Source organism: Rattus norvegicus, chromosome 9, assembly GCF_036323735.1.
Source record: "Rattus norvegicus strain BN/NHsdMcwi chromosome 9, GRCr8, whole genome shotgun sequence".
Lineage (NCBI taxonomy): Eukaryota > Metazoa > Chordata > Mammalia > Rodentia > Muridae > Rattus > Rattus norvegicus.
Genome location: NC_086027.1, coordinates 112,687,120 through 112,975,477, shown reverse-complemented (window position 1 = coordinate 112,975,477; position 288,358 = coordinate 112,687,120). Strand labels below are relative to the sequence as shown.

The window sequence follows — 288,358 nt, the reverse complement described above, 5'->3', positions numbered from 1 at the left end:
GTGAATATGTAATACATATGTGTGAATATGTAATACATGTGTGTGAATATGTAATGCAGTGTGTGAATATGTAATGCATGTGTATGAATATGTGATGTGTGTATGAATATGTAATATATCTGTGCATATTGCCTGCATAAAAAGTTTTCTTTCTGCATGTGTGACTTTCTTTTCCTTTTTCTCTGGCTCTCATAGAATTAATGAAACCCTAAAAGAACAAAAAGACCCGAATAAATGACCTTCCTTACCTTACAACTCTCCACTCCTACCCCACCCTGGCTCCAGAATAGCAAAGAGTTAGGAAAGAAAAAATTTTACCAAGAGTGAACTACTTTTGCCCTAACAGTCCCTACTTTTGCCATACTTTTGTCCCCTATCTCTGCCTCCCCTGAGGTTTCGGTGGTGCTGGGAAGCCCCGCCCCTCACCCCACCCCCCACCCCGCAAACACCCTGTCTCATACACTTCTACTGTCTGTCCTGCTTCTGTTGCCGCCCAGGTTCTGCATAAGTCATTCCTTCTGCTGGCCCAGGTATTCATAGACTGGTTCCTTGGTCTGATCAGGTCTCAAATGCTACCTGCTCACTCAGGCCTTCTCTGCCCCTCTCCCGATGACTCATCATCCCGCTCTAATTCCTTCATACCAGAGATACTCCCTACAGGTAGCTTTGATGCCTGCTTATTATCTGTTCTCTGGGCGCAAGTGGCAGAACCTCTGTGGTTGGGTGTTGTAGAACTGTGTACTCCATGTTACTTTTGGGAGTTTGGTCCCCGGTATGGCAAGGTTGGGAGGTGGTGGGGCCTAGGAAGTGGGGGCTACAGGAAGTGATTAGGCACAGGTTTCCTTTTCTTGTCAGTGACAGAATCCCTAAGAGATGTGTTGGGGCTGAGGAGTTCCGTGCTATAGTTCTTTTTGCACACAACCACTGGCTCCCTTTCTGTTTTCCAGCCGGTTGAGATGAGGCTACGCAGCCCCTCCAGAATGCTATCACCACGCTACTTAAGCTGTAGCCACCAGTCTTATAAGAAATCCCCAGCCTTGGGAATGGAGCCACAGCCTTGGTTTTGAGCTATGATAATGTATTAGCCTTGCCCAATGCTAACTAAATCTTTCTTTAAGGGGTCTTTTTGTTGGTTTTGTTTGTTTGGTTTTTTTTTTTGTTCTTTTGTTTTGTTTTAATGCTCCTGTGGGAGTTTATGCTTATCATATGCATTCAGGAGCCTCTGGAAGTCAGAAAAGAGGGCTTTGGATCTCCCAGAACTGGAAAGCCAACACAGCGGGGTCCTCCCAAGAACAGCAAGTGCTGTTAACTGTTAACTGTTGAGCCATTTCTCCAGCCGAGACACACACACACACACACACACACACACACACACACACACACACACACACAATTTTTTTTAAAAGAATCTGTCAGAAGAATGGTTTCAGTTGTTGTTGCTTGTTTGTTTTTTGGTTTTTTGATTTTTTTTCTTTTCTCAAGAAAGGGTTTCTCTGTGTAATAGCCCTGGCAGTCTTGGACTCGCTTTATAGACCTGGCTGGCCTCACACTCAGAGATGGGCCTGGCTTTGCCTCCTCCCAGTGCGGGAATCAAACCACGTCTGGCCTCAGAAGAACTTTTTCATTTTTTAAAATTTATTTATTTACACCCTGACTGCAGCATCCCTTTTCTCACCTCCTTCCATATACTCCTTCTCCTCTCCCCCACCATGCCCCTCTCTTTCTTCTCAGAGAAGAGGAGGCCTCCCATAGGGGTCCAAAGGCAGGCAACAGAGTGAGAGACAGTCCCTGCTATGGTTGTTAGGGGTCCCGAGAGACCGAGATACACATCTGTTACCTAAGTGTAGGGGTATATGTCCGTCACAGGCATGTTCTTGGGTTGGTTATTCGGTCTCTGAATGGGTGAGCCCCTATGGGCTGGGGCTAGTCAGTTCTGAGGTCTTCTGGTGGTATCCCTTGATCCCTCTGGCTCTTCTAATCCTTTCCTCTCTCTCCTTCATAAGATTCCCTAGGCTCCGCCTGATGTTTGGCTGTGGGTCTCTGTATCTGTCTCCATCAGCTGCTGGGTGAAGCCTCTCAGAGGACAGTTATGTCAGGCTCCTGTCTGCAAGCACAGGACTTTACAGGACTTTAATCTCAGCACTTAGGAGGCAGAGGCAGGCGGATCTCTGTGAGCTTGAGGACAGCCTGGTCTACAGAGTAAGTTCCAGGACAGCCAGGGCTACATTGAAGAACCCTGTCTTGAAAAACCAGAGAGAGGGGGAGGGAGGAGAGGAGAGAGAGAGAATAGGGAGAGGGATAGGAATTTTTTTTTTTTCGGAGCTGAAGACCGAACCCAGGGCCTTGCGCTTGCTAGGCAAGCGCTCTACCACTGAGCTAAATCCCCAACCCCAGGAAGGTATTTTTAAAGACTGTTTTTAATCACATAAAACACTAGCCCAGGTTTGCATCTGTTAGTGATGCTTGTTATGTGGAAACTACTGTTTTCCTCAACCTCTCTAAGGCCCCATTCTCCTATCTTGATAACGGGGAGCCTCCATGCCTTAAGACTCAGAATGTCCTCGTCATCGTGGTCATACACAGAGTTTACTTCGTTGGTGGGGCCAGGGCTCGAAGCAGGGAAGGGAGCACTGAAGGGTTCTCGTGTTAAGGTCACTGACCATTTACTAGGGTGAACCTTCTCTGCAAGAGTTCGCAGCTCTCATTTGTGAGCTGCTTTATGTAGACTTTCCAGGTCCTTCTGGGGATCTTTTTGCACAAGAGTGTGATGCTCCTCCAGGCTGCAGCACACATCCTGGCTCCACTCCTGCAGCTATGGCAGGGGTGGGGTGGGGGTGGGGGTCGTGCTCATGCTCCGAGGCTCCAAAACAATGACAAAGACAACAACACAAAGCCGATGTGACTCCCCAAAGGACGTGGCCTCCAGCTGATGAGGAACAGTGACTGCAGTCCCGGAGCCATTCTGTTGACACTGGAACACCCTCCTGGGCTGTGCGGAGAAGGGCCTTCCCCAGCATGCTGGTCTCCAAGGTCTCCTCCTGCGGTCTTTGATTTCTGGATAAACAGCAGAACATCCACGAACATGTGAGAAGGAGAGGAAATTGGTTCTTATTCAGTGTTTGATTCCTCTGATGCTAATGAGTTATACAGACAGACTGGGAAAAACACTACCCATAATTTCAGTTGCTTTCAAATGCTGATCTTTCTACTGGAGCTATAAGCCAGGTCTGCAATGGGGACCCTTCTCCAGGGGAGCAGAGACAGCACCTCAGAGCACGCACACATTCCACAGGCCGGGAACTGAAGGAAGACACCTCTCCTGGCTCTCAGAGCTTATCCAACTGCATCCTGGGTAGGAGACCTCTCCCTTCATTCACAAGTCAGTGACGGTATGGCCTGTGTGCACTGATTCCATACCGGTGCCAGCTAGTTTTATGTCAACTTGACACAGCTAGCATCATCTGAGAAATGGGAACCTCAATTGAAAAAAAAAATGCTTTCCTAAGATTGGGATTTTGGGCAAGCCTGTGGGCATTTTCTTAATTAGTGATTGATGGGGAGGACCCACTCTCTTGTGGATGGTTCCATCCCTGGGCTGTGCAAGCCATGAGGAGCAAGCCAGTCAGCAGCATCCCTCCATGGCATCAGCTTCTGCCTCCAGGTTCCTGCCCTGCCTGAGTTCCTGTCCTGGCTTCCTTTGATGATGAACAGTGATGTGGAAGTGTAAGCCAGCCCTTTTCTCCCTAACTTGCTTTTGGCCGTAGTGTTGGTGATCATATCTACGTGCTTCTCTTCTTTCCTCTCCTTTGTATGTTTGTGTGCATACTGTGCATAGGTATGTGTGCTGTGTGTATAGGTATGCATATGTGTGTGCACGTGTGTATTTTGTACGTGTGTGCATATATGTTTGTGCTGTGTATACATGTACATATGTGCGTGTATGTGTGTGCACATGTGTGGTGGCCAAAAGACACCTACAGTGTCATTCTTCAAAAGCCATATAGGTTGTTTTTTGAGACAAAGTTTCTCACTGGCCTGGAGGCCAGGTGGCCAGCGAGCCTCAGAGGCCATCTCTGCCTCCTCAGTGCCGAGTTGACTGGGCCACCACACCCAGCTTTGTTTGCTTGGTTGGTTTGGGGTTTTGTTTTGCTTTCTGTGGGTCCTGGGATAGAACCCAACACTTCACTGCCCAGGCAGTCCCTGCCCCTCCATGAAGCAGGTCCACTGACTCCGGCATAGAGAAGCTAAGAAAGTAACAGGGCCAGGGAGGAGAGGTGCTGGGAGCAAGTGCCAGAGGCTGGGCTGACAAGGCTGGGCACAAACAAGGGAAGGTCAGGGAGGATATTCTCTCAGTAATCAGCCTGAGTGGGAACTTGGCTAAACCATTCTAATTACACAGGGCTGGGGGAGGGTGGGGCTGTTGTCTGTGCCTGTCACAGCTGTGACTGGAAGAAAAGCTACAGAGTGAGAGAAACGGAGGACACAGCCCAGTTGCATACAAGGTGGGGCTGCATCTCGGGCTCCTTCACTGAGGCACGCAGACCCACCTTGACTCCAGAATTCTCCTCAGCCTGCATGTCTGTGCCTGCATGGGACAGCCGGGACTTTCTTACCACGATCTGATTGATTTTTAAGAAATTTCAGTTGATACTGACTGTCCAAACCCTAGGAGATAAAATATTCTAGACGGGTTGTCTCTGCACAAATCTAACTTTAGCTCTAAGAAGGGAAGATTGCTTTAGTGTTGTAGGTCGGTGCAGGCCTGCACCCAAGCCTCTGTACAACTGCTACCTGCATGGTAAAGCCCAATCCAGTGCCACCCTTCACACTGGACGTATGTACCTGTCACCTGCAACAGACCACTGAGTTGGTGGCATTCTTTTTTTTTTTTTCCCCGGAGCTGGGGACCGAACCCAGGGCCTTTCGCATGCTAGGCAAGCGCTCTACCGCTGAGCTAAATCCCCAACCCCAGTTGGCGGCATTCTTCCAGGCCACGGTTCCTTCCAGGAGCCTGGACACCTCCGGCCCATCCGTCTTGGTTCCATTAGCAGGAAACATAGTGCTTACCACTTCTAGGAGTCTGTGGGTGACTTCTCCATAACAGAAGCATATTAATTTCCATTAAAGCTCAGTCAGCAAAATACATCACAGAAGCACGGAGACAGTTTGATCCCTAGCGCTCACATAAAAAAGTGTGCAAAGTAGGCCTCCTTTGTCATCCCAGAGATGGGGAGTGGAGGCAGACAAGTCCCCGAGGCTAACTGGACAGCCAGCCTCCCTTAATGAGGCCATGGAAAACCAGAGTGGAGCCAGCTGCTGACACAGCAGGTAGAGGTGTTTGCCACAGAGCCTGCAAACCTCAGCTCAATCCCCGGGTCCCACAGGGAAGCAGAGAACCAGCTCTTAAAAGTCATCCTCTGATTCTGGTACTAACACAAAATGAGTGAGGTGTAGTACCCTTGGATGTGTAATCAAAGCAACACATTGTAATGTTTGTAAAATTGTAAACAGACTTAATGAATTCTAAGTATATTGGTCCTGCAGAATGATGTTGATGGGATAAAATGCATGTATGTGATAGGTGAAGACGAAATGGAGTGAATTGAGGAGATGGGGAAAGGTAGAAGATGGCCAGATGTTTAAAGAACAGTCAGACTCTGATTTGTGTATGTTAGACTGAGAATTTAATTCTATTTATATTTAACAAGAATATCAATGAGAAATTTGCAAATTTGTTTTACAATTGTGGTCTGTGGGTGGTATGATGGGTGTTGTTTGTGGAAAGCAACAAGGTTTTATTACTTACTGATTGAAAACATTAAAGTTCCCTAGTGCCAAAAAAAAAAAAAAAAAAAAAAGTCATCCTTTGGGGGTTGGGGATTTAGCTCAGTGGTAGAGTGCTTGCCTAGCAAGCTCAAGGCCCTGGGTTCGGTCCCCAGCTCCCCCCCCCCCAAAAAAAGTCATCCTCCTACCAATCCACACCCACAATCCATCCACCCAGCAACAAGTGTAAAAACATTGAAAAAGCAAGGTGCTCCTGAAGAAAGACATCTGAGGTCGACCTCCAGCCTCCATACACATCCGGGCACATATGTCAACCAGCGTCCTACGTCAAGCAGGAAGCTCGACGTCTGATTCTGTTTGTTCTGAGGAATTTACGTGTGTGTGTGTGTGTGTGTGTGTGTGTGTGTGTGTGATGTTAGTGTGTGATATTTGTGTGTGTGATGTTAGTGTGTGATATTTGTGTGTGTGTGATGTTAGTGTGTGTGTGATGTTAGTGTGTATGTGTGTCTGATATTAGTGTATGTGTAATGTTAGTGTGTGTGTGATGTTAGTGTGTGTGTGATGTTAGTGTGTATGTGTGTGATATTAGTGTATGTGTGATGTTAGTGTGTGTGATGTTAGTGTGTGTGATGTTAGTGTGTATGTGTGTGTGATATTAGTGTATGTGTGATGTTAGTGTGTGTGATGTTAGTGTGTGTGTGATGTTAGTGTGTATGTGTGTGTGATATTAGTGTATGTGTGATGTTAGTGTGTGTGTGATGTTAGTGTGAGTTGACCCTTACATTCATGCACCTCATAAGTCGTCCTCTATTACTTTCCTACTTTATCTTCTGAGTCAGTCCTTCACTGATCGACGAGACTACACTAGCCAATGATTCCTGGGATCATCCTGTCTCCTCTCCAGACCTGGAATTACAGGTATGTGTGGCCTTGCCTGGCTTTTATGTGGGTACTAGGGATTGGAACTTAGGTTCCCATTTAAGCTCTTTACCTACTGAGTCATCTCCCAATTCCAGGAAGACTGAGCCCAGCAGTTTAGGGCCAGCCTGGGCATCAGGCCTATGTAGCATTAACTGTCAAGTTGACACAGTCTAGTTCATCTGAGAAGAAACCCTTCATTAAGGCATACCCTCCATCAGATTGGCCTGTGAGCATTGAGGCATAGCCTCCATCAGACTGGCCCGTAAGCACTCGGCGGGGGATTTTCTTGATTATTAGTTGATGCAGGAGAGTTCAGCCCACTGTGGACAGCCATGCCTAGACGGATGAGTCTGGGCTATACAATAAAGCTAGTTGAACCCAACAAGCCTGCAAGTGACCCAGGAAGCAGTGTTCCTTTGTGGTTCCTGCCTCTGAGTTTTTGCCTTGAGTTCCCTCAAAATGACCTTGATGTATAAGCTAAATAAAACCTTTCCTATCCAACTTATTGTTTATATTCTATCAATAGAAAAACTAGGAGTGCTACATAGATAGATAGATAGATAGATAGATAGATAGATAGATAGATAGATAGACAGACAGACAGACACACACATACACACACACAGCACTTCCCATTTTCTTCTTCTCAGAGGATCAAATGCAGAGCCCATAAAACCCTCTCTTCCATTCACCTCTATGGCTCCCTCTCCGGAGTCCTGCCCCATGCTCTGGAAATGCTTCTAGTCCCCTTACACACAGGGACTCCCTGTGCCTGAATTGCCCTCTAAATGACTACGTCAAAACTGGTACCAAGTTCAGCACAAACTGTGCTATGTAGCTGAGGTGTGGCTCCGAAGCACAGCGTTTGGAGTCCCACAGAAACACAAAGAGAAAAAGAACAAGAGGAAATGGCCATCATGTCAGTGCCACTCATTCAATAATGACCTCTCCCAGGGCTGCACCTGTCCAGGCCGGCCGTGAAGAGGCCTCTGGGTTCCTGATGAGGCCATTACTGAAGGTCCCAGTTTTGCTCTTTAATTGCTGCAGGGACTTGATGTTCACTCGGTGTCTGAGCCTTATGCAAATCAAAGGTTACGAATGTTTTCCTTGAACAGGACGGATGTGTGAGCTGGCTGGAAAGGAGCCGCGTGTTCCCCAAAGGCGGGCTGAGTACACGAGGGGCAGAATCCCCTGCTAGACCTTGGCAACGTCTTGCTGGACGGCTTCTATTTGAAAATATCTTAAATCTTGGGAAGAATTTTCTCTGGCCGGCTCTGGCGTGGAAACTGTACTATTGGCTGTCCCATCAAACGGCACAAGGATTCCTTCTCTAAGGGCAAATGGAAACACAAGCAACATGTGGCCTCAATTATGGTGATGACAATGTATCTGACGGGGCACACATGCTCCACTGTGGACACAGTGCTGGGGAGTGGGGTGGAGACAGTCAGGGGGCTGAGTGACAGTCGAGGAACACTCTGAGCTGATCTGGGCCCAGGCGGAAGGCTCTGAGCCAGTCTGGGCCGTTTTGGAAAGCCCTGAGCTGGTCTGGGCCGCACACAGCTTGCCTGTCCCTTGACTCACTCATTATGCTAAGGGATAAGGTCTTTACTCTTCGTACCATTCATGCATGTTCAAGATAGAGTGCTAAAAACTGGTCTGGAGTAACACCCACCTCTCGATTCTGGAACCAGTTCACCAACACCACCAACAGGCTTACCGGTGCTTGTGGGTCACCCAGGAGGATGGTTCCCACCACACCTGACGATTACCAAGTAGGTCTGTCTATCTAGTCAGATAAAGATTTCTTGGAAGAAATTTTTAATTTTTGTGACATTGTTGAAGGAGCTGGTCAGGAATACCTCTAAGAAGAGAGATGATTCTCCCCCTGCCTTTTAAATCTGTGCTTTCTGAATGTACTATTTAAAATATACTGCTTAAAACCACTTTATTCACTTAGTAAATGATCTGGTGTTGGGTCTTCGTTCTCGAAGGCTCCAGGAGCTTTTGGATCCTGTTCTGCCTACTTTTGAATATGTCTGGAATGTTCCCAAGTGAGAATTAAAAATAGTGAGCCTTTTAATTTGTTAAAAGCACACTTTAGCCTTTAATCCCCCACACTCGGGAGACAGAGGCAGGTGTTTCTGAGTTTGAGGCTAGCCTGGTCTATAGAGTGAGTTCCAGGACAGCCAGGACTACACAGAGAAACCTTGTCTTGAAAACCAAACTGGAGAGCAGCACCTTGGAGGTCCTGTGGGTCTGTGTCTTGTTTCAACAGTGTTTGGATGGAACAGACCCGGGGACTCCCACTTTATTAGCTTCCAGTCACCTTACGAGTCTCTCCAGTCACCACCTCTGGGACCATCTTCCTGCTGCCTTCGGCTCCTAGGACCAGCCAGTACCGTCCTCGAGGTTAGCCCCATACTCCGGATCAGCCATGACCTCTCAGATTCGTCAGGATTATTCCACCGAAGTGGAAGCCGCGGTGAACTGCCTGGTCAGCTTGCACCCGCGGGCCTCCTACACCTCCCTCTCCCTGGGCTTCTTTTCTGATGGGGATGATGTGGCTTTGGAGGGCATAGGCCACTTCTTCCCCAAATTGGCTGAGGAGAAGGCGAGGGCACCGAGGGTCTCCCCAAGTTGCAGAATAATTGTGGGGGCCGTGCTCTTCTAGGATGTGCAGAAGTCATCTCAAGATGGACGGGGTAAAACCCAGGAGGCTAGGGAGGCTGCCTTGGCCCTGGAGAAGAACCTGAACCAGGCCCTCTTGGATCTGCATGCCCTGGGTTCTGCCCCACCCTCACCTCTGTGACTTCCTGGAAAGCCACTTCCTGGATAAAGAGGCAAAGCTCATCACGAAGATGGGCAACTGCCTGGGCCAACCTCCGTAGGCTGGCAGGGCTACAATAGGTGTGCCCCAGCATCTCTGGGTGAGCATTTCTTTGAGCGCCTCACTCTCAAGCATGACTAGGAGGCCTCTGAGCCTTCCAAGGGCTTCCTCCTCTGCTCTGCACCAGCCGCCTCAGGACCTCTACCCGAATGAACCTCTAAAATCACTAGGCAGCTCTGTAACCGCCCTAGAGCCTCTCCCAAGCCTTGGACCAAGTAAAAATAAAGCTTTTTGAAACAGGAAAAACAAACAAACTGATGATATATTAAAAACTCCAGGGTTTGGGGATTTAGCTCAGTGGTAGAGCGCTTGCCTAGGAAGCAACCAGGAGAGAGAAACCAGAGACAAGAGTGGGACTGTTTGCCCTCTGCCCTTACACTACAAACACCACAAGGCTGCAAACCCCTGCTGCGTGGTAGTTTTCTACACATCCCTGCAAGAGAGCGATTGATTCTGCAGTGGGGACTCAGCTGGGTGTCTTCTGTTTCTGACAGAGTGGACCTAAGGGTGCTATCAGAACTCACAATCCCAGATCAGACGCCAGCCCCACCAGGTGGATTCCCTAAAGGACAGCTACAGGAAAGTCAGAGCTCTCCAATCCCCTCCCTTGACTCATTTAATCCGTTTCTTTGACCCAAGAACTTGGAGCACCATTTATATACGTTTGTTGCCTATTGCAAGAGATATCACAAAGCCTGTCTTGCCAGTACGGGTCTGTGATCTGCTTAGGAAGCTGAGGCAGGAAGATGACAGTTAATAAGCCCAAGGCGTGGGAGGAACAGTTATTTATTGGCTACTTTGTAACGTCAACTTGACATAAGCGGGAGTCATTTAGAAAGAGGTAACCTTAATTGAGAAAACACCTCCCCCAACTGGCCCATGGCAAGTCTGTGAAACATTTTCTTTTAAACTGATGATTATGTATCCAGCACACTGTGGGCAGCGCCACCCGCCCAGGGGGTGGTCCTGGTTACTATAAGAAGGCAGGCTGAGGGGTTGGGGATTTAGCTCAGCGGTAGAGCGCTTGCCTAGCAAGCACAAGGCCCTGGGTTCGATCCCCAGCTCCGAAAAAAAGAAAAGAAAAGAAAAGAAAAGAAAAAAAAAAAGAAGGCAGGCCGAGTGCTGGAGAGACGGCTCAGTGGTTAAGAGCACCGACTGCTCTTCCAGAGGCCCTGAGTTCAATTCCACATGGTGGCTCACAGTCATCTGTAATGAGACCCAATGCCCTCTTCTGGTGTGTCTGAAGACAAGCTACAGGGTACTCATATAAATAAAAATTCATTTAAAATAAATAAATAAATGAAAAGAAGGCAGACCGAGCTTGCTGGCCACGGGCAGTGAGGCAGTAAGCAGGGTTCCCCTGTAGCCTCTGTTTTATCTTCTGCATTCAGGTGGCTGCCCACCTCGAGTTTCTGTCTAGATTTTCCTCAGTGGCCAACTGTTACCTGACTGTTGTAAGCTGAGAATAAACCCTTTCCTCCCCAAGTTGCTTTGGTCGTGGTCCTTTATCAAAGAAGCAGCAACCCTAAAGAAACGTTGTCAGAAGGGTTGGTAGAAACATTCAGATGAAGCATCTCGGTGGCTGGGAGCAGTCTCTGTGGTGTGGTACTGGCCCTGTATCAATCACCTGAGTGTGGGAGCCAAGCACCACCCAACTGTCACCGGCTTTCTTCTCTCCCCGACTTTGCTGGTGGGGGTTGGTCGTTTTGCTTGTTTTGCTTTTTACATGAGCCTCTGTGTAGCCTCCACGAGCTTTGAACTCAGCGTGGCCAGACAGGGTTCACACTAGCAATCTTCCTGTTTAGCCTCCAAGTGCCTGTGTGTGCTGCTATGCCCCGGTCCAATCAGTGATCGGCTATAGCATAAGACCTCTTTTTTTTTTTTTTTTTATTCGCAAAGTTTGTTAAAGATAAACTGGGGTGAGTTAAATAGGTTTACCTTGCTGTCAGGCTTCATAAGAAAGAAAACTCACAAAACAGGTTCCGACGAAAGACAAACTCCTGTGCTGTTGTTATTGACTAAAACTTTACTTTTTACTATTCCTTATTTAAAAGAAAAAAAAAAAAAGTGTTAGGGGCTGAAGAGATGGCTCAGTGGCCAAGAGCAGGCACTGCTGTTCCGAAGGTCCTGAGTTCGATTCCCAGCACCCACATGGCAGCTTACAACTGTCTGTTGCTGTCTTTTGGAATGCACATGTATATGTAAAGTACCTATATACATAAAATACATAAATAAATCATTAAAATAAAAAACTGTTTTTCGGGTTGGGGATTTAGCTCAATGGTAGAGCACTTGCCTAGCAAGCGCAAGGCCCTGGGTTCGGTCCTCAGCTCCGAAACAAAACAAAACAAAACAAAACAAAACTAAAAAAAAAAACCTAAAATGTCCAGCAGCTAGAGCACCCCTTTCAGCTGTTTATGGACATTCTATATAAAAAAACTGTTTTTCAATGACTGCTCTCAGTAACCACTCATGTGTCTACTGGTAAACAATTAGATCTTTACAGATAAAAAGAGTTTAAAGTCTATATAAGTTATGAGGACCTGAAGAAGTGATTTAAGGTATGCAAAACAAGGTTTAAAGATGATACGTGGGCTGGAGAGATGGCTCAGTGGTTAAGGGCACTGACTGCTCTTCCAGAGGTCCTGAGTTCAATTCCCAGCAACCACATGGTGGCTCACAACCATCTGTAATGGGACCTGATGCCCTCTTCTGGTGTGTCTGAAGACAGCTACAGTGTACTCACATACATAAAATAAAATAAATAAATAAATAAATAAATAAATCTTTTTTAAATGAGATGATATGTACAATGTTAAGAGCTCAAAGTTCAAGGTTTATCAGTGTAGTTCTAATAAGTTATTAATCTAACCTTGGCAAAGCACTGATAAGATAATCACAGCTTCCAAATTTTACATTTTCTTTGGTTGCTTTCTAAATATTCAAGAGTGCTTCTCATTGTGCTAAAAACACCAGTGTCCAATCTGCACCCATCTAGACCGCTGGACAGAGGAAAGGCTTTTACCCCAGAACTGTCTTTGGGTTCTCAAGCTCTTCTTCCCTTGTTCTCAGTTTCCTACTAGGAAACCCCTGTCTTATCACCGATGACGATGATGAGTGTTCGTGCTTCGTTCACGCTGATAACTTTGTCTTTGTTCTGCTTTGACCCAAAGGTGCTGTCTGCAGACATGCTCACTGCCTTTTCTACATGAGGATTTCAGATTGTGGACAGTGATCATACAAACACCTTCTGTCCCAGTCTGTCTGCCTGCTGATCCCTGCTCAGCCAACAGACACCATCCAGGAATCACCTGGGGCACTTTGGGGCAAACTGCTCCAAAATGGCCTGTACCTTGCTAGCTCTTGTGATCCTACAAGAATAGTGAGTCTTGGATTTACTGAAAGCTGATCCTAAGCAATCCAGCCGCTGTGATTGTTTCCTGTCTGGTAAGCTTTGGTCGGTGAACTAGGTGTTTCTGACAGAATTTCTCAGATCGCCGACATTCCCCTCCTGGCCTTTCACTGACATTCTAGCCTTGAGGACCACGATGGCCCAGCTTTGATGAAGTGACAGCAGTGTACCTTGTAGTCCACAAAAGGCTGGAATCTGTGCTCTCGGGCAGTCCAGATATCTAGAAATGAGCTCGAGCTGAACTATAGAAGGATTTCTGGAAGCTAGATAAAATCCAGCATCCCTCAGGACCTTGAACAATAAACTCCCTTCCCTCAAAAGGAGTCATTTCCCTTCTGGCAGAAGGGACATGACTGCAAATCAAAGACCATGCTGGCCTTCAGGCCCCCTCAGTTACTACATCCCAAAGCATCTGCATTAGTATTCTGGTCCTTCTTACTCCCCACCCCCACCCCCAGCTTCCCTCCTTCCTATATAATATCCTCTCTGTATAATTCAAAGTCTCCCCTCCCCCGTCCCTGCTATCTCTTGCTATTCTTACTATTTATTCTCTCTCTTGCTGCCCGTGTGTTCCCTATTTCCTCTCTCTCTCTCTCTCTCTCTCTCTCTCTCTCTCTCTCTCTCTCTCTCTCCTTCTTCCTTTCTCTCTCTCCCACTCTCTCTCCTGCTATCTCTTCCTGTCTCCACTGTTCTCTCCCACATTTTGCTTCTCTTACAGGTAGGCCTAGCCACATCCAGCCTGTTTTACCTTGTCTCTTCTCTGAACTCTTCCAAATGCCTCTGGATGCTCTCTGTCTCACCCACAATACCAACTTTCCTCCCTCGCAGAGTGGTAATCAGGGCAGTTTCTTTGCTGCATGTCCCTAACATACAGTTGAGTAAATCAAGGGGAGAAGGCCTGCCCGTTGTGGGTGGAGCCATTCCCTGGGCCGGAATCCTAGATTGAATACACGGGAGAAATCAAGCTGGAGACCATTCCTTTTACTGACTGTGAACACAGTGTGATAAGCTGCTCCAAGATTCTGAAGCCTTGACTTCACCCACCAGATAAACTGCTGCTCCTTTTAGAGTATTTTATCACAGCGACAGTAAAGTAACCAAGATAGCGGTACAAGTAGCTGTTTGAAACAATTTAGCTTTTTAAAGCTGTGACTCAGTGAATCTTTACTGGAAAGTCTCTAGGTAGAGGTTAATTAGTGGTTAATTAATTAGGTTAATTACGAGGTTAAGCATAAGTCTTCAGCTAGGCGTTAGTTAAGGGTTATGCAGTAGCCTAAAATACCACCATTGACATTGAGCTGGGTTTTGGCTTACATAGGAATACAGAACTCTCTAGCCTAATGCCTCCCAAAGTAATTATTATTACAATCTTTACATATAAAAAACTAATTGTCATTTAGTACTCTGGTCTCATTGTTGGAGGTGCTTTGTTACTTAGGATTGTCTCTGTTCTGAGTTAGAGGGCAGCCTTGGTTGGACTCAGAGATCACTATGTTTTGCCTCCTGAGTGCTGGGACTAAAGGTTCACACATCGTGCCGGCTGACTGCTACTTTTAATTAATTAATTAATTTATTTATTTCAGTGACAGTACACTGTCACTGTCTTCAGACAGACCTTCTTGTGGTTACACTCTAGATATTTCCAGATACACCAGAAGAGGGCATCAGACCAACCCTACTTTTAATTTTTAAAAATTATTTTATATGCGTGAGTGTTTTGATTACATGTTTATATGGATACCACGTGTATGCCTGGTACCCAAGGAGACCAGAAAAGGGCACAGGATCCCTTAGAACTTCAATTACAAAGGGCTGTGAGCCTCCATGTAGGCCCTGGGTCCTCCGGAAGAGTAGCCAGTGCCCTTAACTACTGAGTTATCTGTCTAGCCCTCATAAGTTTTTTGTTTTTAATCCAAATATAATTCCACTTTATAGAAAGTGGACTTGGGTTGTGGAGGGTCTTCCTGTGCGATCCACCCTCTCTCAGGCCGGCTGACTCGGGTTTTCACCCGGCCTTGTTTGTGCTCACACAAGCTCTAGCTGCTGAGTTTCGCACATCTTCATAGCCAGCAAAGTGAAGTTGCTTTGGGCACTCCTCTGCCTGCACCGTGAAGTGGTTAGAAGCCGATGTAGCTCTAAGCCGGGCAGGAACCGCTTAAGTTTGAAGCATTCCTGGTTCCCGGCCGCTCACATGTCTCAAGGCTTCAGAGTCTATTCCTGTTCCCAGAAAGGGGGAAAAAAGTACACAAAAACTTCACGTATATGTCTATGGTTCATTTTAGCCGACTGAGAGTCTGTGTCAGTGAGCTTTCCTGTCACAAAAGACCCCAGCTAATCAGCTTTCGAGAAGACGGTTATTGGGGCAGTTTGAGAGGCCCCATCCGGGCTGCTCAGCCCCATCACACCGAGCTGTCAGGAGTATATCAGGGTGGAAGTTCGTGGCTAGGGGACCTGTCACTCAGTGTCCAGGAAATAAGTGAGGATGGAACCAGAATCCCAGTGTTGCAAGGGCACAGCCCACGATCTAACTTCCCCTAGCCAAGCCCCTCTTCGAAATTGTTCTATGCCTTCCCTGCAAAGCCACAGACCCGAGACTAAGTCTTCAACATCCCTGCCTTTTCGGAACATTCCGGAACTAACTTTAGAAGCCTCTATTTTATGTTGTGCAAAGAGGGGGAATGAACACTTGTACTAAAGCAAGAAACTGTGAAAGCCCAGCTCTGGTCTCTTCCCACTTCTCCCGCCGAGCTTCTCCGTCCCACCCCCCGCCCCCCATGCCCTGCCAGGGTTCCTAAAGGCTGTGCTGTGCTGTGTTCTGCTCAGTCCCGAGACTGCTTCCTTTCCTTCCTGAGTCCTCAAGACCACAGATTTTAATGCTTTTCCCAGAATGGAAAGCAGTTGCAACTTCACAGAGCTGTGGGGTCCTGTGAGCCCTCCAGGGAGGGAGGGCTCTGTGCAAAGCAAGCTCTGCTCTATGAGATGGCAGGAAGTGCTAGGGAAGACAGGCAAAGGGGTACCCACTGAGAGGCTCACTTTACAGAGGGAACCTTACAGAGGGCTAGCCTAGCCATGTGGACATAAGGCGCAAGCACCCACTGAGGGCTCTCTCCCAGGAAACAGTCTCTGTCTTTAGGATCCATCTTTTGAAGTTTAGTCAATCTGAGCTTTTAGTTTACTTGAGCCTCCTTCCATAATGTATTCTCTTGCCTTCGCCTAACTCGGGTTACCTTGGGAGGCCTGGGAATCCAAGGGATGACATGGGAAGGAAGGAAGGAGGGTTCTACCGCCTTGGTCCTCCTCGGTCTACAAGGGGAAGTCCAGGAAAGGGCACAAAGGGAGATGAGCCCTAACTCTACCCAGCCTCACTCAGGCAGAGGGGAGGTGAGTGCCCTTTGAAGACTCACACTCATGGGCATCAGAACATGCCCCTGAAGTCCCAGAAAGATTTTTTTTTTAAATTAAAAAAGGAAGGCTGAGGGTTGGGGATTTAGCTCAGCGGTAGAGCGCTTGCCTAGGAAGCCAAGGCCCTGGGTTCGGTCCCCAGCTCCGAAAAAAGAAGAACCAAAAAAAAAAAAAAAAAAAGGAAGGCTGGGTAGATGGTTACCAAACAGACATGAGTGAGTCCTTAGGTTTGCCCCCCAGTCAAAGCCACACGTGCACAATGTATAGGTGGAGGGCTCATTTCATGTATTCCAAAGATGAGATTCTAATTATTCATTTTTTTTTTGGTTCTTTTTTTCGGAGTTGGGGACCGAACCCAGGGCCTTGTGCTTCCTAGGTAAGCGCTCTACCACTGAGCTAAATCCCCAGCCCCTAATTATTCATTTTTTAAAGGATATACACACAGATACAATCTTACAACACACAAACGTGTCTGGTGGTGGTGCACACCTATACTGCCTGAACTTCAACGGCTGGGAGAGAGAGACTGTTTATTGGAGGCCAGAAAAGGCATATGGAGCAAGATCCCGTCTCATCCCTCCCTCAAAACGGAAAGTGCATTGAATCTATTTTACTGTGACTTACAGTTTTTTCTTAGTACGCTACAGTTTCCCATACATGTACCTGAGGATCTGCCTTGATCTTCCAGACCACGATGTATCTTCACAATTAGAAGGCTGCGTAACTGGTTGGTTAGGTCCAGGGACCAAGCAGACAGCTGGAGGAAGCTAGAAGGTAGCGGTGATTTGTGAGTATCTGCCCTCTGAAAGTCTTTCCTGCTAACCGCCCTGCCCTGGAGAGTGAACTCTAATCTCCGTGAAAGGAGAATGTGAGATGTTCCAGGAAAGCCCCAGATTCCATCACTTTGAAAAGGCTTGCACACCAGTTTGAGCTCACATGGCATATGCCAGTCAAACCTTCAAAGGCGTTTGAAATCATTCATGTTAAGTCCCATTCCTCTGCTGGGCATGGTGGCACATGCCTGCAATCCCAGTGCACTTGGGGGTTTCCAGTCATGGGCGTATTGCCAGGAACTCTGGGCAGATCTGAGCTACGGAGGCCAGCAGAGGCTATAGTGTAAGGCCCTGTGCCCCGCATCCCAATAAGTGAACCCCCAGTTCTTTTCCTCTGCCTTTTATTTCTTTTAGTTATATGGACTCAAAGATAGAGTTAAAATGTGTAGAATGTCTACTTCATCCAGTTCAATTCTTTTCTATGTGGTGCCAAGAAGAACTTTCCAGGACCAGATCCGTGGAGATGATCTAGGTGGAAGAGGCAGGAAGTATCATTTCACGTGCTGCTGCTCATCAATACTTCAGTTTGTGTCTGATACAGAGTCTCATCAGTTAGCTCTGGCTGTCCTGTAACTCATTATGTAGACCAGGCTAGCCTCAAACTCACAAGGATCTGCCTGTCTCTCTCCTGAGTGCTGGTTAAAGTCATGCACCACCGTGCCCAACCAGTATTCGTTTTTGAATTACTGTATATTGGTTTCACAAAATAATGAGTTTTATTTATGACTTTTCCACACATGTATATAATATACTTTGATAACATACACCCACAATTACTTTCTTAATTTATGTCTTCCTTCCTTCCTTTTTTCCTTCCTTTCTTTTTTCCTTTCTTTCTTTCTTTCTTTCTTTCTTTCTTTCTTTCTTCTTTCTTCCTTTCTTTCTTGTTGTTTGTTTGTTTGAAACAGCATTTCTCCGTGTAACCTTGGCTGTCCCAGAACTCCATCTGTAGAGGAGGCTGTCCTCAAACTCAGAGATCCACCTGCCTCTGCCTCCTGAGAGCTGGTATTAAAGGTGAGCATCACCAGCTCCAATAACTCAATTTAACAGTGAATCAGTAAAGGCCTTGGAGATAGTTCTTAAAAGAGAACAGAAAGAGGCCAGGAGCCAATAAGCATATGCAGATATATTAAACCTCACTAATTGTTCTGGAAATGCAAGTCAAAACCACAGGGAGATACACTTTTCACCAATCAGGACGTGGATATAAAGGCAAAGATAATCACGGGTGAGTGTGTGCATCACTGTGGACTTTAGGCAGTACACCCATCACTGTAGACTGTATGCAGTATACCCATCATCACTGTGGACTTTAGGCAGTACACCCATCACTGTGGACTGTAGGCAGTACACCCATCATCACTGTGGACTGTAGGCAGTACACCCATCACTGAGGACTGTAGGCAATACACCCATCACTGAGGACTGTAGGCAATACACCCATCACTGAGGACTGTAGGCAGTACACCCATCATCACTGTGGACTGTAGGCAGTACACCCATCATCACTGTGGACTGTAGGCAGTACACCCATCACTGTGGACTGTAGGCAGTACACCCATCACTGTGGACTGTAGGCAGTACACCCATCATCACTGTGGACTGTAGGCAGTACACCCATCACTGAGGACTGTAGGCAATACACCCATCACTGAGGACTGTAGGCAGTACACCCATCATCACTGTGGACTTTAGGCAGTACACCCATCACTGTGGACTGTAGGCAGTACACCCATCACTGTGGACTGTAGGCAGTACACCCATCATCACTGTGGACTGTAGGCAGTACACCCATCACTGTGGACTGTAGGCAGTACACCCATCACTGAGGACTGTAGGCAGTACACCCATCATCACTGTGGACTTTAGGCAGTACACCCATCACTGTGGACTGTAGGCAGTACACCCATCACTGAGGACTGTAGGCAGTACACCCATCATCACTGTGGACTTTAGGCAGTACACCCATCACTGTGGACTGTAGGCAGTACACCCATCACTGTGGACTGTAGGCAGTACACCCATCATCACTGTGGACTGTAGGCAGTACACCCATCACTGTGGACTGTAGGCAGTACACCCATCACTGTGGACTGTAGGCAGTACACCCATCATCACTGTGGACTGTAGGCAGTACACCCATCACTGAGGACTGTAGGCAATACACCCATCACTGAGGACTGTAGGCAATACACCCATCACTGAGGACTGTAGGCAGTACACTCTGTAGGCAGTACACACATCACTGAGGACTGTAGGCAGTACACCCATCATCACTGTGGACTGTAGGCAGTACACCCATCATCACTGTGGACTGTAGGCAGTATACCCATCACTGAGGACTGTAGGCAGTACACCCATCACTGTGGACTGTAGGCAGTACACCCATCACTGTGGACTGTAGGCAGTACACCCATCACTGAGGACTGTAGGCAGTACACCCTGTAGGCAGTACACCCATCACTGTGGACTGTAGGCAGTACACCCATCACTGAGGACTGTAGGCAGTACACCCATCACTGAGGACTGTAGGCAGTACACCCTGTAGGCAGTACACCCATCACGGATGTAGGAGGGTTTCATTATAAAAAGATCTAACACAGAGTATCATGTCACCTAGAGATTGCACTTCTGGGATCTAATAAATTGAAATCAAGGACTCAAACAAATCTTTGGTTTGCTTTCTCGTGCTCTTGAGACAGGGTCTCATTTGAGGCAGGGTCTCATGTGTTGAAGGCTGTCCTCGCACGTGCCACGTGGTCAAGCATGATCTTGAAGCACAGGAGTTGTAGTCTGTGCCGCCATGCCTGCCTCTGATCAGGTATTTGCATCCCAAGCTGGTAGCGGTGAGAGGTATGATTGAGGAAAGGTGGTTGACAGGTGGATTAGTAAAACATGGCGGGCACCTGCAGCAGAACGGACTTCAGTCTTCACAAAGCCTGGTCTGGGTGTGGTGGCTCTGCCTCGCACTTGGGAGGCTGAGGCAGAAATGTCATACTGTGAGGCCATCCTGAACAATGCAGCAAGAATTCGTTTCAACACTGACATTTTAAAAAGCAGGCTAGGACTCTCTTGATAGTCACCCACTTGCTTACCATCTGTGAGGCTGTGGGTCAGTACCTTCTGCAGAAGGAGGGGAATTCTGCCAGGTTGTGTTACGTGGGCGAATCTTGAAGGCATCGTGCTCGACTCTCGAATCTAGCATCTTCATGGGAGAAAGCAGACACCCAAAGTATGCATTGTGCCTCCTGCATAAGGTATGCAGACAGTGAAATCAGCAGTGTAGCTGAGATCGTCCATCTGCTGCACCTGCCCATAGGGAGTCACTGTCTGAGCAGACATGACGCTTCAGTTTCTGGTGAGCTGGCTTTGGAGCAGGGCTGGTGGTGCCTGATATAACATGTGTATGATTAGCTGCCTTGAACGTCACCACTAAAACTGGTTAAAATACTAAGTTTTGTGTTATTGTAGGGTTTTTGTTTTTTGTTTTTTGTTTTTTGTTTTTTTGTTTTTTTTTGATGGAGGGTGTGTGTTTGTTTGCTTTTGAGTTTTTCCAGACAGGGTTTCTCTGTGTAGTCCAGGCTGGCCTGAAACTTACTATGTAGCCCAGGCTGACTTCAAACTCATAGAGATTTGCATGCCTCTGCCTCCTTAGGGCTGGTATTAGAAGTGTGCACCACCATGCCTGGCCCATGTTATTGTAGAGTTTAATGCTTTAAGAAGGCAGGGAAGTAACAGGAGCACTCACTAAATTATAAACAAGTTAACAAGGAGCATAGAAATTGTACTTTTCCCATTTTTCACTATGATATTCTCCACTAGACTTATACCCTGCATTTGTATGATCATGATTTTTATTAGTACCTCAAACTATCAATTTCTTCAAAAGTCAGTGCTAATAGGGGCTGGAGAGAGAACTAAGCAGTTAAAAATAAGAACACTGGGGGTTGGGGATTTGGCTCAGTGGTAGAGCGCTTACCTAGGAAGCGAAAGGCCCTGAGTTCGGTCCCCAGCTCCGAAAAAAAGAAAAGGAGAAAAAAAAAAAAAGAGCACTAGATGCTCTTCCAGAGGCCTAGGGTCTGATTCCCAGCACCCACCTGGAGGCTTGCAACTACGTGTAACTCCAGTTCCAGAGGATCTGCTGCCCTCTTCTGGCCTCCTCAGGTACTGCATGAATATGTTACCCATACGTTCCTGTAGACAAACACCCATTCACATAAAAATAAGTAAAAAAAACAAAGAACCAAACAAACAAAAGACAAAAACTCACAATGCCAGTAGAGAAAATCAGTGAAAGAGAGTTTGGTTTCTCACATATGGAGAAAACAAGGGCTACAGCCACAATGTATAATCTCTGAACAACAAAATAACAATTTGAAGATTCCTCTTGACCTACCTCTGATGCCACAATGTAAATACATTTCAACCCAACCTTTTCTCATTTAAGTAAATTTTTAGCAATATTATACATGTACATTTTTTAGATAATTTTTAAAATTTTTTGAGATTATAATGCAATTGCATCATTTCCCTTTACCTTTCCTCCCTCAGAGAACCCTAAGACACCATGTAACCCCTGTAAATTATGTTTAAAATTGAAATATAGCTGAATTTTTTATTTAAAAAATCCTACTCCTGAATCCTTTTTATCCTAAACCTCTCCTGAAAGATCAAAGCTTCTGTTTCGACTCCCCTGGCAGTTAACTCATGAATCAAATATCACATCATCATTTTTAGATTAGGCAGACATTACGGTTTTTTTTTTTTTTTTGCTCTAAAATATGGTTTAGCTCACACAATTGCCTTTTTCTTCTTTTTAGAAGTTATTTTTAGCTCTTTTTTTTTTTTTGGTGGTTTGGAATTACACTTCTATTTCCGACTTTCATCTTATGATGCACTGATTTTAATTCTATTTCCTGACTGTAGGATGTAAATGCTTCCTCAGCGTTCAGCTCTAGATGCCCTGTATATAGAACCATTCTGTATTTTGTTTTATTTTATTTTGTTTTATTTTATTTTATTTTATTTTTTAAGACAGGGTCTCACTATTTAGCTCTGACTGGCTCAACTCGATAAGTAGACCAGACTGACCTTAAACTCTCAGAAATCTCCCTCCTCTGCCTCTGCCTCTGCCTCTCAAGTGCTGGGATTAAAGGCATGCACCACCATTTCTGGCCCCATAGGATAGGTTTTAAACTTGAAAACTCTTCAATGTTGTACACGTTATTATAATTTATACTACAGAAACATCTTAAACTATGCTTAGATTCTGGGGTTTTCTTTTTTTACATTTTGTCATGTGTGTGTTTTGTGTGTGTTTTGTGTGTATATGTATGTGTATGCATGTGTGTGCGTGTGTGCATGTGTACATGTATGTGTGCATATGTGTGTGTATCTGTGTGTGTGTATGTGTGGTGTGTGTGTGTGTGTGTGTGTAAATGTGTTCAAGAGCATGCTTTTGAAGGTCAGAGGACAAGTTTTAGACTTGATTCTCTCCTATCATGTGGGTTCTGGGGGTCATCAGGCTTGGTGGCAAGCACCGGAACCTGTTGGTCTGTTGATCTGTTGGTCTGTTGGTCTTCTACCTTACTTTTTGGAGATAGGGTCTTTCACTGAGTCTGCAGCTCACCAATTTAGCTACACTGGCCAAGTTAGCCTGGCCAGTAAGCTCAGAGACCCTCCTGTCTGCCTATCCAACACTGGGGTCAGAGATGCATACCACTGCACCATCTGAATCTTAATGTTTTCAGGACGCTTTATTGACTGAGCCATCTCCCAGCTCCTGGCTCCTCTTACTTCTTACAGGTGTGCAAATATCTTTATTTTACTTCCTCGTTCCAGCAACAACCTGGCTGCAATGGGCACTTTAAGTTGAAAGCATTTTGACCGTGTAAGCCAGCACCCTCGTTTAACCCCATTTTGCTCCCAGATCAGTTTGTGACCCTAGTGTTTACCCTCTTCCTGATAATTTTCTTGCGTCCCTGGGGAACCTCGCTCGTTCATATTTACACTCTGAGTAACTGGGAGTCTATCCTTCATTCAGAAAGGACATGGGGTACAGATGGTACCAGAGGCACCTGAGTAGTTGAATTTTCTAGTAAGAAGGTTCTCTGAGGCAATAGAAAGTCCCAAGCCTAGGGGCAGAAGCCTTGGAGTCTGGGGGTCATGGCTTACCTCTGGATGCCACTGGGTTCTAGAGACTGGGCTCAGTAGTGCATGCAGTGCAGTCCCCAGAGTCTGCCAGGGACCAGGAACAGGACTGTGGTTGGATATGGTAGACATATTGGTGCCACACACACGTCTAGGAAGCACAGATCCAAGGTTTGCTACCCAGCATGACAAAATAATGTCTAGGTGTGTTTCATATTTCATGAGGAGGAAAATTTTATCTGCTAGCAGAATAAGTGGAACAGAGCTGGGCATGGTGGGGTACACCTTTAATCCCAGAACCTGGGAGGCAGAGGCAGGAGGATCTCTGTGAGTTTGAGGCCAGGCTGGTCTACAAGGAGTTGTAGAGTTCCAGAAATGGCCAGGACAACACAGAGAAACCCTGTCCTAAAAAAAAAAAAAAAAAAAAAAAAGGTAATAAAGTATAAAAGGAAAATTATTATGCTGGCTTCACTATGTATCCCTGGCTGTCCTGGAACTTGCTCTATAGACCAGGCTGGGCTGGGCTTGAACTCACAGAGATCTACCTGCTTCTGCCCCTCCCCCTCCCCATCTCCAGTGCTGGGATTAACGATCTCTCTCTCTCTCTCTCTCTCTCTCTCTCTCTCTCACACACACACACACACACACACATTTTATTTCTGAGATGGTCTATCTATATATGTAGCTCAGCTTGGCCTCGAACTCATAGCAATCCTCCTGCTTGTGCCTTCTGCAAGCTGATATTACAAGTATGCATCACTCTGCCTGGTTCTTAGATCAGTTTTCTTTTTTTTCTTTCCTTAATGTTACTCTTTAAAATTCTTTGCCGGTTTCATACAAAATCCACACTACGTTAGTCATCGTCACACGCCCCCACCCCCCACCCCCACCCCCGCAGTCCCCGTTCTCACCTCCTCCTACACCCACTCCCTTCTTCCTAATGTTCCGGGGTTTCATTTGTTTTGGGGAGCCACTGAATTTAGTAAGTTACTTTCATGAGCTTTGGGGAGTTTACTCGCTGGCACACAGGTAACTCACCAGTAGTTACATCGCTGATGAAAATAACTTCCCTTCCCTCAACTGTCAACCCAGAGCCCTCTTCATGAACCTCCCTGTCATGATGGAAGGTTGGTGGTCCACTCATAAGCAGATGCCATAGCTGCTTTGAAGTCATGTGTGCAAGGGCCGTGTCATGTCCAGAAGGCAGCATTTCACAGCACTGTGTCCCACCGCCCAGTCCTTACTCTCTCTATCCACTCTCCCATGACTCCCCTGCAAGAGGAGGTGAGGCAAACACCTCGTTGAAAGGGGCAGGCACATAACGGTCTGTCCTGCACTGTGGCCAGAGTTGAGTCTGCAATTACCATTACAGACAGAAGCTTCTTGGACAAGGCTGAGAGCAGCATTAGTCTGTGGGAGTAGCACCAGTCTGTAGGAGTAGCATTAGTCTGTGGGAGTAGCACCAGTCTGTAGGAGTAGCAGTAGTCTGTGGGAGTAGCACCAGTCTGTAGGAGTAGCAGTAGTCTGTGAGAGTAGCACCAGTCTGTAGGAGTAGCAGTAGTCTGTGGGAGTAGCACCAGTCTGTAGGAGTAGCAGTAGTCTGTGGGAGTAGCACCAGTCTGTAGGAGTAGCAGTAGTCTGTGGGAGTAGCACCAGTCTGTAGGAGTAGCAGTAGTCTGTGGGAGTAGCACCAGTCTGTAGGAGTAGCAGTAGTCTGTGGGAGCAGCACCAGTCTGTAGGAGTAGCAGTAGTCTGTGGGAGCAGCACTAGTCTATTGGAGTAGCACTAATCTATGGGAGTAACAGTAGTCTATTGGAGTAGCACTAGTCTGTGGGAGCAGCACTAGTCTATAGCCATATGCGCAGATATTTAGAAGGCCACGTGACAGCACACCCTGTGGAGAGCAGAGGAAGCTCTGAGCATCTAAAGTCCTGAGTGAATGTGGCTGTTGTCATGAGCACAGCCATGTCAAAGATACAGGGCCATAGGAAAATGGTTGTCTGTCCCCGCCCCCTAGATGAGGCTCAGAGGTCTGCTCCCCAACAGAGGCTGCTCCTTCCAAGATTAGCCAAGCCTGCTTCCCTGAGCCAGCTGTATACCATAAACCCTAATTCCCTGTTTGGTTGTAATAATCCCTCCTCCTGGTCAGCTGGATGCTCCTCTCTGTTCAATTGCGTGTGATAAATATGCTAAGCTTCTGGGGCACAGTGGCTCTCCATCAGAGAGCCTGGTCCACCTGATCTTAACTCTGTGTGTGTGTGTGTGTGTGTGTGTGTGTGTGTGTGTGTGTCTGTCTGTCTGTCTGTCTGTCTGTCTGTCTGTCTGTCTTTTCTTCCCTCACTTATTGTCCCAGTCAGGCCTAAGTCCCGGACACAATAAAGTTGGATAAACCAAACTACAGTAGTTAGGTTGTCTCCTGGAGCCTATGACCTTCCCGGCTTTTCAAATAATTATGTATATGGGTGTTTAGCCTGCATATGCTTGCCTGGTATCTTCTGAGATCAGAAGAGAGTCAGATTCCCTGGAACTGAATTTCAGATGGCTGTGAGTCACTATGTGGGTTCTGGAAATCAAACCTGAGTCATCTGATTTCTGCCTGGTTCAACTCAACTGTTATGGCTCAAACTCTTCTCCAAGCTGACTGACTCAATCGGGCTTCTCTCAGATTCTCACTGAATTGCTCTGCTTGGCCTCAAACTAACTCTGTTCAACTCTACTGGCTCCTTCCTCTTCTCTGGCTTCAAGCCCCCGCTGCCCTGCACTGAACTGCATGAACTCATGAACAAACTCAACTGCACTGCTCTGTACTCACTGCCCTGACTCCCAACTGACTCCACAACTCCACGGAGCTGACTGACTCTCCCCACACTGCCCTTAAGTAGACTCTTTCCCTTCCTCACAAGAGTTGGGCGTATCCTATCTCTGACTCATTCTGTCAAACCTTTCTCTGATTTATCACTTTATCTACCCCTCGATTAGATGTCACTTTCGACCATGTCTGTCTCCTTCTACAAACTAGATTTATCTATATTGTTTGGGATTAAAGATGTGTACTAAAGGCATGTCCGTATTCCAGCTACAGCAGTCATGCTGCTGGATTAAATTTCCTCTACATCCCATAATAGTTATAGCACTATTGTGTCAGTGAGCATAATTTGCCTTCCTGGTTGCATAGAATGCAGGGTACACTGCTATGCAAGCGTTTGCTTCCCCAGTGACCTGCAGAATTCCTTCTGGTTCCATGAAAGCTAGCCATAAGAAACAAAGTTCCCAGGTCAGTTCTAGCTTTATTTCTGTCATGAAACCAAAGTGTGTGGTGTCCTTAGTAAGAGGGTCTCACTCTCTAGTTATTGTCACAACCGAGAACAATGGCAATACCTTGTGTTTTTTGGAGGGCAACTGGAACCTCACTGACCAACGGCTTATAGGGAGGTACCTGGCACTCAATAACCCATGTCTTCTGGGGAAAGCACTGCTTCACTTATGTAGGGTCTCTCTGTTCAAAATGCCTTCCATATATATATATACATATACATATATATGAAAATTATGTATATATATGAAAATTATATATATATATATATAAATTTTTTTTTGGTTTTTTTGTTTTGTTTTTCTGGAGCTGAGGACCAAACCCAGGGCCTTGTGCTTGCTAGGCAAGTACTCTACCACTGAGCTAAATCCCCAACCCCTATATATATATATATAAAGTACTTGCTTTCATAAGGTGTTTCAATATGTCCTTTCTCTTTCTCATCAATTATAAATACTCTTTCTTTTTAAAAAGCAGTTTCTAACTGGAAGAGCTTGAAGGGGCTCGAGACCCCAAAAGTACAACAATGCCAAGCAACCAGAGCTTCCAGGGACTAAGCCACTACCTAAAGACTATACATGGACTGACCCTGGACTCTGACCCCATAGGTAGCAATGAATATCCTAGTAAGAGCACCAGTGGAAGGGGAAGCCCTGGGTCCTGCTAAGACTGAACCCCCAGTGAACTAGTCTATGGGGGGAGGGCGGCAATGGGGGGAGGGTTGGGAGGGGAACACCCATAAGGAAGGGGAGGGGGAGGGGGATGTTTGCCCGGAAACCGGGAAAGGGAATAACACTCGAAATGTATATAAGAAATACTCAAGTTAATAAAAAAAAAAAAAACCAAAAAAAAAAAAAAAATAAAAAGCAGTTTCTAGGATTGGAGAGATGGCTCAGTGGTTAAGAGCACTGACTGCTCTTCCCGAGGTCCTGAGTTCAGTTCCCAGCAACCACATGGTGGCTCACAACCCTCTGTAATGGGATCTGATGCCCTCTTCTGGTGTGTCTGAAGACAGCTATAGTATACTCATATATGTTAAATAAATAATTTTTTTAAGCAGTTTCTAGGCTGGAGAGATGGCTCAATGGTTAAGAGAACTTATGGTTCTTCCAAAGGACCCATGTGCTGTCCAACACTTACACAGTGACTCACAACCATCCATAATTCTAGTTTTAGGGGATTTGATACCCTCTTGAGATCCTCACAGGCACCTGGCATGGTGCACAGGCATACATGTGTGCAAAACACTCATACACATAAAATACATAAATCTAAACAGTTCTTTAAAATAGTTTCCTTCCACCACTACACTCTGCTTATTTGTGTGAGTTTGGGCATATGAGTGTGCCACTGAGTGTGTGGAGATCAGAACGCAACTTTCATGAAAATCATAGTGATTCTTTTAAATTGATGGTTGAATTTAGAATTTTATAGTGACAGTTTTGGGATATAGGATTTTGCTTTTGTTTTAATCCCAGCTGTAGGGATATGGGGCTGCTTCGGATGGTCCGCAGCGGCTGGCTGTGATTTGCCTTGTGTGCTACCCGAGGCATAGTTTTGCCAGCTGCAGATAGTTTCTGTGACTGCGTGATGGTTGGAATTCTGGGAACTTCTCAGAGGTTATGTAAATGCTAGAGGCTGGAGAAGACGAGGCTGTGGGTTGTTCAGGGAGGATGGTTGTAGTTTGTTAGTAGTCGTGATCCAAAAGGAAAGAAATTAGATTCAGGAAACTCTCTCTCCTCTATCCTTTCTCCTATCTAGTGGTAAGGGGTGAAAAAGTGGGAAAAGAAGAACCCACAAAGTAGCAAAAACAAGCTACAAATGGCAGCCCAACACTGGGCTTAGAAAGTTAAGGATAGGGGTTGGGGATTTAGCTCAGTGGTAGAGCGCTTGCCTAGGAAGCACAAGGCCCTGGGTTCGGTTCCCGGAAAAAAAAAAAGTTAAGGATAAAAGTGGAAATTTGATTTTAAATGCCGTACAGGAAACAGCAGAGGATGAAGGAATGGACATTTCAAGAGGCCAGAAAAAGGGGCTGGGGATTTAGCTCAGTGGTAGAGCGCTTACCTAGGAAGCGCAAAGCCCTGGGTTCGGTCCCCAGCTCCGAAAAAAAGAACCAAAAAAAAAAAAAAAAAAAAAAAAAAAAAAGAGGCCAGAAAAAAATTATTGTGGCTGCTATTTCTGGGTTATCCCATGCTTTGCTCTCAGAGGAGAGTTTCTATTTCTTCTTCTTCTGTTTCTTCTTCTGTCTCTTCTGTTTCTTCTGTCTTCTCCTCCTCCTCCTCTTCTGTTTCTCCTTCTTCCTCCTTCCTTTCTTCTCTTTCTTCTTCTGTTTCTTCCTCCTCCTCTCCTTATATTCTGTTTTTTAAAAATTTAAGACTGGCTGAGCAGTTCAAAAATTGGGGGTGAAAACGAACGGACCAAAGAAATGAAAAATGGCTGAAATGGAAAACAAAACAAATCACTCTGCTTTTTTTTCTGAAAGGGGCACAGAGTTGGTGGCAGAACAGGAGAGGATGCAGTCGGAGGGGTGGGAGCACTTGGGAAGCTAGGAACACCAGTGAGCGAGATCAGGAGTTTTCCATAGGAGGGAAGAGGGAAAGAAACTTTGCCAGACAGCAGTAAGGTCCGAGAAAAGCTGAAAAACCAGGAGGACACTCTGATAAGACTGACCATTTCAAGAGAAAGGGTTAATCTCAAACCAACCATGAATCTATAGTGGGAGGATGGGGTTATGGGATCACCATTAGCTTTTCTAGTCGTTGTACAGCATACACCTGCTAATGGAGTAGAATAAGCTTGTGACAAAATAGAATGGTGTCCTATAGAAATGATAGATCTAAGGCACTTTAAAGAGGCCATGATTTTATATGGGATGCAGTCGCTTTATGTGAAACAAATTCTAAATAACTGGGCTACTCAAAATAGAATTACTCCTCAAGACTGGAAGGGATTGTTAGCAGCTGCACTAGAGTCTGGTCCTCAGTTGCAATGTTAACATGGCGGAGTGAAGAAGCTGCAAATATTGAACAGTGAAATAGAGCAAGGGGAAGAGCAGCATTCTGATGTAAGGACAGATTCACTTTAATGACTCTGCTATAGACAATGTTGCTCAGTGGCTTTAAGAGGTTGGGACAGAGTTGAGGAGCCTGGGAAAGAGTCCATCTTACAAAGATGATACAAGTCTCTGCAGAAACCTCTGATTTTTTTTTTTTTACAGATATTAGTCTCAGCTGTGAACAAAGCCATATCAGACCCTCATGTAAGGCAGGTGTTGATATAGCCCTTGGTGTTTGAAAGTGTAAATGGTGAATGTAAAAATACTATTAGAACATTAAGGGTACAGGGTACATATGGATGAGTGGAGAAGGGATATGACCAATATTGGTTATAATGTGTGCTATGCTAATATAATAGGTCAAACTACAGCTAGAGGTCTCTAATATCAAAACGCCTGGTGCTTAAATTTTGGGAAATATGGTCATTTGCAAAGAGACCAGGACCAAACCAAAAGCCTCAGATCTCAAAATACCTGGTATGTTAACTGAGAGAACTACAGTACTTTGCACCAGAAAGGAGCCCTTCGTAGGGGCAATGGTTTTCCTAAATCTCAAGTAGAAACAATGCTTAGGCTTCCCAGGGTGTGTATATGATGTGGCAGAGGACACCATTGGGTTCAGAAGTATAGGTCCAAGAGAAATAGCCAAGGCAATTTCTTGCCATCCAGAAACAAAATGGGGGATCTAGCTCAAGGCCCCTGTACTGCTCAGTGAGTGGGTAGAAGTCTGTAAGGTCTATAACACAACGCACCAGGGATGGTAATATACTTTGATTAGTCCTAATCGCTAGGCTACGGTGATGCGGGATATGGTGACAATACAGAGAAGCTATGAACTTAAATATCATGTGGTATAAATTAATAATAGTAATTGACTGATGTGGAGGAATATGGTAGGTAACGTACAAAAGAAAAGGGAAAGGCAAACTGCAGAGCGGAGCAGGGAACACGTTATAAAGGACAGGAAAGAGCATGAGGCAGAAAACATGAGGTTTCACAATAAAGAAAAAAAGAAGGAAAACAAAATCAGGCAAATGTAAGTGAGTAGAAAACAAAAAGAAATTTTATAAAAATCAATGTCAAAATATTACTGAAATATAGTAAAGGGGGGAAATGGGAAAAGACAAAGGGCAGAACTAACAAATAAACACAAATTATCAGAAGAAATAGCGTTTCCCAGCAGTGTTTTCCTGGACCCTTTAATAGTAGAGTCTGGTAGATGGGCAGGGTGGTCTGTAGGCACACATTTTTTTGCAACCTACTTTTAATAAGTTAGGATGTGGGGGAAGTGGACCTGTTCACAATAGTTTTTTGGGGGCGAGCTCGATCTTCTTTGGCAGCAGCTCAGTCCCGTAGCAAACAACAAATAGGACTCAGTGGCTTTAGTCCAGTCCTGTGGGCAGTCAGATACCAGGCATGAACCAGCAGCTGTAGTTCAATCCTGAGGAAACCACCAGACTCACCAACCAGCCTGAGGAGAGGCTGAAGCAGCAAGCTGCTGCAGGTGTTAGACCTCCAAAGTCTTTGCCTAGGTGCACAACCCCACAGAACACACAGCTCGATGACAGATCAATGCAATGGCAAGAGGTTTATTGATCTGATGCACCTGGGGGTGCTCAGCCTCACAGGGAGAGTCAACCCCGAACTCAAAAAGCACCCACCTTTTATACCCTCCTTGTAAGGGGGTGAACTACTGTATTATGATTAGTCAGCCAAGCAGTAGTATATATTTTTTAACTCTTTTGGTCAAAGGAGTTGGGGGGTGGATTTTGGCAGTAAGATTGTTGACAGTTCGTGGTTTTCCTCAGAATTCAGTACAGGAAGGGGTAGGGGAGTTATTCTGAGAACAGTTATTTTTGTCTTAACTTAGCTTGGTCTTGGTCAGAGTGGCCCGGTCATTCTGACAACTAAAACTTTGTTTTTACATTTTCAGAACCTTGTTTCTATATTCTTTTTTTTTCTTTTCTTTTTTTTGGAGCTGGGGACTGAACCCAGGGCCTTGCGCTTGCTAGGCAAGCGCTCTGCCACTGCGCTAAATCCCCAACCCCTTGTTTCTATATTCTTAAAAATTTGTTTCCACACAGGAACCTCGAGAGCAATTCCTTGGTGAATTTTTCTCAATGGCAGTGTTTAACGCAAGTTGAGCTCAACAACACTATGTATGGCAAACCAATACATGCGTGTAGTTAGAGAATACTGTCAAAGGAGAACAAACCAAACCAATGTCCAGTGCTTGTCTCCCACTGTCTGAGGGCGTCATATTTATACCCCTCATCATGGGTCCTTTCATGAGTTTGCTACATCAAAACATCCTTTCACCTGTGCCTGCTTCAGGAAAACCTTCTTTCACGTGTTTGCTTTAGCAAGACATCCTTTGTGCCCTAGCAAACTACTTGAGATAGCTTTCCAAAGAAACTAGAAGTTTCCACTTCATATCCCCCTTCCTATTTAAGAACTGTCCTTTTATTATCATTAGCAATCTACGCTCAATAGAAATAATTGCAAGAACCATCACATTTTCCAATAAAGGGCATGTGTACAATATGGTCAAGTGATCGAATAAAACAACCTCAAATTTCTATCAATATACAATACTTCAAAGAAAACAGTTTTAATTTTCTATCAATCCCTGATCATAACTAATCACAGCCTTCCATCTAGAGGATAACAACTATAACACATTAAATGACCAAACCTACCACCCCAACAAGGGACTAGGGCGATGATGTTTGTAAAATTACTCTGCTGAATTGGGTTGAAGGATTCCTATAGGGGCCCCAAGGAAGAAAATGGTTACTTTGAAAGAAGGTAGCTGTAGCATTTGATGCCCAGTCTCTGTGTTTTTAGTCTCTGTATTGTCTGTGCTCTGTGAGATCGGTCATTAGGGCTAGCCCTTTTGAAGTTGATCTGCATGTATTTTGGGGGAGAAACAACCGAGCCAGTCTGTGAATCACCTGGGCTATTTGCTTTGTGAAGACATGCATGTCTCAGCTGACAAGAGTTTCTCCCTCATCTGATCTAATCTTTAAAAGTTTTGTTGGTCACCATATCTTTTATTCCCTGTAGGTACAAAGGCATAACCATTTCCCCATCTTAAAACTATTGCAGGTTTCCATTCTAACGTCCATGAACCCTTATAGTATGTTGGTTGGCCTAGCTCCTCGGTTGTTGTGATAACCCAGTGTCTCTCAGCTGCTGCAGTTCCTCTTTCACCAACATTAAGAAAACTGAGAGTCAACAACGCATTACTTAGTTTGTCCCTGGGGGGTTTTACTCTCCTTTTTTGTTTAATAAGCATCTCTTTTAAGGTATGGTTGGCACTTTCTGCTTGTCCTGTGGGATTATGTGGTATACCAGTAACATGTTTTATACTGTAATATGCAAAGAATATAATACACACACACACACACACACACACACACATATGAGCATTATCAGTTTTAATTTGTGCAGGTAACCCCATAGTGCTTTGGAGTGCCTTTTCTTTCTTAAATAACACACACACAACACACACACACACACACACACACACACATACACACACAACTTGTAAATAGCATTCTTAGCCTTATTACTGTAAATACTAAATAGTGTTGTGATCCAAATTACTAAAATAGGTGTACTGGGGGAGATGAAAGGTTCGCTTGCATGTACATGACACATGTGAGTTGGGGTGGAAGGGTTGGCATAGGGAAAGGAAGCTTCCTAGGTACTTCACGTGGCTAAATCAATTATTAGATTAAAAAGTATCAATAACTGTGAAGGAGCTAAACCTTGACCATACTTAAAGTGATCATACATTAGCCTGCCACAGATCCTGGATGCTAACGGAGGTTATGAGACTTCTGGGACAGGACTAGGCACCTGCTCCCTTGCAGAGCAGTGTGGTTCTCAACCTGTGGGACGCCACCCCCTGAGGCCAAACGACCTTTCCACAGGGGTCACCTATCACCACAGGAAAGCACAGATGTTTACACCACGATTCACAACAGTAGCAAAATTACAGTTGTGAAGTAGCAATGGAAATAATGTTATGGTTGGGGTCACCACAGCGTGAGAGACTGAATTAAATAAAGGGTCTCAGCATCAGGAAGGTTGAGAGCCACAGTCGTGGAGCAACAAGTTTTATGTTCACATCAGCTCTCCTATCCTCAGTCCCGTGGGGGTGATGCAAGTCAGCTTGGATGGATGTTGCACAGGCAGAAAGTTTGCATCATAGCTGAAGAATGTTTGGATTAGAGAGCCCTGGACTCTTGCTAGAGCTGGAGCCTGGTGTTTGCCTCGTGTTCCTAAGGCCCTATGTTCAGTCTGTAGAGCTGCAAAAGACGAACAAGACCCATCTTTTTAATAATGGGCAGCAAATGAACCTGCCTACCTTTTGTCCCAAAACATGCTGTATTTGTTTGATATTTTTAACTTCATCCTCTCCCTGAATTCTGTTTAGCTTTGCCCCGGCAGGAGACAAATGGTTCCTAGATTTGCAGACCTCAAATACTTCACTGTACCAGAAAAGAAAGGAAGCTGCGGTTTAGTGGAAGCCTCCATCTGTCTCTGTGGGTTCGTGGGTTCTGCTTGGACATGATGCTTATTTCTAAAACAGTTACCAGAGTAAATGGTTCTGTGGTGCTCCTTAAGTGGGAGGGGAAAATGCTGAGAAACAGCCCTGTAAATACCTCCATTAGCACAATTGAATAATAAAAAGTGTGTAAAGATTATTCCTGGATTGGCTCGCCCGCTGAGGCTCACATAAACACAGCACTTAAGGATCTCAGAAGGGAGTCAGTCTTCACTCTAACTGACCGCTCTTGCTTTTCCCTCTACCTTGCTGTGTCCCCTAACTCTCTTTCAGCTTCATTCACTTCCAGTGGACAGGCCACGTGATGTTGCAGTAAATATGACCACCGGTGAATTACTCAGTAAAGAACGCCTCTTTCCCCACCTCATTATTTTATATGTCAATGTCAGGAGAGGGTTCATAAAGCCCTGCTCAGACCAGTGCCTATCCCTTGGCCATATCAGAACTGCCAGTGGGAAGGAGCATTTTAACTGGCATACTCACAGGCCAGCTTCTCCTGGAGGCTGTTTTATTGCTACAGGGGTTCTGGAAAGATCCCTCTAGGACCTCAGTGTTCCACTGAGGGTGACTCTTGCGCAAGGAACGGACTTGTCATATTTGAGGAAAGATGGCTGGGGGGCATAGTACAGGACGGATCATCGAAATCCATATGGCTCTCGGAAAGAAGCATACACTAGAAATCTCATCTCTCTTCTGACTGCCAATGCTATAAACCCAGAATACTTCAAAGGACTGCTGTTTATCACGGTATACACCGGAGAACACTCCTTCAGTCCTTCATGGAGGACTTCGGGAGGATATTCAGCTGTTTCTGTTTGCGAGCTGAACATGATGCTGTGCAGCTTTAACTCGGGGGTTGATTGCTAACTGCTGAGCTAAGTGGGTGGGAGTCAGCAGTTCCCCGCAAGCCAACACACTAAAGGGATCCTGCGGACTTCCCCGCATAGGCCCCAAAAGCTTCCTTTCTCCAAACCCCAAGGCAAGAATTCTCCAACTGAAGATCTCCGCCCAAAGAAGGCCAGCAAGGTGCTCCGCCCAGAGGCGGGGTGGGTCGGCAGCCCAGGCTGGTTTAACTGGTCGGAACCACTAAAGTACGCAGACGCTTGGGGGAAAGTGTCATTTTCGATAGCTGCGGACACCCGGCCAGAGCTTGGGGAGGATTGCGCTTTCTTTCCTGCAGAGCTCCGCAGGGATCCCACACTGTTTTCACTGGGATTCGCTCCGGTAGGTGTGTGTTCCACTCGGTCCCCAGGACACTGCGCAGGCGCCTGCAGAGCCTTAGCGCTTGGCGCATCCTCTCGCGGGTTCCCTGTTTCCCCAACGAGTTCCATCTCGTGAGGCGCGATGCTTTCTGGGTGTTGTGGTTTGTGTCCGAGACACGGGCCTGCAGTGGCGGGGGTGGCGGGTTTACAAGAACTACAACTCCCGGCGTGCCCCGTGCGAGGACAAGGGGCGTTTGCCCTAGACGCCCCTAGCCGTCACGGCCAAGGATCGGAGGACCCGGGAAGCCGGCTGCGGCGGGAGGAGGGCGTGCGCGTGCGCGCTGGGCGGCTCGTCCTGTTCTGTCCCAATCATTGTAAACAGGCGGAGGCTGGGCGGGGTGGGAATGGGGCTCCCGCGGCCGGCCAGGGGGGCAGCGCAGGAGGCGGCGGTTGTAGCGGCAGCGTGAGTGCGAGGAGGCGGCGGCTGCAGCGGAGCGGACGGTCGCTCGGCGGCAGGCACTGGTCAGTGGCGGGGAGCGTTGGCTCGCGGGGGTCGCAGCGCTGCAGTGGTGTCTGTGGGAGCCGTCCGGCGCCCGGCCTTGCGCCCGCGCCTGTCATGCAGCGTGCTGGGCTTGGGATCCGGGGCTCGGAATTGGAGTTGGGGGTGGGGGGCGTGGCTGCCCCGCCTTACGTTGTCCGCGAAGGCTTCACTCCCCGAGCTTGCTCCTTTGGGGTGGGTCACCCCGCCTGCCGGACAGGCCTCCCTGGGACCTCCCGGTGTGTCCTGTGCTGCTGTGGGAGCCAGGGGCTAGCTGGGAGCCCAGCTGCTTCCTTGGATCTTCCAGGCCGCGGGGCATCCCTGCGGGCCACACCTGGCCGGAGCTGCGGCGGGGGACTGGCCTGACGCAGTCTTCCGGTTTATGGGTCTCACCTGGCTCGCCCACCTGTCTCCGCAAGCGGGGTGGAGTCGGGGAACAGCTCCTGCTGTGGCTCGTAGCCTGCGTTGGGCAGGGGGGCGACCCTGATTGTAGCGGTCCTTGTTTCAGGGTTCAGTGGAAGTGTTCGGCCAGATCTGGAGTTGAGAGCTTCGTTCTCAACGCGTTTTCATGCCGGAGTGTTCTTAGTCCAGGCCAGCTTTCTTTTTCCCGTCTTTTAAATATGTCGCAGTGAAACAGAGTTTGACAAAATATTCCACTTCCCAGTCTTCTGAAGTAGTGCTGGTTCAAGTTTGGGGATCATTACAAGGATTCTTCCAGAGAGAACAGCGCAGTTACCCTAATGTTATTGGAGATCACAGCCGTTTTCGTTTGGAGGTCTATGCCTGTGACAGAAGTGTGCTATACACTGTGTACATCGAGCTGTTCCACTGCCCAGCCTCAGTGGTGTTGATGGAATGAATGCCAGTGGGCTACCACTGAGTAGCTTGGGAAGCATTACTCATACCTGGCAGTTATTGACCAAGACCTTAGTGATAAGTTAATAGGCCTACTTTGGATTTAGTGTTCAGGTGCTAGCACTTGGAAAGGAAAGATCCCATCACTTTCTGTACTAGGAATTATATCGATGATTTCAAGGTCCTGGGTATCTTCCTCGAAATGAATAACTTCCTTTTAGTGGTGTTGGCATTTACAGGGGTTTGGAGCTTCTACTTTTTCAGTGTGTCCCATAGATTGGAGAGAGATAGGTTAGTTTAATAGCAGCTGCTGTTAAATAATTTTTAAAACAAAGTATCTAGAAGCCGGCTGGTGGTGGCACATACCTTTATTCCCAGCACTCTGGAGGCAGAGGCAGGAAAATGTCTGTGAGTTCCAGGTCTGCCTTGTCTACAGAGAGGGTTCCTGGACAGCCAGGGCTAAACAGAGAAATCCTGTCTCAAAAAACAAATCACAGAGTATCTAGAAACAAGGTAAGATGACTGAATTTGCTGTCTTTTTAAACGGTGGTTTCTCATAAGTTTACAGGGACCGTTTTCCTCATAATTTAGAGAGACAGAAGTGGTATTTTAAAAATTGAGTACTGGGGCTGGAGACAGGGCACACTGGTTAAGACGTTCGCAGTATGACTCTTGGAGAGTTACAGGGTTTGCTCCCCAGAAACTGTTCCCAACTGTCTGTAAGTCCAGCTCCCAGGAAACCCAACACCTGGTCTTCACAGGCAGTGGCTCACCTCCCCCTGTAATTAAAGATAATACAAATCTAAAAAAATGAATATTAACTTTATTTTGTACAGTTAATTTGCATAGTCATAGCTTGGCAAAGAGAAGATTAGGTCCACAACACTACAGAACACTATCCCAAAGTATGTTCTGTTATTTTCTTTTTGTGTGTTGGGGTTGGGGGTAGATGGGGGTGGCAGGGTCTCACTGTGAAGTCCTGGCTAGCCTGGAACCTCCCTATGTGGACCAGGCTGCTTCAACACAGAGATCTTCCTGCTTTTGGCTCCTAAGTGCTGGGATTAGATATGTGTCCAGCTATTATTTTCTTTGAAAAAGAAAGTCTCTGATAGACTTTATGCTAATATATGTGAGACAGAGCATGGGGGAAATGCAGATTATTTAGAATACAGGAGTAGAGAGAACTTGGAGGAGGATAAGAGCCACATTCAGATGGTCAGAGTTCTCTCTTCTTTTTTTTTTTTTTTTTGGTTCTTTTTTTTCGGAGCTGGGAACCGAACCCAGGGCCTTGCGCTTCCTAGGCAAGCGCTCTACCACTGAGCTAAATCCCCAACCCAAGTTCTCTCTTCTTAACAAACAATACAGAGGTGTATAAAATCTATTGTCCTATACACACACATGTATGACTATGTCCCGGGGATTGAGCCCAGGGTCTTGGGCATGTTAGGAGAGCATGCAGCCTGCTCTGCAACACTCATCTTGCAACTACAATATGATCCTTGGATTCTGTAGAAAATATGGGGGTTCTGTGGACTCTACATGACATAATCCTCAGAGAAGCTGTAGGAGAGGGCAGTAGGTAGAAAAGGGCATAATGTGAGTGGTGATGAAAATACAGGTCGGGAATGCTCAGTTGAGGACATCCAACATTGTATAAGCAACCAGGCGGCCGTAGAAGCAGTGGGCAGTCCCGGAGGGACTAGTGTAAGCAGAAGTGTGTAAAGTCAGCTACACAGACGACACAGTCGGATCTGCGAGGCTAGCTGCCTTAAGGGTAGCTGCATGTGGTGGTAGAGAGAGTGGAGCTGGGGAGATAGTCTGTATACCATCAAAACAATTTCAGCTCTGCCCGGCCTGCAAACAGGAGTCACTGAGACAGAACGGGGAGTGGTGGGGGTGGGAGAAACAGACTGGCTAACCTATGCAGTCTAACCAGGGTCTATCCCCCGGCTGTGCCAGGAGGATGAAGATGAGGCTACGCCGTGAGTCTTTGGAAACTGTACCACGCTGAGGATTGTAGCCAGGTCATAAGACTGTTCATGGGATTTAATCATGTTTTCACTTTAGAAAGACCAGCGTAGAATTGTGGAGTATAGACTGCAGAGTACAGAGAGGGGTAGATGAGGTTGACTATGGTAGGACAGCCTGAGACAGAGACTTGAGGAAGTGGACTACATTTGAGGAGAAATCACGTGCTAACTTCTGGCATGTCGAGTGGATGTTTTTGTGAGCAGGTAGAGTCAGAGAGCTCTGTCGTCAATTGTGAGTTTTAGCCTTTAGCAGCTGAGCTGTCTCTCCAGTCCTGTCATGTTATACGTAAGTGGTGCCGAAGCCTCTGGGTTAGGGACTACCACACAGGAAGAGTTTGCCATCAGCAACCAGCTCTGGAATAGGCCACAGAGATCAGCACAGGAGGGTATGTTGGAAGGCGACCTTCAAAAACATTTGGTAATGCCAAGGCATCCATCCATGAGGGAATCCTGTTGCAGAAGACAAAATAGGGTCTTTGTTTGTTTGTTTTTTGAGAGGGTTTCATTCTGTAGATCATGCTAGCCTTGAACTCAGAAGGAATGCCCCTTTCTCCCTCAACCTTCAAATGCTGGACTTAAAGGTATGACTCATCGTGTCCAGCTGATAGGGTCATTTTTAAAAAAGGCTACCATTCTTCCCAACTAACTCCAGGAAAAATTTGTGAGAGGAAAGCATCACCAGGTGTGGTGTCAAATGGCTGTAATCCCGGCACTTGGTAGACTTCTACAGAAAGTTCGAGACCAGAGAGCTTTCCAGAGACCTAAGACCAAATCCCAGTACCATGCTGGGTGCTTTGTAACTGCCTGTGACTGTGGCTTCTGAGGGATCAAGCACTCTTGGCCTCCAGGAGCACCCACAGTAACCTGAACTTTCTTTTTTTCTGGGAGGCAGGGTCTCTGTGTAGTCTTGACTGCTTTGGAACTCACTGAGTAGAGCAGGCTGGCTCCTAAGTGCTGGGATTAAAGATGTCATTGTACCCAGATGTATTAATAAAAAGTAAAAATAAATATTTAAATGCTCTAAGTAGTTGGTCAGAATAAGAATTATGAGTCTTTTGAATTTGATAAAGATGCTTAGCAGTGTATTAGGCTAAATTTATGGCAGCTTGGTAGGGGAAGAAACTTCATGTCCATAGAGTTAGGAGGTCAGAGGGTGGAGGCAGCACTTGCTTTTCCGGCTTTAGTTCTGTGAAAGGGTCTTACTCTGGCTTATGCTTGCCAGAACTCACAGTGCCTCTGCCTTGGCCTCCTGATTGCTGGAATAACAGGCATATATACGTTAGCTGAGAAGAAAAGAAAGAGTAGAAGGTCATAAAGGTCGAGGGAGGGATTTTTATCATGCCCAAAACTTGAACCTGCTATAAAAAGAACACTTTCTGAAATGCATCCCTGAACCCATTTTGTTTATTTGTGAACACAGGTGCACATGGAGGCCAGAGGTTGGGTTTGGGTGCCTCCCTCCATAGCTCTCCACCTTAGTTTTTGAGGTAGAGACTCTTCGGTGAACCTGGAGTTCACTGGTAGAGCTGGATGGCTAACAATTGAAGATACTTTCCTGCCTCTGCCTCTGCCTCCCAGCACTGGGATCATAGGTGTTGAGAGCTTGTGCCCTGCCCAGCCTACCTGAAGTGGTTCTGGGGGATTGGACTCCTCATGTCTGCATGACAAGGAACCTGGGAACGAGCTAGCTTTTCAACTCAAATTTAGCCTTTTAAAAAGTTACAGATCAGTGTGGTTTAGTGCTGGAAGTTGTGTGAACATGATAACATGATTCAGTTCCAGTACTCTGTCAATCCTATCCACCCTCCCCCATGCCACTCCCCCAGCCCTCCAACCTCTGCAGTCACTCATCGGTCTACTTGCCCATTAGTGGACTTTCTGTGCCTGCTCATTGCCTGTTTTGGAAACTTAATGTGAATGTATTCATGGTCATCTGTTACTGACTTCACCTGTACAAGGATTGTCTGTGTGGAAGCCAATATCAACACTGTGGGATTTTCTAAACAATACTCCACTGTCCAGATTCACAGGTTGAGCACCACCAATCCCAGAACCCAAAGGTTTAGGTCTGGATTTCCGATTTTCACCCTAGAGTTGCCTAGGATGCTCTCTCCCTGGCCAGGTGCCAGCAGAGCACACCCCCTGCCTGTACTCGTTTAGAGCTATGCTGGTTTCTCTTCCTTGCCAGGTGAGCACCATGACTAAAAGCGGTGTATGAGGAAAGAGTATACTGTGCGGGAGGGATCGGAGGCCATCGTGGAAGGGAGGCATGGCAGCCAGAGCAGGAGTGGAGGTTGGAGAAGGGAGCTGGGAGGCCACATCTCCATCCATACACAGGTAGCAAAGAACAAACAGAACGCTATCTTTGTTCACTTCTTGTCTAATTGAAAGTTAATTTTAAGGGTTTTTAAGGGTCGGGGAGATAGCTCAGTCAGGAAGGTATTTGCTGGGTGTCTTACTTAGGATTTCCGTGGTGTGAAGACACCATGACCAAGGCAACTCTTAAAAAGGACAACATTTAATTGGGGCTGGCTTATAGGTTCAGAGGTTCAGTCCAGTATCATCATGGTGGGAGCATGGCAGCATCCAGGCAGGCATGGTGCAGGAAGAGCTGAGAGTTCTACATCTTGACCTGAAGGCAAGAAGAAGACCAAGAGGAGACTTTCTTCCACGGGGGCAGAGTTTGAGCATTAGAAACCCTCAAAGCCTGCCCCGACCGTGATGCACTTCCTCCAAGGCCATGTCTATTGCTACAAGGCCACACTTCTTGACAGTAGCACTTCCATGGGCCAAGCATATTCATACCGCCACACTGGGTAACCATGAGGACCTGAGCTCAGTCTCCAGAACCCATAAAACAGTTGGATGTGGTGGTGTCTGTGTAATCCCACTGCTGGGGGTCAGAGACAGCAGATCCCTGGGTAGCCAGCCTAGCCTTAATACTGAGCTCCAGGCCCAGGTGAGAGACCTCACCTAAAAAAAATAAAGGGCGGGGGCGGGGGGCAAACACTGGTGAAGATGAAGTTGGCCTGTAGCCTCTATGTGCACATACACTTAGGTACGTGAACACACATATACAGTTAATTTCAGCTGGCTCGTGATGGTAATCCCAGCCCTCAGGAGCCCGAGGCAAAGGGCTGAGGTTAGTGTTGTTATGTAGTGAGATCCATCTACATTACATACTCACTGCAGAGGTCGTGGCACTATGCACTTGTATGCACTCCTGTGTTTGGAGTCTGAACACCCAGTCCAGGAGTTCAAAACTTCTCAGTTCAACACCAACCTGGGCTACATGAGACCTTGCCTTTAAAAAACAACTCAAGAGAAAAATCGAGAAATGAAAGAACAATAAAATTCTTTCCAGTAGCCTGTAGTGGTGCTGCCCTCCTTTAATCCTAGCACTCAGGAGGCAAAGGCAGATGGATCTCTGTGAGTTTGAGTCTAGCCTGCTCTACAAAGGGAATTCCAGGATAGCCAGAGCTGTTTCACATAGAAACCCTGTCTTGGGAAAACAAAACAAATACCCCAACCAACTAAGCAACCAAACAAAGAAAAAACTCCTTTTCAAAGTTTTAGGTGTAGGATCTCTAGATCCAGGTATCAGTATACTTGCTTTCTATACAGATAAAAGTACTCCGTGCTCGCTCTGCACTCCAGAGAGCTGAGATGCACATCTCCCGCATGGACTGGCAAGATGACCTAATGGATGGATAATCGCTGCCAAACCTTACAACCAACCATACAACATGTCATGCACATACATGCACATACATAGTAACGCTTACACACACACACACACACACACACACACACACGCACGCGCGCAATGAACCTAGATCATCTGCCAGACTCTAAAGCCCACTTTGTTTATCTGGCTGGCTCTTGGTCTGGGTGAAGTGGAAATGATGTATTTGTAATGTTCTGTTAGCACTCATATGCATAATGGGTCTCCTCGTGGAATTTGCATACAGTATATAATGTATTTCAACCCCACTCACGTCCTGCCATTCTCTTGTCTCCGTCCCTCCCACTGCTCTCCCTTCAACCACTCATCCCTTTTGTGACCCACGGGTTTTCATTAGGACTACTTATGGGAATGGACATGGAGGTTATTTAGAGGGGTGTGGACAGCAGAGTACAGCTACATCACAGAAGAAAATGTCTCTTTCTTTCCTAGCCACATTAACTGCCAATAAATCTGAAGGGAGGGTGGGGCCTCGTGAACCCCTACCCTAGCGTGTGTGTGTGTGTATGTGTGTGTGTGTGTGTGTGTGTGTGTGTGTATGTATGTATGTGTGTTGGCGGGGGCAGGGTCTTAACTATGTATGTAGCCCTGGCTGGACTTGTAGATCAGGCTGGCCTTGAACTCAGAGAGCTGCCTCTCTTCTCAAGTTCTGGGATTACAGATGTGTGCACCACACTGCATCTGGCTGGTTTTTTGGTAAAGGATAATGTTCAGGGTGCATAAGGGTGAAAAGTCTGCTCTGCTTGTCACGTAGGCTGCTTGGCAGTCCCCTCCGGCTGCTGAGACCTTGCCTGAAGGATAACAGCTTGATCTCCCAGAGGTACTTTAAAATATTAATCACTACCTTTTGTTTTTAAGGATTTATTTGTATTTTATGTGTATGTATTTTGCCACACGTGCATTGCGCACTGTGTATGTGGTATCTACAGAGGCCAGAATGGTATTGAATCTTACGGAACTAGAGTTGCAGATGGCGGTGAGCCACCATGTGGGTGCTGGGGACTGAGCGCAGGTCGTCTTGCAGGAGCAGCCAGCACCCTCAACTGCTGAGTGAACCCTGTAGGTATTGTATGCCCACAGAAGCAGAAGCGTGCACATGAATGTATATATTTGTAGTCTCAGACAGTTCCAGTATAATATGTCCAGTACTAGGATTAGGGTTTGCCGAGCACTTACCATGGGGCAGTGCTGGGACTGTGGCTTGATGTCTGAGTGAACGTCTTTAAACTGAGTGTCTTGAAATCCAGCAGGCATTTAAACATACGCTTTTGCATAAAGGCTGTTGAAACAGAAGTGGTGGTAGCCCTCGGAGTGGTTATCAGAGCTAGGACATGATGCCAACAAGTGTGGCACTTCATTAATCAAGGGTAAGGTAATCAGGAGCAGTCAGATTTGAGAGGCAGCTCTCTTCTCAGGAACACAGTGTGGCACCTGCATGGTGCATGCAGTCACACTGTGCGCAGTGTTTTTACTATTTGTGCCCAGGGTCTGCTCTTACGGAAACATAATAGCGTCAGTACTGAGAATGAGACTTCGTGTTTTCCTGCCATCACTTCTCAGCGTGTAAGAATCGACAGCACATCTTTGGAGTGCATCATTTTAGAATGTTTGATTTCAAAAACTGCGACTGTCCAGACAGGTAAAAGTGACTACCACAGGAGCCTTGACAGTCCGAGTTCTATTCCTGGAACCTTCTGTGGAAGGGGAGAACCAGTTCCCAAAAATTGTCCTCTGACTTCCATGCATGTGCATGGAAGTATGTATGCCTGCTGCTCACCCCCTCAACACACGCATCACACATAACACACACAAACACACACATCACACACACACATCACATACACACATACACAATGATAATTTTTTTTTAGAAAACAGCAGTGCTCGAGTCTTGGGAGCTGGCTCAGATGGCAAAGTGCTTGCTGAGTAAACGTGAAGACCTTCATTCAGTCCTTGGCTTCCACATAAAAGCCAGTCATGATGGCACATGCCTGCAGTCCCTATGCCAGCACAGTGGACTGCTCAAGTCTACTGACTAGCCAGGCTCAGTGAATTGAAGAGCTCCAGGTTCAGTGAAAGAGTCTCAAAAAACCAGGTGGACAGTGACAAAGGACAACGACTGTGGTAACAACTTGTACATAGATGTGCACAGATGCACATGTGTCTACCCTCCACACACACACACACACACACACACACACACACACACACACACACACACGCACACACGCACACACAGACAGACATGTACCCTACAGACATGTACCCTCCATACATACACATACACATGTACTCTCCACACACATATATACATACATGTACCCTCCACACACACACATTTGCTTGAGTTTCATTAATATTTATTCAAGATTTGATTATGGAAAAACAAAAGGCACATCCATCTTGTTAGTATGTAGAATTGCTTTCATATGTGGTGGAATTACATATACACACCAAAAAGCTTTAAAATTATTTGTGTGTAAGAAGGTAGGGGTGTGTGCAAATACCACAGTGCTCTTAGGTCATAGGACAGCCACTCTAAGGTCAAGCTATCATGTTTGTTGACAAGCCTCTACTAGGCTCTGGACCATTTCTCAGCTCCCCCACATTGTTTTTAAAATAAATTTCTTTATGACTGTCAGTACTTACATACTTAGAATTATATAAAAACAGAAGTCGTGAGTGGAGAAAGTTGTGAGTGGATCTCTGATTTGCACTGCATGGGAAGATGTCGTCTATCACATGCAAACAAGGTGTCACCGTATAGAAGGCACTTGCCTAGCCCTAGACGTTAATGTCTACAAGATGATTAGAATCAGATCTGCGACTGTAACAGCACCAAGCACCCCGATAGCCACTTGAAAAAACAGTGCACTTAAGTTGAAGGAGAAAATAACATTTCATTCACTCTGAGGTAGCTGAAGTTTTTGGTGGCTTGTGTTGGCCTTGGGACTACAATTTTAAATTTTTGATGTCAGACAGAGTCACTCTGTCATTTCCTAGTCTGTGGGAATTTTTGCACAGAACTTTTTTTTTGTTTGTTTCTTTTTTTTTTTTTTTTGTTTTGTTTCTTTTTTTCGGAGCTGGGGACTGAACCCAGGGCCTTGCGCTTCCTAGGCAAGTGCTCTACCACTGAGCTAAATCCCCAAAACCATGCACAGAACTTTTTTTTTGCACCCTACCCCAGAAAACAGAGCTTCACAAAGTCCTTTAGAGGCTCGCTAGCAACCTGCTGCTGAAGCAAAGCTACTCTTACCTAGAGGTTGTGCAGCTCCCAGCAGACACTGTGAACCACTGTTTCCCTCAGACATGAGGTGCGTCGAGGTGCCACAGGTTTTGCTTGGTATCGCTGGGTGCCATAGATAATTTTTATCTGTTCTATTCTAATCAGCAGCGTGAATTTTATTTTTATTAAATAAAGTGTTAGTCCTCTCCCCCTTGTGAAATTCTAAATTTCAGGTTTTCTTGAGAGCAGATAATGGATCATGTTAAGATAGTTAGGTAGGCGGGTTGGGGATTTAGCTCAGCGGTAAAGCGCTTGCCTAGCAAACACAAGGCCTTGGGTTTGGTCCCCAGCTCCGGAAAAAAAAGAAAGAAAGATAGGTAGGAGGTTTCCCTGTAGAAGGATATGATATTTCTTCAAAAATGCCTCACTGTTTAGTTCTTGGTGATAATATTACATTTGTTTTTATTTTTAATTATACGTAGGCATATCAAATGTTTGTGCATTTGAGTGCAGGTGCCGGAGCAGGCCAGGGCTTTCTGATTCCCTTCAGCTGGAGTGACAGGTGTTGGTGCGCCTGCCTGGTGTGGGCACTAGGAGCCCCCCTCGGGTCTCTCTGGAAGAGCACTAAGTACTTATTACTGCTGAACCCCCCTCCCTCTCTCCCTCCCTATCTCCCTCTCTCCTTTTTAGCCAATGATGGTCCCTTTCTTTTTTGTCCCTAGCTAGTGATGGCACTCAGGCTTTGTTTAAGGTGGAGCCTAGTGTGGGTTTTGAAGCACATGCACACAGCTTGCAATGCTGCCTTTGCTCCCTTCCCGCCATTCACCTTGTAGGCAGTGGCTGCCGCTGTCAGGGTGTTATTGGTTCCTGTAGCTGAGTTTTCAATGTCTACTGTGCCAACCATCAGAGGTTAAAGCTTTCATGTAGACCACTGGACATGTGTTTCTCTAGATTTAGCTTCTTGAAGTTAGTTCTACACTGCCATTTTCTAAGGTGATTTGTTAAACTTTCTATCTTCTGCTCATTAGTCCTTTAACAGTTGCAAGTATAAGGGGGGCAAGTATACACTAGAACCTGTTACAATGTAATTATAGAATGCCACATTTTTAAAGTTGAGTCTGCCTGTGGGACTTGTTTTAGGCATGTTATTTTACTTTGCCACATACTAGGAAGCTTCGAGGGAAACAAATTATGTAGCTCAGTGAGGAGTGCCAATGACAAGTTTGTTTGTTAGGATAAGCACCTGGAGGTAGGAAAAAGCTGAGTAAAAGATTCAGGCTGATTTATAAGGAAAGGGCAGATGAGTAAAGTCTCTGTAAGTGCACCTTAATGATGTTAGTAGATTTGAGAAGGATTAATTATATAGCAGCTCAATTAGGTAATAATTGGTCTGTGGGGATGTTCATAAGGAATCACTTCCCTTGTAAACCTGCTGTCATATGCCTTAAACATGTTATCACGGGAGGATCTCGCTGCTCTTGGCATGAAACCTGAGCCTCATCTGCCCCCGCTGAAGGATTATTTCTGATCCACTTTAAAGGTTAAAATAGTAGTGTTTATAGTTCCAGAGTGCCTTTTAGCTATTTTAAAAGATGTATGACTCTTTCTGTGAAACCTGGATTTGTTTGTTTTGTTTTAGAGTTGACTTGTGCACAGCCCCTCGGTCCTTGAGTGATTGAGGTCATTCCTAATGGCCGGGGTGTTGCAGGTTTGATTGGAGGACATTGGCTTTCCTGCAGCAGTGGGAGATGGGAGGCCGAGGGGCCTATGCTGTTGTCATCCTTCAGAGGATCTGGGCTCTGACTATGAACCCCCCTTGGAGGAGGAACAGAATCTGGCCAGTGTGTACGCTGAGCCTCCTGGGACCTTGAGCCTAAGGTCTTCAGGCCTTCATCTCACTCTCCTTTGCTTTGCTGTTTTTGTTTGTATCCACTTAGCAAAGTACCTCTTAGCCTGGAGGACAACTTGGCTGTCAGTTAAGAGCTACAGGTCAGTTGCACAGCCTGGGGCATCTTGGGGACCCTCACATAGAGTCAGTGCTCTTCTGTCTCAGTTGTGAACCCTCCCAGGTATAGTTTTCTTAGACTTACTTCTTTTTTTTTTTTTCTCAATTTCTCAATAATACACTTAAGTTGATCTTTTTTTTCTTTCTTTTCTATTTTTTTTGCTATGCACATATGCACACAGCCAAAGCCGGCTTGACCCCACCCCCTTCACCCCTGCCCCTCCCAGTGCTGGGAATTATAGGTATGTGCTACTGTGGTCATCTCTAAAGCTGCTGTTTCTTGAGACAGCAGTTGTGAAAGTGCCTGGTAACTTGCATTGGATGAAGATCCGTGTCTCTCGGCCTGTGCTCCTGTTCTGTGCTTCAGCCCTGAACCGTGACAGTCCTGTGTTTTGTTAGGTCAGCTGCTCTGTAACACGGAAAGCAGGAGCTGCAGTTTGGTTCCTTTGCCTTCTCTTTCTCTTGAGGTGATGGTTGTATCTTCCTCTACTGCTTCATTTGCTGTGACCCACAGTTACCCCACAGCCCAGTGGCTCTTTCACTTGTCACACACATGTGCCAAGTCCCTGTTCTCATGTGTCTGCGGACTAGGTGGTCTCAGGCTCACTTTTCCCGATGCCTCTCCTAGGAACTCTCTGGGGATCACTGTCTTCCTCCTCAGTCTGCTGCCTGGGTTTTGTGGGCTTTTTGAGAAGCTGTGTGGGAAGCAGAGTTCTTGATGTCCTGAAAACAGCATCATTTTACCCATATTCTTGAATGGCTTTGGTATTGCCAGAGTTTTTAAGATGCTACTTTAATGTCCTTAAGTTTCAGCGTCCTCTTGGAAAGTTGGACCTGGTTTTTGTGTTTTAGCTGCTTCTGCAGCCCCCCTGCCTACAGGACCCCCCCCCCCATTCTCTGTGCTCTGAAATTTCATGTGTGTGTGCTGTTAGAGACACTTGGTGTCCTTACTATCTAGACCCTTTTGTTCTGAGATGGTCTCCTTTCTTTATTTGAAGAGCAAGAATGAATTATTCATACAAACTGTTTATGAAACAGACATTCCCGAGGTGGGCAAGATGAGACTTACGCAGGTTGGTTGGCATGAATTGAGCACAGCCTTGTGCTCCAGGCTAGTGTGGGCCACAGAACAGGATGCTGTTTTAGAAAACCAACAACTGAAACTGCAAAGTGCCCAGTAATAACTCTGAAACAGTAGGCTCAGATTCATCAATGTTCAGATACAAGCCCTTGGTGAAACAATATTTTGGACCCTAGTAGATTAGGTTAAAAAATTGTAATTTATAGATTGTTTTGTATAATTTATTTTTATTTTATGTGCATTGGTGTCTTGCCTACATGTATGTCTGGGTGAGGGTGTCAGGTCCTCTGGAACTGGAGTTACAGACGGTTGTGAGCTGCCATGTGGACGCTGGGATTAGTCTTTTTTTTTTTTTTTTTTTTTTTTTTGGTTCTTTTATTTTTCGGAGCTGGGGACCGAACCCAGGGCCTTGCGCTTCCTAGGTAAGCGCTCTACCACTGAGCTAAATCCCCAGCCCCGTCATTATTTTTAAGAACCATGAAAATGAAAACAAAAAAGTGAGCAGGAGGGATGGCTCAGTGGTTAAGGGTGAGCAGGAGGGATGGCTCAGTGGTTAAGGGTGAGCAGGAGGGATGGCTCAGTGGTTAAGGGTGAGCAGGAGAGATGGCTCAGTAGTTAAGAGACTTATTGCTCTTCAGAGGACCTGACACTGGCCTTAGGAGCCTCATGGTTGCTTAGAATTCTAGTTCTAGGGTATCTGATGTCTCTGGCCTGCTTGAGAGCGCGCTCTCTCTCTCTCTCTCTCTCTCTCTCTCTCTCTCTCTCCACACACACACACACACACACACACACACACACACACACACACACACACAAATACAGAGGAATGTTTAAAGAGCTAAAGCTGCTTCTAGTGTATTTGTATAATGGACATTTATAAAACACTGAATCAGTTGACTTTGTAATTGACTGAGCAGCCCTGGCTGTCCTGGAACTTTCTCTATAGACCTGGGTGGCCTCGAACTCAGAGATCCTCCTGTTTCTACCACCAAAGTGCTGGGACCAAAGGCGGTGCTATCGGGCCTAATTGTTGATTTTCTAGAATAAGATTTTTGATATTTGACTAATGTTTAGTGAACCAGTATGTTTGCTTTTGAAAGCTAATTACAGGAGATTTAAAGTTAGTAATCTGTTCTGTGTCTTTTTGTATGGGTGGGCAGTTCTTGACTAACTGTACATGAGCAGAGACACTACTTGAAAGGTTTTTGTTCTTAAACATTTGTCTGACGATTGTGAGTTCAGTTCTCTCTGGAGAGAACTCATTCTGTCACGTATGAGCCGCCATGCCATTTCATGTCAGAGTTACTGGGAAATTTATTTTGTCAGTTCAGCATGGAAACTTAAAAATAAGATAAGCAGGATCATATGTCAATGTAGGAGTAACTTTACCATGCAGGAGCATGGAGTTTTGAATGTCCAGATCTGGCAAGGCACTGGAGATGGCTCAGGGCTTGAGAGCTCTTGCTGCTCTTGCAGACAACCCAGGTTTGGTTTCTAGCAACCACACTGGGTAAGTCATAGTTGCGGGAACTCCACTTCCAAGGGATCTGATGCCCTCTTCTGGCCTCCATGGGGAATGCATGCACTTCATGCACATGCATGTACTCTGTACATCAAACAAACAAACAAACAAACAAATCAAACAACAACTAGAATCAAATTGTCCTTATCTCCAGGCTTTCCTGTCCTTAGGCTGCACATTTGTGCCTCTAAGCTCTTGCTTTAATCAGTTGACGTGGAGTTCCTCTATCCTGCCATACCCTGCCCACCTTGTGCTTTACCTGCCAGCTGCTGTGTTTGGAGCAGTGTCCTTGCCTGCTCCCAAGCTGGTGGTGCTCCCTTTAGTGTCTTTGTCTCTCACAGTTACTTTTGTTTCGTATCCCTGAGGGCATGCTGTGGACAGAATGTCTGTCATCTAGCTGGGTGATTTAGGGAAGTCACCTAAGCTCTCTGATCCTTGGGTGTTTGGTTTGTAAGTAGAACACCACTTATTTTCCCACTGGGCATGCTGTTTGTTAGTTATTCCCAAAGCCTGGGGGACCACCCCCCCACCCTCTTTTCTGAGTTGGAATTAAAAGCTAAGCATGGTTTGTGGCTTCCTCATTTTGCCAGCAGTACTCTTGAGAACAGATAATAGTTTATTACGTAGACATTCAAAGAGTCCTGGAGGAAGGGTTGCTCATGATTGACTTTTTTTTTTTTCCTTTGATAAGCTTTATTAAGATCTAATTTCTGTACCATAAAATATCTCTGGATATGGTGGCACAGGGCTATAATCCTAGCACTAGGGAGGTACAGGCAGGAGGATTAGAAGTTTAGGGTTATCTTTGGCCACATAAAGAGTTTGAGGCCAGCCTGGGCTACATGAAACTTGGTCTTTAAAAACAAAATGAAAGAAAGCACTAGGCACGGTGATAACTTTAATTCCAGCACTCAGCAGGTAGAGGCAGGAAGACCTCTGTGATTGCAGGGCCAGCCTGATCTACATAACAAATTCCAGGCCAGCTGAAGCTACAAAGAATTTATTTTATGTTTGTGTTTAAGGACAGTGTGTCCCTGTGCAGCCTGGACTGAAACCTTGATGCTGGTCTGTTGAGGTGAGACCACTTCCTGTTTAGGGTTGGTTGGATGAGGCTCCTTTGTTTCAGTGTAACTGCTGTACAGATCAGATTCATGATTCCCGCCATGGGAACTGTCTGATTACACAAGACATAAAATTGCAGTCTGTGAGCTGCTATTATGTGAGCCATTAAACATCATCTTAGCCATTGTAAATATAAAGTTGTGACATATATAAATTGTTGTTGTATACTTAACAACCTTTGTAATTTGTTATTAATGGCTGCTTTGATGGAGCACAGTTTACAGATACTAAGATTTATATCTTTTTTTTTTTTAAAGATTTTATTTTATTGTATATGAGTATATTGTAGCTGCCTTCAGACACACCAGAAGAGGGCATCAGATCTCATTACAGATGGTTGTGAGCCACCATGTGGTTGCTGGGATTTGAACTCAGGACCTCTGGAAGAGCAGTCAGTGCTCTTAACCACTGAGCCATCTCTCCAGCCCCAGATTTATATCTTTATATCTCACTTTAACTTAGAGTGAGGCCTTTATATTGATGAGTTTTTTAATTTATTTATTTTATCTATATTTTTAAAGACAAGGGTCTCTCTACGTAACCCTGGATGTCCTAGAAAAAAATATATATCATACATACAAACCTATCTATCATTATCTATTTCTGTATCTATTATATATATAATCTGTTATCTATTATCTATTATCAGTCTATCTGATCTATTGTCTGTCTGTCAATCTGTCTATCTTAGACCATGCTGGCCTCAAACTCACACAGACCTAACTCCTCATCCTCCTGAGTGCTGGGATTGAAGGCACCACCACCACACGCAGTGATTGAGTTCTTTTTAAAAGGGACTCATTATCATTTTGTTTGGGACCGGATCTCATCCTGTAGCCCAGGATAGCCTGAAGCGTGTTATGTTGCTCAGGTTGGCCTCAGACTTGCAGTCAGTCTGATGCTGGGATTACAGGTGCTTGTATCTCCCTTGAGACTCCTGATTTTCTTCTGGTGTGCCCGCCCAGTGCGTGAGGCCCAGTGCTTGCTTCAGGCTCCTGAGGACTGAAGTATGTATTCCTGGAGTGTAACTTGCGTTAGTAAGGTCACGTGGGGTGGGTGGATTGTCTGTGAATGAATGCAGGGTTCGTTGCTGAGCGTTGATGATGGTTTTGCCTCTGATCGTGTGTGCTGACTGCAGGTGTTCTCTTCCCTGCAGGTGTAATGGATAGGTAACAGAAGACCACTTCCCTTCCTCCTCAGGGCTTCAGCATGACTGAGTGCTTCCTGCCCCCCACCAGCAGCCCTAGTGAACACCGCAGGGCCGAGCACGGCAGCGGGCTGACCCGGACCCCCAGCTCCGAGGAGATCAGCCCTACAAAATTTCCTGGATTGTACCGGACGGGTGAGCCTTCACCTCCCCATGACATCCTCCACGAGCCTCCTGATATCGTGTCAGATGATGAGAAAGACCATGGAAAGAAAAAAGGAAAATTTAAGAAAAAGGAGAAAAGGAGTAAGTGCCAATTTCTCTGCGCTTTCGATACAATCCTCTCCTGCCTTGGTCTCTTGAGGGGTCTCGGTGTGGGCCAGCACACAGCTCGATGCGTCTTAGACGATGACTTCCACTCTAACTGCAGGCTCCCGCTGTCTTCTGGACGTATCTAGGCACTTGCCATTTTCTGTTCTTCATGTCTTGGTTTCTTAATTTGTCTGCGTCACAAAGATCCCAAATTTCCAGGAGGGTAAGCTTCCCAGGCTGTATTTTAAAAGTTCTGAATGGGGCTGGGGATTTAGCTCAGTGGTAGAGCGCTTACCTAGGAAGCGCAAGGCCCTGGGTTCGGTCCCCAGCTCCGAAAAAAAGAACCAAAAAAAAAAAAAAAAAAAAAAAAGGTTCTGAATGATGCATCCACAGGAGAAATTGGAAATTTCTCAGCTACTTACCCTTTAAAGGTGTGCCGTCCTTTGGGAGTTCTGTTGGAACTGAGAAAGAAGTTCTCTGTCTTAGCGTTTCCTTCCAGGGGTCCCTGCCCAGGGAAGGCGGCTTGCCCAATTATAGCTGTTTACTATGTTGAAAACAGACAGGATGATTCAAGTATTGCTTTTAAGAATGTCATAGTACGTTAGACTTAATTGCCTGGGAAGTCACAGATCTCACAAACACTTGGTGTAGCTTGGGCTGTGGCCACCGCAGGGCCTGGACTCTCCATTTTTTTTTTTTTTTTTTTTCCTTTTCTTTTTTTCAGAGCCGGGGACCGAACCCAGGGCCTTGTGCTTGCTAGGCAAACACTCTACCACTGAGCTAAATCCCCAACCCCTGGACTCTCCATTCTTGTCCTCAGAGTTCACCGCTTTCATCACAGACACTACCTGTGGGAGCGTAAGAAAATGAAAGTGGTTGGTTGGTTTGGTTTTCAAGACAGGGTTTTTCTGTGTAGTCTTGGCTGTCCTGTAGAAGACCAGGCCAGCCTCAACTCAGAGAGAGGTTGGCCTGCCTCTGCCTCTGCGGTGCTGGAACTAAGGCATGTGCCACCGCCACCCAGCTTGCCCTAAAGGTTTATGGTGTTTTAAGTTAAAAAATAATTTGAGGGGTTGGGGATTTAGCTCAGTGGTAGAGCGCTTGCCTAGGAAGCACAAGGCCCTGGGTTCGGTCCCCAGCTCCGAAAAAAAGAACCAAAAAAAAAAAATAATAATTTGAGAACTATTTGATAAAGTAACTTGTATGACAGCCTACTGAGAACAGTAGGTGGGTTGGAGTATTAAAAACAGCAAAGTGGGGCTAGAGGGAGAGCTCAGTGCTTCAGAGTGCTTGCTGTCCTCCAGAGGATCCATAACCTCGTAACCACCTGACCCTGGCTCCAGGGGGACCTGAAGCCTCTTGTGTAGTGAACACTGAGGACACACACACACACACACACACACACACACACACACACACACACACACACACAAATCATAGTAAGGAGTAGCCCACACATCTAATTACTTGGAAGGCAGAGAGGCAGGAAGAGCTCTTTGAGTTCAAGGTCAGTTTGAGTTCCAGGACAGTCAGAGCAATAGAAAGAGACCTTGTCTAAAATAGGTAGGCAGGTAGGTAGGTAGAAAGAAAGAAAGTAGCCAGACAAAAGGGAGGGAGGAAGGGAAGGAAGGAGAGAGAGACAGACGCCAACTGCATCGGTGCATGCATGCTTATAGTTGAACTACTGTGGAGGCCGATAAAGAAGCATGGCCTGTGGCCAGTTTAAGCCAGCCTGGGTACCATAGTGAGACTCATTCCTAAAAGCAAACCAAATGTGGTGTCAGTGCAGTTTAAAGTGATAATTTTTATTCTTTACATTACATATGTAAATTATCTTTACATGAAGAATAGTTACAGTCTATCCTGACTAGCTCCCAAATAAATGAGACAGACTATACGATTTATTTAATCACGATTTACAGCAGACCGACTGAGCAGTTATTAATCCTCTAAGCTAATCTGGCTGCCTCCCAGCCAATACCCCTGGGACACTGCATGTTAGTATTGGTCTGGCGTTCCCCTCCCTTTCCCCTGTCCTCCTCCTTCCCCTCTTCCTCCTTCTCCCCTTCCCCTCCTTCTTCCTCTCCCCTTCCCCTCCTCCTTCCTCCCCCCCCACATCGGAAGTCCTGCCCTATTCTCTCCTCTGTGCAGCCATTGGCTGATCAGCTTCTATTGACAAATGAGGAGCACTGTTGACATAACATGAAGACTGGAGATTCTTAGAGTAAGCATTACAGTGCCATGTCTGGATTGCAACCAGATATGGGGACAGAGAAGTCAGCGTTTGAGTAATGCATGGGTCCTCTACACAGGGAGGGCATAGTGACGTTGTGCTACAGACTGGCAGCTCTGAGTTGATGTTAGGGCAATTAATGTCTTTGTCAGAATACAAAAGTGGCTTCTAATATGTCAGCCAAATGAGGTAACGATTACGTTCAGCCTTCAGTCTAAAGGAGGCTGTGGCCCATGCTTCAGAAAGGCAAGTGATGGTGGGCGAGCAGGGGTCCTAAAGAAGTAGTGGGAGCACAGAAACAGTTGTGCAGTTTGTGATGTGCTTCGTGATAGGCCATGGGCACTGGCCCCATGTCTGTTTCCTAGGGTTCATCTCATTAGTCCTCTGCATTTAGTGTTTCATGTGTGTTCATCCTTAGTTTCTCAGAACTCAGCCTGCATTCATGTACTGTGTAATATGCATTATGGATGTAATATAATAAACTTCTTTCCTCTTTAACATTGATATTGCAACCAGAGCTGCTGTCTGTTGCCCTCTTGTGCTCATTAAGTGTTACTACACCGTTGTGTTTTTTGTTTTTTGTTTTTTGTTTTTTTTGGTTCTTTTTTTTTGGAGCTGGGGACTGAACCCAGGGCCTTGCGCTTCCTAGGCAAGCGCTCTACCACTGAGCTAAATCCCCAGCCCCTTTTTTGTTTTTGTTTTTTTTTTTTTTTGATGTTTTTTCTGGAGGCCCAAGAGGCTGGATAGCTAGGTACTGCCCGGTAGCAGCTTTTTGTTTCCCTTGTAGGAAGCGTGTGACACTGACACTAACCACAATTTAAACTGCATTTCCTTGGCAGCTGAAGGCTACGCTGCCTTCCAGGAAGACAGCTCTGGAGATGAGGCTGAAAGTCCTTCCAAGATGAAGAGGTCCAAGGGCATCCATGTGTTCAAAAAGCCCAGCTTCTCTAAAAAGAAGGAAAAGGATTTTAAAATCAAAGAAAAGCCCAAAGAAGAAAAGCACAAAGAAGAAAAGCATAAAGAGGAAAAGCATAAAGAAAAGAAATGTAAAGACTTGACGGCCGCCGATGTTGTTAAACAGTGGAAGGAAAAGAAGAAAAAGAAGAAGCCAACTCAGGAGCCAGAGGTGCCTCAGACGGACGCCCCGAGTCTCAGACCCATTTTCGGCGCTCCCTTGGCTGACGCAGTAGAGAGGACCATGATGTACGACGGCATCCGGCTGCCAGCTGTCTTCCGGGAGTGCGTGGACTACATGGAGAAGCACGGCATGAAATGTGAAGGCATCTACCGAGTGTCAGGTATGCTACGTGCGTTTTGCTCGGCAGTTTTAAAAAATTAACTTCACTTTACTTCCTAAAGAATGCTAACTTGTGAGGACATTCTGGCGTGGATCCTAAAGCGTAATCACTTGCGTGGTCCCTGTATAACCTCCATCGTGGTTGGTCTTCCTGTAGTTGCTGGACATAAGGATTTACTCCCAAGTCGTCCACAGCTGGCAGCAGCAGGGCAGAGGGAAGCATGTGGGTTGTAAGCAGGCTGCTGTACCGAGTCTGGTCTCAGCATCTTTCTAAGCCTAGGTGTCGGGGAGGCTGAGAGCTCTGCGAAGGAAGCTTCTCGCCAAGAGATAGCTAGTGACAGCCTTGTGATGTGCTTCCTTAGCGTGACTAAAGACACAGAGTGTTGAGTTCTGGAGGGCTGGGCCGGACGTGAATGAATGTTCCTGTCAGCCACATACAGCTGTTGCAGATGTCAGTGAAACTGACGGTCAGTTCATCCTTACACAGTTTATACGGGGAATTGTAGTTCATGCTTGGCCAGCCTGTGTTTCATCCTGGGAATCTAAAACTAAGCAATGTCTAAGTTATTTAGAAGTACAAAGACTTCTTCAAAAGCAGCATGAGTCATGTGATAACTTGGGATTCAGGTTCCAAGCTGGGTGGCATCTACGTTCTCAGAGTTATTTCTCATGAAGTGCTCCAATCACATTTCTCTCATGGTAACAGGTATGTCATACACGTTAGAACACGAGAAAGATTCAGCAAGTTCTCTATTTAATTGGTTTATATCCTTTCTGGCAAATAGATTTGATAGTTGGGGTAATATTTATATGGCCCAGTAGATAAAATGCTTCATGGTTTCTACTTTATAATATTAAACTCAAACCTACAAGTTTGGGTTTTAAGAATTTTTATGTATTGAATTTTGAAGATTTATACAGTGATAGAAGCTGTTTTCCCCACTTGATCTTGATAAGTATGAAGACTTTAGGAAGGAATGAAAGTTTCTTTGAAAATTTTCTGTAGGTTTGTTCAAAGAATTCTTTCATTTCTGATCTATTTTGATATTTGTGTGTTGTGCAGAACCTCATCATTCCTAGTAGAATGTCTCTTTTTTGTGAGAGCGAGCGCTCAGTAGTTGTTTCCACACTGACTGACAGCCAGCATGGCACACTGCCTGTGTAGCTGTGTCTCCCCTCTGCCCTCCTTGTCTGTATGGGATCTGACCCAGGCCCATGTTCATGCGAGGCGAGGGCTCCGTCACTCAGACAGCCCAGCCCCCGACCCTGGCCTTGCTACTTGGTGCCAATTGGATGGCACCTTTTTTTCTGGAGATGTTTGGTTCTCATTTATATCCGTTCCAATTTAAAAACAAATATGAAAGGGGCCAGAGAGATGTCTTGGCAGTTAAGAGCAGGGGTTGCTTTTCCAGAGGACCCGGCTTCAATTCCCAGCACCCTCATAGCAGCTCACAACTATCTGTAATCTAGTTCCAGGGGCTCTGACACCCTCTGTGGTCTCTGGGCACTAGGCCTGCACTCGTGCACAGACATACGAGGCAGAACACCTATATATGCCTATAGATACCTATATATACCTATAGATACCTGTATACACCTATAGATAAGTGAAAAGGCAAACAAATGCTAGTATGAAGGACAATCTAAATATCATCTGTATTTGCTTCATAATATTTTCTACATTAAATTACTTTTATACTACTCTATTTCTCACTGGAATTCCTTGTGAAGATTCCAGTTTTTAAAAGACAACATTTTTTTTTTCTTCTTTTTTTTTTTTTCGGAGCTGGGGACCGAACCCAGTGCCTTGCGCTTGCTAGGCAAGCACTCTACCACTGAGCTAAATCCCCAACCCCAAAGACAAACATTTTAATAATACTGACAACCTGTTTTGGTTGTCTGTGGTGGAGTAGTAAATGTTTTATAAGTCACACAAATGGAAGGTGGATGGTGGAGCACACTCATACCTCTAGCACTCAGGAGGCAGGAGGATTGTGAGTTTGAGGCTAGCCTGGGCTCCATGGTGAGTTTAAGGCCAGCTTGGGCCACATAGTGAGGTGTTATCTGCAGAAGCCATGATCAACAACATAGCAAGAGAGTGAGGGGACAAGAGCTGGTGGGACAAGGAGGGCAAGAGAATGACTGAAGTCTCAGCGATAGTTGTTGTTAATCTTGTTTTATTCAGATTGTCATAAAAAAAGAAATGGAAATTTTTCTATCTTAAAATAAAGATCACCAAAATAAGATTTGTTAATCTGGATAAGGTACAGATTTTTAATAATGCCATTCATCGAAGGTTTGTACATAAGATGGGAGTATCATTTCAAATATTAGCATTATATTAAGATGTTCAGATGAGATGACAGTTTACAGTAGACTTAATTTGTAGTTGTATGTAGTTGGTCTGTAGTTTTAAGTTTAAAAGAAGCAGCTGTTTTGATTACTGTCACTGGATTATGTCACTTAAACAGATGGGACTGAAGACAGAAGTCTGATAAGATGTTTGAAAAGCGTGCACTTGGTGTGTTGGATTCATGTGTTTTCCACTCAAATATGAAAACCAAATGGTTGTATTTTAGAAGCTTGACTTTATTTTCTTGCTCTAGCTTGGTTTGGTTCAGATTAAGAAAGCACTTAAAGAATTCAGACTTTAGGCCAGGCAGTGGTGGCCCATGCCTTTAATGCCAGCACTGCGGAGGCAGAGGCCAGCCAGTCTCTCTGAGTTCAAGGCCAGCCTCGTGTAGAGGGAGTTCCAGGACAACAAGGGCTACACAGAGAAACCTGGTCTCTAAAACCAAAACCAAAACCAAAAAAGAATTCAAACTTGAAAGTAGAAATTAGGTGGGTGTTATATAATAGAGAAGAGTTTTCCACAAGCTTGTTATGCTAGGAAACTTGGTTCTGCATTTGGAATAACTTATTTACAGAGAAACAGCTGGTAACGGCTGCATGTGACAGTTGCATTTTTGGGTGTCCGTCTTGAGGTCTCAGGAACTTGGCTCTCTGTGCATAGTGTATGTGCTCAGATTATAGCTTCATTTCCCCCTGAATTTTCATCTAACTTACATTATATTTAAATTTTTTCCTGGATTAAACATTTTCTTAATATTCCATGGTTTCTGGGAATGTTAAGTTTCCAGCTGTGGTTTTATGTGCCGTGTTCATAGAGAGTTCTGTGACTCATCTGCAGACACGGATTCTACCAGGAGGATTTGAGCTTAGTTCTGAGAAGGGCCTCACTGTAGCCCAGGCTGGCCGACTTGAACTGGCAGCAGTCCTCCTGCCTCAGCCTCTAGTGCTGCTGAGGTCACAGGCACATGCCCTAGCCTGGCTCCTGTGTCTGCGGCAGGTGTGTATGGTGGGGGGGGGAGTGTGTCTGATTCTGATATTCTCTCTCTCCTAAATTTAATATTTTAAGGAATCAAATCAAAGGTAGATGAGCTGAAAGCAGCCTATGACCGAGAGGAGTCTCCAAACTTGGAAGAATATGAACCTAACACTGTAGCCAGCTTGCTGAAGCAGTATCTGCGAGACCTTCCCGAGAATTTGCTTACCAAAGAGCTTATGCCCCGATTTGAAGAGGCTTGTGGGAGGACCACAGAGGTGGAGAAAGTGCAGGAGTTCCAGCGCTTGCTCAGGGAACTGCCGGAGTACAACCATCTTCTGCTCTCCTGGCTCATTGTGCACATGGACCACGTCATCGCGAAGGAGCTGGAAACCAAGATGAACATCCAGAACATCTCCATAGTGCTGAGCCCAACCGTCCAGGTACGGTGCTGCCACACGCACTCGGTGTAACTGTCCGGGTTCGGGTGTAACCGTCCTGGTACGGGTGTAACCGTCCGGGTACGGGTCCTGTCCACACACACTCTTTTGGTGCTGTTACTGGGAAATTAGAGAACATGTCTGTGGCTGACTCGCAGATAAAACAGTGACTCCAAGGAGGATATTGCGTCAGCCTGACCACAGATCTTCTCTGGCCATGTGTGGGCAGTGCCACCATGGAGAGATAGGAGCATAGTTTGTGGAGTGTGAATGTGCTACCTGCTTGGATCAAGCACAAAGGGCTGTGGTGTTTGCTTGGCAGGTCTGACTGAGGACTTCACCTGTACGATGGATCCCGAGAGAGGTGCTGTGTTGCCTCTCAGTCTGAGAAGTCAGTTAGGGAGTTAAGTGGAACATTGCTTGTGTTTTCGTTTTACTCACATGCATATCTGGCATCCTGTTGTATATGTGTGTTCATGTTTGTATGTGGGAATTGCGTGTGTGTAGCCATACATGTAGATGTATGCATGTTTATGTGGCGGTCATAGGACAACATTGTTCCTGTTCCTTAGGCACCAACCGTCCACCTTTCTTCTTATATAGGGTCCCTCGCTGGCCGGCAAGCTTCAGGGACCCTGCATAGGTGTGCACAACCATGCCCAACATTTTTTTAAGGTGAATTAGGGATATTGAACTCAGGTCTCTATGTTTGCATGACGAACGCTATCTTCCTGGCCTACGGTGCCTGTGTCACACTCTACTCAGTTGATTCCTCAAAGAAAGTCTTTAGAAGAGCTGATATTCTATGTGTCAGAGAGAGGGGGGGACGGATGAAAAAAGGAGACAGTGACTCTGTTTTGTTGTTCTTTGTTTTTTGTTTGTTTGTTTGTTTTCCGAGGCAGGGTTTCTCTATGTAACCCTGGCTGTCCTAGAACTCACTCTGCAGACCAGGCTAGTCTTGAACCCACTCAGATATCCTCCTGCCTCTTCCTCCCAAGGTGTGCACCACTCTAATATTTAATTAAAGTCCTCTTTTTGGTTGGTATGTGGGGTCCTGACCATATGTCATTATGCTCTATTATAAGAGGATACTTTGTTTTGCTAAAGATATTTTCATTAGTTATTAGTTAATATTTTAAAAACTTTCTCATATTTCCCAAATATTATGATCATTTTTGTTAGCCTGGATTTGGAATTTGGTCAGTGCTGCATTGTTACTCAGTGTTGCCATAACCTGAGCGCTTGTTCAACAGAAGCTCCAAGAACAAGGGAGTCTGAGCCAGGAAAAAATGTCCTCTCTTGGTTGTTCAGCCATCCTGCAGCTCTGGCTTCCCAGTACGGGGACATCCTGGAGCCTGTTGCTGCGTGTGTGCCGGAGAGGTGCCAACCTCTTCAGAAGGTCACTGTGTGTACAGAAGCTCTCAGAGTACATAGGAAGTGACCAGTAGGTATTTAAGTCCAGTTAGTGGGTGACGACGGGAGAGTGCACATCAGTGGCACTGCATTTCGTGTCCTTTACTGCTCTTCCCTTCTGGTACTAGAGAACCTGACTTAAGCAGGGCTTTCATGTGCTCTTAAATTGATAATTAGTGAAGCATCTTTGGTCCCTCCTATAGAGATGTCATGGCATCCAGAATTAATGCACAGTGTGATTGATAAAGGTAGGTAAGAGATCACTTCCATGGTCTTAGGCAACACTAAATCTGTTTTCTGCAGATCAGCAACCGGGTCCTGTATGTGCTTTTCACACACGTGCAAGAGCTCTTTGGCACCGTGGTCCTGAAGCAAGTAACGAGACCTCTGCGTTGGTCCAACATGGCCACAATGCCTACACTGCCAGAGACCCAAGCAGGCATCAAGGAAGAAATCAGGAGACAGGTGTGTGCTGCCCTGCCTGCCCCTTCCCTGCCCCTCCCTGCCTGGTTCTGTGCTGCCCACAAAGGGCTATGGAATGGGTTGGTGAACCCTAGCTTGGGGAGTAGGGAGCTGTTCCTGTGTGTAGTCCATGACTCTTGTGTGTTGAGGTTGTGGGACCACACCCAGTTTTGTGCAGTGCTGGGGCTGGAACCCAGGGCCTTATGCAAGTACCTGTCCATTGAGCTCTGCTCCTGTCATGGGCATGAAGAACATGCTCTTCTTGTTCCACTTCTACCTGGTCCTAGTTCATATGGTGTAAGTGAGCAGCCATGGTAGGAATAGCATAAGGCTTTAAATTCCCACTCTGCTCATTCTTTTCTTTTCTTTTTTCTTTTTTTTTTTTAATTTATATATGAGTGCACACCAGGTCTCATTACAGATGATTGTGAGCCACCATGTGGTTGCTGAGAATTGAACTCAGGACCTCTGGAAGAGCAGTCAGTGCTTTTAACCACTGAGCCCTCTCTCCAGCCCTGCTCATTCTTGACATGCTAATTTTAGACAAATTGTTCAACATCCTTAAACCTTGGTGTTCTCATTTTAGAGTGGATCAGCTCAGGGGATGAGTGTGGGAGATGACACATGGGAAGGACTCAGCCACAGCTGATCTCAGACATGTTTGCTTTTCTATGCCCTCACCCCTCATGCTTCACAGCTCAGATACTGGAAATTAGGGATATTTAATCATTTACCCTGTGTGTGTGTGTGTGTGTGTGTGTGTGTGTGTGTGTGTGTGTGTGTGTGTCTGTGTGTGTGTGTCTGTGTGTCTGTGTGTTGGGGATGGAGAGACAGACTGACTGGTAAGAAATTCAAGACTTGAGTAAAACCTTGAGGCGGTTGATGGCCTTGTGTGACTATTACCACAAGCCTGTTTTTCTTGTTGGCTGAGCTCTACTTATCAGTTACTGTGAGGAGGAACAAAAATGTGGGTGAATAATGGAATGAGGGTCTAATCCCCCGTATCACCAATGGGAGAGCGTACGAGGTCGGCAGGGGCGGGGAGTTGCTGCTGTTGCTATGCAGAATGAAAACTGAGCTGCTGTCGGATAGTGAGATGGCAGCTTCTGTGTCTTTTTCTTATCTAGGAGTTCCTTTTGAACTGTTTACATCGAGATCTGCAGGGCGGGATAAAGGACTTGTCTAAAGAAGAAAGATTATGGGAAGTACAGAGGATTCTGACTGCCCTCAAGAGAAAGCTGAGGGAAGCTAAAAGACAAGTGAGTCATTCTCTTATATCCTGTGTAGTAAATCTGCAGGGAGTGTGGCCGAGCCCTCTATACACTGCTGTAAGTTATTTCTTCTAAAAGGAGCATACCTGTCTGTTGGCGTTAAATTCTCTGGTGGGAAATTTATTCACACAAATGTTTTTTGTTCTATGTCATTCATACTTTAGCATGGTATAAATCAAATTAAGTTTAGAAAGAATTTTCTTTTTTTAATTACAAGTTGATCGCTTTTATTATTTCTGCCTGGTTTGTGTCTGAACAGAGCTTTGTAAGGGTGAGAGACCTCTGGAGAGAGACTGCTCAGAAATTTGAGTTTTGAATGGAAATTCAGGGCTTGATGCCCAGGAGGGCTCCTGCTGTAGAGACTTCACCTTGTGGCTGCTGTGCTGGGAGGGCACAAGGCCCACTTCTGGTTTTATGCTAGTTTGCTGTGTAAAGCTTGCGTTTGGACTCAGTTTTTCAGCCATCAAAGCTAAACTCCACACCCTGAAAGATCTTACAAGCCACATGCAGATCCAGCAGCAGATTTGAGTAGCACAGCCTACAGACAGACACTAGTTAGCACCTCTCAGACCTGGAGAGTGGAGTAGTGGGTTATTGAGGCGACAGGCACCTAAGGCCTTTTGCTTTGAGGTTAGAGTGCTTGTTGAGGGGACAAGTCTAAGATTGGCATAACCGCACCCAGTTTTCAGGATGTGTAGCCTGGGAAGGAAGCCTTTCATATTATTGTTCTCTCTAGCTCACTTAATGGTCTGCCCTTTGTTTCCTGTCTTATGACCTCTTGTTTGTTTGTTTGTTTGTTTGTTTGTTTGTTTGTATGTTTGTTTTAATAAGCTCTCTTGTGGCCCAGTAGTCTCAAATTGGTTCTATAGTCAGGGTGACCTTGAACTCTTGATCCTGCTGCCTCTGCCTGGCATGTGCTGGATGGTAGGCTCGGGACATCATGCTTGGCTTTGGACGTGTGCCTGAGTTTCACAGGGCAGATTGCACTGTCCAGCAGCCCTACGTGAAGGGTCCCTGCCATAGGACAGAGGTAGATGTTTGCCTTTTGTGTCTCTTAGTTGTGTGTCTGTTATCAAAGGCCCACGGCTGTGGAGATAGATGGCTTAGTTGGTGAAGTGCCTGCTTTGGCAAAAGTAAGGAACAGAATTCAGTCCACAGCACTCACACCTAGGAGTTATGTGCTTGTGTCATGGCTTATGCCTATGATCAGCACTGGAACAGCAGGAGGGCCCTGGGCTTGAAGGCCAGCCAGTGCAGAGGACTCCATGAGAGACCATGACTCAAAATTAAGTCGGAGAACTGACTGAGGAATGACATCTGACAAATGACTTCTAGCCTCTACCCATGTGTGCACAAGTACATGACTATACAGGTTTGTGTACACACACACACACACACACACAGAACTTTGGTATTGAGCTCAGAAGCAGTGTGGGGGTATGACAAGAGATGGCTGTCTTGTCTTCTTCCCTTTACCAGTTGTAGTCTCTCCCCGACCATTCCCTCCCCTTGCTGCCTTATTTTTTAGCTATACACCCAGGTTCCTTCATGCTGGCTTTACTTTTGAGGGAGAACTTACTTAAAGACATATCATTCAGTGGATTAATGACTGAAAATATGAACAAAGTCTAGCACCAGTTTAAACCTTGCTATCCTCTTGTCACTTTCCCAGAAATTAACTGTACGATTGTTTATCATACACCCCAGAAATCCACTCACAGCATTTATCCTCTAGGGGAAGCAGCAGCAACCTTTAAGCCTTCACTAAACACGGGCAACTTCGTAACAGCTGGAAGCAGCAGCCGGAGCCCTGCAGCTGCTGGGGGACATAAGCTGAGGGGTCCGCGTGCTGCTTCTCACTCGGCCACTGTTCATGCAGCACAGTAGACAGGCACATCTTAAAGCCAAGTGTGAGGCTACAGACGAGTGACTTGTTGGTCAGCTCCCCTGAGACATGACAGAGGCTGTGGGGATAGAGAGGGTCCGGCACCACAAGCGGTGTAGCAACGGGATGTTTCCTAACAGGGTGGTGGGGGTGGCTACTTGACTGTGTGTATTTGGTAAAATTAGTTAAATTAGGCTTACAATTGACACCCCAGTAGCTCCCTTCAAGATGTCTCATGTAGTCTAGACTAAGGGAGCGTATTCATCAGAACTATGCATTTTTCATAGTGCAGCCATAGACCAAGGTGACCATGTTGTATTCTTTCCTTACTTTAAAACGTTTATTTGTGTGTGAGTGTGCGCGTGGGTGTGGACGTGCCATGGCATACCTGTGGAAGTCAGAAGGACTTGCCGGAATCAGTTCTCTCCATCATGTGAGTCCTGGGGAGGGGAGGGGACCCAGGTTGTCTGGCTTTCTGATAGCAAGTAAGTGTCCACCACAGAGCCGCCTAGCGGTCTCTACCCACATTACAGTCTTTGATGGCTTGGTTTGGGTTTTGCCTTTTGAGGTGGGGTCTTTCTGTGTTGTCTTGACTGTCCTGGAACTTACTGTGTAAACCAGGGTGGCCTTGAACTTACATAGGTCCTCCTACCTCTGCCTCCTGAGTGCTGGGATTAAAGGCCTGTTCTTGTTCCACTATGCCTGGTCCTACCTACAGTACCTTCTAAGCCTGGTTAGCAGATGTCCAGCCATCATTACAGACAGTCCCCTGCTGCTGCTGCTGCTGCTGCCACCGCTGCCGAGGTTTCCTATCTTGTTAATTTGAGAGGGCCACTTGTTGACTATGTGGTACATGTGGGCTGAACAATAAATCGTGTGTTGTCTTTGACAGGAGTGTGAGACCAAGATTGCACAGGAGATAGCCAGCCTTTCGAAGGAGGATGTTTCCAAAGAAGAAACGAACGAAAACGAGGAGGTCATAAATATCCTCCTTGCCCAGGTACCTTTCCCTTCCCAAAGGGATTCACTTTCCAGATAGAAGCTCAACTACAGACTTTTTAAACCAAAGTTGTAATGGACTGGCTCAAAAGAACTTGTTCCTATTCTGTACTGTGTGTGCTGAGATGTTAAGTGTAGAGAAGAAGCTGCCTTCTGTCTGGCTTCCTGGTCTCTGTGAGTCTACACAGAAGTTTGTGTTGTTGGCATGTCCCTGATTTAAAAAACAGAAACAAAAACTCTGAGGAGAGAGAAGTTGCAGATTATTTTCTTGAGAGTTCCCACCTGAGGTTTCTTGGCATACAGCTCCATCCACATGTAGGGCAGACAAAGAATGTCAGTGTGTTTGCACGTGGAGAACCGGCCTCTTTCAGGGGCTTTTCAGTGCTTCCTGGGCTGTGCCCATGGCGCTCCTTGTCTGCAGGGAGTTGCTGATGCTTGTGCTTCCGAGTCCTCCTCTGCTCTACTGTTCTCTAGGCCTGAGGACCCGAGATGGAGTGCAGACAGGCTCTCTCCCTGGGGCTCTTCTCGAGCAGTTTAGGAAGGAATGGTTGACCTGTCCAAAAGGCATGGCTGGGGATGGTGAGGAAGGAAGGGAAACCCTGTAACCTTTCCTCCTCTCTGCTCTGCCTTGCACCTGACATTGCTGCCAGCCACACATGCTTCTCTTGGGCCTTTTCCTAGTGACACTGTGAGAAGCCGCTGTGTCCCTGAATCCTGAGAGCCAGGAAGCAGAGCAGATGGTGTTTAGGTTATGTTTGCTTATGCACGCGTGTTGCACACACAAATGCTCAGATGCCCACGGGGCCAGAAGAAGGTATTGGATCCTCCTCTAGCAGGTGGTTGTGAGCCCCTGAGGCGGGTGCTGGGAGCTGGACTTGGGTCCTCTGAGGAAGAGTAAGTGCTCTTAACCGCCGAGCAGCCTCCCCAGCCCTGAGCAAGCCAAAGCAGATGCTGACATTTGGTCCTTTGCCTTGGGTGGCCAGCTCACAGGAGCCTGTGAGAGCAGCAGCAGGTTCTTGTGTGCGTTTCGTTGGCGTTGTGTGCGTTTGTCTAGACATTCTCTCAACATGGCTAGGCAGCTTTTCCTGATTCCGAGACAATAGCACGGTGGAGGTGGTAACCTTGTCCACCCCGAGCCGCTATCACTGTTTCAGGAGAATGAGATCCTGACTGAGCAGGAGGAGCTCCTGGCCATGGAGCAGTTTCTGCGTCGTCAGATCGCCTCGGAGAAAGAAGAGATTGACCGCCTCCGAGCTGAGATTGCGGAGATCCAGAGGTACAGGGCACACGGGGCTGGAAGGTTCAGCCATGTTGTGGTTTACATGAGCAGAGCTGTTTTAGTCAGTAGTTCTCAACTTCCTAATGCGCCAAGCCTTCAACAGTTCCTCACGTTGTGGTGACCCCAGCCATAGCATTATTTGCTTTGCTATTTCATAATTGTAATTTTGCTACTGTTATGAATCATAATGTAAATACTGATATGCAGCTGGATGGTCTTAGGCGACCGCTGGGAAAGGGTTGTTTGAGACCCACAGGTCGAGAACCAGTGTTTTAGCCATTCCTATAAAAGAACTGGGCTTCTGAATGTCAGTCCCTGTGGGCTCCTTAGAAGGTCTTACACAGCCTTGGGTCAGGTAGCTTCTCTAGCTGGCCTCTGAGTACTCCATAACGCTCCCTTGTCTCCACACAGTCGCCAGCATGGCCGCAGCGAGACAGAGGAGTACTCCTCTGACAGCGAGAGCGAGAGCGAGGATGAGGAGGAGCTGCAGATCATTCTGGAAGACTTACAGAGGCAGAATGAAGAGTTAGAAGTAAGTCTGGGGGACAGTACCCAGGAATCAGCAACTTCAAGTGTTCTTGACCACAAACCACCTATTTTCCTGCTGGAGACTTGTGGAGGAGAATTCAAGGACCTTGTTTTTTGTTTTTTTTTTTTTTAAAGATTTTATGTATATGAGAACACTATCACTGTCTTCAGACACACCAGAAGAGGGCGTCAGATCCCATTACAGATGGTTGTGAGCCACCATGTAGTTGCTGGGAGCTGAACTCAGGACCTCTGGCAGTCAGTGCTCTCAACCACTGAGCTGTCTCTCCAGCCCCCTGAGAGAGAGCATTCTTACCAGGATGGGGCGTGTGCTCTAGGCCGTCTAGCCTTGGTGTATAAGTGAGCCTATAAAAGCTGAATGGTGCCTGGCCACAGACCTCCGTGGCCTTGCAGTGGAGAAAGTGAGTCCCTTGAATCGGCCCATTGTAAACTGAGGGACAGTTGTCTTGTAGTCCTTGCCCCACAGAGCAGCAGATGTGACCAAATGCCAGGGAAGCTCCACTGAGAAGGAAACACTGTCCAAGTAATTTCCTTTCTCATCCCAAATAAAACATTGTCACACTGTCTCCTGTGAGGACGACTGGGTGAACAGGACGCCTTTGCTTCATCCATGTTCACTCAACTGCCAGGCAAGTGCACAGGGGAGTCTAGAGTTGCACAGTGGCTGGGCATGGCGGCTCAGGAAGCAAAGGTAGGCGTTTCTGAGTTGTTGGCCAGCTTGGTCTACAGAGTGAGTTCTAGGACAGTCAGGGCTTGAAAAATCACAGCAAAAAGATAGGAAAACTATTGTTGCCGGAGCGATGGCTCAGCAGTTAAAGCACTGGCTGCTCTTCCAGAGGACCAGGTTCAGTTCCCAGCACCCACATGGCTGCTCACAACCGTCTGTAACTTCAGTTCCAGGGGATCCAACACCCTCACACAGACACGCATGAAGGTAAAACACCAATGCACATTAAATAAAAATAGTATTTTAAGAATTGCCCACCGCTGCTGTCCACTGTTGGGAGGGTGGGCCGAGTGAGGGGCAGTGATGCTCTTAACACTTGTAGCAGATGGCTCTCCTGGGGAAGAAGCAGGTAGGGATCCAGTGACATGGCCCAGCAGGTGGAGGCAGTACGGCCTGAGGACCTGGATTGACGCCAGCTCCCTTCACATGCACCCAGCCGTGTATCCGCACCCATTGAGTGATCCCAGCACTCGGGAAGCAAGAGGCAGGTGTGGAGCTCTGAGTTTGAGGCTAGCCTGGTCGATAGAGTTGAGACCTTGTCTTGAAAAACCAAATCAGAAAAGGAAGCTCGTGTGAGTAAGACAGGGATCCTGGGAGTTCTGCCCTGGAGAAGACACATGGGTGCCTTATGGGAATTCTGCCCTGGAGAAGACACATGGGTGCCTTAGTTTGCTCTTGCTTTCCTGAACAGAAAGTCAGACAGCAGAATTGTGTAGTGTTTTGTTGTGCATAATGTGTAGGCCCATTAACACAGCTTTTTCTGCTTGGGCCAAAGCGGCTGCCCTGAATCTTGCCACGTTCTCAGTAGGGGAGAAAAGGGTCAAGGCACACCCAGTGTCACACTGAGTAGGCAGTGGGGCTGGTGCCTGTGCTCACTTCATTGGAGCAAAGGTGTCTGTTAGAGGGCACACCCAGCTGCTGAGGATGCTGGGAAATACTGACGAAGAAGAGGGCATTCTGATGGCTGGGGTGGTCGCTGTACAAATTACTGCTGAACGAGCACAGCACACAAGGACAGATTTTACAGAGAAAATGGTCTCAGCTTTTATCCCCGCTCTCATTCCCTCTCCTCAGTGCTGTTAAAATTACCTGTGTTACTCCCTGGTGGGCTTCTCAGAAACCAGGGTGAGGAAAGAAGCCATTGAAGCACTGTACTTAGTCAGCAATGGTTCTGTCGGTGCCTTGTTTTCTAAGTGTGTTTACTGCTTTGTCACTAGGCCTCCAGTGGTATTTATTTGTCTTCCTGTCTTGTGCTGACCAGTCAGGTCGTCTGAAGTAGAACTGGACCCTTGCTTAGGACAGCTTGCTTGCAGCCTGTCCTGTGTTCTTCTGCCCTGATTCCTTGTCCATCTGACCTTGCTTAAGTGGTACCTGCCCTCCCTCTCATTCTTTCAGATAAAGAACAATCACTTGAACCAGGCAGTCCATGAAGAGCGGGAGGCCATCGTTGAGCTCCGAGTGCAGCTCCGGCTGCTCCAGATGCTGCGAGCCAAGTCTGAGCAGCAGCTCCAGGAGGAGGAGGAGCCCGAGAGGCGAGGGGGCACAGGCCCACTACCCTGTGAAGGTGTCCTCGAGGTGAGAGCAGCCAAGGAGCAGGCGAAGCCCTCGCCCAGCAAAGACCGGAAGGAGACGCCCATCTGAACTGCCCCGGCCCTGTGCATCGTACTGTAAGCGAGAGTCCGCTGCCTGTCCTGCCGGGCAGCGTTCTGTGAAGGCTCTCAGAGACGCTCGCTCTTGCACACGTCTGACTCCGTGTCAGGCTCAGGTCCTGGGAGAGTGAAGGGGTGGACACTCGGGGGTGGGGGGCTTGCAGGGAACACAGGTATTTCCAGATAGTGTCAGCTTATTTGAAAATTAATTTTCTTTGTTAAAAATAACTATTTTAACCCTTGAGTGGCTTCTTTTTAAACCAAAAAACTTTTTGCTTTTTTTTGTTGTTGTTTAAATCACAGCAGAATCAGGATCTCTTTCTTATCAAAGGGTGGGAACCAAACCAGGTCACTTCTGCGCCTGCCTTGTGGACGCTCGTGGTCTCACCAGCCCTGCAGGGTCCCTGGCCACTCTTGCTTGTGCCTTCCACACCTTTTGGTGCAGATTGTTCAGTGGGGAGCTGCCTCATATTCTCTGACTGGCCAAAAAGGCTCTCGCTGGGGTTCCCTGTACCTGCCCTGTGTGTACCACTTTGCTTTTCCAGCTCCGGGTCTGTCAGTGTGAGTCAGGACGGCCCAGTTTGGTTGCAGACGGAGGTTACCATGCAGCCTGCCACCAGCCTGGGCAGGGCAGGCCACCCACTCACTGCCAGGGAGCAGCAAGGGCCTCTTCTCAGAGGTGGTCAGAGATGACCACCTTGACCCTGAGGTTGCACAGGACACTTCTCACACCAGGGTCCTTTTCCACACTGACCTTCCAGGAAAGTCACCTTCCACAGTGACTTCAGTTGCTAGCTTGGGCTGGGATACCCACACCTCTGCCAGGATAAGCCATGTAGATGCTGTCATGCACAACTTTCACCTGTCCATGTCATCTCAAGGGGCTGCTTAAGGACTCTGACAGAACTGAGCGGAAGGAAGGAAAGCGTAACTGTAATTGACCCCCCCTGGTGTTTGCCTCTAACCTGGACGACTGCTCCCAGCGGTCTGGGAGGCCGGACTCTTAGGCAACCGGATTTCACTGTCAGATGAGTGGCCCCCAGGGAGGTCCCCTGTGGCTCTGAAGACAAATCCCACACTCTAAAGTGAGCGACAAACCCACAGGAGGGCTCCGGTCTACTCCTAGTTAGTATTTATTTCAGCACCTGTTGGTGCGATTTTTCGTTAGCCTCTACCTATTGCACTGTTGTGACTTGTTGGCCATTATTTGATTTTTGTACGGAAAAAAAAGCTTTGTTATAGAAATCAGCATACTATTTTTTTAAATCTGGAGAGAAGATATTATGGAAACTGGAAACGTGGTCAGGTGTCAAATGTAAATGTATAAATGCCTTGCTGCACCCGTCAGATGTGCAACACTCATTCTATATTTGCTGGCAATATTGAGGAATTCTTTTTGTTTGTGTAAACTCTAATTTCTATCAAGGTATCATGGGTTTTTAAAATTTCATTACAAATGTCTCAATGTTGGTTAACTAATTTTTGCCAGGACCATTATTGATTAAGGAAATAAACTCAGCAGCCATTTGAGAAAAAAAAAAAGCCTTTATTGTACACTCTTTTCTTTGAAATACTTGCATACCCAGCATCCGACAGAGTCAGTGGAAGGTAGAGAGCGAGTGGGAGGTTGTATTCCACCTCATTCCTCACCCATGCCAGGCACATGCTGTGTCCCTGCTGCGGCCTCTCAGCCCGAATCTCACTGTGCTTGCTGACTCAGTGTGCCATCCCTGAACCCTGACAGTTTCCTGATGCTGTTGGGAAAGCAAGCTTTGCCTTCTAGGTCAAGCCTAGACCCATCTTTGCCCAGCTGTTAGAGTTTACCGAGGTTTGCATTTTAAATGTGAAGTGAGGATATGGGGCAGCCAGCGCTCTGGCGATGTGTGACACACATCTGAGTTGTCTGGCTTGTACAGTCTAACTCAGCCTCAGAGTTCATGTTGGTTTACAGAAGCTTCCAGACACCCTGCCGTGACCTCTAACTTCAGGGATCTGGAGATGGAGTGACGGTGAGGACCGGCTGTCCTCTGCAGGTGACTCTGCACTGAGCACTGGGCCTGACTGAAGTCCTGAGTATAGAGGTCCAGTGGCTACACAGGAAGCCGGGAGTGCTGGGAGCGCCTGCAGTTCTCCCTCCGCAGAAATGAGGGTCCCGCAAGTCTGATAGCTGGCCGCCCAGCAGGCTGACATCGGGTGTCTTCTCTCAATGGTTTGTCATTTTTATTAGTATTAAATTATCTTTTTACATAGCAAGTAGAATATATATCTTATGGTATTCCATATGTAACACACTCGGATCACATCACCTCTTCCCTGTGTCTGTCCTTCGTGTGTTTAAGAGACTGTCTCCCAGCACACGTCCTGGTCCTCCGGCTTAGGCTCTGCACTTGCCCATCGTGCTCCCCAGCATTAAGTGTACAAGACGATTTGTGGCTGTATTGATTGGGATGAACACCCCAGTCGGTCTCTGCGTTTTGACCGGCTATGGTTCCTGTAATCTCTGCCTGCCGCCAGCAGCAGCTTTTGGTGGTCGTGAGGATCTGTCTTTAGAATGACCCTGGTGAGGAGAATGACTGCGGCCCTCTGGGTTCCACATCCTCATCAGGCTTAGGCACTTGGCTGAGTTTATAGAGCTAGGCGTGGCCTCTCTGCCAACAGGGCCGTAGTCTGACGGGATTGACTGTGGTATTCCGCCATGTTGATTACCATTGCTTTACAGGGAGGTGGTTTGATCCCTCTACTGTGGTCCCCAGTGAGGAGCCTTCCAGGTGAAATCCAGATGGTTCTGGCACATCCTGTGGTGGAAGTGTGTGCGCCTTCAGCAGTGAGGTCTTTACTTTTTTTCTGGATGGCGCAAAGGCCTGTACGGTTTGGGGAGCTCTTGGACTCGCCTGGCCAACAGCTCTAAAGGAGGCTCCCTGGGCCAGCACTGGGGTTTTGTTAGATGTTCTGTGTAATTTGGGGGGAAGTATCACTCTGGTCACATATACATGCACGTAAGGTTTTCTGACACAGTCTGTAGCTTGGCTGTCCTAAACCTCAGTATGTAGATTAGATTATTAGGTTAGGCTGTGGCCTCTGCCTCCGGAGTGCTGGCGTGCAGAGGTGCACACCACGCCTGGCTCTGGAGTTCAGAGTGGTCGTAACCTAATGTCCTGTGGCTTTTCTGGTAGCCTTAGTGGTCTCTATCCCTCCTCCCTCTCCTGCAGGTAGGTCTCCATCCATTCTCTTCGTAGCAACTGTTTATTCCCCTCCAGTGTTTCCCACGACACAGCCCCATTCTCCTGGTATCTGGTTACGCCAGGTATATCTGCATCTGAAGATTATACCTGTGTCACCTCAGTAGTCTATTTTCTAGTTCTCTCTACTTGCCTGCAAATGTAATGCTTCCCTTATTTACAGCGGAACAGGATCCCATCGAGTATACGCTCCTTGTTATTTGAGATGTTTTTCACTGATTTCATCCACACTGGCTGTGAGCTTCTGGAATCCTGTTTCCTTGTCTCCAGCCCCCCTGCCCCTGGCTCTGCCCCTGGCTCCCCCATACCCGCCCTGGGGTTATAGGCACACATGGGTGCAGAGGGTTTGGAATGTGGCCCAGGGACAAGTGACAAAATGGCAGCGTTTATGCTCACTAAGCTTGAGGTGAGAAACTAATGTCTTCCCAGTTACCCTGGGCCTGGAGGTCACAGCAGAGTTGGACAGGCGGATATGGAGCACAGTGCTCCTCCCCGGGCTGCATGCTCACCCTCCTGGCCACCGTCTGCAGACCCTGGTAAGGTAGTGCTCAAAATTCCAACTCTGTAGAGAACGCTTTAACCAGAGCTGGGGCCATGCTGCCCGCTGCCCACTGCCTCGTACCAAGCAGCCAGAAGAGCCAACACACACGTGTCCTTTAACAAAGCTGCCAATTTTACAACTGTTGTTCCTTCCATTGGGACAGCTGCTCTATCCCAGTGCTATTTGAAGTTCTAGGGGTTAAGAAAAACTGAAGTGTAGGTGTCACAGTTAACTCCCCAGACTTCAGGAAAACGTTCATGTGCCAATGAAGAGGCCATTCCCTGGGCTACCGTGCAAGCAAGCAGGGACTCTAGTTCCAGGTGGGAGGAGGGAGGAGGGGGCAGTCAGCAGGAGGACATAGGAAAGTCTGTGCTGCTTAAGTCAGAAACTGCAAATACTTCTAAACGAAGGAGGGAGGGACCTGCTAGGGGAGAGGTGACCAAGCTGGCTCTGAAAAACATGGCTTCTCTACAATGAACAGAAGTGGGGAGGGGCTACAGTACTAAAGATCCTGCAAGACCAAATGGTGATGAGGGAGTTAAGATGTTGCAGACCGAAACCACATTCTCTTGTACTTGCTTGCCTTAGTTTCTTTGAAAACCATTCTCTGCCCACCCTTGTGTCTGACCTAAGGTCCCTGTCACTAGCAAAAATCCTCACAATGAATTCTCAGCAAACCATTAGTTTCTACCAGTCCAAAAAACTAAGCTTGTCACTAGGGAGCCTGAGTCCTGCAGCAGAGCTCAGGTGTGCTCTAACACCCACCCACTGTTTCCACCAGTGTATCCAAAAAGTATCGATTTACAACTTTGTCTCATTACTAGAAAGACCTCACCGTACTTGTGTTTTGTATATGGTGTTTGTGGCGAGCTAAGTCTGTTCTATCTGGCTCCAAAATAACCTCTTTTACTCCTTTTTGGGGTGAGAGGCTTAAAGCATTTTACAGGCGTTTGCCCACTCAGCAGCCTATAGGCTTCCAAGGTTGGCTACACAGAATTGCGTAGCAACGAGGTATTTATGACTATTTGGTACCGTTCACAAACCATTCTGTATTTGTTTTACATCATGGAGATTACTCCAAGTGCCAAGTGGTCTGCTGTTGCTTTCACCCGAGTCCGAGCTCATAGGTCTTATGGTCGACTCTGCAGCTCTTTTGTCTCCCTGCATTCTGGAAGCTCGGGTTTGTTTCTGAACATTCTCGCCATGTCACTGACATTAAAAGGTGACAGTGACGTGCTGGTTACTTTTGGTCAGCTTGGCACAAATGAGTTGCTAGGAGAAAAGTAGCCTACATTGAGGAATTGCCTCCATCAGAGTTGCTTCTGGGACATTTTCTTGATCCGTGATTGGTGTCGAGGGTGTCACCCCTAGGCAGATGGTCCTGAACTGTACAAGGAAGTAGGCTGAATAAGCCATGGGGAACGGTCTAGTAAGGCGTGTCCCTGCACAGTTCCTGTACGTTCCTGCCCTGACCTCCCTCAGTGATGGACTGGGATGATGACACGGAATCCCTGTCAGCCATCTCTTTGCTGTGCTCGGTTTTGACAAGTGGACAAAATACTAACTTTGTCTAGGAAGGGGGATGTCAGTTAAGGGCCAGTCTCCATCAGAGTGGATTTCCTTCTGGATGCCCAGTGTGGGCTTTAGTGTAAAGAATAAACAAGCAGAGCCAATAAGCGTGTTCCTCCCTGCGAGGCTTGGCCCTGGCTTCCCTCCAGAAGGAACTGTAAGCTGTCAGCAGGAACAAACCCTTTCCTTTCCGGGTGGCCTTTGATCATGGTGTTTATCACAGCAGTGGGAAGCAAACTAGGATGGAGGCTTCTACAGTGGAGCCCTGCGGGACAGACAGACATGCCTGTGTTGTTTTGGGGAGTTACAGATGCATTAGGAAGTCTGGTCTGGAAAAGCTGTTGCGGCTCAGAGCTCAGTGAGCTATTCTGTGGGAACATGGAAGGGGCCTGACTTGTGAAGTTGGAGAGCCCTTGAGGATTACGGTTGTTTGTGGGACATTTTGATAAGGAATCTTGTTCAGCTAGGGCTGAAAAATGAGCTGTGATTAACAAGAGTGCGTGAAACCTTTGGCTTTACTGGGGACAACTGACTGAAAGCCAGCTGTAACTAGTGAGACCAGCATCACTGAGTCATCCCTGGGAAGCTATTTGCTCAGGGTCAGCACACACAAGGTGTTTCCCAGGGCAGAAGAACTAGATCTCAAGTTTGGTAGCTCTTCATGTGGTCCTGCCTTTGAAAGGTGTGAGAGGGTAAGTCACAGGGGCTGCAGAAGCCTGGAACCACCGACCTGGATTGAGCTCCTGCAGGGGTCAGGGGGCCACTTGTGAAGGTGCAGGGTATCCCATTGTTGTGGAAGTCCCAGGATTTGAAGGGGTTGTGGGGAGAAGCTTAGCAAAGGTCAGAGTCCCTGGCTGACTTCCTTTGATGGTGGACTGTTGATTAGGAAGTAGAAGCCAAAAGTTTCCTTCCCAAGTTGTTTTTGGTCAAGGTGTCTGTCACAGCAATGAGGATGTTTTTTCTTGTTTTGAATCCACTAGTAATTAGTAAGACCAGGAAGGCTTTTGCGTGCACTATGTTAAAAGTTGCGGAACAATGCAGGTGCCTGCCGGTCTTCACGGACTCTGCTGAGATCTAAACAGTGGGGCCCAGAGGGATGCCCACTAGGATATCAACCAGGAAGCTGCACATTTACAAGTCGAGGTGTTCTAACACTGTAGAATAAAGTCCTGTACCTAAAAGACAGTTTCATTCCTGTCTTAACAGCTGCAGCTCTTAACATCGTGTATAGAACTCAAGTTCTGAGGGCAAAAATGGAATACTTTGGTAGAGTGTGACCTTCTGGAGTTAGAGTAAAGGAAGTCGAGGCTACCCTCTTCCCCTAAATGCAGCTCTGCTGTTCCCTTCCCGAGTCTTTGTGAGGCTCAGCCCTAGGCCCTGATTATAACTGCCCTGGCCCACCCACTCCCCATACAGTGTGTTATGGGATTTTATCCATTTCAACTCCTCTGACAGTGGAATTCCCCACACTGACATTTTTATTGCACAAGCTTATCTGTGGAATTTTACATGGGAAGCAACCTGCGTCTTCCAATGGCCACACCAAGTTATTTTAACACTTTAATTCTGAACTCTTGAGTTCCCAGTAGAGTGAGCCAGCCGGTACTCACAGAGTACCCGAGGGGCTTCTGGGACACAGAGTCAAGTGGGATCTGCATGGGCAGCATGTGGAGCTTCCCTAGAGGCCCTCGCAGCCGCACCCCAACCCTGCAGGAGACAGGGAGGGGCTTTTTCCTAGCTCCTGACTTACAGATGTGGAAACCAAGGCTCGAAAGTGCTTGTCTGTCCTTCCGGAGCTTCAGGACAAGGATGCTGGTGTCCTGATCTTCAGCCTGCTGCTGTCTGCCAAGAGTCGGGCTGACAGGTGAACACTGAGCTGGTTAAAGACAAGACTTTAACTTTCCCCACCTTATGCTAAGTCATACAGGTCACACATTGAATTTATTTGTAGACATTTAGAAAACAAAGTGGGTGGTGTCTCTCTGTGTAAATCCTATTAATAAATTTTATTTGGAATTTGTACCACAACAGTTCTAACAGCATGATTAAGGCTGCATGCCCCAGCGTGGCCACAGGGGTGTGCAGCATGGGAAGGAAAGTCGCACCTCAGAGCTGACCATGATCAAGTTAAGAACACCTGACACAATATCTGCTGAGAAGTCCCCTTCACGTCATGACCAGCATGAAAAGAGTCGGGAGAGAGTCTGCAAACATTCTGTAAATGTGTACAGCAATGTGCTGCATTAGGAGTCAAAATCAGATTCTACTTAGTGTTAACATCAAGCCCTTAGGAGAGGAAAAACTCCTGTCATTTATACACGCCAAGAACTATTCACACTTAGGGCTGGGCAGGGCAGCCCAGGAGCCGAGCAGACTCGCACCTGGGACAAGTGCTTGGGCTAATACCCAGGCCTCCCTGTCCGGTGCGTGTCCACCTTCCGGCGGTAAGAATGCCATTTACCAGCGTTAAATAAAACCAGGAGAAAGCAGCGCAGGTCTCTGGGAACCTCCTCCTTCCCGAAGGGAAAATGCTCTGCCAATTCAAGTCATTCAGTCAGGAAGAGGAAGTAATGAGTTAAGGCTTTGGTGACAATTATAATCCTCTGAGAGTTTACTTTCCCTAAGTCAAGATAAGATAATAGTGTTTACTGTACTTTCTCTTGACTCTTAAAACCACTGGTATGGGAGTAGGCAACTTGCACCTGCGAATGAGCTGGCAGGAGGGAGGCCCCACCACCACAGCTGTCCCGAGTGGCGCAGGCGGCTGAGGCCAGGCTCTCGCGGATGCAGGAAGGACACCGTGGGTCAGGGGTCAGTAGGTGGAGGAAGCTGTACTCATTGCATCTTCAGAGAGTTTGGTACTGGACGGGTGGATGCTTGCAAAGTACTTGACGTCACTGTCTCGATCCATCTGAAGGGCCATGATTGTCTGCTCCACGGCCTCCTGATGACAGCTGGCAGAGGCTAAGAAGTATTCTGGAAAGGAGTGCAGTGCAAGCATTAGTATTGCGCTTTGGAGTTTAGTCAAGTACAGTGGTATAGAGAGCTGACTGCCTACCAAATACACTTCTCTGAGAGAGTGAGGCTAGCATGTACCTCAGCAGGCGGTAAGCTCTCACTGAAGGACGTATTGTTCTGGTGATAGACAAACCTTTCAGTGGTGAATAAACTAGTGAGAACTGCAGTTAAACAACACAGACCCTTTGGGGGGGGGCATTTTGCTGTTCTTTTGAAAATGTGTATGGGGTCAGGGAAGAGCTGGGCAGTGGGGGTGGGCACCTTTAACCCCAGCACTCAGCAGGCAGAGGCTGGTGGCTCTCAGGGTTCTGGGTTAGAGGCTAGCCTGCTCTACAGAGCTAAGGCTACACAGAGAAACCCTGTCTCAAAAAACAAGACAAAAAAGTAAAAATATTCAAATAGCAAGGGAAAAAGCAGTGTTGGGTTATCCCTGTCCTATGGTTCACTCTAGGTTTCTTCCACACCTCGCTCGTGAATTCACACTCAACCCTACGTGGCATTTGGAGAAGGCAGTCACAGTACCAAAAACAACAAAACACTACTGGGTGCCTGGCTTCTGCTTAATGAATGAAGGGAAAAGATGAGCCTCCTCGACCTCAGCCTCAATGCCCGAGTCAGGTGCAGGCTGCAGGGAGCATCTTTACGATGGGCGTGCAAGCCTTGGTAAAGTGTGGAGGTCAGAGGATGGATACCTTTTGGCACTTGGAACTCTCCTTTCATCCTGAGGGTAATGGGACTGAACTCCAGTCTTCAGGCTTAGTCTCTCAACCTGCTGAGTAGCTTGGCTGCCTCCCATTATTTAAATTTATGAAAATGTTGTATTTGTATGGATGTATTATGTGTGCATGGAGGCCAGAATCAGCACTCAAATGTTTTCCCTTGACTGCATTCCACACTGTACTGGCTGGCTCTGGGTGTCAACCTGACACAAGTTAGAGCCAGAGAGGAAGGAAGGAAGGAACCTCCCTTGAGGAAATGCCTCCAGCTATAAGGCATTTTCTCAATTAGTGATCAAGGGGGAGAGAGCCCAGCCCCTTGTGGATGGTGCCATCCCTGGGCTGGTGGGCCTGGGTTCTGTAAGAGAGCAAGCTGAGCAAGCCAGGGGAAGCAAGCCAGTGAGTAACATCCCTCCATGGCCTCTGCAGGTTCCTGCTCTGTGTGAGTTCCTGTCCTGACTTCCTTTGGTGATGAACAGCAATGTGGAAGTGTAAGCTCAATAAACCCTTTCCTCCCCAACTTGCTTCTTGGTCATGGTGTCATTGGTCAAACAACAGAAACCTTAAGACTGTCAAGACACCCCTTACTTTTTGAGATGGCTTTCGAACTGAACTTTAAGCTCGTCAGTTTGGCTAACCTGAATGGCCGCTCAGTTCCAGAGATCTGCCCAACTCTGCCTTCCAACACAGGCAGATGCGCACTACCACATCCCACATGTTTACATAGGTTCTGGGGATCAAATACAAATCCTCATGCCTGCAGAGCAAACACTTTACAGCCTGAACTATCTCCTCCAAACACCACATCACCAAAATTATAAGAAAAATACCATGTCTAGGATAGAAGATTTCCAGCCAAACACCAGTTTCTTCATTAAAATACCCTTTCCACCACAACCCCCACCTCTGTTTTTCAAGACAGGGTCTCTCTGTACTAGAGACTCACTCTGTAGACCAGGCTAGCCTCCAACTCACAAAGACCCACCTGCTCTGCCTTCCGAGTGCTGGGACTGAAGGCTGTGCCAGGCTGGCCTGGCCACTGTGGCCTCCTTCCTGTTTACACATCCTGTCAGCCACCACCCACCTTTCTCTAGTAGAGTCTGTCGAAGGGTTTTTGCAAGCAGCACTCTAACGTTGGGAACCCTGTCATTTGCCAAGGTCAGCAAATGTGGCATCAGGTGCACAGCAAACTGGTCCATGGGGAGGCAGTCGTCCTCAATGACAGTCTGGTGGGAAACAAGTGCGTCAGCTGTCAGGCCAGAGCCTAACCACCACACAGAAGCTGGGACCCTGAGGAATCACCTAAGTGACATGGAATTTGGTGTTCACACGGGACCTCCAGGTGCATGGGAACTCAAACAATACATTTTATGATGTTCCATCAGTAAATTGGTTTTGTTTCTACTAGAAATGGTGGCTGCCCTTGGTGGTGTTTTGTAAAAGCAGTTGGAAGCTTTTCTTTTATCTTGGAGCCTTAGAGTTACCACCAGGTAAATTTCAACTGCTTTTCCCACTCCATTTAGGTCATTTAGGCCAGCTGGGGCTGGCTTTGAACTCAGGATCCTCTGTCCACTTCTCAAGTGCTGAGATTACAGGGCCTCTACCCTGAGTGGCTTCAGTTAGGTCTCAAGTCCCCGCAGAGATCCAGGCAGCCAGTGCACAGCTTTATTTCAGACCTGTGTTCTGGTGGGCACTGTGATGTGAGTGGGGTGTTGTGGCTCATGTGGCTGTGTGCAGTGGCACTGGGAGTGCCGGCCTGAGGACGTGTGACTGGAGAAGCGGGCAGCCTCATGAAAGACAGCAGAGTAAGTTCAGTTCCTGGGGTCACAGGAAAGGCTCGCTGCAGAGGCAGCGCTGGAGAAGCGTCCTACCTGGCACACGAAGACGAAGGCCTGCCGGCCCGACCACTTTGGACACCTGCCGAAGTTCTCCACCAGCTCATTGATGAGCTCGACTCCGAACGTTGGCGGCGTCGCCATGTGTAGCTTCTTCACCATCTCACTGACCTAGAAGGAAGCATAGGGAGGCTGCTGTCGTCTGTCCTGAGTGCACACACACAGACGGGAAGGCTAACAACAAGCACGAACATACCAACTTGTAGGAAATCCAACGGACTGAAGAAACTTTGTCTGCACACAGATTCAGAGCAATGGGACGTAAGTAATCATAAACATCTCTGGGACTATATAATTCTAGAAGTAAAATCAGCTGTCTACAAAGATACAAACAACAAAAATAGCATTCAACCAAGGTTTTAAAAATGAGACATCAGGTTAATCATGTAGATACTTTGTAACAAGTCACCAAGTTCTTTTAACCAAGCAGACTTTGGTGCTGGGCGGCAACCTCTAGGCTGGAACAGGCAGGAGACCTCCATACCTGTGAGGTCAAGGCTACTTCCCCAAGGAACACTGTGTTGGGAGGGCTCGGGGTGTGGACTTGGTTTGTCCCCAGAGGTCCATGTGATAGAAACTTGTGTCCAGCAGCCGTACTGAGAAGTGGGGCCCCACAATCCTCAGCGGCATGGTGTGGTGCATGTGCATGTGTGCACTGAAATGTCGTGAGCACAGCCGCTCTGACCTGTTTCCTTCTCTTCGGTGTCGGGACAGTAGCAGTACCAGAGTATTTCCTCTCCAGCCACCAGCATCAGGGGCTAAGTAAGCTATTGCCGTTTCTCACATTACCCAGAGCCAGCAAAAGAAACTGAGAGCATTCGGGAATGCAAACAGCTCAGTGCTTCCTGGTCTGCCCACTGAAGTCGTGCACGAGCCCCTCCACTGGCTCAGCAGGCCAGGGTGAGACGCCAGTGAGAGGCACAGTGGCAGCTGCAACAGCAGCCGGACCTGCCAGGCCCTCAGTGCTCAAGACTCTGCAGGGAGTTTGCTATGGCTACAGGACTAGCTGCTTCCTCCTGACATTGAATCCCAGAGAGGCATGCCCCTGGGGACACACTTTGTCACCTTCAGGATAGTGTGTGCAAGAAGTACTTTTTGAAATGCGATTAAAACCCGGCTGAAGCTGCAGTCAGCAACCAGACAGCTCCAGTCCCGAGGTGACACCCCTTTTCCTGTAGCTCCAGTCCCAAGGGTGACACCCCTTTTCCTGTAGCTCCAGTCCCGTGGGTGACACCCCTTCTCACATGCCTACAGGCACCAGTGGTACACAGATAACACCCACAAAGGTTAAAAGTAGAGATTGAGGCAAGTCAACACCCCCTACTGCTAGGGAGAGGAGGCAGGCCTGAATATGCAAAAGGCACCATAGCAGGATGTCAGTGGGAGGGACAACCTCAGAGAAAGCCTGGGAGCCAAAGACCTGCGAAGGACTAAGGCAGAGCCGGAGGGGAGACTCCACAGTCCAGATGCACACGCCACTCCTGGGCACAGGGACAGCTGGGAGCTGAGGATGGCACAGAACACGAGAAAAAGGCCAACCTACAGCCCAGCCTACCCTCAGCAAAGGCACCCTGTCAATGGGTGCAAGTAGACGGACGCATCACTACCCAACTCCGCAGAAGCCAGGGCAGCAAAGCGGGTATGACGAGAGAGGATGAAGCCACAGAATGTGAGGGACATGAAGCCAGGAGGAAACATAAAAAGGTAGAGATGAGACAGTGCCAATACGCTGTCGGGACTTACTCTGCCAGTTCAGCTCGAAACCGCCAATTTCTACTGTTGTCTGTCACCAAAAACTCCTGGAGTTGATAAAGGTACTCTCTTCTTTTATCAATATGAAGAAGCTGAAGTAACAAAACAAAAATGCTTTTATTAGACTGGAAAATGTAATTATCCTGAAGATATGTGGCAGCTATAGTTTGAGTATCTGTGTGCACACACACACACACACACACACACGTAGAGGCCAGGAGAACATGGTGAGTTTGCAGTGGTTTGTCCCTGAGACACGGTCTTTCACTGACCCCGCCTTTTAGGCTAGCTGGCCAGTTAATTACCTCTGCCATCCACCCATCTTTAGTGCCCGCACTGGGGTTAAAGGCACACACAGGTTCTTGGAACGTGAGCTCAGTCGTTGCTCCTTGTTTGGAATGAGAGCGTGGGCTGAGTGAGAGCCTGCTGAGCTTGGGTGCTAAGGAGCGAGCACGGTGGCTCTTGCTGAGGGCGATTACTGCAGGAGTCCACCCTGCCTCTTCTGACCCCCATCCGTGCTGCACAGACACCCACTCAGGACACACGCACACGCGCACGCACAGCCTATGTGGTGACAGAGTAAGCACAGGAAACCCACAGAACTCAAAGCTCTGCCTTCCCAGTCTCTCACTAAGGACCCTGTGGAATGGCTGAACTCAGGAACTCAGGATTGAGACGTTACCTTCAGAAAGTCATGCAAGTGTTTGAGAACACCTATCCTGACTTCGTCAAGATCTTTTAAAAACCCATTAAAAATCGGAACCAGGTCTGCTGCTGTCAGCTGGTCCCCGAGAATCACCGCGAGCTCATGGATGGAGAAGGCCAGAGTTCTTCGAACTTTCCACTGTGGAAATAAAAACCGTGAGAAATCTACACACAAAGTACTCTGTACTTTGAACATTACTAATCTCAGAAAGCTCAACCAGGACGTAAGATGGCTCAGCAGGAGGACGCACTTGTGCACAGGCAGGGTAAGCTGTGCAGGAAGGACCTGACTGAATCCAGGGAATGTTCTCGTACCTGCATCCCCCACAGCCCCCTCATTTGCTAGCATCCGCATGCACAGATACACTTAAAAAATTACATCACGCCATTAATCCTTTGGGAGGCAGAGGCAGCTGGACTTTTGTGAGTTTGAGACCAGCGTGGTCTCACAATATACACAATCCCAGGTTAGCCAGGGCTACAGAGTGGAGACCTCCAAACAAAACATCAGATTTGGGGCTGGGGATTTAGCTCAGTGGTAGAGCGCTTACCTAGGAAGCGCAAGGCCCTGGGTTCGGTCCCCAGCTCCGAAAAAAAGAACAAAAAAAAAAAAAAAAAACAAAAAAAAACCAAAAAACAAAAAACATCAGATTTATGGGCTGGAGAGATGGCTCAGTGGTTAAGAGCACTGACTGCTCTTCCAAAGGTCCTGAGTTCAATTCCCAGCAACCACATGGTGGCTCATAGCCATCTGTAATGGGATCTGATGCCCTCTTCTGGTGTGTCTGAAGACAGCTACAGTGTGTGTGTGTGTGTATGTGTGTGTGTGTGTGTGTGTATATAAATTTAAAAAAAAAAACAACAAAAATCAGATTAGAATGAACAGATAGTAAGTTTAGAATTCTACCATGTGCCGGAAGTTGTGATAAAATTTCAAATCCCCTATGGGGCTACGGTTCCCCTTTCCCTTATGAAGGAAACCATGTTTGGGAATCACTATTAACTTGTGTAGTTCTCTGAACACAACGACTCCTGAACTGCTGCCGTGCCACCCCCCACAGCACTTCCCTTCAGAGTCTTGTACTGTGCTCTCTTGGAGAAAACCCAAAACTTAATTGTGTGGAAGTAATAATTTAAGAAACACAAAAAATAGAGAGACCCCTGTGTGTGTGGCGCACAGGCAACGGCAAACCTGACCATGTAACCCATCTGAGAGAGACAAAGGCAGACGTGGCCTGGAGGAGGGAGCACAAGACAAGGCAGGTAAGGCCCTGGAGTACCTTTGAGAGCCTGAGAACTGCTGACCGGAGATTGAACCCTCGAGATGGAACTGGGCCCTGGGCTTCCTTCCCTGCCCATAGCCACAGTTAGCAGTTAGGAAGCTGGAAGGGCCTTTTCCATAGGAGGCTAACTCAACAGCCCTTGTGTCCTGAACAGTAGTGAGTACCTCGTTTAACCGTCCCAACAACTGCTCTCTCCTTTTTTTTTTTTTTTTTTTTTTTTGGTTCTTTTTTTCGGAGCTGGGGACCGAACCCAGGGCCTTGCGCTTCCTAGGTAAGCGCTCTACCACGGAGCTAAATCCCCAACCCCAACTGCTCTCTTAATAACAAGTTAATAACTAAAGAACACAGCTTTTATTATTGGCTTTTTGTTTGGGTTTATTTCTTGGGATGGGTAGTGGGAAGAGGGTCAAACTTTGGCAACAAAAATCAGAGTGAACAGGGGTGATGAAGTCAAAGCCTAGACATGGACAGAGAAGCCGGGTGTCCACACAGCCCTCCAATGCTTTACTCTGCACTTTGAGGGGTGTGTGCGTTTCTAAGCTCTGGGCACCCAGGCGCCTACAGTTCTGTTAAGGTGTGAGTTACAGCAGAACTCTTAGGGAGGGGCCATCTTTCAGTCTCCAGCATCACCTATGAGAAACCTGGACAACACGTGTCTACCACAAGAAGTGCTTTCTGGTACTAAGTCGTCAGAGCTCTCTGTAAGGCCAAGCACTTGCTGGGACACAGAAGTCTTCAGACTGAAAACCATAGCACTGTGCCACCTTCCGGACTCCTCACGGCTCACTCACCTGCATGTCTGACGCTAGGGTCTCGTAAGTCTCTCTCAAGCAGTGCCAGTTCTGTCTGCCAAGGGTCAGAGCCACACCCGGCAGACTGTATGCACAGTGCTTAGCGATCTCGGTGTCGACTGTCTGTGCTCGAGAAGGGTCGGTCATTGACAGGTACTGGTCTAGTAACGCTTGTGGTACGACATCCTAACCAGGAAAGAAAGAATGTAGCACATTTGAACATTTAAACAAGTTCTCAGCAGTTTAGACATAAATGTGACTGATTAATTTTAAAATATATCAATACTAATTCCAAAAATTAAAATATCTAGTGACTGAGAAGGGCTTGCTGGCCAACTCGTTTAGCCAGATTGGTGTACTCCAGGGTCAGCAAAAGACCTTGTCTCAGTAAGTAGGGGGTGGTTGAGAAAGTCATCCAAAACCAACCTTTGGCCTCCACACACTCATGCACACATACATGAATGCACACATGTTAAAAACATACTCTAGGGGTTGGGGATTTAGCTCAGTGGTAGAGCGCTTGCCTAGAAAGCGCAAGGCCCTGGGTTCGGTCCTCAGCGCCGAAAAAAAGAAAAGAGAAAAAAAAATACTCTAAAAAACAATAGATTAAGCAAATGTATATATTTGTGCATACATACACATATATAAATAAAAAGCCTCTTAAAACAGGTCAGAGTTGTTGTTATTAAAAATATATTATGAAGGAGGCTGCGGCAGGTCCCCTTTAGTTTCTGCCCTGACCATCATTACCAACATGCTTTCCAGCAAGGGCATGTCGTATGTGTCCACACCTCCAGCACTCGGGAGGCTGAGGCAGGAGGATCAGTTCTGAAGCCAGCTTGGACTCTATGTTGTACTGGAAGTAACCAAATAAAGAAAACTCAAAGCCACACTCCTTCCTCCGCAAAGTTAAAGCCTACGTCGGAGCCGGGCACGGCCACACTCGGGAGGGGGGGGGGAGGGGGGCGAGCCAGAACTCCATGGGGAGACGCCCTCTCTGAAGACGTAGACCATCAAGTGTACACAGTGTTGGGGTGCACGAGGGAACAAGGGAAGAGGTGCAGCCTTGCTGATGCATCACCGTGTACTTTTGGGAGGGGAGTTTTAGAAGACTGGAGGCTTCTGAGACTGTAAGCTGGGTAAGTGGAGCAGAGTTCACTGCCTTTTCCTTTTGACTATGTTTCAAACCAGTATGCACAATGATTCTACTTTACATAGGAAACACAACACGACATGGCATATCTAACTTCTAATAATGTCCCCAGAGGCAAACAAGACGTGGTGCCAAACTGCTGGGCGGCGGCTGTAGCGGTCAGACTAAGAGGCCCCTGCTTGTTTATTATAGGAAAGCTCACCAAGGTACATTTCCACAGAGGAAATGAACGACAAGGATGAGCCCGAATTCAAACATCTGTGACCAGGTGTAGAGGACTGCTGTGACCCATGAGCAGCCTAGCTCCACAGTGAGTCTGAGGGAAGCCTGGGCTATAAAGTGAGACTGACTAAAGGAGGAAATCAAAACAGTAAGGCCAATAAAATCTCTACAACACTGGGATGCAAACTGAGTATCAACAGATAGAGGGAACTTCAGCAGCACCAGACCATCCATCTCCAAAGGTGAAAAGGGCGCCATCTTCGTGCACAAGCCATAGACACCAGGACATAACAGAATGTGGGGGACGTGTTGGGTTTCTCACACACGTGATGAACTATCTTAATTGTCAAACCAGCGGTTACAAAGGAAGATGACTGAGGTCACAGGCAGGCTTTGGAGGAGGGATCAAGAACTCAGACACCACATCCGCATGTCTGGTCACTTACCTGGACTTTGGGTCTCCTCTCTTCATCCGAGCTGAAGCCACCACCGCCACCGGGGCCTACATCCGCACCTCCATGGATATAGTCAGGAGTGGCCTCCATATTCTGTCAGGAGAAAAACAGACTTTAGGAACTGCCAGCCGGGAGGCCGTCTCCCTTAAGCTCTCGGACTGGTTACTTACCATTCACCACTACCAAGAGACACAGACAGAGAAACTTGTAGGATTATAAGTGTTTATAAACATGCTTAGGCTTCCTAAGAATGTTCCCCTGCTTTCAATCACGCTTGGAGAATAGCTGTTAAATGTGTTAAAACGAGTCTTAGAAAAATTAGTTTATGGGGCTGGCTGGCTGGCCCAATGGTTAAGAGCACTTGCTCTTGCAGAGGGTCTGGGATCAATCAAGAAGCACCCATGTGGGGACTCACAACCCTCCAGACTCTAGTTCTAGGAGATCTGATGCCCTCTTCTGACCTCTGTGGGCACTGCGTGTACATGGTCCACAGACAAACAAGCAGGCAAAACACATTAACTAAATCTAAACAACAAATTTTAAAAAAAGAAAAAAGCCTTAGCTAATTTATAAAGTACCGGGAGGAATCTTCCAGTCAACTGTCTTAGAAGCTAATGGGTGTCATGTAGTTTTTGTATTCCTACTCATGGTCTTTAATATGTGATTTTATAAGAAGCTGCTTTTAACAGCCACACTTCCAGAACACAAACTCACATGAAATCCGCTCTGCAATGTATGTGTATCACAGCACTCAAGTCTCCATACACGGTCAGTACTACACGTTCCCACGGCATCAGACAGCATCCGCAGGAGCAGAACTGCACCGAAGCACTAAGGACGATACCCTTGCCATCCCCACTGCCTGGCCCTCCCCTGAGCTGTCTATCACTACACACTGCATTCTAGTGACGAGTGCCATTCCTTCTCTGTCTGAAAGCAAGAGAGAAGAAATAGGTGCTACATGACTGGCTGGAGGGAAGCGCAGTGGGAAACCAGGGTAGGATCATGTCACAGCTACGTGGATGCAGCAAAGACAATGCTAGGAGCAGTACCCACCCTCACACTTGTCCAGACAATGCCACAGCCCTCCGCAGCATGGCCTCAAGTCCCGGTCTTCTGCTCAGAGTACTGTGTTGCTTGCTGCAGTGAAATGGTCCGTCAGAAACAAAGCACCTCTCCAAAAAGAAAAGGGAAGAGTTAATTATTCTTGATAAAGGGCTTTGTTTCCAGTAAGACTATTTCACTGCAGTGAGCTACATCAACATCCACCCATCTAAACAGTCATATAGACAGGATTGACTTTTTCGAGCATTTAATAAGACACTAAAGTCACAAGGATGGATGAGGTGAGAATCATTATTTTTACTTTATGGAAAATGACTAACAACCGGAACGAGCTGACTGGAGTGCTGGCCACCGCTGTCCCCGTGGAGACGCTGGCACAGCTCTCTTGGTAAACACCACCAGTTTATTACCTCCTCAGCAGCGATGACCAGAGGCTCAGAAGTGTCTTCGCTGATGCTACAGTTTGGAAGCTCGCCGCCGGCACCCACTGCGTCGTCCTGCAGCTCACTCCGCTGCTCTGCACCGCCAGCCTCGTCGTGAGCATCCAGGGTAGAAGCGCGCAGGGCGGCCGACAGCACTTCCACCTGGGCTGTGGGCAAAGGAGACAGTGAACGGAGCACCGCACACCCGCCAAGCCCTTCTCTGCCCACCTCGGTGTCAGAACAAAGTGTGTCTCTGACACTGCCACGAGAAAGCCGGAGACAATTCTACTGTGGCAAATCGTCGGTCCTTCAGGAGACCAACGGAAAACAAATGTGCACGGAGCTGCCTTCGTTGCCCTGTCCAGTTGCCGGAGGCCCCTCAGGTCATACAGGCATCTACAGGAAGTGGCGCTAAGCTATCCTAGCAGAAAGGCACTTCTGCACACCTGCCAACACGAAGCAATGGCGGCTGTTGGCAGAGTCTTCTTGGTGTAACATTTAAACATCTCTATTCCACCCCAGTTCACCATCCCTTTTTCATACTGAAATTATTACAGTTTGTTCCAGACAATTGGGATCCCAAGAATACTTTCTTGTTTGCCCAAACCCAAAACAACTTACCAGGCAGTAGTTACTAACACTGCCTTCCTTATACAGAAAATTAAAACTAAGAGGAATTCTCTACCCCACCCAATAAATGATAAATTTAGAAAAATATATATTTGGGGGAAGGGGTCAAAGCTAACATTCTCCTTGAAGTAACATTCCCCTTGCACATATAAAATTTGACATTTAAAATTTAGATCTAGCCAACATCAAACTAAGTGGAGAGAAACTTGAAGTAATCCCACTAAAATCAGGGACTAGACAAGACTGCCTACTCTCTCCCTACCTATTCAATACAGAGCTCGAAGTCCTAGCCAGAGCAATCAGACAACAAAAGCTCAAAGGGATACAAATTGAAAAGGAAGAAGTCAAAATATCACTATTTGCAGGTGATATGATAATATACTCATTTAAATGACCCCAAAAATTCCACCCGAGAACTCCTAAACCTGATAAACAACTTCAGCAAAGTGATTGGGTACAAAATTAACTCAAACAAATCAGTAGCCTTCCTCTACCAAAGGACAAACAGGCTGAGAAAGAAATTAGGGAAATGACACCCTTCACAACAGTCACAAATAACATAAAATACCTTGGTGTGACTCTAACCAAGCAAGTGAAAGATCTGTATGACAAGAACTTCAAGTCTCTGAGGAAAGAAACTGAAGATCTCAGAAGATGGAAAGATCTCCCATGCTCACGGATTGGCAGGATTAATATAGTAAAACTGGCCATTTTGCCAAAAGCAATCTACAGATTCAATGCAATCCCCATCAAAATTCTTCATAGACTTAGAAAGAGCAATTTGCAAATTCATTTGGAATAACAAAAAACCCAGGATAGCGAAAACTATCCTCAACAATACAAGAACTTCTGGGGAAATCACCATCCCTGACCTCAAGCAGTGTTACAGAGCAATAGTGATAAAAACTGTATGGTATTGGTACAGAGACAGGCAGATACACCAGTGGAACAGAACTGAAGACCCAGAAATGAACCCACATACCTATGGTCACTTGATTTTTGACAAAGGAGCCAAAACCATCCAATGGAAAAAAGACAGCATTTTCAATAAATGGTGCTGGTTCAGCTGGAGGTCAGCATGTAGAAGAATGCAGATCGATCCAGGCTTATCACCCTGTACAAAGCTTAAGTCCAAGTGGATCAAGGACCTCCACATCAAACCAGATACACTCAAACTAATAGAAAAAGTGGGGAAGAGCCTCGAACACATGGTCATAGGGGAAATTTTCCTGAACAGAACACCCATGGCTTATGCTCTAAGATCAAGAATTGACAAATGGGATCTCATAAAACTGCAAAGCTTCTGTAAGGCAAAGGACAGTGTTGTTAGGACAAAACAGCAACCAACAGATGGGGAAAAGATCTTTATACCAACCTTCTATGATAGAGGGCTAATATCCAATATATACAAAGAACTTAATAAGTTAGATTCCAGAGAATCAAATAACTCTATTAAAAAATGGGATACTTAGCTAAACAAAGAATTATCAATGGAGGAATACTGAATGGCTGAGAAGCACCTAAAGAAATGTTCAACATCTTTAGTCATAAGGGAAATGCAAATCAAAAAAGCATGAAATTCCACCTCACGCCTTCAGTATGGCTAAGATCAAAAACTCCTGCGACAGTAGATGCTGGAAAGGATGTGGAGAAAGAGGAACATTCCTCCATTGTTGGCAGGATTACAAGCTGGTAATCAGTCTACAGGTTCCTCAGAAAATTGGACATTGAACTGCCTAAGGACCCAGCTATACCACTCCTGGGTATACTCCAACATACAACAAAGACACATGTTCCACTGAGTTCAGAGCAGCCTTATTTATAATAGCCAGAAGCTGGAAAGAACCCAGATGCCCTTCAACAGAGGAATGGATACAGAAAAGTTGGTACATCTACACAATGGAATATTACTCAGCTATCAAAAACAATGACCTCATGAAATTCATAGGCAAGTGGATGGAACTAGGAAATATCATCCTGAGCGAGGTAACCCAGTCACAAAAGAACACACATGGTATGCACTCACTGATAAGTGGATATTAGCCCAAAAGCTTGGAATACCTAAGAAAAATTCACAGATCATATGATTAAGACCAAAGAGTGGATGCTTCAGTCCTTCTTAGAAGGGCGAACAAAAGTATTCACAGGAGGAAATATGGAGACAAATTATGGAGTAGAGACTGAAGGAAAGGCCATCCAGAGACTGCCCCACTTGAGGATCCATCATACATACAGTCACCAAACCCAGACACTATTGCAGATGCCAAGAAGTGCATGCTGACAGGAGCCTGATAAAGCTGTCTCCTGAGAGGCTCTGCCAGAGCCTGACAAATACAGAGGTGGATGCTCACAGCCAACCACTGGATTGAGAATGGGGTCCCCAAGGGAAGAGTTAGAGAAAGGACTGAAGTAGCTGAAGGGGTTTATAACCCCATAAGAACAACAATATCAACCAACCAAACCCTCCAGAGCTCCCAGGGATTAAACCACTACCCACTGACTATACTTGGAATGACGCATGGCTCCAGCTGCATATGTAGCAGAGGATGGCCTTGTTGGGCACCAAAGGGAGGAGAGAGAGGCCCTTGGTCCTGTGAAGGCTCCATACCCCAGTGTAGAGGAATGTCAGGGTGGGGAGGTGGGAGGGAGTGGGTAGGTGCAGGGGGAACACCCTCATAGAAGCTGGGGGAGGAGGGATGGGATGGGGGTTTCTGGAGGGGAACCGGGAAAGGGGATAAACTGAAATGTAAATCAGACAACTCCTGCGTTTCTCAAGACAATTAATGCACATGTGACAGCATCGGCATCTATAGAATGTCCCGCCTTGGACAGAGAGGCTTCTTTTTGCAGAGGTCAATGCAGACTCTTAACCTTACACTGAATCTATGCTTCCCTCCCCGCACCAAGGCAGGGTTGTTAGAGCAGAGGCTAGAGAAGGGTCTGTGAGATGCTGCATTGAGATGACAGGGATACTTACTATTGACTGCAAACACACAGTAGGGACCCTGCGACCTCCCATCATGGACAGAGGGCACTCATGAGGCCAACCTCTCCTGAGCAGCTCTTAATGGCTGCTGGAGGAGATGGGCGTCATCTTTATGGTATGGCCACTGGGAGGGCTAAGCGGGAAGACAGTGGGAAATTAAAGTAGTAGTAGATAGTAATGAGCGTGCGTGAGAGACAGACAGACAGACAGAGAGACAGAGCGCTAGGGAGGGTGATGAGGCTAAGACAGAGGAGTGCTCCTGGCCCACTCTCAGTCTTGGGACTGTCTTTCTTTCAGGCAGCGGCTGGGGGAGGGGTGGGGGGAAGGGGAGATGGGGCTTCTCTAAATGCATTTAAGCATCTGACCATGGAAATACAAGATTTGTGCACAAGGAACTTCTAGTTCAGTGGGTCATCATTACTAAATACAGCAAATGCTTACTCATGGGACAGTCCAGTGATTTTCATTGTTCTCAGAATTTCAGCTATAAGCTGTAATTATCATGACAATCATTTTAGCTCTCTCTTGGGTCTTTCAAGTTTCTAAAGCAAAAGCAGAAGTCAGCCCAGAGCTGGCTTTACAAAATACAACTTCACAGAACTCCACGTGTGTAAGTGCTGCTTGAGAACAAAGTGAGAGTGTATCTGACAGGCAGGCCCTGCTTCCCGTCCACGCACGTCCAGGCTAGGAGCTGCTGGGCGTGTGCCATGCGTGCGGCTCAGCACGCCATCTCTCACACGGGATCTCTGCCGTCTCTGTGATCTGTTCTGTTGTTCACAGCTGACAGATTTCCCCTTCCTTCCCTACTGTGATCCAATGAAAACAGTTTAATCCATTATTAAAAATCACAGGAAGAAAAAGAACTTCCGTGATCGCAGGAGGGCTGAGACTGAAGTCAGACAGCCAGAACTCCATGTGCGGAGAGGCTGATAGGTTTCCTCTCCCCCAGGGCTTGCTGTAAGACACCATTTACAGCATAGCACAGCACTGGCCTCCAGAGGTCAGACCTCTGCTTCTCAGTCTTGGATCAAGAGTCTGCCTTTTAAGAACAGTTCACTTGCTTTCTGGAGAAGTCAGGGGAGGGACTGCTTCACAATGCACCAGCAGAAAAGAAAGAGCCCCAAGGTACTGAGCACCCTTCCAAAAATGCCAATCATTTTATAACAGTGGAACTCAGCTACTTAACAGAGATTAAACAAAAGTGCCCTTTAATAAAATCTGAAAGTACTGCATGACAAATTTAAATTGTTCTAGGTGTCACGATTATAAACAATTAAATTACAATATTAATAGTGAAATTTCTTAGCTAAATTTTAAGTCAAATAGTATATTAGCCATCTTCAAAAACACATATTATGAAACTTAAAAAGCTTTCATCATTTTATTTATTGAAAAAAGCAGTACATTCAATATTTCTTTTAAAAAAAAGATTTATTTATTTTGTGTATGTAAGTACACTGTAGCTGTCTTCATGCACACCAGAAGAGGGCGCCAGATCCCATTACAGATGGTTGTGAGCCACCATGTGGTTGCTGGGAATTGAACTCAGGATCTCTGCAAGAGCAGTCAGTGCTCTCAACCTCTGAGCCATGTCTCCAACCCCAGTATTTCTATTGTATTCATTGAGTGTCTACTATGCGTTAGAGAACTAGCAGGTACTGTAATGTAATGAGAGTCCCGGAATAGATCCAAAGACTGGCTGGCAAACCTTTTGCATAAAAATTAAGTTTAAGAAAAATAAAATGAGACACTGAAGCTACATGAACTTAATAAAACTTAATGAGATTTAAACAAGAAGCTAAGAAGCTAAGGAAATAAACACATTAAACACTTGACTGTCAGTGCCTCGTTTCTTCTCATCTGGGGCTGAGGCTCCTAACGGGGAGGAGAAGCCAGCGCCCGCTCTGCACAGGAAGCAGAGACAACTGGGAGACAATATAGCACCTTCTCTGTCACCTGTGGAACCTAGACGCGACATTCTGTCTGTCTGTCCAGAGAGAGGTTTTAAATCAAATTGTTAAATTAAAATAATATTAGTGATCAGGGGTGTAATAAAATGTAATGTTTTTCAGGCATAAAATCACAACAGGAAATCTCTAAAAATCCTAGGAGATGACAACAAAGATGGCGTACGGCAGCTAACTTACCACACACATGAGCTTTCGGAGTCAGGTTTGTGCTAAGACTCCTAGCTCTCAGGAGAATGTGGCAGGCAGACTCAGGGCCAGCCTGGGGTACGATCTTATCTTCCCCACAAACATGCCAAAAGGAAGGTTTCTGGTTTAAAAGGATTAGTTAAGATTTTACTTTATTTGCTTAAAAATGAGTATTTCTCAAAATTGAGCAAACTGAAGTTTAGAAATTTTAGTTTTGGGAACAAAAAGGGTTAAAAACAATCCAGAATGTATTATTAGATCTGAAGATTTGTAAAAATTTGCAGATATAAGATTTAAAAGTTTTTTGTTTTGTAGACCTGGCTGGCCTGGAACTTTCTACATAGGTTAGACGTGCTTAGAACTCACTGCGAGGGGTTGGGGATTTAGCTCAGTGGTAGAGCGCTTGCCTAGGAAGCGCAAGGCCCTGGGTTCGGTCCCCAGCTCCGAAAAAAAAGAACCACGAAAAAAAAAAAAAAAAAAAAAGAACTCACTGCGACCTGTCTGTCCTTGCCTCCTAAGCACTGAGGTTCCAGATGAGCACCACTGTGCCTGGTCGTAAAGACATCTGAGCTGGGCCCAGGCTCGGCTCTACCCCATCCCTCAGCTCCAGTGGGCACAAGGAGAGAGCCTGTGACACCTCACTTCCCAGTCTTAAGGAGTTCACACATCTATCTGATGAGGGGCAATGTTTTCATTAGGACGGAACAACCCGTTCAGTTAGTTCAGTTGTTCACAGTGGAGGACATGGGCCATGCATGTGTAATATCCCTTGGCCCCAAAATAAAAATTTGAGAAAGAAATTCTTGTAAAACTACAGCTGTTAAAACATCATACATGTGAAAAACCAGAAATCTATGTCCACCATCACCATAAAGACTACAGTACTTCTTTAAAAATGAGATCCAGAGCACAATGAATAGAGCAGACCTCAGACTTAAAAAGTATAAATGCTAAACACTGAATAACTGCAAAAGTGATTTTTGAGTGAGCACATCTATTTAACCATAAACAGCAGAGAGGACAGACCAGCAATGTTGTAGTAAAGGGCACCTTTAAATCACCTCTAAATGACGCGGTCTTCCATACCTTTAACATCCGGGTCATCCATGTGCGGCTCTAGGTTTTCTATCATTTCTTCTAGTTCCTTCCGGGTAGCCATGGTGATACTGGGAGAACCTGGTACAGGGGCTGCAGGTGCATCTCCTGTTCTCTCTGGGCTGGGCCTCTCCCCAGGGTCCTGTTGGAGCTCTTTATCAAGATCTATCTGGGGTAGAGGAGTCCTCCAGAAATGGAAGGAGTTGAACATTTCCTGATCTAAGGGAGTGGGCTCTGGGGAGCTGGTGCCAACGTCTGGCCGGGACGCAGACTTGCTGTTGTTATCGTGCTTTTTACCACTCTCAGCGTCACTAGCTGCTTCCTGAGGAGACTCTGAGGACAAAGTACAGAGTAAGGAGCTGTCCGCTGGAACACGCATGTCACCTGCAGAGTCCCCAGGCGTCTCGGCAGCACAGCCTTCAAGTGTGCCGTCCAGCCTGGCACTGGAGTGAGGGGCACTGAGGTCTGAAGGTGCGTCCTCTGGCCTGCTCTGCTCTTCTTGTACAACACCATCGTCTCTGATCCTTTCAGGTTTCATTTAGGGGAGAAAAAAAGAAACATGGAAGTATAGACATAGTTACTGGGGAAAGAAGTCAGTGACAAGTGTGACATAGCATTCAGACTAGCTAGGCACTCAGAGTGCAGGTCACTATAGCACCCCACAGGCTAGCACCATACACACGATGCTTTTCCAGCAGGTTTGCAGAGAGGTGAGGCACTCCTGTCAGACTGGTCTAACAGTCAAGCAGTGTTAACAGCTGGGGAGGGTGACACTTAAGAATCCTGGGATGCTGGGACAGAAGACATGGCTCAGCCATTAAGGGCACTGGCTGCTCTTCCCCAAAGACCAGGTTCAAATCCCAGTACCCACATGGCAGCTCACAACTGTCTGTAACTCCAAGATCTGACACTCTCACAGATATATACATAAAGGCAAAACACCAACGCACCTGAGATTAAGATAAATAAATTTAAAAATACCCTGGAATACTGCAATACTACTAACACTAGTAACAGCGGGAAGAAGTCAATTATAATGGATTAGAAGATACATTCAAATTTTAAATTATTTATTCAGGGATTATCTGTATTCTACTCAGCTCCAGTGACACAGTAAAAGCTGAAGAGTCAGAACATTTTGCTTATAAAAGAGTAATAAATCAAAAAAAAAAAAAACCCCAACTCTAGAGGATATTAGAGAAGGTATTAATTCTCTCAGATAATGTATTAAAAGCTACTTAAGTGTAAATATAGGACTATTTTTATCTCTTCCTCAATCTCCAATGCTACTTCAAGAACAGGTTTTTCTAAAAGGACATCATGGCGTAGCTGACAAAGACGGGCTGGGGGAGCATGTACGAGCGCTAACCACTGTCCTCTCAACGCAGCCTTCAATGCTGCTGTTTCTCTCCTGTCTTACACCAGTGGTTACCGGGCACCTACCAGGTGGGACCAGGAATAAAGCAGGTTCAGGATTCGGTGTGTAGGTCTAGGTAAGCTGGCAAACCTAAGGACCGCAATCGATCCCCAGCACCAGTGTAAACCAACCAAGAGGAGCCTACACCTACAGTCCCAGCGCTGGGACACGGAGTAAGAGGACCTCTGGGGCGGGCCGCTCTGCTAGTCTGGGTGAACTGACACGCTCCAGGTTCAGGAGACCCTGTCTCAACAACTAGGGTGGAGGCAACTGAGAAAGAGGACTGAATTGGCCTTCGGCTTTTCTGCACAAACCTCTGACTCGCACACGCATGCGTGCACAGGCATCTGCATGCACACTCCAGCACAGACAAATCGAAATGAGCCCAGGAAACCAAGCTGGGTGGGGGCTGGAGGATCAGTAATGTAAGGGCCTGGTCCTGTGTGGCTACCGTGAGGTTCCAACTGCAGCAGAAAGGCATTCAACTACAGAGCAAACTCAGCAGAGCAGTTAAACAGTCAGGCGCTGGGGCACAGCCTTCAGCCCTGTGCCGACGCCAGAGGCAGGTGACCTCTGAGTTCCAGGTCAGCCTGCCCTACAGAGACTTCAAGGATATAGTGCCAGAGTGACTCAAACACAACTTCACTCCACCCCCAAATGAGGGTGAGTCCAAAATGAGACGTACAGGTGGGACCACAGGCCTTGGAGGAAATGATGTGACTTTCTAGGAAAACCAGGACATGCTTATGAGGCAAACAAAAGAAAAACATCCCAAGAGGCGGCAGGCACACAGGCCAATGCTGAGAAGACAGCAGCAGTCAGAACACAGGCCACCCTCCTGCGGGACAGTGCAAAGTCAGGACACACTTCTGAGTTTATCCTGCCACTATCACATATAATGAAGCAACTCTAAAACCTATCAGACATCTTTCCCAAGACCCTGGTACAAGCAATGCAGAAAACAGGCTGGAGAGAAGCCAGGCTGCGGGAATGGCAAGGTTACCACCAGAGCACAAGACAACTGTCAGCACAAGGGATGCCTCCGTCAGAGACGAAGGTGGTGACACTGTGTGTGTCCATGCACTTCATGCAGAGCCTGGTGCACACCCAGAGTCTGGCTAGGGGGACTGAATAGATGCCCACAGCACTAACTAGCGGCTAACAACACAAGAGCCATCTCCACAAGTTAACAAGTTCAGGTCTGGCCACATGGATTAGCATCTGTTGAATTCCAGGCAGTGCTGTCTCTGAGCTACCGACAGACTCACAAGTACACAGCAATGGCTGAGCAGGGTAGGAGGCAAGAAAAACTAGTGCTGAAGGCAGGTTAGACAGAAGCAGCCAGATGGACTGACAAACAGAAAGAATGACAAGGTCAAAGAATCGAGCCCCTGTGGACAATCCTGCAACTTGAGTTAAACAGAACATAAAAGGACAAATGTATGGAAATGTATAACTAGAATATGGTAAACAACAAAACAAAACAAAAAAACCAAGCTCTCTCACACAAAGCAGTGAGTGCCTTTAAGTACACAGTTTACTTGAAAAGAAATACAAAGTATCTGAGAGATTTTTAAAAAGTGTCTAAAACCTCTCAGCTTCAGAATAAAATATCAAGCTGGAAGTTTAAGAGAAGTGTCAAAAATAAGGGCTGCAGCATTCCTGTATGGCATCGGCCTGCTATGTTGTGTGTTTTCGGGGGAGGGGAGGTGCCTGTCACCTGGGGACGGAGCCAGGTCCCCAGGATCTGAAATCACAGTCGTGAGCCACCATATGGGTGCTGGCAATTGACCCCAGGTCCTCCGGAGCAGCAGCCAGTGCACCGACTGACTCTCGATCCTGCACAGGTTTTCACGAAAGCACTGAGCACCATTAGGTAATACTGTTTTCAGAAGCATTTCTAAAAACATGTGCTTTTTAAAATTTAGACTGGGGGTTGGGGATTTAGCTCAGTGGTAGAGCGCTTACCTAGGAAGCGCAAGGCCCTGGGTTCGGTCCCCAGCTCCGAAAAAAAGAACCAAAAAAAAAAAAAAAATTTAGACTGCAAACTGAAATTTTACATGCACATGTCATCTGAAAACATGGCATATGGCAAAAGCATTCGATACCTGGTGCTTCCCTTCCACAACTATAGACACATCAGATGCACACATGGCATCAGTGTGCCGGGTGTGAGGGACTGAGCAGCACAAGGAGCCACCTTAGGGGAAGCTCCTGCCTTGCTCCTGCCTCACTGAACCGAGGCACTCACTCTTCCAACAGCTCGGGGCCAGTGCTCCAGTAGGAAGTGTTCCTCCCCAGTGTGTATGGTGCAGACATTTCTGAGCACAGAATAACTGCCTGGTGTCAGTAACTGGGTGACAGCTGGGCACCGATTTTACATTTGAAAAATACAAAGTTAATATCTGAGAAAAAATGTCTGAAACTTCTCAAAAGGTCAGGGGAAAATCCACATAAGGAAGCAAACAAGGCACAGCAGTCCTAGAAGGTGTGGGTGAGGGGGACGTGGGATTCTTTATCTTCCAGCATCGCTCTACATAAAAATTTAAAATTACAGTAACAGTATTCTAGAGGGGCAAGGTGAAACCTTAGGCTTTCTTTATCATCAGACAAATTTAAGGTGCCTACACTTATGGCACACACAAAAGTCTAAGTAGCAGTCAGGTCAAAAATACTCCAAGGCCTGGGTGGGTCATCGGCTCACCTGCCTGCTAATTTTAGCATTGGCCCCAGGCCGTCCAACAGAGCAAAAGTAAATCAATTAGTCTGCTGAAAGTTACAGCACGTAAGTTTCTTTTTTAATGATTTATTTCATGTACATTGGTGCTTTGGCTATATGTGTATGACAACTATGACTACGCAAAGTATAAGTCCCCTAAATTCCATGTTGTCCTGGAGCTGCTTGAGTCACGAGAAGCCCATGTAGCCTGCTGCACAGGGCATCTCAATGAAAGTACAGGACAAACTGTGGTTTAGAACACAGGGAGTCTAGGAGTCTGCTGCTGGATGGAAGAATTCTAGTCACATCTAAAACATGTGCATATAAGACCCAAAGAGGTAGCTTACACATAATCCCCATACAGGCAGGCAGGAGCAAGGAGATCAGGAGTTCTAGACCAGCCTTTGCTTCATGGGATCCGGTCTCAGCCTCTGATTCCCATAGAAATTAATCTATGGGAGATTAATTAATTGGAGAATGCCCTCAAGATTCCCATAACAGACACCACGGGGCCGGGCAAACCTGGTATAATTACTTCAAGGACAAAATGACTCACAAAACATCTGGTTAAAGGTAATGAAGCCAAAACAAAACACACACCAGGACACAACTTCTAAGCTAAATTCATAATTATACTTTGAAGTAATTAAATGAGGCTTTAACATTAGTGAAATATTTCCAAATTGTTGATGCAATAACAATTATTTTATTGTTCAGATATTTAGGGTTTTTAAAGATCAAACCTATAAATTCTTAGAATAATTCAGTCAAGATTTTTATTTATGGGGGTTATTAATTAAGGGGAAAACATTCAGTGCCGCAGCACTTGGGAGCCAGACAAAGTCAGATCTTTGTACGTCCAGGACAGCCAGCGCTACTAGAGTCCCTGCCTCAAATATTCAGAGGAAGGAAAAACAACGCAAGTTGTGAGGAAGGCAGGGGAAGGCCACTAGAAAGAAAGGGTGTGTGTGTGTGTGTGTGTGTGTGTGTGTGTGTGTGTGTGTGTGTGTGAGGAAAAACAACGCAAGTTGTGAGGAAGGCAGGGGAAGGCCACTAGAAAGAAAGGGTGTGTGTGTGTGTGTGTGTGTGTGTGTGTGTGTGTGTGTGTGTGTGTGTGTGTCCCCTACTGCATAAAGGTATGACATTTCCAAAGAATACTAACCTAAAACACATGCCCGCTGGGCCAGGCCCTGAGCATAAATATGGCACAAAGATAAAGGGCAGACGGTTGAACTGAAGGCTTGCACTCTAAGCAAAGCTATCATTGCAAAAGACATGGTTTGAAACAAGTGCTGGACAGATCCAAAGCTACTCTGTTAGGCTCTGACCCTGGGAGGGTGGGTATGGAGACAGTGGACACCCACAGGCATTTTGTTAGCAGACAATACACAGGACCCGAACCTTCCCAACAGAGGGCTAAAGAGGCAGGCTGAGCCCAAGGACAAAGCACATGCAGAACAGCAGCAGCCAGGGAGCAGTGTCCGCTCTCAGCAAACACAGGAGCATCCACTCTGCATTACTGCTTTTGCTGTGGTGGGAAATCAAATGCAGGGCGAGTGTCTACCGAGCTAGAGTCCCGAGCTCCCTGTTCTATACATGACTTATGAAGCAAATCCCAATGCTTTACACTGACTGTAAATAACTTCTGTCAGCATCTCCACACTAGCACTCATAGCCTGATAGATCTGATAAAACCAGATGTCTGTAATCAATAAATCCTTCTAGGACTATTTAGTAACAGCAAACGTTTCAGAACAGATGAAACTCTACACAGGAAATCAGCAGCAGTGGAAACCTAGCAGCAGAACCTTCCTCAAGGGGCCGAGTTCAATGCTCACGCTGAGGACATGAGCTTGGTCCTTGGGAAGCCACACTGGGTGCCTTGCATCAGCCTGTGACCTCACTGCAGCAGACCTTGTCTCTTTTAGCTTCTGTGGGCACTAGCAGATATCACATGTGATGCACTCACATGCACATACAAAAAATGCATGCATACCCACACTTACATGTCTCACACCCACACAACATACCATTACAATACAAAACAAAAACATGCCTAAGTGTCTGACATCAACAAGTATGAAGTCTAGGGAACGGAGAAAGCCCTGACAACAGACACCAAATTGTAGGTTCATGCTGGGTTCTACACTAGCTGGAAAGGCCAGAGCTGTTTAAGGCAAGGTGGTCGGTCACTCACTTTCTAAGGCAGCAACAGAGTCGGCTGTGTAAGTATGGCCAAGCTTTTATAGCATTTAAAACAAGTCTCCCCTCGCAGGAATTCTCTTCCCCCTACTAAATCATTAACACAATCCATTGGCAACTATAGATAGCCCAGTGCTATGGACAATGCAGGTCACTACCGAGGCAATCTCTATGATATGTAGTGCAAGTCCATCAGAAGCCAAACTGCTGTTGGTGCTCCACAAGCCCCATCCCTGCAGTGGTCAAGCCCAGCGCAACAGCCCACGAGTGCTCCTCGTACACTCACTGCACAGCACAGCACAGCAGGCTGCTCGCACTGCCTGACTGCCTGACTGCCTGACTGACTGACTGCCTGACTGACTGCCTGACTGACTGCCTGCCTGACTGACTGACTGCCTGACTGACTGCCTGACTGACTGACTGCCTGACTGACTGACTGACTGCCTGACTGACTGACTGCCTGACTGCCTGACTGACTGACTGCCTGACTGACTGCCTGCCTGACTGACTGCCTGACTGACTGCCTGCCTGACTGACTGCCTGCCTGACTGACTGACTGCCTGACTGACTGACTGCCTGACTGACTGACTGACTGCCTGACTGACTGACTGACTGACTGACTGACAGTGCTTTTATACTTCAGGATCGGAGTCTGCATTCGTGGCAGAAATGCAATGTTTACCATCTGCTTCTACTGAAAATGCTGTCTTACACTCTTCTATGCATTTACACATCCACAGATTAGATTCTTCCCAGATTTAAGAACAACTTCTGTGCCGACTTCATTACTTAAAACTGATCATTAACAAAATGAAAGTGGGTGGGGGGCTGGAGGGATGGCTCAGCGATTAAGGGCACCGGCTGCTCTTCCAGGTCCCGAGTTCAAATCCCAGCACCCACACGGTGGCTCATGACCTCTATAATGTGTTCTGATGCCCTCTTCTGGCATGCAGGTGTACATACAACTAGGGCACTCAGATACATAAAATAAATAAGTAAATCTTTTTTAAAACGTAAGTAGGCTTCACAAACGCAAAGTAGGCAACATCCCCACCCCACCACTCTTATCAAATTCCTTCCAGCACTGTTTTCAAAGAACTCAGACTGTGCTTACTAGGAAGACCGAATTAAGAGAGATTCTCTTCCTTTAAAAACAAACAGTACCTCAGATGTGTTTGGCAGGACAGTAGGAGAACAGGCAAAAAGGTAAAACAAGGCAGCAGAGAAGAAAGGAAGAACTGTCAAATCAAAACACCAAGAAAGCAAATAGCACAGTACCCAGACCTATAGAAGAGAACGGTCATCATTAGCATCATGGCAAGGGGCTGTGTCAACAACATGTATGAACTGCAGAGGCTTCCGCACCCTTCCCATGCACTGTCTGACCCACGGAGTTCTCTAAGTAACTATATTAAATCCTAAGAACAGATCCTAAAAACTAAAAGTGTCGATGGAAATTCTTTAAATCTAGAAATCTGAAAATCAGAGTTTCAACCTCTATTAAACTTTGGTTATCTTAAAGTCGTACTTCTATTTAATAAGCATATCAATTTAGGCCTAATCATTAAAATGCTTCCCTCAGGGATGGATGGCTCAGGGGTTAAGAGCACTGACTGCTCTTCCAGAGGTCCTGAGTTCAATTCCCAGCAACCACGTGGTGGCTCACAACCATCTGTAATGAGATCCGATGCCCTCTTCTGGTGTGTCTGAAGACAGCTACAGTGTACTCATAAAAATAATATAATCATTCTTTTAAAAAAAAGCTCCCCTCGTTTGAGTAATTATAATGATCTCTGTACAGAGAATCCAAGACCCATGCTAAACTGAATGTTTGGAAAAATAGAGTCAGAGTGGACTGTGTACAGAAGCAAACCTCTAAGTAGCTTTTTAAGGCAAAAGTTTTCCATATATTTTATAAGCACCAACAGTTTCCTAGGCAAAGAGTTCACTAGCTTTTCGGAACTAATGTCAGATTTGTCATTCTCTGTGTGAGGGACATCAAGCTTCTGGTCACATACATTTTCTTAGTCACTGCATAACTGCCTGAAGAGAGAGGAGACATCCACTAATTATGCAATACGCTGATAAGAAAGTGGATGCTGTTTACAGACGCACAGAGTTTATCCTCACACCTGTCTTTGTCTTCTGAGCTTTTGCTCTCATCTTTGAAGCACTGGCCCGAGCTTGATGGATTAGCAAATGTGGATATGAAAGGCCCCAGGGACTGAAAGGCTGCTTGGCGAACCTACAGAGAACAAAAGGACAGCACCAGACATAAGCATAAAGAGGCACATTTTTTTTTTTTTTGGTTCTTTTTTTCGGAGCTGGGGACCGAACCCAGGGCCTTGCGCTTCCTAGGTAAGCGCTCTACCACTGAGCTAAATCCCCAGCCCCAAGAGGCACATATTTTAATGCACACATATTTACTCTGCATTTACAAAAGCCAAAGTATGTTTGGGAAAACAGGAAAACCTTGTAAAAGAAACCTGACTCCTTTACTTGCCTCAGCTGTTCTGACATAAGAGCGGCGTGGCATGTACCAGCCAACACAAAGACGGAGACTGCAACAACGAGAACTGACTATGCAGACCAGGCTGGCCCCCAACTATCCCCTCTACACACCCTCAATACTTGGTAAAGTACATATTAAAAAACAAAAACGAAAAACAAAAGAAAGGGTCAATAAGTCATCGACCACGAAACGGCAAGCCAAGGTAAAACATGACTTATAAACATATTACTTTCTAGGTAACACAAAGACCACCTTCATAACCATCTACTGGCTAGTCTTATATGAGTTAACAAAACTCATATAAATTCTTTCTTTGGGGGCAGGGTGTTCAAGACAGGGCTTCCCTCGGTAGCTCTATCTTGGAACTCAGTCTGTAGACCAGGCTGGCCTCACACTTGGATCCAGCTGCCTCTGCTTCCCAGGGCTAGAATTAAAGACATGCACCACTTCACTTGGAGTAAATTATTTTTTAAATTTGAAATCATGGTGCTAGAGAGATGGCTCAGCAGTTAAGAACACTGCTCTTCCGAAAACCCTGGGTTCAGTTCCCAGCACCCACATGGTAACTTCCAACTTCCCACAACTCCTGACTCAGGGACTAATACCCTCTTCTGGTTTCAATGGACCCCAGATATGCCTGTAGTATACATACATGCATACACACACACACACACACAGGCAACACACGCATAGACATAAAACAAATAAGATATTAAAACAAAATTTTTTCTTAAAAAAAAAATCACATTTACTTTAGACTCTAAAATGTTTTAAAAACAGTGTTACCCAACGTGAAGGATCACTGATCAAGTTAATAAACAGTGCTGACAACTTTGTCCGTCGGATTTCTTGGCATGTCGCGCAGGAGACGGCCATGAAGCACTCAGCACAGGCCTTCCGGACGCCCCACACATTGTCAGAACACAGCTGGAAGAACCTGGGCAGCTGTGAGGACACACAAGGAGGCCGGTCACTTCCCTGCCATTTTCTGTTTTAAGTGGTGAATATTCTTAAAACATACAAATGTATTTAATACTGAACTCAAATATATCTAATGAAGCACATCCAAGTTTTAATTCATTCTAGAAAGGCAAAGCACCAACACAGCTGGATGTCATCTCGTCTTACTCACACCTGGGCTCGTTTTGCCGATGGACGGACAGACATTCCAAGCGTCTTAACCTGGACATGGGGCACGTGCATGCCACCACGTACCTCCTCTGCTACAAGACTGAAGCCACCAAAGCTATTCAAAGTGAGTGCTCTGTGAAGACTAAGGAGCCAGTTGGGTGGATCAGAACTGAGTTACTCTGTAGAAGTGACAAGCTAACAGTGGGTCACTGTTTTCCACACAGTGTTCTTGGGCGTACACTAGAAATCCTTATCAAAACACATTTCACATGCTGGGGCAGCTTTAAACTTACAAGCATCCTCTGGTCGGCAGCCATGGGCCACATTAATAAACTCTCTGCTATTTGTACTGCTCATTCCTTAAGACCTTAGACTCTTACCAGCATTTCTTCTGTAGCTTGCTGGCCAACTACGCTGCAAATGTCTCCAAAATTGGCAGCACAGACCTACGACAGAACAGGAACATTTCTGAGTTCCTTCAAGCAATCATTACACTCCACATATCAGAGACCATGCATCATTAAACACAGGGACCAAAAATGGATGCAGACCTACCTTTCGGACGTGAAACATTCTACAGTCACAGCACATCTCACAAAACCTAGGGAGGATGAGACGCTCTGTAATATCTTTCCCAACCATGGGGGCCATCTTGCACATTATCTGAAATAAGTGAGAAAAAAATTCATATTGAAAACATCTAAGGCCTTTTAAATGTAATAACTTGAAGAAACACACATTAGCCAATGTACAGCAAACATACTAAATCCAGGGGAAAATGAGTTTTCCATCATTAGTTAGGACTTAATTCTTATGCCAGTAACTTTGAGAGAAAAAAATATTAAAAAAGAGAAAAAAGAAAACTCCACCTGTAATTTTAACTTAGCACTTGAGAAGTAGAAGCACGTGGACTAAGAGTTCAAGGCCAGCCTGGTCTACAATTGAGTTCCAGAACAGCCAGGACCATGTCCCAAAACACCCAGCAGCAGCAGCAGCAACAAACAAAAGGAATGCCTGTTCAAAGGCAAGCCTGTGTCTGAAGAGACTACAGCAGTGCCTGAGGAAAAGCCAGCTGCCCCAAGCCACATCAGCGTTTGAAAGGGAGCCAGCCTGCCTTTACCTAGACACAGTCACAACACATTTGTCCCAGCTAACAAAGAACAAAGTAGGAATTTCCTTCCCTAAAAACTAGCTCAAGACAGTTCCCCAAACTTCATACAGAAGGAAATCTGATGCCAGCCTGTCAGCATTTCCCAAACACATCTATTCCCAGGCTCTGCAGAAATGACATGTAAAAGACGTACAGATCAGAAAGAAACTTAGTCATGTATGCCGTGACTGCCTACATAGAAAACGCAAATGGATCTAAGAAAGAAGGTACCAAAATAAATAGATTTGAGTAAGTTGCAGGATATCTACATCAGAATAAAAAAGGCTTCTATTTCTACAAATTAACAATGAACTGGAAAGCCTTAAAAATAAATCATTTATCATGTGAAATGCAACAAAAGTAGGACCTTTCTGTTCAAAGCTACAAAACATAGCGTCAGATCAAATACGTAAGGAAATCCCTTCAGGGTGCATCACACTCGTGGGCTGTCAGGCTGGCCCAACGCTTCCTACCTACAATCCCTACAGGGCACACAGGCTAGCTAGCGCCTGCCGCTCCCACCCATGACCGCCCTGTGTTTCACAGAAGCAAAGCTGCAATCTGAAGGCCTGCCTAAGCTAGGGCACACAGGAGGATTAACCTTTCCTTAGAACAAAGGTCTCCTAAGCTTCGTCCCAATCCTGAACATTATAATTATATTTTTAGGCTAGGCTCCCCTTAATATACCCAACAGTTAGAGCAAAACTGATTCTTCATTGGGGAATTTCTGAAATTACAACGTGACTGTTTGGAGCTAGGCAGGGTGATGACTACACTCTGACTGTATTAGACGCCACTGCACACTGTACTTTAAACGGTTGACTCCATGTGAGTCTCACAGCAATGAAAACTGCGGAGTAAAAGGCATCTAAATCTGTTAATTGACATCGTGTACTTAAGAAACAATGAAAGCGGATTCCAAGGGACGGGAACTGGAGAACCATCTCTGTCCTCACCGGTGACCCGGAATCACTACAGTTCTGGTCACTATGTTTTACATCAACAGAAGATCAATGGCGGAGGTATGAAGAGCAAGTGCTGTGTATCCAACCAGGCTTATTTAGTACTTTTCTGTCCTCCTGTCTCAGCTCTGGAGCCATGGATGGATGGGAGTGTCAGCACATGTCCTCACACCCTCAAAGCTCGCAAAGTTGACCGCCGGATTGGAGGGTAACAGACTTACAGCCACGGCCTCTGTCTTCACATCGTCATTGCTGTCTGGGGCAGTCAAGTCTATGAGGACGGGGCACACCTTGGTCTCCACATCGAGTCGCTCAATCAGCTCCTGCTCCAGCAGAGCCAGCAAAGCTGCCTGGCTGGTTTTCCTCACCTGAAAGCATCACAGAGTAACAGGTACAGATGTGTGAGACTGCAGTAACCACAGAGTAACAGGTACAGATGTGTGAGACTGCAGTAACCACAGAGTAACAGGTAAGATGTGTAGACTGCAGTAACCACAGAGTAACAGGTACAGATGTGTGAGACTGCAGTAACCACAGAGTAACAGGTAAGATGTGTGAGACTGCGGTAACCACAGAGTAACAGGTACAGATGTGTAAGACTGCAGTAACCACAGAGTAACAGGTACAGATGTGTGAGACTGCAGTAACCACAGAGTAACAGGTACAGATGTGTAGACTTCGGTAACCACAGAGTAACAGGTACAGATGTGTGAGACTGTGGTAACCACAGAGTAACAGGTACAGATGTGTGAGACTGCGGTAACCACAGAGTAACAGGTACAGATGTGTAAGACTGCAGTAACCACAGAGTAACAGGTACAGATGTGTGAGACTGCAGTAACCACAGAGTAACAGGTACAGATGTGTGAGACTGCAGTAACCACAGAGTAACAGGTAAGATGTGTGAGACTGCGGTAACCACAGAGTAACAGGTACAGATGTGTAAGACTGCAGTAACCACAGAGTAACAGGTACAGATGTGTGAGACTGCAGTAACCACAGAGTAACAGGTACAGATGTGTGAGACTGCGGTAACCACAGAGTAACAGGTACAGATGTGTGAGACTGCAGTAACCACAGAGTAACAGGTAAGATGTGTAAGACTGCGGTAATACAGAGTAACAGGTACAGATGTGTGAGACTGCAGTAACCACAGAGTAACAGGTACAGATGTGTGAGACTGCAGTAACCACAGAGTAACAGGTACAGATGTGTAAGACTGCAGTAACCACAGAGTAACAGGTACAGATGTGTGAGACTGCAGTAACCACAGAGTAACAGGTACAGATGTGTAGACTTCGGTAACCACAGAGTAACAGGTACAGATGTGTGAGACTGCAGTAACCACAGAGTAACAGGTACAGATGTGTGAGACTGCAGTAACCACAGAGTAACAGGTACAGATGTGTAAGACTGCAGTAACCACAGAGTAACAGGTACAGATGTGTGAGACTGCGGTAACCACAGAGTAACAGGTAAGATGTGTAAGACTGCGGTAACCACAGAGTAAAAGGTACAGATGTGTGAGACTGCAGTAACCACAGAGTAACAGGTACAGATGTGTGAGACTGCAGTAACCACAGAGTAACAGGTACAGATGTGTGAGACTGCGGTAACCACAGAGTAACAGGTACAGATGTGTGAGACTGCAGTAACCACAGAGTAACAGGTACAGATGTGTGAGACTGCAGTAACCACAGAGTAACAGGTACAGATGTGTGAGACTGCGGTAACCACAGAGTAACAGGTACAGATGTGTGAGACTGCAGTAACCACAGAGTAACAGGTACAGATGTGTAAGACTGCAGTAACCACAGAGTAACAGGTACAGATGTGTGAGACTGCAGTAACCACAGAGTAACAGGTACAGATGTGTGAGACTGCAGTAACCACAGAGTAACAGGTACAGATGTGTAGACTTCGGTAACCACAGAGTAACAGGTACAGATATATAAGACTGCAGAAACCACAGAGTAACAGGTAAGATGTGTAAGACTGCAGTAACCACAGAATAACAGGTACAGATGTGTGAGACTGTGGTAACCACAGAGTAACAGGTACAGATGTGCGAGACTGCGGTAACCACAGAGTAACAGGTACAGATGTGTAGACTGCAGTAACCACAGAGTAACAGGTACAGATGTGTGTAGACTGCAGTAACCAGGCGTGGCAGCACCTTCCGTCCTAACCCTTGGGAGGCAGAGGAGGTGCAGTTCTGACTCCAAGGCCTGCGCAGTCTAGTGAGGTCCAGGACAGCCAGGGCTGCACAGAGAAAGCTTTGTTTCGAAAAACCAAAACCAAACAAATTCTCTATAACATCATCTGGGCAGAGGGAAACACTTCTACTAAAGTAGAACCTGTAACTTGCAAAACCTAAGAGGTATTTGTTCAGTTCTTAGAGAGTGTCACTGAGGGTACCAGGAAGAATGGAGAGCGGGCGCCCTTCATAACAGGACCGAGGTTTCTAATTTTAAATTTGTTACACCCTCAACACACCTTAATCTAAGATAAGAACTCACTGCTGGAAAATACAATAATGAAGTTAGACCTGAAAAACATTCAAATTATATCACTTGGGTTGGGCCATTCCACATGTCCTATGCTATGTCAAAGTCCTTTAAGAAAGAACAAGGAAATGCAACTCTTACCTGGTTATTCTGGTCTGCAAGGTATCTAACCACGATTGGCAGTAAGTACTTGGAAAAGGCATATGGTATGGAAGGTCGGTTCTCTTGACAAAACAGTGCGATGTGCGGCACCTGTTCCATCAGCTCGGCTCTCACGGTTGGTTCTAGTGAAACGAGAGCAACGTGAGCAAGCACATCCGCTCTCGAGGCAGGGCCTCCCTGTTCTGGGCACTTAGGAACCAGCATGGTAAGCGCTCACAATGCCCTCTAACCAACACTTCTTTCCTTAAGTGAGAGGAGAAGTCACTCCCAAGTGATGTGTATCCTGGCTCAGTATGCACTGTGGGTCCAATACTCGCATCTGGCACTCCTACCGAGCCATGGCAGGACAGCACTGTAAACAAAGCCAACACTGCAACAGGCATCTGCAGACTCCATGAGGCAAGAACCACTAGGGAAAGCTAAGGCCATGGCTCTTCTCAATATCATCTCTGGAAGATTGTAACTAGACTTAAACAACTGATTCCCCTTTATAAAACATTAAAGACAACAGGTACCACATTAGTTAAAAGGTAAAAAAAAGCGTGGGCAAGAGTATTAACAGTTAAATATATTCATGCCACTGCTAAAGGGAAAGAAGAAAAAATACAAACCAGCACATTGAAAACAAGCGAGTGGCTGAAAGACACTAGCACACCAGTAACCAGGCATCACATCAGTGTAAGCATTACCAATAACCAGGCATCACATCAGTGTGAGCATTTCCAGTAACCAGACATCACATCAGTGTGAGCATTACTAGTTAACAGTCATCAACCAACCACTCGGGTGTCTATGAATGACTGTGTTTCTAGTCACCTTAGCAAAAATATACAGGAATGTATCCAGTGGAATTCCAAATCTCAAAAAAAGAAAAAATTAATCTGGCCTTCAGCAGAAAATGCACTGGCATTTAACAGAGCTAAGAGTCCTAGCAACAAACACATTTGGAATTTTTTTATATTGTTGTGCAATGTGAGATGACTTCTCCTGAATCCAGTTTTAAACACAAGCATCTGTGCTCATACTTTTCTTCATAAGCTCCAGTTATAGAGTTAACAATGATTTGTCTCCAGGTGTTTATAAAGCACAAAGGGTCACAGGCGCTGTCCAAATCCATACATCCAGCACAGGCAACGGCCTCTCCTCACACTCACGATCAACATACACGTACGCTCAACATACCATGACACTGACATGACACCACTGCTACCTGCTGACAACTCTAAGTCACTGCAGAACCCATGATCAAGAAGCAAATACAAACTCAGTCCCTAGGGGACGTGAAAGTGAGCCCTTAGCAGAGACAGATTAAGACACAGGGAAGGATTGTCATACCAAGTCTTCAACAACCAAGAGGTCTCAATCTCCTCCAACAGTCTACTCTCAAGAGGCAATGTCAGAAGACACAGTACAGGAGAGATCACACAGGACATGAAAAGCAAGACACCATGAGGAGAATCTGACGTTCTGGAAAAGGTATCATTGCCAGTCCGGTGCCCAGGAGGCAGGCTGGGCTTTCCCAGATGAGAGGAACCACCAAAATGAAACCCACGTCAAAGTCAAAGACCGAAAGATAAAGTCAGGGTAAATCCATGGGGGCTTTATTATTTTTAATGTATTATTACTATTAATATTATTATACACTTGTTTAACAACTCCACAATCTCAACCACGTTTAAAACATCTACTTAGCCAGGGATGACTAGAATGCCTGCCCAGCACCACGCCCTGGGTTCCACTCAGCGCTGCAGAATATGCCTGTGATCCCATCACCTGGGATTATGAGGGTACAAGGGTCTCGAGAAACAAGCTCAAAATAACCATTTTTTAAAAGCTGTATGGTTATTTTTTCAAGATCATGATTATTCTCAGTTACAGAGCAAGTTCAAGGCCAACTGGACCACATGAGTCCTATATCATACACACACACACACACACACACACACACACACACACACACACACACACACATCTGGACCACATGAGTCCTATCTTACACACACACACACACAACCAAAACTAAACTTCAAAAAAGATGTGCTTTATATGGGCTGGTGAGATGGCTCAGTGGTCAAGAGCACTGACTGCTCTTTCAGAGGCCCTGGGTTCAAATCCCAGCAACCACATAGTGGCTCACAACCATCTGTAATGGAATCTGATGCCCTCTTCTGGTGCATCTGAAGACAGCTAAGGTGCACTTACATATAATAAATAAATAAATCTTAAAAAAAAAAAATGTGAAGACAGGGGTAAAACAATATTCCAAAGTCAATGGCTGAATTCTTCTGCTAGAATGAACCTCGAATGTTGTGGGCCTTGGGTCACACTGTGTCTCAGCCTCAGCACAGCCTTTAATCCCTCTGGCTGGAATACAGACACACCTTTAATCCTAAACAATGAGCTAAAGTTAGTCTTGAGAAGGAAGCACCCATGTTTGAAACTGATGTCTAATTGGGCAGCAAAGCAACAAGTCAGAAAGATTTGACAGAATACCATATGCCTAAGTCTCCAGAGAAGAAGGGAGAGACGGGGAGAGAGGAGAGGGAAGGAGAGGAGGAAAGGGCAGAGGAGTAGAGAGAGATAGAGTATGAATAACAGTCAGTTTGGAGAGGCGTTTGAGCCAGAAGAGCTGAGCTGAAGCAGCCAGCAAGGTTCAGAAAGAACTAGAAAGGGTGAGCATATTCAGCAGTAAGGCTCAAAGGCCGAAACATTCTCAGCCTAGGTTGTACAGAGCCTAGGAGCTTCTGAGACCAAGCCTGGGTGAGCGGACTAAGACAGTAAAGCCTCGGAGAGGACAATTACTTCAGGCAAATAAAAGATAGTTTGACACTGAAATTCCAGAAAACCAACAAATGTGAGTAGAGTCACTTTGCACCTAATCACAGCACAGTAAAACCAGCTCCCTTGGAAAGGGCTTCTGAAGCAAAGAAACAAGAAAGAAACAAAGACAAAATTAGACTCACTGACTTCTCCACAGTAAAACTCCTGAACGTCTACTCTAGCCTCCTCCTCGGGGCCCTGCAGTCAGACAGCAACAGGAAAACTCAGGGACACCCTGACCCTTGCCACTCTCCCTGCTCCACTCTTTAGAAGGCTCCCAGGTCTCCCAGGCCTCTAAATCAGTCTTCCTGTCACGCCTTTCTCTGCAAGCCAACAGATGCTGCTGACCTGTTAACTCTAATAGCAGGTCACCACCTCCTTTTTCTAACTAGATGACACCACACCCACACACCTGTGACCACAGCTCTCCTCTGCAGCTCTCTGGGTTCTAACCTGTCATGTTCCTCACAAGTGTGCCCTTCCCTCTGCACACTGTTAACCTAACAGATCCAAAACAACCTCTTGTATGACTAACACAAACAAAACTACAACATTACAGTGTACTAGACCTCCTAGCACTGTGGAGTAACAAAAACGATTATGTGACAAAGATAAATTAATACTTATAAATGTTCTTTTCACTCTTAAAAAAACCTTTAAATTTGAACCTTAACTTTTAAGGCTTAGAGCATCAACTGCAATTAAAAGACTAGTTCACCTCATGTTTAAATGTGCCTGTTGAGAAGCCAAGGAGCTTGTGAGAAATTAAAAACAACTTTAATAAATACATTTAAGGAAAAAGATTTCAACCTTCATTTTTGGATGGTTTGTAAATTCAAGTATATACATGTGCTTAAAACCTGCTTTGGGGGGCTGGAGAGTTGGCTCTGTAGTTAAGAGCACTGACTGCTCTTCCAGAGGTCCTGAGTTCAATTCCCAGCCACCACATGGTGGCTCACAACCATCGTTAATGGGGTCTGGCACCCTCTTCTGGTGTGTCTGCACACAGCGACAGTGTGTTCACATACTGTAAATGACTGGGGAGCAGGCTCAAAGGGTTAAGTGCCTGCTGTGTAAGCAGGAACCCAGCTCTGACCCTCAACACTCAAGGGGAAGGATGGGGAGTGTCCCTGTGGTCCAGCACTGAGAGGCAGAGGTGACAGGCAGATCCTGGGGACTGGTTGGAGGTCCAGTAGGAAGTCATGTCCCAAGGGAACAAGGCAGTCACACAGGGGGACCCATACCCTCCTCTGATCTCAGCATGCATGCACATACGTACCACATATACACAGGGGGACCCATACCCTCCTCTGGTCTCAGCATGCATGCACATACACACCACATACACACACAGGGGGACCCCTACCCTCCTCTGATCTCAGCATGCATGCACATACACACCACATACACACCTTGCCATAATGTCATCTTCTATACCATGTTTATTCTATCCACAATAAAAAACACATCTTTAAAAAATTATCACATTGATATAAGATTACCAACAGGAACCACCACACCAGGCTTAAATTTACCTCTTTCTTAAGAAAACTCACCTGTCTGTTTTAACACTAAGCTAATTTTCATTTTACAGGCATGCCATTTTAATCCCACCACTCAGGAGGTAGAGGCAGGAGGATCTGAGTTCAAGGCCAGCTTCATCTATACAGAGAGAACCAGAACAGCGAGGGCTACACAGAGACCTCGTCTCAAGAGCAAAAACACACACAGCACTCATGCTGTTCACGTCAGACTGAAGGCTTTATTTTCCCACAAACATTTAAAGCCCTTTCCACCTCTTCCAACTGATTCTAAGTAACTTAAAAATGTTAACATAAATCACAGAAATAACCTCATTTCTTCGGTTTATATTCATGAGAAATTTCCAAAATTAAGTAAATGGACATATGTAAACTGGGGTTTCTTCCACTTATGACTTGTAGGTTAATAATTTCCATTAAAAAATATTTGGGGGGGTCTCTGCGTAACACAGAATAGCTTTGAACATAAGCTCTTCCGAGTGCTGGGATTAGAGGTGGGGTCATTTGCCAAGCTTGTGAGAAATCTTAAATCCCATCTCTACTGAAGGTTAATAAATACAGATCTAGTGAAGAAGCCTTTCTAGAAACAAGGTACTTATTTCTCTGTAAACATACCTGAGTCATCAGCCAATCGGCTGATCCTTTCCAAGACAGCAATGCAGTCTCTCTCCTCACCACAGACTTCCCTCAGAGTATCCAGCAAACTCCGGGCCACCATTTGTCTACAGGAGAAAGCCAGAGACGGTGCTCAGTCCGCCAGTGCTTGTTATTTACGACTTCAAAATACAGACTCCTGATGCTTCAACAGGACGATTTTCCTTATCGTGAGTCACATACTAAACTTGTAATTTCTAAGAAGCAAAAGTTGGTAATGATTTTACTGATAAGATTATTACCAATTTTATTATCTTTATCCAAACAATTAGGGAAATTTCTAGTCAGTCAATTTTCACTTCAATTATCCTCAATCACAATAATGGTAAAATAGATTCCCTCTTCCTTACGTTATATGTCACAACTGCTAACATGAGCTTTATCATCTACAGGCAAACAATTCAATAAAGACTTGAGATTGCAGAAGGAATGGCGGGAAGCAGAATAATACACTCCCCAATAAGTGATTAAATGATCAACAATTACCCCAACTAGGATCACGGAGGACCAGCACAGCACAGACCAGCTTATCAGCCCGGGACCTGACTGCACCCGATACCTCCTCTTGGGGGGAACCATTCTGTGTCCCTGCTGAGATTCCTGTCGAGGCAATGAGGACAGCACATACCTGTTAAAGACGTTCTCACTTGCAGCATACTTGTCCAGCCTCCCCAAGGGTGTCAACATTTCATCTTGTGAGACGAAGTCCAGGGCTGAAGGTATAATAATCACATCAGACTCTGAGCTGTAGTCATCCACACCAACTAGCAGAGACATCAGAAATACTCCTTAGAACTCTCAGACTCCAGGTGCCCCTCGCCTGCTGACGCAGTGCATGCCTCTGGAGCAGGACAAAGAAATACCTTAAAACCACCCAGGGCTACCCCAAGGAGAGGCCTCCTTTCTCCACCCACAGGCTTACTGGTGTCTAGCAGCACAGTCGGTGCTACAGACTCAGTGAGCACATGGGCAGGCGGACGGGCGGGCAGGCGAACGCACAGTGCCTAGTCTTCAGCAGGGCAGCGGTAGCATAGAGCTCAAAGCCCAGCACTAGGATATCAGACAGGCAGATCTTGGATCTATGAATGTGAAGCCAGCCTGGTCTACAGAGTAAGTATGGGACAGCCAGGGCTACATGGAAAAAACCCTGCTATCCCAAAAACAAACGAAAACAGAACAAAAACAATATTTTTTTTTTACATCTTTAGCTCATTAATGGCTCCCAGCACTGGGGAGGCAGAGGCAGAGCTCTGAGCTTGAGGCTAGCCTGATCTGCATAACGACTTCTAGATCAGACAGGTCTTACACCGCGAGACCCTGTCTCAAAAAAACAAAACAAAACAAAACAAAACAAAACCCCTAAAATTTCATGCTCACGGAGAACGCTGTGTGTGAAAAAATACACAGAAAGGCAAACGCTGACTTAGTCAATCCTATAATAAAGACACTAAAAACTGAAGTGTTTGGCTTTATTTACTAGAAAAGAACTAAAAACTATAATTAGTATTTATATTCATTAAACAAATATTAAATGCTCCTGTGTCAACTACTAGGCTTATGTTAGGAAAACAAATCATGAAAATACTTATGTTAAGCGTTAATATTCTGCTGAGAAAAGTCTGTTAAAACAATCACTACAGCTGCGTGTCTGTCCACACTGGCAGCAGATCTGCGGCAGCTGTGGGAGGGGCGACTAAACGGTGCTGGAGCTGAGGGGTGGAGGCGGGGCTAAACTGTGCGATCAAGAGAGGAAGAGAAGGAATCGAGGACTCCCACTATGTTCACTAAGTCTCCATCCCACTGGGTACTACTTAGGCCACCTAACAAGACAATTCTCCAGGGCGTCACAGGCAAGCACACAAGGATCAGACCACGCAGGTAACTAACTTAGGCTCTAAAGCAAGATTCCCAGAGCACTAAGTGATTGCAGACGTCTGACACGCAGCAGTCGTCAAATCACCAGTGTCTACAACAAAACAACAACGACACATGGAAAAGCCAGCTTAAAAAACAAACAAAAAAGCAAACGGCAAATGGAAACACTCAACAGCAGCAACAGACTCGCAACAAAGAATCGGTAGCCTTGGACACAAAAAACATCCAACTGCACCCCATGTGTGAAGAGCAGCATGGGCTGGACATGCAGTGCACACCTAAGCGCACTAAAACACACCTAAGCTAAACACACCTACAAGCACACCTTAACATATATGAACACACCTCCAAGCACAACACTTGGGAAGGGCACAGGGAGGAAAGGAATACAAATATTCAAAAAGTCCCTGACTTTCTAGTGAAGAGAAGAAATAATAAGAAAACCACATTAGGTCAGATCAACAGGTAAGACAAAAGAAATGAATGGCTTCAAAAAAAATAGTATTAAAAAAAGGGACAGAAAATAAACATAGCCAACTAGAGTACCATTCCACCACAGGAAACGCCAGGCACATGTGTGCACATACATGTGAGATGTCTCCAAAGCAAAGGGGAATATAAGAATATTTGAAGAAATAATAAACCCTAGAAAAACCCAAATTTAATGAAAACTATTAATCCATAGGCTCAATGAATCCCAGTAGTAAAAACCGTAGAGAGAAATACACTTATCTACCATATAACAAAACTGCTTAACACTGGTCAAAAAGTCTTTAAACTAGAGACGACTCACTTTACACAAGACAGAGGAGGACAATAGTCTAGAAGACAGTAAAGCAGCAACCTTAAAGTCCTGACTAAGATAGGGCTGGAAGGCTGAGAGAAAGGACTCCATGTTTATTTCAGAACGCCTGCGGCTCTCACAGGGCACTCAGCTCTACCTGCAGTTACAGAGAATCTGACGCCCTCCTCTGGACTCTGCCAACACTGCACGCACGTGGTGCACACACACACGCATGCAGAATAACTCATACATAACTATTTTTTAAAAGGAAACAAGATCGGCCTTCCGCTCTATACTCAACAGCCAGAAACCTTTTAACTACGGCTTTTTCAAACATGCAAATGCTGACCTGGCCATGCATTCAGAAGTAGAAACACTATAAAAGGATGAGATCTACAGCTACACGGAGGAACAAAGACTATCAGAAACAGTGAACAACGGTACTAGGTCTGGAATGTAAAGTAAAACTATGTGAGGTAAAACAAGTAGTGTGTAGTGTACACACGCACGCACGCCTGACACTCAAGACATCACGGCATCAAGTACACGGCTGCCTGATGACATACTAAGTGAGGTCAAAGCCACAGCTGGAATTAAACACCAAATTATAAACTGAAAACAACCATTGTTTTTTAAAGTCCAAGATGAATAAATACTAAAGGCCGTAAATAACCCAAATGAAAGTAACAGTAAAAGGAGCAAACAGAGAGAGACAGAGCCCACGGCAGGGGAGCCAGAGGAATGAAACCCAACTATACTCTAACCAGGCACTAACTGTGACTGGCCTAAATGTGTCTATTAAAAGCCAGACTTCAAGCTGAGTTTAAAAGCCAACACTAAACCATATAGAAATAATTACTTAGTGCAGAAAGTGTCCACATGACTTCTCCTCTAACTCCTAAGATACCTTTCTCATTGTGAACTAGAGAACTGTGAGAGCCACTGGACACTCATTTGCCCTCAGTTCTCCCCTTCATGATGTCAGGCTGCAGCTGAGCTTGTCAGGCACCTTTATGCAGGCTCTAGAATTCTATGACTATGACCAAACTGTTTCATCAGAGTCTCACATGGCTTCACAGATAAACATGATTCTGGTTCACAAAAGGTGGGCAGAGCAGGGAAGCGCCTGGTAGTGGCTACTGTTAAGTATCACTGTGCTCAAGACCAGCATGGAGGTCATCTGAAAGGCACACTCCTGGACCACATACTCAGATATTGACTATGCAAGTCTAGAACGAGGCCTATGGCATCTGTTTTGATAAATATCCTCATTAATTTAAATGCAGACATACATTAAACAACCATATCTGTTCCTATCTCCTGTCATCTCTCTCAGTCACGGACGACAGCACTAGTACATAAGAAGGATGCTCCCCTTTGGCAGACTCTGACGCAGGCTCACTACTTCTGGTACTGTGGCCAGCCCGGGAAGTCACTCTGGCTCGAGTTATCTGCCCTAGTCTATTTAAAGATGCCGACCCCACCGCCACACTCCACTTCTCAAAAAGGATCTTCCTGTGTGCCCCAGCTGGCCTAAACCCAGTCCTCCTGCCTCAGCACCATAAGCACTGGAATTCTAAGCATGTTACCACAGCGGCTTTGTCATCCCTTGACTATGGGTCTCATCCTAACAGAAGCCATCTAAAGATGGCTACATCTACAGATGACTAAATCAGCTCAAATCTTACTCAGCCCAAACTGCAAATGCCTGCCACAGCTTCTAATGAGAAACTTAGTCCAGGCTAGCCTAAGTTACCACACAGCAGAGCTATACAGAGAAACCTTGTCTCAAAATAAAAAACAAATTCAAAAAACAAGCAGAGAACAATGATATGTGTGTGTGATACATTGATATATATATATATACATGTATATATAATACACATATATCATATGTAATACATACATGAAAACGTCACTAAAATTGTTTAAAACCTCTCACTGCTGCTGGAAAAAAATCCCTGTATATATGTGTACACACACCATATATACACAGCTGGTGGTTTCTTTAAATAAAACAGCATCAAGGTGTTACATAAATGCAAAGGTTACATTTGCTACAAGGTTTCTACAGCTCATTGAAGCAGCACACTAAGTGTCAAGGTTTATTTACTATTATGTGAGGAGGGCGTGGGATTGTGGTAGATCTGCAGGGCCTGTGGGTAGATCTGCTGTGTCCGTGGGTAGATCTGCAGGTGCTATGGCATGTGTGATACAGGCAGGCAGTTCTCTCCTTCCACAACACCCGTTATGGGCATGAGGGTCAGGAAGCACCATTACAAAGAAGCTCTCTCTGACGTTTTCTTTGCAGTGCTGGACGGAGGTCCAAGTCTCCATCACAGGAAGCAAGCACTAAGTTATACCCAGCCTAGTACCTCACCTCTCAATTGATGGTAATACAAATTAAAGATGAAAATTACAATTCTGAAAATAATCTTTGAAACATGCAAAAAGGTATAACCAGACAAAAACATAGGAATAAAAATGGGATTATAAGAAAATACTTAATTGGACTGGAAAGATGACCCAGTGGTTAAGAGCACTGACTGCGGGGCTGGGGATTTAGCTCAGTGGTAGAGCGCTTACCTAGGAAGCGCAAGGCCCTGGGTTCGGTCCCCAGCTCTGAAAAAAAAGAACAAAAAAAAAAAAAAAAGAGCACTGACTGCTCTTCCAGAGGTCCTGAGTTTATATCCCAGCACCCACACATGGTGGCTCACAACCATCTGTAATGAGATCTGTCACCATCTTCTGGTGTCTGAAGACAGCTACAGTGTATTTATATTTTTTTAAATAAATCTTAAAAAAAAAAAGTGTGGGCTATCATGCCCAGCCCATTATCTGATTATAGTATACAAAAAAAAATACTTAATCTGAAAGGAACCTATGAAAGGAATAAGCAAAAAGTAATGAAACTAACAGAAAAATACCAGCCCTAAGTACACCAAACAGTTATCCCACCTAGAAATGGACTATTTCAGTTAAAAGAAAAGATTACGAGGCAAGGACAGCACTGAGTACTGTCTGTTAACCAGAGCCTCTTTCTTTCCTTTTGCTTGAGAGCATCTCACTGTGTAAGCTAGGCTGGCCTCAAACTTACTATGCATAGCCCTGGTGATCCCAGCACTTGGGAGGCTAAGGCAGAAGAGTTACGAGTTTGAGGCCAATCTGGGCTACAAGTGTTCTAATCATATAGAAGGAATCCTTATAGGAACCTAGGCATTCCTATCTCAAAGCCTGAGATAGGAAAACTGCTGCTCACTGTAAATTAAACTAAGCACATGCATCTTTCTAATTCTGGATCACAAAAGACATTGTTTTATTCTTAAACCTCATGAAAGATGGCAAAGCAATAACAGTAAGAATATTTCTGTTAACAATGGAGCACGGGGCTGGGGATTTAGCTCAGTGGTAGAGCGCTTACCTAGGAAGCGCAAGGCCCTGGGTTTGGTCCCCAGCTCCGGAAAAAAAAAAGAACCAAAAAAAAAAAAAAAAAAAAAAAAACAATGGAGCACTTCTCTGTATAAAAACACAAAGTTACAAAAACCACCCCAGGAGACAGTACAAACAGCACCATCTGCTAAATCCCACCCCTCTGCACACAAAGAAAATACAAAGTAGTTGAAATCATCTTAATCTTCAGCTTTCTAAGAGATAGTATTATCTAAAATATAAAAGTGTAAAAACTAGGGCTGGAGAGATGGCTCAGCGGGTAAGAGCACTGACTGCTCTTCCAGAGGTCCTGAGTTCAATTCCCAGCAACCACATGGTGGCTCACAACCATCTGTAATGGGATCTGATGCCCTCTTCTAGTGTGTCTGAAGACAGCTACAGTGTACTTATATATAATAAATGAATAAATCTTAAAAAAAAAAAAGTGTAGGGGTTGGGGATTTAGCTCAGTGGTAGAGCGCTTGCCTAGGAAGCGCAAGGCCCTGGGTTCGGTCCCCAGCTCCGAAAAAAAGAACCAAAAAAAAAAAAAAAAAAAAAAGTGTAAAAACTAGGAAGGCATGGAATCTACTCCAGGTCTGGGTCCAGCTCTCAGGCTCGGCTGCTTATAAGCTATCCTGCCCAACGAGAGCGATGGTTTAATTAGAGCAGACTTTACCATTGACAAAGTGGCCCAACTTACAATGACCCCCTGCTTCTGCCCCCCTGATGCTAGCAATACAGGTGTGCACCACCACACTGAGCTGCCATCGAGACTTTCAGACACCAACCACGATGTTGTCTACAGAGGACCTGACAGAGCCCATAAACAGACCTTCCCACTCCACAACTCTGCATCTGGAACTGTCTCCAGAGATTTAAATTTCAATGTTCCTTCTGTGTTTTAAGTTTTCATTGATCCTATGAAACTAGCAAATAGAGCAGCACCTACACTATATAGTGGCATGTAGGGACCAAATGATTTTAAAACCCAGGCAAAAAGGTATTCCTAGGAGGTACACACTAAGAATGAATGTGTGCACATGGGTACTCACACATTCTTTTAGATGGCCTGGTAAGGAAGTGAAGCCCTTTCTTGGAGCCTGAGTAACAGGAGAATCCCTTCTAAGTAAAAAGTCCAAAAGCTGGTGCTCACTCTTAAACCCAGACCTTGTGGAGCAGAAGCAGGTGGATCTCTGAGTCGGGAGGCCAGCCTGGTCTAGTGAGTTCCAGCATGCTATGTAGAGACCCAGACCATCAACACCAAGCGAGTCCAAAACTCTATTTCAGTACAAAGCCTGAGCTGTCAGACCTGCAGGCACTGTTGGTACAGAAGTGAGAGTTGCATAAAGAAACTACCTCAGAAATCCACTCATGGCAATTTTACAGAGTTTCTTTTTACTTCCTAATCACTTTCCATTGGGACAGAATTTTGTCCCAATATGCTTTTATGCTTGAGATTTTGTTTCTTGGTGACAAAGAGAAGCCTTTATGTGACGTTCCAGGCGAGGGAGAAGACTCAGAGTGGATCTCAAGCTGAGATCCCCTAGCATGCACATGAAAGCCAGGGCAGGCACTGTCACTTGTCACCAGGGTGCTGCGGGAGGCAGCTGCTAGGGAGGCTCAGCCAGTCAGTCAACAGTGAGATCCAGGTTCAGCAGGAAATCTCACCTCAGAAGATCGCCACACACAGGCAACCATGCATAAACATGCATAAAATACCAACACACACAAGACACACACAATTTGTATTTTCTTTAATCATACAACTTAAAATGTTTTAGTTTTCAATGTTGCTCTTAATAATGTTAACCATTACAAACAGTAAATATTTTATTGAGAAGGCAACAGAAATCTTTTTTTAAAGTTTATTTATTATATATAGCTACACTGTAGCTGTCTTCAGACACACCAAAAGAGGGCATCAGATCTCAGGTCCCATTACAGATGGTTGTGAGCCACCATGTGGTTGCTGGGAACTCAGGAACTGTGGAAGAACAGTCAGTGCTCTTAACTACTGAGTCATCTCTCCAGCCCAATGGAAAGCTAAAAACAAAAAAACAAAAAACAAAAACAAAAAAAATCCCAAGGGGCTGGAGAGATGGTTAGAGAGAGCACTGACTGCTCTTCCAGAGGTCCTGAGTTCAATTCCCAGTAACCACATCGTGGCTCACAACCATCTGTAATGGGATCTGATGCCCTCTTCTGGTGTGTCTGAAGACAGCTACAGTGTACTCAGATACATGAAATAAATAAATCTTTAAAAAACGAACAACATTAAAGGCAACGGTTTTTGTCAACACAATCTAGAGTGACTGAGAAGAGGGAACGCTAAGCGAAAAGGCAGTTTCCCTGACAGGGCTGAGGTTGATTCGGTGTGGAACACTTTATGAGTCGTTGTTTACGATTAAAGACCAAAACAGCAGTATTAAGAATATAGAACCTGAGCTGGAGAAACGGGTAAGCAGTGAGGAACACGCTTTCTCTTCTAGAGACCCAAACTCAGTTCCCAGCACCAGCATCAAGTGAGGGACAGACATCTTTAACTACAGTCAGGAGATGTAGTGTTACTCAGGGGTCTGTAGACACAGAACTTACAACAGAACTTATAGGATGTCTCTACATAGCAAGGGAAATTATTAGAATGACTTACAGTCTGCAGTGGTCAGCTGAGAATGGGAAGCAAAAATCTAGCAGTTGCTCAGTCCCGAGAGGCTGGGTGTTTCAGTGGTCTTCTGGAGAAGTCGGTTCCAACAGACGTGCCGGCGAGGAAGAGCAAGCAGGGGAAGAACAAACTCTTCCCTTTCCCATGGTCCTCAGTGGGCCTCCAGCAGAAGGTGTGGCCCACCACGCCTCCACCTGACCTTTGCTTATCTTTACTTGGAATTTGCTCTGTCTCAGGCTGGCCTTGAACTCAGAGATCTGCTGGCCTGTCTCCAGGGATTTAAGGCGTGTACTACCTTGCCTGGAACTAAGCTTTTCATGGCCACTAACGCCTCAAGATCAAGTGCCCTCCATTTCTGGAGTGTAGCTCATTCTGTAGTCACGCTGACAACCAGGAATAGCCGTCACAGGCCACGATGCCTTCTCTGGTCTAGATGAAGGAGGGTTGTGGAATGTTGTCCTCCAGACATGGCACAGCCATTTCACCGAAACTCAGAGCCGTTACTATATCAAGACAGTGGGCCCGTCGGCATTCTGTTATGGAGGGAAGGAGCTTACAAGGCCATGCCCTTCCATAAGGATTTTAGAGGTAGTTAACAGCTGCTAGTGGGTGAAAGTCTATCTCAAGAGAGCCTCAGCCCACCTGAGAAACTACTGGCAGTAATGGTCACTGGGGATGGGATGCATGGGGGAGGAGCAGGCTTCTTTGATAGAACTGTAAGAGCTCCAGAGTCCTGTAAATAACCCCTTACCCTTGCTCACATAAGCGACTCTACAGTCAATGTGTTATTGCCCCCAAAAGGCACACAAAAGTAGGAGAGGACTGGTTACAAAGAGAAAGGTGATTGGGAGAGGGAGGACAGGGAGCTAACATCATCAAAATACATCATCCACGTGCATGCTGGCTTGGCTTGGTAGTCAACTTGACTGCATCTGGAACTAACTAAACTCCACCCAGCTGGGCGTGCACATGTGAAGGACTTTTCTTAATTAAATCATTGTGAGTGGGAAGACCCACTTTTATTCCAGATCTTCTGAGGTGGAACAATCCACCTGTAATCTGGGCCGCATCCTCTACTGGCAGCCTAGATAAAAAGTGAGGAAGAAGGAAGCTTGCTCTCACTCTGGCTGGCAAGTCTGATCCTTTATTGGCATTGGAACCTATTTTTTGGAATTTCCGTGGATATACTGAAGACCAGCTGAGGCATCCAGTCTCATGGAACAACTTTTAAATTGGTAGACAGCCATTGTTGGACCAGCTAGATCACATCCTGTAAAAGTCACTCCAATAAATCTCTCTCTCTCTCTCTCTCTCTCTCTCTCTCTCTCTCTCTCTCTCTGTGTGTGTGTGTGTGTGTGTGTGTGTGTGTGTGTGTTCTATTCTTCTAGAGAACTCTAAGACGTATGAAATTATAAAAATAAATGGGGCTTTAATACATTTTAACACACCATAAGTGGAACAGGGGCCAAGCTCGTGCCAGACAGTTACTATGACTAAGATACCTGAGTGGACTCAGGACAGTCTACTCTATACTGCCAAGGTAAAGTCAGCCCTGGGACAGGAGAGTGACACAGCAGTCATCACCCCTACTCTCATTACAAGAGCAAATCTGCATCTTTACAGTGTAAATTCTGGCAGGCATTACGTTACCACCAGAAGAAACAGAGAAGCTGCCTTTAGGGTCACAGAGCCGAGAAACAAGATTACCACATCACTGATTTGCCAAAAAGCAAAAAGTAAACAACCAGCGTTCCCTTTCACAGGCCGGTGTCTCTGGGCACAGCGACTGCATGCCTGTACTTGGGTTCTCTAGAGCCAGAGGCTGGAAGACTGCAAGCTGGGGGTCGACCTGGGCTACTGAGGTTCTGGCCAGCCTACACTATCTAGGAATCTCTGTCTAAAGTAAGCCCGCCAACTACACTGAGGAGTAAGCATATGTAGCACTACAGGAGGTCAATCCCGAGAGAACAGAGACAGGGCAAGTGCAATGTGGAATTCCAATCAGCAAGGGCAGTCCCACGAAGACGGCTAGTCCTGGACACCTGAAGCCATTTCAATACGCACTATACATGTACAACAAAACTCCCCTGATGCTAAATTTTTCAGAGTGAAGTGACTATGTCTAGTAAAGAATGCCTTTGCTCTTAGGACACAAGGGCTAACAATTTATCCTCAAAAGGCTCACTGTAGATATTAAGATTAAAATGTACACTGTATTTTGTCTATATCTGCATAATTATGTAGATGGCAGAGCCAACTAGAAGATGTTAACAATGGAGTTTCAGTTCAGAGCGTCACTACATTTCTGCTACTTTTGTGTGAGAGTGAAGACTTAGTAAGTTTAACTTTAAACTACCTGATTTAGCTGCTCAGAAGAGTAAAGGTCCATCTGGGTAGATTTACCAAAGGAGTCAAAGGCCTACTATGTGCCGGGAACTCATACATTAAAAATATTTTATTTTATTAAAAATAAAAATGTGGGGGTTGGGGATTTAGCTCAGTGGTAGAGCGCTTGGCTACCAAGCGCAAGGCCCTGGGTTCGGTCCCCAGCTCTGAAAAAAATAAAAAATAAAAAATAAATAAAAATAAAAATGTGGCAGACCTTGGATTTTTAAGCCAGCAAGCCAAAACAGTTCTACCTTCAACTTTTACGAACAAAATGTTATTGGAAAACATATGTTAATACATATTTACTATTTCATGGCCGATCTGGGTAAGAACAAAAGCAGCCACAGGCTAATGAACTTATGCTTCTAGCATCTGATCCACTATGGAGACTTCCAATGACCAGTGATGTAGCAAATCATTATTAAGTCACTTCTCGGGGGGAGAACACGAATTTTATCTATATTTATCTGTATTTATCTGTATTTGATATACTCTGGCTGTTGACGAACTCACCATGTAGACCAGGCTGGCCTCAAACTCAGGAGAGATCCAGTGGCCTGTGTATGCACCATCATGCCTGCAGTACATTCATGTGTGTGTGCATGTATGTGTGTGTGTGGGTGCATGTGTGTACATACATACATGTGTGCGTGCGTGCGTTGGGGATGGGACCAGAACACTTGGAAATGCTAGTAGGCACTGCCCAGCCCCGTACTGCAGAAGGCAGATCTGAGAAGCACAGGCTGGACCCTGACACACCCTCAGCAACCAACACAGTCAACTTGGATGTGTGCTCTGAAACAGCGTGCAAGGCGCTACTAGAACACACGAGTCACTGAAGCGCCAGTCACTGAGTGCTTGAGTAACTCACACTGCCCTAGAGAATGACTTTGTAACTGACACGCTGTCCTGCAGAATGGCGTTATAATTGATGCAATGTCCTGTAGCACAGCTCACAGGTGAGCTGAGGCAAGACTTCTGTAAGTCTGGGTTTTTTAAAGCTTTTTCTAATTTATTCATTCATTTTGTATGTTTATGCACACGGGAGTCTGGTGGTCGGGGTAACTTGCTTGACTCTCCAGTTCCCAAGTGGGTCCTGGAGGCAAACTCCGGTCGTCCGCAGGCTTAGTGGCCTTCACCACTGATGCTCTCCTCAGACAAAGCCTGTGTCTAGCGTGTGCTGCTGTGTACCCTGGAGTGGCCTCAGACTCACTGTCCTCTAGCCCTAGTCTAAGGCACAGTAGACCGTCCGTGTCCACAGACCTGGCATCTTGACTATGACTCAATGTGGAGAGGAGCTTGCTTCTCTAGACACACACAAACACGCTTTGGTAATTATTCCCTAACTAACATAACGACTGTCTGTATATTAATGTAAGAAACAGAGATCATTCAGTAAGTTATAAGCAAAGGTGCCATCTGGTAAAGGGACTCCCTCACATGCCAAGCAAGCAGTATTTGGAATCAATTCCCTAGGGACACTGGTGCTGTAACTGAACAGTGAGTCACCAAGAACACACTTTCTAACTGCAGCCTGACAGAGATGCAGCGCTACCAAATGGGCCTCACAGGGAATGGGGACCACCGCTTTCTCCCACTGAGAAGACACCCTCCCCCACAGTCTCAGTAACCTAATTACTTTGGTTACTAATCACTTTTCCATGGGTAGTTTAAATAAAAAATGTGAACAAACCCAGGTCCAAATTACCATCAATTCCCAGAAAGTCATGTGTTAAATGAGTTATTTCTACCATACGAACTTGACCTATTTGAATGTAAAAATGATCTACACTGAAGTCTGGCTATGGTTATGAAGGAAGAACCCAGCATTAACATTGGTAATGACTAACACAGGTACTGCCTGCCTCCTCTCCCCTCCCTCAGAAGAGCACACAGTAGAGGGTGAGTGAGATTTACAGCTGGGCAAAAAGATTAAGAGTTCATCTGCTTTTGTGTAAGTTTACATTTTTACCCTAAAATGGTGGGTTTAAAAAAAAAATCAACAAATAGTGAAAATCTTATGTGACAAAAAAACTAACAGTTATCTCTAGATTTCAAAAAGTCTAACACACTTCAGAAACTTTCATCTAATATAGGGCATCGGGGAGAGAGAATGATAAACACAAAAATTCAAAATGATTCCTCTTCAATATGCTGTGAGGACAATGACAAGACATCAGACCAGATGCTGGGACACAGCTGCAACCCATGGCTAAAAAAACCTATCTCCTCACTATACATCCACCTACTCCACACTATACATCCACCTATCTCCTCACTATACATCCACCTATCTCCTCACTATACATCCACCTATCTCCTCACTATACATCCACCTATCTCCTCACTATACATCCACCTATCTCCTCACTATACATCCACCTATCTCCTCACTATACATCCACCTATCTCCTCACTATACATCCACCTATCTCCTCACTATACATCCACCTATCTCCTCGCTATACATCCACCTATCTCCTCACTATACATCCACCTATCTCCTCACTATACATCCACCTATCTCCTCACTATACATCCACCTATCTCCTCACTATACATCCACCTATCTCCTCACTATACATCCACCTACTCCACACTATACATCCACCTATCTCCTCACTATACATCCACCTATCTCCTCACTATACATCCACCTATCTCCTCACTATACATCCACCTATCTCCTCACTATACATCCACCTATCTCCTCACTATACATCCACCTATCTCCTCACTATACATCCACCTATCTCCTCACTATACATCCACCTATCTCCTCACTATACATCCACCTATCTCCTCGATATACATCCACCTATCTCCTCACTATACATCCACCTATCTCCTCACTATACATCCACCTATCTCCTCACTATACATCCACCTATCTCCTCACTATACATCCACCTATCTCCTCACTATACATCCACCTATCTCCTCGATATACATCCACCTATCTCCTCACTATACATCCACCTATCTCCTCACTATACATCCACCTACTCCACACTATACATCCACCTATCTCCACACGCTATACATCCACCTATCTCCTCGCTATACATCCACCTATCTCCTCACTATACATCCACCTATCTCCTCACTATACATCCACCTATCTCCTCGCTATACATCCACCTACTCCACACTATACATCCACCTATCTCCTCGCTATACATCCACCTATCTCCTCACTATACATCCACCTATCTCCTCGCTATACATCCACCTATCTCCTCGCTATACATCCACCTATCTCCTCGCTATACATCCACCTATCTCCTCGCTATACATCCACCTACTCCACACTATACATCCACCTATCTCCTCACTATACATCCACCTATCTCCTCACTATACATCCACCTATCTCCACACGCTATACATCCACCTATTTCTATACATTACACATCTACAACATATAATGAAGGAGTCCTCAGAGCTCAACAAGAAAACGCAGCAAAAAGGTGGGCCAAGTCAGCTTACAAACTGTTAAGAACCAGCCGGAGACCGTCAAGAGTGAGAGGTGGAGCCTAACAGCTTAAGAAGCCCTCCTTCCGGGGTTGGGGATTTAGCTCAGTGGTAGAGCGCTTGCCTAAGAAGCGCAAGGCCCTGGGTTCGGTCCCCAGCTCCGGAAAAAAAAGAACCAAAAAAAAAAAAAAAAAAAGAAGCCCTCCTTCCTCTTCCTACCCAAGGACACTTAAAGAGCCTGTATGGTAAAAGCTAAGTGCCCAGAGGCTCCAGATGGACTAGATGCGTTTGGAGGACCCACTCACAGCCCGTCCACCCTTAGTCTCAAACTCCTCCAATCTTTACATCCCCAAGGCCAAACTCCCAAAGGAGGATCACCTACTCTTGTACCTTAGATGTTAAAATAGATTTATTCTCAGACACAAGGTAAAAGCAAAACAAACCCTAACTCAATTTTAGGGACTTCTAACTCTATTAGGTAGCTTTTGGCAAAAAAAAAAAAAAAAAAAAAAAAAAGGCTTCCTAAGGAGAAAAATAATTTTACTTCAAAATGTGAGAGAGAATATTAAGACACAACAGCTCAATAAACAAATATAAATTCTTTGTTTTGAAAAGACAAAGTGAGCCTGTGTGGATTTATGTGCACCACAGGTGTAGTACAGAGCTCTTGGAGTCCTGATGCTGGATTCCCTGGAACTGGAATTGCCTACAAGTGGCTGGGAGACACAACGTAGGTGCTAAAAACAGAACCCAGGCCTCTGCAATAGCAGTAAGCACTCCTGACTCTCGACCACCACTCCAGCTCCTACTAAAATGAGCCAAAGCGTTTTCAAGTCCAGCTCATACAAGTACACCTTTCGAGGTCTTCTCGAACTCCCTGAAAGCTTCTACATGGAGCCCACGTCTTAACTATTTGCCACACCTCCCCTTTGGCAAACCTTGTGAAGGTTGGTTTTAAAAAGCAAACAGAGGTGCTCCAGGGAGATAAGGCCTCTGGCCTCTGTGGGCACTTGCACTCATAGGCATAGGCACACGCGCGCGTGCGCGCGCACACACACACACACACACACACACACACACACAGAACTTAACAATAACAATAAAAAGAAATATATATTTAAAAAAAAAACACCAGCCAGAGGAAATGGAGTCTGAAAGGAAGCTGTCCCACTCAGCTCCTTCTAGACTAGCGTTCCTATCTGTCCTCTGCTTTCACAGTCCCCCAAGCCCCGCAAAAGTCACCCAGCTTTAGAGCTCAGCATCACACTTTGTCACTGTCAGAGCAAGAGTGAGCAAACACTGAGCCAGACCCCCAGCTCAGCAGCAGCCCATGCAAACTAACCCCAGGCATCACCTAGATTAACTTTCCAAAGCGTTCAGGCGTGATGGCCAGCAAACTGTCTACACAGCCATGCTGTAAACTGGGCGATTCAAAAGACAAAAACTAAACCACAGTGTTCATTTGTGTCTAGGTGTTTTGCTGGATGTATGTTTTTGCACATCGTGCCAGGTGGCCATGAAGGTCTGAAGGTGGCTTTAGATTCCCTGGAACTGGACTTACAGCCAATCGAGAGTTACCAAGTGGGTGCTGAGAATTGAACCTGGGTTCTCTGGAAGAACAGGATGCCCTTAACTTCTGAGCCACCTCTCCAGCCTGAAAAACTATATTTCAAAAAGAGAGGCCTGGGGCTGGGGATTTAGCTCAGTGGTAGAGCGCTTACCTAGGAAGCGCAAGGCCCTGGGTTCGGTCCCCAGCTCCGAAAAAAAGAACCAAAAAAAAAAAAAAAAAAAAAAAGAGAGGCCTACTTCAGGGTCCATCTCACTTAGGGAGTTCTGTGGCTAGACTGGGTCATCAGAACGTGTCTCTGAAAACCACTGAGTGGAACCAGGTCTGCAGCGTGTTACTTTATTGAGTTTTACTTAAGCTCCCACAGAGAAGTTCTACGCAATTAACGGTTTTTACTCTATCTGTATGTCCCAGCCCGTCCATTCCAGAAACTTAGCAACAGTCAATTGTAGCTTTGCGAAACTGACAATAAAATGCCAAAGCATTTCTCTAAAAATTTGTATTAACTCAAGATAATCAAAATTAAAAAGGTTTTTACTCTGAAATCTGCTGAGACATCTATTCAAATGGAGTCAATCGTTTGCCTTCACTTTGAAATTTAAAATGTTTTACATATACTGTACTGAAAATTTTCAAATATAAAATATTTTATTCCTTTCCTAAAGTTAATTTTAATACTTTTTAATAATAACTATATTTACCTTAGTGGCCTTCTCATAAATGACACAATATATCTTTCAGTTATTAAGAATGAAGGAAGGGGTTGGGGATTTAGCTCAGTGGTAGAGCGCTTGCCTAGGAAGCGCAAGGCCCTGGGTTCGGTCCCCAGCTCCGAAAAAAAAGAACAAAAAAAAAAAAAAAAGAATGAAGGAGTTTTTTTCTCCAATGGCATCAGCCAAATCCATCTTTGGTCAGCTCTTTCTCCCATTCTATAAATTCTGAACAGACACTGGGACTTGAAACCAATTCTAAGACCGTGTAATTCTTGACCCTTGGTCAAGATCTGGTTCTCACTGTGTCCTCTCTGTCTCCCTGGGCGCAGAGGGATTACCCAACCTTCCATCACAGCCTAGGCCATTTATCTAGAAAAGACAACCGAGATCCTAGGGCCTGACCACAAAATCATTGTCTCACTATCAGGAGGGCACCCAGTGGGTGCAGGGAGGGCTCTTGGTAAACTCTGGCTGCCCTCCATAAAAGAGAGTCACCCTCACAAGTGGTAAGTTCACTTGTCAGGCAGCCAGACGGAATTCTGTGCTCCACAGTCCCCAGACCCTCTACTACCCCTTATCTCTAGGATGTTTCTTAAGCTGCGGGTCACAATCCCTTTGGGACTGAACGATCCTTCCTAGGGGTCACCTAAGACCACCAGGAAACAAAGACAAACATATTGTAACTCATAACAGTGGCAAAGTTGCAGCTCTGAGGTAGTGACAGAAATTATGCTGTGGCTGGGGACTATATTAAGGGTGGGGACATTAGGGAGGTTGTGACAGTCAAGCTCCGCAGATGTGGACAGCCTCTGCACCTCCTTACCAACCCTCGTGCCCTCCACATGTGCACTAGCTACAGTCTCTCCTTGGTCTTTTTCCTTTCACGAGAGATCAAAGTAGTCAACAAGACGCTGTATTTTGAACAGGTAAAGGTATTAACCTGTTAAACGTTAGCAACTGAGAAAAACCAGCAATTATTCTAAGAATCTCTTCAACCAAATTATAAATAGCTAATAAATTATTTGTGCCTTCAAATATGTTTTAAGCTATGAACGGAGAATTAAATCTTAATGGTAATTTGCAAGCATTCAGCAACCTTTCTAAGTACAGACTCCATAATGTTAACGCTCCTACATCCACCTCTGCTTCTTGAAGCCACCTTTTTGCTCACAGTAATAGTATTGCTCCAAGCGTCACACATTCCGATTCATGTTAAGGTATAAAGTAGTGTTTTTTTAAACCTGCCTCAGTGACAAGACAGAGGCATGACAGACTAAGTGAGCTAACCTAGTCCATCCAAAGTGCCTGCCTGTTACCAAGACTGCAACAAGAAAGGCCCAGACACCTTCCTGCCAGCACTGAAGAGCTGCTGATTAACCACTAGAGGGCGCAAGCTGTGGCAGTTCCTACATCAGCCTTTCAGAGCCAGCCTACCCCAGCTTACACTCCTTCCAGACTGCTCCACAAAAGCCAAGAGAGACGGCACCGCACCTTCTTCCGGGATGCACAGCCCCTGCCTGACTCAAAGGGACAAATACTCAGATGTGTCCACCTCAGCCAGCCACAAAGATTGACACTTTATAAGAACAGGAGGCTCCATCCTCAAAATCACAATCAGGGTACCGTCTCCAATCCTAACCTTGGGGAGAGATCTAAAATCAATGGGTGCTTTGATTACACACTATGAAGCTAGTTAAGTGGCCTAAAGGGAGAAGAAATGCAGAAGCTGCCTTTTACTGTGTGCAATGCTCCCTTAAGACAACTATTTAAGAGCACCCGTGCCCCCCAACAATTCAGCAACAGGTAGGTCCGATATGACTACCTCCTTTAAAAATACTTTAAAGACGCCTTCTGTGCTGGTTAACTGTCATATCCAGTCACCTGAGCATGGAAACCTCTTTACCTACCATTAAGCAAGCCTGGACGGCATTTTCTTAGGAACCCAAGTGGGAGGGCCCAGGCTCTTGTTGGTAGTGCCCCATCTCTGGATCCTGGGTGCTTTAAGAAAGCTGGCTGAACCGGCTAGGAGGAACAGACCAGGAAGCAGCATCCTCCATGGCCTCTGCATCAGCTCCTGCTTCCAGGTTCTTGCCCTGTAGGAGCCCAGACTACCTTGATGATGATGGTGGTGGTGATGAACTGTATGTAGTAAAGAAGACTAGGGGAGACCAACCTCTCCTCCTCCAGTTGCCCTTGGCCATGTTGTTTCATCATACCAACAGAAGCGCTGACTAAGATACTTTCTCAAGGCAACACCTCCCTCTGCTCGGAACAGGACTTTAAATAGAGTAAAGAAAACTTATGTCAGATCATGCTACAGACTATCCGGACAGTATTTGGAAGAGCAATTTCAAGGATGGCATCTCTGGATTACCTGGACAGGTATTAAGACACACTCCCCAGTCTGGGCGGGCTCTCCTCTAACCAGACAGCTCTGGTATTACGGTAACCAGCTCAACTCTACGTATTTCCTGGTCTCCTTAAGTCTCCCATGATCTACACTTAATACTTTCTGTGCACACTTTATTCCTAAAATGAATTTCAGAATCTACTGTATCTGGAAACATTAACACGAATAGAAATCATTTCTACTTAAGTGTAATTTACTTCTTCCCATATAAACTTAGCTAACTCATCATAGACTTTTCTGTCTCGAACCCGTATTTTCTGAAGCTTAGAAAGACACAAAACGCGCTCAAAATGAAAGATATCTAAATAATTCATTTCCTTCACCACATGGAAACGACGCCCACAAGTTGAGTAGGGTTTTTTTTTATGTACAAAAAGAATCAACTCTTTAAAAACTTCACTATTATCAACGGAAACCTGCAATTTTAGCATTCAAGTACGCGAATGAGCATTGAACACTCTCAATTTTAAAAAGCTGCTCTCAACCTAGTCACTGCATCCTGCCAAGGCCACACCTTCTAACCTCCCCGAAAATCGGAAATCAAACGTGTGAGTGGTGGTGGTGGGGACCCACAACGGCTCAGAGCTCAAGTAAAACACGGGTCTGTAATCCGCACACACTCCGGCGAGGGAACCCCAGAGGGCGGGCTGAGCACCGCACCGCCGCCGCGCAGCCCCCAAAGCGTTGCGGAAACACCTCCCGGCACCCGCCGCCTCCTTCCTCCGGGCGAGGGTGCGGAAGACACTCAGGAAAAACACACCCATGTCCCCTCTCCGGCCTCCGCCCCACGGGCTTCTGCTTCCCCAACAGCCGCCCCGCGGCCCGAGCCTGCGGGCGGCGGCCGAGGTCGGGCCACGCGGGCGCCCCCTGCGCGGCGGGGTCCGGAGTCCGCCCGCTCGCCCGCCGCCCTCCGGGGCTGCCGGGCCGCCCGCCACTCACGTCCGTCCGCGTCCTCCGGCAGGTCCTCCTGGAGCAGCGAGAGGTCTGCGCCGGGGGAGAGAAGAAAGGCCGGGTCAGCGTCCCGGGCCGGCGCCGTGCCCCAGCCGCCCGCCGCCCGCCCGGCGGCGCCTCCCCGCGCCGGCCTCTCCCGGGCGCTGCCGAGCGCGGGGAGCCGCCGCCGCCGCCGCCGCCGCCGCCCGGGGAACTGGGGCCACGTACCCGCCATCTTGTGCTCGCCCCCGCCTCCTCGTCTCCCGGGATCCCGCTCCGCGAGCCGCGCGAGCCGGGAGCCGGTGGGCGCGCGCGGGCCGGCGGGGGCGCGCGCGGGGCGGGCCGAGGCCCGGGCCTGCGGCGGCGGCTCCCGTACGCCCGCCCCGCGCGCCGCCCGCCGCCCGCCGCCCGCCTCCCGCCTCCCGCGCCCGGCCGGCCCGGCCCCGAGGCGCGCTCCCACCCGCGGCTAGAGGCGCCCTGGCTCAGAGCGTGCGGAGCGCGGCGCGAGCTGCCCGGCCGGGACCTGCGGCGTGTGCCCGAGCCCGGCGGGCGGGGTCCCCGCGGCCCGCAGCTCTGTTGGGTCACCGGCCTCGCCCACCGCCGGCCGCCGCCCGCTCCGCCGCGCGCCGCTCGTCGCCCGCGCCCCTCCCAGACCTGCTCGTGCGTCGCCGGCTGTCCGCGGCCGAGCCTCCCGCCTCCGTGCGGAGGAAGCGCCGCCTCCGCCCGCGCGCCCAGGCCTCGCGAGTGACTGAACAAAGCCCAGGCCCCGGCCGGACGACAGTTGAGTGACAAAAGTTCCGCCGGCCCGATCGGCCGGCCTTCCCGTGCGGCACGTTAAAGCCGCGGCACGGGCTTTGGAGCCCGCGCGCCCCCCGGCGCCCGCCCAAGCTGACCCTGAGCGGCCCCGGGTGCGCGGGCCGGGCCGAGTCCAGTCACTCGGCGGTTCTTAGCCTTGTGACCGCAGGGAGGATCGCCGAGGATACCTGCCCCCTCCGCCTCTCGGGGGAATGGCAGACTGTCAGGAATCCAGCACCGTGCTTGCTACCTCGGGGTCCGGTTGCGGGGCGCCTGGAATCGGCTGCGCTTTTCTCAAGTGAACTATGCCACACATCTTACTGTTCCCTTTGTTTGAAGAGAGCTAAGTAGTTCTCGTGGGTTCCCAAGTCAAAGTAGGGCAGAAGTCCAGATTTTCTGACTCCAGGTCATTGTCCCATTTCTACGAGCCTCAAGTCTATATCCTACACCAGCTAGGTCTCCAGAATGGCTGGCTGTCCCCTAAAGCGAGTCTCGTACATGATGCCAGTTTTCGAATTTGATACGAAAAAAGGAGAATTACAAAGGTTCAGCTTGTTCCTTTCTGCACTATAGTCCCAACTCAGGACAGGATTTTGGCATTTTAAAACATGGGGGGATCAGACCAAGTTGTAGGTGGTCTTTGGCTACTTTGTGTGTTCTTTCTTCCACCCTCTCCACCTCTCTTCTTTCACCCTGTCACCTCCCTAATACTAAATAGAGAAAAAGGCAGGCATAGGGGTGGAAGGGGCCATTGATATGTTGGACTACTTCCTGCTGATTAGGGGCGTCAAGCTTCTTGGAGCAAGTTCTGTCGTCAGGTATATCTCATTTCTTCCTGTTTCTTTGCTCACAACTAACCAACAACCCTGCCTCTCCGTCCCTAGTATTTATATACCCTCTGAAAAGTCTCCAGCATTCCAAATGGCAGAAACTATCTGCAGCTGGCAAAAATCACGCCCTTGCTAGAGCACAAGGCAAACCACAGTCAGCTTCCACGATCAATCTGAAGCAGCCCCATATCCTACACCTGAGATTAAAACAAAAACATTCCCATTTAAAAAAAAATCCAAAGAAACCAAATTCTCACCACACTAAGTAAGCAGATCCTGCGGAATGCATATGTATGTTTAGGGAAATGAGTTATGCACAGTTACAACATCTCTCCCTGACGGATATCACTTAACAGATAAAACACAGATTGTATAATATGAACTGAAATTCTAAGAGATTAAAAAAATCAAATATATCCTGTAGCTCCAAAACCTAATTTCTCAAATACAGAATAATTTAAAACAAAGGGGTTGGGGATTTAGCTCAGCGGTAAAGTGCTTGCCTAGCAAGCACAAGGCCCTGGGTTTGGTCCCCAGCTCCTAAAAAAAAGAAAAAAGAAAACAAAAGCAAAACTTCCACATGCATTTCTTTACTCAAAAAAAAATTTTTTTTAAGGCAGGGCCTCTTGCTGGTCTGAAAGACACTACATCCAGCTTGCTAGAAAGCCCCAGAAGCCACGTGGTGGTTGTGCACATCTTTAATCCCAGTGCTCAATGCAGAGACAGGCAGGTGGATCTCCCTGAGTTCGAGGCCAGCGTGGTCTGCAGAGCGAATTCTAGGACAGCCAAGACTACACCAAGAAAATCTGTCTTGAAAAACAAAAACAAACAAACAAACAATCAAAAACAACCAAAAAGAAAGCCCCAGGGATTTGCTTCTCTAGCACTGGGATTGCAAACTAGTTTGGGGGATTAAATTTATGATCTCATGGGGATGGAGAAATGGCTCAGTGGTTCAAAGCATTGACTGCTCTTCCAGAGGTCTTGAATTCAAATCCCAGCAACCACATGGTGGCTCACAACCATCTGTAATGGAATCTGGCGCCCTCTTCTGGTGTGTCTGAAGACAGCAACAGTGTGTTCATAAAAGAATAAATAAATTTTTTAAAAAATGGTTTAAAATTTATGACCTCATAAGGCAAGGCAAACATCACCAATGGGCTGTCTCCTCAGACCCTGATTTTTTTCCCTGGGGTCTTTTGAGACAGGGGCTCAATACATTGCTCTGGCTGGCCTAGAACACAGAGTTGGCCTTCATCTGTCTCAAAGTACTTGGGATTAAAGAAGTACACCACCATGCCCCACCCTAGTTATACTATCGAATATTCATTGAACAAATGGTACGATGTTTTCAAAAATGTGTATTATACACTTCGCTCATGTCTACTTGTTAACATTTTTTAAATCAGAAAGTGAGAAGGACATGATTAAAATGGTTTTTAAAACAATCTCTTAGAATTTCTTTCTGTTCACTTCTGTGTTTGGAACCAGGCTGCCAGACTGTCTACTGTCAAAGTCACTCCCAAGTAATGAGTTGCCATTCCTTACTCACGGCATCCTCTACGTGTTTTTAAGTGTGGAAGGCAAATGCATGAAGCTATTCTCATCTCCCAGTCAGTGGGGCATTCCCCAACTGGAAATCTTAGCCCTTTCTTGGGTTTTCATAGCTTAGTTTTGTTTTCCAAAGAAACACGATCTCTTTTTTTTTAACATTAATTTATTTTATGTATGAGTACACTGTCGCTGTCTTCAGACACCAGAAGAGGGCATCGGATCCCATTACAGATGGTTGTGAGCCACCATGTGGTTGCTGTGAATTGAACTCAGGACCTCTGGAAGAGCAGTCAGTGCTCTTAAGCACTGAGCCATCCCTCCAGCCTCACGGTCTCTATTTACCTCAACTGAAGGTATGTTTTCTCACACCAAGAAGATGGGGAATATTGCTAAAAGTCCTTTCCAGGGAGAGGCTTAAGCAATGTCTGCCCTCTCTCTCCAGGTCAAAGGTCAAATGGAGGCAGCCAAAGGTCACAGTGAGGAATCAATGAGTTTACCTGGCTCCCTTATAGAGCAGAAGTGAGGGGTTACTTAGTAGGTGCTCCTCCCTGAAAGCCTTTACCTACAGGGATGAGAGCTTCCCCAATGGTGCATAGATGGTCCCTCCTGCCCGTAGGCTTCCCTAGTCTGAAGCTTCTAGTTCCTTCCTCAGACCTGTACACTTAAGGCCAGTTGAGTACACCCTCCGTAATGAGAGAGGGCAAACAGCAAGCCCAGCTCGGAGGATGTTTGGCAAGGGGCACAGGCGAACGCTACATGACAGCAGTGCTCTCTGGTGGATTTAAATGTTCACAACAGACGTGTGAGACACCACAGCACAATGGGAGTAACCGCAGGATTCTTCACTGGAACCTCTTTGCCCACGCTCACTTGTGGAAAACGTAAAAATAGCTCACAAGAGAGAAAGCTCTAGAGTGTTCCCAAATGGATAAGAGAGAAGACAAAAGCCGGAGAACCAAGTTCTGCCCAGGATTGGCCCTGCTAACTTTCAGGATATTCTTTCTATTACAGGAGCAGGATGCCCTAAATGTGGGCAGCGCCATTTCTCCGTCCAGAGCTAAGCACTGGCAGTTCCCTCTTTTCTCCGCTTCCTGGCATGCCTACATGTGAGCCAGAGCCACTGCCACAGCGTCACCACGTATTTTATTTTTATGTGCATGTATTTGTGCACAAACGGATGAGCTATATATACTATTTTTACATTTAGTGTGTGTGTGTGTGTGCATGCCTCTGTGTGTGTGTGTGTGTGTGTGTGTGCCTGTGTGGTGTGTAGGTGTATGTGTGCATGCCAGTGTGTGTGCGTGCCTGTGTGTGTGTGTGTCCGTGTGTGTGTGTGTGTGTGTGTGCGTGCGATCGTGCACAGGCACACACACACACACACACACACACACACACACACATATAGAAGTCAGAGGACAACTTGCAGGAATCATTTCTTTCCTTCCACCATGTGAGTTCCAGGAATTGAATTCAGGTTATCCACCTGGCAGCAAGTGCCATCACCTGCTTTGCCACCTCGACAGTCCCAGTGAACAGGCTTTACTTGCTCACTCCTGTCTGTTACGGTCTGAACGGGAATTTCTTGATTTAAAAAAAAAAAAGGGGGGGTTGGGGATTTAGCTCAGTGGTAGAGCACTTGCCTAGGAAGCGCAAGGCCCTGGGTTCGGTCCCCAGCTCCGAAAAAAAAAGAACCAAAAAAAAAAAAAAAAAAAAAAAAAGGATCAGCATTATGAGTGTTGCTGCCTCTCAGTGACTTTGAAAGAATGAAAAGAAACTTCTCCCTTCAGCAGTAAAGACCTGTTCAGTTACTCTTTCCCGTTGAAGCACATTCCCATACAGAATCTTCTCAGACGAAATCTCTTCCATGGCTTAGAAGACTCAACAGCCCTATCATACAACCAGCTTGAGATTCTGAGACCATACGATATGATGCCTAAACCATCCAGAGCTCTGGGCCCCCAGTGCTGTTTGAACATCATAATAAAGTGGACGAAGGTCCTGAGTGAAAAGCAGCCCCTGGGGCTAGAGAGATGGCTCAATGGTTAAGAGCACTGACTGCTCTTCCAGAGGTCCTGAGTTCAATTCCCAGCAACCACACAGTGGCTCACAACCATCTGTAATGAGATCTGTCACCATCTTCTGGTGTGTGTCTGAGTGTACTCAGTGTACTCATATATAAAATAAATCTTAAAAGGAAGGAAGGAAGGAAAGAAGGAAGGAAGGAAGGAAGGAAGGAAGGAAGGCAGGCAGGCAGGCAAGCAATCCCGGGCAAGCTATAGGCAGGAGTCACTTCAAAACAGGCCAGATCATTTTAAAGCCTCTGAAACAGAGCTCCCTCAAGTCAGTCACATGCATGTCTGTTCAGACGTAGGTTCACTGAAAACAGACTTAGTACTTCTTCATCCTGAGTTATGAGCTGAGGCTTTGTGGTGGAGATGATATCTGAGTAGCTCTGGGCTCTACCGGCTGGACTGAGACTTCTATTGTGAGGAGGGCATTGCTGGGTCTGTCCCGGAGTTGAAATTTCCCCCCACATACACGGTAATGTTTTCAGTCAGCCCAATGTGAACTAGAAGTCATCAAGAGGCAAGCAGTGCCAACCAAGCCAAGGGTTCCCAGAACCCATGCTATCATAGCATGTTCACAGTTGGCTTGGTGTTCCCACACTGCTGTAATGTGGCTGTTGTATACAGTACCGGATTTTTATCCCCCACAGCTTGCCTTGCCTCAACACTGAGGTCTGTGCTTGGTGAGATCTGCCCATGTACCCTTAGACTCATCTGTGCTTGGTGTACCAAAAGATGACAGGTAGCACACGGCTCACGGTTGTTGCACACACACCCCCGGGGGGGGGGTGTCATAGAGTGTCCATCCAGCGCGCTGCTCACGTGGAGATTGAGGAAGATGCTGCAATCTTGAAGCCACTAAAACCTGGGCCTGGTTAACTGTGACCAAGTCCTATGAAAACGGTTACTATAGGAAGAACCCTTGCCAGGGAAGGTCCTGAGACCTTGAAACAGCACAAAAGTGGAATCCATTTTTAGCACACTGATTTTTCATTTTACAAAGTACTGATGAGAAAAGCTTGTATGCTGTGCTCCACTGTTGGGCGCATGGTCAGTTATACATCTGTGGTTGGTTAAATAGGCTTGGCCTCCATTTGAATGCTTGGCCCACCAAGCAGCATTATTAGGAGGTGTGGCCTTGCTGAGTAGGTGTGGCCTTGTTGGAGTAGGCGTGGCCTCGTTGGCGTTGGTGTGGGCCTTGTGTGAGTGGCCTTGGAGCAGGTGTGGTCTTGCTAGAGTGGGTGTGGCCTTGTTGGAGGAATTGTGTCAGTGTGGGGATGACTAAGACTTTTTTTTTTTTTTTTTTTTGGTTCTTTTTTTCGGAGCTGGGGACCAAACCCAGGGCCTTGTGCTTCCTAGGCAAGCGCTCTACCACTGAGCTAAATCCCCAACCCAGACTAAGACTTTTGAAGTCTCCTGTGTTTAAACTACACCTGCTGTGGAACACAGTCTCTCCTTGCTACCTGCTGATCAATTCATAGAACTTTCAGAAGCTCAAGCACCACGTTTGCCTGCAGGCTGCCATTCTCCCCACCATGATGATTAAGGAGTAAGCAGCTGAAATTGTAAGCCAGCCCCAATTCAGTGTTGTCCTGTATGAGAGAGTTGGTGCGGTCTTGGTATCTCCTCATAGCAATGAAGCCCCGTGGCAGGAGTTTTAGATACTCCCCTTTATGTGTGGCGGGTCGCGCGCTTCAAGTACAGGAACTTCTCGGATTCTCGAGTGGAAGACGCCCGCCCGCGCGCGCGCGCGCGCGCGCGCACACACACACACACACACACACCAGTTAATTTACAATACCTTGGCTGCCTCAAAGGCTGGGTACTCCTAACCCTTTCCTACTACTCCAGGCCCAATCAGGGAAGTGACCAGTTGCCACTTAACCTGAATTCTTACATGGCTCCTTGGCTCTAAATCTCCTCATCTTTATTGATCAATCAAAAACCAGTTGGGGACAAGGACCTTTAGCGTTTGAACACGCAGATTCCCAATTGAATCAAAGCATCAGAACCAATCTCCAACAAAACCCTAACTAAAATACCACTGCTTTTTTTTAAATCTCTGCTTAAATTATATTTGAACTTTTTCAGGTTTGTAAGCCTCAGATTGAGTACACGATCTGTATATGATTTGACTGTGCCTCCCAAAGCTGTGTTAGGAGCTTTTGTGTTTAGTGTGGTAACATTTGAAGATGGTGGAACTTTTTTTTTTTTTTTTTGGTTCTTTTTTTTTCGGAGCTGGGGACCGAACCCCGGGCCTTGCGCTTCCTAGGTAAGGGCTCTACCACTGAGCTAAATCCCCAGCCCCGAAGATGGTGGGACTTTAAGGGGTAGGCGGAGTGGGAAGTTTTTAGATCACTGGAAGACCTCCTTACAAAGGGGGTGAAGGCATCTCGCCTGGGACCTCTGAGAGCAGTCCCTGCGTCGTCAATCTTGCTTCAGTGAGCTATTACATGGATGAGACTGGCCACGGAGTGCCTCTTGGCTTTTGAGCTGAGTGATGTTCTTCCCACAAGCACTCTTGCCCTAGCCGTCCAGCTGGCAGAGACAGTCAGTCAGGTCGGAGCCTAAACCGTCCACTTTGAGCTTTCAGTTTTGTTTTCCAAGACAGGTTTTCTCTGTGTAGCCCTGGCTGTCCTGGAACTCACTCTACAGACCAGGCTGGCCTCAAACTCAGAGAGAGATCCATCTGCCCCTGCCTCCCGAGAGCTGGGATTTTAAGGATTAAAGACACGGTACCACCACTGCCCGGTTCGATTTTAAAGCTTTTCAAACTGCAAGCTAAAGTTTTTCTTTTTATAAGGTCTGAGTACCTCAGTGACAAAACATGGACTGGTCATAAAGTAAACAGAGCACAACAGAGAACATTTAAAAACCTGGAAGCCACTTAGCATCTGCCATTCCCAAAATGTCCTAAAATTATTTCCCTCAGTCATCTGTTCTCTTCCGGCTACAGCTTTATGCATGTCCTTGGCTCCATCTCAGGGCTCTGGTTTTTATGAGGTCAAGTGTCCAGGGGGAGATCCTGGTGAGGAAGAGAATAAACCCATGAACATGTCTGGCTGACAGACCAGCGTTGCCACATAAGGCAGAAAGCAAGACTTTATCACAAGGAAGCCAGGTGTGGTGGCACATGAGGTCATTCCAGTACCTAAGAAGCTGAGGCAAGACTATCGAGAGCTCAAGACCTGCCTCAGTTACACAGTTAGATTGAGGCCACCCTGGGCTACTCAAGATTCTGTCTCCAAAACAAACAGCTGCAGCAGCAGCAGCAGCAGCAGCAACAACAAAATTCCAAACAATACTCCCCACACCCAAGAAGCTTGACTACAGTGAGTTAGGAACACGGTAGTTTTCAGTGGATCCAGGAGTTGAGAAGACAAACAGGTTGGAGTAACCCACGATGCGGCCCCCAGCTTGGGCAGGGGACCTTTTAGGGAAGTCTAAAAAAACCACACACGCATCTCAGACTCCGACTAGTGGAGAAGAGACCAGACGAGAGGAGTGCTGGAAAGATGAGAACAGGAGACCATTTTGTCTGTGAGTGTCCTTCTGGGCATAGTCCACACTCTTCAGCACGCACTGCAGTTCTATGAGTTACCCTCAGTCCACAGGAAGTAATAAACGGAAAACACACGTCGGCGTTACAAGGGGCACACTTCAATACTTGTTACCGAACTCGTAGGCACCAGTGAAGGCAGAAAGAAGCCTTGGCCAAGGTGTCAGCTAAGCAAACCCCGAGCATAGAGGATGTACTGTGCTGGGACTGGACAGCATAGGGTAGCCTGTCTTTCTTCAATCTGCCCACACAGAACTGTGTGTCCTTGGATGCTGAATCAAGGAGAGATACTGACACAAAAGAGATCTTGAATAAGACCTGTGTTCACATGGCTACTTTTTGATCAATTCAGCCTGGACACGTAGGCGTCTACAAACCTGTACCTTGATACAAAGTCCCTGCTCCTCTAGGTTATTTAATTGATTGCAAGTCTGTCCTGGGCCTGTTTTGACTCCAGGGTTGTAGAGTTCTTTTTGTGGACCTTGCTTTGGAATATCCACGCGAGAGGCTACTTCAGGTCCCAGTAGCTTCTATCTGGCTTGCCAGATAACCTCGGTCTGCTGAGAAAATGACAAGAGTCAGACAAGTTATGAGAGAGGCCAGAGACGCAGAATGCCTTGTTAAAATTCACTTTGGGGGCCTGGAGACATGGCTCTTCAGTTAAGAGCCCTGGCTGATTTTCCAGAGATGCTGAGTTTAGATCGAGGGTCCCATATCTCCCCCCACACAACCCCCCCCACGTGGCAGCTCACAACTGTAGCTCATCAATGCCCTCTTCTGGTGTGCAGATACCCATGCAGACAAAACATCCATACATTTCAAACCCATAGACAAATACATCTTAAAACTGGCATTCATTTTGTTCATTTGAGACAAGGTATCAGGCAAATCCATACTGGCCTGGAACTTCCTAGGTAACTCAGGGTAATCTTGAATTTCTGGTGGTCCTCCTGCTTAGAATTACTGGCATATGCCTCTCAAGGGTTACTGACCTAAAACAGGGAACTTCAAAGACAAGGAGGAACTCCAGACCCAGGGTACTGATAAGAACACCTGTCCAACATGAAAGTCAGGTAATGAGAACTTCTGCTGACACTGGGCCTTGAAACTACAAAGTCCACATCAACAGCTAAAACTTCCCTTTCACAAATCCCTCTTCAGCCCTATAAAGCCCGAAGCACACACTGGCGGCCTCCACTGCATGAGAGACAACTGTTCTTCATTGTTCTCATTAAAGGATGGTTCTGCTTCTGTACTGGTCAGTCTGTTTCCAGGTTGCCTGGTCAATCAGTTTCTAACAGCCACCACTCCTGCGGGCAGGGGAGCCACATCCAGTGTTGTTGAAAACACATGCTTACAATTAGAAGTGCCAGTAGATTTAGATTACTCCTCAAGAGCCGTCATTTGTATACAGCAACAAATGAAGTCATCCCAGAGGCTGGAAGGACACTGGGCCATACAAAGACCAGAGGGCATGGCCCCTCAGTGTGAAGCCATGCTGCACATAGCCTCAGTTTCCTAGTAGAGGAGTCTGCAGAAGGGTTGTCAGCCCCCCACTCGTGGCTGTTCTTGTAGCTGGGCTCCTGCCCACACAGCTGTAGTATTTTCTACATGGAGAAAGGGGGGCTTCCTCTCCAGAGTGCACCTTTCCTTTCCCAGGCCTCAGTGCTCCAGTTTTGGAAACAGAAACAGTTGTTCGCTTCTTGGCTGCTTCTCGAATCATCCCTGAATCATCGTCCTTTGCCGCCGTACAGAAAAAAATGCGCACAGGGTAAAGTGAAGTGTTGGGAGGAAGCCTGGACGCTAGGAGAGACAAGTTAACCCTTTCCTCTCCTCACCCCAGTCCCTGGCCGCCGCTGTTTCTTACATCTAAGAGGTCAGAGTTACTTTATGGTGGGACTACCCAGGGACTTGGAAGTTCTTCCTTGGGACCAAAGCCAACAGCATGAACTGGACGAATGGCTCTTTATGATGCGACGGGTTGTGTCCAGGTCTCCCAAGGCAAGTGATGCTCGACCAGACTCCGAGCTGATCGCGGGAGGGGACGGTCTGCCCGCAAGTCCGTTGTTGGGTGGTCACCGGAGGCCGAAGCGGGACCGGGGCCGGGCGGAGCCGAAGCCCCGCGGCTAGGCTAGACTAGACGCGTCGGGAGGAGCCGGCCGGCGGCACGTGACCGACAGCGGAGGCCGCGGCCCAGAAATAGCCGCCTCGGCGGTTCCGCCCCGCGGCCGGCGAGAGCCCTGGGAGACGGCTGGACGCAGGCTGGGCGCGGTGCGGCCCGGACGATGCTGCTGAGCCCCGGCCCGGCCCGACCCAGAGCACATGATGGCGATACGGGAGCTCAAAGTGTGTCTTCTCGGGGTGAGTCTTGGCCCCAGCCTACGGGGATCCCGGCTTCTACGCGCCTTTGTCCCCGCGCTGCCCGCCTCCCGCGCGCTCCCCTGGGTCCCGCGCGCTCCATCCCGCGCCCCACACCGGCCGCCGGGTCCCAGATGCTCCGGAGCGCCTCCGGTCTGCGGCCGCGCGTCTGGCAACCTTGGGGCTCGCCAAGCTGCAGGTCCGGCAGGGCGGGGTGGAGGAGTGGGAGGTTGGGGGTTGTTGAGAACAGGACGACTGCGGGTCCTGCAGCCCCTGAGCCCCTACGGCTTTTGCCTCTGCCACTGGTGGTTACTTCCCTGAGGAATATTTAAGTCACTCCGCGGAGGCTCTGGTTTTCCTCTGCCTCCTGCAGGGGTGGGTAGAAAGCGGTGGTGGCAATTGCTTTATCCTCTCAGAAAACAAACCAACAAACCAATCCTTCCAAGTAAGAGTGGGAGGACCGGGGTTTTGGCCCCACTGCGAAGCCTTAAGAGCAAACTATGTATGAACTGTACGTCCAGCACACTTTCCGTGCAGTGGGTGAAAATGAAGCAGGATGAGAAACACCCGCCCCCATCACCCTTCCTCTTCCAAAATGAGTGTCAGTCCCAAGAAATATAAAAGCAGTCAGAAACAAAGAAAGAAAAGGCATCCAAACCCTGAGACCGGCAGACCAGACTGACATACTCTGCCACTGTGCGCTGTCCCCTTGAAACGCCCAGGGGATTCGGCGTAAGGGGTCATTTCTTTGGGGCTACCCACACCAAATTCCGGAAGTCTTCCCAAGTAAGAGTTGATGTTAAGCCTTGTTTTCTGTAGTCTTCTGCAGTCTTCTGTAGTCTTTGGCATTAGCACCGGGCATACTGCCCTTGAAGTTGGCAAATCTGGCCCTGTAAGGAAAAGTATTTCCTAAATAAAAGAGTAGGGCCACATCCATTCTTCTCAAAGAAATGCTAATGGGTCTGTCAGGGTGGATGTGGAGGTGAATACAGGCAATGACTGTGGATTAGGGTCGAATGCACCAGGAGCTTGTGGTTTCATCTGGGCCCCCTCGATGGAAGGAAGTGTTGGGGACCGAACCCCACACTGCCCTCAGCCCTCCACACTTCCCACTAGTTGCAGTGGTTTGTAGAGAATCCCAAGGGTCTGACAAAGACCTTTTCTTCCTCTTCAGAGTCAAGCAGAGTCTAGGGCTCCTCACCCAGGAGGCTGGGCAGGATGCTGCTCTTGGAGTTCTCCTTTGAACTTTTGGTGTCATAGGAGCAAGCTTCACGTCTGCGGGGGAATAGTCTAGAACTAGGAGTCCCACAGGAGAAAGGCCTTTGAAGATTTCAAAGGAACATCAGGCCCCACGAAAAGGAAGCTTTGGTGCTAGGGCCATGTAACAGTTAGCCATGGGGAACGATGAAACAGGAAACACGTTTGGCTGTTGGAGGTGAGTTACACCTCTCCCTTTGCAATCTACCTACCGAGGTGCTCAGGCTCAGTCCCATTGACATTTTCTTTAATTTGTAGTTTCAGTGTCCTATTAGGACAGTGATGAATGTGGCAAGGGCTCAGAACCAGGAATCAAGAGGCCTGGCCTGTCTTCTGCCCCAGGGCCTGGAAGGGCTGAGTAGGTAGTTAAGTGGTTTAATTGTAGACTGGACATATCATCCTTTCTCTTTGAAGGCAGAGATCTCTATACTCGATGGTCTCTTACCGGGTGTGTGTGTGTGTGTGTGTGTGTGTGTGTGTGTGTGTGATGTGTGTGTGTGATGTGTGTGTGTAGTGTGTGTGGTATTGTGGTGTGTGTATGTGTGGTGTGAGTGTGGGGTGTGTGGTATGTGTTTGTATGTGTGGTGTATGTGGTATGTGTATGTATGTGTGTGTGTGGTGTATGTGGTATTGTGTGTGTGTGTGTGTGTGTGTGTGTGCGTGTGTGTGCGTTTATGTGTGAGTGACCATTTCCTGCTGGTCTGCGATGGTGAGAAGCCTGGGTGAGATGACGTAACTGGAGAAACTCTTCTTTTTCTCTCCATCTCCACAAACAAAGCAATCTCCACAGGCTTCCTAGAGGCAGTGATGGTGCCTTATTTTGATTTTGGTCTCTTTGTGATGGCCCTACAGATAGGAATTTAAACGGGGGGTGGAGGACGCTATAACGGAGAAAGAAGAAAATTCTGGAAGTTTTGAAACCCCATTCATCTCATGCCACATCAGCGGCTCCCTGTTTTGAAGGGAGCTTCACATTTTAGTGTTGCCAAGGTCAGAAGATACTTTATTTCAAAGAGCAAGCGAACTGGCCCATACTGAGTACCAGTCCTTAGGCTTCCAGGCTTCTCTTGGCTGGTCTTTTTCTGGGCCAGATGTGACAGTGTGACTGACAGGGTGCATCTGTAGCTACCTACCTAAATACCCTGGCTGTATGTTTGAGGTGGTCTTAAGATGCTCTTTAAGGGAGGTCCACAGCCTTGGTATACTGCCTGCTCAAATTTGAGAGATCCCCTGTGCTTGATGATGGAGTCCTCAGTGAGTCAGTCCTACAGTCCTTTTAGGATTTCAGCAGGAACCCTAGACCTTGTTGTCATGGTCAGGCACACCTGCTCTGGGTGACTCTCAGCTTCCTGTTTTGTTTTAAAGCTATGTCACAGATCCCTTGAAGCCTTATATACCCTGCCAGCTTTACCCTCAGTTGCCTAGAAGGTGGCATAGTGTATTTACTGCATACCAAAGTCTGACTCCTGCTGGAAAGGCCTGGTGGCTAGTCTTTGTGCTTGGTGGATTATTGGAAGACACGCTTCCTGCTCAAGGTACAGGTTGTTGCTGGTGACTCTTTGCTATGGCCTTGGGCTCCTGCCTTTAGCTTGGGGGCTTTATCTTCTGACATGAGGGTCACTGAGACAGATGAAGTGAGAGTGGGCCAGATGGCATGGTCTCTTTACCCCTCCCTATGAACCTTGGTGCTCCTACTGTGTACTCGGTGTGTCTGACTCTGTTTCTTTTTATGAGTTATCCATGATAGGATTAGCATTGGCCTGTGGGACACTCCCTGATAGCTTAGTGATCTTGCAAAGTCAAAGGCTCAAGAACATCAAGGTGCTTGCTTGTTTGCTTTGCTTTGTTAACCTGTTACACATGTGTGGGTTTTCTCCTTTTTACGGCACGTGGGGACAGTGTAGCCAGCCTTGTGAATGCTCCCACCCCCACCGGGGTCAGTGGGCACACTGTGGAAGCTAGCCATGGAAAGCCAGCATGCTGGATGGACCACACCAGACAGAGGTCAGTGGATACCCAGCAAGGCTCGGTTTTGCCAGTAATGTGCCAGCTCATCACATTATGGAATCTGAACTGTTATTATGAAACAGGACGCTTAAAAACACCACCACCCAATGTACATTTTCAAACACGAACAAAAACAATGTTGCAGCAGCTGTCTTAACCTCAAAGGTGGAAAGCTTCCCAGAAGGCATTTTTAGCACACACCGCCATGTGGCAAGAGCAGGAGATGGAGACAGAGAAGAGGAGGGGGAGGAGAAGCCTATTTATTTTGGGCATGTATGCTAAAAAGAAAAAAAAAACCTGTTTCCTGTGTGGGATCCCAAAGAGATTTGTGTTTGTGCTTTGGTTGTCTTGACAACAATTTAGAGACTCCCTTACTTCCTTAGCAGCCAAGCGAGTAAGCAGTGAGAGTACAGCTGAGGGCTTCCCTGCTTCTGCTGAGGAATGGTCGAAACCTTTCTCCACCGCCTTTGTTAGTGTCTGTGTGGCATCTCACCAAAGCGCATGCACACACCCAGGATTTTGTGAGACATCCAGGCAGTGGGAGTGCAGATTTGTGCAGGGTTCCGTGATTGCAAGAACATCAGGACCCAGAGTGTACAGGCCTCTACCTCCAAATACAGCAAATGCAGCAAATAGAGCCGTGTGATGTCAAGTGGACTGACCTGAGTCACATAGAGCTCACTGATATCGAAAGCATCAGATAAGGTCCCCTGATTTGTTGGGAGTTACTGGGAATTAATGTATATGACTGTAGGTTAGAATAAGCAACTTTCTATCTATATATCTCATTTAACCCCCATTATCTCTCAGTGCATCATGTGACAATTGCAACATCCCACCACAAATAACTATCTATTAGTCTGTTTGCTGTTTCAATATAACAAAATACTCATGGCTGGATATTTTTGGAAACAAAGAACATCTGGTTTGTTGTTCTAGTGTCTGTGAGTTCCCCAAAAGTGTGACCCTGGCCCTCTGCCTGCATCAGATGTTGGTGGGAAGAATGTAGGGATGAGAAATTACAAGAGGCAGACAGTGGCATGGTCGTGGGAGAGAGGTTGTATTGGGGTGGGGTGACCATTCTTCTCTCCTATCAAAGCCTTACAGTAAGGGATTGCCCAGATCCTTTCTGACCAGAGAGAGTGTCTACATTCCTTCCCCCCCCTCCCCAGCCTCTGTTGTATCTCACTTAACCCCCAGTATCTCTCAGTACACTGGGTGACAATTCCAACACCACACCATCAATATGGGTTATGGCACCACTTTGTGTGCACACAGCTATCCTTGCTGCCTAGAGAGTGACCTCTCTATCATTGATGGGGCCATAATTTATATCACCCACTCCGTCAAGCAGAGCTGGTGCAGCACTTTGCCTCAACAGGTACTCAGAACAAGTATTCGGAACAGGTACTTAGAACAGGTACTCAGAACAGGTACTCAGAACAGGTTATCAGAACAGGCTATCAGAACAGGTACTCAGAACAGGTATTCAGGACAGACATCAGCAAACAGTTTGTCGTGTGGCCTCCTGTTTAGGGGGACAGTCACACACTAGAGTCATGCTGCTGTCCTCTCTCCTTATCTCCCTGTGCTAGTTCCATTGTGTTGCTGTGATAAAAATACTCTGACCAAAAGCAACTTGGGGTAGAAAAGGGATGGGGACAAGCCAATCCATTATTGTCTCTCTCTTTTTTAAAAGATTTATTTATTTATTTTATGTATATGAGGACACTGTAGCTGTCTTCAGACACATCAGAAGAGGGCATCAGACCCCATTACAGATGGTTATGAGCCACCATGTGGTTGCTAGGGTTTGAACTCAGGACCTCTGGAAGAACAGTCAGGAGTCTTAACTGCTGAGCCATCCCTCCAGCCCCATTATTGTCTCTTTAAAAAATCCAAAATCTCTACTCTGTGAGCTCCTGTAAGATGAAGAGAGAGAGAGAGAGAGAGAGAGAGAGAGAGAGAGAGAGAGAGAGAGAGAAGAAACATAAATTCAAATAAATTCAAGAAGTAAATACTTCTTATCCATCTTCTTCCCCAGGGCATAAGAAGAATGACATTAAGACTAGAGCATGGTATGACGGCACATTCCCTCAATCCCCATTCTCAGAAGGCAGAGGCAGGTGGATCTCTGTGAATTTGAGGCCAGCCTGGCCTATATAGTGAATTCCAGGACAGCCAAGGCTATATAGAGATACATTGTCTCAAAAAACCAACCAACCAACCAAACAAACAAAACAAAATCCATGTTTTATAGTTCATGATCTGGAACTCACTCATTATCTCCTCCTGGGCTCCAAAAGGGTTGGGCAATTCTGCTTCTCCAGCTCTGCCATCTATGTAATAAACTGCTTGTTTCATAAGCTCAGGTTAGCTGTACATATAACCCTTTGCTGTCCTAGGTCATCTTTCCCTGGCCCTGGCAGCTCCAACATCCTGGGGTCTCCATTGCAACTGAGGCTGTTGCCTATGTGATGGCTTGTATATGCTTGGCCCAGGGAGTGGCACTATTAGGAGGTGTGGCCTTGTTGAAATAGGTGTGTCACTGTGGGCATGGGCTTAAGACCCTCATCTTAGCTGTTTCGAAGTCAGTATTTCACTATCAGCCTTCAGATGAAGATGTAGAACTCTCAGCTCCTCCTGCACCATGCCTGCCAGGATGCTGCCATGTTCCTGCCTTGATAATAATGGACTGAATCTCTGAACCTGTAAGCCAGCCCCAGTTAAATGTTGTCCTTTATAAGACTTGCCTTGGGGGGCTGGGGATTTAGCTCAGCGGTAGAGCGCTTGCCTAGCAAGCACAAGGCCCTGGGTTCGGTCCCCAGCTCCGAAAAAAAGAAAAGGAAAAAAAAAAAAAAGACTTGCTTTGGTCATGGTGTCTGTTCACAGCAGTAAAACCCTAACTAAGACACTTTACTTAGGGTTTCTACTGCTATAATAAAACACCATGGCTAAAAGGGGCTTGGGGAAGAAAGGGTTAACTTCATCTTATAACTCCGCATCATACTGCATCACTGAGGGAAGCCAAGGCAAGAACTAAAGTAGAGGCCATGGAGGAATGCTGCTTACTGGTTTTCCCTTTAAGCCTTTCTCAGCCTGCTTTCTTATATCCCCCAGAACCATCTCCCCAGGTTCAATTACTAATCAAGGTGAAACCCCCAAAGTTGCCCATAGGCCAATCTTATGGAGACATTTTCTCAACTGAGAGTTCCTCTTCCCAAAGGGCTCTAGCTTGTATCAAGTTGACAGAAAACTAGCCAGCACGACCGACCCTTTGTCAACTTGGCACACAGGCATAGCACCATTCAACTAGAACCGTTTCTCTCTTGTTTGTCTCCAAGATGGCATGTTAATATTAATATCACAGCACTAAACACTGAAACCTTTACAGTCACAGCAGCCTTTAAAAAGCTAACGACTTTAAAAGTTCAGTCTCTCCAAAGCATCCAAAGCCTCAAGTCTTTCTAAAAGATTCAGGCTCTTTGAAAAGGGTTCTCAACTGTAGGGTCCTAGAAAATAAGAAATAAGTTACAAACTTTCCTATAAGCTCCAAGAGGGATGAGTCATGGCACAGTTATAAGCAAGACAAAATAAAACCAAAGTCCAACAGTACAAAAAGCTCAGCTCGGAAGGGCTCTGTTTCTCCAGCTCTGTCATGGTAGCCCATGCATAGCCCATCTCACGGGCTCAGGTTGGTGCTACTCCAGAGTTACTGCTTGGCAGTCATCCCAGGATGCTGGGGTCTGTGCTGCAGCTCCAGTGTGCATCATTGTTACCACCACCACCACCGCCACCACCACCACCACCATCATTAATTTATTTTTGACTTTTTAAAAATTAAATTTATTTATTACTTTACATCCCATTATCAGCCCTTCCTTCCTCTCCTCCCAGTACCCACTCATGTAAGTCCTTCCCCCATTCCCCTTAAAAGGGGAAGCCCCTGGGCTGGAGCTATGGCTCAGTGGCTAAGACTGCTCTTCCTGAGGTCCTGAGTTCAATTCCCAGCAACCACATGGTGGCTCACAACCACCTGTGATGGGATCCGATGCCCTCTTCTGGTGTGCTTGACTGAAGAAAGCAACAGTGTACTCACATAAAATAAATAAACTTAAAAAAGGGGGGGGGGACCCACCCTCCAAACTCCCCACCCCCCGCACATCAAGTTGCTTCTGGACTAGGTACATCCTCTTCCACTGAGACCAGACAAGGCTGTCTATTTAGGGGTGTGGCGACCACAGGCAGGCAGATAGGCAACAGATTCAGGGACAGCCCCTCTTCAGTTGTTGGGGGGAACCTGTGTGCAGACCAAGCTGCACGTCTGCTACACATGTGCAGGGGGCCTAGGTCCAGCCTGTGCTCGCTCTTTGGTTGGTGATTCAGTCTATGGGAGCCCCTAAGGGTCCAGGTTAGTTGACTCTGTTGATCTTCCCGTGGTGTCTCTCTCCTCTTCCGGTCCCTCAATCTTTCTCCTAATTCTTCCATAAGACTCCCTGAGCTCCACCTACTGTTTGCTGTGAGTCTCTGCATCTCTTCCTATTGGCTGCTGGATGGCGCCTCTCATTGGACAGTTATGCTTCCGGTCTGCAGGCATAACAGAGTATCATTGGTGATTGGCGCTTGCCCATGGGATGGCTCACTATTTGGGGCAGTCATTGCTTGGTCATTCCCCCCTTCTCTGTTCTATCTTTGTCCCTGCACATTTCTGTAGGCAGGACACTTTGGATCAAGGCTTTGTGGGTGGGTTGATTTCCTTTTCCCTCCACTGGGAGTCTTCCTTGGCTACAGGAAGTGGTCACTTCAGGATCCATACCCCCACTGCCTGGATCTCAGCTAGAGCCACCCCAAAGCAAGTAATTGTTTAAGGCAAGGGATATTCATGTGCTAAGCCACTGTCTGACCCCCATGTAGTTACAACGATAGCATCAAATGCTTAGGTATTGCCACAGCTGTTTTAAAGCATCCAGGATCAAGCCACAGTGACTTAACTGTGGTGGCTCATCAGTCAGTTTTCCTGTAAAACTGCTCCTCCCCTTTTGTCCCTATGACACCAGCAAGTTGTTTTATTTATGTATTTATGTATTTATTTATTTAGAGCCATTGTCTGGAACTAACTATGTACACCAAGCTGGCTTTGAACTCACAGAGATCTGTCTGCCTCTGCCTCCCCAGTGCTGGAATTAAGGGTGTGTGCCACCATGTCCGGTGACCTCAGCACTTTTGCAGAATCCAGGCCATGGGTACAAAGTCCCAACATCTGGATCTGCCTGATCGCTTCCTCATTGCTCTCTGTTTGGGTGAAATCCAACACAAATGATTCTGCCTGGTCTTAGTATTCTGTGACCGTGTGTGATACGATATCAAAACACTTTCCTAGTTACTTCTATGGCATTCATTAAAAAAAAAATTTTTTTTCTTAGCTTCATGTGCTAGGCAGTATGGCATGTCTGAAGAAAACAGACACAAGAATTTGGTCACGTGGAGCTGTATTAGCCAGGCCTCTCTAGAGCAGTGTTTCTCAACCTTCCTAGTGCTGTGACCCTTTGATACCGTTCCTCATGGTGTGGTGACTCCCAATCTTAAAACTACTTTTGTTGCTATTTCATAGCTGTAATTTTGCTACTGTCATGAATTGTCAGTACCCCAGTTTTCCGACGGTCTTAGGTGACCCCGTGAAAGGGTCATTTGACCCTCAAAGGTGTCGTGACCCACACGCTGGGAACCACTGCTCTAGGGGTTCAGACCCAACAGAATGAATGTACGTCAGAAGACGATGTGTTAGCTTGGTTTAGGTGACATGGTCTGAATAGTCCAACAATGACTGTCTCATGCTGGGGAGAGTGAGAACTTGGTAGTTGTCTCAGTCCATAGGACAGTGCCCCGACAGTCCCAATCTGTGTCAGAGGCCCGGAGGGTTCCGGGAGAGATGCTTCTCTTCAGTCCATGCTGGGAACAACTGAGAAGCTGAGCTCTCCAGTGAAGGTGGAAGGGCAAAGACGGAAAAGCCTTCATTGGGCTGCTACCAAGTCGGAGGCATCCTACGTCAGTTAAGGCAATGAAGGATTTCCCCACAGACACGCCTCATTAAGGTTTTCCTCAGAGGTGGTTCTAGCTTGTGTTGGGTTGATCATGCTAGCCCTCCTAGAGCATACACTTCACTGGGAAAGGGGGAAGACAAATTACAGGCACAGTATCATTTGCCTAAAAAGCTTGGGGACAAAGTAGTCCCTACTCTGGTGTTTTCCAGATTTCGGATTATTTACGAACAGTCCCGACCCGTTGTCCTCATCTTCTTGTGAGTGTGTTGTGTGTGTCCAAGTATGGGAGTGCCTGTGTCACCGAGGGAGCGTGGAGGCCAGAAGACAACTTTCAGTAGTCTGTTCTTTGATTCCCCCATGAGTTCCAGGGATTGAGTTTAGATTGGCAGGCTTGAACAGCAAGCACCCCAGTGCTTGTGGTGGTTTGAGTGAAAACTCCGCCCTCCCCTCTTTTGGCCCATAGGGCGTGGCACTGTTAGGAGACACAGCCTTGTTGGAGTGGGTGTGGCTTTGTTGGTGGAAGTTTGTCACTGTGGTCAGGCTCTGAGGTTTCAGATGCTCAAGCCAGGACAGCATCTCACTCTCTTCTTGCTGCCTGTGGATCCAGATGTCTTGGCTTGGCTTGGTCTTGGCTCCTCCTCCAGCATCACGTCTGAATGGAAGAATTGTATTCTGTGATTTTTACCTGACATATTTCTGTGCCCGTGGGTGTGGAGAGCCTGCTGGTCCTCTCCAGTGACTTTGATGTGGCTTTTTAAAAAATCTATTTACTTCATTTTATGTGTACAGGTAATTTGCCTGCATGCACAGATAAGTTCACATGCATCCCCAACACAAGGAATCCTCTAGGACTGGAGTTACAGACAGTTGTCAGCTGCCTTGTGGGTGCCGGAATTGAACATGAGTCACCTGAAGAGCAGCCAGTGTTGTTAACCACTGAGCCGTCTCTCCAGCCCAGATGTGACTGTTTCTACTTGACCTAGACTATAGTTTCCTCTCTATCCTACCAGTTCCCCCAGAGGTGGGTGTGAGACTTGGGTTATCAAAAAACTGAGGCCTAAAGAGTGTGGGTCTGAAGACAAGTATGTCGCTTATACTTTTATCATGGTGACAGATGCTTGAGAGGTACAACTTGACGGAGGATTTATTTTTGGCAAACTGCTTCTGAGCCTGCAATGAGGAGAAACATCATGGCGGAAAAGAGCGCCTTAGAGTGGCCACAAAGTACAAAGAGACAGATACACAGGGAGGTCTGAGGTTGGAGCCTCCAAAGACCTCCGGCTGAGGAAATGGATACCATGTAGCAAATGTTTAGTTTGTAATGGAACCGGTAGGCAGTGGGATAACACTAAGAGTTTGGGTCTGAGGGCTTTGGAGTTTGAGTTTCTGCCTCTGAGTAGTGAAATGACAGGTTTGGCATCAATAAGACAACCCGGCTTTCCGAGGTGACAGCAGAAAGGAGTTAATTGGTTGCCAGCCTTACTATGCTCCATGAGTGGACCGTTCTCAAAATGAAGTCTAGGAAAGACACAAGTCCACAGATATGACATCAGGCGTAGGCAGGTTTGTGTGCAAACCCTTTCCTTTTTCTTTTTTTCTTTCTTTTTTTTTTTCTTTTTCTTTTTTTTTTTTTTTTTTTTTCGGAGCTGGGGACCGAACCCAGGGCCTTGCGCTTGCTAGGCAAGCGCTCTACCACTGAGCCAAATCCCCAACCCCAACCCTTTCCTTTTTCAAGTGTGCTTTTTCTTTCCCTTCCTGCCTCCCTCAACCCCTTCCTCCCTCTCCTTCAGTAGTAGATCGATCCCAGAGCCTTTTTTCATGAGCTCTACCACTGAGCAACACACCATTCAGGCCCATTCAGATTGGCATATGAAGAGGAGAGGCAGAATTAGTGTGGAAATCTTCCCTTCCCACCTCCCATGCCCTACCCCAGCACAGATCACGTGACACTCTGGCAGGTGCCACAGGTATTGTCAGAGTGTCTGCTGTGTGTGTGTGTGTGTGTGTGTGTGTGTGTGTGTGTGTGTGTGTGTGAAACATTCCAGAGATGACAAAAGGTGCCAAGAGCTTTGTCTCACAGAGCTGACAGCCTAGGAGACAGACTACCAACTAAGACTCCTGGAGAAAAATAAAGCAAGGAAAGGCCATTGACGGTGGTCTTAAGGTGGGTGCAGGGTGTGGTCTTAGGAGCCAGTTGCTGGTTTGCATCCAGATTGTGAAGACTCGGGTTTGTGTGTGTGTGTGTGTGTGTGTGTGTGTGTGTGTGGTGGGGAGGTCATTGAGTATTTCCTTGGGGGGTTGGGGATTTAGCTCAGCGGTAGAGCGCTTGCCTAGCGAGCGCAAGGCCCTGGGTTCGGTCCCCAGCTCCGAAAAAAAAAAAAAAAAAGAGTATTTCCTTGGAATCGGGTCAGAGAACTGTTGAAAGTTTTCATACTGTTCAGTGACACAGTTGGACCAACCCCTTATGAGGGTCATCTCAGGGGTCTTGTGTGGGGCAACCGACCAAAGTATTGCCAAGAGTCTGGGAGGTGACAGAGACTCCCGACTCCTGAGTGTGATAGCCAGGCAGTCTCCCACCACAGCTGAGTTTTGAAATAGAAGATGGCAAGTGTCTTGGATAGACAGACAGACAGACAGACAGACAGATCAATAGATTGATAGATAGATAAATAGATTGATAGATAGATAGTATGGGCAAATTCAACCATGACGTGGGCACACGTGACAGCTTAGAATGTAGCCCCGAGGGAGAAATGTCATGGGAGCCCAGTCTGCATTTAATCATCACATCAGGGGTCTTAGAGTCAGCGTGTATGTGTGTGTGTGTGTGTGTGTGTGTGTGTGTTCTTAGCATCTGTACCCATTCTCATTTTCACAACCAATGAGTTCATGTTTACATTGGGCTCCAGGAAGTCAAGAGCTGAAAGGGTCGGATAAATCCCGCTCTGACCGGGGACTGGGCCGTGGGTTAGCATACATATGTACATCTACACTCTCTGACTTGGGGCCGTGGACAGTGCAGGTGCACAGGTAGAGTGAGAAGGGTGTCCTGAGGATGGCACAGTGTCTATCAGGTCAGGGAGCTGTTGGAAGTTTTCACACAGAGCAGTGCCGCAGTTGACTCATCTTTTACGGGGGTTGTCATCTTGGCATCATGGTTAGGGCCCACCCAGGGATGCTGGGAACCCACCCAGGGATGCTGGGAACCCTCCTGTGGAAGTGGACTGTACCACGTCACTACTTTTCCTGGCATTATCTACAAAGACAATGGTGAAAACCCTAGATGTGCACGTTGGTCTGCATGGATTCTTGAGCAGGGTCTCCCTGCTGTCTGCCCTGTAGCCTCCCTGCCTCAGTGGCAGCCTTGCCATACATGTTATGTGGAGCTGGCTGTGCTCTTTGTCAAAGATGAGGTGGCAAAATAAAGCCAAGGACACACGAGGCTTCTTCCACAACAAGCATTTAAACGAGACGTGAATAATTTAAAGGTCTCCCAAAGTTATTCGTTTTTATAAAGAGCTATTAATAAATATGACATCGATTTTTAAAGGTCCTCTTAAGAGACTAATTGCGTTGTTTTTACACCCCACCTCATAGCCTACTTTTAATAAGAGGACTTAAGGCATAGTAATACACATAATAGACTAATGTTGATTTTAATGTCTATAACCAAAATGCAAATATTTTAGCAATAGAGCCTGCATGCCAGATAATGGCCTGACTTCCACGTGTGACTGCTGTCGGTGTGAGTCACGTGTGTGACTCACTTTGGGGCTTTTGCTTTTGACTCACTCAGCATAGCTCTTGTGGTGCCAAAGATGCACAAACCCTTATTCATGATTATATACATAGGGTTCTGCATATAACCTATGATATATGATATGCATATAATCATGATTACGTATATATTTATATATACACATACTGTCTTAGGGTTTTCTGTGGACACCATGATCACGGCAACTCTTATAATGACAACGTTTAATTGGGGCTGGCTTACAAGTTCAGAGGTTCAGTCCATTGTCATCAAGGCAGGAGCATGGCAGCATCCAGGCAGGCATGGAGCAGGAGGAGCTGAGAGTTCTACATCTTCATCTGAAAGCTGCTGGCAGACTGACTTCCAGGCAGCTAGGATGAGGGTCTTAAAGCCACACCCGCTCCAACACGGCCACACCTCCTCCAACAAGGTTACACCCTCTCCAACAAGGCCACACCTCCTCCAGTAAGGCCACACCCCCTCCAACAAGGCCACATCCCCTCCAACAAGGCCACACCTCCTCCAATAAGGCCACACCTCCTAAGTGACACTCCCTGGGCCAAGCACATTCAAACCACCACACAGACTCATACATGATTACATACAAACACACATATATGATTATATACTGTGCATACTAACTTTGAAGTCATGAGCAATCATGAAATTTCATGAAACACATGGACACACAGAGAGTAATGTTTGTACTAACTTTGTTGATGATTTCTTCCTTAACAGAAATGTCCACGGGTGAATCAGATCTAGTGATACAGGCCTACAGTCCAGTGGCCTAAGCAGGAAGATGACAAATTCAAGGTCTGATTGAACTACACAGTATGTTTAGAGCCAGCCTGGGCAACTTAAAGAGACCCTGTCTCAAAATGGAGAGTAATGGGGGCTGGAGAGATGGCTCAGTGGTTAAGAGCACGGGCTGCTCTTCCAGAGGTCCTGAGTTCAACTCCCAGCAACCAAGTGGTGACTCACAACCATCTGTAACGAGATTGGATACCCTCTTCTGGTGTGTCTGAAGACAACGACCGTGTACCCGTACACATAAAACATATAAATACATCTTTAAAAAAGTAACTTTTTTTCTAAAAAATTCTAAAAATATAAATAATTAAAAAAAATGAAGTGTAACACAAAAAGCCTGGGCCTGTGGCTCCGTGGTAGAGCACGTGCCTATGCGTGTGAGGCCCTGGGGTGGATCCCCAGTAGTGCCCTCCCCCAAAGTCACTGGGTGAAAAGTAAACCTGCAGCTCTAAGCTGGCGACCATGGTAATAGTCTGTCACGGGTCTCACGTGGGTCTTGGCAGTCCTGGCTTTGAAGGAACCGCACAGAGCCTTGGGTTACAGCCAGACTTTGTTCTTGTCTTTCCCACTCATAGAAACACTCGAGAATGTAATTAAGGGCTTGTAATTGTTGCAGGCGAAGGGGAAAAAGAGAACGTACCCACTGTCATAGACAACACTGACACGCCGAGCTTCGCTCGGTTCCGCACTGAGAGTGAAAATCTGGAGTCCTGTGTGTTGGGTGGTCTCAGCTGGCCCATTCTGACTTACAAGTTCAGGTCACTTTTTTTTTTTTTTTTTTGTCTCTTACATTCCTGGTGTCCAAGTTGGACTAGTGAATCAGGCGTCTTTTTTTCTTTGAACATTTTTCTCCCCCGGTCCTGCTTCTACAAAACATTTTCTGAGTGGGTGACCCGTAAAGGCTAATGTGTCCTGTGTCACACATCCCAGGATGACCTGACTCCCCCCCCCCCCCCCAAACACACACACACTTCCTATTCCCCTTGGTCATTAAGGCCCGTCTAGAAGCAAAGTAGGAAATTTAGACTCACATCCCTGGGTGGAAAAACAGCAAGGATTGGTGGTCTGTGGTCGCCTTTTAGAAAAAGGAACTGAGGAGGAGGGTGCCCCATAGGAAGACCATCAGTCTCCACTGACTTGGACCCCTGAGATCTCCTAGACACCGAGCCACCAACCAGGCAGCATACACCAGCTGATATGAGGCCAAGGACACATATACAGCAGAGGACTGCCTGGTCCGGCCACAGGGAGAAGATGCACCTAACCCTTGAAAGACTTGAGGCCCCAGGGAGTGGGGAAGTCTGGTGGGGTGGGGTGGGAGGTGAGGACATCCCCGTGGAGAGAAGACTGGACTGCAAAAAAGGATTAAATGATGATGGTGATGATAAAACACATAGTGAGTATGTGTTTGGTTAGTGTACAACTCATTATTTTCCTGCATCAATGTTGCAAGTGCTTGCTTGTAGGCATGCACCACCATACCTCTTGACCATGTTTAATCTCCTGAATAGATACTTTGTGAACCAAACCACAGGGGATTGTGGAGGCAACTTTTACTGAGAGGAAACTGAAGCTCAAAGTTGTGTCATGCACATGAGGACTTTCCATTAATAAATGATCCTTGGGGTTGGGGATTTAGCTCAGTGGTAGAGCGCTTGCCTAGCAAGCGATAGGCCCTGGGTTCGGTCCCCAGCTCCGAAAAAAAAAATGATCCTTAAGCCAGGTGTTGGTGGTGGCTCACTCTTTTAATCCTAGCTCTTGGGAGGCAGAGGCAGGTAAATTTCTTGAGTTTGAGGCCACCCTGATTTACAGAGTGAGTTTCAGGACTATAGAGAGACCTTCCTTCAAAAACAAACAAACAAAGAAAATATAATGAGATTTTTTTTTAAACGTGTGTATGTGTCTTGAGACTGAGATGTGGCTCAGTGGTAGAATGATTGTTAGAAGTACTCAAAGCATTTGGTCCCCAGTGCTGCAGGGAGAAAAAGGAAGGGATGGGATGTGTATGTCTTAGTCAATGTTCTATTACTATGCAGAGACATTAGGACGGAGGCAACTTTTAAAAGAAAGCGTTTAATTGAGAGCTCTTTTACAGTTTCAGAGGGTGAATGCATGACCATCATGGCAGGGAGCATGGGGGAGGGAAGGGGAGTGGCCTGGTGTAGGCTTTTGAAATCTCAAGCCCCACCCCCCAATGAAGCCACATCTCCTCTCCTAATCCTTCCCCAACAGTTCTACCAGCTAGGGAGCAAGTATTCAAATATATGAGCCTCTGGGATCCATCCTTATTCAAACCACTTTAGAGGGTTAACTTGAACTAAACCCCCCCTCCCCCCCCCAGAGCTGGGGACCGAACCCAGGGCCTTGCGCTTCCTAGGCAAGCGCTCTACCACTGAGCTAAATCCCCAGCCCCGCTTCTGTGTTTTAAAGACTTGTTTTATTTATTTGCTTGTCTGTTTGTGCATTCCTGTATGGGTGCATGGTATCTCTGTCCAGAAGCCTGAGGAGGTAGACCAGATACCTGAGATGGGGGTCAGAGCCCTAGAAGCTGGAGTTAGAGGTACTTGTGGGCAGCCTGGTGTGGCTGCTGAGAACCAAACTCAGATCCTCTGAAAGGGCAGGAAGCCCTCTTAACTTGATCCTCTGAAAGGGCAGGAAGCCCTCTTAACTATAGAGAAGTGTCTCCAAGTCCTAGTCAGTTCTGTCATTTGAGTGGTCAAGACAATAGTTCCTCAATTCTGAGCCCTCGTTAGACATGAAGACACCAGGCCATTACTGAGAACGCTCCGGTCTTAAGAACAGTTACTTAGAAGAGCAGCAAAGCTAGCCACAGTCTCCAGGCCACACTGGGCTGCCCAGGTGCTCACATTCAACCGTGGTAGGCCTTGTCTCTGGTTGGCGGGTGTTTAAGATGTAGATGATGCTGGGGAGTGGGGTGTGTGACAGTGATCTTCTAGGCTGTTTGAGGTTCTACAGCTCCTTGACCAAGAAGTAACCTTGTGACTTTAACTCTTCTTCCTTCACCTCCTCATAGGCTACACGGAAGCTCTATTAATTTGGTTCAGGAAATGTCATCTTACAAAACTTGATCAAGCAGGAGGACCGGATTACTGGGGTGGGGCCTGTTAGATGTAAAAGTTCCTTGGTCGGCTGCTGAAGTGCTCAGTGTGGTCAGTGGATTAGCCTGGGGGACCGGAAGATTGGCACCAAGCACCTGGCAAAGTAGATTTCTGGAGAACTTAGCTTCCTTATTTGTAAAACGCTCACACTTTCCATAGATACCACGTCTGTATCAGTTCCTTTTCTGTTCTCTAAGACAGAATGCCTGACAGAAGCCCGTGTGAGGGAGGCAGGGCTTAGTTTGAGACGGTTCCATCCCTCACGGTTGGGGCAGACATGAGTTTGGGGTGGCTCAGGAATAAACAGAAAGCAGAGACAACTGACTAGTAGCTGGCTAGACCGTAGTAACCCAAAGCCAGTCCTCTGCGGTTCACTTCCCCCAGCCTGACCTTACCTTAAAAGGTAAGGGATCCTACAGCCTGTCTATGCAGTGCCAATAGCTGGGAACCACGTGTTAGCGTATGAACTTCTAGGGTGCGTATTCCGCACTCTAACGGGGATCTCCACCGGCATGCCGCTTTCAAAATCTTTTCCTTACCAGCCTCCCTCACCTCCCACCCCCAGCCCGAGACGATTTTACATTCTAGTGACCTTAAGGTTTAAAGGATTTTAAATGGATCCTTGATATACTTTGTTCTAGGGCCTGACAAGCTTGAGTACACGGATACTGCAGGGTTTCATGGTTTTCCTTCATGTTTTTAGGTTGAAGTCTACCTGCGAAGTGCACAGATTAAGTCGAAACTCACAGCGGTCTTGCGCAAATGTAACCGACCTGTGCAGCCGACCTATGGATTAAGGGGTTAACTATTAACAGCTCCCCATTCTCCCAACCGTGGCCTTCCACAAAAAAACTAACCCCACCCTAGGCAGTTTATCTTTGCTTGTTTTAAAGTCGAACTACATGCATATGGTAGGGTCTTCATTATTCTTAAGCGTATGTCCCTAGCGATGCTTCGTGGCAGCCCACGAAGGACAGGGGATTCCTAGGCAGCCCAGGGACTGCCCTAGTCCCAGATGTGCTAATGGGGAGGCTGCTCTTTGCCGATGGGGCTGATGAGGCTGAGTGGGCTGCAGCCTTTCCTCCGACTGCCTCCGCTCTTGCGCTCCACCCTGGCGATATGCAAATCATGTCTCCAGAGTTTGCTGGGATGTTGTAAAGTAGTGTCTTAGGACTCTTTTTTTTTTTTTTCTTTTTTTTTTCGGAGCTGGGGACCGAACCCAGGGCCTTGCGCTTCCTAGGTAAGCGCTCTACCACTGAGCTAAATCCCCAGCCCCCAGGACTCTTTTTAAATCAGTTCACTAGGGGACTGGAGAGACTGGCCCCACAGTTAAGAGCCCCGGCAGAGGGTCCGAGTTAGGTTCAGTTCCCAGCACCCACACCACATGGCTCGCATCCACCCGCGACATCAGTGGCAGTCAGTCTGGTGCCTGCGGCCTCTGCTCATGCCTTTGGTCTCTGTGGGCCCCTGTACTCCAGTTTCTGCAGCCAATCATAGCTGCACACAGACGCATGTAGCTAAAAATAAAACAAATCAGTGAATTAAAACCGGAACACTGTCACTGTTTATAACAGCTTGTAAACTGCCTTCCAGGGTGTTCAAAACAGTTCTGTCAAGTTTTGGAAGTATTTCTTGGATTTGCGAGACAAGACTATTGACACCCACAATGAATGAGTTAAAACTCAACATCCTCTACCTCGGCCTCCCGAGTGCTGGGGTTACTGGTGCTGCACGGGGCTCGCGTTTCCCTTCCTAAAGGAAGGAAATCAGAAAATTGTTAGTAAAGCTGATCTCCGCGCCTACCTAGCTGTTGAGGTAGAACTGGCAAATAAAAGTGGCGTGTCCTTATGATGTGCAGGATGACATTTTGACATAGGCGAGCACTGAGTTAATTGCCATCTTCTCCCCTCTGTATTCTCGGTTCGAGCACTTCAGGCAAAAAAAGCCCGGTGGGAATCATCCTGAACAGTCAGACACTTTGACCAGATCTGTCCCTCGGTGTCACGTGTGAAATTAATGAAGGGTTCCTGTTACAACAAGGAGCCAGTCTCCCTTGACGGTGTCTTTCACAGGTAGATGAAGAGACTAGCAACAGTGGTAAAGGATACAAGCTAAGAAGGCACGGCCCTCCTGGCTGGTTCTTAGTTATTTCTTGACTTTCCTAACCATTGCCCAGTGGGATACATACATGGTTTCCTGGCCTTTCCCCTGTAAAGTCTGCAAGATATATCTATCGTTGGCAGTAGTTTAAAAGTCATAGCTTGGGGGCTGGAGAGATGGCTCAGTGGTTTAGAGTACTGACTGCTCTTCCAGAGGTCCTGAGTTCAAATCCCAGCAACCACATGGTGGCTCACAACCATCTGTAATAAAGTCTTGAAAAAAAAATTAAAAAAAAAAAAAGTCATAGCTTAAAAGTCGCTTGTGGTAATGTTCTAACACAACAGTCCCGCAAAGCACATCCTTGTACCTGGGTCTTTTATTTCAAATTCATGGTCTCACCGTGCAGCTCTTGCTGTCCTTTAACTCTCTATGTAGACCAGGCTGGCCTCGAACCCACAGAGATTTGCCTGCCTCTTCCTCCCGCATGCTGTGATTAGAGGCACGCACTGCAAGACCACACAGCTTATTCCTGAACTGTAATGGGCATGAACTGTATTCGTGGCATGATTTCTTTTCTTTTTTCTTTCTTTCTTTTTTTTTTTTTTGGAGCTGGGGACCGAACCCAGGGCCTTGCGCTTGCTAGGCAAGTGCTCTACCACTGAGCTAAATCCCCAACCCCGTGGCATGATTTCTAAAGAGAGAACATCAGATCAAAACATTATCTTTTAGAGGCCATTTCAGAAGTAACTAATGAATACTGTGCCAACTGACGCTCCCCACCAGTGTTTAAGGACACGGTTTTCTGTTCTTTTATCAATATGGCAATATTACCAGACTTTAAAAATTGTCTTAGTAAGAGATTAAAAATGTAATGTTTTTTTTTTTTTTTTCTTTTCTTCGGAGCTGGGGACCGAACCCAGGGCCTTGCGCTTGCTAGGCAAGCTCTCTACCACTGAGCTAAATCCCCAACCCTTTTTTTTTTTTTTATGAGTTTATTTAACTGTATTTTCCGTTACTCTCTGTGATACTTCGAGATATACGGTTTGGTCTTTCTTCCTGGCTCCTCGTAGGCAATTCCTTGGTGTTTTCAGAGTGACAAATGCTTTGCATATGAGGTGACTGGTGCCTGGCAGCTTCTAGGTGGCATCCGGCTAGGGGCCGGCTGATTGTCTGGAAGGCTAGAAGACTATTAAATCGGGACCCTCAGCTCCACTCTAGACTCTTGTGAGAGGAAATTTGAAGTTTCGAGCTGAACACCAATGATTTAATCAACCTGGCCTGCACGATGAAGTGGCCACCAAAATCCAGAACAGCACAGGGTCCCTAGCATCTGAGAGGCTCCCAGAGATCTGGAACTTCCAAACCCCTTTCCTCATTCCTCACCCGTACATCTTGGGTGTACCTTACGATAACCAGTACATGTGTTTCTCGGAGCCCTGTGAACTACTTAAGGAAATCAACCAAGGCTGAGTAAGAGCTTTGTTAGACCCGATAGCTCTCCAGTCAGAAGCACAGTGGGAGACTGTCCTACAACTTGTGGGATATCTCTCTGTGAGAGGACAGGATTGGCTGCTCAGTCCCTGGCCACTACGGTGCCTCACAGCCTCATGGGTGGGAGGAAAGCCCACGTGCTTAGTATCATAAGTGTGTTGAGAGGCCACAGTAGGTTAGACCAAGTTTGAGCTTCCGTATTTTTCTACCCAACCACTGAGTTCACATCGTTTACCTGTATGGTATTATTTTTCTTACTCATTTGTGAGCTTTTCTTTTTCTTTTTTTCTTTTTTTTTCTTTTTTTTTTCGGAGCTGGGGACCAAACCCAGGGCCTTGTGCTTGCTAGCCAAGCGCTCTACCACTGAGCTAAATCCCCAACCCCGATTTGTGAGCTTTTTTAAATCTGTGTTTAGATTCCGAATGCTATGTCATTTATATCACATATATTTTATTGCAATCAGTTTATTGTTATTTTAAGTTTCTGAAAATACACCATTAGTTAGAAGACTTTTTTGAGTCAGATATCTGAGTTTTCGTTTGTTTGCTTGTTTTTTGTTGTTGTTATTACTTGTTTTCTGCTTATTTGCTTGCTTTTGTTTTTCTGAGACAGGGTTTCTCTGTGTAGCCTTGTCTGTCCTGAAATTTGCTTCGTAGACCAGGCTGGCCTTAAACACAGACGTCCAACTGCTTGTGCCCTAAAGGCACGTGATGCTTCAGCTGGCTTCAGATACAGCAGTATTTTCCCCTTCGTGTTTCGTGTGTTCATTACAAAGTCATCCTGTACTCTAAAAAGTTTCCCAGGGCTGGAAAAAGGCTCAATGGTTAACAGTACCGGCTGCTCTTGCAGAGGACCCAGGTTCAAATCCCAGCACTGACTTGGTAGCTCACAGCTGTCTGTAACTCCAGTTTTAGGAAATCTGATGTCCCCTCTGGCCTTGATGGGCCCTGCATGCATGTGGTGTACACATACAAGTCCAATAAAACAGACAGAAGATAAAAATCAGTTTAAAATTTAAAGGAAAGTCTCTATATTGGGTCACACTTTCGTTGTTTTCTCCTTTTTTTTTTTCATTTTAAAAATTGATTTTGTAACTTCTGAGCTAAAGAAGCATAAAGGGAATTAGCTCTTAGGTTTTGGTTTTTCTTTCTCGGATCCAGATGCCTAGCTCGCTGTCGTAATGCACACTGGTGAGCTGAACCTCGTGTACACACCGGATGGCCCTGTCAGGTATCCTTGTGTACAATAAAGAGATGCAGAGCAGATCTGTCTCCCATGTCACCTGCGTGGGTGCAGCCGGTGTGCAGCTTCAGGCTGGGAAACAGAACTCTGGAATGCTTTATGAACAGTGTTCTGCTTAACACCTCAGCCCCAAACCCAATGGGCTAGCTCGAAGTCTTTTGCTTACTTTCTTCTAATAGTGTTTTAAAGACGCACGATTCCTCACAGAGCTTTGAGCTTCATTCCATTTTGGATGACTTGGTTACAGAAACTTGAAACGGGATTCCCATTTCCAGACACCCCAGCATCCTCGCCGTGCAGGGTGGGTGACGTAACACAGAGATGACATTCAAGGGTTTGGTGTTGGTGCATCCTACATCTCCAGGGAGGGGTACTGCCACTCGGTTGCTGAGTCTTGGTGAAGATGTTTCCATCCTTAACCCCGTGGGTTGTTTGTGAGCTCTGACAATGCCGAGAATCTGAGAGGTCCGCTTGACCTCACCTCAGTGAGATCAGGACCACAGAGAGGCTGTCAGTCCCAATCTGTTGCCTGTGTGTTGCTATCTGCTGGTGCCCGCTGCAGTAGCTGGAGGGGTTTGGTTCTCTCTGGGCAGGTTAGCCACTGGTGTTCTCAGGCCATCCCAGCTGCTTTCTATCTATCTCCCTGTCACTGGGGGAATTATTTCTTTCTTATTTATTTATTTATTTATTTATTTATTTATTTATTTACTATAAGTACACTGTCACTGTCTTCAGACACACCAGAAGAGGGCATCAGATCCCATTACAGATGGTTGTGAGCCACCATGTGGTTGCTGGGATTTGAACTCAGGACCTCTTGAAGAGCAGTCAGTGCTCTTAACCACTGAGCCATCTCTCCAGCCCTGGAGAAATTATTTCAACAAGGAATAGTTTGTCCCCTTTACTGGGACATCCGAGGAAGGGAAACTCCTTAATTTAAGCATTGCAAGGTAACCTAACAGCTCTCTGCCTTTCGTTCGTGTGCACCGTGCTTGTTAGCAAGCAGGGACTCGGTGACTCAGTGACCTGCCCTCTGTGAAGTTGGTCATGATGCGGCTTCTATGGGGCCATGTAGAGATGAAAACATTTCTGGGAACCTTTAGGGTTTTAATTGTCAGTATCGGGGACTAAGCCCAAAGTTCTGCACTGGACAAGAAGGTGCCCCAGCCATGTTTATACGTATATGTAAATGTCTTTAATTTAACTTGTGATGTGGATTCCTTGTAAGACTCAGGTTGGTTGCTGTCTTGGTATCCTTCTGTCCCGGCCCCTGAGTACGTGGGACAGCATGTGTCCCACCATGCACAGCCAGAGTTTGTATTTCAATCTGTAATAACCAGCTCCACCCCCCACAAACATAATACGGTTCTAAATCAGACAACTTTTTTTTGTTGTTATTTAATTTTGTTTTACGTCCAGTGGTGGTGTCAGATCCCCTGGAACTGGAGTTTCAGACTGTCGAGAGCTGTCACATGGGTGCTGGGAATAGAACCTGGGTCCTTTGGAAGAGCAGCCAGTGATCTTAACTGGCTTACCATCTCTTCAGCCCCTCAAACAAGTTTTAAATGGGCATATTCATAAAGAATTCCCTTTTTTTCCTGCAGATGCTCCTAATTATATAAGGGGAATGCCTTCTAATAAACTGGCCATCGTAGGCTGAAAATATCATTGTCAAAAGTGTAGGCAGGCGCTACTGTCCCAGAAGACACCATGCCCACCCTGGAGTATAGCAATGTTGTCCTTTTTCTCAAGTCCCTCTCTTCCATACTTTTCTCCCCCCTCCCTTTTTTTTTTTGAGACAGGGTTTCGTGTGGCCCACGCTGGCCCTGAACTTACTATAACTGAAATAACCTTGAATTTTTCTTTCTTTCTTTTCTTTCTTTCTTTCCTTCTTTCTTTCTTTCTTTCTTTCTTTCTTTCTTTCTTTCTTTTGATTTTTGATTTATTTTATGTATCTGAGTTCACTGTAGCTGTCTTCAGACACACCAGAAGAGGACATCAGATCCCATTACAGATAGCTGTGAGCCACCATGTGGTTGCGGGGAATTGAACTCAGGATCTCTGGAAATACAGCCAGTGCCCTGTATTTCCATTTCCGCTGAGCCATCTCTCATCTGAACCTTTAATCCTGTCTTTACTTCCTGACTGCTGTGTAAAAGCCAGCGAGTGCCACCATGCCTGGCTTATTTTGTCCTGGGGATTGACCCCAGGCCTTTGCGTATAGTAGCCAGATACTCCACTACTGAGTTTCATCTGCACCAGTCCCTGAAAGGGCTTCTTAGTGAACGCTAATGTTGCTTCATAAAAAATAAATAAATGAAAGGGAATTCATTCACTCTGCCTGATGAGTAGGGCGATCCTTCCATTCACAGGCCACTGTCCTGACTTCTGAGAGGGGATTGGAGCGTAGACTGCCATGTCAGATAAATATTCAAATTCAAAACCCCAAATTTCTACTGAATGCATATGTGTGTATACACATGTATGCATGTGTGTATGCGTGTGCATGTGTGCATGTGTACATGTGTGCTGTGTGTGCCTGTGTGTTCATGTGTGTATGCATGTGTGTGCATGTGCATATGTGTGCATGATTGTGTGTGCGTGTGCTGGCATGCATGCTGTGGGCACGCCAGTGGTCTGCGTTAAGTGTCTTTATCTCCATGTTATTTTCTGAGTCAGGGTCTTTCCCTGAACATGGAGTGCACAAGTGTGGCTAGACTGCTTGGTCAGTGAACCCCAGGGATCCTCCTGTCTCTGCCTCCCAGATGCTGGGACTACTTCTGTGCTTACCACTGTGTTTTTCTGTGTGACTGATAAGGATTCAAACGCGGGCCCTCCTGCTTGTGCAGTAAGTTTATTACTGACCGAGCCGCTTCCCCGTCCTCCGCAGGCTGCTTTCAAATCTGAGAAGTCAGGTCTGTCTGCGTTTAGTGCGTGGAGTAAAGAACAGGAGACCCACAGCCCATTGGTCTCAGCAGCGTTTGCCTCCTTTAGCTCCAGGAAGACCAGCCTGTCTGGGTCCTTCTGAGCCCTCTGAGCTTGGGTTCTGGCCTGTCCAGGTTTATTGCATTTTAAGGAGTGAGGGGCTGTGCTTAGACTGGTTGCGGGATGGAGGAACCACCAACTGGAAGCTTTGGTCAGCTGGGGGCTGAAGGGTCACTAAACCCTTTGCTGCCTTCTGTGCAGAGTGCTTCTACGATAGAGACCCAGTGTTCCAGTGGGGCAGGACTGTCCTCATAAACAGATGACATAGTCTAGCCCTGGAGTGACAGTAGTGACCAGTTAGCAGTCACTCACCCACTGAGCATGCTTAGTAGTGATATCTGGTCCTCCATCAGTCCTGCTAGCAAGGTCAGGTGCTGGCATTTGGTCCATAGGCCTTGCATCTAAGGGTGCAGCCCTGGAGGGGCTAACGTGGCAGCATAGCACTGAGGGCTAGCTGTTGGGGCTCCTGGTTCTGAAATGTGCTGGTCACTGTGTTTTAGTCAGTGGCGGGCAAACTGCATCGATCCCACCACCCACATCACTTTCCATGCTGGACACCCTAATGCCCCCCACCCCCACCCCCTCCCCCACCCCCACCCCCACCCCCAAGCCCAGTGTGATGTGAGTTCAGAAACTGTAAGGAGGATTGAGTCTAGAGTGGGGAACAAACCGGGCTTTGTGGACAGTGCGTTCTATTTAAGAGGATCTCAGAGGCTGCGTCCTTTGTTTTCCTAGAATACTAAGCAGAGGGGGTGGGGAGGCACGGCTGACACCAGGACAGAACTTTCAGTGCAGGGTGGTGTATGACCGTGGTGCTGGGGTGACACACCCTGTTCCCAGACTTGTTCCACTTGTCAGCGTTGACAGGGACTCCGATCCAGGCTCTCTTGATTCTTTGCTCAGTCTAGAATTCCAGCCCCCACTCTCTGCAGGGAGCAGCAACGCAAATCTCAAAGCTGGGTGTGGACAGCACTCCTGGGAGCCCAGGGGCTGCAGCCTGCCCTGGTCTGGTTTCTGTTGATTGATCCTGCGCCTTCAGATGCCATCTCCGTCCTTCCGCAGCCCACCCCTCTGTCAGTTTGTCTGCAAGTGTGGACCCATCCTTCTCATAACGACAGAGGTGCCTTCATGTTGTAATTGTCAGTGTTCCTCTGGAGAAAGGCTACTGAGGTTTGAAGCAGCAGCCATTTGAGATAAAAAGTGAGAAAAGGTGCAAGGCATACTTTGGGAGGGGACCTGGGGGGGGGGGTTGGTAAAGTGAAGTCATTATTAAAAATGATATGAATACATAGACAAAAGCAAATTTCTGCATGGGCTCAGAGGGTAGTGGTAGAGTGTTTGCCCAAATATTGAGCCTTACCACCTCCACCACCATCACCATCACTAACACCACCACCACCACCAACCACAACAAAATTCTGTTTCGGAAACTCCTGTTGACAAAGTAACTTGACTGGCATGTGAATTTTGCTGGCGTGGGTCTAATTCTAACTGAAAAGAGAAGTATCTAGAATCACGGAGGAGAAGGGATGTATCGTTGGACGTGGCTGCCAGGTTAGTGCCCACTCTAGGCAATACACTGGGGTCCTCAGACAGTCGTAAGAAGTACAACTCTTCATGTGCGTGGATGTCCCTGCATGGTCTCACTGACAGCCAAGGAAGGAAATATGAAGAGGGCTCACTGCTCTTTCGACAGAGGAAACTGACTTTAGCCAGACAGGAAGCACTGGATGGTGTCCACAGCCCTGAACAATTGTGAAGCCAAGACTTCCTGGCTGGGTCCCAGATCCACACAGAGAGAGCTGCTTACAGAGTGCCTGAAGCTCTCTCCTCACTCACGCAGCTTCTCCACAGTGGCCAAGCTGCCGCGGCACTGCGTTTCATTCCGTGTGATGAATGTGGACATATTTTCCTTTTATTTCACGTTAGAGGGAAGCAGGTCTTGCCCTTCTGCCTAGAAGGGCAGATGGTCAGAGGCCCTGGGACGTGACCTGGAAATGGCCCCCAGGATCTGAGATGAAGGAGGGTGCATTTGTATGGGGTAGGCGGTGACCACAGGGGATGGGTTGGGCATTATATCTTGGGCAGACTCTTTGACAAGCTGATAGCTTGGTATGATTTTTGGCTATGATTATGGTTTATTTAGGCATCCCAGTGTTCCAATCCCTCAAATATCTTGTGAGAATCTCTCTTGCTCCTGAGGTGCTGGGTACTGAGCCCAGAGCCTTCCCAATGCTGGGTAAATTCTCCACACCGAGCCATACTCCGGCCCTGGTGCCACGCAGCCTCACTAGCTTACTGGGTGTTAGTTCTGTCTCCTGGGAAGAGACTCCCTGACAAAAGCAACTTGATGGAGAAAGGATTTGCTTGGCTCAAAATTCCAGCTAACAGTCCTCCACTGTAGGAAAGTCATTGCCAAAGGAAGTTGAAACACCTTGGTCGCGTGACCTCCACAGATGAGGGCAGAGAGCGAGAGATTAATGCATGCTCCTTCCTGCTCAACTTCACGTTCTCCCAATTTCACCTCAGTCAGAGAGCTGGTCCCACTCAAGAGGTGGGCCTTCCCCAAACCTCAAGTATCCAGTCAAGATAACCCCTCACAGACTTGCCTGGGAGGCTCACATCCCAAGGATTCCAGGTGTCAGATTCACGGTTAGTGCTCTCAAACTCACTCTGCATGTACAGTCTTCCTTTGCAGAAGGCTCCTCCAGAGGGGTCCGCCAACACTGTGAGTGAAGGAGTGAAGGCATCCTATGCCCAACTCTTCCATGTCACCGTGTAGCTCCCATGACAGCCTCTGGCTGGCCAGACTACTTACAGTAATGACATCAAACAGGCCCAGGCCTGGGCGGTGGAGGCTAGCGCTTTTTGTCTCTGAAGCGGTGTTGCTGTGCCCATGAGCTGCTCTTTGAGCAGGTCTCTCACTGTCCAGAAGGCTTGCGTCTGGAGATACTCTACACACTCTCATTATCTCTAAGCCTCTTTCTAAAGGCAACGTCTCCTCATGCTTTACCACATGCTATAAGGGCCAGAGCATGTCGTTCTCCAATGTGAAACTGTCTTGACTATAGCATCTGGTTCCCAAGCCTAGAATGGCATCTCTGGAACCACCCATGCCTTTCTCCCTATCTAAACCATTCAGAGCTGGCCCAGGGCTCCCTCTGAGTGACAGACGCTCCTACCACCTGGTGCCACAGCCCAGAACCCTCTTGGTGACCGTGAAGAATCTTACCTTGCCGAGTCCCCTCTATTTCCTTATTGGTTGGTAGAATGAACATTTTCCAGTGAGTGAACTTGTTATTATTCAGTTGTAAATCCCGGGATGGCTCAGCACGCCACAATAGTAGCATTGTCTTGGTCAGGTTTCTACTGCTTTGTGATGAAAGGGTTTATCCAGCTTACAACATCCCAGGATGCAGTCCTTTAATGATAGCTAAGGAAGGAAGCCGAGGCTGGAACCTGAGGCAGGAGCTGATGCAGAGGCCATGGAGGGGGTGCTACCTACTGGCTTCTTGCCCAGCCTGCTTTCTTATACAACCCAGGACCACCTGGCCAGGGTATTACTGCTTGGAGTGGGCTGGACCCTCCCACATCAATCACTAATCAAAACCATGTCCGGTATAATGGAAGGCATTGTTCTCAACTGAAATTCCCTCCATCCAGGTGGCCCTCGCTCATGTTGACAGAGTCTTATACAACACAGACTTCTTGGGTGTTTAGGGTAAACATTTCTTGGTTGTGTTAATATAGCCAAGCATTCTAATTCAGTGAATGCTTGTTCATAATGAGACTGACCAAAGGCAAATGGAGCCTTGGCTGAGCTGAAAAAAACCTTCAGACTACAGCAGTCGCAATTTGCTGAAATGTGCTAGTCTCTCTCTCTCTCTCTCTCTCTCTCTCTCTCTCTCTCTCTGTTAAATTTATTTATTCTATATAAGTACACTGTAGCTGTCTTCAGACACACCAGAAGAGAGCACCAAATCTCATTACAGATGGTTGTGAGCCATCATGTGGTTGCTGGGATTTGAACTCAGGACCTCTGGAAGAGCAGTCAGTGCTCTTAACCACTGAGCCATCTCTCTAACCCAGTGTGCTAGTCTCTTAAGGGTAAATTTGCAACTTCTAACACTTGAAAATGTCTCAGTGCCAACTGGGTAAAAGAAACAGGGCTCATTATTTTCATTTCATATATATTGTCTCTAGTCTTTTGTTCAAAATAGCTACCTGCATTTATTACACATTTACCTGTAGGGCTTATTACCCATTAGCCCCAGAATCAGGTCTAGGTGCTGATTCTAAGGCTGCATCAACCGGTTTACACAGGTAGCAGAGAATGGATTGATTAGTTTCGAATTGTAGACCGAGGTGACTTTCTCAGCCTTATGGCTCTGCCGAGGTGAAGTGTCACGCTACTATGGCTCAGTATGTCAGTTCATCTCTGTAGCGATCCTTTTTGTCAGTGGGGAGTCTCTCTGTTTCAGTTTAAGGCTAATAAACACACACATATAATGTATATATAATATACAATACTGCATTGTGATATATGATGATCTGCACTATAAAGAAATCCCTTGATGTGGGTTGTAGCAGAGGCTGAGTCAGGCAGTGGGGCATCTGTAGTTTCAGGTACAGTGTCTTTGTTTGTGAGATATATTTCCTTTTCCTTTGAGTGCTTGGCTTGGGGTGGGTAATTAATGCCAATATTTACGTTACTCCTAATGAGCAAATTACTGTCATCTCTAGTATAGCTCTTCCACAGAAATGTTGCTCCAAGGGGAAATCACGTGCATTTATTATTCTGGTCATGGTCTAGCACCAGGTGTTGCAGACAGTCATTCACGGGTTGGTAATAGGTTGTCACAAAGGCAGAAAATTGCAGGCAAAGACAAACTGTCCTGTGCTGATTATACAATGTCAAGCAATTACGGCTGGTGACGTTTGGAGGGGCAGAAACGCTCCGTAATGGAAGGAACAAGGCAGAGGTCTCTAAATGGCTCAGAGCATTCTAACAGATATCCCGCCACCCCTCCTGCTTCTTTTAATAAGAAGCTCTTGGTACTGAATGATTATGAGGAGTTTTGTCTAATGCACAGGACAGGATTACCAAGAACAGGGGCCTGGCAGGCACCCATCCTGCTGCTATTTAAATGATGCTCACCCCTGTGACAACCTACAGGCCTTTCGTGCTGGAAGGAAATGTGGCTGCCTGAGGAGGACAAGGGCAACTGAGTGGGAAGGTGGTAGCCAGGATGACGTCCCTGGTCCAGTCATGTTAGGAGAAGACAGTCTACTGGGAGTCTAGCTAAATGTGGATGGATGATATTGCTATTGGGAAATGTATATTGGGTCTTTATCTTTGTGACCCGACACAAGTGGACTCGAGAGCTCTAGTAATCTCCAGAACGTTCTATGCCACGACCAGCTAGTTGCTAGTTCATCTTTCATAGCAAAGACAAAGGAATGATGAGATTTGATTTCGGTCCCATCCACAACCTCTTCGAGAGGCCTGAAGGTTGATTTGGTCACCAATGGCTAATGGTTTAATCAGGCATGCCCGTACACTAGGCACAAATAGGATTGGAGGGCTTGAAGACAGATGAACTTGTGGAGATTCCCGAGGGATGGGGTACTCAGAGAGGGTAAGTATGGCAGCTCTGAGCCCTGCCTTCCATCCCCGACCTCGTGCCTTTTCATCTTTTATTTTGTAATGCCTATTATAATAGACTAGAAAGCATTTTTTTTTTTAAAGATGTTGCTGTCTTCAGACAGACCAGAAGAGGGCATCAGATCTTATTATAGATGGTTGTGAGCCACCATGTGGTTGCTGGGATTTGAACTCAGGACCTCTGGAAGAGCACTCAGTGCTCTTCACCACTGAGCCATCTCTTCAGCCCGGAAAACATATTTCTTAAGGTTTGTTGGCAAGTTAATCAAATTTGAGGAGAGGGTCATGGGAAACCCACAGATTGTAGCCAGTTAGTCTGTCAGAGGTAGAGGGGCACTCCTCTAGGCTGAACCCTCACCCTGCTTCTGTGAATCTGTGATGTGGTCTCTAGGTACATGGCATCAGAGCAGAGCTGGATTGCTGGAAAGGAGCTAGTCGCTACTTGACGTCTTGAGGAATTATTGGAAACCGACCTGTTGTAGGATATTTGATCTCAATGTGAACCCCACGATTAAGTTATTTATTTTACAAAAAAACTATTTCTAGTGGTGTGACTCAGCCCTTAGTACACATACATCTTTTTTTTTAATTTAGAGAATACTTTATTAGTTTTTGTAATCAAACCCACGTAGATAAGACCTTACATATTTAATACAGTGTGTTACCCCTGTACAAATGGAAAAAACTCAAGTTCAACATTTCTAGACCAATATGGCTGTTAATTTCTTTACAGTGCCAACTCAACACAGTAAACGGGGATACTTTTTTCCAAAGTTGACAGCACAGGTAAAGTTTCAAAAAATTGAAATTATTTATCTGTATATATATATTTATATTTATATAAAAAGACCAATAATAGCAGTGTGTTATGCATCAACAGCAGCAACAGCTTTTCCAGGTTCTGTAGTCATCTGAACAAAACTGTAGAGACATCCAGCACACTCCATTAAAAAAAAAAAAAGTAAAAAAACAAAACCCGAGAAAACAGCACAGTTCTGTTACTCTTGTGGTACCTGGCACCATTTTTTTTTAAATTAGCTTCTCAATCATCATCTGGAAAGAAAACATTCTGAGCAACATCATTAAAAACAGCTCTGATAAAGCACGGTCACTACTACGTATCATAAAGCAGGTACAAGCTATTTTACATCCACAGAGGTATGATACAGTACTGTCCTACATCTATAATACTAGAGGATACAATTTAAAAGGCATTATTTGAGACTTGATTCTACTTTTCCAGCAGAGGGCCCAAAGGATGGTGTGACACAGCTTTGTAAAGAAACATACTCTAGACAGGATTTCCTTTCACTAGTGGCACAGTTCTAAGGATTCATTCTCTCCATGAATGTCAGCTAAAACCGTTATTAAAAAAATGAAATATCCCTAGAACAAAACCGTATAACCACCGGATTCACATGAAGATGACCTAGTGGAGACAAGCTGGACCTCACCTTACCAACAAGCTATCAAATCTGTTATGTTTAAACAGTGAGACCTCCAAGGAAGGAGATGCCAAGTAGTGCTTCAAAGCTTCGGACCACAATCAAACACAGCATCCTTTTCAACAGAAGCAGAAGCTCATCTGAATATGCTCAAGGATGCTGACATCAACATTTAATCATCTCCTCACTCATCCAGGAAGAGGGGGAGATCAGTTACTACTGTACTTTATTGTGTTCAACCAAATCACCATGTTACAAAAATAGCAAGCTGCCATAATAAAAAATAAGGCTCCTCTATCCAGCACCAGATAGCATCATTTTACTTTCAAGCCTAGAAATTGCACACTTGTATATAAACCAATCGAAGATGAGGATTGAGAGTTCATCTTGGTGGATTTTTCCTTTGATGAATATGAAGTGTCCTTCCTTATCTTTTTTGATGACTTTTAATTGAAAATTGATTTTATTTGATATTAGAATGGCTACTCCAGCTTGCTTCTTCTGACCATTTGCTTGGAAAGTTGTTTTCCAGCCTTTCACTCTGAGGTAGTGTCTGTCTTAGGACACATACATCTTTAATCCTAAACAATGAAGGTAAAGTCAGTCTGTAGAAGGAAGAGCCCACCTTTGAAAGTAATGTCTAACTGAGTGGCAGACAAAGTGATGAATCAGAGAAAGATTTGACAGGATAGGATGTGACCAACTCTCATGAGAAGAGAGAGGAAAGGGAAGCTACTCGAGGGGCAGTGGAAAGAAGAGAAGAGGCGATTTTACTGCGAGAGTTTTACAGAGACAGTTTGAAGAGAGAACAAGCAAGACACAAATGAACTCAGAACGAGCCAGAGAATGAGAAGGAGCCAGATTAGAATCAATGGCTTTAAAGATTAAAGATTAGTTTGAGGCCAAGCAGAGCAATTCAGTCAGAGGCTGAGAGAGAATCCCTTATGAGTCAGTCAGCCTGGTGAGGAGTCTGAGCCAGAAGGACTGAGTTAAACCAGCCGGCAGAGCTCAGGAAGAACTGGAAAGGGCGAGCTTACTCGGCAGTAAGTCTCAGGGGCTGAAGACATTCTAGACCGAGATAAGATTGTAGGGAGGGTGGAAGCTGCTGGGACTAGGCCTGGGTTAGCACATGGAGGCAGGGAGAGTCAGTGATGACAGTTTCTTCAGGAGAATAAAAGCTACTATAACACCAGCCTGTAGAGTGCTTGGTGTTTGAGAGAAAAATCGCATGGAAGAACCACAAGTCTATGCTGTGCCACCGTGATGCAGTGGGAAGGCTGAAAAAGAAAAGTTTGTGACCTACCGAGGCGGCATTTTCCAAATAGGGACATTGGGAAGAATATTAATTCTTCAAAAATGAACTATAATGCATGGTATAATGAGTGACATGCTATAGAAATAAGTCTTGTAAATACAGATTTCACTGCTGTAAGAATTAGTGAGAGTCAAGCTTGGTCACTCATAGCACTTGAGAGACCAAAGCAGGAAGATTTCTGTGAGTTTGAGGCCAGCTTGGGCTACAGAGCAAGACTGTCCTAAAGCAAGAACAGCCCCACAGAGACCAGAAACAACACAAAATGCGTGAGAACCGGAACACAGAGTCTGGGGTCAACTTACCCTCCATTAAGGAATAGTGAACCGAACAGGCACAGAGGTCAAACAATCTGAGAGAAAAACACAGGTCACAGCGCAGGTTTCTTAGATTCCTCCCTCACCCAGCCCCCATTTCTTTTTCTTCTTTGATATGAGGCCTTGCAATGTTACCCAGGCTGGCCTCAAAACTCCTGGGCTCAAAGGACACTTGTGGCTCCGCCTCTCAGGTAGCAGGGACTGTAGGCTCACCTGTCTGGGCACAGTCTGTTGATGAAACCACGGGAAGACAGGTCTCAAATCCAGGGCCCCTAGCAGGATGAGAGCTATCTTTCTCCTCATCATCCAGGTGGCTGTCTCAGAGCTAACTGTGGCTGAGAGGTCAACGTCTATATGAAGGATCATGTTAGACCAGCTCTGGGACACAGCTTTAGGATAGATGTCCCTGCAGACACTGGACTCTAAGAGAAGCAACAGTCTTGTGAGAAGCCTTGCCACTCTGGTTAGATTGCCTATACCCATGCGTGCTAACTCTGCCTCTGGGCTGCTCCTGCGGCCTCACAGTATTCCGACAAAGGACCTCAGAGCTGGTTGTGTCAGCTGGGCAGCTCATGGCATTGAGGACATGGAGGATAATGCTACTTGTGGTAACTTCTCAGCACATCTTAGCCTGTTCCTCACTACCCTTCTACCAGACAGAGAAAGAGAGGGAGAGAAAGGGGTGGGGGGGGGGAGAGAGAGAAAGATCTAATACTTCTAGAAAAGCAAAGTGAGTTTCCTCAGAAACTCAACCTGATTTGCATATGGCCCCAGGATGATGCCACTTTCCAGTAAGGATAGCTTCTTGAAATGCAAAGTTGAAACTTGCATTTATGGGCTACTGTGTCCTCAGCAGTGACTCACTGCCATCCTGTAACTGGGCTCGTCCTACTGATGCCACGGTGGAGGGGCGGACTAAGTCGGTTTCCTCGGGAAGACATATTGACAGCTGCCCCACAAGGGTCTCCAATGGTAGCAGTGACCTCCAGTGGGCACAGTGATTCATATGGTCTTCTGACTGGCAGCATGTGAGCCCTGAGGTCATAATCCCAGTCGCTGCTGTGTAGGATGTTGATCCTGGTCTAGCCACTTGCAGGTGCTATGCTAAGGCAGGCACCGGTCGTGTGTGTGTCTCCCCCTGCCCCACTCCCCCCAAATTTATTCTCAGTAAGTGTAAGAGGATTGACTCTGGGCCCTCCTGGGATGAGTTGCAGAATATGGCGCCAGAATTGGGCACCCAAGATAAGACCGCGTGGGTAGATTTCAAGGGCAGAAGGCCTGGAGTCAGACGTGATAAAGCTTTTCTCCCAGCTGGGTCTGCCAGTCCAAGGACAACCTGTCCTTGTGAGAAGGGCCCTGGTGGCGGAGGATGCACATTGCACAGCGAGTCATACTTTGTCCTGAGCCGCCAGCATGCCCTCCCTGGATGGCGCTCACAGGAGCATCTGCACACACTGCTGGCTTTCCAAGGCTTGAAAGGCTGCTGTCAATCCCGGTTGCCCTGGCTTCTCCAGCAGTCTCTTCATGAACCACATGGCCAGCTTGCTGTGAACGATGGGGACTTACTTCATTTTTCCAGCAGGCCACCTTTCTTTAATCTTTCATGGGTAGAACACATTGCACAGTCATTACCCACAGGTGTCCAGTAGAACAGGTATTTGGAGACCTTAGGACAGGCAAGGAAGGAATCAAGTTAGCAAACTCCCAAAGTGACTGCCAGCACCGTGGGTCGGGGAACTCGGGGTCTGTTCCTTGTGCATTGTTCGGCCCCATTCTCAGCCTGCACTGCCTATTGGAAGACAGAGTTAACTTTACGGTAAATGGTGAATTTGACTCGGGATTAATTTTTCAAATGGGCTTGGATAGAGCTGGCTAAGCGTCTCCCGGGAGCAGCAGGGCTGGACTTTGAGGGCTTCTGAGCCCCTGGTGCAGACTGTGGTGATGCTCCACACTGTAGGTAGAGCTGCTGTGGGTTTCCACCAGTGCACTGCCAGCCATATATATATATATATATATATATATATATATATATATATATATATATATGATTTATTTATTTTATATACATGAGTAAACTGTTGCTGTCTTCAGACACACCAGAAGAGGGCATCAGACCCCATTACAGATGGTTGGGAGCCACCATGTGGTTGCTGGGATTTGAACTCAGGACCCCTAGAAGAGCAGTCAGTGCTCTTAACCGCCAAGCCGTCTCTCCAGCTCATACTTTATAAGTAATCCTTATTTAAGAAGCAGTCTGATACCGGTGTGGTGACCCATGCCTTTAACCCCAGCACTCAGGCAGAGTCAGGAGGATATCTATGAATTTGAAGCCAGCCAGGTCTCTCCATAGTGAGCTCCAGGACAGCCAAGGACTACACAGGGAGACCCCGCTACATAAAACGAAAGAAAGAAAGAAAGAAAGAAAGAAAGAAAGAAAGAAAGAAAGAAAGAAAGAAAGAAAGAAAGAGGGATGGAGGGAGGGAGGAAGGAAGGAAGGAAGGAAGGAAGGAAGGAAGGAAGGAAGGAAGGGAAAGGAAAGGGAAAGGAAAGAAAAAAGAAAAAGAGGAGGTCAGGCTTGCAACTACTGGGGAGGCTGAAGGCAATAGAATCCAAAGTTCAAGGGGTACCTGGGCTGTGGTGAGATCAAGACCAGTCCTGGGCTAAGGTGAAATCAGGGCCAGCCTGGGCTAAGGTGAGCTCAAGGCCAGCCTGGGCTACTTAGTGAGATCTTATTCCAAAACAAAAGAGTTGGTCCAGTGTTGGTCCAGCAATCGTCAGACCTGTGAGAATTAGTGTTCGACACACAGTAGTACAAAAACAAAAAAAGTAAAAGGAACCATGTCCAGGAATGGAATTTCCCCTTGGGGGAATTCAGCCGCTAGGCCTACTTTTTCCTCAAGTGATTTTGCTTAGAATCATGTATTTTCTGAGAATTTTGTGATTTTTTTTTTCTTTCTACTCTTGCATCTGGTAACTTTTCCTGTTTGGACCTTACCATCCGATGAAGGGACTAGGACTAGATACCTACAAATCGCTTTAGTTGACTCAGAACTAAAGCAACCTTTGTTGCAGAAAACGAACAGGGCTGATGTTATCTTGAGTCAAACAACTGGAGGTTTAAGGCCTACGGAACATACAGCTGAGTGTTTTCCTCCTGGTACCACAGAACTGTATTCCAAGCCTTGTGAGGGTTAACCCTGGATTTCTCGGGCTGCTTCCTAAGGCAGGGGACATTGGTGTAACCCTTTATCACAGCTGCCTGCTGGCGTAGATATGGAGAGAGTGAGCCTCCATTGTCCGGATGTGCTTCCTGCTCCCAGCTGCTCCAGCCTGTCTGCTCCAGTGCAAACCAGTTCTGTTACTCATCCCTGACACAGCATGAGTCAGAGGAGCCCAGGCGTCAGCCTGTCATGGCCAGATCTGCATTTCTTTCCTGTGGTCTTTGGCTTCTGCCACTGCTGTGGGCACGGTCCACCTTCTGTAGTTACTCTGCTTCCCAACCTGATTAGTGAAGTAATTGTGCAAATCCCTTTTCTTCTCCACATCCGTGGCTTCTCTCCCTTTATTTTTTCATGTCATATTGATAGGGAATTTAATCTTTTTGTCCCCTTACATTTGTGCTTGTACGAGCTGTGCCCATTTATGCCATGGTGTGTGTATAGAGCTCAGAAGGTGTCCTTTCCTCCCTGTGGGTCCCACGGACCCGACTCAGGTTTTTGGGCTTGGTCGTAAGTGTCTCTACAAGCTGAGACATCCTGCCAGCCCTTGATAGGGAATTTAGAGCAAACAAAAGGGGTCATTTACCGTCTCCAGCGGGGAAGTGTGCTGTGCATTTGTACACTCTCCGTAGTGTCTGATGCTACTCTTGTCTCCTATGCAACTGTTAGCAATGCAAAGCCATTATTATCTGTATTTAATAATATTTAATAATACAATAATAATACCTGTTGGCAACAGGTAAAAAAAAACTTCTCTAGGAAAAGCCAATTTGTGTTTGCAAGTTTATTTTATACCTGTTTTTTTGTTTGTTTGTTTTGTTTATCGAGACAAGGTTTCTCAGTGTGGCCCCGACTGTCCTGAGACTCAAATTATAAACCAAGCTGACCTTGAACTCAGAGCCGCCCTGCCTCTGCCTCCTGATTAAAGGCTGGATTAAAGATGTGTGCCACACCCATTCTATACCCATTTATCTGCTGTAAAGGTTGTGCTTTGTAACCTATTTCGATTGATTGCGACATCCCAATTTATCATCAACAGCAAGGTCAATAAAATCTTGACCCATTTTCTATCTGCGATATTGATTATTGTAGCATGGGGTGGGTGGGTTTACCTTTGATAATCGTTCCTTTCTTTTTCTTTTTTCTTTTTTAAGATTAGACAAAACGTTGTTTTCAGCCAGGTAGGGAGCACATGCTTTTAATCCCAGCACTCAGGAGGCAGAGGCAGATGGATTTCTGAGTTTGAGGCCAGCTTGGTCTACAGAGGGAGTTCTAGGAGAGTCAGGGCTACCCAGAGAAACCCTGTCTTGAAAAAAACCAAAAAGTCACACAGGAGTTTAGTAGCCATTTCTCTAGAGATGTAAAAGAGACAAACAAATACGTAAAAAGATGCTCATCACCATCAGGGCAATGCTAACGAAAACCACCATGGTACTCTACCTCCGTCCATGAAGATTCTGAGGAGATCGCGGAACTGAAGTGCTCATGGCTGGTGTGTTGTTGTAAAAATATAAAAATAAAATGCTGTCTCTTATCCCGCTCTAGATCCAGCACTGCGGTGCCCCATGCTATCTGCTGGATATCTTAATTCTCAGTCAGCAAAGCCTCTCACCCACTCTGCTCCATCCCATATCACACTGCCGAAGGCCTCTCTCTGAGCCATCAGCAGTCTCTCTACCTATCTAGTTCCCAAGGCAGGGCTCCATGCCAGAAACACACATCCTAATTCCGCCTCGGCCCAGTGTCTCCAGCCACCGCATACTCTCCTACACCCAAACTGTCACATAAAAGAACACACAACACAGTAACCTTTGACCCGATTGATAAGTATAATTGCCCACCTACACATACAAAGCCCTGTACACATCCATCCGTTAAAAACATTCATAACAACCTGTAAAGGTGCAGCATGGAATCTTAACGTCACCCGCCATCTTGTCCCTGGCTACTCTCTCTCCCCTCCTCCTCCTCCTCCTCCTCCTCCTCCTCCTCCTCCTCCTCCTCCTCCTCCTCCTCCTCCTCCTCCTCCTCCTCCTCCTCCTCCTCCTCCTCCTCCTCCTCCTCCTCCATTCCTGTCTTCTCCTCTTCCTTCAAACTTTCCTCCGGCCCATCCTTCCTTCTCGTCCAATGACAGGCCTCATTCTATCTTGTACCTGCCTTACCTATGACATCATTCCACACTGCTGGACGTGTGAAATACTGCGTTCAGCCTCTGTGGAACTCAATAAATCTTGACCCATGTTTAATCTGTGATATTGTCATAGCATGGAGTGGGTTTACCTTTGACAATCGTTCCTTTTTTGTATTTTTTTTTTTTTTAAGATTAGACAAAACGTTGTTTTTAGCCACACTAGGGAGGACATGCTTTTAATCCCAGTACTCAGGAGGCAGAGGCAGATGGATTTTTGAGTTTGAGGCCAGCCTGGTCTATAAAGGAAGTTCCAGGACAGCCAGGGCTACCCAGAAAAACTCAAGTTAATCAGAACTACAAGATTTAGGACCCCTACTCCTGGATGTAAACCGCAAATACCCAAAGAAGGCACTAATGGGAAATACTTGTACGTGAGCATTCATAGCAGCCCTGTTCAGAAAAGACAAAAGGGGGGTTGGGGATTTAGCTCAGTGGTAGAGTGCTTGCCTAGGAAGCGCAAGGCCCTGAGTTTGGTCCCCAGCTCCGAAAAAAAGAAAAGAAAAGAAAAGAAAAGAAAAGAAAAGAAAAGAAAAGACAAACAGAAAAGACAAAAGGCAGATACAGTCTGGGAATCCATTAACAACAGTGAGTGGGTAAACAGATGGTGGCCACACATACAGTGGCATTCAGCATGCAAAAGAAAGAAGCAGAAGCAGGCTGGGGGTGGGGCAGCTCCATGGGAAGATGCTTGTTTAGTGTGCCCAGGTACCTCAGCACCAAGGAAAGAGATATCGGTCATGTAGTCAATACAGGTGCCCAGGGGCATTGTACAGGTGCCAGGGGCATTGTACAGGTGCCAGGGACATTGTACAGGTGCCAGGGACATTGTACAGGTGCACAGGGGCATTCTACAGGTGCACAGGGGCATTCTACAGGTGCACAGGGGCATTCTACAGGTGCACAGGGGGCATTCTACAGGTGCACAGGGGCATTCTACAGGTGCACAGGGGCATTCTACAGGTGCCCAGGAGAATGTCTACAGGTGCCCAGGAGAATGTCTACAGGTGCCCAGGTGCATCCTACAGGTGCCCAGGGGAATGTCTACAGGTGCCCAAGGGCATTCTACAGGTGCACAGGGGGCATTCTACAGGTGCCCAAGGGCATTATACAGGTGCACAGGGACATTCTACAGGTGCCCAGGGGAATGTCTACAGGTGCCCAGGGCCATATGTGTATGTGATATGTGTATACCTACACACAAACATTACACAATATACATATCTACAATAACAGTGATAAAAACAAAAGTTAAATTGTAACTGATGCGAATCAGAAGGTACATGTATATCATGGATAACACAATAAAGTGTCATACACCTGTATGTTACATAATGTTTAAATTGAGTTAAACATAACCATCTCCACAGGTATTTGTCAATCCTTTGTGGTGAATGCTTTCAAAATACTTTCCTCTGGTTTTTGAAATGTACAGTGTGTGTTATCTAGAGCTGAGCAGCCCACCCCGACCCCTGCAGCTTTCAGCTTCTAACTATGACGCAGTGCCCAGTGGCGTGCAGTTTGTTTGTTTTAAAAAAGAAGCGATGTTCATGTTAAATTGCAGGTAAATATACGTAACTAGATCTGAGAGAAGGCCACAGCATTTGTATGTGTCTGTTAACATTTCAAAATGAAAAGCCCCACAAAGAATGCCCTGAGCAGGATCACAGGGTTCTAACAGGAAAGGACTCGTCTGAGGAGAAAAAGTGCAGACAACACTGGCAAGTGGTCTTTGTGTGCTTGTCATCACATGTGGTGCCATCTTTAAAGACAAGCCTGTCGTATCTCATTGCGTATGGCATATTTTTCCCCTCACAAAGCTGGAGCTCTTGCTATACCCACTAGTGAACCCCTGGAGATTAACTTTGCTTTTCTAAATAGCCGGGGCTACCCCATCACAGCTAGACTGCTAGGAACCTTTGTTTCCTGCCAGCACATTCTGTTTAACCCTCACAGTCACTGGGAAAAGAATTACCCTTGCTCTGTTTCTTCAGAACTGAGTTCCGAAGTGCAGAGAAGAGGTTTAAATCTTGAGTGTCAGCTCCCTGAGCCCAGGCTCCAATCACACAGAATTCTGCACTTTGGAATGGTGTGCGTGTGCGTGCACACACATGTGTGTGTGTGCACGGGGGTAGGTGGTGGGTTGACTTTTTTTAATTTATTTTTCATTTTCTATACTAACTTTATAGAACTCTTGACTGAAAGTGTGTCTTGGGGACAAGCTGCATCATAAGTAGCAGCTTTCTCCGTGCCAGATAACAAAATCATCCCCAAGAGCAGCTACAGATCCGAATCTGTCAAGCTGAAGTAGAGTGGCTAAAATCTCTGAATTTGTCACTGTAGCATTACTAGTTGACCACTTTGTGCTGTGGGAGACTAGCCATGCTTGTTTCTGTGGGATGCTGTGGGGACTGAGGCAAGAGAGACCATCCTGTCCTCTGGCCAGTCTTTTTCCTCTTTCTCTCCCTTGTCGTCGTCGTCTTCTTCTTCTTCTTCTTCTTCTTCTTCTTCTTCTTCTTCTTCTTCTTCTTCTTCTTCTTCTTCTCTCTCTCTCTCTCTCTCTCTCTCTCTCTCTCTCTCTCTCTCTCTCCCTCTCCCTCTGTGTCTTTGTGTCTCTGTGTATTAGGAGATTGCAGGTGTGGTCCAGGCCCAGCTTCTGTCTTCTCTTCACACCATCTTATCATCTCTCTGGAAATCGAGCTCTCAAGTATGGAATTGCCATAGAGCCAGCTAACAAGCAAGGCTCACCTAAGCAGGTCAGAGGGGTGGGAAGGAATCTGGTTGGGGTTTGGTGAGATGTGAGTGTTGAGGGAGAGATCTGCTGGCTATGGGCACTCCGGTTTTGTGAAGGACAGAGACAGAGAGCAGCCGGATGCACACAGAGGTGACAGCTGTGCCAGCTGTTGGTGAGGAGGGGACATACACTCCCTGCTTGGGATCTGACATGGACAAGAAATGCAGTTTAAAACTTCAAGCTCCGTCCTTTCTTCCTTTGCTCAGCAGAACGTCAGGGTGCACCCTGGCTGACCCTGGCATTCGAGGCCACATGGTTTCCTATTTAGATGTGCTTAGTGAGGAGACATGTTCATCGAGAAGAAGCCTGAGTGCTTGGTGTCTGGGGGACTTTGGGAAGTCCTCCTAAGCTACTGATCCATGTTTTGGAGACTGTCATTTGCATCTGCAGAGGGAGGACACTGGGCATGTGTTTGTGGATGACAAACACTTGTTAACGAGTTTTCTGTGGTAATCTGGATGACGAGCCTGATTCAAGGAGAAGGAGGACAGCTTTCCAAATCTGCTGTTCAGGTGGAGCGGTCAGAGCAGGGGAGAAGCATGCGAGGAGCTCAGGGAAGGCCTGTGGTAGCTTTCTTGGGCCTTGAAGTTGTCCAAACCACTAAGTGAAGAAACAAACTTCCTTTGGTACATCTGACCAAATCATTATCGGCAAACTTCTGGCTGGATTGCTTCAGCCTAACAGCAATCTTCCTGACTGGGAGAGAGTGGGGATGGGGTGGGGTCGGGTGGGGGTGGAGTGAAGAGACAGCCTCTTCACTAGAATAAAACTAGAATATGGCTGTCACCCCTGGGTCAGGCCACTGTCTCTCTTGGTCCATCCATTTACCTCACATTCCTTCATAATGCCCGTCATATTTATATAAAGTTGAAATGTAGACAGGGACATTTTCTGACAGATGAATGGTAGGCATAACTATGTATAACTTAAATTCTGTGGATTAGATTGCATGTAAAGTAGTACCTCGAAACCATGACCTTGACTCCCAGTGAAGGACAAATACCCTAGCATGAAGCGTGGCCATGAGATCACTTCTGACGCTTTTGAGGTAGAAGCCGATGACTGAAGCTGGCCGGACTAAGACACCAGACCGCAGCGACCTTCGCCAGGGTTCACGTGCCAGCTTTCCTCTAGGTGGGGAAGTAAATTTAGGGCATTGATTACATTAATAATCAGATGAAGGATCATCTTGCCAGAAATTAAAGAAAAAACATCGCCTGCCTGTAGAGGCTTCCATGAGCCTGTTCACGTGGTGGATATTAGATACCCTAAGGTCCATTCCTAACCTTCATCCCAGGGATGTCGTGACCAAGGACTAAAGAGATACAAGTTTGCTTGAGATGGAGACAGGAGAGGTGAAAGGGAACGGTCTCCAGCTCTCTCTGTCTTAGCCGTGCTTTCAATGCGAATGGAGTTTAATTTATATATATATCTCAAAGAAAACACACTCAATCAGTATGAATACAAGCTGCGCGCCTAGATTGGGCAGATCTACCTCTGCACTACAGACACACCAGAAGAGGGAGCCAGATCCCATTGCAGATGGTTGTGAGCCACCATGTGGTTGCTGGGAATTGAACTCATAACTTCTGGAAGAGTAGCTCAGTGCTCTTAACCTCTGAGCCACCTCTCCAGCCCTGATTTTGGCTCCTTACCATATGGTAGAGATAGCAGCAATGCAATCAGTTTTCCTCGTGGGCAAAGCGTACCCAGGACCTTGGAGCACTGAGACTCTGGTGGACTCTGTGAGTGGAGAGTCTTCTGCGGGATCGTGTGTTTGAAGGTTTAGTCTCTAGCTGGTAGTGCTGTGCGGGGAAATTGTGAACCTTTAGGAGGTGGGTCCTACTTGGGAGATGGGGGGCTTAAGGTTTTTTTTTTTTTTCTTTCTTTTTTTCTTTTTTTCGGAGCTGGGGACTGAACCCAGGGCCTTGTGCTTGCTAGGCAAGTGCTCTACCACTGAGCTAAATCCCCAACCCCGGGGCTTAAGGTTTTATCGCCGGCCTCACTTTGGTCTGGTCTTTGACCGTGATCTGGAGAATGATGAACAAGTAACAATCCTTTTGGTCCTGCACTTCCGATTGCAGCTGCTCCTGTTGTGCGGTGCCGCCCCTGCTAAAATGGATTGTACCTTAAACTGCAGCCAGATAAACCCTCCCTCCCTCAGGTGTCCTTGTGTCAGGAATTTGGTCAACAAACAGTAATAAGGAAATAAAGCAATATGAATAGCTTGGTGGGAGGGGCCGCAGCAAGTCAGGGTAGCTGCAGTGAGCCAAGCCCTAGGTAGAACCAGGTCGTTGTATTAGGTTTGGATAGGGCAGATGATTCAAAAGGGGCACTGACATGTATTTCTATGGACTAAGGAGTTTACCCAAGCCACAGACAGACAGACAGACGGACTGATAGCAGCATGGCTCCAAGGAAAGTTCAGATCACAGCACCAGGGATAGACAGCATCATGGTGGGAGAGGAGGGGGTTGTAAAAGAGAATCAGAGGCTGTGTGGCAAGGAAGGGGGTCTCTTTTATACATTTTGTGGGAGGGGGTTCACAGCAAAAGTGTGTGGCCAGTCTCTCTGACTCTCAGGCGGGAGTCAGGGAAAAGGGTGGGGAGCATGGCACACCCAGGTGAGGTGTCAGGGCCCCAGCAAGCCTGCCAGCTCTGACAGCAGGACCCTGTCAGTGTCTAAGCAGAGGCTGGATCCTCACCTCACATTCTTGTTTGTTCCTTGTCTCACCTCTGTGTCTAAGTCTGCTGCTATTCAGCCTTCCCTCAGGCCCTTCAGGATCCAGTGGGAAAACATCTCTTTTTTTTTTTTTTTTTTTTTTGGGTTCTTTTTTTCGGAGCTGGGGACCGAACCCAGGGCCTTGCGCTTCCCGGGAAAACATCTCTTAAGCAGTGTTAACAGGGGCTGGGGGCGTGGGCCAGAGGGTGGGGGCTGGAGGGATGGCTCAGTGGTTAAGAGCACTGACTGCCCTTCCAGAGGTCCTGAGTTCAATTCCCAGCAACCACATGGTGGCTCACAACCATCTGTAATGGGATCTGATGCCCGCTTCTGGTGTGTCTGGAATTATCTACAGTGTACTCACATTAAACAAACAAACAAACAAACAATCTTTTAAAAATAACTGTTAACAGAATGAAGCTCTGAGATGAGGCAGGAGCCATCATTTCCCAGTTCCACACTAGCAGTCCTGCCTGTGCCGCTTTGCTGGGTTGAAGAACATTCCCGTTTCCTCTCAAGTGTGGCATGGTCCTCAAGGCTGACCTGAGGGGGAAGGAGAAGCCTGGTGGCTTGGTGTTGGGTGCCCTGTTGAGTCCCAGTGTATAGGGACCACGCATTGGGAACCACGGGAGTAGCTTTGCAGCTGCCTACCACACCGGTGCTCACCGTTGCTAACTCTGCAACTCGGGAAGAGTCAAAGGAATTCTGAGAAACAGTAATAAGAGCAATGGCACCATCAAACTATGTAACAGCAGAGGCCTACGGTCTAGAGCTTGGTGTCTCGGTAGAGCAGGCATTCTGTATCGTCAGGGGTTTGCTTGGAGAGATGGGAGCTGGAGGGGTTTTTGCTATTTGCTGGGTGACTTCTTGCTCAATCAAGAGCTTGTGAAGAAAGGAAAGTTCACAAAGGAACGGTTGGTTCCTGGGGCAGACAGCCCCAAAGGGAAATCTGTGTTACTTTATTTTAACACCAAACACTTTGAAAGACTCACCAGGTTAACTGAAATTTCTGTCGAGCTGTGCAGAGTTTGCACATGGTGACAACTGCTCTCTGGAAATGACCGGAAGCCGGTGCTATTCTAAGAAAAACAGGAAGCAGAGGAATTAACTTCCTCTTCATCCTCATTCAAAACTTGCCTTAATGCTTCCCTTCATTGTCGGAGGAGTCAGGGCAAGGCAAGGTATATATATATATATATATATACACATACATACATATATATATAATGTTTTATATATAAACACACACATATTATTGAGGTTTAAGAAAATCTAAATAGCAATGCTTTGAGTCGTCCTGGAAAGTATTTCAAGGGTGTAGATAAATGGTTAATGCCTGTCTTGCATGCATGGGGTCCTGGCTTCAATCTCAAGCACCACAAGTGCATATAAACACACGCGCATGCGCATATACATGTGTACCTGTATATGTACACGCATGCACATAAATGTACACGACGCCTAAAGAGAGGATAGCTGATACCTTTTCATATACAATGTTTTGCCTGTGTCTGGGATTTTTTTAGTGCGGTCAGCGAGTATGTCCTTCTCTCATTGCCAATCTAACTGTCTTATCACTGCTCCTACATGATATTGGCAATGTGAACCTGGAGTCCGAATTGACTGGGCTTTTGTTTCACCAAGATCCTGGGGAATTTGGCTCGTTCTAAAGACTTGGAAGTTGGGTTCTGTTTGATGGAAGCCGTGTCTGACGTTAGAGTCAGTTTTGCCAGTGGACAAATCCAGGACAGAGTGCTGTGGTCCTGTGGCGGGCTGTGGGATAATGATAATTTGCAGCTTAGATTCAAGTGACCAGCCCTGTGGGAAGCCAGCCGCTGGCACTCCAGCTGATCGGCGCCCCCACCCTTGCCTTGGTGGCTCTGTCACATCTATGTCTGGTGTTAAGTGACTTTACTGCAGGAACCAGGATTTAATGTTTGCATCCCTCGCCCCTGTGGGCTTCTGGCTGCATAGACAGCAGATGGATGAGCGATCTGTGCCCTCAGAGAGCACTGAGACAGCACTGGCTGAAAAGGTGCCATGTTTGAGTCCGGCTTTGCTTTTCTAGTGAGAGAATTACGGGGAGTCCATGCAGAGTCTCCGAGTGGTTTCCTCACGCAGGGATTGAGAACACAACCGTCTGTTCTCCCCCTCACCAGGGACTGCTGGGGGCTGCAGGGAGATGCAGTATGCTGGCTGGGTCCTGTATCCCGGAGGGATTCAGATTTTCTACAAGAATGTAAAGTGCAACCAAATACTTAACTCAGCGAATGGTAACGGAGTAATCGATGTGAAATTCCTTGCTGTACGGTTCTGAGACCAGAGGTACCCCCGAGGGGATGTGGTGTCCCGAGTCGGTTCTGTCATGTACAGATGGCGTGACTGGAAGTTTCACCTCCCCGTGAGAGTGTGAACCACACAGCCTTTCTGATTTTTGACTTTACAGGAGGTATCCAGTATCTTACTGTAAAGTAGCTTGTGACAGAAGGCTGTGCACACCGTAGGCCGATATACACTCGGTGTTCTGAGTGTATTTAAGGTAGTGTAGAGTGAGCTACACTGTTCATTGAGCTATGCTGATACAGTTGATTATAATTATAGGTGATGTATTGATTATTAATATATCCATGAGTTTTCACGTCAGATGTTTTGGGGCAGTGATAGTTTTATCAAGACACGGCCTCCGTGTAAATGAAGCGCATGTGTGTTGTGGGTAAATTGTCTTCTGTCTTCTCATTTTGACAGGAGTGAGATCAAGGTCTAAAACATTGCCGCTTACGCTACAGTTTATTTGATTCATGATTAAATTTATTCAAGTCACATATCATTTATAAGCTAGACTGCCATGGACCTGTGCCTGTTTTGAAACGAATTTTAACTACATTCCTGACTTTCGGTACTCTGCTTAGGAGGCAAATTGATTCAAATGCTTTCTCGCCAGGTCCTGGTTAGCTCTCTAATTCCTACCACAAGTATTTCTAAAACGTCTGAGGTACAGTGTTTCTTGCACTTGGAGTTGTGTCATAGGCGGACCCCCAGTGTGTAGTTGGGGGGTCAGTCATGTGTCTGCTCTGCACTGGACCAAAATCTCCCCCAGGGTAGATTCTTCCTAACTCTCCCCCTGGATTGTGGAGTCAGATTCGGTTCTCTTTTGTTGTTTCTCTGGCAGTAGGGACTGGGCCTCCATTCATCACCGTCAAAACAGTGGCACCTTCTTCCTGACGGCTGAGTAACTGGAGCTGGCAAAGTGAAACCAGGGTGATCTGTGCACTTGTGAGGTCCCGGCAACTAAACTTTCTTTTCTCTCTGTAAAGAAATCCATGCTTGGCTGGGAGATGAATTTAACCAGATAGGAGCCTTAGAGAAGACTGGACTCAGAACACGTGCTTCTGACTTTCCCAACCGGCTAGCTGTGTGACCCTAAGGAAGCCGTACCAGCTTCTGCTTTTATAAAATCAGGGGATTAGACAAGATGGGCTGCGGTAGTCTCAAAATACAGAGTGGAAGAACTATTCATAGGCAAGTTTCCATGAGCAGCCGGGGCCTCTGCTTGCTGTCTTTTTGTTTGTTTTCTGAGACAGGGTTTCTCTGTGTAGCCCTGGTTGTCCTGGGACTTGCTTTGTAGACCAGGCTAGACTAACTCAGAGAACCTCCTGCCTCTGTCTGACTGCTGGGATTCTCTGTTTTGTTTTTTGTTTTTTTTGTATTTTTTTTTGTCTTTGTTTTTTTAATGAGTTAAAAAAAAAACCCAGTTGGCTTTCTTTGTTCTTTCTTGCTTTCTACTTCTGTTACCACGATTGGGCCACGTCTCACTGGTCTCATCTCCACGAATTTGGGTCACAGTCCAGTTAGTGTGGATCCATCCCAGTCAGGTTCTGGCTGGAAAAGGAAGGCCCTCTGGGCCCTCCAGCCAGCAGGTGAGCAGGTCTTCCCCTTGTGGTCAGTGGCAGAACTACAACTTCTCAAAGCTAGTTCTGGGAGTCCACATGCCTGACCGGTCAGATTTCTTTGCCCTGTTCTTTATCAAATATCCTATTTTCTGGACAATTTAAAATCAATATATTTTGCTATATCTTTTCCCCCATGAAATGTATAAGAGGTACGTATTGATCCAAGCTGCGAAATAAGGCGAGACAAAGTGTAGATTTGACAGGCATCCAGCTATATTTGTGCTGGCTTGCCACTCTGGCTCACTAGAAAAGCTGTCTTTTTCCTGAGCCATCTGTAGAAGGCAAAGAGTGGAGTTAATAATTGTAACTTTCACCGGGAAGGGTATTTCAAGGGCGGGTCTTCAGGCAGACTGGGCTGATTTAGCGGGAATGGAGGTAGAGCGGAGATCCCCCCCGTCCCCCAGTGAGTGTTCCCCAGGTGAGCATGACAGTTGACAGGAAGTGACATCTGTCATCACTGGTATGTGGCAGGGGAGGAGACACCACAACGCCCTGAGAGACCTTCCATCCCCCCTGCCCCCTCCCAGGCTAGAGAGTCCAAGGAGGGCCTCAGGCCAGAAAAACTGTGGGCATCTCTTTTATTTTGTTTCTAATTTTTTGTTTGTTTGTTTGGGCTTTTTTTTTTTTTTTAAACGGTTTCTTTGTGTAACAGCCCTGACTGTCCAGGAACCCACTTTTTATACCAGGTCTTGAACTCACAGAGACCCGCCTGCATCTGCATCCTCCCCTCCCCCTCTTTGCCCAGTGCTGGAATTAAAGGCCTGCATCATCATGCCCAGAAAACAACTATGCCCATTTCTAATTGGCAGTTTTAGGGTACAGAGTTGGATGAGCCCAAGTGTTACCTAAAAACATGTGAGGGAGGAGAGAGTGAAACAGAGAGGCGGGGTTGGGGGTTGGGGGTGGGTGGAGACAGAGACAGAATATTAATTGATTAAAAAAAATTAAAGACTCTATTTACTGACACTGCTGCCTTTGGCCTGCACTTCCATGGCCTCTGGCCTGGGTCCCTCACCACCCTCCCAGTGACAGCTCATTTGTCCCTCCTCAGCTGCTTTAAGCCCTCCTACAGATGAACATCTTCATCCACGTACCCCCGAGAAATGGAAACTACCCAGCTGCGATGCCCTGCCCTGCCCTGCCCTGCTCTGCCCTGCAATGCCCTGCTCTGCCCTGCCCAGGAAGGCACCGGAAACGCCCCATGCTGCAAGACTTTCTCCAGGAAGCAACTGTGTCCTAAAGCTGCAGCAGGGGCGGCGCGGGAGCCTCACCCTGTCTATGCCCCACTCTTCTACTTCACATGATGGTCCGTGGTTTAAGGATTCTTTGGCGTCTTCCATCCATTTCTTCATTCTTCGCTCAAGCAATAAGCCTCTCGCAAACCCTGCCTTGTGGGCTGGACTCCGCTGTAACAGTTACCAGCTATCTCCCTGGTTTGCAAACCCCATTGGAGGGAGGTAGTAGGGCTACCCTTCCTAGCCTGCAGGGTTCCCAGACACAGCAGAAAGGGTCTGAGCAGTCAGAGGTGCCCACTCATGTCCAACCCCAGCACCCAGAGCTCTGACGCAGACTCTCCACCTGGCTCTCCCCCCTCACATGTTTTTAGGTCACACCCAGGATCACCCTATTCTGTACCCGAAAACTACTGCTTGGAGACAGCTGCCCTTAGTTCTCTTGGCCCGAGAACTATTCACTTCCTTGTACTTGGTTCTTTGGACTCTCCAGCCTGGCTCTCAGGGCGTTGTGTCTCCCCTGCCATGCTTCAGCCGGGGCAGATGCTGCATCCTCTCCGTCGTTAGGCTCACCTGGGGAGCGCACATTCGGGGGCGGGGAGCTCCACTCAGACTCCATTCCACAGATCAGCTGAGCGGAGCCTGCCTGAAGGCCAACCCTTGAAATACCCTTCATAGTGAAATCGCTAAGCTGTCTTGCGATTATTTACTCCGGCCCTTGCCTTCTGCAGATGGCCCAGGTGAAACACCAGCTTTTTCTGGTGAGCTAGAGCCGTTCATCTGTCAGAGGACAACTTGGGGGAGTTCTCTTCTACCATGTGTGACCTGGGGATTGAACTCAGCTCACCCGTCAGCCTTCATGCTTGTTTTTTAAGCCACCAGGCCCTTGGTTAGAATCTCTAAAATAAATTGTATGCGTATTTTGTCTAAATGTATTTTCTGTGCACCACAAGTCCGTGACTGCCTGTAGAGACCAGAGGAGGGTGTTGAATTCCCTGGAACTGAAAACACAGATGTTTGTGTGGCTGTTGTGTTGGTGCTTGGACTTGAACCTGGGTCTTCTGCAAGAGCAGCAAGTGTTCTTAATTATTGAGCCATTGCACCAGTCTCAAACTTTGGGCTTTTAAAAAAAATCACACCTTGGGGCTGGAGTAATGGTTCAGCAGTTAGGAGCACTGACTGCGTTCAATTCCTAGCAACCACATGGTGGCTCACAACCATCTGTAATGGGATCTGATGCCCTCTTCTGGTGTGTGTGAAGACAGTGACAGTGTACTTATATACATGAAACAAATAAGTCTTTTTTAAAAGAAATCACACCTCTAGGGGTTGGGAGTGTAACTCGGTTGGTAGGAGAGTGGGTGAAGTGTATGACGCCCTCTCTGGGTTTGATCCCTAGTGAGGAATAAGCCAGGCATGGTGGTTCATCACCCTGCAATCCTGGCACTTGAGACGTGAAGGCGGGATGGTCAGTTCAAGATTATTCTAGTCTATAGGGAGCTTGAGACTAGAGGCACTCTCATAATGAATGAATGAATGAATGAATGAATGAATGAATGAAGTCACATATGAGAACCATACAGATCCCTGAAGTATCTGGGTCACTCAGCCTTTTGTTTATTTTGTCTCAGAGTTTCAAAGCTTCAGTCCATCACTGGCTGAAAGCTCTGGAGTTATTGGCTTGAGAACATGTTGCTCTTTAATTGGGAGACCCTGGTATCTCAGTACGTGGGTTCCCCACTCACCCAGGCAGAGGGGGCTCCTGCTATTTCTGCCTAAGCTGACGTCGTTCCTTTCTTCCTAGATGTGCCTTATGCTGTTTCAGGCATGGGCTGACTGCTGGGTTTTGGGCTCTTTCTCAGGCACAATCTGTCTCTCCAGACACTGTTGGTATTATCTGTCTGGGATTTCTCTCTTTGACCTTGTGGATTTGTGCCTGTTGTTCCCAAAACCACTCTGTAAGGGTTTAGAAAGGAAGTAGTAGAGACACACGTCTGTGTCTGATTTCCATCCATTGTGTAAGGAATCCCTCTCTTGACCAACTCTAAAGAGGAGACCTTTGTAGAATTCAGCAAAACCTGAGCTTAATGTCCAGATATTAAATTCTACCAGACACTGGGGGCGGGGGTTAATAGGAATTTAGAGGTCTTCCAGTGTGTTCCCTAGATGCAGATGAATTAACCTGACAGTGTGACTTTGAAAAACATCAGCTCTCTCTCTAACAGACAACACGGCAGGATGTGACACGTCTTCTCTAGGCCCTCAGTTCCCTTATTATGAGCATGCTAATTGCTGTATGCCTCTGAGATGTGCTTCCAAACTTGCTTTTATCATATTTATTTCCCTTCTATGAAAGGAGTGCATGTACGTCATAGAACATTCTGGTAGGGAATAAAAGACTTCTTCTCCTGCTCCTGCAGTTCTGCTATCACACTCTTTTGTTGCATATTCGTAGAAGGTCAGAGGTGGTGGGTTTTCATGGCTATTCCTTCAATTCTCTTCTAGGACACGGGAGTTGGGAAATCAAGCATTGTGTGTCGGTTTGTCCAGGACCACTTTGACCACAACATCAGCCCCACCATTGGGTAAGTGCAGCATGGTTCTTTTGTTTGTTTGTTTGTTTTTTGACATCCCTTCTTTCAAGGACAGAAGACTTCCAACCTCACTAATGAGAACTGATCCTAACTCCAGAAATTTAGGGCTGTTATTCTTGTGGGTTTTGTTTCTTGCCAACCTTCTTCCTCTTGAAGGCAAGGCCATTTCTTGACTATCAAGACCGTGGATCTGAAAAGCCGGTTTACTGTATTTCTAGGTGGGAGAGAGATGGTATGCATTGTCAGTTCCCGACGGGTGACCAGATTGCCTGGTTTTTTTTTTTTTTTTTTTTTTTTTTGGTTCTTTTTTTTGGAGCTGGGGACCGAACCCAGGGCCTTGCGCTTCCTAGGTAAGCGCTCTACCACTGAGCTAAATCCCCAGCCCGTGCCTGGTTTTTAATTCCCAGAAAAGTTGTCCACTGCACACTGAGGAAGTCTGAAATTCATGTGGAATGAATAATGTTTCCCTTTCTGAAATGATCTAATGCTGAGCGTTCATAGCTTAAGTTTGCTGTGACAACACAGTTTCTGATGGTTGCAATGCCTTATGGGAGCTGCAATGCCTTATGGGAGCTGCTCCACTTCCTGCCTGCTTTGCTCCTCACTGTCTTCTGGTGTCAGGATGACTCGGCTCTCTTATGGGCTTGAGAATGCCTAAGGCTTTTCCTGATATAGTTAACAGAATCACAGTTGTACAAGTACATCGCTTCTCATCAGAAGCATTAACCCACATCACTTCAGTGACTCACAGATTATGAAGCAGGGGTCATCCGAAGGCAGCTATGCAATGGCTATGCCCAGGCACTCAAATACTCTCCTTTGGAACTTTGAGGTGTTTCCAAGCTCCAGTTTCAGAAGAAAACAAAAAAACAAAAAAAAACAAAAAAACAAAACAAAAAAAACTATCAGGAATACTTACAAAGTGAAACATAGACTTATTGGAGAATGATAAAACTGGAAATCTTAATTCTTTAAAAGCTTGATTGTCTATCCCAAAACTTGTTAACCCAATGAACCAGAAACCTGGCCCCATGGTTTGTTTTGCTCAGCCTTTATGGTGCTTTCAAAAATTTTAAGGCAATATATCAGTTACTTTCCTTACTGCAGTCATCAAATACAAGACAACTTTTAAAAAAGGGAAGAGAGAGGGGTTGGGGATTTAGCTCAGCGGTAGAGCACTTGCCTAGCAAGTGCAAGGCCCTGGGTTCGGTCCCCAGCTCTGAAAAAAAGAAAAAGAAAAAAAAAAAAGAAAAAGAAAAAAAAAAGAAAAAGAAAAAAAAAGAAAAAGAAAAAAAAAAGAAAAAAAAAAGAAAAAGGGACGAGAGGGCTGGAGAGATGGCTCAGCGGTTAAGGGCACTGACTGCTCTTCCAGAGGTCCTGAGTTCAATTCCCAGCAACCACAAGGTGGCTCACAACCATCTGTAATGAGATCTGGCGCCCTCTTCTGGTGTGTCTGAAGACAGCTACAGTGTACTCACATATAATAAATAAATAAATCTTTAAAAAAAAAAAAAGGAAGAGTTTATTTTGGCTCACAGTTGCAGAGGAATCAATCCATGGCTGCTTGGCTGTATATGTTCAGACAGAACACCGTGGCAGCAGGAGCATATAGTAGAGGTGAGCTGTTGCTCCCCTTGTAGGGATCAAGAAACAGGAAAAGGAGAGGACAGGAAGATGCTAGGACAAGACAGAGCATCTAAGGACATGCCCTTTGCGAGTCACTTCTTCTACCCAGACCCTCTTCTTACTTTTCAATAACGTCATCATATGATAAACGCTTCGTAAGATTAATCTATTCATCACGTCAGAGCCCTCATGATCTAATAGTTTCTGGAAGTGCCCTGGTAGACACCCCTGAAGGTGCGTTCCAGTGCTCCCTTAGGTCTCTGTCTACCACAGCCAGTTTTGGAGAATCGAGAGATCCATGGATATGGAGCAGAGGAGGCGTGGCCACCCACCTAGCCAGCCAGACAAGTATGTGCTATGGGGTAACCAAGTCTCAAGCTCAGGGAATCTGATGACTTACTATGACTGTTATTTATAGGCTGTTTGGGAAGCCCTAGGGATGCAGCGCTCATGCCCGAACAGAGAAGGCACACCTCATCTGCCTTGCTGGATTGTCTTACCTGCCTGATCCTGTGGATGTTTCAGTTCAAATCCCTGACCCGAGAGTTAATTGCGATGGTTTCCCTGGGTCAGAGCACACAGGTAGACACAGAGCTGCAGACTTGACTCAGATCAAGCCTGGCAGAGTCGGACGTGTGGCCTCAGTAGTATAAGTGCTTGTATAGCATGGATTTGCACCCCCAAAGCCAACCAGACAGACAGACAGATAACAACCAAGCTAGTCTATCCTCAAAGCCTACCCAGGTCTTCCTATCAGAATCACAGTTGTACAAGGACATCGCCTCTCATCAGAAGCATTAGTCCACGTCACCTCAGTGACTCACAGATTATGAAGCAGGGGTGATCTGAAGGCAGCTATGCAATGGCTATGCCCAGGCAGGAAAGCTGCATCCCAGAGTTCCCTGCACAGCCTGCACCCATGACCATGTATGCGGCAGTTCTGTGAGTAGGTGTTTCTTCTCAGCTAGCAGCTGCCATCTTGTGAATCTTGCTTCATTTTATTACAAAAGAGTATTTATGGGGGAGGGTGACGTTTGCACATATTCCATGGTGCACATGTGGAAAGTCAGAGGACAACTTGAAGGAGTTGATTCTCTCCTTTCATCCTGTGGGCCCTGAGGGTCAAACTCAGGGTTTCAGGCTTGGTGGCACACACTGTGTTATTAGTCTATTCAGCATTCCATGGTGGATGCTACGCCCTTGTATAACTGTTTCTATAGCCTTAATTATCCTCTTTTCTATTTCTTCTCTCCCTCCCTCCCTCCCTCCCTCCCTCCCTCCCTTCCTCTCTCCTTCCTTCCTTCCTTCTATTTGTGGAGTGACTGCTAAGGTTGAATCCAAGGTCTCAAATGTAATTGCTAATCACCTGCTCTACCACTGAGCTATACCTCCCTGTCCCCTTAGTATTATATTTTTTTAATTTTAACTTTCATTTATTTACTTTTTGTCTGAGTCAGTTGTACTATATAACCCAGGGCAGCTTTGAACAACCGCTGTGGCCAATCCTCCTGTCTTAACCTCTTGAATGCTAATATAACAGGCATGTGCCACCATGTGCACCATTAATTCTTAAAAATCAAATAGGCGGGGTTGGGAATTTAGCTCAGTGGTAGAGCGCTTGCCTAGGAAGCGCAAGACCCTGGGTTCAATCCCCAGCTCCGAAAAAAAGAATCAAAAAAAAATCAAATAGGCTACACTTTGATACATATGCCAAACGCAGGTTATCTAACTGTCCATGTGTGGTCTGTGAGAAGGCCTTCCTGTCCCCATTCTCATTACACTCTGCTGATTAGACAGTTCGCTCAGTTTCAAACATCACTCCTGGAGGCAGGAGGGAGGTTTATGCAACTCAGAAAGGAAGGGAAACCCGGAAGTCTCAGGAAGAAAATGAAACTCAGATGACCCAGGATGCTCCTGAAATTTACAAAATTCACAGTGCATTTATATATATTTATAGTAGCTGTCTCCAGACACACCAGAAGAGGGCATCGGATCCCATTACAGATGGTTGTGATCCACCATGTGGTTGCTGGGAATTGAACTCAGGACCTCTGGAAGAGCAGTCAGTGCTCTTAATTACTGAGCCATCTCTCCGGTCTTGTTTTGTTTGTTTTTGTTGGTGGTGTTGTTCATGAATGAGATATTTTAGGCTATTAAATATTCTATGTATTTGGTTTTATGAGCACAAAGAAAATAAGTGTTTATTTAAAGAAAATAGGTAAAAAAAAGGATAGCCAGTGTTTTCTGATTTACTGATGCCTTGAAGTCCTTCCACTGTGATAGAAACATGCATGTGTTTTGTTATTTATCTCTCTGCTGGACAGTTCTGTGCCAACTTGACACAGGTTAAAGTCATCTCAGAGGCAAGAACCTCAATTGAGAACATTGCTCCAGAAGATAGAACTGTAGGCAATACTCTAGGGCATTTTCTTAGTTAGCGATTGATGTGGGAGGGCCCAGGCCATTGTGCAAGCCATGGGGAGCAAGCCAGTAAGCAGCACCCCTCCATGGCCTCTGCATCAGCTCCTGCTTCCAAGTTCCTGTCCTGTTTGAGTTCTAGTCCTGACTTCCTTTGATGATGAACAGTGATGTGGAAGTGTAAGCCAGTAAACCCTCTGTCTCTGACTTGCTTTGGTCATGGTGCTCCATCATAGCAATACAACCCTGAGACCATCCCTACATTGATGCAGACAGGTTGAGATTTAGATCTATTCTCCCATTACTTGCTGCTGGAATTGAATGTTAGCCTAGGGAATGGGAATATGTTAAGACAGCTTTCTCTTTATGCTGTTTCAAAGTCAAAGTCTTAATCTTAAAGTGAAAAGACATTTTTTTCTCATCCTTGTTTTAATAATAAGGTTTTAATATCTAAGGCTAGACATTCAACATTTCCCTGATATACAGAGAATATTATTCTAGGACAATTGAATCAGTTTCTGTGTGCATTTTCTTTTATTATGTTTATTTAGTTTATGGGTATGAGTGTTTTGTTTACATGGACCTATGTGAAACACGTGTGTGCAGTGCCTGAGGAAGCCAGAAGAAGGTACTGGATCTGTTAGAACAGAAGTTAAAGATGGCTGTGAGCTGCCCTGTGAATGAACGCTGGGAACCAAACTCAGGCTTTCTGTAAGAGCACTCGGTGCTCTCAACCTCTGAGCCATCCCTCCAGTCCACACATGGTGAATTAAGCTTTTACTACCCCACCTTTGCTCTGGGAACAGGATGCACTACCAGCCACCACCCAGCTTCTCGTGAATCCACAGATAAAAGACATGCACATGGGTTGCTCATTTTCAACTTGTCTTCTGACACAATTGCTGGGCGCTACTGTAATCTCCTGCCTGGAAAAGTGTGCCCTTATCAATATTCTTATCTCTCCACCTGCTCCTCCCAAGATCTCACTTGGCTGCTTGGCTTTTCTCTCTCTGAAAGATGGTGAACTCTCTCCTTCTCCCTTGGGTCAGTCCCTTTTCCTCCAGGGACCCGGAAGTCCCGCCTTCCACCCAGCAATTGGCCCATGACTTCTTTACTGACAGACCTAGAACCAATTGGAGAACAGGACAGCATCAGACACCCCGCCCCTATATTCTCTTTGTTTTGAAACCTCAGCTAAATTATATAAAATACAGACTTTTCATTTGCAGTAGTCTAACTCTCATTACTGCTTGTTTAGGGACAAGAGTGCTTGGGGCCCGCTTGAAATATAATAACAGGAATTGAAACTCCTCCGTCTCTGTGGAGTTTTGATGATGTAGGGCGGTTGACTCTCTTTTTCAGGGCATCTTTCATGACCAAAACTGTGCCTTGTGGAAATGAACTTCACAAATTCCTCATCTGGGACACCGCTGGTCAGGAGCGGGTGAGTACATGCTACTTCTGGCTTCCTAGAGACAAAATGGAGCCAGCATCAGAATATCAGAATTTAAAGTATATATTTATGTATTTAATATATTTATTATATCATATTATATATGAAACATTTATTTCACCATTTGAAAGGAGATATATGCCAAGACATAAGAAGCAAATAGGTTATTTTAGACAAAACTTTGCTCTTCACTTAAATTTGAATAAGCATGGCCTTTCGAGAAGTTGTTATTGTAACCAGAATTGCTTTACATAAAAATACTGCGTCTGCATTTTCGTTGACTGTGTAGTTTTTCTGTAGTGGCCTCCATCTGTTTGTTGATGAGGGGTAAGGACTACACTTACCTGAGGGTATGAAAACAAATATCAAAACCGTAGCTAGGAATTTCTTCAATGACAGGTTCCTAAGTGGGAGGTAACCAGGAGATGAGGAGATAAAGAAGATAGGAAAGTTTGGGATAAGGAAATCGTGAATAAACTTGCAGCTCTTACAAGCAAGGTTATTAGGAAGTCTAGTATCTTATATACAACTTTCTGGAGTAAAAAAAACAAAAACAAAAACAAAAAACAAACCAACAAAAAAACCCCCAAAAAACAAAAAAACGAACAACAACAACAACAACAAAATGGGCAAAATCAGCAGAAACTATCACACAGTGGCACAAAGTCAGCAAGAAGCTTAGCGAACAGTGTTATACAGGGGAACACAGGCATCTCAAGAGCGTTGCATACGGAGCGCACACAGCAGCCATAGCCCCGTAATGTGAGAAGAATTGGGTTCTCAGGATCTGAAGCCTAAGCCCCATCATGGCCCTCGCCCCAGCTCTGCCCAAAATGTTCCTGGTTTCAGAGAGGGAGCTGTTTTCCTTCTCCATGCACCAGGGTCTCAGGAAAGCCTTGGATCATCAAGCCCAGCCTTTGACGATAGAAGCTGTCCCCCACCATCCATGACTTCTCTAGCCCTGGGTCCTTGGCTAGGTTTCCGGGACAAGGCTTGGTTTCCCTCTTCTCGCGTGCGTCTTTGGTCCAATCAGAGAGCGATTGGCTACTGACAAGGTGTGTGTGCCACCCGTAGAGTTACCGCACTATGCTGGCTGCTGTGGTCCCTGGGCGTCTTAGCTGAGCAGGCCTGTTGGTTGCTTCCCTTCCTTGGGAGCTCGCACGGCATCTTCTGATGTCATGAAAGCTAGTCCTGAAAAGCTCTCAGGGAGAACTTTCCCTCGGGATGGAGACCCTCTAACTCCAAAGACCAGACCGAGACACCACAGGATGCAATCAGCAAGAGGATTTGGTTTATTGTCGGGATACACAGGCACAGGCACCTGTGGGCGCTTCAGTCACTCGGGGGACTGGCGCGCCCCACGGAACCAAGGATGGGCTTTTATAGGATTTTGGGGAGCAGAAGCAAGCATACAGAAGCAGATGCATGGTTACAGGGATATAATTGGTGGATTCTAATATGGCAAGGGTTTAGCTTGGGGGCAAGTTTCCTAGCTACCTTCCTGAAACATAACGGCTGACTCGGCCCCCCAAGGGTTCAGCCCGGGGGCAAGTTTCTTAGCTACCTTCTTGGAACATAACGACTGACTCGGCCCCCCACCAGGGTGTGGGACCTCTCCCGGGGCTTTTTTTTCATTGTCAGGTGCTCAACCGAAGTCGTCCTGTTGCCAGGCCTTCAACCAAACATATCTTGCTTGGCAGCCGCTGTGTACTCAGTGTTCTAACCTTTCCCTGAACCAGTCATCTTAAGTACAGCCTTGCAAAATGGCGTTACTGCTGCTAAGCTGGGGTCTTTCATTCCCCCATTTTTTTGCTAACTTTGAGTGAAATCTTTCACTCGACTTGGTCAAGAAATTTTTGTCTGATGGGGGCTTATTCCCCCACTGACTCTAGGCCACAAAAGGGCTAGGAGGATCCACGTAGGAGTTTTAACTTTAAGGGGTTTGGAGTGTGTTGAACTCTCTAAGTCTGGGGTGTAGTGTTGTGATTAGTCAATTCTTCAGACCGGACTGTCTTGACGTGTGGTGTGTGGATCTAAGCCGAGACTCTGTCTATCTTTAGGGCGGTCGGGGTAGTCAGGAGGACGGTGTAGGGTCCTTTCCACCGTGGCTGGAGATTTTTGGTCTGGTGTCTGTGCACCCACACGGTGTCTCTAATCTGGAACGGGTGTGGCACCACCGGATGTTTAAGCTTGTCCTGGTAAGCAGCGGCCAAAGGTCTCCAGACGTCTCTGTACAATCTGTAGGGCCTGTAAATGGGCCCTCAGAGAAGGGCTGTCAGCAAAATCAGCAATGTTTGAATCAAAGAAATGGACAAATGGGGGTGGTGTTCTATACATTATTTTAAAAGGAGTTAGACCATGGGGGCCCGGGGTATTCCGGGCCCGATATAGAACTAGGGGAAGGAGGGCCACCCAATCCTTTGAGCCAGTTGTAAGCGTAAGTTTGGATAAAGTCTCTTTAATTGTTCTATTTATGTGTTCTACCTGACCTGAACTCTGGGGTCTATAGGCACAATGTAATTTTTAATCAATCTCCAGCAATTTGGCCACCAACTGACTTACTTGGGAGACGAAAGCGGGCCCGTTGTCCGACCCCAACGCTTGAGGCATGTCATACCTGGGAAAGACTTTCTCGAGGAGCTTTTTGGTGACCATTTTTGTAGTCTCGTGCTTTGTGGGGAAGGCTTTGACCCATCCTGAGAAGGTGTCTATAAACACTAGGAGATACTTGTATCCATATATACCTGGTTTAATTTCAGTAAAATCAATTTCTCAATGGATGTCGGGACGGTGTCCCCTAGGACGAACTCCTTGTCTAATCATGGTCCTTTCTGGGTTAACCTGAGCGCACGCTTTGTAACTCTCAGTCACCTTTTGTATCGCTTTGTCCCAATTAAAAAAAAAAACAGATTTATCTCTTCTCGATCTAGTAAGGTTTTTATCTTCTTATGTAAAAAGGAGATCAATTCAAAAGTCCTTTGTAGACCCACTGTTTTAGTTGAGGGTGGTAGATGGCCCCCATTTTTTTAGGAGCTCTATGTCCTCATGGGCATAAACCCAACTGGTTTGTCCCACTGGTGGGGGTGTGGGTTGGTCTGGGCTATTTAAGGGCAAGATTTGTTTGCTCATGGCCGCTTCTCTCGCCGTGGCATCGGCCAGCCGGTTTCTTCGTGTCTCTGGGTTGTGTCCTTTCTGGTGTCCTGGACAATGTATAATACTCAGTCTTTTGGGCAAGAATAGGGCTTCTAAGAGGGCCAGAATTTTAGCCATATTTTTACCCTCAGATGTGAGCAGCCCCCGCCTCCGGTAGATCTCCCCGTGGATGTGTGTCGTGGCAAAGGCATAACGGCTGTCTGTATATATATATTTAGCCTCTTACCTTTTGTCATCTTGAACACCTGAGTCAAGGCCATATGAGTTTAGCCCGTTGTGCGGAGGTACCAGCAGGCAGGGCTTTCGCCCAAATCACTTTGTCCTCTGTAGTGACCGCAGCTCCAGCCTTTCGCTCTCCCTCTGTCAAGAAGCTGTTGTCATCCGTGTACCATGTGTGGTCAGCATTCTGAAGAGGCTGGTCCGATAGGTCCGGCCTGGTTCTATGTACTTCTGTGAGGATTTGTAGGCAGTCATGCTGTTCTGCCTCCTCTGGTAGGGGAAGCAAGGTGGCAGGATTGAGGGCGACTACGGGCCCAAACTGAACCCGTTCTGCATCCAGTAACAAGGCTTGGTGTGAGAATTAGAGAGCCAGCGGTCTGGGGGCTGCTTTACCAAGGCCTCCACTGCGTGGGGTGCTAGGATGGTGAGTGGCTGTCCCAAAGTCAATTTTCCAGCGTCCTTGATCAGGACAGCAATAGCAGCCACCATCCTTAGGCACGGTGGCCAGCCGGAGGCCACAGGGTCCAATTTCTTAGACAGGTAGGCCACAGGGCGTTTTCAGAGTCCCAACCTTTGTGTTAGGACCCCTTTAGCATACCCCTGTTTCTCATCGATGAACAGTTACTGAGCAAATTGTAAGGGTTTGGAACAGTCGGATGAATATCTTCTATCCTCTTGTTGACCTTTCTCAAGTCTTGTACTGGCCTATAATCTCCAGTGCCGGGTTTCTTACAGGCAGAAGAGGCGTATTCTAAGGCGACCGGCAGGGGATTAGGATGCCTTGATCTAGAAGCCTCGTAATGTGAGGCCTTATACCTTGATAAGCTTCATGTGACAGGGGGTATTGTTTTATGGAGACTGGAGTTGTAATTAAGGGGGGCTGTTGGAGCGCCAACCCCATCCCACCAGTCTCTGCCCAAGCCAGTGGAAAATTCGTGACCCAAGTGTCTATTTCTAGGGATTGTGGCTTGTCCTGTCCCGGTTCATATAGTCTATATTTATCCTCTAGTTGTAGGGTTAGAACTTGAAGGGGAGTTCCGTGGGGGCCAGTTATTTGGGCCCCTCTTTCCTCAAAATGAATTTGTGCTTTTAGTTTGGTGAGCAGGTCACGGCCCAGCAGAGGGTACAGGCAGTCCGGAACATGTAAGAAGGAATGGGTCACCTTACCAGTAGCCAGCTGAACCCGGCGGTCCGTAGTCCATCGGTATTGTTTCTCACCAGTAGCTCTTTGTACCCAGGCCGTCCGGTCGCTGAGTTGTCCTGAAGCTTGGGTGAGGACTGAATGTTGGGCTCCTGTGTCTACCAGGAAAGTAACCGGCTGTCCCCCAACTTTAAGCGTTACCCTGGGCTCAGGGGGGGCTCCTGGCCCTGACCTCCCTAATCTTTATCTAGAGCCAAGAGGGAGGTTCGTGGTCGAGGCTTTCGGGGTCCGCCAGGCTTCTTGGGGCACTCTCTGGCCCAGTGCCCTTTCTCTTTGTAATAGGCACATTGATCTTTATCTAGCTTCAGCCCCTTTTGAGCTCCCCCCTATCTCCCTTTTTTTCTTGGCCCTGAACTACGGCGGCCAAGATTTGACTTAATTTTCTCTCTTATTAAAAATCTTTTTAGCTTCTTTAAGTAAATCTTGTAATGTATAGCCCTGCAAATTTTTTTAACCTCTGTAACTTAGTCTTGATATCTGGAGCAGCCTGCCAGATGAAGGACATAGAGACACTCGTCATTTGTCCTGGGTCATCTGGATCATAGGGAGTGTACATACGGTAGGCCTCCTTAAGTCTCTCTAGAAAGGCGGAGGGAGTTTCCCCTGCTTCCTGTAATACCTGTTTTACCTGAGCCAAATTAGTAGGGCGTCGTATAGCCCCTCGGAGACCCGCTAGAAGCAACTGGCGATAAAGGCGTAGGTGTCCCTTACCTTCAGCTGTATTAAAATCCCAGTTTGGTCCTCAGGCAGCTGGGTGGGACGCCCATCATCTCCCAGAACATGTTTTCTGGCCTCTAGGAACACTCTTTGTTTTTTTTTTTCTGAGGTTAAGAGGGCCTGTAAGAGCTGTTGGCAGTCATCCCAAGTAGGCTGGTGGGTAAGTAAAACAGATTCTATTAGGTCGGTGAGTGCCACCGGATCTTTGGAGAAAGAAGGGTTGTGTTGGATTGTAAATGTCAGCTGCTGAAAACGGCCAGTATTGGGTCTGGCCACCGGTTCCCTGTCTAAGTGGGAAAGCCTGGGAGGTTGTATCTGGCATCACCTCGCGCTTATTGTGCAATCTCCCTGCGACAGGGGAGAAACCCTTATCAGACTGTGGCCCGGCAACTGATCTGGCCGGCGGCTCTGCCTCCTCCGTTTTAGCCGGGCCTGTCAGAGAGAAGATCTATGAGAGGGGAGTTTGGGTCTGCCAGGAGGACAGGTTTCTTAAGACGTGGCCGGCAGACCGGGCGGGGCCGAGGGGACAGGCTGGGGGTTGAGGGGAGGCCAATTCGGGTTCACGAAGGGTTCCGCCCGGGGGGGGGGGGGTTAAGGCGAGACTCTCTCAAGTGATAATATAAGAAACCTGGTCAGGATGTCCGTGGACGACCCGATCTTTAACCTGTAAAATAATGATCTTATTAAATGTGCCATTCACTGGCCATCCTGCTCCGAAAGTGGGCCACTCGGATGTGTAGAGAGTCTGTCTTTTTCCTTTTTTTTTTAACCTCGACGGACTGGTTGTGTGTCCGGTCGTGGACGTCTTTCTAATGATCAAGAGTGAGACTTAGGGGCGTTGTTAGGGACTGTCCCATGTTAGTTCTAAGGAAGATTAGAACACAGAGAAAACAAACAACACCAACAGTCAAACAAACAACAGACAGGCGTGCTGCACGGCTTTGGTACCAAACTGAAAGCAAAAAGTCAGATGGAGGTGGCAAAGGTCCGGGGCCCTCTGAAAGCCAAAAATACAGACAGAGTGCCGTTAGTCCGGATCTTTCTCCTCTCCCAGATTGGGCCCCGAAAAGTCGGGCCCCAACACCCTTGGAACGTCTTCCAGGGCTGCGGGGCGAGAAGTCCGAGCTCGTCAGCTCCTTCTTCGTCCCGCCCAAATTCCAAACAACCTGGCTGAGCGCTCACAGAACAGACCTGGCTGAGCGCTCACAGAACAGACCTGGCTGAGCGCTCACAGAACCTGGCTGAGCACTCACAGAACAGACCTGGCTGAGCACTCACAGAATAGACCTGGCTGAGCGCTCACAGAACAGACCTGGCTGAGCGCTCACAGAACAGACCTGGCTGAGCGCTCACAGAACCTGGCTGAGCACTCACAGAACAGACCTGGCTGAGCACTCACAGAATAGACCTGGCTGAGCGCTCACAGAACAGACCTGGCTGAGCGCTCACAGAACCTGGCTGAGCACTCACAGAACAGACCTGGCTGAGCGCTCACAGAACAGACCTGGCTGAGCGCTCACAGAACCTGGCTGAGCGCTCACAGAACAGACAGAATAAGACAGAACGAGACAAAATCAGACAGACAGACAGACGCCGGCCGGCTTACCTCCCAGTGGGTGGTCGGTGGTCCCTGGGTGGAGGATCTCCTTTCCCGGCCAACGCACCAAATGAAAAGCTCTCAGGGAGAACTTTCCCTCGGGATGGAGACCCTCTAACTCCAAAGACCAGACCGAGACACCACAGGATGCAATCAGCAAGAGGATTTGGTTTATTGTCGGGATACACAGGCACAGGCACCTGTGGGCGCTTCAGTCACTCGGGGGACTGGCGCGCCCCACGGAACCAAGGATGGGCTTTTATAGGATTTTGGGGAGCAGAAGCAAGCATACAGAAGCAGATGCATGGTTACAGGGATATAATTGGTGGATTCTAATATGGCAAGGGTTTAGCTTGGGGGCAAGTTTCCTAGCTACCTTCCTGAAACATAACGGCTGACTCGGCCCCCCAAGGGTTCAGCCCGGGGGCAAGTTTCTTAGCTACCTTCTTGGAACATAACGACTGACTCGGCCCCCCACCAGGGTGTGGGACCTCTCCCGGGGCTTTTTTTTCATTGTCAGGTGCTCAACCGAAGTCGTCCTGTTGCCAGGCCTTCAACCAAACATATCTTGCTTGGCAGCCGCTGTGTACTCAGTGTTCTAACCTTTCCCTGAACCAGTCATCTTAAGTACAGCCTTGCAAAATGGCGTTACTGCTGCTAAGCTGGGGTCTTTCAGTCCTCAGAGAGGAGGCTTTCAGATCAGTCCCAGCTCAGAAGCCTCTGGGCCATGTTTTTGAAATGTATTGGGTGCCTCTGCGCGCGCGCGGACGGGTGCCGGACCCCTCGTTTGGGGGGGGTTCCCGGCCGCTCTCGCCTCCCGTTCGCGCGTCCCGCTCGTCCCCGTTCGCCCTCGCCTCCCGCCCGTGCACCGCCCGCTCCGTTCCCCGGGGGCCGCCGCTCACCCGCGCCCCTACCCTCCCTCCCTCTCCCGCTCTCCCTCTCTCTCTCCCGCCTCCCGCCGCGTCTCGGCTTCGCTCGCGCTCCTGGGGTTGGGGATTTAGCTCAGTGGTAGAGCGCTTGCCTAGGAAGCGCAAGGCCCTGGGTTCGGTCCCCAGCTCCGAAAAATAGAACCAAAAAAAAAAAAAAAAAAAAAAAGAAATGTATTGTATTTAGGGGGACACCTTGGACCCTCTGAGGTCTCCCCAGCCTCCACATTATACCACATTATAAAACACAACGCCAGGTCTATGCCATCGAGTTGGGATTCTTGTTCCTCATCTATGCCTATAGTTTGAAGGTTTGTTTTTTTGCATGATGACCCATGGAACGTTCCTTTTCAGTGACTCTGATTTTTTTTTTTTTCACGTTCCTTGCTTATTTGGTTCAGATCTTCTACTTTTTCTTCTGCCCGCAAGGCTTTCCTTTGAGTCTCCCAGTTGAGTTACTGGGACTTTTAATTCCATCTTCGTTTCAATGCCAGTCCTCTTCGGTGTTTCTATTTCTATTGAATTCCGTTCTCAAGTCCTGAAAGAAGATGTAGAGAGAGGGAGCTAGGGTAGCCGAGCCGTCCCTTTTACGCACCTGGCTCACACCTGGCCGCAAGTGATGATGCAAGCCGTTGCTAGGTTGCTGTTGCTAGGTGCCTGAATTCTCTGTGTAGTTTTCCTCAGCTTTTGCGTGTGTGTGTGTGTGTGTGTGTGTGTGTGTGTGTGTGTGTGTGTGTGTGTGTGTGTGTTTCCTTGGGCATCACTTGGGCATTTATTCACCTTAAGTTCTTCTTAATTTTATCGAGCTGTTTCTTTACGTCGTCTCTGAGTCCTTTGATGGGGATTATGATTGTTCTTTTTAACTCTGTGTTCTGGAGTTCATCTAAGTTATTCTCACCGGCAAATATTTCAGTATTTTCTCTTAGACATTTATAGGTTGCAGAGGGAGCGGGAGATACTGGCTTAGTCTTTCATGTTTGTAAATTTTTTTGACGAGATCTGGGCATGTGGAATTCTTCTTGTAGTCTCTCCATCTGATGTGGACAAAGAAGGTTGGAACAGAGGATGTGTGGGCTGGTTGGCTTAGAGGCTGGCTTAGATGGGATAAGAGGCTAGAGGGTTAGGCTGGAGTGGTAGATGTGCATCCTGGGTCAGACCCTGCATGTGGGGGTCGATCTGCCTGGGGTGAGGGGATGCTAGATGTGGTATGAGAGGGGCCTGGTCTAAAGATTGATTGTGATGAGGGCAGTGAGGCCAGGCCAATTTAGGGTACTAGATGTGGGACTTGGCTGGATCTGGAGGGGTCAGAAGGATCAGGTAGACTCACTGCACTAGAACATGCGAAGAATCTGTCTGGGTGGGGAGATTGGATGTTCAGCCTGCTTTCTAATACAACCCAGAAGCTGGCCTATGGGCAGCGCCGCCCACAGTGGGCTGGGCCCTCCCAAATAGATCATTAATCAAGAAAGTGCTCCCATAGCCTGATCTGGTGGGAGAATTTTCTCAGCTGAAGTTCCCGTTTCTCAGATGACTCTGGCTTGTTTCAAGTTGACCAGAAACTAACCAGGAAAACTTATAATATACTATTCAACTCACTTAAATGATCTTGTTTGTCTCTGAAAGCCTTCAGTTCTTGTCTTTCTCTCAATGGAAGAATAATTCTTGACTCTCATTATCTGATTCTTGAGTATTTTTTTTTAAGATTTATTTATTTTTCTATATGAGTACACTGTTGCTGTTTTCAGACACCAGAGGAGAGCATCAGATGTCATTACAGATGGTTGTGAGCCACCATGTGGTTGCTGGGAATTGAACTCAGGACCTGTGGAAGAGGAATCAGTGCTCTTAACCACTGAGCCGTCTCTCCAGCCCTCGTTATCTGATTCTTATAAATGCTTGTGTTTTCATCTTACGGAACTCCTCTCTTTAAAACCAGAATTCCAGCATTTTTAGGTTAAGGCATTTTAAAGAATGTTTTAAGAATTGGATAATTTCCTGTCCTACAAATGCTAATCTCATGGAAAGGTCTTTGTTGTTGTTCTGCTAAATTCTTATAAAGGGTCTGGGGCCCTTCTCTAAGCTGCCAGTCAGCTGACTTTCAAATCTAGGTAACACATTCACAGAGGGTGGTCTCCCTTCTGTACTTACCTGGGCTTCTTTGAAGTTGATTGGCTGTGTTTTACTTGCTTGTTTGTTTTGTCTCTCAGTTGCTGTAGAAACCGGACTGCATTTTACTGCTCCCTTGCCTTGGCCTGGAAACTTTTATCAAGGATGATCAGTCAGGTTGACAGGTCACTGGCCCCACCTGAGGGAGCAACAGTGCTGCATCCGGCCGCCCACTGATCATTCTTGTGACCTCAGTGTTCACAGGCTGCCCTGTACATGGTCACCCCTCTCCCTGCCCTGTGAGCTCCCTGTGCTTGCCCTCACTGACAATCATTGAGCCACAGAGAGGTTAAGTACACTCTCACAGCCACATGGCTAACACGGCTGAAGGCTGCGATCTGATTGAACGATCTGGGACCTGGGTTTTCTTCTCATGTTGCTTTCCTAGTAGAAACTGTGCAGTTGAAAACAAAGTCACCCACCCCATGATTTCTACGGCTGGCACTGACCCATCATCACTCTTCAGTTGCCTCTCTGTACACTTTCTCAGGGATGTCATGGATCCAGAACCAGCCATTTCCACCAGGTTGTGCAGTGCCTCCTGGGAGATGCTTCCTTACCTGTTCTAGTGAGCTGGTTGCTTTCAAAGAGATTTGGTGCTGACTGCCATCCCACTGACTGTCGTAGTCTGCCCAGTTTCAATGTCAAAGGGAAATAGCATCCGGGGTGTTTCAGTTGATCCTTCAAACAATCTTAGTTTCTAACAGTCTTAATTTCTATCGATCTTAGTCTTTTTAACGTTTGACTGTTATGGTTTGTGGACACGGCTGACAATAGTCACTGATACATGTGTGTGCGCCTATGTGCATGTGTATATTATTATGATTGGCTGAGCCACCGCCAACCCTACATTGACATCTCTTAAGAGCACTGTGTGGCGGGGATACTCACCTTTATGCTTCTGGTCTGGGAAGAAGGGTTCCATTTTGGCTAGGATTTCAGGTGACTGTTTTTTAGAATAGATGAGAGTGTGAGGCCACCAACTACGGCGACTCATGGGCACCAGTCTTGTTTCCCCTCAGTGGCCCGACTCGCTTATTCCTGGGCTGGCATCATCTGGCGTCTTTTGACGGAGTCTCAAGTCTGTCCAGCTTTTCAATTGTCTCTGCGGCTTGTTGCTGGTTTTCATTGTGGTTGCGATGATCTCACCTTCTGGAAAAGCTAAAAATACATTCCTGACTGCTGCCTGTGCCTATTCTGTTTCATTAATTGTTGGAGTCCCGTTGATTTTATTATCCTTCCCATCCCACCCCACCCCATCTTTTTAGAAACCTGCCTCTGTCCTTTCAGAAATTTAAACGGGCAATGTCTTTGGGGCAACGTTGTAGCGGTATAGCAGCAGGTTTCAGTGTTGGCAGGGGTGAGCGCTCCCTGTGTTACTGATTCACTGCTCACCTGGGAGGCGAGTGTACCAGCTTCTGCCTCGCATGCACGGTATGCTTGCCTTCCAGCACCTCTCTAATATCTGTGGCACAAATTCACGGACTCTGCAAGTTATTTTCCTCACTGAGCACAAGCGTCTATTGCTTCCGGGTTGAAAAGTCATGCTTTCTTCACGCAACCTGGAAGCTACAAGAGCAACCAGTTTCCTTAACCACTGAGCCACCCTTCTAGCTCCTTGGTATATATATATATTTTTTTCTTAATTAACAGAACACTAAAAATGGAAAATTCCAAGAAGGAGCAAACTTAGTAACACTATAAGAAAGCGAGGTTTGTAATCTCAGTTTCTCAGGAGGCTGAGGCAAGAGGTTAAACAATTTCAAGAGTTAAGGCGTTCAAGGTCAGCCAGGCAATTTAAGATCTCTTTCTCTCTCTCTCTTTCTTTCTTTCTTTCTTCCTTCCTTCCTTCCTTTCTTTCTTTCTTTCTTTCTTCCTTTCCTTTTTTAAGGATGTATTTATTCTATGTATGAGTACACTGTAGCTGTCTTCAGACACACCAGAAGAGGGCATCAGATCTCATTTTAGATGGCTGTGAGCCACCATGTGGTTGCTGGGAATTGAACTCAGGACCTCTGGAAGAGCAGTCAGTGCTCTTAACCACTGAGCCATCTCTCCAGCCCCAGATGTAATTTTTTTTCAAACAGGACACTTCTGGGTGGAACTTCCTAGATCATGTGTAAAGAAATTCTGCAGAGAGATGTCTGAATAAGTTCGGTGATGTTGGCCCTCCAACAAACACCAGGAAGAGAATCCCCACAGAGGCAGAACCCCTGCAGAAGATTAAAATACCACCCCTGACTTCATGTTTGCTTTTTCTGGAATCCATGTTTGACTCACAACTCCTCTCACTGGGTTATCAAATCCTCCCTCACCCCACATGGGCTTTCCTTAGTGAGAGCTGTGCGGGCGGAAGAGGCCTTCTCTTTCCTCTGTGGCCTTTGCTGGCTCCCCCATGCTGTGGCCAGCCTCGTCTAGTGAACTGTTTGCAATTTTCCTGTAAGTATAAAGTTCAGGATTATTTTTAGGATTTCAAACCTTTATTTTTTGTGTGCTGGTGTATGTCTGCGTATGGGTACGTGCCCGCGAGTGCTGGTGTGGTAGGGCAAAATGGTTCCTTGTTTCTTGTTGAGGTCATTTTAGGTTTGACTAGAATTTGATCTCCTTGATGGGAAATCCTGTGGAAAATTGCCCAGCTCTACTCCAGGAACCTGAGGCCAAGGTGCCCAGCTAATTTATCGCGGTTTCTATTAAACTGCTTGATTGTGCAAAGCCTCCCCTGCAGCTGTCAACTGGGATACCAGGATGTGGGTTTTGCCTTTAAAATCCCCCTGCTTTAAACCAATGATTCTCAACCTCCCGAAAGGTGCAACCCTTTATACAGTTCCTCATGTTGTGGTGATTCCCTCAACCATAACCTAACTGTCTTCATGGCTACTTCACAACTGTAATTCTGCTACTGTTATGAATCGTAATGCAAATATCTGATGTTACCAGTTGTCTTACAGGAGTCATGGCCCACTGGTTGAGAACCATTCTCTAAACGCTCAGTACTACACTTGGATCCAGAACACATGAGTGTAGTCCCTGCTGGCTGGAATAGGTGTCCAAAGAGACCAAGTGAGGGAGTCATATCCCTCGGAGATGGAATTATAGATGGTTGTGAATTGCCTAGTGTGCATGCTGGGAATCGAACCGAGGTCCTCTCTAAGAGCAGCCAGTACTCTTAACTACTGAGCCATCTCTCAGCAAGTTCCAGCTTCCCCAGCTTTTTCGCTTTTTGAGAGTCTCACTCTGTAGCCCCCCTGGGCCAGTCCAGCTTCAAACTCGTGGTGAGACTTCTGCCTCAGCTGTTTTTAAATGCTAGGACCGCAGGCACCAGCAGCCACACCATGGTTACACTTCAGTTTTGAAAATGGGTCTTCTTGGGGTTGGGGATTTAGCTCAGTGGTAGAGTGCTTGCCTAGGAAGCGCAAGGCCCTGGGTTCAGTCCCCAGCTCCGAAAAAAAGAACAAAAAAAAAAAAAAAAAAAAAGAAAAAGAAAAAGAAAATGGGTCTTCTTGCGCTGGAGAGATGGCTCAGCGGTTAAGAGCACTGACTGCTCTTCCAGAGGTCCTGAGTTCAATTCCCAGCAACCACACGATGGCTCACAACCTCTGTAATGAGAGCCGATGCCCTTGCCTGGTGTGTCTGAAGACAGCTATGGTGTACTTATATATACTAAATAAATAAATCTTTAATTCACACACACACACACACATACACACACACACACACACACACACATACACACAAACATTGGGCTGCCCTTAGCCCTTCGAGGACACTACTTCCTGGGTTAGGGTCTGCCACAGTCATCCATGCATGGCCTCCAGGGACTTGGACCTGACCGGGGTGATGAGGGAAGGAAGAAAAGACAGACAGACAGACAGACAGACAGACAGACAGACAGACATATAGACAAATAAACAGCCCCACATGGGTTGACTGGGTGCTCCATAAACACAGTAAACATAGAACTGAACAGGGTGGGGGCAGGGTTATTGCTAGCTGGACAAGGTTATGCCCTACAGACGGACAAGGAAGCGGATCTCATGGTCCGCAGGTGGGCCAGCACAGGTGGGTCGAGGAGACATGCTTAGCTAGTCTTGGTAGGAGCAGTCTTCAGCCCCGTGGAGAAGCTAAGGTGGACGCTTTCTGCAGACTGTTAACATTCACACAGGGGACTGAAGAGAAGGCTTTCCCATTTCCGGCTCACTCTGGGAGAAGGCTTTGGCGTTCCTCGTGGGGTCATTGACGTGGTCACGTGAGTGGCACACATTCACTCGTCGCAGGGCTTTCTCTGCCTCCTACAGGGAATAGTCTAGAAAAAGAACCCAGTGGGGTAGCCGCCCTGGGACGGGCGGAACTCGCTTTCATACCGTCTGGGTAAGCCCCGCTGCTGTCTCGGTGGTTAGAAGCCACAGTAACGGAGCATGCCTGTGTCTGCCTTTGCTTCTTTGTCCCTTGTTGGTATGTAGAATATTACTCATCTCCCTTCTTTTTCCAAAACTCAGCTTCATCAAGGTCTAGCTCACATTTCATCTGTCTAGGATGTCGAATTCCGTGGGACTTGTAGTATTCAGAATTATGTAACTGTTACTGCAGTCAGTTTTTTAGTTTTGTTTTTTGTTTTTTCTTTGTTTGTTTTTTAATAGAACATTTCTGTCTTTATGGAAAGAAACCACATTAGATACTCAATGTTAGTTTCCCTAGCCCTGGTTTACCTCCTCCTCTTCTCCTCCTCCTCCTGTCACCTCCCTCACTGCCTCCTCCTCCCCCTTCCCCTCCCCTTCTTCCTCCCCGCCCCATTTCCCCTCTCCTCCGCCATCTTCTTTTTAATGGTTTTTGAGATCCAACCCAGGATCTCACCCATACTAAGTCCATGTTCCCCCTAAGGTACCTAGGGAGGTTCCTTCCTATTTCTAGACTGGCTTGATGTTTTAGACAAATGAAGTTACACAGCCTCTGGGTTTGCTCTTGTTCTGTGACTGTTTTCTTTCACTTAGCGTATTGTCCATTTTTATCCAAGGTTTACCCACATGGCAGCACAAGTAAGTATTTTTTTTTCTTGTTTTGTGCTGAACGACAAACAGCCTGTTATATCAATATTGCGAGTTGAGTATCCCTTACATGAAATGTGGGAATGTTTCAGATCTCTGAGCATCTGGATGTAGGGATATTTGCCTAGATGTCACGACTGTGTCTTGTGGATGTGTCCTGTGGTGGTTAATCTCGATGGTCTGCTTGACAGAGTTTGGAATCAGCCAGGGAACACACCCCTGGGTGTGTCTGTGAGGGGGAGTATGGAGAGATAAGAAGACCTGCCCTGCCTATGGATGGCAACATTCCAGGGCCTGGGGTCTGTAGTGGCACACGCTGCCTTTGCTCCCGGCACTCAGCAGGCAGGCAGGCGGATCCCTGGGATCCAAGTCCAGCCTAGTCTGCATACCAAGTTCCAGGCCTGTCAAAGCCACACAGTGAGCTAAGCGCCAGCGACCACCCCTTTTGCCTCTGACCACGATATGGCCGGCTGTCCCCGTTTCTGTCACCCATGCTTTTTCCACCACGAGGGGAATGTTCCCTCAAGCTGTGAGTGAGTTGTCAGGCGTTATCATATCTGCGAGCAACGTAAAGCTAAACCCACGTTTAAGCATAGAACTCAGGAGTGATCAGCGCCTGCCTTTCATATGCAGCTGGACGATAATGCTGTGTTTATCTTTTACTGGACTCCCACCTTGTGGCACCATGTTGGCACTCCACCTCCAAACTCTCAGAGCCTATTCTGTGGGCCGTTTATCTGTTTATCGACTGATAGACGTTTGGGTTATTATGGGTAATGGTGCCCTGAGCATTTATGTACGATATACGAGTCTCTGTGTGGGGCGGGGGAGGTGTTACTTGAGCGCCGTGGGTTATATGGCGTCTCTGCTGACAGCCAGAAGAAACACCAAGCCGTTTCCCAAAGTGGCTCTGCCATTTGAGCTTCCTACTGGCAATGCTCGTGGCCGTGGCTCCCCCCCAGGTATCACCAAGATGGCTGCCCGTGCTTTCTTCCACGGCTTTTACGGTTTTCGCCGTTGTCTGCACTTCTAAGCTCCATGTAGAGTTGACCATTATGCATCTTATGTGAAAGGGATCCAGCGTCACGTTGTGCATCTGGCAAAACGTGGGGCTTCTTAGAAAGACAGCTCTTTGTCCAGGTAACCGCTGGGCACCGTCTTTGGAAAGCAGCTGGCCGCAGGCGTGAGGCTTTCATTTTGGACCCTGAGCGAACTTCCTTTGACCTAGCTAGATTCTCACTCTCACACCGGCGCCTGTAGCGTGGCAAAGAAGTGCGGGCTTTCCGATTTTGTTCTTTTCCGACATTGTTCAGACTAATCTGAGCCCCTTGCATTTCCACTTAAAGCCTTCGCAAAATCAGTCTTTGGGATTCTTAAACTTAATTTTCTTAAAATTGTACCTCATTTGTCCTGTAGTGGGTACAGGTGTACCACAGGCCGGCACCTTTACTAGCTGGCGCATTAATTTTTTTTAGTGTATAGAATAATGGATTTCATATATGTGTGTCTTTGTGATTTACTCATGTTCACCCAACCATGACTCTCTTGTGATACACACACACACACACACACACACGTGCACACACGCATATGGGATTTATTAGAACAGTTTACAGGGGGTTGGGGATTTAGCTCAGTGGTAGAGCGCTTGCCTAGCAAGTGCAAGGCCTTGGGTTCGGTCCCCAGCTCCGAAAAAAAGAAAAAAGAAAAAAAAAAAGTAAAAAACAGTTTACAGGCTGTGGTCTTGCTAATCCAACAATGGCTGTCTAACTACAGAAAGTCTAATAATCCGGTAGTTGTACACTCCACAAGGCTAGATGTCTCTACTGACCTCCAATACACACTGAAGTATATCCCAGAGATGTAGACTTGAATGTCATAAAGGCACGAGCTTCCCAGTGAGGGCAAGAACAAGCAGGCAAAGAGACTTTTCTTCTATGTTCCTTATCTAGGCTGCCACCAAAAGGTGGGTTTTCCCACCTCAAAAGATCTGGATTAACAGTGGTGGGTCTTCCCACTTCAAATTATTTAATTAAGGAAAATCTCTCATAGGTGTGCCCAGACAGTTGGGTTATTGTCAGTTCCAGATACGTGGAGTTGGATGCCCACCGCAGAGGGAGCTTCTTTCTTATAATTCTGTTTATTTCCCAGTTGGTTTGAGAACCATTTGTTCCTTTCTGCCTCCCTGATGAGTATTAGAAGCCTGTGTGTTTGCTGAGCCGATACAATTGAATCTTCCCTGGTTGTCCCCAATGGTCTTCTTCTCCCACTTGATCTGTCTCTGCTGCATTGCTGGCTTGCCGGTCACCAGCTGCTTGGTTTGTGCTTGCCTTGAAACGTCTCTACCTGTCAGTGACTTTAAACGATAACTTTGGAGGGTACCACACTCTGGCCTGGCACTTGCTAACCACTATTCTGCTTCCCTGACTTTCAGTCTCTTGGTTGAAAGGTCATCGTCCTGATGGACCCTCTGTTGTTCGTGAGTCGGAATTTTCTTTTTATCTTGCACCTTCTAACACTGCTTCTTTCTCCTGTAGTCCTGGCCTTTCTTTTTTTTTTTTTTTCTTTTTTTTTTTGGTTCTTTTTTTTGGAGCTGGGGACCAAACCCAGGCCTTGCGCTTCCTAGGTAAGCGCTCTACCACTGAGCTAAATCCCCAGCCCCAGTCTTGGCCTTTCAACTGTAATGCGTCACAGAAGGTTTTCTCTGGCCGAGTCCGTGTGGAGCTCTAAATGCTTCTTGTGCTTGAGTAAGATACCTTCCCCAGATTTGGGTAATTCTGCTCCGGTTTCACGGCTGAGTTTCCTATACTTTCATTTTATATTACTTAACCGAACTCTCTTTTTGAAGCAAATTTAGGAAAGGGGGAATTAAGAGAGGTCAGAGAACCATGTAAGAGAAGGTTGGTGGGTAGTGCATGCGCAAGAAAGGCTGTGGGTCTCGCCTTTTGCCCCACTGGCATCTCCCTGCCATGTTGTGTATATCTGATATTCCCTCTTGGGTTTGATCCCGTGGACTGTGGTTACTGGCCATGTTCTCTCTCTCTCTCTCTCTCTCTCTCTCTCTCTCTCTCTCTCTCTGTGTGTGTGTGTGTGTGTGTGTGTGTGCGCGCGCGCGCGCTCCCAAGATATTCTTTGCTGTTGAATTTCTCACCTGGGTTATCCAGATCTTTAATTTGTTTTTCTAATCCATTTATCTCTTTGTACCCTTGTTGAAGTCAGTTTTTTTTAAAGATTTATTTATTGATTATATATAACTACACTGTAGCTGTCTTCAGACACACCAGAAGAGGGCATCAGATGTCGTTACAGATGGTTGTGAGCCACCGTGTGGTTGCTGGGATTTGAACTCAGGACCTCTAGAAGAGCAGTCAGTGCTTTTAACCACTGAGCCATTGAGTTCTTTGACATTTCATCCGTTTCGGTAACTTTTTTTTTTCCATATAGAGTTCAGGATTTTTGGAAGCACTGTCTTACCTTGATTTTGTTGCTGTTTCTTGTGGTTTTGTATTACAGTTTGCGCAGCTGTGAGCCACTATGAATAGTTCTTTTGAATTTTATTCTGGGGTCATTCTAGGTCATCTCCCTGAGATGCTACTCCAGGACTATTAAGACTGGGGAAGGAAACTGCTGTCCCAGCACCAAATGAGGTGTGAGCTACGCAGTTACCAGCAACCACTGTAGAACCTATATTTATTTATGCTTATGCCTTGACTGGACGCATCAGGTGTCTGACAGGGCAGTCTCCTCCTGTTCAGTCTCTTTTTCTCTGTGTACCAGGAGCCTCTGCTGGTCGCACTTGGTTTTGCAGCCTGTGGGTGAGGCAGGTCCTCCCAGGCTTCAGAGACTTCCGGATGGTACACCTAGGCTGGCTAATGTCTCAAGTGTGTTGTGGAGTTGGGAAGGCAAGCAGATCCACTGAGGACTACGCTCTAGGGTCAGTTTCATGCCCCGTCCCCGTCCCCATCCCCGTCCCCGTGCAGCTTTAGTCACCCTGCCTAAAGGATGGAGCTATGGAAGTCAAACATTCTCCTGGAACTTTAGAGTTCTTAGGCCACCAGTAGTGAGCCCCCAAACAGCTAGAGCTTAGACCGGCAGCTGGCGTTAGGCTCAGGACCATCATTCTCTGCGGCTATTCTCAGGCGAGTCTGGCCCCAGCAACCAAGGGCAGAGCTGCTGACCCACCGTGCCCTTCATTGCTTACGCTGAGTTTCTCAAGAAATCTGCATCAGGGTCTCCTCTCCACAACGACCACCCATGGCTGTCTGATAGCCACGCACAGCAGCAGGTTGCCCTGTGCCCCCTGCCCTGTGATGCTTCTACTCTCTTCAGGCTCTGGAATTACCTTGGTCTGAAACGACAGGTTTCTTCCAACATGGCTCAGGCACAGAGTGGCAGAATGGTCCTTGTCCTACTTTGTTTTCTGAACTGAGAGTCGCAGCAGACACTCAAGCAGGAACTGAAGCAAAAGCCGCGTGTACTGGCTTGCTGCCCAGCTCACATTCAGTTAGCTTGCTTATGTAGCCCTCGCCCTCCAGCCTAGGGATGGTGCTGCCCGTAGTAAGCTGAGCCTTCTCACGTCAATCATTGGTCTGATCTGAGCCACCCCTAGGTGAAGTTCCCATTTCCTGGTTCTCTCTAGGTTGTGTCAAGTTGACAATAAATCCTAAGTCTCAAACCTCTTCTCAAATGCTGCCCTGTCTCATCTCACAGGATGAGTCACTGTCTTACCAGATTCTCAACTGAATTCAAGACTCAAAAGAAGCATTTGCTTGTCTGTTTAAGGTGTTGAATGGGCTCCTTTTGGATGAGACCTGTTTGTCTTCCCCTGCTGGGAACCCTGAGCATTTAACTTAACATATGCAGGAAAAAGGTAGTGGTAACTCAAGGCAATGTCCGATATGTGTTTCAAAGGCCTTGACGGAAGAGTGGAGGTGGGGAGTAGGTTGTAACCCCTGAGAGTACAACTGTGACCCCGGTGTGTGCATCTGTGGCCCCTGTGTCTTAGTCAGGGTTTCTATTCCTGCACAAAACATCATGACCAAGAAGCAAGTTGGGGAGGAAAGGGATTATTCAGTTTACACTTCCACATGGCTGTTCATCACCAAAGGAAGTCAGGACTGGAACTCAAGCAGGTCAGGAAGCAGGAGCTGATGCAGAGGTCATGTGTCTTAGTCAGGGTTCTCTAGAGTCACAGAACTTATGGGTAGTCTCTATATAGTAAGGGAATTTGTTGATGACTTACAGTCTGTGGTCCAACTCCCCAACAATGATCAGCAGCAGCTGTGAATCGAAGTCCAAGGATCTAGCAGTGTCTCAGTCCCACAAGGCAGGCAAAAAAGAGAGAATCTTCCTTCTTCCAGTGTCCTCACCGAGGTCTCCAGCAGAAGGTGTGGTCCAGATTAAAGGTGTGCACCACTACTCCTGGATCTGGTACTTGCTTTGTCCCAGATGACCTTGAACTCAGAGATCTCCTTGCCTTAGTCTCCTGGGATTCATAGCCCCTTTACCTCAAGATCTCCATACCAAGATCTAGGTCAGAAACTTGTATCTCCCAGCCTCAAATCAGAATCCCAGGTGAGCCTTCCAGTTCTGGATTATAGTTCATTCCAGATCTAGTTAAGTTGACAACCAGGAATAGCCACTACACCACGGGCAGATGTTATTTACTGGCTTGCTTCCCCTGACTTGCCCAGCTTGCTTTCTTATAGAACGGGTGACTACCCCAGAGGTGGCACCACCCACAAAGGGCCCTCCTACCCTTGATCACCAATTAATGTAAAATGCCTTACAGCTGGGTCTCATGGAAGCATTTCCTCAAGGGAAGCTCCTTTCTCTGTGATAACTCCAGCTTTTGTCAAACTGACAAAACCAGCCAGTATACCCTGTGTGTGCCTCTGTGACATCTATGTGTCTTCCGTGACATCTACCACTCTTGTGTGTGTGTATCTGTGACAACTGTGTGCACATTTGTGACATCTGCATGTGCATCTGTGACCCCTGTATGTGTACCTGTGACATATCTGTAATGTCTCTGTGTGCATCTGTGACCCTTCTGTGTGCATCCCTGTGACTGGAAGCTCTTTGAAGGCTTCTGCCTCCCTTCTTTACCATGAGCAGTTCTGCCTCATGTTGGACTCCTGTCCCACTCTGCAAGGGCATCTCCGGGTGGCGTACTCAGGGCAGAAGGAGCAGAAAGAACAGAAGGGAAAGACGCATCCCACTCTCTGCGGTACTCGTTGCTCACACTGCGCATTCTGTAAATGCACTGAGTGTCAGCTGTGTCTGAGAGCACAGGACGGTGATCCAGGGTGGATGGCAGAACCAGAATTTTAGGGCAAAGCCCCAGGCTCAGTCATCCTCACAGCTTCAGCTTGCTACACCATCTTCATACAACCAACAGCCAGACAGTAAAAAGTAGAGAAATGGCGGAGAGGTGGCGCCCAGCTGTAATCCAGGCGCTCAGGAGACTGACTGGGGATCGCCACAAGTTAGAGGCCAGCCTGGGCTACATAGTGAGACCTCATCTCAGTAGACGCAACAAAGAAGTGAAGGGGAGTGAGAACGGGGAGGGAGGGAGGAAGGAAAGGCAGGAAGTGAAGGTTGAATGAATGTGGCCATATAATGAGGAACAGATAAGAGAGAGAGTGGCAAAGGCCTTCCAAGAACCAGTAGGAGGCATAGGGAGCCGAGCAACCCCGGCCAAAGTAGCCAGTCTTTGTGTCCGCTCCGGTTCTGCAGGCTACCCGGGAGTCTTTACCGCTGTCTTTGAAGAGCTCTATTTGCCCTCTCCAAGGTGACTTGGGCAGCAGAGCGCAGCAGCAAGTCATGAGTAATCCTGTTTGGGCTTGATCCGCCCTTCTGTGCGTGCCTCTTCTCAGAACCACGGCGACTGTAAGGTCAGAGCAGCGTCGTCTTGGAGCCGTCAGCCTTGAAGATGGATGTAGTGAACCGGTCAGGTGGTCAAGACGGCCCTTAGTGATGAGGATGCCTGATGTGTCCTGAAAAGAAGCTTTGTCTGCGGAGACTGATGGGCGGGCGGATGAGGAGGATTTCAGCTGTGCCGTGGGGAGGTTGGAACGTAGCAAGTCCAAGCACGAGTTGCCTTATTTAGGGCTGGTTCAAGCCTCAGAATAGCTGTTCCTTGACCAACTCTGTGTCAGAGCGAAGGTCCCGTGACTAAAGGACTGAAACCCTTTCCGAATCCAGCCGCTCCGCAGACTACTAGCTCCCGCCATCCCCAAAGCTCGTATGATATCTCCAGCCTACAGAGAAAGCTTCTCTCACCCGCGCCCGACTCGCCGATGTACCCGCCAACGTCGTATTTAAAACCTGTCTTGATTTATGACTTTCTTTGTTCTGTAAAATTATTAAAAACCAAACAAGACTGCTTCCACACTGGAACGTGGGATTTGGAGCGACCTAAATCTGTGTTCCTCAGGCCATGGTCACTCAAAATGGCTACAGAAGAAACTGTCGTTCCCTTTAAGATGAGAGCCCTGGTTTTTTGCTTCGACACTACCAAGTCAAGCAGGAGTTTGATCCAAAGTAAAGGAGTCAGATGCAAAATAAAGGCAGGGTGCCAGGCGTCCACCCTGTCCTTATGGGCCCAAGCATGGACTCGGCTTTTTTAGCAAAAACAGGTTTGAGGCAACTGTTATCATGAGGTATCATTGTGGACTTTGAGGAAATTCCTCTGCTTGCCAATACCCAGGAATCTAAATTGAGGCTCATGACCTTGGGAAGCATGCACTTCTGCAGCAGAACGAATACGTGTCTGATATTCCGGCACTTGGAAAGTTCTAGTTTGTACCCCCCTCCTCCTCCTCCTCCTGCTCTTCCTCTTCCTCTTGCTCCTCCTCCTCCCACTCTTCCTCTTCCTTCTCTTCTTCCTCCCCTTGTTATTGTTATTTCTGAGAACTGATCCTGGGGCCTGATGCTGCTTAGAATAAGCACACCACCACTGAGCTATACCACCTATACTGTCGCATAGAAACACTAGTCTTGGGCTGGAGAGATGACTCAGTGGTTAAGAGTGCTGACTGCTCTTCCGGAGGTCCTGAGTTCAAATCCCAGCAACCACATGGTGGCTCACAACCATCTGTAATGAGATCTGATGCCCTCTTCTGGGTGTGTCTGAAAACATCTACAGTGTACTTACATATAATAAATTAAAAAAATTAAAAAAAAAAAAAGAAACACTAGTCTTTCACTACAGATGGCTCAGCAGACTAGAGCACTGGCTACACTTCCAGAGGATCTGGGTTTGGTTCCCAGGACCCCTAACGGTGGCTCACAGTTTATAACTCCAGTTCTAGGGCATTCGGCACCATCTTCTGAAGCCACTCCAGGAGACAGAGACACATAGGAAGTTCCAGGGCAGCCAGAGCTATAGAGGGAGAAGCTGTCTTGAAAAAAACAAAAGCAAAAGACTCCAAAATGGTAGACTGTGCCCACTTTTAGTCAGAAGAGACTTGGATCTATATTGAAACATTTTCTGTTGGAGAGGATTTCTAGGTTGTGCCTGCCAGGAAGAAGGCCGGCCACACTGGATCCAGCAGAGGAAGCTTTTCTCTCTCTCTCCCCCTCTTCCCCTGTTCCCTCTCCCCTCTCTCCTGGTTTGTTTTTTATTGAGACAGGGAATGTAATCTGTGTTATCCTGCAGCTCACTCTGTAGACAAAGCTGGCCTCAAACACTCAGAGATCTGCCTGCCTCTGTCTCCTGAATGCTGGGATTAAAGACATGGGCCCCCAGGACCCCCATGGATGAAGAAGCACTTTTGACTTTAATGACATATTTACTAAAGGGAAAAAAATAAGAAAGACATTTCTTGTTATTGCGTAAGTCACGGATCATGTTAAAAACAGCTTCTATTAACTCAGAAATATTAAAACATCCCTGGGGTGACGGCGCCATTCTTTGGCGCTAACCATTGTGAACAGTTCCTTCCATCATCTCCCTGCCCTCTCTCTGTTCACCCCTCCATTCTGTCAGGTGTCAGGATGTTGGAGCAGGCATATTAACTAGGCTCTCTTTTCAGGGAAGAGAGAAGGTCTGTGTGAAACTGGGACAGAGAGATCCTTCATTACTGTTTTTCCGTTCAGCTTCTGCCAGGGGAGCACGCTGGGAATGGCAAGAATTCTCTTCTATCGCTCGCTGGCCTTTGTTACCGTTTTCTGGGGCCTTGGGGCCTTTTGGCTTCTGCCCTTGACTCGCTCTGGCCTTGGCTGCAGCCGCTCTGCATTCCTGGGTAGGGCTGGAGCTTCTAATTGGGAGTTGGCACCTGAGGCCTCTCTGCAAACTGGCCACAGACTGGCTTTGTCCCTGGCTGCCTCTGAGTCTCCAGGGACAGATCATTCTCTGAAAATCACTCTGCAGGATCCGTCCTGCAAGATCCGGACCCGAAGCCAGAATGTCTGGCAGGGCTAATTCTCATCTGGGGAGCAGAACCCAGCTGGAGCCAGGTTTGTTTGGAAACTTTGTGTCTTTCCCTCCACGGCTCATTCCTGACCTGCAGTTTTGCTACTGTGAAATTTATGAAGTCATCACATGCGATTAAAGAATTTTGTTTGGAGGATTTCCTGGTATAATACTTTCACTGTATTAGAGACAGGGAGAAGGAGGGAGGGAGGGAGGAAGCAGGGGGTGGTGAGGAGGGAGGGATGGAGGGGGTGAGGAGAGAAGAAGGGGCAGTGTGTGTGTGTGTGTGTGTGAGAGAGAGAGAGAGAGAGAGAGAGAGAGAGAGAGAGAGAAAGAGAGAGAGAGAGAGAGAGAGAGAGAGAGAGAGAGAGAGAGACAACAGTCTACAGATACTCAAAAGTGCCCGTGTACTTTCAGTCAACAATTCTACCTCTTACAGGAGTCATCGCAGATGATACCCAGAATCCATTGTGAGTTTCAGAGACAGAAAGCTTCCAGCTGCCATTTCTAACACCATCCTTACCCCCGCTCCCATTTTATACAATATGAAAACCGAGATAAAACAAGGCCAGGCCTCAGTGTTAGAGAATCTGAGTCTTATTCTCTAAACATTGTTCCGTTATTATTACAACAATAGCTTCTAATAGCTAACAAATATTATGTAGAAAAAGGTTAAAAAATAATAGGAAATTTTGAATTAGAACCAAGATAAGTAGATTTCCTTTCTGTAGAAGTATTTACAACCTCTGATGTACTGGTAATACTTAGCTTCAGTGAAGCAGTGTGCATGGTGTTCCTCAAACGTACTGTATCAGGACAACCCCTCCAAAGAAAACACACACACACACACACACACACACACACACACACACACACACACACACACACACACAGCTATTCGTTCAGAAAACACCCATGGGCCATAGCACCTCCTGTGCCTTCTGATGTTTCTGAAAACCTTGAGTTTAGTTATTGTCCAGAATCTTGTAGGTCTAAACCAAAATCTAGGTTTCCATTTTCTGATGGTTACCTTAGCGTCTACATTGTCTCGGATGGATGTCGTGGGGCAAATGTGTGCAGCAGCCTGGAGCTCACGGTCGCTCTGACTGAGCAACCCCAGCATGTCTGGGATGCTCTAGATGGAGGATGGTTCATTTGTGGATTGGGCCTCCTCTGAAGACCTACATGATTCGTGCTGCAGCCGGCAGGGGGTGTGGGACATGCTTATTACGTTCCTGGTCCATGTTGCCTCTGAGGGCCACGTCGACTTCATGATCCGTGTTGCTGCTGGAGATCATGTTGATGTGTGTGTCCTGTGTGGCCACCTGAGGCCATGTTGATGTCTGTGATCGGTGCTGCTGCTGCTGGCTGCTGTGGGTAAGGAAGCTTCATTTGCTGTGGTGTCTGTGACTGCAGATTCATAACTGAGGATGAGAGACAGTGAAGGCTACTGTGACGACCTCTTCCCCCACTCCACTCTCCCACAAAAAGGAGCAGTGCAGACAGGAAGCTATGATGAGAGTCCTTAAAACCCCGTTATGTGCAGCTCCTCACAGTCCACGGCTTCTGGCGGGAGGGTGGGGAAGGACTGGGGTTTCTTTAAGGGGCTTTGACTGGGAGTCTGACCGAGCTCCAGTGAGTATCTAGGCAACCCAAGTAGGACTTGGTGTCTTTTTTTCTCTCTCTCTCCTTCCTTCCTTCCTTCCTTCCTTCCTTCCTTCCTTCCTTCCTTCCTTCCTTCCTTTTGCAGGGGCACAAGGGTAGGAGGGTGGACCTGGGAGGGGCAGGAAGTGAGTATGATTGGGGTAGGTTATATGAAATTCCCAAATAATCAATAAAAATATGTTGGAACAAAAGAGAAGGAAAAACAGAGAGTAGCTGCTTTTCAGAAAGGTCATTACTGTCCTTTACTTGAATCCTGAAGGTCCATGTGTTAAATGTCACATCCTCAGTGTGGTGCTATTGGAAGGTGGGAAGAGCTGTAGAGGGTGGGGCCTGTCTTTATGTCACTGGAGTCATGCCCTTGGAGAGATTTCGTGATATCCTGGCAACTTCTGTCTCTTGTTCTCTTACCCCTCATGGAGTGAGTGGTCTTGCTCCTGCCATGGTATGTCTCCTTAACTACAGGCTAAATCTGACCAATTGATACTAGGCTAGAACCCCCAAAACTCCCTCAGAGACTTTGTTAGTGTGATAGGAAGCTGACTACTACCATATTCATCCACAAAAGCTGGGAAGTCCAGCATGCTGAAGGCCATTCCTTTTACGATGTAAACAACCACAAAAACCAAGTAGTCAGGGCTGGAGAGATTGCTCTTCCAGAGGTCCTGAATTTGGTTCCCAGCACCCATGTTGGGCAGTTCACCACCACCTCTTTAAGTCCAGATCCAGGAGGATTCAGACATAGATACACATACACACACACACACACACACACACACACACACATACACACACAGAGACAGACACACAGACACACACACACACAGACACACACACACACATACACGCAAAACAAAATCAAAAAACAAAAACAAAACTAGTCACATGTCCAAAGAACATAGATAACCATCTCTTTGAAGAGACACGTTGACTTTGCAGAATTTTCTGTGATGCTCTTAAATGGTACCTGGGCATTATCTGAGCACTAAAATTTAAAGTGTATTTTGTTGGGTGGTCTGTGAAGAGTTGGGATTGGCTCGTGTCTGATATGTCCATTTCTAAGTAGCCTTTCAAAGGAGGTTTTAATAAGAAAGCTTTTACCAACCTCCTGCAATTGCGACCTTTATTACGGAAGAATCTTCTGTGATCTTCCTGTCGGTATTAATTCTGACCTCTTGGGGAGTAAATTATATCACACCAGTCGGTGGCTGAGTGTGTGCACTTCTGTTCTCATTGTCTGGAATAAATGGATGTATATTGTAAGCTAGAAATGAGTTATGTCTTTGCCCTTCACAGATATTACCCTTTGGTCAGTGCATTATTGAGTTTCGGAACTGAGGCATTAACTTTTAATTTATTAAAACCCCTAAGTCTCCAGCTATAGAGTCCTTTAAGTGGCTTCACCAACAGATTTATTTCGGAGTGATTCCTCTGTGGGGGATGGAAGAGGGCGTAATGCATTGCACGCTGAGGGGTTTCAATAATTCACGAGACCCGCACGCTATTGGCCCTTCAAGAGGCAGCTTTGGCGTCAGAGCCCAAAGGGAAATCTCCCTCACGTGTCTGACTTCTGAGAAGTGGGGTTGGTACTCACTCTTTAGCAGAGGCTATTGTGAAAATGAGAAGGGGCGGGGGGACTCATCTGATTGGCTAAAAGGCTGCTTTGTATGAATCCTCTACCTTTAGCAAAGCCTGGTGTTACAGACATTTCTTCTTCCTCCCAAGAACCAGAATCCTGCCTGGTCTTGACATATGAGGCACTAGTGCATTGCCAAGGGTGGGCTGCCCGTGAGTCCTCCTCGCAGCATAGCAGTGAGGGCAGACGTAGGGGAGGTCTGTGACCTGGCGTGGTGTTCGTGGGCAGAGGAGAGGGGCTGGCTCTCCCTTACTCCATTTCTTAAAAGCCACCAAACTGCAGAGTGGTCTTCCTTCGAGGAGAGACTTGTGTGTGGCATCCTGGCTCCTCTCTAGGTCTTCTGAGCATCCCAACGAGAAGCACCCAGTGGGAAATAGAAAGAATGAGTGGTTTCGTTGCTGGCCAGAAAAACTGAAGGATTCATCTTCCCTCTCCCTACTTTATGCCCCAATAAAAATGGCTGATTTTTAATTAATTTTTTGAAATGTCTTTTATTTGGAGGATGTGGTTCTCTCCTTCCACGATGTGGGTTCCTGGGATTAAATGCAGGTCCTTAGGCTTGGTGGCAAGTAGGCTAACCTGCTGAGCCACCCATCCCACCGGCCCTGATTTTTTACTCTAACCTGAAATCGTCTTACTTAAAATTATTGTGCGATTTATATGATGCAGTCTTTTAAATGTAAACATTACTGGGCCTTCTACTGCTAAATGTTTGGGGATGACCTAGTATTTATACATCCATTGCTGTCTGCCTTTTTCACAAGAAATTCTATCATTTCTGTTGCCTTTAGACATTTTTTTCACTTTATAGTATGTCAAACAGATGCTTTCCTTTAAATAAAATTCCTCTTCAGTTTAGGGGTTGTGGAACATTCCGTTATCCACATAACGTTTTAGTCAGCCTCGGCTAGAACAAAATGCCCCAGAGCAGGTGGTTTAAAGAGCAGACCTTTCTTTCTCATGGTTCTGAGGTAGATCAAGGTGCTGCCTTATTTAATGTCTTGTGAAGGCTTCATTCCTGGTTCACAGACAACCTCCTCCTTCCTGTATCCTCACATCCAGGAGACCTTCTTCCTCTCCATGTCATCCTCCAATTCTATCGTGAGACTCTCTTCTGACCCCGTGACCTATGACCTCCCATGATCCTCCCACCCAAATGTGCTATGACGAACCTTCGCGTTCTTTGATTTTTTTTTTACTTCTACTACAACATAGGGAAATGTCTTTCTGGGCCTGGCGGCCACGCTAGCATATATTTCCTGGAAGTAGACTTCTGGGTCAAAGGGGATGCACCCGTCAGTTCCTGCTCTGCCGTCCCCGTGGCTTTGCAGAAAGCACTAAATACCACCCCATGTACTAGGTGAGCGTGTCCCGCTCTCCAGACCCGACTCTAACACAGAATCTATGACCGTTTAACGTTTATTGAATTGCTAGGAGCCCCATCATTTCGGTTCATTCTTCTTGCTAATTGAGTAAGTTTAAGCATTTACTGGTGACTCGTAGCGAGCCCTTATCATCTCTCCATCTCTCTGTTGAGCTCTTTTTCACTCGCTGGCCTATCCCAACAGATCTTTAAATAATAATAATTAAAAAATACAAATTAGAAGTAGGTCCTCTTTCAAAATATACGTGTAATATATACATTCAGAGAATGGTTATCCATCTCATTCGAGGATGAGTGATTCTGGTTCTTTTTTTTTTTTTTTTCTTTTTTCTTTTTTCTTTTTTTCGGAGCTGGGGACTGAACCCAGGGCCTTACGCTTGCTAGGCAAGCACTCTACCACTGAGCTAAATCCCCAACCCCTCGATTCTGGTTCTTAACATTCCTGGCTTGGGGGCTGAGGCCCGTTGGATGTGTCACCATTAGCCGACCTTGGTAGGCAATAAGGCTTTGCCTGACTGGCAGCCGGCTGGCTCTCTGTTCCTCCTCAGTAACTCTGCAAGGGTCTAGAGCTCTGATCTCTCCTAGGAATCCGTCTTCTCCTTACCACTGCACAGCTCTAAAGAGACTGGCCTGGGTCAGTAGAGGAAAGAAAATACATCTGAAAATAAATCTGTATCTGGCTTTTGGCCCAGAGGAGATTTCACAGTCCATAAACCACAAGCGTTTGTATAGTTGGGGAGCAAAATTTATTATTTAATAAGTCCTGGAGAAGTCCAAGGTGGTGGTGGTGGTGGTGGTGGGGATTCAGAGCTCCCACGGGGATGATGCAGCATGAAATTTTAATGCGTGGCTTAGGAATGCTTAAAATCTGTTTGCTCACTGCGGCCTAAGACTGCTGATTGCTTTTCAACAGTTCCATTCCCTGGCTCCCATGTATTACCGAGGCTCGGCCGCAGCCGTCATAGTCTATGACATCACTAAGCAGGTAAGAACGTCTCCAACTTTGGACGCCCCAGTCCACTCGGTGACTGTCCCAGAAACACCAGAGCAGACTGCTTCTCTGTGATTCTTGCCAGCCCCATGGGGGAGGCTCAGCAGTGCGGCAGGCAAGAACACTGAAAGCTGTGCAGCCAGTGTGTTTCCGCTCACCAAGCCGCTTTGATTGATCCTCTAATTACAAAAGCAATAAACGTTCATCTGAAAGCTGACCTTTTAAAAATATCTATTCATTTTAGGTGTATGAATATTTTACCTGCATTATATCATACACCATGTGTGTGTCTGGTTCCACGGAGGTCAGAAGAGGGCATCGGACCCTTTGGAACTGGACGTGTACATATTTATGAGTCCCATGTAGGCGCTGGGAACCACACCTGGTCCCTCTGAAAGAGCAGCCGGCGCTTTTAACTGCTGGGCTATCTCTCCTCTTTCCACGTTAAAACTGAGCTTTCTCAGAGGCCAGGCCACGCCCTTTAGCACTTTCCTTGAGAACGTTTTAAGTTCTGCCTGTTTTATCGTTGTAGCTTATTTTGTTAGTGGTTCATTTGCACCATTCAAAGGTCAGAGGTAACATTTGTGTTTATAAAGGTAACTGTGTGTGTGCTTGTAGGTGGTTGTCCCCATTTATCTGTGGTTTGACTTTCTGTAGTCCTCCTTATCCAAGGTCAACTGCCCTCCAAAACTATTCACTGGGAAAATTCCAGAAACAAGTGGTACATTTAAAACAATGTATTCTGGGGCTGGGGATTTAGCTCAGTGGTAGAGTGCTTACCTAGGAAGCGCAAGGCCCTGGGTTCAGTCCCCAGCTCCGAAAAAAAAAGAACCAAAAAAAAAAAAAAAAAACCCAAAAAACCACAATGTATTCTATCTTTGTGATTACTTTGTTACTGTTTTTATCTTACTCTGCCCACTTGTTTGCTTCAGCTGTGCCGTAGGCACTCCTGGAACAGAAACAGGTTGTTTCTTGGCTTGGGTTCCAAGCCAGTGTTAGGCGTCCACTGAGGACCCTGGAGTGTGTCTCCTCACATGAGATCGACTGGAATGTATTTAGAGGTATATTCATTAACAAGCAAGTGCTTTGATTTGGTGTGGTTCCTCCTGCCCCAGTCCCTCTGAAATGCCGAGTGATAGATGGTTCTTTGATATTGATTAGTCCATGAGTTCTGACAGCTTCCACCAAAATGTCAGCCCACCCGGCCTCTGCCCTAGAGTGAGGTTATCAGTGAAAGGCAAGCAGGGCCTGAACAAACACATTTCTCCTGAAGTAAGCCTCAGTATTTGCTTGATTCTGAGATTCTGGTTCCCATAGAGTGAAGGCTGTTCTTTCTAGTCAATGGTGTTTCCCGAAGAAAGTTACAAATATGATTTTTAACTCCCTCAAGCTTTAACTTAGAAAGAGGCATCTTGGGGTTGGGGATTTAGCTCAGTGCAAGGCCCTGGGTTCAGTCCTCAGCTCCGAAAAAAAAAAAAAAAAAAAAAAAAAAAAGAAAGAGGCATCTTGGCTAGTGTTAAGTAAATGTCCGATAAAAACATTTTTTCCCATTGAATTACACAGGGCTCATATCTCTACTTCTTTGAAGTGTACCAATGGCTTTCTCAGTGATTCACCTTGTTTTTTGGTTAGGATTCATTTCATACCTTGAAAAAATGGGTTAAGGAGCTGAAGGAGCATGGCCCAGAGAACATCGTGATGGCGATTGCCGGGAACAAGTGTGACCTATCAGATATTAGGTAAGACACATTTCGTGTGTGTGTGTGTGTGTGTGTGTGTGTGTGTGTGTGTGTGTGTGTGTGTGTTTGAGAGAGAGAGAGAGAGAGAGAGAGAGAGAGAGAGAGAGAGGTGTGTGTCACAGCTCCCACCAACAAATGTCTCTGCCTAAGTGCACTTATGTCTCCGCCCATTTTTATGCTCTGTGTAACGATGTAACTGCTGGCCCCTCACTGCGGCCATCAGCCTGATATTATGATGCCAGAGTGGAATTCCAGGAGAACGATATAAACCTTATGGTTCCTGCAACGGTGAATAATAAATCAAACTGCCTCTACATCTCTATATAGCACAGCTCATGGTCAGACTAGATTTACCACCTTATTCTTCTTATCAACATTACTGCGAATATAATTTTAGTAACACTTTCATGTACAAATGGCCACGAGAAATCTTGATACTGTTCACAACATCTGCTTGGTTTAGATTTTAACCTGAGGATGTGGTCCAGTCTATATAATAATGTTACTATTTTGACATAATATCTGAGTCTGATACATTTTATCACCCCAGCAGCAATTACTTATGGGACTTCCTTGACCTCCTGTCTTAATCCTTTTTCTAATCGTGAGATCAGAATACCCACGCTGGGTTTTTATAAAGAAAAGACGTGCATTGTGCTTTGCCAGTGTTTCAAGAATGGAAGTCTGGTGGCTATATCATAGTACAACGTGGTTGAGAGACAGAGAGGGAGCAGAGGCCATCCGCAGAGTTGATCACTTGGTGAGGCAGGGGCCCAGCGAGATTCAGTGGCTTAGGTCTCTCTTTTTACAACGAGCCATTCTTGCAGTAGCTAAGCAGTGTGTCACGAGAACCACACTGATCCCTTCTGAGGGTTCTCGACTCCCTGACCTAATCCCCATCCATTCTTCCACCATGCTTCTTGCTCATGCACCTTGAGGGCTACGCCCAAACTGTGGCATGTGGGGGGTGGATTAGAGGCTTTGTCCTTATCTGGCCTGTTAAGTTCACTGTTTTTGTAATGAATGCCACTTCAAAGGGTTATGGACTAGTCATCCTTTTCCGTGACAGAGCCATTCCAGTCTCCAGTGGATATCTGAAACCATAGGTTACTTCATAGCCCATGAATGTTACTTTTTTTTCTGCATATACAATTCTATGATGAAATTAATTTTATACAACATGCACAGTAATAAAGATTGAAACACTAATAAGATTGAATGGGATTGTAATAGTGTAATATAGTTTAAAATGTAATGCATTATTTATTTCTGGAATTTTCCATTTGATATATTTGGATTCAATTGATTGTGGGTAACTGAAGTCCTGGGAAGGCAAAACACTGACGGGGAGGCTTCTGCTGCAAACTTGCTTTGCCTCTGTTTCCTTGATTCTGAGTTCTAAGGAACCCCTGTTGGTGGTGGTATTCATAAAGAGCTGCACCGTGCTTCTGGTTTTGATACCTAAATACAATTAAACCAAAATTAAATAAGCGTTGAAAATGGATCTTGCCAAAGTCCTTAAGATGGAGTTTGGTAAATTACTCTGTTTCTTTGTGTTTGCAAACATGTTATATCACACCGCCTCAGGTTAGTTTGTAATCTCCGTGAGCTCCACTTAATCACCTGTTTTTCTGGCGGCTGGACTAGTCTTTAAGCTCTCCTACTCAGATCAGATATTCTCCTTTATTGTAATCCCGAAGCAGCTTTTTGGCCAGTGTTTCCTACCCTGGGTGCTGGGTGGGCTGAATCGGCCTCACTGAAGAAGGTGGGTTCATCTGACACCTCATTGTGGTAAAGGGGAACTTTGACAAAGAAAGCGTGTGTGTGTGTGTGTGTGTGTGTGTGTGTGTGTGTGTGTGTGTGGTCTGATGAACTAGAAGTTAAGCAAAATTGATTTCAAATTGAATGGGATAGGATTGTTTGCTACAAGGAGCTGAAACCTGACTGAGATTAATCTTAGGAAAGATTAGGCATGAGAAGGTGCTGTCCCTATGATAGCTCCGGCCTTTGCTATGTTCCCATTGGTCTGTGGAGAAATGCTGGCCTGGCACCTCAGTTTCAGTTCTCCATACCTGACAAGGAGCTCGTCGTGGTCCACAGAAGGAATGTGACCAATACAAGATGGGAGAGGGCGGGGGCTCTTGATGAGGGACAGCCTCAGATCAGCACAGCCTCCAGATAAAACAGGATCGCTACCTCTCATTCCCAGGGTAGGCTCACTGGAGTTCTCTGCAGACATCCCGATGTCTGCCCCACGTTGTACAGATCCAGCTAAGATGAACTGGCCAACAACCCAGCCATCTTACTCAACTCTACATGTGTTCACAGCCAGCTCTCCTGTCCCAGAGGCTGTGGTGATATCCCGGCCCAGTGTCCCAGAGGCTGTGGTGACATCCCGGCCCAGTGTCCCAGAGGCTGTGGTGACATCCCGGCCACTGTCCCAGAGGCTGTGGTGACATCCTGGCCACTGTCCCAGAGGCTGTGGTGACATCCCGGCCCACTGTCCCAGGTGGCACAGCAGCCTTTCTGCTCAGCCTCCTTTGCTTCACTAGTGTGGCCTCAGTGAGGTCTGAGTCCAGCGCTTGCTTCAGGATCCCGCAGGTGTCCAGAGCGTGGGATGTAGCCTTTGTTTTGCTGCCAGTCATTCTCGAGGGCCCTCCTTTGGATTCTGCAACAGAGGAGATGACTTTTTATTGTAGTTCCTGTTCAAAACTCTGAAGAGGTCAGTGAGAAAGGCTGGTTGATTTTTATTTTAAAAAAATTGATTAATCAGTTAGTTTAATATCTATCTCCCTATCTATCTATCTACCTCTCAATCATCTATCATATATCTATCTATCATATATCTACCTATTATCTATTACCTATCTATCTCTCTATTATCTATCTGTCTATCCATCTATTGTCTATCTACCTATTATCTATCATCTGTCTATCTATTATCTATCTATCCATCTATCTGTCATCTATCTGTCTGTCTATCTATCTATCTATCCATCTATCTGTCATCTATCTGTCTGTCTATCTATCTATCTATCTATCCATCTATCTATTATCTATCTATCATCTACCTGTCTGTCTATCTATCTGTCTATCTGTCTGTCTATCTATCTATCTATCTATCTATCTATCTATCTATCTATCTATGTGCACCTGTCCTGGTATGCTTATCAGAGACCACTTACGGGGGTTCCTCCCTCTACCATGTGTGCCCTGCAGGTTGAACTCAGGTCGTCAGGCTTGGCAGCAAGCGCCTTTACTCTCCTACTCTCCGAGCCAGCTTGCCAGCTCTGCATGAGTTCCTTGAGGTTTGTTTTATGGCTTAGCCCGTGCTGTATCCTAGAGAGCTTTCCAGAGAAGCCTCAGGCCAGTAAGGTTCTGGTTTTTTGTTTTAGGTTTTTTTTCCGCTTGTGTCTGTGGTATGCGTGTATATGCGTGTGCATGTTTCCATGTGTGCAAGTGCATATGGAGGTCAGAGTTGGTGTCAGGTGCCCTCTTTGACCTGATACATTGAACGGGGTGTTGGCTGAAGCCAGTGCTCACCAGTTCAGGTAGCATGGCTAGCCGGCTTGCCCTCGGGGTGCAGAGCCACCTCTGGAGTGCTGTGATTTCAGATGGGCCACCATGTCTTCCCATTCTAATTCTTTACAATTGCATGGTAACTGCTTTCCCCACCGAGCCATCTCGCCAAACCTCCCATCGATTTTTTTTTTTAACATTTTTTAACTTTCCTTTTCTCTTTTGTGCAGTGGAACTAGAGATCAGATTTAGACGGTGTGCATGCTGGTGCTGTACCACTGAATGGCTAAACAAGCTATAAGCCTCTCTAAGTTGACCTTTGAACTCTGTAGCTCCCAGCAGGCCTTGACATTGCTCTCCTCCCATCTTGCTGTCTTGAGGAGCTGAGATTATGAACAGGTACCACCAGGCCTGGCCTAAAGACATATTCTTATATTTGCTGTCTCCCTTGAAGAAAGAGATGATAGGTAGGTAGGTAGGTAGGTAGGTAGGTAGGTAGATAGACAGACAGACAGACAGACAGACAGAGAGACAGAGATGGAGAGACAGAGAGAAACAGAGAAAGACAAAGAGAGCACCAGCCTTTGAAAATAACACTGCCTTAGCTAAATTTTAAATTCCTTTTAATTTTTAGAATCTCATTTACTTGTGAGTGGTTGACACTGGTGTTCCATTTATGATAATAATATAAAACTTTCTAGAAAAAATGTTAGTGCTGGTTTATGACATGTACATGGGAAATTTTTAAGGATTGTACTGGAAAGTTCTTACATGAAATAAATAGGTTCAGCCACATTGTAGGATGCACGACACAGAAAACTCAATTACGTTTCTGTTTATTAATAGTAAGTATGCAGAAAGTGAAATAAGGAAAAACATCATCCCCGAAGTCTGAGTTGGTGAGGGGCTGGCAAGATGGCCCAGCGAGTAAAAGCACATCTGAGCTCGGTCCTCAGAACCCACTGTGGAAGGAATTAACCAGCTCTTGAACGTTGTTCCCTGGTCTCCACAAACACCCCGTGCCATGTGTCCGACTGCTGACAGGCCCCATCCTGTGCACACAAATAATGATTGTAGTTAATTACACACTAGTGAGGTTGGAGCAAGGCAGGTCATTGATGCTGGCCTGGTGTGAGGAGGAAAGCAGGGCCAGCAACAGAGCCAAACTGAAACAGCTCCACAATTGCTTGCAAAGGCAAACCTGCCGTTTCCATCCAACAGAACAACCACACACCTGGACATCTGTGTCAGAGAGCTGGGATTTGTGTTCACACCAAATCCATGCACAAACACTCACGGACTTTGGGCGGCGTCCCCAAACTGTAATGAGCCCAGATGTCATTGAGTGACCAACTGACTGGCTAAACAGATAAGATTGTGTTGCACTTCGTGGACTGCTGCTCAGTTACAAAAGCAAAGAGACCCACTGCTGCTTGGGTGAGCCTTCAGAGGCATTGTGCTGAGTGAATAAAGCTGTGCAGAGCTCTTCGTTACTGTAACAAATGCCTGACCTAATTCAACTGACAGGGAGAGAAGGTTCGTTTTAACTCAGACTTTGGGGATTTCAGTCTGTGATTGGTTGCCCCTTTTGCTTTGGGCCTGTGATAGTTTTTTTTTTTTTAAAGATTTATTCATTTATTATATGTAAGTACACTCACTGTAGCTGTCTTCAGATACACCAGAAGAGGGCATCAGATCTCTTTACAGATGGTTGTGAGCCACCATGTGGTTGCTGGGAATTGAACTCAGGACCTCTGGAAGAGTAGTCGGGTGCTCTTAACTGCTGAGCCATCTCTCCAGCCCCCGTGATAGTTCTTGATAGTGGGAGTTTGTGGCAAACCAACATGTTCACCTCATGGATAGGGATGAGAAAAACCCAAGCTTCATAATTCTCTTAAAAGGCTTGTGGGTAAGAGGTAATGAGACCTCACCTCGAGAACTGACACTGCCTCCAATACCAGTAATGTGGGCCTTAGCCGTTAACTCAAGGGCCACCTTTGGGTGACCGTTCAAATCCAAGTCACAGCAAAATCCAGTACTGAACATTTCACTGTGTGATGCCATGTGTAACATGTTAAACAGAAGCACTGTAGAACTAGAGAATGGTGTTAGGAGTGGTTGCCTGAGGTTATGTTTGGGATAAGGGGTTGTAAAAGGACCATCTAAGTGAGAGCTGTTCATGAACCTAAGCAGAAGGAGCAACAGTATGGAGCTTGATACACACACTGTTGTGTGACACTGTTCCTGAGGAACCTTGAACACTTCACATAGGGAGCTGAAGGCAGGCCAAAGTAACAATACAACCAATTCCAACTGGTGAAGCAATGAGTTTATTGGGGCGACTTACAGGAGTAGGAGTGAGGGGCTAATTACAGGGGCAGGGATGACTCAAAGGCAATGTCCTCACCAAAAGCCCACACAAGCATGGGTGATGGCTCATAAAAACTGGAGACTTGGAGCACACTGTGAGACTTGCACGCAGCTTAGGTCAAATAGTCTAGTCCAGGCAGCTTGGCTGCTCTGAGGCTCCTCACACATCCTTACTACCCTTGGGGAAGGCAGCCTTTGTGCCTAATTAGTTTCAGGGACTTTCTAAGACTTATGAGTTGTTTGCTTTATGAATCTTAAAAAAGCCTCCTTTCAAGATGACATATTTCAATTTGGAAGAAATGGGTACAAACGAGAGACTAGCTAGACCTAGCGAGACTAGTAGACCTCGGAAATGTAATTACAAACACATCCGTGTTAAATCTTGTTTGCAATATTATGGGATAGCTTGCAAAATGTGACTAAAGAAACTTAGATCATTATTTGTTTGAAATGGGGGTCTCATGTAGCCTAGGCTGACCTTAAACTCCATATATAGCACCCTGCCTTTGTCTCCTGAGTGTTGAGGTTACAGATATGCACCCCCAAATTCATTTATTTTGCTTGACTTTATTTTCCCTTCATTTTATTTGTTTATGTAGTAGGTGGAGGGCAAGAAAGCATGTGTGGAGATCAGAGGACAGCCTGAGCCAGTCCGTTCTCTCCTTCCTCCCAGTGAGCTTCGGAGATGGAACTCAGATCACTAGGCTTGGTTGCAAGCACCTTAACCCACTGAGCCATCTTGTCTGCCCACCCTCTCCCTCTTAACAGAAGTTCACGTGTAGCTCAGGGTGGCCTTGAACTTGTAATCCTTCTGCCTCAGCCTACTGACGACTGCTGCTGGGAATATAATGACTGCCTTCTTAAGGTAGTGATGGGTGGGGTGTATAGTCAGACATCAAGACTGAGAGGGTCTTCCTCAGTTGCTCACTAACTTATCTCTCACCAATTTGGCTGGGCTGGACCTTCCTCTCTCTGCCTCCCAGTGCTGGACTTAGAGACACACACTGCTGAAACTGTCTTTTTTTTTTTAAACTATAGGTGTGGGGATCCAAACTCAGGTCCTTGATCCTGTTCAGGAAATCTGTACTGACTAAACCATCTCTCACTGCCTAGGGGTGTTGTTTCTCATAAGTGCATGTGAATCTATAATTATATCTATGAAAATTCAGTAAATAAGATTTTGGTTTGGGGGGAGTTAGGATAGTGGTAAACGCATGCATATACATATTATGCACATATCATTTGTGTGTGCAGACAAACTTCTGGAGAGAGTTGCCTGTGACTGATGTTTTGCCAGCATTTGAGTGAAATGTCCGACCATCCCAACACACATAGGATACAAAAGAAATACAGGATGATGCTATTCAGAGCTGTCACTTAGAGCATTTTCCCAGCTTATTTGAGGCCCAGTGTTTAATCCTCAGACACACACACACACACACACACACACACACACACACACGTGTGAGCAAACATGCATGCACACAAGCATGCATGCACCACCTCCACCAACAAAAATAACTCTGAAAGAAGAAAGGGGACGCCTGCTGTATTGGTCTCTGTCCAGAGTACATGTGCCTTCCAGAGACAGAACTAGAAAGAGTCTGGCAAGTGGCAGGGCCTGTGAACCTGGTGGGCATCCGCCTGTGCACAGCTCTCCATGGCAGGAGAATCAGGCAGTTGGTCAGCCAATCTGGCTGCTCCAGATTCTGCCTGCTGGCATGACTCTTTCAGGGAGTGAGCCAAATCTCTAGGTCCTAGACCTTATTCCAAGCCTGTCCTCATTTTACTCTAATCCCAAAGTGCTTTGCTTTGTCACTATTTCCAGGAAGCTGGACATTTCGTTGGGAGTTACAGGAGGACAGTGTATAGAGCTTCCGTCCGTCCATCTCTCTCTCTCTCTCTCTCTCTCTCTCTCTCTCTCTCTCTCTCTCTCTCTCTCTCTGTGTGTGTGTGTGTGTGTGTGTAGGTATAAATGATCTAATGACCTCATTTAACAGATATTGGTGGCGTAAGCTGGCCTGCCCTTAAGAGGCGCTGTGCACAGCATGTTTTGAGAGCTTGGATGGAAGCAGATTCAGCCTGAGCCTGGCAGACCGTATGAGGCGTCAGGAGTGGAGGTCTGGGCAGAAGAGACGCCAGTTCCTCAGTTAGTGCGTCTCATGCGCATGTGTAGACAGGACAGAGGATAGGAGGGGTTAAGCAGCCCTCATCCAGTCCGCCTAGGACTGGGGCACTTGCGAGTTCAGATTTCAGAACTATTTTCGCATGTGTAAAGTGTGTACTGGAGTTAGAACCTTCGTCTGAATGCATATACCTCACAAACGCAGCCAGAAGTGACTTTATACAATACTGTAATTTTTCCATGAAGTTTTGTGGTACTGAGTTTTCTCAGTACTTACCACATTGGTGTTCAGAAAACCTTCTGGCTTCTGGGCTTTTTGGGTGTCTGGCTGTATTAAAGGCCTAACCCGTGCCTTAGGGTGAAAGGTCTAGGCGGTTCAGATCCAGCCCAGCTCCTGGTCTTTCTCCAGCTTGCCTGGAAGATCAGCAAACAAAAACCTCCCTATACCAAGGTTGGGAAGAACGTAAGAGCAGCAGAGCCCCAGTGAGACCTCTGGGTTGCAGGCGTGGCATAGCAGTGGCACCTGTACTCACAGCAGCTACTAAACGTCCAGTCGAGGGGAGGGGAGGGGAGGGGAGGGGAGGGGAGGGAAGGGGAGGGGAGGGGAGGGGAGGGATGCTTGAGTCCCTACCCCGAGGCTGTGGAGGGCTGGTAAGGGAAAGGAAGTTTCGTCTCCAGTGATGAAGCCACTGGAGAGTTTGTTCAGGATCTGGTGGGTAGCCTCCCACCCATCCCCACACACGTGAGCCCATTGAAACCCAGTGAGCCACAGCGAGAAACAACAAAAAACATTAAAGTAGCTCAGGGACTTGCTAGGAGGAAGGGGGTGGCTGTCAGGGATGTGGGAAGTAGAAAGAGGGTGGCGCCATGGGGGTGGTCAGAATTCATTCTAGACACGTGTGAAACTGCCAAAGAATAAACTCATTTTAAAAGCTCTCCCCCTGCTGACCCTGCTGGCCAACCTAGAAGAACAGGTAACCTCTCTCAGCCTGAAGCTTGCAGTCTGGCTGTGGGAAGATGGGCCTGGGAACTCAAAGGTGTTCTGTGAGCATCACTCCCCTGCCTTCCTGTTCCTGCCCCCCTACTCCCACCACTGACCTTGAAGAGCTCTGGCCCAGATCCCTGAACCGGTTGCTTCTCCCGCCCGAGGCAAAGGATTGCATGTGTACAAGGCCATTAGATCAGGTTTATTTATCTTACAAGGGGACGTTACCCAATGACAGTGATGTAGGGAACAAGGAAACAAAGGGACCCTTCTTCTCAGGTGCTGAGTAATAAGCTTCAGGGGACCTTGCTGTCACTGACCTCCCTGCCCTGGATTTCTCTCATCTCCCCCTCCACAGAAGCAGCAGAGCTCTCAGCAGGCACTTCCACAGACAAGCTGCCTCTTCTGTGGCACTTTAAGCACTTCTTTAAGCTACAAAGTAGCGTGCTTGCCTCAGGAGCACTGAGAGAGACCACTGGGGTTGCTGCAGTGGGTCAGGAATCTGTTCCTGGAGCCGAGGTTGTTCACCAAGACAGGCCCTGTGAGTAGGAACAGGACCTGTAGGCAGGAAGAAAGAAACAAGCCGGATCAGTTCTCAGCCATTCAGTTACAAATAGGTTTATTTGTTACAAATCGGTGATTTCCTGCGAGGCAAAGTCCTGGGGGAACTACAGGAAAGGATGAGGGTGTATGTCTTGGAGAGCTGTTTGGGGAGCAGAGAGGATGTAGAGAAGTAACTTAAGAGCGATACAAGACAGGCCCATCCTTTCCCTCACAGCAGCACAAGCAATAGAAGGGCATAGCCCAGAGCAGACAGAAGAATTTAGGAAAGGGGACGTCCACGTCATACAACCTGACTAGGAAAAGCCAGGATAGTGTGTCACAGACACATCTCAGAAAGACTCTGATGGGTGACTCCTGTCAGAGGAGGGTAGGAAATAGTGAGAGGAAATCCCAGGAACAGAAATTTCCCCACTAGTTCCAGAAGTGGGGATGAATTTGACTTGTGTCATGGGAGAGGGGGTCATGAAGAACATGCATATGGTGCCACGCAGGGCGGGGGGGGAGACAGAAGGTGTCTGGTGAGTGTGCTGAGGGGCTAAGCCTTTGATGCTGCGTCAGCCTGGCTCCTACCCTGCCCCCTTTTTCCTTAGCCGTGCAGCAGTAAAGCAGCCAAGATCCTCTCCTGACCTGCACTAACCTTAGCCTCCTCCTCATCACTGCGGCACGGTAGACGCTGCCGGGCCAAGACATAAAACCAGTTTGCCAACCTTGAGGTGAACTAAGAGAGGCCTGTTGGGTCCCTGAGTAGGCTTGCAATGACCAAAGCTTCCTGTGCAGTCAAGAGCTACAGAGGGGAACTTCCTGTATCCTAGAACTCCCCAACATACCACACCACCTAGGGCAGCAAGCCACCCGAAGCCCAGTCATTTTGTATTTTAATAAAGTTGATGTTTCTAAAAGATTAAAAGTGCACTCAGAATAGGCGGTTCTTATTATCGCATGCCCTCTCTTCTCTTTAAAGCATAGCAAGTAAACATTTTTCTAAAATAATTTTTTATTTACATGTACTTGTAATCAAATGTTTTGCTAAAAAATTAAAGTGCTTGGCTTCTTACATGCAACTTTAAAAGCCACCCTAGTCATGAATGGATCAAAAAAAATATATGTATATGTGTACATATATATATATAATTTTTTAAATTATAAACAAACAAAAGAACAGAAGTTTGAATCCTAGATTATAGAAACCCAATGTATTCTAAATGCTAAAAGCACAAAACCCCTAAAACCAAACCAACCAACCAAAAAAAAAACCGCCGAGAAGTTAGACATGTGGCAAGCCGTAAAGCCGACAGTACGGCTCACGGGGAGGATGAGGCACGGTAGCTTGTGCTCCCTGTCATGTAGAGTACGTTCTGTTCTCAGGATGCCCGTGGCCCAGCCTCTACTGATGCTGTTCCCAAATCAGGAAGGAAGTTGCTGACTGTGGAGCTCCCAGCCAGCCCCAAACACATCTGGAATCTCTTCCTTCAGTTTTAGAGTGCTCTTAAAGAAGAGGCTATAAAACACTGGCGTGTGCCTAAGGGAGGACATGGTTAAAAAGCACGAACCGTTGAGTCACCCTGTCAAACAGCCTTCCTCTCGGGCTGCAGCCGCTTCTCTCCGCTGTCCTAACTTGAACGAGAACCACACTTTGTTTTCCTTAGGTTCTCAACACCCGTGTTTAGTGTTTGTATTTCTCAGCAAATGACTGTTTGGATTTGCCCGCTTCTGAGTTTTGTGGGAACGGAATAATGTTTCGCTACGTGACGATTGGTTTCCGGTTCAGTATCAGCTTGTGAGAATGACCCAGCGAACGCATACTAGCTGTCGTCTGGTGTCTGAACGTGGGTCTGTTTTACGGTGTCTACCCGTCCTGGTGCTAATGGGCACTTGGGTCATTCCTGATGTGGGTTGTTTTGGACATTGGTGGATGGCCTCATTTGTATCTCACAGTGCTAGGCATAAGCATGTCTCTAGACTGCAGAATGTAGCAGTTTAATTGCTGACTCAGAAGATGTGTGCGTGCTCAGTTTTACGAGGCAATGCTAGTGTTTACTGGGGTGGATACCAGCAGCCAGTGTGACTGTGTGTCCTCTCATCCTGGCTGAGTCTTGTGAGGCTTCAAGGTGTGTAGGGATATTGGAGAGTAAACTTCAATTTACATTCATTTTGTTACTACAGAGTGGGCAACTTTTCATGTATCTCCTGACCCCTAAAGTTGGGTCTTGCGTGAAATGTCTCTTCAGATCATTAACAAATTTTCTTACTAACCTGGGCCATTGGGGCTCTCAGAATCTGAACCACCAACCAAAGAGCACACACTGGCTGGACCTAGGCCTCCCTGCTCATATGTAGCAGATGTGCAGCTTGGTCTTCATGTACCGACTAACCTCACAGAGACATGATGTGCCAGGGTGGGGGGATAACTATGGAAGGGGGTCTCCCCCTGCTCAGAGGAGAAGGGAAGGGGGAATGTGAGAAGGATTGTGGGAGAGGGTGACCCGGAGGGGGACAGTGAGCGGAACATCAGGTGAATAAGGTGAATAAGTAAAAAAAAAAAAGTTTAAAAAATTATGATTTTGGGGCTGGGGATTTAGCTCAGTGGTAGAGCACTTACCTAGGAAGCGCAAGGCCCTGGGTTCGGTCCCCAGCTCCGAAAAAAAGAACCAAAAAAAAAATTATGATTTTTAAAATACATATTTAATGCTGTTCCTTTGTTTCTAGAGTATGTTTAAAATACATTCTTCAAGGGGATGGGGAAGGTGGCTCAGCTGGTAAAGTGCCTGCTGTACAGGCACAGGGACCTGAGTTCAGAATCCTAGCAGCCAGGTTTAACAAGAACAGCTAGTCATGGCTGCAGACTGATGTAAGGACTGGAGGTTGGAGGAAAAGGAGACGAGACAAAAAGAAAACCCAGACGAACTAGCCAACGGGTAAGCACTTCGTTCAGTGAAAGACCTTGTACCAATTGATAAGATGACACGTAATGAGGAAGATGTGGGGCATCAACCCATGGCCTCCACATACACACAAGCACACATGCCTGTGCACATAGACCTGCACACACCTGCACACATGCCTGTACATATAGACCTGCCCACACATGCACACATGCCTATGTACATATACCTACACACACATGCACACATGCACACTTGCCTGTGCACATATACCTGCACACGCATGCACACAGTCTCCCTCAGGGTTAGGTCTTCTCTTTCCATTTTACCCTGTCGCTTTGTCATCCCTACCTTACGGTTTGTGGGGAATTACTTGTCAACCTTTTCCCATTATAGGTTTTCCTTTGGGAGTTTCCCATTAGAACAATTCCTAGAACTCTAAGCACGGTGGTGTGGCTCTCTATGTTAAGTATACTTCACAGCTACAATTTTTAATTATCTGTCTTTATGTTACATGCTGTTATTTATGCATGCAACCCTGTCTCAGGCTGATATCACAGGTAGTGTATGTACAAATCTGTTTTCAGGTCGATGTTCTTGTCCATGCTTGACCTAATTCAGACAGCTTGACTGATGTAGACTTGCGATGTGCTCTGTAATCTTTAACCCATATTTTTGGTCCCAGAGAGGTTGTAACAGTATGGATAAAGATCTGAAATGGTCTGATGGACTAGGTTTCTTTCGTCTGTTAGAAAACAGTAAGTTGTGTGTTTGCTCAAACTGTTCCAGTTTCAGCCACTAGGAGTCCTTCCCTGGTGGCTCCTGTGTCTTGGTGGGCACCTTTCCTGTACAATCAGTTGCTTCGGGCTTGTCTTGTATGTGTTTTTTTCCAGCACATGTTCTGATTTCTTATATTAGAAAGTGATATTAAAACCCACAAGCTGGATTTCGGGTGTGCTCAGTGCTGTGGGTATCACTGCTTTCAGCCCTTTCAACGAACAGGGCTAGGACATACATCAGTGCCTGCTAACCGAAGTATCGTCTGGAAGATAAAAACAACTTCACGGCCACGCCTCTGACTCTGATTTGGAACTCAGGCTTCATTCTGGCCTTGAAGTGGAAAGAATGTTTTAAAACTATCATGCTGTTGTACAGAATCCCTAGCCTTTGTTCTAAAGACTTTGTTTCCTTCCACTGCTGCCTGGGAGTTTCAAAGTTTATAATGTAACTTTTAGGAGCTAAAATGTCCTCGGTGATGAGTTCTCTTTTCTTTTCTTTTTAGGATTTGTTTATTTTAATTGTGTTGATCTTTTGCCTGTGTGTCTATATGTGTATTGCATGTGTGTCTTGTGCCCACAAAGTCAGAAGAGAGCATCTAAAGTTACTAATGGTCGGTGAGCCACCATGTGGGTGCTGGGAACCCAGGTCCTTTCTGAGAGCTGGAAGTGTTCTTAGCACTGAGCCATCTCTCCAGCCCCTCCATGATAAATTCTTGATGGCAGTTTTTTGTTTTGTTTACTTGTATTTTCTCTGTCTACTACTCATCTGGTCAGTAGACTAAAAACAAAATATTATTATACAACATTATATATTAATATACAACATAATTACTATATGAAAATAATATATATTAATAATATAATATATTGGTTGCATATGTAATATATATTATAAAGTGGTATGTGTGTGTTTATGCATGTGTGGTGTGGGTGCAGATGTTGCTCTGTGTCTGCCCATGACTCACTGTCTCTGAACCCCCAGCTCACCATTTGGGCCACGTTAGCTGGCTAGCAAACCCCAGTAATCTGCCTGTCTCTCTGTGTCCACCCTCTGGAGTTGGGGGTTTCAGGTGCACCCCATAGTGCTTTTCTGTAAGCAGTGGTTACGTGGGCTCAGGGTCTCATACCTACCCAGCTAGCACGGGCACTGCAGTCACTGGGCTATCTCCCTAATCCTTGAAAACAGATTCATCATCCTCCTTTCCAGCCTACACTCACCATGTACTAGACACGGTCATCAGTGGGTGTGCTAATCTTCATAACCCTACAGACACAAAAGGCTCTGTGCTGTGGGATGAAATGCAGCCTGGGGAGGTGTCTTTAAACCTGTCATCTGTTCCAGACTCCGTGCCCCTGACTTTCGTGCCCCATAGTCTAAGACGTGAAATGGCAAACTAGATCCAGGGTAGGGAATGAGATCCAAGCTACCGAGAGGGACAGTTGGTTTGATTAACTCAAGACGCTGGCCCTCACACTTCTCCCTGGTGGTTCTCCAGCCTCTTCAGGACCAGCTGGAGTTTGTTTGAGAAAGGAATGACTGAATCCCTTAAGAGAGCCCAGCCTTTTTTCAGTCTTTCTTCCATTCCAAATTCTAATGTTCTTCATGAGAAACGATTCATTTAAGTCTGTGGCCAAGAACCTGACACTGCCTGCTTGAACTTGACACCAGGGATTTGGCCCCAGGTGACTAGCCTTTCCTGTCAGTGTTATTAAGCAGGGCCGACCTCATGGGAACAGAAATTCTTCCCAGGGTTACCCATGGGAAGCTCTGTAACTGGAAGGGCTTCCTTGGATCGCTGTAACTGTCCAATTAGGTGTTTACATTGACGCTGGCAATTATTCTTCCTTTCTCAAAGAGAAGTTGGTTAGAGTTTTAGTCCCTCCTTCAGGCGAACCGATGCGAGTGTGTGTAAGAGCTGAGAGTGCTGCTACTTTTAGCATTGTCAGAGTGCTTGCATGTGTGTGTTGCACAGACATTTCTGATGTTTGGAAAACACACACACACTTCCGGGAGTATTCATCCCCCGGTGCTTGAAGGAATGGGATTTCCATGGCAAACGTAGCCTGGGCAACCCCTCTCACCGCCTTCCTCTGCTTGACTTGTGGGATGTTGTGAATGAGTTCTGTGACTTTTGGCTGCAACACTTGAAACGTGGGATGGTTTTGATGAAAACAGCCCCACTAGGCATTTAACAGGCACTTGCCGTTCACTCCGATGTGATATCGGGGGCACCTTGGCCTTTCTTTGTATTTTACACTGATTTACCATGTGCGTGTGCATGCATGCATGCACATACACATGTGTGTAAATACCACAGCATATGTGTGGAACTGCGAACCAAACCTGAGGGAGCCTGTTTTCTCCTTCCACTCTGTGGGTCCCGGGGAATGAACTCAAGATGTCGGGCTTGTTGGCAAGCAGTTCACCCTGCTCAGCCATCCATGGGCAGGGTCCTTGGTTGGTCTTTTAAGCTGGATCTTGGAACAGCTGGTAGGGAAACTAAAAACACAGTGGACAACATTTAAATGAGATGCTAACTGCTGTATTCTAAGAGGGTGATAGGGGGTAAAATGCTTAGTTCTTGTGAATGACAGAGTTTACGAACGCTCGTGTACATGTTAGAAATCACTGGATCAATTAAAAGTTCCTCCCTGCTGTTTCATTTCTTTCATTTCTACCTCAGAACGGTGTCCGAGCAGTGGCTGTTTTATCACAGGGGTCTCCAAACCCTTGATTTCATGGTGTCGTGTTATAGACAGAGTCTTAGGCACAACACACAGGGTACTTTAGAGCCCATCCCTTCACAGGATTAATCCCCAACATGAGGAGTTGCTAGGAAGCAAGCTACTGTGCTGAATTCTGGGGCTTAGGCAGAAGATACTCTGGGTCCATAGATCGGGGATGAGGCTCTTTGTGTCTAATAAGCTCAATACCTACGCATTGGCGTAGGAGGGAAATGATGCCCGAGGAGCTCAGAGGATTCGGGAGAGCGTCCTGGGTGTCCGTGTTCTTGTTCCATCTGGTTTAGCATGAAGATGTTTTACTTTTCCGAGCAAACGACTGCTGTTCCGCTGCTGCTCCAAAGTACCTGAACCAGTCTCAGAAGACACGGTTGGTTCCCTTGGTCTCTGCTCTCTCCCCCACTCCCTAACACTGCCTGTTAGTGAACACTTGCCTCATGCTGTCTGTGGGATGAACAAATACTGTGATCTCCATCCTTGTGGGAATTTTCTTTCACTGTTTGAAGGAGTGGGAAAACCAAGGTTATTTCCTGATAACTATTAGAATAGATGGTCTGTTCTTGTACCTACACACGAATAACTGGCAAGAAGCAGTGGAAACCCTACTCTTCACTGTGATAGCAATGTACGGTTAAAATACACGGTTCCATTTTCGTATAGACGTAATACTTTAATTTTTGAGAATTTAAGTCTTAGGAATGCATTCAGGAAAGGAATGAACTGGCCTCAACAGATGAAACTTTACAGCACCATTGCAGGACATAACACCTAGGTTTTCCTTGGGAAGGATGACTCAGTATTGTAAAGATGTCAGTTTGCTTGAAGTCAACCCAGAATCCACTAAGGTACCGGAGCAGCTACCAAGATACCCACGCAAGAGCGATGTCAGAAGATAGTCCTAAAGCCTGTCTAGAAGCAACAGACGGACAAAGGTTCTGTAGCAGACACGGAAGTGCAGAAAGCCCAGGGGCAGAGCCATGGGGTAACAGAGAAGACTATGGAGAAGCAGAGAGCCAGGGATTGAGGCAAAATGTGTAAGGATATCTGACTTCATCATGAAGCTGATATTGAAAAACGGTGTAAAAAAGAAGTCTTCAGTAAATACTGTTGGGGTGTTTACCTAGTTGTGAGAGAAATGAGAGAAGATAAGAGAAAAAGGAGAATAAATATTTCAATATAAAGTAATAAACCATAGCCAGTTGGTGGTGGTGGTGGTGCATGCCTTTAATCCCGGCACTTGGGAGGCAGAGGTAGAACTCTGTGAGTTCAAGGCCAGGCTGTTTTCAAATTTCAGGATGGCCAGGGTTAAATACAGAGAGACCCTGTCTTGGAAAAAACAATTAATTAATTAATTAATTAATTAATTAATAAAACCCTAAAAGATAGAGGACAACAGGGCTGGAGAGGTGGCTCATTGGTTAAGAGCACTGGCTGCTCTTCCATAGGACCCAGGTTCAATTCCCAATACCCACCATAGTGGCTCCAGGGATCTAATTCCCTTTTCTAACTTCTATGGGCACTGCATGCAAACACACACACACACACACACACACACGCACACACACACACACACACACAAATTTGGGACTAAAGTGAGTTACTTAAGCATTATATGAAACACAGAGGGCAGTAAGGAAAGTGGTCAGTAAGACTGACGGTGCCAAAGGTGGAAGGCTCAGCAGTTCAGAGCACTGGCTGTTCTTGCAGAGGACCTGGGTTCAGTTCTCCGCATCCACACTGGGATGCTCACAGTCTCCTGCTCCAGGGAATCTGATATCTTCTTGTCTCCACAGGCACCGTACTTGTGTAGTGCACAGAATATACTCAGGTACACACACACATACACATAAATAAACAATTCTTTAAATGAGACTGACCACACACATAAAGGGTGTCACAAGAAAATGCCATGAGCAAGCTCTAAAGACAAGTGGCATGTTGAAAAAGAAGTGGGAAACATTTGACAGAAAGGTAGGTTTTCTAATATGTAAAGGACACTTAACAATCAATAAGAAAAAAAGACAACACCAATAATAAACTAGGCAGGGAAGATGCATAAGAATGTCACAGAGGGCTCAGTGGTTGAGAGTGCTGACTGCTCTTCCAGAGGTCCTGAGTTCAATTCCCAGCAACCACATGGTGGCTCACAGCCATGTATAACGGGATCCAATGCTCCCTTCTGGTGTGTCTGAAGACAGCAACAGTGGACCCACACACGTTTAAATAAATAAAGAGAGCAAGTACATTATAGAAAAACGTCCGTGGCTTACAGAAAGTTATTTGCCATCCATGAATAAAAAAATGTTTACTCAGAATTAATGTAAGCTTTCTTTAATTCAAGAAAACCATACAAAACATGGTAGTTTTACTCTTGAGGCCATTTACTGAAATGAGTGTTGGTAGTGGGTGGCTAACACAGCTGGTGCGTCTCCTACTCCTCTGTGGAATCCTGGCCTCCCCGTGTTTGAATGCTATCCTCTGAAAGGTCTGAAAGAATGTGGTACCATGTCGTCATTGTTGTGGAGACAGCTTTGTGCATATTTATTCAAGAGACGCTGATCTAAGGGTGCAGCATTTTGCAGCACCTGGGTTCTTAGCACTGACGCTGAAGTCGGGTCAAATGAAGGAGGCAGGACTAAGACCGGGAAGTGGAGGCGGATGGGCAGTCACCCCTCACTCCTTGACGCTGCTTGGTGCCTGAGCCTGCTCACCCGTTCATCTGGATACTTTTTCTGAGCACTGGCAAGCACTTCTCCCTAAAACCAGTGGTTAGAATGTTGCATTTCACGGAGGTAGAGAGCATCAGTCAGCCGAGGACAGATCCTGGGAACTACCTCCCTCAGACCCTTCAGAAGGACACACTGTTCCGGGTGAGACCCACTAAGCTGAGCGTGCTCCCTGGTGGGGCTTGTGAGCTCCCTGATGTTGAGGGAGGAGGCCCATGGGTACTTGAATAGTCCTGAAATTAGAGTCAGCTGCCATGTTGCTGGGTAACACTGTTACACAACAAAACAAAGACCCCCTATTGGGCAGTGCAGGCATGTTGAAATTCTAGAGCCTGAAGGAACACTGTGTCCTGACCTCCCTCCCCTGCTGAGAAGTCTCCCGACACAAGCGACCAACTCAGGACTTTCTGCCTGAGTCCCAGAGACACAGAACTGGCTGCTGTCCAGAGCTTGATAAGACCCGGGCTGATAAGTTGCAGAGCTCAGGCCACGAGGAGCCTCCCTTGGTGCTAGCTGCGCCTCAGAAACGTCTTCCCGGACCTCTGGGAAGGGTGGGCCAACTTGTATCTCTCTGAGTTTCCAGTTGACCTCAGCATTAACCACACTTCCTGTCTGGTAGGAATGGCCCCTCCTGACTTCCTCCTCTTTCTGTGGATGGCAACTGAGATGATTTGTCACCTAGCATTACAAGTGAGCCACTGACCACTTCTGAGATAGCAGCTCTGTCTACCTGGCCTGGTTCTGTCAGGTCCTCCTGCAGGCAGAAATCACCCAAGAATTTCTTAAGATGCAAAGGGATTTTGATTTCCCTTAATCATTTATCTCTCTGATCTCTTCTTTCCTGATTTGTTGTTTGTTTGTTTGTTTGTTTGTGACTGGGACTCACTTAGCCAAGGCTAGACTCTTGAACTTTCTGGCTTTACTTTTTTTTTTTGTCAGACATTACACTTGTAACGTCAGACTCCGGGGTGTCACGCTGAAGGATTGACGCTAACTAAAAGCAAACCTCGTCTGGCCTACATAGTCAGTTCCAGGCCAGCCTGAGCTACAGGGCCAGAGCCCATCTCAAGAACTAAAGTGGGGGAAAATAAGTGTCAGTGGCCTTTATAGTGTTAAGTATTTCAGGCTCCCATTTAAAGAAGTCTAGTGAGAAGATGATTTGATTGCAGTTACTGCGAATAATATACTTCGAAAACGAAAAAGAATTATGGCAGAACCTTTGCTGTCCGAAATGGGCTGGACCCTGCCACGCCATTACCCACTGTGGGGAAGAAGTTAGAGCGGAGTGGAGGTGGGCCCTAGGTTCTCCAGCGTAGGAGCTCACTGTGCTCCTAAACGGGTGAGCTGAGCTTCCAGTACATTTGACAAATGACAAGTGTCCCGAAGTTCAGGTCTGACCACTAGGTAGTTACCAACCAAAGAAGTAAGAAATAAGGGATGTCAGAAGCCAGCTGTGCCAGACGAGCCATCGGAAGCACGGCCTCTGCCTTTCCTACTCTTGCAGCCCTGCCTGTCTCCTACCAGTCCACGAAGGATGGAACCTGGCCCTACCTCTGAATTCCAGTCTTATCCTGACCTCTCAGCTGGCTTATAGCTGGATAGGTATGGGCTTACTTTCCTGCCTGTGGCTTCTTTGTGATTCTATATGTAGTGTGGCCTAGAAATTCTTTAGGTAGTTTGTACCATCGAGGTTGACTGCCTCATGTCTGTATCTTGACCCTGGGCTAGCTAGTGTCAGCTTAGCTGTTTCAATGCCTGTCACAATGCCCAACACACAGCAGATACTCAATATTGACTGAAGAACACTCGAAACACTAGATATCAGGGCTGGAGAGACGGGTCAGTGGTTAAGAGCACTGGCTACTCTTCTCGAGGAAGAACATTTCCCAGCACCCACATGGCAGCTCACAGCCATCTGTAATTCCAGTTTCAGGGGATCCATACCCCTTTTCTGGCTCCTTGGGCACCAGGCATGTGTGAGGCATACAGATATACATGTAGACAAAATGCTTACACACACACACACACACACACACACAATTAAATGAGCATATTATAGCCCTTCATAGTCATAATTACAGAAGGCAGTCTTCCAGTCTGTACTATGGTTTCCTCCGAAACACGGCCTGGGGGAGTTCTCGCCTGCGCTCCACTGTACAAGACTAAGTGCGTTCTCACCTTGCCAGGCAGTAGTCACGCCATTCTGACTGACAGCAACCAGTGCCTTATAATTCTGTTCCATTCTGACACAGACCAGAGCTGGTGAGGACCCTGCCCACTGAGGGGCTCGACGCCACATCATTATGCCCTGTTTCAGACTCCACTTGTGGGTCTCTAGTAATCCCCAAATTACCCACAGGTTTGCCCGGCAGACTGCAAATTACAGGGTTCCCATGACCCCCCTCAGGTTATGTGATAGAATGAACACAGAAAAGCACTGACTTAGAATTACAGTTCAGTTATAAAGGTTGCAAAGTCAGAACAGCCAATGGAAGAGACGCACAGGTCATGGTCTGAGGGGCGGGGAGGGACTTCCAGCTCTCCTTGTGTGTGCCGCTATGCTGGTAACCGTGTGTTCACCAACACGAGGCTCACCAGGCGGGGCTAGAAGTCTGTCTCCAATACTGTGGTTGGCTTCTTGGATGACCAGCCCAATCCTGAAGCTGTCTATAGTTTCCACACTATCAAATTCTGTGTGGTCAACTGGAGACAATCTTATTATCACTTCCATACTTGCCAGTTTGGGGATCTCTGTGTTGGAAACTCCAGGCAAAGACTGCATATGTATTTTTACCTTTTTAAAAATTAATTTGTGTGTGTGTGTGTGTGTGTGTGTGTGTGTGTGTGCGCTCACGCGTGTTACTTAGGGTTTCCACTGCTGTGAAGAGACACGATGACCAAGGCAACTCTTGTAAATGACATTTAACTGGGGCTGGCTTACAGGTTCAGAGGTTCAGTCCATTATCATCAAGACAGGTGCTTGGCAGTGTCTAGGCAGGCATGGTGCAGGAGGAGCTGAGGGTTCTACATCTGAAGGCAAACAGAAGCCTGGCTTCCAGGCATCTAGGAGGGTCTTAAAGCCCAACTCCACAGTGACACACTTCCTCCAACAAGGCCTATAAGGCCACACCTCCTACTGGTGCCACTCTCCTGAGCCAAGCACATTCAAACCACTACACGCAGAGAGAAGCAAGATTAAATCAGTCAGCCTGGAGAGGAGTTTGAGCCAGCACAGCAGAGTTGAGCCTGACAGCCAGAGCTCAGAAGGAACTAGGAAGGGATGAGGTTATTCTAGGCCTGGATAAAATTTTCAGAGGCTAGAAGCTTCCAGGACCAGGCCTGGGTTAGCAGACAGAGGTGGAAGGCCTCCAAGATGACAGTTACTACTGGAGAGTAAAAACCTATGTTAACAGTGTGCACGTGTGTTCACATACATTCCATGATGTGTGTGGAGAGAGGATTGATTCTCTATATACTATGTAAGCTCTCAGGGGTGAACTTGGGCCTGGTGACAGCACCTTAACCCAGTTGTCTGTCTTGTCCACCTGGGTACTTTTTCTTAAGCACAATAACGAGCATATTCGGGGGACTGAAGAGTGGTTGGTTCTTCTCTGTTTGTGCTGGCCTTCGAGGCTCTGCAAATAACCATTTCTGTTGTGGAAGGGAGAAAAATGCTCAGAAATTGGACTTACCTCCCTATGGGTGCCACGTGACTCACACTCACACATCATACACACATAAATAAATAAATTAAATTTAAAAAAATGCAGGATGGGGAGAGGGAAGCTCGGTGGTGAAGCCTAACATTAATGAGTCCTGTTTTATCCCCAGCAACATGGACCCGAAGATGCCCGCATACATCAGCCAATCTAGTTTTTGAGGTCTTGTAGGGTTTCTGAGATGGGGTTTTTCTGTGCGGTCCTGGCCATCCTGGAACTCACTCTGTAGACCAGGCTAACCTCAAACTCACAGAGATCTGCCTGCCTCTTCTTCAAGTACTGGATCTAAAGGTGTGCACCACCACCCAGGCTAGTTTAGAGATCTTAATTTGATTTTTTTTTTGTTTGTTTGTTTTCAATTCTAGGATCAGTCAGCAATTCCATTCTCAAAAGGTTCGACAACTCACAAGCCTATCAGATTATACTTAGATTCAGGGAAAAGGAAACAAGATATAACAATGCAGGTGGGGCGGACCGACAGCTGATTGGCTACTGCTCACATCTGTCTTAGTTGAACGTGGCTCAAACGGTTGTGATTGTCTGAGGCTCTGCTTCTTACAAAGCCAGGCTACAAGCTTTACAAGTCCAGCTTGGTTGCAGCTCAGTGTCTATGAACAAGCTCAAGATGTGTGAACGTATAAAGATAACTAACTGTGAGGGGGACATACTTTATTTTGACCAAAGCATGGAGGCTACCCCTCCCTCCACACCACCTTGACTTGTGTGATTGACAGTTCGAGATATCTTGAGTTCACCACGGGAAGAACAGCCTGCTGGATGGACACTGTGTGGCTGTGTTGTTAGGGGTCTTACAAGAAGAAAGTAGGCTAGTGCAAGGGACCAGCATGAAATTCTGCTTACACTGTCACTCTGGGCCAGTTCTTTTCTTAATGAGATCCATTGTAAGCATGGAAGGGGTCTGGAGTGTGTCTTTCCCCTCTCTTCCTTTGAGAAGAGCTGCACTGCACTCCGCTCCCCACCCTCCTACTTCAGATTGCGTCACACACAGTGATTACCTTCTGCCTGCCTTCATCCTGCCAAAGCCTGTCCTGCCTTGTGCCACAGTTGGACAATTCAAAGCAATGTGAAGGAGCCACTGTTGCTGCATGTGATCTCTCTGAGGCTTCTGTGCAGGAGCCCCAACCCCATGCACAGGTAGACAGGGGCACATAGCAGCTGGACTTAGCTGCTTCAAGTTCAGGCAGAGGCGAGCTCCGCCCCGTATATATGGTTTAATAAAGATTTCAGTATGACGCTTGCCTAGGAAGCGCAAGGCCCTGGGTTCGGTCCCCAGCTCCGAAAAAAGAGAACCAAAAAAAAAAAAATTTCAGTATGAAATTTAGAAATAGGCTAATGGGCTAAACCATACAGCATAAAGCCTTCAGAAGTCTTCCTCATGTGAAGAAATTGCCACCAAATCCTCAAGAATCATCTGCTGTAGGCCAGAAGCTTGTCAGTGAGGGACAGCAAAGAATAGCCTACAGTGTCTCTGATAAGGAAGACTCAGGGAGGGAAAACTCCCAAAGATAGACTATGGAGGCATCTTCCATTTGACTTAGTCTTGGGACAATGTCAGGAGCCATCTAGGATAGGCTAAGGCTAGCAAGCGGCTAGAGGTGGTCCTTTGTTTTTGTGTGGTCTGCAATGGGTGAGCTCACTGGCAAGGTTCCAAAGAGGCTTCATCTCAGGATTGCTTCTGATATGCCTTTCCTGTCATTATTAAATTGATATAATAATTCCTGGGCATTAGCCTACCCTATTGATCAGATTTCCTGCAGATCAATATGAAGATGAAATTTCATGAATTAATGCCGTTTTGATGAATTAATGAGTCTATAGAATTTCCGATTTGATTCAAGCAATTTTAGGAAGAGAGTTTTAAGAGACCGTTTTGGTTGTTTGCTAGTAAGATGTAATAAAGTTGGAATCAAGAATAGAATATTCCCACTCCTCCTAATAGTAAGTAAAGGCTGCACAATAAGAAATACAACGAGCTTTCATAATTACACTAAAAAGAGAAATAGACTTGGGACAAATTTGTGATCAAGGGGAAACATTGAGGTCCAAGGATAAAGCTGCAGAAGTGAACTCTGATAAGACAAAGCCACGTTAAAAATATTGCTTTGAACTTATAATGAGCATATAGAATGAAACACTTCTTTCAACTTAATATCAGCATCCTTCTGTAACTCCCATTTTCCGTAACATTTTATCTATAGGGTAATTTTCTAAAGAACTTTTTGTCTAAAAGGAGATTATAAAAGCCAGAGAAAAGAAATAAAGTTGTTGGTTGGATGATTTGGCTTGCGGGACTCCGTGCCATCCATCCATCCAAATGTATATTCTGTCGGTACGTACATCGTGTGTAGGTATGTGTGTATATGTGTAAGCATAAATGAATACTTGTGGAGTTGATTGAGACAGACAGCCAGGCTTGGCCAGAGTGGGGGTGTATGCATGTATATATGTCTGTGCATACCTGACTGTGTAAGGCACTTCAATTTTTTTCCTTTCCTTCCTCTCTGGTTCACCAAGAGTTAATCAGTCAGGCTACTGAAAGGCCTGCAAAGGGAGCCCTGGTAACAAATCCTTTACCAAATCACCCTGCTCTTAGCAACATGTGTCAGTGGATCCAGAGGCCTGCAGCTTCTGGCCTCAAAGTAACTTAAAGTGAGGATAGGTATATGTTATTATGGAAAGCAACCCTGCTCTTTTGTAAGACCAAATCTTGCCCCAACAACGCTCGGCTGCTTCATAGAAGACCCAGCCCTGGGCTAAGCTCCTAACAAGACAACTGCTTGTAGTGTGGTTGGGTCTAGTTGGACTCTTCTTCAGCTGAGCCCTGGGAAGTCCTCCTGTCCTATGCCTGGGCTTTGGGTTGCTATCGGTGGTGGGATTTCTGTTGGGTTTTGTCAACATGACAAAAGCTAGGGCAATCTGGGAAGAGGAACTTCAGTTGAGAAAATGCCTGCATCTGATTGGTCTGTAGGCAAGTCTGTAGTAATGATTGATGTGGGAGGGCCCAGCCCACTGTGTGATAGAAGAGGGCAGGCTGAGAACCCCACAGGGAGCCTCCTAGTGAGCAGAGTCCCCGAGGCCTCTGCTTCAGTTCCTCCCTGAGGTCCCTCAGTGGTAGATGTGTAAACCAACCAAGCCATTTCCTCCCCAAGTTGCTGTGGTCGTGGTGCTTTGTGACAGCAATAGAAGCCAAGTTGGATAGGCTTCATGAGGATACACTTTTCCTGACATCTTCTCAACCAGAGAAGGGAGGGGAGAAAAGGGAAGGAGATGAATCCTGTCTCTTGTGGCCCTCCCAACTTCCTTTCTGCCGTCATTTTATCTCACCTGCAGCAGATGCGGAGCTCCAGCCTCCTTTCTAAGCTCTGGTCCTTGACCCATTTTATGTCTTGTGTTTTCCATTGTTGTCGCTTCCTGTCCCCCAGAAGCCATCGGATACAAAGCCAGGCATGGTGTGCCTTCCTGAGGACCTGCCACAGTTCCAATGTCTTTATCTTGGTGCCTTCCACTCTGACCTTCTATTGTCCCTTCAGCCTCTGTCATTTGTGTGTGAGCACCATATCACCCAGGCAATATTGAATATGGAATCTGCTTTTGAGAATATCGGGAAATAAGTGTACACTCCCTTCTGGGCCTTCTCTCGGTTCACTCACAATCTTCTACTTGCCTTCATAGCCATGCTAAAATGGCCTTCTCCAAGAAAATGTCCCAGACTCTCATTTCTAAATGGATGGGGTTCTACTCTTGCCTTCCTGAAGTACTTTGTGTTACAGTATATTAATATGTTTTGCCTCTTGTGTTACAGTGTATCCAAATGTTTTGTCTCTGGTCTAACGTGTCTAGACTATCATGTAGTTCCTCAAAACATGTTTGTCTTAGGCACCAGAGGAAGGCCTGTATTTAAGAGCCAGTAATAAACATTCACTGAATAAACACACAGACTTTGGAGACTAAGAACTGTCGTTTTATATCTTTGAAACCATCCCAGTAACTTCACATTGAAAACAGATAAGTTAATTCCTGTTTAGATCGTTACACCCTAACACCTTTGAAAGGTTGAGGTGCAGACGTGCCACATTGCACCTTGGTCACAAGATTTTCATTTTCAACCGTCAAGTCACATCATAGGTTTTATGTTTGTGAGAAACGACAGTGATATCTCTTGGTGTCCTCTAGGGTTGGTTTTAGGGACCTGTTGGGCTGCCAGAGTCCACTGGCACAGAGCCCCTTAGTATTTGCAGAGAAGCTAACCCCCATGTACTTTAAACCATTTCCAGATAACTTATATTAGCATGATGTCATGCCGTATGTATTCAGTGCTCTTCTATTGCTGTGATAACCATGAAAGGCAACTTATAAAAGTAAGTGTGTAGTTGGGCTTACAGTTGAGTGTATGACGCCACAGGAATAGCTGAAAGTTCCTATCTTGGTCCACAAGCAGAAAGCAAGAGTGCACACTGGGAATGGTATAAGTCTTTTAAAACCTCACAGCCTGCCCCCAGTGACTCACCTCCTCCAACAGGACACACCCCTCCAACAGGACACGCCCCCTCCAACAGGACACGCCCTCCAACAGAACACACCCCCTCCAACAGGGCACACCTCCTCCAACAGGACACACCTCCTCCAATAGGACACACCTCCTCCAACAGGACACACCTCCTCCAATAGGACACACCTCCTCCAACAGGAAACACCCCCTCCAACAGGACACACCTCCTCCAACAGGACACACCTCCTCCAACAGGAAACACCTCCACCAACAGGAAACACCCTCTCCAACAGGACATACCTCCTTCAACAGCTCACACCTCCTCCAACAGGTCACACCTCCTCCAACAGGACACACCCCCTCCAACAGGACACACCCCCTAATCCTTTCCAAACAGTTCTATCAACTGGGGACCAAGAGTTCAAACATGTGAGCCCCTAAGGGCCACTCTCATTCCTCTTCACTGAGTCAGGAGCTTGTTGCTCAGTGTCACATAGGAAGTGATGTCTGTGGGAAGTCTACACATGTTGGGTATAGACACACTGGTTTGGTGTATTTTATTTTTTAAATCTGCAATTAGTTAAGTACATGGATGTTGAACCTTCAGATACGGCCAAACTGCCATGTATAAAACATGTCAAAAGCTACACACTAGTGCATGCACAGTGTATCGTTGTTAGTGTTGAGTCGTGTGATGGAAAAATAAAGGTTGAAAGTAGCCTGCTGTCGTCTCTTTTAGTCTGTAACAGAATACCGCCGACTGGATAATTTGCCCCAAATACACAGACTCGCAAATCCGGAGGCTGGGAAGTTCAGTATCAAGGAGCCGGCAGGTTTGCTGATTCTGATTCCAAGATGGTGCTTGAACCGTCTTATGCTGAGGATAGAACACTGACTTCCAAGGTGGAAGGGCAAAGAGGCAAAAGAGGGGTCAAGCTCGCTGTCTCGTAAACACATTGGCCCCAGCCCTCTAGCTTAGTCTTCTTTTTTTTTTTTTTTTCTTTTTTTCTGAGCTGGGGACCGAACCCAGGGCCTTGCGCTCGCTAGGCAAGCGCTTTACCGCTGAGCTAAATCCCCAACCCCTAGCTTAGTCTTCTTAGAGGTCTCACTTCTCCATCTTTCGTCATGGCCATTAAATCTCAATGTGAGTTTTGAAGGCACTGTCCCCTGGCTCTGCAGCCTGGAATGTTCTGGACTATCCATCCATAACCGATACTTAAAACCATTTTCTCTCCTGTCTAGAAATTCACTCCTTCTGTGGAGAGTGCACTGTTTTATAAATGTGTGGCTTGTCCATGGTTGCCAGAGACCAATTACTTCTCTTTTTCCTTCTCTTCCTCCCCCTCTCCTCCTCCTCTTTTTCTTTTTGAGACAGGGTTTCTCGCTGTGACCTTGACTGTACTGGAATTCACAGTGTGGACCAGGCTGGTCTTGAACTCACAGACTTAAAGTCATGTGCTACCGTGCCTGATAGAAACCAGCTTCTAAGCTGCTCCCGTCATAGGTGTTCAATGCTTGAGAAGTGATTAAGTTGTTATTCTATAGGAAAGCAAGGTTTCCACGAGTGCTGTTTGTCTGGCCGCCTGAGTTTTCATGTTTCGCCAAAAGGCACTCATTTCTTGTCTGACCTCTTTTCCCAGGGAGGTGCCCCTGAAGGATGCTAAGGAGTACGCTGAATCCATAGGTGCCCTCGTGGTGGAGACAAGTGCGAAGAATGCCATTAACATCGAGGAGCTCTTTCAGGGGATCAGTAAGTGCCAGCTTGTTTCTCAGCCTGACTTAGCTTGCACGATTGTGCTCTGGGGGAGGAGTCAAAAACCAGCCTTTCATCTGTGTGAATTTATCTAATGCTGTCAGGGAACCCCCAAGAGTCTGACTGAAGTCATGCTGTGAGCCCTGCAGCTCTGAGTGTATTTACACTCCTTCCATTCATGTCTGTCTGTCTTCCTTCCTCCCCTTCTCCCTTCCTTCCTTCCTTCCTTCCTTCCTTCCTTCCTTCCTCCCCTTCTCCCTTCCTTCCTTCCTTTCTTTCCTTCTTTCTTTCTTTCCTTCTTTCTTTCTTTCTTTCTTTCATTCTTTCTTTCTTTCGGAGTATGACAGCTGGCTTTAATTTAATTCTTAATAATATTTTTTTCTTTTTTTTTTCTGGAGCTGGGGACTGAACCCAGCGCCTTGCGGTTGCTAAGCAAGTGCTCTACCACTGAGCTAAATTCCCAACCCCTTAAAAATATTTTTTAATTGAAGTTAAATGATCACTTCCTGACTTCCTTTCTTCCCTCGAACTTCTCCCAGATTCTCTCCTTCCACCCCCTCCCGTGTTCCCCATCATTTCCAAGTTGATAATCTCTTCCCCTCATCATTATTGTTCTATACATACATATACATGTGCATGTGTATACTCGTATCTGTAAGTACAGCTCTCTGAGTTCAGGTTCGGGTTTGTTGTATGTACATGGTTTCAAGGCTGACTGTTCTGCATTGGACACCTGACAAATGGGCTTCTCACGGGGGGAGGGGGATTATTATTTGATCATTATTTGAGGTTCCCTGGCTGGCTGGGACTGTCCACCCCTTTCTATTGATGCTGCTGCTGTGCCAGTCTTGTTTATGCAGCCATTTCAGAGAGAGACTATTTTGCCTCAGACTTCCTAACTGTCCCTACTTCTGTGCCTCACTCTGCTCTTCCTGTTCTGTGGACGAGTGTGTCACAATCGTTGCAAGGACAGAGTATGTACTTGGAATCATGTGCTCTGAGGCACTGCATTCCGTCTTTTGGTGGTGGAGATAAAGTAGATGCTGGTGTGGTAGAAGTTCAGCCATTAAATCAAGTGACTCTAAGCAAACACAGTCACGGGACCTTAGAGCGATTTATTTTTCCACGTCATCATTCACACACACACACACACACACACACACACACACACACACACACACACAAATGTCTCCCTCTCGTGTGACTTGAAGTTGGGAATCGGGCAGAGGGTTCATTCATGAACTTTCTGTTATCCCCGTTCATGAGAAGTGACGGCCCTAGGTCAGGTTGTGCCTCTCCTTCATTATGGTGTTTCCCCATGGATGACTCACATAGGCTGTTTACCTCGGGTGGCTATGCTGACACATCTGTCTGCAGCTGTTCAGTTCTAAGCACACCAGATGTCACCTTCGTAAGCTCCGGCCATAACTTGCGTTCCGGCTTCCACCGGAGAAATGCCTGCTGCGCATGGAACTTTGCAAAACCTCAGTGTGTCAGCTTGTTGTCAGAGGCTGGGAGAAACCTCCATATTCAGTGGAGGACTTCTTGGGGACCCTCTGTAGGAGGATCAGAATCCTTATCCAAAAGCCTCAGCCCTGCGCAGTTCCACGAGGCATGATGCCCACTCACTGGGATTCCGCACCTGGGGTCACTTAAGGCTGGTAGCTCTCAGGTTCCAGCTATTTTACATTTTCCTGGTTCCTGTCCTCTACTTTGGTTTCTGAGAGCAGCAGAGAACCTTTGGTTTGTTTGCCTGAAGGAGAATTCACGGGCACTGGAGAACTCTGCCCTGAATTGCTTCTGCTGTGTGCAAGTGTGCGAAAGGATGCTCAGCCCCTCCCAACAGCCACCATGGTGACTGGGCTGCTTCCCTTCCGTCCACCTCCCTGTGTATTTTAACCCCTCCCTGCTATTTACACGTGCAACAGGGAAACTGCAAGCTCCCTGGCAGAATGGTTAATCTTAAGGCTCTGCTGTGATTTGGTGTTGGCCGCCCATGTTCTCACATCCCAGCTGCTTCTTGTGACAGACTGGGAACCATGCCCTCTGTGGTGTGTCACTCCGGGAAACTAGGAGAAGTCTGTTCTGAACTTACTACGATGAACCCTTTGTTGCCCTAGAGTAAGCCGATTCTTATCCAGCGGTGTCAGGTTTTTCTGGTGTGTGCGCTTGTTAAACATTATCTTTTAAAAAGTGTTTTGTTGTTGTATTTGTTTATTTATTTTATTTTATTTTTTGAGATAGGGTTTTGCCCTGTAGCCCAGGTTGGCCTTGAACTTATAACAATGCTCTTCCTTCAGCCTCCTAAGTCTTGGGATTACCATCAGCACAACCAGCTTCGGGCAGTTTTAATGAGCTACACCGTTACCCCCAGTGCCTCCGGCTGGACGGCTTGCCCTGTTTGGTAGAGCCTGCTCCTCGGTGTCAGCTCCCTGAGTCGAAGCAAGGCAGGGATCACATAGGAAGCTCTGTTTTGTTTTTTACTATGCTAAACTCAACTCACAATTTCTATATGAGGAGACCCTCTGAGCTTGACGAAAATCATTATTAAATTTTTTAAAGCCAAATAAAGACCTCAAAGAGAACAAGAAGCCCAGACACCAAGTTCTCACACCTCAGAAAGATTTCTTTGTAGAACTCCACCGCCCTAAATCCCTGTCCACGCCAGGCGTCTTTGTGGGTCACAGCAACGAAGGTTTTGAATAGTTAGCTCCTCATATTCCGGTGGTCTGCTTCACTTAGAAAAACAAGTCTTTTGTTTGAGCAATGGACTAATTGCAGCTTCCCAGTAATTCCAACATAAGCCCATGTCCTCTCTTCATGTCAAAAACCCAAATGTTTCCTTAGTTATAAACACTTAGCAGAGAAAGCGTGTAGATTTGTGGTGGAGCCTGTAGCCATGTCCTACATCCACTGTCTATCTGTCCCTCCTCTCCCATCAATAGGCTTACTCCACTGTAATATTGTCTGTCTCTATGTACCAGTGTCTGTCCATCATTATCCGTCTGTCTATACTTCTAGCTGTTTCCATCTCTTCCCATTATTTCTAGCTCTCCATCTCTGTCTGTCTCTATCCTAGTATATCCATCTCTGTTGATCCATCTGCCTGTGTGTCTGTCCATCTGTCTGTCTATCATCTCTACCCATCTACTTCTATCTCAGTCTCTCTCCACTATGTGCACGAGCTCTGGCACCTCCCTCTTCCAGGCTAATTGCTTCAAAATGGGGTCGTATAGCCATAGTACCATTCCGACTGCAACCGAATACACTGCAGCAGACTTCATCAGTTTCCTTTGCTTGGTCCCTACTTATGTTACATGCGCTCCTACTCAAGCTTAAAATAGAGCTGGGGACTGCTGACACCTCTGCTTTCAAGGCAATGTGGCGGAGACAAACATGCCCAGGAGAAAAGATACGATAAAACCAGGAAAGAGCAGTGAGGATAATACCCTGTTTAAAAGGTTGTGCTCACACAAATTAATTCACACTGGCTTGGATCAAGACACAAATGCCTTTCTGTTTCATTCCCATGGTGTTCATACACCAGAAATGAGACAACCGTGCTTTCCAAGAGGAAGCCAATACACTTTCGAACTGCAAACTCTTCACTGAAACATGATGTTGGGTAACGACTACTGCTGATCTCTCTACAAAGGGTCCTTGCCACTGGATCCTGGCTGATCCAGGCCGTCTGTTCTGTGGTACTGCATGCCGTGGTGTCTGTTCTTTCAGATGCCTTCCTCTGAGGCCCATCTTCAGACCTGCTTTGTCCTGTTGTATGTCCCTCACTTTCTCCTTCACAGTTTTATCCAGGCGCTGTTTATTTTTCCTTCTTGGCTAAGGAAATGATTGTACACTTGATTTTCTTTTTAAAATGTTGCAAGGCAACATAAAGACTGTTCTGTTGCTGCTCCGCTGTTACAGTGTTGAAAACCCAGAACAAAAGGCATTGATACCTTCTAGAGCACTGTGCAGTGCTCTGCTCTGGAGGAGGGAGGATGCAGATGCTGGAGATTCAGCCCTGCTCCTTATCTCTTCCTTGTATGGCTGCTGACTCTGGACCACACTGGACCACATTCCTTCTCCTTTTGCAAACCTTCTTCCTTCCAGGTCCTTTCAATTCTCCTTCTTCCAGTGAACCAGCCTCTGTTCCAACTCTCCCTCGTGTGAGCCTTGAGCATTCGCTAATTAATGGTCTCTTTGCCATTTTGACGTGTGAATGTGCTCTGTCTCTCTGTGATCCCCTAAATGTCTGCCCCATGTGTAAGTTCTCTAGCAGCAGACATTTTTTCACAGTGTTCATGAAGCTGACATTGGTAAACAATAAAGAGCTAAACACACACCCATATTTCATAATAATGTTCCAGAAAGCAACATTTTTATGGGCTCACTAGATTAAAAGAAATATAATTATTTTCTGTGGAGACTTATGTATGAATAATACCAACAAATTGGACAAGCCTAGAATCTGTTTCAATTATTCAAAAAAAAATACCTAGTGTGGCCCTTTATGAATTTGATATCATGCTAGACATCATGGTGGACAACAGACACTGACAATAAGTCCTATGACACCAAAAGGCAAGGACTGTAAGAGAGGATGACAGGTAGGGACTTTAGGTTGGTGAAGACTATCTTCCCAAGGAAATGGTTAATCTGGAGCTGCAGATTTACCAGGGACCACAGTAGTTAAGTCCCTGTGATGGGAGCTGATAGGTGGGATCAGCCGAGGGCAGAGACAGGGTCTTGTAATGAGGAAAGGATGTGATATTCTCACTGCAATGCAAAGTCTTATGTTTTAGGCAAGTTAACATTTACAAAGACACTCCTCCTTAGGAGAAGAAACATTGAGGCAATGTTCAATCAGTTGGGATGATCAATGAATCTAGGATAGAGATAACTGGAGCTCAATGGAGGTACCAGTGGGAACCACAGCTCAATGCTGCTGGCTAACAGCCTGAGGAGCCTGTCCTCAGCAACCTCCCCTCAGATGAAGCCACAATCTTCATTTAGGCTTTGGGAAATAATTTCAGAGTGGGTCGGCGTGGTGATCTGAATGAGAAGTGTATCCCCAAGGGGCTCATGTATTTGGATACTTGGTCCCCAGTTGGTGATTCTCTTTGTCGAGGTTCTGGAACCTTTAGGAATGGAGCCTTAGTGGGGGAAGAACAGAATTTATAGCTTCACCCCACTTTGCTTTTGCACTCTCTTCTTTGTGTTTGTGGCTGAGGATGTGGTCTCTCGGGGTCTTGCTCCAGCCACCTGATGACACACCCTCCCCACCACACCAACTCTCTTATGTGAAGCCCAAATACACTCCTTCTTCCATGGGTGCTTTTAGTCATGGAGCTATAATCTTCTCCTCAAACAAACCTCAGAGACATCGATGGCATTGGACTGTGGTTTTTTGTTTTGGGTTATTTTGTATTAGTTTAAGAACAAATGAGAAATGCTTCGGTTGGTTTGTGTTGCCAGGATCTCTCTCTGGCCTCCCTCTGACTCTCTGGTCAGTTGGAAGAATTCAGGTGAGACACACATTGTTGAAGATAGGCAGGGTTTACCTGATGGTTTACTTAATAGAGTGGAAAGTGGTCAAAAAGACTGTGCTTACCTATATTTTAACCAGGCTTTCTACTATTTCTAAGCCTCTAGAATAAACAGCTTCTTCTGAGGGGCGTTTTCCCATCCAAGTGATTGGCAAACCCATTTGAATCAACTCTTTAGAGAGAGGACCCTGATGCTGTTCTTTACCAGAAACCTGAAGCTTTCTGCTGACTCAGAAGGGCATGTCTCCACCCAGGTCACATACCATGACTCAGCTCCTATCCCTTTGACCAGTAAACAGAGTCCCTGCAGTTTCAGTTCCTGGCTTTCTAAACTGCTGATTTTAAGGTTGGGGTCCATCCTCAATGGCCTTTCAAGCCCTCAAACACCTACCTAGCTCCCTGTTTGCTTTTTCCTAGAGTTTATACAGTTGGAGAGGAAAACAACTCTCTAAGCTAGGAAGAATTAGAGACTAGGAAAGAGCAATGTGCCTTGTTCTGCAAACATTGTTGCACAGTTCCCTGGCTATTGTACGCCCACAGGGTTTTGTAATTCCACGGTAGTTACTTGGTTTAGATCGAGTTAAAGAAGTCTGAAAACAAAACAAAAACCTTTGAAAATTTTGTAACAGAACAGCAAGCTGTGGAATGAAGATAAAGAGGAGGCCCTTCCCTTCCTTACCACCATGAAAGTTACTTTGGCAAAGGCCAGCAGAGAAGATGCTGATTATCAGAAGCTCCCACATTGAGCCGTGGGAAGGAGTTCTCAGTTGTGCAAAACACCGTGTCCTTGGCCCTGGTGTCTCTGGGGGTTTAGGTGTAGGGCCCTCCAAGGGTACCAAATCTCCAGATGCTAAGCTCTTGTCTAAAATGCCATAGCTTTTGGATGTAAACAGAAACGCAATCCTCCTCACGCCTCTCCATCTCAAGAGTATTTATACCCAAGCACAGTAAACACTATAAATATACTATAAATATATACTGTACTGTTTAGGGAGTAATGACACGAAAGAGTATATATGTTCAACATGGACACGGCCATCGTAGACCCAACTGTGTTTTTGATGGACAGTGTAACCAACCGTGAATTAAAACCTGAGAGAGAGGCAGATACAGGGTCCAACTGTAGTAAAGCCTCTCATGTGTGGGACCCTTGCTCCTTGCCATTGTGAGAAGGGCTAAAGTGTGTGTTAACTCACTGATGTCCCCCTCCTGTTAAGTAGACATGCTATCATCCCTATTTTACCATGAGGACGCCATCTTGTGACTTGCCGTGTCTCATAGCTGGTGAGAGGACGGTATGTGGAGTCACATGGTGTCAGCTTTAAGTCTGGGCTCTTGCTGGCTCTTGACTTTGTACAGAACTTTTCTGGTAATTTTATTCACAGTCAGAGAAAACAGGAAATGACTAAACTGCACCAAAGTTGAGACACAGTTTGTTTTCTTAAATTGTGGTACACTAATATAAACTAGTGATTTAAAGTAATGATGTGACTCTTGTTACTGACCTAAAAAGACAAATTGTGAAACAAATACCACAGAGTAGTTTATATAAAATCCTGAATTCATATCTTCAAACCATGTAACATACAATAATAAATAACAGGTTCTCCCAAGATTCTCTTTCTTGTAAGGTTGACTGTTAACTTGCTAACGATGGCTACTTTGTAATGGCGCATTTGGGGCAACTTTGGAAAATTGTTTTATTATAGAAAATGTGAAACGTATAGCACATGAGTGAGTTGAGTCATTATGTACACGTGACCTCCCAACCTGTCCTGTCTCTTTCCTGTAGCTCCCACCCTATGTCGTTTTAAAAGGAGTCTCATCAGTATCATACGTGATTATTCTGAATCAAATTTTCAACTGTTGTTAGATAAACAGGTCGATCTGGTAGTCACCAGGTTGAGGGAGAGTTCTAGTTAGGTTTCTATTCTATGATAGACACTATGACTGAAAACAAGGTGGAGAGGAAAAGGGCTTACTTCATCTTATAGCTCACAGTCTGTCCTGAAGGGAAGTCAGAGCAGAAGCTCAAGGAAGGAACCTGGAGGCAGGAACTGAGGCAGAGGCCATGGAGGAGCACTACTTATTGACTCGCTCCCAAGATCACCTACTGAGGGATGGCACTTTCCACTATAGGCAGTCCTCTTCCAAATCAATCAATCAATCAATCAATCAATCATCAACCAATCAGTCAACCAATCAAAAAAGTGTCTACAGGCTTACCTGCAGGCCAGTCTTATGGGGGCGTTTTCTCAGTTGAGAATCCTCTTCCCACATGGCCTTAGCTTTTGTCAAGTAGACAAAAGAAACAAACAAACCAACAGACAACAGGACAGGAGGAACTATGACAAAGAGATTGATGACGGTGTAGTGTTGTAATGATGGAGATATGCCATTCGACACTTATCAAAATGCACAGAGTGTAAAACCAAGAGAACCCTGTGCAGAAACCGAAGGCTGTGACTGGCCATAATAGATTAATATTAGCTCATCTGTTGGAACTGGCATTTTATGCTAATGCAAGACATTAACCACAGGAGCTTTGAGCTGGAGACAAGAGTCATGCGGGAGCTAAATTGCTCAATTTTCTTTGTAAACCAAAAAAAAAAATTATTTTAGAAAAAGTTTATCACTTTCAAGAGGGAGCAGGGTGCCGGTTTGGGGGTGGGGAGGCTTTCTTTTTTCTTTTTTTTATAGCAAAAGTCTTTCTGTTGACGTCACTCCCACTGAAATCTGACACTTGCAGATGAAGTCACTGGGTTGGTAGCCCCCCCCCCCCCCCCCCCGCTTGGCTCTCTTCTTTGTAACACAGCCATGGCTTTCACTGCCTGGGCATTTTTTCCTAATTTTTCTTTTTTTGTTAAAACCAGCATATATTTTAGATATTGTTATAAGATTTTGAACACAAGTGTGTTCTTGTGGTTAATTTTCACTTGTCTATTTTGTAGTACTGGGGATAAAGCCTCGCTAGGCAAGCACTGTACCCTGGAGCTCCGTCCTTCTCTGGCTCCTTAGACTCTGTCAGCTTCCAGATCTGGCGGTCTCTGTTGTCTTCTCATTTCTACCCAGTTGTCAGATCTCGCCGGGCATCCTCATTGATATCTTAGTCCCTCTTTCTTCTCTCATTTCCTTTGCTCTCGTCCTCTTGGGCCTGAGCCTTCTGTGGGTTTTGTTACTAAGGCCACCACCTGTCTCCTGGTCCACTCTGGTTCTTTATAGCATCCAAGCTCGCTCCTCCCATCAGAGTCTTTATCCTAAGAGTAAACGTTTCCTAAGGGCCAGGCGTGGTGCACAGTTTGATTCCAGCACTCCTGTAGCGGTAAGTGGATCTCTGGGAGTTCAAGGCTAGCCTGGTCTACACAGTGAGTTCCAGGACAGTCGGGGCCACATAGAGAGACCCTCTTTTTTAAAAGCAAAACAATAAAACAATACATTCTTTTAGTGTCATCTCTGTTATAGTAACCAGAGGACAGTTGCTAGGCGTGACTTCTGGTCATGGATGAGCCAGTGCCACATTCCACAAAGACTCTCTATCCCCAAGGCAGAATCGGTGAGGCCATTATCAAGAGTTAAGTCCTGCCGAGCCGTAGCAAACTTGATCAGACCCCTAATCTGGAGGGTCCAGAGAGTCAGGATCAGAAACAGTCATCTATCGACTTCTAGACACAATTGACATTGAAGGGAAAAGCCAAGGCCCTGGACAATGGAGAGAAAGAAGAGTCGCAGACAGCAGAACTGTTGCAGAGGGGCAGAGCCCACAGGAAGCGGTTACCGGAGCACAGCAGCCTTGAGCCGTGTGTGTTAGAGTGGCTGTCCCAGCCATGCTGGCCTAGCTCATAGGTTTGGAATTTATTTCCACATTTTGCATTCCTGTGGAAACATTTGTAAAACAGGCTTTTCCCCTAGACTGTCAACTTTCAGGAAAACTAGGTGGCGGTGGTGGGGGTCTTTTAAAACTTCTCCCCAAGAGAATCTTTTTTTTTTTGGTTCTTTTTTTTGGAGCTGGGGACCGAACCCAGGGCCTTGCGCTTCCTAGGCAAGTGCTCTACCACTGAGCTAAATCCCCAGCCCCTCCCCAAGAGAATCTTACACAATCCAAACTGTGTTAAAATAAACACGCTGGGCTAGGATTCGTGTTCAAGAACAGCTTGTTGTGGAGGTGGCTGAGCGAAGTTCTGTAGGAATAGAAACATCCAGAGGACACTTCAAGCCTGTCCAGATTTCATCATGCGTAATTTCATTAGCTCAATCCTGTGTACAGGTAAATACAGTGCTGTGTTCTGGGCACATCTCCTTGGTGCAGAACGCTGTGGCTGCTTTCCAGAGCCATTCTTTTATTTGAGAACAGTTACCCAACAAGTCCTGAAGGCCCCAGAGCACAGCACAGGAGCTGGGAGTTTTCACAGTGTTGTTTGCTTAGCTCTTGAAGGGTGCTTGTTGGGATTCGGCTCTTCTCTGTCCTGCTTTAAAGTGGGTCCCATTCATTTACTCACACCGTTTGATGTTGGGGTTATGTGGTTCCCAAAGCTGAGTGATCTCTAGACAAGCAGGATCCCCTTCTCCTGCCCCCTGGCCACAAACACTGGGCATTTCTTCCCATGCAGAGACCACCGAGTCCTGGCCAGTACCTGCTGCTGCCGGGAATCCTCATTATTGTCCCTAGAGTCCCTTACACGTAATAATGCCGAATATACTGTGTGGGAGTTGTCAAGTTTATTGTCTCAGACGCTCCATAATGGAAGGAAGAATGGCTCAGGGAGTTTACACAACTGGTCCAGGCTTATTTAACTGGGTAACTGACTCTCAAGTCTCAAAATGACTTCTACCCAAAGATAAAAATGAAGTCTGAAGGATCTGCATTCATTCTGCCTCTGAGAAATGCAGCAGTTCTCCCTCCCTCATGCATGGCGTCAGTGACAACCACAGCCTGAAAATACTAAATGGAAATCCCAGAAATAAAGACATTCATGTCTTAGCAACTTTCAATACAACCCTCTGTTATAATTGTTCTAATTTATGATTTGCTACTATTATAAATCTCTTAATATATCTAGTTTACAAGTGAAACCTTATCAGAGGCATATTAAGTATGGGGGAAAGCATGGTATCTATGCATTTGGTATTCTCCAGGGTTTTCAGCAGTCTGCCTGGAGCCTGGTCTTGGAACATATCTTAGTAGATTAAGGGGGTGTGGCATGGGAGAGAATCTACTCAACAAAGAAGTTAAAAAGACTGGAAACCCTTCCCCACCCACACATGTGGGTGAAAGCCTATGCCCACACAAATGGCCTCTGAAGGATTCTGAGACCAGTGGCCCAGTGCTTCTAGGTCCACATTTTTCCAGCTCATCAGCCCACTCCCATTCCCAGGAGCAGCTCTCTCTTCTTATTAAACTCTCTGCTTCTTTTGTTGACCTTGGGTCCTTGTTGCGATTCTTTGTCCCTGAACACAGGAAGCCAGGCACTTCAATGGGTACCTCTAGGACTCTGTGCCTACAGTAGGAGGAACATTGTATCTAATTCTCATAAGGAGGCTTCAGAGCTCTGTGCCTATAGCAGGAGGAACATTGTATCTTATTCTCCTGAGGGAGGCTTCAGAGATTTTGAACCGCAAAAGCTTTGGGTAGGTCTAAGAAGCCAGGTTTGACAGCTGATTTGAAAACTTTGCCAAGTGTTTGAAACCCAGGTGAGGAGGCTGTTGGCATATAGGGTTGAAACCTGTTGTTACTTGGGGAGAAGGTGAGAGCAGGAAAAGTGGAGGAAGCATGGGAGTGTGGACAGATGGACACCCTGCACTCCTAGTGTGTTCATGAGGTGCACTTTGTTTCTAGGTTTCTGCTATCTCTACTTCACTTCAATAAACATCACACTTATACCCTTCATCTGTCTGAGGGGAGATTTACACAGAGTTATGAAAGGCACCTAAAGGAGGCCTGAAGGGTGAGCATAAGTTAGCTATCGTTGGTGTTCACATGAGGCAGCGCCAACGTGTCTGACGCGGGACATGTCATTGTCACAAGTACTAAAATTGTAAGGCCCCATACTCACAATTCTTTTAAGCAAACAATTCTTTTAAGTCAGCCATACTGAACCAGTCAGAATTATAGTCTTACCCTCAAAAAATTCAGGTGCAAAAAGTAAGGCCCGTGTAAAATAGTATTTATCTACACGAGTCTGAGGCCGATGCTGACGCTGTTGGGCCCCTGAATACAGGGCTGGCCTGAGGACCAGGCAGCACTTTGTTGGGTGGGTGTGACTGGAGTAAATCCTTGGGGCCGGGAGGTTGGCACAATGGAAAGGTCGTCAGACAGACAGACAGATAGACAGACAGGTAAAAACCTTTCAATTGTGACTACAATTCAGTGCATGTCTTGAATAGAGAAAGACAATACTGACTGTCCTGCTGTTTCTGCTAAGCTTTTCTTGGGAGCACCTACAAACCTTTGCATAGCTTGCTGGCTGAGCAGGATGGCTGACCAGGCTGTAGAAACAGCTCTAACTCTCTGTCAGACACTCATTTCTTCCATTCACCTGGAGTCAAATGCCAGAGGCATTCACTTATCTGTGTGTTTGAGCTTTCCGGAGCATCTACACCACCCACTAAAGCCAGAACGGCATCTCACCTCTTATGACAAAGGTCTCTGGCCTCCTGGTCCTTGTCTCTGTACTTGGTCCAAACAGGTGGCATAAGTTTGCCTTAAAAACAAAAAAAGCAAAGCATTTTGGAAATAATTTCAAATTATTAATAATTTCGGGTTTTTTTGTTTGTTTGTTTATTTATTTGAATTTTCCCTTTTAGAGTTAGTATTCCATGCCCCTTTTTACAGGATAACTAGAAAACCAGAAGAAAGAAGTAAGGAAAAAGGTGAAACATAGGGTGGAGGACCCACTGGAAAGTCAGATGTGGGTTATAATAAGAACCACCATTTAGCTTCGGCACGGCCTTCAGCAATGTCACAAAAAATGGTGGTGATCGTGGCCATTGCTCGGAGGGACCCCCCCGACGAGTCTCCAATAGCAGCAAGGCTGCCTGAGCACGCCGATTCCAGGTGCCCTGTCTTAGAAATACAGCTCTGTCGGAGTTCACACGCCACACATTATTCTTGCCTCACACACACAAGCCAGTGGTTTCTAGCACAACCCTGAGTGAGACCTGTGCCACCATCAGTACGGTCCATTCAAATGAACCCAGGCCTTTAGTTGTTGCTACTCCCTCCTTCTCTTTGTCTTTTTGAATTTTTATTTGTGCTTATTTACAAAAGTTAAAATGCAATGAATAAAATAAGGTTGCTTGTACGTGGCATTAAGGTACTTCCTCCTTTGAAGTACGTCCTAAGGGCCTTGTAGCTGATGAGGCAAGGCCCTCACAGAGTAGGACTGGTAAGTTGCATGTCTGCCCATGGTAGTTCTACAAGCGGAAAAGACAGATAAGTGCTCACTCTTATGGTAAAGTCCAGTCCTACAAAGCAGAGAGGCTCCGTGGAAAGGCCGAGATCCCTCAGTGGTGGAGGGGTCGGGTGGCTCTGCAGAGTGCAATGCCTTGTCCTGTTTCTGGGGTGTCTGCATGGTCAGGAAGCTGCCGATGATTTCCCTCAACCATTTAAACACGAATTTGACTTCATGCAGAAGAATTGGAAAGAAAGAAGGGGAGGGGAGAGAGGACAGGGGAAAGAACGGCTGGAGGAAGGGAGGGAGAAGAAAGGGGGTCGTGAAGGAAAGGAGGAAGGAGTTAGCCCCTCCCCCAAGTACTGCTATGTTTTGTACCCATACAGGCTGACTTTTTAAAATAAGAGAGCTTCAATCTTGGCCTCCTTTCCCCCTCGCAGGCCGGCAGATCCCACCCTTGGACCCCCATGAAAACGGAAACAGTGGCGGGATCAAACTGGGGAACCAGAGCTTGCAAGCCGGCCGGCGGTGCTGCTGAGCCGAGGGCGTGGCATACAGAGCATGACAGAAGGAGCCAGAGACCTCTCCTGTGTCCAGGGCACACAGAAGGACCCCACCCACGGGGCTAACTCTGCCTGCTGGAGTGTGAGCAGCTTTGTACCCTGGGAGACCCGCAGGATGCTGAACGAGGAAGTTTCCTGAAAAGAAATGATAGAAAACTCTGGAAAACTCACCATCCCACCGCAACACGGCCTCCGGTTTATGAGATGCACATGGCGAGCTTGTACTTGCTAGGTAATAGGTATAGGTTGCCGTCTTTTGTTAAAGAATTGTTAGGGAGGTTTTAGATTTGTCCGCAAACCTCAGAGTGCTGTTCTTCACTGATTTCCTACGTCACCTAGTCAGGTTCCAATAACGTCTCCAGGGCCAGGACCTTCCTTTCTGGCCAGTCCATCAAAAGGCAAAGGCAGTATATAGTAGGTTAGCTCTTAGCTGGCTTTGGCAGGAAGCCTTTCTTAGTTTTCTGAGGGAAATCAGAGATGCATAGCTGGACCGTTGCTCAAACTGAGAAGTAATCTCCTCAAAGAGAGACAAACATTGGATTAGAAACCGCCATCCCTGTCTTTTTTTGTTTATCCGATGACCATTTTTCTAAGGTGTGGCCATCCGTGAACCAACCAAATCAGACTAGAACGTTATATATAATTTAGGGGTCCAGAGAGTTAAATTGTTGCTATGTAAGCAGTGGGGGAGGGAGGGTATAAATGGCATTTAGGGTACCCCCAGCATGCATACCCCCCCATTGCAGTGAGTTTCTACTTATGGGAATGATTACTTTACAGAGCATTAGGAGACAATGTCACGATGCCACATCTAGGGATGTTTGAGCCTAAATTGTAGGGCAGACTTCTATTCATAGTGGCTAATCATGGGTTACAGCCAACCAGGCAGAGGAACGTTACCACCCCAAAATTCTGGACTCCTAAAGGTGTAAAATAGGAAGAAGTCCCTTAAACTTTGCCCGCATTGGAGAAAAAAGGTTGTCAAGCAGTCGGTGCCAAGTCCCAGTCACAGACGGTGCTTGTCAACTTCGGGATGCCAGCTTCAACATGGTCTTCCTGCTTCTCCCAACTCGGAAGCTAATTAAATCTTAGAATACAGAGGAGAGCAAACACTTGTCTTGATTCAAGAATGTCCCTAGATATCCTATAGCAGACGTCTCAAACACTGTTAGCAAGTGGCATCTCTGTCTCGTGCCAGGGTCTTCTCAAGACCGTCAGAGCCTGTCCCAACATCAGACGTCCAACATCACTGTTACAGGATTCCACGGGCTGGCAAAGATGTTCATCCTCTCACTGCAGGTCAAACACACAAACAAAGAACAATTGAGTTGAAGTTGAAGTGGCCTCTCTCGACTAGTATCAAGCTTATTTTTGAACCTCTCCCCATTGGGGGGTAAACTTTTGCTGAGGGCTTGTATTTACCTGTCTGTCTGTCCATTCCCAGGGGAGAATGCCACAGCTTTGGGTGGGTTTTGCAGTGGTCGAGTTTTGCATGAACTGTCTGGGCTTCACCTTGAGAGTGAGCTGCCCTGGGATTGGAGAAGCATGCAAGGGTAGGATACCTTGCTCTTCCCAGGCTGCATTGACATTGATATCCAAGCCATGCAGAGGACAAGTATGCCTGAGTGCCACCAGCATGAGGGAAGGGAGATGTGGCATGTGGGCACACGAATATTCACGCCGTTTGGGGCCTTCTCTGCAGATGGTGCTGAGGCCTTTGGTGCTTCTCTCCCCTTGGCTTGGCGTTCCTCTTGGGACGTTTTAACCATTGACCCTAAACAAAGACCTAGAAATGACAATTGCTCCAGACATAGGATGTAGTGGCCTTATGGTTACTCTCCAAATTCCCTTCCCAACCCCTATTTTCCTCTCTCACAGGTGGCAGGTTTGTATATGTGTAAATATGATTTTTATGTCAGCCACACCCACACGTAATCTACTTCAGAGTGGCTGTGTTTGGCTCATGACCTTGTGTCCATAAGGGAGGCACAGGTTGTCAAAGGGATTCTTTCTCAGCAGACGTCCCGAAGGACCGTGTAAGGGTTGTGCAAATGTTCTATACAGGTACAGAATCGACTAGCCATTTTTTTCATTAGAAGTGGTGTATCAGGGTACTGGATATGACGTCATCTTGCAGACTAACCTACATTCTAGCCAACAGCAAGGGCTGTGCCCCAGTGGGAACCCCATTCTTTCCTGAGGAAGGCTTGAAGGATCCAAGTGTTTCCTCTGCAATCATGGACTCTGGCTTCTTGCTGCTCCACAGCGTTCTTTCTGGGTGAGGAGTAAGGAGCCAGTGGTCAGCTGAGGGTTCTGGCTGTGCTCACATGTGATCATGCCTTTCACCATCGTCGTGACGCCCAGCAACTCAGCAGTCACGAGGTCACATAGACTGTCACCCTTTCTGGTGTTTCTGTAAAGGGTTTCCACTTGGGCTGGACCCAGGTTTTGCACCTAGAAGATCCCTCTGCAGACACCTAGGACCCTCGAGTCTTATACTCCGTTCTATGATAAGGCGGTGTTTCCGTCCGAGCTCATTTGTATCAGTCGCTTTTGATTTTAACCCATTGGTATGATTCATACTAATAAATATTCTAAGGTTTACTGAGCATCCTTTCCTTATTCCAATCAATAAGATGATTATTCACAGGCCAACTCAGAAAGGAGAGAAACATGTGCACAAGACCAGGGTGGGGAAGGGGGTCCACTGATGCTCTGTTAGCAGTAGCTGATTGTCTTCTTGTCCGGAAATGGATCAATGAAATAGGGCGTGGTCACGTGATCCAGGCTGTGGGGAGGGATGAATGAATTATCTATAGCATATCACCAGGCATCTGAGTAGAGTGCGGAGTGCAAAGCTGCATGCCCTGGGGGAGCCACTCACAGGAGCCTGTGGACCAGCCCACAGTAGCTGTGCACTGCACAGCATGGAAAATGGAACCATGACCCTGGATGCGTGAATAAAGACAATGGTGTGTGTGTGTGTGTGTGTGTGTGTGTGTGTGTGTGTGTGTGTGTGTGTGTGTGTTGATGTGTGGGCAGAAATAGAAAAACATAAGAAGGAAAAACAGCAGCTTGTAAAATGACACGAAATCAGGTCAGAGGTGCACAAGAGGCACAGAACTATCAGCAACTTTTATTCATTTCGAGCTTTAACAGTCGGAAGCCAATGCCCAGCTGGGTCGCACATTCCTTTAATCCCAGCACAGGGGAAACAAAGGCAGGCGGATCTCTGTGAGTTGCCAGCCTGGTCTACTGAGGGAGTTCCAGGCCAGCCTGGGCTACATAGTGGGACCCTGCCTTGGTAAGTAAATAATTCTGAAGCCACAATTACAAAATGACAGTATTCGGTAAGTTCAAAGCACGCGCTTCACTACCCTCTCTATATGTTTTCCCTGTATCAATCCTTTTCAGAGATGGGGGGATATGGAGGTATGAAGCAAGGGCTAAGCTAACTTTTCAGTGCACTAGAAAGATCCTGAACAATGCCAGCCTCATGGACCTCGCCACACTGCTGTCTCCTCAGCTCTCCCTCTGCCCACTGGCACCACGCTTGCTCACACACACCAGCAGAGCTTGGGTTCTCCATGTAGAGCTGTGCTGAGTGGATGGAAGGCCCCTGTGCCTAATGTTCTTTATGGCTGAGAGGCACCAAGAGCATGCTGGGAAGCCACTCTGGCTATACACAATCAAACAAGAATAGGAAACAATCTACCCTGACTGGAGAGATGGCTCACTGAGTAAGAGTGCTTTCTAGGGAAGCATAAAGACCTGAGTTTGGACCCCCTGCACCCACATAAATCCAGACATTGGCCCCATGTTCCTGTTAACCCAGCATTCGGGGTTGGAGACAGGAAGTGGCCAACTAGCCTAGCAGAAACCAGGCTTTAGGTTTAATGAGAGCTATGTATCACAAAAGGAAGGTGAATGATAGAGAAGGATGCCTGCTGTCTTCTTATGTCTTCCATGAGCATGGGTGAGCATACTCGTGCGTGCATGCACATGCCTCAAATAAGACAGACATTAAAAAAAACAAAAAACAAACAAACAAACAAAAAAAACCCAACAACAGCAAAAGGCTTCAGGTTGGAGCCCTCACGACTGAATTCTGATGATTTTATAAGACATGACTGTCTTAGGGTTTCTATTCCTGCCCAAAACGTCATTACCAAGAAGCAAGTTGGGGAGGAAAGGATTTATTCAGCTTACACTTCCACATGGCTGTTCATCACCAAAGGAAGTCAGGGCTGGAACTCAAGCAGGTCAGGAAGCAGGAGCTGATGCAGAGGCCATGGAGGGATGTCACTTACTGGCTTGCTTGCCCTGGCTTGCTCAGCTTGCTTTCTTATAGAACCCAGGACCACCAGCCCAGGGATGGCACCACCCACAATGGGCTGGGTCCTCCCCGCTTGATCACTAATTGAGAAAATGCCTTACAGCTGGGTCTCATGGAGGCATTTCCTCAAGGGGGGCTCCTTTCTCTGTGATAACTCAGCTTGTGTCAAGTTGACACATAAAACCAGCCAGTTCAATGACAGACCAGATCACATGTCTGTAAATAACCTTTGTTTTCAGTGTGTGACATCTTGTTCCACCTCAGGACCCTGCCGACAAGTAGAGCATCTCCAGATGTGGATGATGATCATAGGCCAAACTGTGATCAAAACGTTAATCTCTTTCTTACCTGGACAGTCTGTGATATTGTGTTATTAGTAACAATTGCCATGTTTGATCGATTTGGAATAGCAGAGGAAGATGGTATATTGGAGAGGGAATCTGAGATCTCAAGCATTTGTGAATGAGGACATTTTCATAGTTATCTTTATATAATTACATGTCTTTCTACCCATCCATCTCTCTAACCACCGCCAATCCACACGCATTCACGCACTCATGTCTCTATTCAAATGCCCATCTACCCATTCACCCATCTATCCATCTATACATACATACATACATACATACATACATACATACATACATACATACAACCATCCACCTAGACACCCATGCATCTCTTCATCCACAATCCATCCACTCCCCTTTCCAATAAGGACTTATTGAGGACAATTGGGAATCAAAGTTTGAACAGTCCTCCATGGCCCTCATCAATCCGTGCAGATCTCAGGTTTACAAGGTAGAGACAGGATGTTAAAAACAAGCAAATCAAGACTATCAGGACTGAAAAGAGAAGGTTCAACTGCAGACAAGATAGCTTGACTTGGAGAGTCTCGGAAATTCATTCCGCTACTTGGCCTTCAGATAACCAAGGTCTCTCTGGGCCTCAGTTTCCTCCTGTAAAATGAAGATAATACCACATGGCAGGGCTGATACCAAGATGAGGTGAAATAAATTACAAGTTAGGACAGGAAACAATAAACTTCAGCTTTTGACCGGTGCTGGGAATGGTTCTTTTCACTGCCCATCTCAGTGGCTACATTGTTATTTTTGCTCTCATCCGGCCTTGGAAGGCAGCGCAAGGTAGAGATTACAATTCAATTCTCTGAGCCTAGCTTCTGGCAAAGTAAAGATTACAGAGTCTGCTCTCTGAGCTTCCAGCTCTGGTTTGTGGGTTACAAAGTGGCCTGACTTTCTGGGTCCAGCTTCCGGCTCTGGTTTGTGGGTGGTAGAATCCTTACCAGATTGATCTCACTGATCCCCGGAGTTTTCTCGTTGAGTGAAATGCCTATGTCACTTGCTGGCACCTATGTCTCACTCCTGGAACCCAGATAGTATCACAAATGAAGACTTTTCCCGAGCTTGCTCTCGGCCACTTGGCACCAAACCTAGACCTGAACTGATGACACTCCAGAATCATTGTTTCTCTGAACGGGGTGAATATTCTGGCCATTTATCTGCAGAAATATCACATATTGGATTACAGGATGTGCTCTGACTCTACTGGTAGACATATTATAGTGCTTTTATGAAATTCAAGCAAAGCTCTAGATCTTGGAAACATCCACCCCAAGGCATAACATACTTTCAGCTGCGGGACCCACCTTATGATGATACCCCGAGGGCTAAGGAAATAAATGTCTGGGTTGAGTCCAACCCATGGGGTCTCCAGGAAAGCCCAAAGGCTGCTTTCTCCATGGAAAGCAACATGTGTGCCCCTCACCGTACCACCTGCCTGGAACCACAGGGCTTGACTGTTCTGGCTCCCTGGCAATGGTTGGTGGGGTGTTCTTATGTCAGTCAGGGGCAGAGCAGTTGGCTGTCCTTTGTTCATCGTAGCTTGATGCCTGGCTTGGTGGCTGAAGCTGCTTTATGTTTACGACACATAATAAATTAAATCGAGGCAGCACAGTGTGGAAGGAGGAAGACAGAGACCTACAGACTACCATGCCACCCTTCAAGACCTGTCCTCTGGTTCACAACACAGGCAGGCCACAGACACCTGTTTGCCCACACGGCATACAGCATGGATAAAGATGTCACCCAGCATCTCACCAGCCTCATGACCAGCCTGTTGGGGGGAGCCACCACAATGTGGGAGTATGTGGTGGTCCCAGTGGGGGAGAAAGAGAAGGGGAGCAGCTTGAGCATTATGAAGAGGTGGAACTGGAGATTTGAGGCTAGACAGGAGTAGCCTGGTGAGAGTGGCCGGCCCATGGTAAGGTCCCAGCCAGAGCTGCCACTGAGGGCTGTCTGAGTCTGTTGGCTACACGGTGGCAGGGATTGGTGTTGATGTCTGTGACGCATATTGCCACTAAAGAACATGGGGACGTCCCTGGTCCAGGCTGGGGACCCTGTGGGTGTCCAGGGGCTGGGTATAACTGGTCCTGCCTCTCACTGGAAGCAGTACTCTGGAGAGCTGGCTCCATCTCTCATGCTGGCAGTACTCGGGAGAACAGCTTGCCTGAGCAGCACAGTGGAGCTAGCCCTGATGTTGGGAGTGTGGGAGAGCTGACCTCACCGCTCGCCTGCCATGCAGAGGCATAGAGGTGATGCTCCTGTGAGGTGGTGTGGGGGTGGGGGTAGTGCTTCTCTAACCCCACATGCTCCTCCCCACCTGCAGCAGTCAGGAGAGCTGGCCCTAAGGCCGTGAGAACAGGGGAGCTGTCAGTGCCTCCTGTGCTCGGTGGAAGTGGGTGGTCTAGCTAGAACAGTGCTGGAGAGCTGGCCCTGGTGGTGTGGATATGGGAGAACCCGGCTGACCAGCTCAGCTCCACCCACGCCCAGACTCAGGGCTTTGACTTGGCCCGGCTCAAAATCTACATCATCTCTGAACAGTTGGGACTTGTGAAAGGGCCAGTCCTGCTGTTCCAGAGCTGCAGAATCTCCATGACACTGGGGAACAACAGGATAACCAGGAGGATCCGATGTCGATGGTGTCCCAGAAACCAGAGACCTTGAACCAGACCAGTGACTCACTGCAATGAGCATTTGCAAGTGAAGCTGTGTGGGCAGAGGGACACACTGTGACACACTACAGCGTCTAGGATGAGATCTTTCTACGCTCTGTGTTGTTGTTGTTGTTGTTGTTGCTTGTTTGTGTGTTATAGTTTTTATTTGGGTAGGGGGAGGTTGAAAGGCAGAGGGTGGATATGAGGGGACAGGCAGATGAGTGGGACTGGGGTACGTGATATGAAACTCACAAAGAATCAATAAAACATTAAAAAAACAAAAAGTACAGGAGGCCAAGGTACCAGAAAAGAACTCCAAAACGATGATCTGTCCGAGTAGAGAGGCCGCTGTACCCGATGCTGTTCTAGGTGTCTCCCACCCCGCCATCTTTTGACTTTCACAATATTTATGAGGCCGATGTTGTCATCTTCATTCTACAGATGAGGGAACTGAGACTCCAAGCTGAATTGCCCAAGATCATCAACTGATAAAATGGGCTAGAGGTCAAATATAAGCTGGCAATATTCCTTCTTGTCTTTACTCGTTATTCGGGGGGAGGGGAGGATAAAGGGCCCTTATGTTCCCAGAATCTACTATCAAATTATAGCCCCGTTGTCCACAAAACTCTGAGAACAGTGCACAGCTCTAATGCGTGAGGCATTTCCCCCGACCCCGCTGGGCTGAGGATTGAACCCGGAAACTTGCAGGTGCCAAGAAGTTCTCTACTCAGCTACATGCCCAGCCCAGTCAACCTTGTTTGTAAGGAAGGACCCTGGGAAACTTAAACAACATTCTGAATTCTACACAGTAGAAAAGTAGGGCAGGCAGTATCCAGGCTGAGACCTATCCTATTTTGAAACCCGTTGTCATATCTCAGGAGGGTGCTTTTTGCCCAGGGAGCTAAGGGTTAATCAGGTCTGGCTGAAAGAGCAGAATCAAGCTATTAAAAGGAACTTGACGGCTTGACTCATGGCTGGCCTGATTCTTCCAGAAGGTTGGTTGTGTCTTCCCCTAGTCCTTGGTGTTGAGGTGAAAAGCACTCCTCATCCCTCAGTGAAGTTCTTAATGCCTTGGAAATAACTCATGCGCCTGGGTTCAGCCATCTAGACTCTGTGGGGTCTGTGGCCACGGCTGGTTGATAATGTGCTGCTCAAACTGGTGTATGCCAGTGAGCCTGGACGAGTGTTCTCTGTTTCGATGCACTTCTCCCTGGATTTATAAGGACAAGTCTTTCTATTTGTCTGAAAGCGAACCTCCTTGTTTCCAAGGTCCACTCCAGAGCTTTTGTGATCCTGCCTTCCACTTCCTTCCACACTGCTCCTTGCAACTGTCAATCTCCGTCCATGCTTGTGTCGTTGCTGATTCCGATCAGCGGAAGTGTGATGTCTCCTCTGCTACCTCTTTCTGTCGCTCTCACACAGTTCTAAAAAGTGAGTCTCGGTCCTCTGTCCACTCAGTTTCTTCATTTTGGGCTGCCAGAGACTGTTAGAAATGTACCCACCAGGGTTGGGGATTTAGCTCAGCGGTAGAGCACTTGCCTAGGAAGCGCAAGGTCGGTCCCCAGCTCCGAAAAAAAGAAAAAAAAAAAGAAAAGAAAAAAGAAATGTACCCACCGCTGGCTCCTCTTTATCTTTAAGATGCATTCTCTCCTCTTTATCTCCTGGACTCTCCCTCGTTCTGGTTTCGTGTCTTGGCTCCAAGGTTCCCCTAGCCTTTCCCACTTCCCTCTT

General features: G+C 46.7%; 3 protein-coding genes, 1 long non-coding RNA gene, 1 other non-coding gene and 1 pseudogene across 20 annotated transcripts; 4 read left to right on the top strand and 2 right to left on the bottom strand.

Moving 5' to 3' along the window:
• The first annotated feature begins 7,844 nt into the window (after positions 1-7,844).
• On the top strand, positions 7,845-10,672 carry Ftl1-ps9 (ferritin light chain 1, pseudogene 9; annotated as a pseudogene).
• A 24,712-nt stretch (positions 10,673-35,384) lies between these two features.
• Positions 35,385-72,189, top strand: Ralbp1 (ralA binding protein 1). 2 transcript variants are annotated; one of them, NM_001393664.1, is made up of 10 exons: positions 35,385-35,560; positions 52,863-53,115; positions 56,191-56,649; positions 60,067-60,416; positions 62,130-62,291; positions 63,416-63,547; positions 66,337-66,444; positions 67,598-67,719; positions 68,134-68,254; positions 70,394-72,189. In NM_001393664.1, exons 2-10 carry the CDS (start codon positions 52,872-52,874, stop codon positions 70,637-70,639), a joined length of 1,944 nt encoding a protein of 647 aa, NP_001380593.1. In that variant the 5' UTR covers positions 35,385-35,560; positions 52,863-52,871; the 3' UTR covers positions 70,640-72,189. The 2 variants fall into 2 exon arrangements, with proteins under 2 accessions (NP_001380593.1, NP_114456.2); NM_032067.2 differs by lacking the exon at positions 35,385-35,560 and adding an exon at positions 35,819-36,060 and having other exon boundaries at positions 52,819-53,115.
• A 5,798-nt stretch (positions 72,190-77,987) lies between these two features.
• Ppp4r1 (protein phosphatase 4, regulatory subunit 1) lies at positions 77,988-138,528 on the bottom strand. Of its 13 annotated transcripts, none has more exons than XM_039082982.2 (20): positions 137,004-138,528; positions 136,359-136,403; positions 116,746-116,881; positions 116,079-116,185; positions 111,082-111,224; positions 108,655-108,801; positions 106,877-106,984; positions 106,702-106,767; positions 105,977-106,135; positions 104,811-104,923; positions 96,332-96,864; positions 89,462-89,640; positions 87,978-88,079; positions 86,157-86,342; positions 84,060-84,221; positions 83,369-83,469; positions 81,822-81,942; positions 81,602-81,736; positions 80,815-80,956; positions 77,988-78,972 (listed from the first exon to the last, which is right to left on the bottom strand). In XM_039082982.2, exons 3-20 carry the CDS (start codon positions 116,802-116,804, stop codon positions 78,809-78,811), a joined length of 2,727 nt encoding a protein of 908 aa, XP_038938910.1. In that variant the 5' UTR covers positions 116,805-116,881; positions 136,359-136,403; positions 137,004-138,528; the 3' UTR covers positions 77,988-78,808.
• On the top strand, positions 130,815-130,895 carry Trnal-aag17 (transfer RNA leucine (anticodon AAG) 17). The gene has a single exon. It is a non-coding gene; the product is annotated as a tRNA-Leu (tRNA).
• Positions 138,529-144,341: 5,813 nt separating the features above from the next.
• LOC102552808 (uncharacterized) lies at positions 144,342-146,286 on the bottom strand. 2 transcript variants are annotated; one of them, XR_005489379.2, is made up of 2 exons: positions 146,146-146,286; positions 144,342-145,713 (listed from the first exon to the last, which is right to left on the bottom strand). It is a non-coding gene; the product is annotated as an uncharacterized LOC102552808 (long non-coding RNA). The 2 variants fall into 2 exon arrangements; XR_010055072.1 differs by having other exon boundaries at positions 144,342-145,710; positions 146,146-146,284.
• A 1,087-nt stretch (positions 146,287-147,373) lies between these two features.
• On the top strand, positions 147,374-281,882 carry Rab31 (RAB31, member RAS oncogene family). Of its 2 annotated transcripts, NM_145094.2 has the most exons (7): positions 147,386-147,514; positions 199,671-199,750; positions 205,166-205,247; positions 235,291-235,362; positions 237,001-237,107; positions 265,669-265,778; positions 279,156-281,882. In NM_145094.2, exons 1-7 carry the CDS (start codon positions 147,476-147,478, stop codon positions 279,251-279,253), a joined length of 588 nt encoding a protein of 195 aa, NP_659562.2. In that variant the 5' UTR covers positions 147,386-147,475; the 3' UTR covers positions 279,254-281,882. The 2 variants fall into 2 exon arrangements, with proteins under 2 accessions (XP_038938955.1, NP_659562.2); XM_039083027.2 differs by lacking the exons at positions 235,291-235,362; positions 237,001-237,107; positions 265,669-265,778; positions 279,156-281,882 and adding an exon at positions 227,016-229,852 and having other exon boundaries at positions 147,374-147,514.
• Positions 281,883-288,358: the final 6,476 nt, after the last annotated feature.

What these genes read in the sequence shown, in the direction of transcription:
- Ralbp1 (NM_001393664.1), top strand. Translation starts at nt 52,872, where the DNA reads ATGACTGAGTGCTTCCTGCCCCCCACCAGCAGCCCTAGTGAACACCGC. An exon ending in GAGATTGCGGAGATCCAGAG is followed by an intron (nt 67,720 to 68,133) that starts GTACAGGGCACA and finishes GTCTCCACACAG; the next exon opens with TCGCCAGCATGGCCGCAGCG. An exon ending in GGCAGAATGAAGAGTTAGAA is followed by an intron (nt 68,255 to 70,393) that starts GTAAGTCTGGGG and finishes TCATTCTTTCAG; the next exon opens with ATAAAGAACAATCACTTGAA.
- Ppp4r1 (XM_039082977.2), bottom strand. Translation starts at nt 119,657, where the DNA reads ATGTGGACACTTTCTGCACTAA. An exon ending in TGGTCATCGCTGCTGAGGAG is followed by an intron (nt 88,080 to 89,461) that starts GTAATAAACTGG and finishes TTCTCCTGACAG; the next exon opens with AATATGGAGGCCACTCCTGA. An exon ending in ACAGACTCTACTAGAGAAAG is followed by an intron (nt 78,973 to 80,814) that starts GTGGGTGGTGGC and finishes ACTCCTTTCCAG; the next exon opens with AATACTTCTTAGCCTCTGCC.
- Rab31 (NM_145094.2), top strand. Translation starts at nt 147,476, where the DNA reads ATGATGGCGATACGGGAGCTCAAAGTGTGTCTTCTCGGG. An exon ending in ACACCGCTGGTCAGGAGCGG is followed by an intron (nt 205,248 to 235,290) that starts GTGAGTACATGC and finishes GCTTTTCAACAG; the next exon opens with TTCCATTCCCTGGCTCCCAT. An exon ending in TGTGACCTATCAGATATTAG is followed by an intron (nt 237,108 to 265,668) that starts GTAAGACACATT and finishes CTCTTTTCCCAG; the next exon opens with GGAGGTGCCCCTGAAGGATG.